The sequence below is a fragment of the Sorex araneus genome, chromosome X, assembly GCF_027595985.1.
Source record: "Sorex araneus isolate mSorAra2 chromosome X, mSorAra2.pri, whole genome shotgun sequence".
In the NCBI taxonomy this organism is placed as follows: domain Eukaryota; kingdom Metazoa; phylum Chordata; class Mammalia; order Eulipotyphla; family Soricidae; genus Sorex; species Sorex araneus.
Genome location: NC_073313.1, coordinates 247472696 through 247761053, shown reverse-complemented (window position 1 = coordinate 247761053; position 288358 = coordinate 247472696). Strand labels below are relative to the sequence as shown.

Sequence of the window (288358 nt, the reverse complement as noted above, 5' to 3'; positions counted from 1 at the left end):
AGGTTCCCAAGAAAAAATCACAAAGGCATAAGCTATAATTGGGAAAATAAAATGTTCTCAAAGTGTTGAGACTTTGAACACTAAAAGCTTTGGAGCAATATGTGAGTTGGAAAGAATTGATCTCAATGAAAGTAATTTTAGTTACATTAAAGAAAAAAATGAAAAAAAAATAACTGCTTTGCATAGAACATTGATCAAAGAGTCAAACTGAATTACTCGTGCAATAGTCTCCAGAAAAATATTTTCTCCATGAAAATTGATCATGTTTGTGTAGTTCTGCTTAAAATATTTTATACAGGATCACATGATTCTATAGGGGACACAAAGTGGTAACAAAATTAAGTATGTCCTGGGCTCCTTTCCTATGCCTCTGCCTTTTTTCATCTTGCCATCTCGCTTCTGTCCTCCAGAGTCTGTGATGTTGACGCCAGAGCTGTTTAAACGTTGAGGCATCATGCAGGCGGGACCCTCCTCCCTTCCTTCCCTCCCTCCCCATCATGACTCACAGATCATTTTTGCTGACACTTGCATATTTCAGATCCTCTTTAGCAATGTCAGAGAGAGCATCAGCCTCCTCTCCCAGATGCCCTTAGCACCTTTCTTCCCTACCTCTCCTGACCTTTCTGGTTCCCAGACTCCTCCCTTGCCCCTTACCTAAATTCCTGATTCAATCCAGGTCTGGCTGTGACCAATCCTGTTCTTGGTGGGGAAACTCTAGGAGCCCAGGGTGAGGAGCGCCAATGACTAACCAACTCATTCATCCAGCTGTTATTTCCAAATTGTCACTGTGCATTGTTTTGGTACTCAAGAGTTAGGCTTGTGTTTTGATAAGTCACCCATCATCGCAGCCTGACTCCAGGCTCTAGTCCTGTCTTCTTGCTTTTTGCCCCACTACTGTTTAAATCGTTTGGGATTCCCATGTCAGCCTGCACTGTCAACCTTTGTAAGGGCCCCAGTCTCTCTCTGGAACATTAGCCTCAGGTTTGTTCTGAGACCCAGAGCTACACGATGCATATCAACCGCCTGCCTGCTGAGATTTTTGGAGCCGTATTTGAGTTGGAAAGAATTGATCTTCTACTTTCCAGTAGTCTTTGTCTGCTTAAACACCCACCCTTTGCCTCACGTTGACCCGCCCAGGCTCTGACCACCTGTCTTGAATCCTCCCCCACCCCCACAGTTTTCTCCAGACTGGATGAAGGTCAGGTTCTGCTTCTTTCCATTCCAGGATGTGGACTCCACCCTTTCACATTTGCTCAATTCAAGGAAACAATTTCTTGTTCAAGTATCAGCTTAAGTCTTCATTCCAATTTCCCATTTTGATAGAATACTTAATAAAACATGTGTAAGTACTATCCTAGTATTGTATTGTATTATCTGTTCCTCAGGTTTACCTTTTTTTGGTTTGTTTGTTTTTGTTTGGGGGCCACATCTGGCGGGGCTCAGAGCTTATCCGAGTGAGCTGTGAGGACTATGCAGAGTGACAAGGGTTGAACCCAGGTTGGCAATATGATATAGCAGTTAGAGAGCAAGGCAAGCTCTCTAACTGCTATATTATCCCTCTGACCCCCCATTTTGGATTTTTCTTTTAAAACTTATTCCTTTGGGGGACAGATTATATTTGAATCTTTTCAGATTTTGTTTGTACCTCGGAGCTCTTGAGAATTCTTTTTTTTTTTTCTTTTTTTCTTTTTCGGTCAAACCTGGTGATGCTCAGGGGTTACTCCTGGCTCTGCACTCAGGAATCACTCCTGTCAGTGCTCAGGGGACCATACGGGATGCTGGGAATCGAACCCGGATTGGCCAGGAGCAAGGCAAATGCCCTACCCGCTATACTATCCTTCCAGCCCCAGCTCTTGAGAATTCTTAAAACAGTAGAAGTCATTCTTCTACCACCTACATTTGTCCAAATATTTCATATCATCACAGTTCTTAAAATAGAAAGGTTGTTGTAGATTAGTTTGTTAAAACTTGATAGGTTCCAGGGCATGTGGGATACAAAGATAAATAAGATCAAGTCCTTGTTTTTTTTTTTTTTTTTTTTTATTTATTTATTTTTTTATAGTTTATTTTTAATTAGTGAGTCAACGTGAGGGTACAGTTACAGATTTATACATTTTTGTGCTCATGTTTCTCCCTTACAGAGTTTGATAACCCATCCCTTCACCAGTGCCCATTCTCCACCACCAGTAAACCCAACATCCCACCCCCCCTTCCCAGTCCCGTCTCCCCCCACCCCACCCTGCCACTATGGCAGGGAATTCCCTTTTGTTCTCTCTCTCTGGTTAGGTGTTGTGGTTTGCAATAAAGGTGTTGAGTGGCCATTGCGTTCAGTCTCTAGTCTATATTTGGCCCGCATCATCTTTCCCCCTCATGACCAACAACCACATTTTACTTGCTGTTCCCTTCTCTGAGTTGCCCAGAGTGAGAGAACAGCCTCCAAGCCATGGTGACAACCTCCTGGTACTTATTTCTACTATTCTTGGGTGTTCGTCTTATAGTCTATTATTCTATATTCCACAGATGAGTGCAATCTTTCTATGTCTGTCTCTCTCTTTCTGACTCATTTCACTTAGCATGATTCAAGTCCTTGTTTTTAAGGAACATACTTCATACCATTCTGATCTGATATGATAGAATTCCCTCCAAGTGTGATGTGCAAATGATTCTCTGAGTTTAGAGTTTGACTTACCTGCCATGGAATAAGAGGATTAGGTTTTAATTCCCTTTATTTGGACTGGTTTCTGAAGGCACGGGGATGCCTGGCAGAAGAAACAGGAAATAGAAAAGATACCCAAGCATGTCAGAGCATGGCCCATTCCACTGAAGGAAGTATGAATAATTTGGGTGGGCCCATGGTATGCTCTGTTGATGGGGGAGGGGCAGGAAGTAGGTGGGAGAGATGGGTTGGAGACGGCCAGAGAAAGATATTGCATGCTATGCTAAAGAGTTAGAAATTGATTCTACTGGTGATAGGGACCTATCCCTGACACTTGAGCAATTTCTCAATTGCCTTATGAAGTAATTGAATCTTTCTTGCTTTCCCCTCTGCATGTTCCCCCTCCCCCACCAATGATTTCACAGTATTGTAGTCAATTGGCAAGACTTCTCTTTTGGGGATGAGAGCAGGTATGTGGGTTTGTGAAGGAATTCACTGAGAGAATTATAGTCACACAGAAAGTTTATTTGAGAAATAGAACTCGTGCAAAGAAAGGGTAAGTGGTCCTTCATTCCACAGTAAGAGACCCAGATTAAAAGACCTGGGGGCGGGGGGAGGCTTATATACTCTTTCTTGAATGTGGGCCATGGGTATTCTCTACATGACTTAGTTTTGGGAGTCAGACGTCATGCTAAAGTACAACATTTCTCTTTTTTTGTCCTTTGTCTGTATTCTGACTAAGGGGTATTCTGTGGGTAGGGCATTTGCCTTGCATAAGACAGATGTGGGTTCGATTCCTCCATTCCTTTTGGAGATCCCAGCAAGCTACCAAGAGTATCTTGCCCACATGGCAGAGCCTGGCAAGCTACCCGTGGAGTATTCGATATGCCAAAAACAGTAACTACAAGTCTCACAATGGAGACGTTACTGGTGCCCGCTCGAGCAAATCGATGAACAACGGGAGGACAGTGACAGACAGTGACAGTCTGTATTCTACTTGTAAGTATTCCGTTGTGCTGCTCTAAGGCAGCATCTGGGCCTTGTCCCAGGAGAACAGAAACCTGAGGGGACATCCTGGAGGGGCAAGCCCGGAGCAGTTTTGCCCACTGTGGGTGCCTGAGAGATTCATGACTATTATCCTGTAGTGGGTCCCATGCTGGTTTGCTATATCCCAGTTTGTGCCTGGGAATAAGGAATCTGTTAAATGGAAACATTTTGTAGTTGTTTTGCCCTGAGATGCAAAATGATGATTTTATTTTTTTTACTGTCTGGTATTCATCATTTATACTCTGAAAATTGTATATTTATGTAATTTTTCCAAAAGTTAAATTCCTTCTAGACAATATCCTTACAGATGTCTTCGGTCACATTTGTACACTTTTTCCTCTTAGTTTGTGGACACCTTATAGAAAAACTAGAGTTAATATCAACTAAGATCAGCTTATCTTGACAGTTTTTTTTATCACTTATATTTGAACTTAACTATAGGATTGGTGTGTGTGTGTGGGGGGGGCACACCTGGCTGTGTTCAGGGATTATTCCTGGTTCTGTGCTCAAGGATGACTTTTTTGTTTTTCTTTTTGGGTCATACCCATCGATGCTCAGGGGTTGCTCCTGGCTCTGCACTCTCCTGGGATAGCTGCGTGCAAGGCACACACCTCCCCATTGTACTATAATCTTGTCCCCTGAATAATAACTTTTGACTGTGCTTGGTGTCCATCTGTGCTTCCAGAGACCAAACCCGGGTTGACCGTGTGCAAGATTGTGTGCAGTCTTACCCACTGTACTGTATCTTCAGTCTTAGAATTTTTTTCATTGTTTGCTTTTGGATCACACTCAGCAGTGCTCAAGGCTTACGCTTGGATCTACCCTCAGTGCTCACTTTCGGCAGTGCTCAGTAGACCATACGGAATGTCTGATTATTGACTCTGGGTTGACTAAATGCAAGGCAAATGCCTGATCCTCTATATTATTGCTCGGGTCCCCCAGCCCTAGAATTTTGTTTATGGTGTTAGTAACTCTGTGTGTGTGTGTAGGAGTCTGTACACGTGCACATCTGCGTGAAAGAGGAAGTGACCTGGGAAGTGAAAAGGAGGAAGAAATTGGATTAACTTCTTAACTGAGTAATATATGGTTTGAATTTTTTAAAGTTTTGACAATAATATGGCTTCCTCACCTGCTATTATGATAAATTCTTAAAATTTTTCTGACCAAAGACTGTCGCTGTCACTGTCACTGTCACCCTGTTGCTCATTGATTTGCTCAAGCGGGCACCAGTAACGAATCCATTGTGAGACTTGTTGTTACTGATTTTGGCATATCGAATATGCCACGGGGAGCTTGCCAGGCTCTGCCGTGTGAGCGAGATTCTCTCGATAGCTTGCCAGGCTCTCCGAGAGGGACGGAGGAATCAAACCCTGGTCAGTCAAGTGCAAGGCAAATGCCCTACTGCTGTGCTGTCACTCCAGCAATAGCACAGAGTAAAGACTATGCTATCAATCTTTAGCTGATAGCTGACCAAAGACTAGCAGCTTCAATTTTACCATGTAGTTTTAGAAAAGGAATTCTTTGCCTACTAATCATGAAGAAATTTCCCTTATAAATAATTTTCAGCAGCTCTAGAAAATCCTTAAAAAGGTACCTCTGAGGGGACCAGGGAGATATCTCTCGTGGCAGAGCATATGGCAAGAAAGTGCAAGGCCCAAATTCTCATCCCTGGTATGACATGTCCCTTTGAGCACCTCTGGGGATAGCCCTAAGAATCCCTGTGCACTGCTGGCTATATCTGTGGCACCCCTCAGCACTGGTGGGCATGATCCCAGTGCCCTACTCAGTGTGGTCTCTATTAAAACATAATACCAGAAGTAAACCATAAAAGTATCTCTAAGAAGGGCTGATGTTCTGCCCTGTTTATATTTAGGAATTTGAGTGAAATGCAGCAGGTAAGTCGTTTCTTGGTTCCACATTGAACATCCAACGTAGTGCTAAACGTGAGGTCTGCAGAGGATGAGTCCCTTCTTTCAGATGCCATCTTGATATCCTTCCGCCTCTATCCTATGAACATGAGGGCCTTCATTCCTGTGATGTTCACCCTGGATCTGCCTTTGGTGACCATTCTTGGGTCTCCGGAGTTCACTGTCAGAACCAACCCAGAATAGAAACTACCTGGGCATTTATTTAGTCCCAGGGAGACTGTAGCCCATAACAGAGGAAGGAGATTTATCCAAAACAATTTCTGTGTCTGGCTCCCAATTCTCCCCTTCTCTTCCTCTCATTCCCACTACCTTCTCAAAACTACTGGGAACAATATTCTATCTTATAACTTCACTGTATCACTGTCATCCCGTTGTTCATCGGCACCAGTAATGTCTCCATTCCTCGTAGCCCTGACATTTAGCAGCCTCTCTTTACTTGTTCTTCCCAGCAGTGCTGCATTGGAGGTCCTTTCAGGGTCAGGGGAATGAGACCTGTCATTGCTACTGTTTTTGGCATATCAAATATGCCACAGGGAGCTTGCCAGGCTCTGCCATGTGGGCAGGATACTCTTGGTAGCTGGCAGGGTTCTCTGAGAGGGAGAACTAGACAATAAGAGATCACGTGGCCATGAATGGCTGTGGCTGGGTTCCTGAGGTCTTCGGCTGCTGGGGCTCTGCTCAGGGTGGGGAGGGAAACTCAACCCACCCCCCTCCGAGGGGCCTTAGTGAAGACAGCTAGGCGTGGGGGCAGGAGACTCTGCCATCTTATAACTTAAGACAATAAATATCCATGTACAGGAATTGAGTGCTCTAGAGAAATAGAGACAATAGGAGACAGAAACATGAATGTGAACATGCCCAGGTACTTATTTTCAATAACGTGTATATATCATACTGTGTATATGCAACCAATGTAGTTTATTATTGTTAACAGTTTGTGGGAGTTTTCTTCTGCTGGTTACTGTAAACATTGAACTAGCAAGTGCTTAGCTGTTGATTCTGGGGCAAATGAAAGATTTGAGTTCTGAAGTCATGACATTTTTACTGATTCATATAAAATATTGCTTTCTTGTGTGTTTCTGTTTAAAGACATCTTGTTTTATGTACATATGTGATTCATTACATGGAGTCCAGTGTTAGCGGTGGTCTCTTCTTATGCCTGAATAAAATTGCTCTGACATATTTTCCCTGTAAAGCACATCAAAACCCTCTTGCGGTTAGAAACTCTAGACAAGGCTTCAGTACTCAACTGGGTGAAAGTGCATTTCAAACTGCAAAATCAACAAGAATCACAAAGGCATGAAAACATGGCCCCAAATATACCATGAAAAGGACACTTGCTTATAGCATGAAACAAGAAAGCAGAAATGTGCCTGTTTGACTTCCGATGGGGACAGTTACCTCTGGCTATTTCTCTGCAAGTCCTCTCATCTCCTACTAGGAAAGTGTCTTTATTTTCGAGAAAGGGCGGAGGGGTCACCCTCCTTGAATTTCTTGGATTTCTACCCTGAAGGCATTACTTGTTATGCTAAGGCATTTAGCCAAGTATTTTTCTTAGTCGCGTAAAAATTAATATGTATGTTGTTCTATCTTGATGAAGGTGGAGTGGATAAGAAATTAAGAATCCATGGTAAATTTGAAATGGCTCTTTTAGAAGGAGTAGAGCTGGAAAAGATGGAGACATACCGGTCACCATCTAAGGAGAGGGACAAGTGTGAATTAGAGTATCGAGTTGGGGTAAAGCAAGCTAAGTATGAAGCACAATCATAAGAGAAGTCATTCTGCTGGCCGAGCACTAAGATTCACATCTGAGCATTGTGACACAGAGATGGAAAGCTGAGCGCGCTGACACACACAGGTGAGATTGGTCCATTTTGCAGAAATTCAGGACTGCTTAGGGTTGGTTAACAACGTGGAGAATGCCATTACCTTTTCTTGAAGGAGAAGAGGACAGAAAACTTCATTTGCACTCACCTTGAAAGTGGGCCTCGGGGGATCAGCCCATGAGTGAATCTATGATCACATGCCATCAACATGCAACCCACCCTTCCTAAAACCATGCTCCCCTAGTCTCTGCCTCTGTCCACATCCTTTCTCAGGACTGTGCAGATAAAAAGTTTGCTTTGAGGACATAAACCCTCCATCTTCCATCTTTCCAGCTTATTAGCAATAAAGCTTTTTCTTTTGATCCATCACAGAGTGTCCTGTGGGATTGGCCCATGAGTGGCCCTGGAACCAGAACTTTATGGTTCCATGCTGAACAGGTGATCTTATGAACTCAGATACCTAGGTATAATTTCCCCTTCTCTCCACACCCAAACCCCAGTTCCTCCTTAAAAGAGTTCTCTGCGTGGTCAGTCTGAGCTTCAGTGTAGGATAACATGGGGTTTGTCTTTTTAGCCTTGCCACAGGGAACTTAGTTTACCTTAAAGCAACGTCCTTTCTGTATGGACACAGGAAGACAGTTAATAATATGTTTTGTAACTTGGGAGCTGACTGACTCCAATAATATTTACTCCTGGGCATCTGCTTTCTCCACTCAGTTGCCCTTAGTTCCTCGTACCCCAAAAGCAGGGTCCCGACAAGGGACAGAATGGACCCAGGGCAAGCTGTGAGCTACCCTGGCATCAAAATGGGCCAGGCCAAAGCACCACAATACTCAACTATAAGTTGAGAGCATGGTCATAGACAAATGCTGTCATGATCCAAAAGTAACGATGAGACTAGGACCCTGCTGGGATTAGAAAGACTAACCTGGCCTGAGGACTGTGGTCTAGAATATATAGTGAATGTCCTCAGGAAGAACCAAACTTTAAGTCTGATATATCTCTTACTGTGCTCATACAGAATGACATTACTAGAAATATTAGAAGTAAATTTACTATAACTATTTAAGTGGATTACTAGCTGAGGAAGGAAGAAAGGGACACACCCTGACACACCCTTGTTTGGACCTCACCCTTGAGCGGATCTCCTTAGGTGGGATTTTGTTAATCTCCTCAAGAAATGGTCTTACCCCTCCTTGTTGTTGATTTGTTAATGTTCAACCCACCTTTGTGTCACCAGCTTATGTAATTTGCTATATAAACTAAGACTGTGGGGGGAGATAGGGAGACAGAAGAAAGAGACAGGGGAGACAGAAGCAGAAGAGGGGGTACAGAAAAAGAAGACAGAGGAGACAGAAGAAGAAGACAAGGGAGACAGAAGAAGGAGACACAGAAGCAGAGACAGAAGAAGACACAGAAGCAGAGACAGAGAGGGGTCGGAAGAGACCAGAGGGGAGACTACAGAGACAGTGACAGAGAAACAGACAGAAGAGAGCACAGCGGCACACACAGGAGCAGAACACAAGGAGGAGCCGTCCCGATCCGGTCCTTGCACAGCGGCTTGAGAGCACCGAACGAGAGCAGTGTGTTCGAGAGAGAATAGCCCCGAGTGCCCCGGACAACAGAACAACACGACACATCGTTGCGTCTCCCCCTCCCGTGCGCGCCACCTTTGTAATTTTTTACACTTCAGTGAAGATCTTTGCAGAATCTCGTGATAAGTGCCAGGAACAAGGGAGGGCGGGGAAGAAGGGAAAAAGATGATTTAGAGGCTAAACATCTAAAAGGTCACCGAGAAGTGTAAGGTGTGCTGCATTTGTCACTTGAGCACAACACCCCGAAAAACTCCTGTTAGGTATGTGAATTATACAGGCCATCATAGCTATTGGGGGAAGTAGCACAGTGAAAGGAAAACCATTGAGAATGTAAAGTCAGCCTCTTCCTCTGCGGTCCAGAGAGACCCGAGGGGACTTGAATGCTACCATCATTTTTGTCCTTACACCATACTTTGGGGAACCACAAAGCAAGGACTGTGAATGGCTGTTTCCTTTGTTCCTCCTCTTAAGGCTAGGGGATTTGGGGAGGTATTTACAGACAGTTCAAAAGCAAATGGATGTTGAACAGTTCTCACTTCCCAGGAAAAAAAAAAACCTCAAACAAGTTGGCTCCAGGTGCCTCCCAATTGGCATGTTGATTGACTCGGTTAAAAAAGAAATTAGGGATGTAAATGTGTTTGAGAAAATTATTACCCAAATCACAACATCCTCTTTAGACAGTTGTTTGATTGAATACTGAAAAGAACATTAAAAATCTTCGAGCAGAAACCTTTGCCAAGTGTTAAATGATAGACTGGTATGAGTTCTTTTTGTGCCCGCTGAGGAAAAAAAAAAATCTTATTTGCCTTTGCTATTAATTCAGGTTTGTTTGCATGTATAATTCACACACATTAGTAGGTAGCCTTTTGTCAAAATGCCATGCGATTTCATATTTAGAAACACGAACACTTGGAGTGATGTAATTAGTATTAAATTATTGGCTTAGAAATATTGCCACTAGTATCTTAAGGCAAGTAGGGTGCAAATGATGCATTCCAAAGAGGAACATGCAGTCTGAGATGTTCTATCTGAGATGAAAATGATGAAAATATTTTTCTTTTCTCCTTTTTGTTGTGTGTATGTGTGTCAGAGACATTTGGGCCTTGCCCTATGGTGCTGAGGGGCTACTCTGCTCAGGGGACCACCATCTGAGGTTCAGACAGGTTGGCTGCATGAAAGTCTAGAACTTTACCTGTACTATTCTCTGAACCTCATACTCTTTTTATTTGTATAAAATTATGATGTTTTTCATCTTTGTACTTTGTTGCTCTTTTTAAATGAAGACACAATACATACCCAGGTCTTTTGTTTATTTGCTTGATTTTGGACCACACCGGTGGTGCTCAGGGCTTTCTCCTGGATGCATTCAGGAATCACTCCTGATGGGTCTTGGGGACTATATGTGGGTGGCAAGGATCAAACCCCAGATTGGTTAAAGCAAGGGCCCTACCCACTATGCTATTGCTCTGGCCCCTAATTACGTGTTTTTCTTGATTGATGTTTTATATCTTATGAATTACTTGATTTATCACTTGTATCACTTGTAGTCCCGTTGATCTTCGATTTGCTCGAGCGGGCACCAGTAATGACTCCATTTGTCCCTATCGAGTGCCAGTGTAGCCCAATGATATCTGCTCGCTCCAGGGACAGGAAGTGCCTCAAACCATTCATTCAGGGTTTTGATGAAAAAGTCTGACTATCTGGTTGGTGGGTGGCCACACGGTCTTTTGACGTCCCATGGTATCCAAGTCAGTAACAGCTCTAGTCCAGTGGTCATCTCTGAATCAAATTACATGTCCGGCCCATCTGATTTTTGATGTCTTGGCAAACGAGACAGCGTCCCTGATTCTTGACTGTTGATGGAGGTTGGAACTCCGGATTCCTTCTCTCACTTGAGTGAGACGTGATACTCCTAGTATAGCTCTTTCGATTCCTCTTTGGGATACCTGAATAGCATTCTCCTCCTGTTTTTGTAGGGCCCAGGTCTCTGAGGCGTACATTAGTGTAGGAAGAACAGTGGAATCAAAAAGGTGTGCCCGGAGCCGGAGATCCTTCGTCCTCTTAACCACTTCTTCAACGCTCTTGAAGGCGTTCCATGCTGCTCTCTTCCTCCTGCGCAGTTCTGGCACCAAGTCGTTCCTCATGTTGAGTTATTGACCCAGGTACACATAGTTGCTGCATTCAGAAATGTTCCTTCCATTGAGAGCAAATACCTTTCATAAGTAAGGGTCAGTTATTGTCAGATTTTGAAGACGCACTAGCAAAGAAGACAATGATACTGTTCCATGGGGTTTAAATTACACTGGGGTAAAATATTTCAACAGTTAAATATTTTAATTTTAACTTAAAAATAATTAAGCAGTTGTGCAAGACATCTCAGAATCTGGGTTTCAGCTCCCACTTTTAGCATCATTGATGGTTGATTTCATAGAACAACATTGCCCATCATTTTAAATAGCCACTTTTTATTTGATGCACTGACAAGCAGTAATTTTGTGATATGTACATTTGGAGTTAGGAGGAAGGGAACAAAGAAAAATATTGAGGAATAATTTCCATGATGACTTTTATTAAGTGCCTAACAATTCCTATGCATATTCAAGGATGATTAAAAGATAATTCCGAGACGATGCTGTCATTATTTTATTACCATATATCTGGCCCTTTCATGACACATTGTTGTTGCAGATTTCCACGGAATAAAGAACATACTCAAGAATCCATTAAAAAGAGAGGGACAGACATAAAAGAACTGCACTCATTTGTGGAATATAGCACTGTAGTCCTGTTGTTCATTGTTTTGCTTGAGTGGGTACCAGTATATAAGAAAACATAGGGGCTGGAGCGATAGCACAGCGGGTAGGGTGTTTGCCTTGCATGCGGCTGACTCGGGTTCGATTTTCAGCATCCCATATGGTCACCTGAGCACTGCCAGGGATAGTTCCTGAGTGCAAAACCAGGAGCAACTCCTGAGCAGCGCAGGGTGTGACCCAAAAAGCAAAAAAAAAAAAAAAAAAAGAAAAGGAAAGAAAAGAAGAGAAAAGAAGAGAAAAGAAAAGAAAAGAAAAGAAAAGAAAAGAAAAGAAAAGAAAAGAAAAGAAAAGAAAAGAAAAGAAAAGAAAAGAAAACATAATATGAGCTGACACCCAAGGACAGTAGACACAAGGGCCAGGAATATTGCCCTATAGTAGAAAGCCTGTCTCCTGAGCTGGATACCTGATAGAGAAGGTATCACTAGACAATGATGGTTGGAGGAACCATTTGGGAAGGGAGATGTGTGCTAAAAGTAGATAAAGGACCAAACGTGATAATCTCCCAGTGTCTGTATTGAAAACTATAATGCCCAAAAGTAGAGAGACAGAGTTTGGGGGAAATTGTCTGCCATGGAGGCAGGGGGAAGGTTGGAAAGGGGAGGGGTATTGGTGGTGGAGAATGTGCACTGGTGGAGGGATGGGTGCTTGATCATTATATGATTGGAACTCAAACATGAAAACTTTGTAACTGTATCTCACAGTGATTTAATAATAAAAAAAAACCCATTAACAGTGCACTCACCTGGTCAGTGAACCAAAATTATATATCGAGAATCTTTCTAAACAATGTCTTGTAGGCTCAGACGAGATCTGGAGGGGTCACACACGAAACGGCTCCTCTGCTCCTAAAAGACCATGATTCTGGAGGCCTACTAACCACTTTTGGCACCCAGCGGCTTCTTACAGAAATGCATCTGAACTGTGAACTGAGCTACAACCCCATGCCGCCCCGGGAGGGGAAAGGTTTTTCTCTCTCGGCCTTTTCTTTTGGCAACTTCTCGCAGACATCTCTCTGGACTTAATTACTAAAATATCAGAAATCCAAAACAGCGGCCGCAAGAGCTCATATATCCTTCATTCTCAGCAATGGAAAACAAATTATCAAATGATGCTTTTTCAGCAGGTTTGCTTGTTGGGGTAAAATTCCAAATAATAATAGTGAGTTTTCTGTTGAAATATTGAATGTATTCGAAGTATAGAGAGAATAAAGTGAAGATTATTAGCCACACATGTGGGAGAGGTGGGGGGGGGGTATACTGGTGTTCTTGGTGGTGGAACATGTGCACTGGTGAAGGGATGGGGGTTTGATTATTGTATGACTGAGGCTTAAACCTGAAAGCTTTGTAACTTTTCTCATGGTTTTGAGATTCAATAAAAAAAAAACTAAATAAATACATAAATAAACAAACAATGTCCTGTAGTTGTCAGTATTGAACCAAGTGAAGAAAGATTCATCATCATTTCTTGGACTGAGTCAGACCACCCTCACCCCCATCCCATCCCACCTGCACCCCTCCCTCTAATCTCTCTCTCTTACCTTCGGTAATTCAACCGAATCAAGAAGCAACACGTTGAAACAGGAGGAGCTTGTCCCCCACAGGGCAGGCCCACTGCTGGTCTTAGCCTGTTAGCCTGTTGTTGGAGCTTTGTCCTCTATTAGCACAACACACAGTCTTAATTTTTGTGAAGGAATGCCGGCATGCCGACCAACAATTGAAATGCTGTTCAAGAAACAGTTGGAGGTCAGAGGGCAAATCTTAGGAGGAAACCACCAGGTAATAACCCACTTAAATGAAGAGTCTGCTTCATATTCCTGGACACCAAGGTGATACAGAGCCCAAACCCCAGGTGTCCTTTCTGTGCTGATGCAACTACCAGGGGAGGGAGTGAGTCTCAGCCTCCTTGCGAACTAATAATGGATTGTTTTTCATTTTTCTGAGCTTTGAAAATTACAAAATTATAGTTATTAGTCGCAGGGCACTGTTTAGCGATGATTGCATTTTACCACTTTAATAACATTTCTAAATATACATATTTTCTCCGACTGTATCATAACATGTTTAAATTGCATATTTTGGTCTAGAGTCCCCTTCTTTGGAAAGAACAGCAAATTATAGTTTTGTAGGAAAATCCTACAAAAATTAAAACACTGGATTTAGGTTTGGAGAATTAGATGATTGGATGAAATTATTTAACAATTTTGTAATTTCTGGCAAATCACTTCACATTTCTGGGCCAAGATGAGATCATTCTTAGATGCTCCCTAAATTGTCTTTAAAAATTCTTATTTCTTTGCCCATTTTGAATTAGGTAGCTATCCTGAGCCTTCAGATTTAGTCTCCGTCTGAAATGTGGCCTCTTAACACCTTTTATTAGTATGTGAGCTATCTTCCACTGAATATTGAAATACCCATGTGGTAAATGGGGAAAAAAATACATATACATTTCAATTAAGCATTTGTCCTATTTCTGTGTACCTATTGCCTTTGTATAATATTTTTATGGAAATTGTTTTCAGGGGCCTGGACAGATACTGCAGTGCTTGACTGGCATGCTGATCCCTCCAACACTTTCACAAGTAATGCCTGAGCACAGAGTTATGAGTAGTCCCTGAGCACTATACATCGTGCCTTCTCTTCTCCCTCCCCCATTTTTTAAAATATGGAACAACTGCATGAAATGATGGAGAAAGTTCAGTTAGAGTCAGTTAGGGTCAAAGTTCAATTATACAGAGTTATTATGTAGCACTGTAGCACTGTCGTCCCGTTGTTCATCGATTTGCTAGAACGGGCACCAGTAATGTCTCCATTGTGAGACTTGTTGTTACTGTTTTTGGCATATCAAATACGCCATGGGGAGCTTGCCAGGCTCTGTCGTGTGGGCGGGATACTCTCGGTAGCTTGCTGGGCTTTCCAAGAAGGGTGGAAGAATCGAACCCAGGTTGGTTGTGTGAAAATGTACAATTATTATATGACAAATAAATTTCTGTATCTGCATTCCAGAGACAAATATCAATACATGATTCTAAAAAAATTTTAAAAACAAATTGAGCTGATTTTTTTTATTTATTTTTAGATTTAAAATTTTTTTTAATTTAAATTTAGATTTTTTTAGATTTAAATTTTTTTAGATTTATTGAATCACCATGTGGAAAGTTACAAAGCTTTCAGGCTTAAGTCTCAGTTATACAATGCTCAAACACCCATCCCTTCACCAGTGCACATATTCCACCACCAGGAACCCCAGTATACCTCCCTTCCACCTCGCCCCTGCCCCCCACTTGTGTAGCTGATGAATTTCAGTTTTCTTTTCTATTTATTTTGATTACATTCAATATTTCAACAAAAAAACTCACCATTATTGTTTGGAGTTTCCCCCCCAAAGTCAGACCTGTTGAAAAGGAAGCATTTGATCATTTGTTTTCCATTGCAACAATGAAGAGATATGAGGTCGCGCAGTTTTGGATTTCTGTATTTTAGTAACTAAGTCCAGAGAAATTTCTGCCAGAAATTGCATCCCTGCAAGCTCGTACCTCCCTTTTGTGGTCATCATAAGATGGCGGCCGTGGCTCAGTTCATAGTCTAGAGACATTTCTGCAAGAAGCTGCTGGTGCCCAAAGTAGTTTAGCTGGCCTCTGGGGCCATGGTTGTGCAGCAGCGGAGAGGCTGCACAGGTGCGGCCGCCGTGCTTGAGCTGATTCTTGAATAAAGAACTATCTCCCTTTTTAAGATAACTGTCTCCCTTTTTATGATAACTTGTATGTTGATAGTCTTAGAGAATTTCCTTCTACCCGATCCTTCTACCCATCCATTTCCTGGCCTTGCCTGCTACAATATTTCTTATTCATGGTCACTCTTGACTTGTAACTTACTTTCATACTCTGATCATCTCTTCATTAGAAACAAATGCTTTTCTGGGGAATGTGTGTATGTACATACATATATACATATGTACATATACACGTATATGTATATATACATGTGTATATGTATATGTGTGTGTATATTTCTGATTCAAAGTAGGGTTTTTTTCCTTTCAAAAACAGTGTTAAGGCATCACATTCAAATAGGTTGTTAAGGCATTTTCCAAAGTTATGCCGCTATCTTAAATTTTTAGAAATAGAGTATCTTGAATCTTTTTAAAAATTTTATTAAAGCACCATGATTTACAGTAACTCATGATGGAATTTTAGATATACAATGTTCTAGCACTGATCCCACCTATCATTAGTATCAGCTTCCCTCCACCAATGCTCTCTCTCCTCCCACACAGCCACACCCCTCCACCTCCCTCACCCAACATCCCCCACTCCCCTTTGCCCCCAGGCTTCCCTCTTGGCAGGCACCTTTCTAAGTTTGGTTGTTCCAGTCTGGGTGTCATGATTTATCATTCCTTAACACCAGGGATGTGCCAGAATTCCCTCTTAAGGGATGTATAGTTTTAATTTTTAATTCAGTTCTTTTGGCTCACCATTATGTAAATTCTGATAAATATATGGTTCTATGATTCAGGGAATTCCCTGAATGATTCCCCAAGCACTACCAGGTGTGGACTCCTCAAAGCAAAACAAAACAAAAACACACAATAGAAACCAAGATTTGGGGAAATAATGGAGTGTGCCTCTGAAGATCTTAGTCCCCTAGAGAGTTGGTCCACCGGGAAAATGACCATCTCAGTGCCCACTTGTCAGCAAAATATGCCTTGGGACCAGAGGGATAGTACAGTGGGGTAAGGTGCTTACCTTGTTTTCACTGACCCATGTTAAAGCCCAAGCACCCTATATGGTCCCCAGAGCACTGTCAAGGGTGATCCCTGAGCACAGAGCTGGGAGTAAGCCCTAAGCACAGCTGAGAGTTGCCCCCAAAGCAAACATCATTAAATTTTTTTTTTGGTAAGACAAATTTTTACCATCTTTAAAATATTGGAACTGAAGAGATAGTACAGCAGATAAAGCTCTTGTTTTCCAAGTATCTAATGCAGGCTCTATCCCTTGCAACATATATGGTTCCCCCCTGCTACTCGCCCCTACCCCCCCCCACCCACACACACACCAGGAGCACAGAACCAGAAGTAAACCTTGGGCAGAGCTGGGTGTATGCATCGGGGGAGGGAAGATAGAGAAAGAGAAAGAGAATGAGAGAGAGAGAGAGAGAGAGAATGAGAGAGAGAGAGTGAGAGAGAGATTTCTTGTTTTTCTATGTAAATTGTTATTTGGACTGGATGTTTTTGCTGGGATCAACATCTTCTGTTTTCCAATGTGCCAGCTTGTTGCTAATAAGCCTCTATCTCTTCCTGTCTATCATCTATTCTCTCAACTAATTGTCCCCTCGACTAGCATGGTGGTCACCATGGCGTGTCAACATTGCGCCGACTTTAGTCACCAGATGAGCCGGGGAGTCATGGCTTCCCTTGGCTCAAAGCTGCTTGAACCCTGGAATTATTGACTTATATCTTAAATGGGGTTCAGATTTTCGCATCAGTGAGTAAGGGGAAAGACAAACATACCTGTAGTCAAAGTTATCATGCTGTCAAGTTGGAGACCAGCACCCCATCTTGAAGATAAATTCAGTCCAGACAGTTTTTCCTCAGGCTGTGAAACAAGTTCCTTTATCTTAATATGAGCAGCAGATGAAGGAGTTGGCTTCTCTTTGGACTGTGCTGGAAGTCAGTCTTTGGTGTCTTGGTACCAGAGTTCTGATTCTCACACTGTAAGAAGCTCAGAGAAGAGAGAATAGATTGACGTCTTCTACTTTGATGCTTCTTGGACCTCCACTTAGCATACTGAGAGAGCTAAGGTCTAAGAGCTAACAGGTCTAATTGTACAAATTCTGGTACTATATTTATTTTTCTGTCTTTCCAGCTATTTATTTTTGTCCACCTTCCACAGTAAAGAATTGGATTTTCACAGGTAAATAGTTATGAAAGTGTGCAATGCTACTTTTCTCTGCCATCAGTGTAGTGATTGAATGCTCTGGTTCTCCCTTCACTTTATAGTGAGCCGGAGAGCATTTGATCAATTCCACGTACCTCTTAATGTCCAGTGGCAAACTTGGCCAGCCTGATTCTTATCCCCCGAAAGTGGCACAATTGATGAGGCTGCCCACAGAATAGCCATCCCTAGCTCTGTTCTTGGGCTAGAAAGAGACATTCTCAGCTGCTGCTTCTAGCCCGGAGCCATAGAGCTCTCCTCCTGAGGTCTATAAATGCTGAGGCAGATTATAGAGTTGGGCTCATTAAAATCTGGCTTTGGAGAGATGGTGGTAACAGAATATGATGTTATTACTTCCATTTTCATTTTCTGCAATGATTGTGGCATTACTCATTGGAGATGCATTAGACCTCTCGGACATGTTTTTATGGAATTAACTTCACAGAAATAAAACAGCCAAAAAATTTTCAAAATATGGCAATGCAAATGCCCAATTCTAGTTAAATAATACAAAATAGTTGCTATTTATGTATATTAAACAGCACTGGGTAAAAATAAATATTCATGAGTGTACTTAATAGAAAAGATTTCAAATAGGTAGATAAGAATGGAAAAAATGTTTGCAAAGACCCTTGCATGCTAGAAATTTATTAAATATTATTCTTTTTAGGATTTTATTTTCATTTTTTAAACTCAGAATTTAGAATATGTATTTGCTAGGAATGGAGGTATATCTTAATGATTTAAGTATGTGCTTTGCATGTGGGAGATCCGAGTTTAATTCCTAGTACAACATGGTCCACTGATTACCTTTGGGAATGACCCCTTAGCATGGAATTAAGAGTCCTAAGAATAGTGAGGCAACCTCCCACCCTCACAAAAACTAGAACATTGGTTTGCTAAAAATTTATTTCTGACCAAAAAAAAAAAAAAACAGAAACATTTTGTTATGAGAGTTAGACCTTGGACCACATCTTTCCTTATTGGGACAAGGTTTTATGGGACACACACACACACACCATGAATCAGAGACACTTATGATACAAACATACAAACTATTCCATAGCCAGTGAGCTGTGTGACTGAAGGCAAATTAGTTTATTTTTTGCTGTCCATTTTATTCTTATCATAGGCGCATAATTCTGTTATTTTTTATTTGTATTTTGAAGGGGGGCACAGTTGGTCTGACTAGGAGCTGGCTCCAGGCTCTGTGCTCAGAGATCACTCCTGGTGGGACTCAGGAGACCACATGTGGTGCTGGGGTTCGAACCCAGGTAAGCCACATAAAAGTCAAATGCCCTACCTGCTGTACTAGCTTTGCCCCAGAATATGATGATGGCATTCTGAACATTCAAAGCAGCCTTGCTGAATCATGAACAGTGTAGAATGAGGTCATTCGACATTCTGTTGATCGATTTGCTTGCTTTTGTTTCCAGTTGACTTTGTAGCCAGGCCGTTTCTTAGGTCAGGAGACCTAAAAGGAGATGCTGTGGTGAATGCAGGACTTCTGAAACTTTCAAGGATTTCTTCAGTATAAACCAATGTTTCTTCTTTCTTATTTTAAAATTTTTATTGAATCACCATGTGGAAAGTTACAAAGTTCTCAGGTTTATGTCTCAGTTATACAATATTCAAACACCCATCCTTTCACCAGTGCCCATATTCCACCACCAAAAACCCCAGTATACCCCCCTCCCCCGCCCCCCAACCCCCAACTGTATAACTGATGAATTTCACTTCATTTTCTCTTTACCTTGATTACGTTCCATATTTCAACACAAAACTCACTATTGTTGTTGGAGTTTCCCCCCAAGAAAGACAGCCCTACTACCATGGAAGCATTTGATAATTAGTTTTCATTAAAAGATTGTATGTTTTCAGTTTTTAGAAAAGGTCACGCGGCCGCATTAGCAGTTCAGAGTTATCCCAGTCCCGCATCCCGGAGCCGTGTTAGTTGCTGCTCAGTATCTCCAGGGCTCCATCTGGAGAGGGTGTGGTGGCTGCACCTCCTCCGTCTGGATCCCCAGTGTTGCTGGCCCGGTTTCGGGTCCAGAGCATTCTCTGGCCGCGTTGCTCACCAGAACACCTGGCTTCTTCTCTGTTGAATGTGGCAAGATGGCGCCGAGGGTGGGTCGAGGGCTTGACTTCCGGCGGTCGGGAAAACCAATGTTTCTTACTCACCTTAGCAAACTGCTCTACTATTGAAGAACATGAAATTATGGTGAAACAGACACGAGGGCTCGTTTTGTTCTGTGGCCATACCTGGTGGTGCTCAGGACTTATGTCTGGCTCTGAACTTAGGGATCACTCCTGGTGGGGCTTGGGGACCATGTGGGATGTCGGATTTCACACCTGGGACAGACATATGGAGGCAAGTACCCTGGCTATGGGACTATCACTCCAGCCCCTGAAGTACAGATTTTGAGTCTGCAAGTTAGAGGACTAGAAACTGAAATGTATCTGTTTAGCATGATAAAGGATGTCACTCGCAGAGTCCTTTGGTCTGTAAGAGAAATATTTTTGTTTCATTTTATGCTAGTTTAGGTAATATGGCTACAATAGTATTAAAATTTATAGTATTTATGAACAGTTCCTGCACTCTACCACTTCCAAAATGCCTATGACACTTCATTATGGCTCTATGCCACTTCTGGCAAGAGTAAATTTCTTTCCAGATTATTAGCCATTTTTTCATACCCTCTAATGATAAATATAATAATTACTAAAGTCATAATGACACAATTAAAAAATGAAAATGTAGCACATGGATTGCAATGAAAAACTCCCAATTCCTGGTACTCAGAAGAAATCACTTGAAAAGTCTTCTCTTGGGGCTGGAAAGATAGTACAGCAAGTAGAGTGTTTGTCTTATATGTGACAGACCCAGGTTTGATCCCTGACATCCTATCATATGTCCCCTTGAGCCTGCCAGGAGTAATCCCTGAGCACAGAGCCAGGAGTAAGCTCTGAGCACTGCTGAATATGACCCCAAAACCAATAAATTAAAATCTCCTTTGGAAACAATTTACACATTTCTAAATTTTATGCTTCTTGGCATTACACAAATTTTTATTTTAGAAAAGAAAACTTTTTAGAAAGAATTTGTTTTTCTTTTTGAGTCACACCTGGCAATGCATAGGGGTTACTCCTGGCTCTGCACTCAGGAATTACCCCTGGCTGTGCTCAGAGGACCATATGGGATGCTGGGAAGGAACCTGGGTCGGCCGCGTGCAAGGCAAACACCCTACCTGATGTGCAATTGCTCCAGCTCCTAGAAAGAATTTTTGTAAAGCAAACAAATTAAAGTTTTAAAGGTTTAGGTTCTTCTATTTATTTCATACTATGGAATTTTATATATATATGTGTATATATATAGAGAGAGAGAAGAGAGAGAAAATGAGAGAGGAGAGAATTTTGCTATCCTATACAAATCTACTACATCTAACACATACAAACACTATTACATGTATATATATATATATATATATATATATATATATAGTTCTATCACAAGTTTTGTTTAGCTCAATTGAATTATTTTATTTTATTTATGTACCTATTTATTTATTTTGCTTTTGGGGGCACACCCGGTGATGCACAGGGGTTATTCCTGGCTCATGCACTCAGGAATTACTCCTAGCAGTGCTCAGGGGACCATATGGGATGCTGGGAATCGAACCCAGGTCGGCCACATGCAAGGCAAATGCCTTACCCGCTGTGCTATCACTCCAGCCCCTCAACTGAATTATTTTAGAGGTTAGCTAAACGTAGTGTTTCTTAACCTTTTCCTAACCGTGGCCCCCTTCTAAGTTGTTTCTTTCCTATGATTCCCCTGCTCTGGTTGTTCCTTTAGTTTTGTGGGCTGACCACAATTTTGTGTAATATTTCACCTCCTTTGGAGTATCCTGAGGACAGACAGGAGACCTTCTGGCTCCCAGTTGAGAAACGCTGGTCTACATGTTATGTATACCTAGTATGTTGTGATGACTATTACTGCACATTTCTTTTTCTGCCACTTTTGCTTGTTTTTCTAGAATAACATTGAAGAAGGGCAGGCCTAAATGATTACATCTGTGTGGTCTAGTGTAAATGTTTCAGACCTCAGAAAATGGCTTACTATAATTAGACTTTGACCTGCAGCCTGAATCCCTCTCAAATGCCCATTTTGAAGTTTGACTTGCATGGTTTGCATTCTGAGCACTCTCACCCAGGTTGCCTGCTGACTGCAAAGCAATCTAGGGAAGGGACCTTTGTTTAATCGAAGTATTGGAGAAAATCAAACTGCTGTCGTGGGGAGCTGGGCTGGGCTGGTCACGGCTGTCACCCTCCAAGTCAGCATCTTCGCCTTCCTCAGGTGCCATCTGCCTCTCTCCTGTGTGGGGACCTCAGTTTCTTGCACTGCTCATTCCTCTGTCCTATTTGCGTCTCTATTTTGAAAAAAGCACATCCTTTACTTGTCACATCCTTCAGCAGTTTCCTGGGGAAGGGTTCAAGGTAGGTATTTTATTTTTTTTGTGATCTAAAATACCTCCATTCTGTTTTTTTCACTTGCTATTTTTAACTAGATTCATCTTCCATCACTGTCACTGTCGTCCCATTGCTCATCGAGTTGCTCAAGTGGGCGCCCGTAACATCTCCATAGTGAGACTTGTTGTTACTGTTTTTGGCATATCGCATACGCCATGGGTAGATTGCCAGGCTCTGCTGTGAGGGCAAGATACTCTTGGTAGCTTGCCGGGCTCTCCGAGAGGGGTCGAGGAATTGAACCCAGGTCGGCTGTGTGCAAGGCAAATGCCCTACCTCTTTGCTATCGCTCCAGCCCTCATCTTCCATTGTTGAAATTATTATGGAACCATTATTGTTTAGAGGTTGGTCTTCCTGGATTGGTTCAATGCACAAAATTTGCCTCCAGTTTCAATGTCTCTGTATGTTGTGTATACTTCTTATTTCCTTTTTCTTCCTTCCATTTTTGTGGTACAAGGGAACGGAACCTCACATAGGCAAAGCAAATGCTCTCTACCCCTGAGACATATCCCCGATTATCCTGTTTCATTTTCCAACGCTTTTTCTTGGAGATGCTTAAATTTCCACAACAAAATATGCTGAATTGAAAAGTAATAGCTGTGAGGATGAGACCCAGCCCCTTTTCTTTCTGAGCAGGAGGAAAAGTTCTGTGTAAAAGAATTTCTTGAGGGTTTTTTTTCAATCATAATTGGATGTTGAATTAATTTCACAGCTATGGATATTGTCATATGAGTTTTGTCCTTCCTTTTGTTGACCCAGTATATTGAATCTTCCTTGCATGCCTGTGATGTATCCTACTTGGTTATCTTACATGATGCTTTTGATATTTTGTTTGGATTAAAGTCACTATGATTTTGTTGAGAATTTTTGCTTAAATATTCATCAGAAATATTAGTGTACTATTTTCTTTTTTAGTAATATATCTATCTGCTCTCAGTATTATGGTGATGTTGGCCTCATAGAAGCTATTGGTAAGAATTCTTATTTCTTCAATGCTTTGGAAGAGCTTGAGGAATTTATAAATAGTACATCTTCTTTGAAAGGTTGGTAAAACTCACCATTGTATTGATCTAAACATAGGCTTGATAGCCAGGACATGAACAACCCAAATTTCCAGCAACAGGAAAGGATAAAATAGGTATGATATTTATACACAAAGGAATACTATGCAATTGCTAAAAAAAAAGTCAGGCAGTTTGTGGCAACTTGAATGGTATCATGCTGAGAGAAATAATCCAGAGAGAGAGAGAGAAAGACAAATATGGAGTGTTCTCATTCATGCATGGTATGCAGAGAAACAAATCAAGGGTAAGGACAATATCAATATATAATAAACCTTGGATAGTGACATACAGATCTGAGAGTGCCAGGTTAGAGGGGTGGAGGTGGATGGGTGGAGAGTAAGAATGGTTCCTTGGAAATAATGCAGGAAAATAAGTAGAGGGTTTCAAGCATACGGGTGGTGCTAAGGAAGATAAGAATATGCACTAGAACTGTAACTGGTAATCAAATAATGAGGGGATAGTTGGGGGAAGGAATGTTGGACTAGAGTTGACAGGGACTGGGGGAGGGTCAAGGGTAATTTGGTGGTGGCTGTGCAGTAACTTAGTACAGTAATATTAGAAACTTAAGCACTATTGTCAAGTAATTATCTAAGCTATACTAGTATAAAACTTTATACTTTCAAATTAGTTCTTTTGAAGACTGTCTCTAACCTGGAGAAGAACATTCTTATCACCAGAAAATTAGAGGGAGGGTTGAAAATAACATGTACATGGACTGGAGCAAAGCAATAGCACAGTGGGAAGAGTGTTTGCCTTGCGTGCGGCTGACCTGGGTTCGATTCCTCCGTCCCCCTCGGAGAGCCCAGCAAGTTACAGAGAGTATCCCACCCACAGGGCAGAGCCTGGCAAGCTACCCGTGGTGTATTCAATATGCCAAAAACAGTAACAAGTCTCACAATGGAGATGTTACTGGTGCCCGCTTGAGCAAATCGATGAATAATGGGATGACAGTGACAGAGTCTTTGTTAAAATAACCTCTAATTTCTTTTTAGATTCTCTATATAGTTATTTTTTTCACAATTACTATTCTTCCCCCCCACACACACACTTTTTGGGCTATACATGGTGATTCACAGGGTTACTCTTGACTCTTCACTCAGGAATTACTCCTGGCAGTGCTTAGGGGACCATATGGGAAACTGGGAATAGAATGCCCTACCTGCTGTGCTATCACTTCAACCCTCAATTACTATTCTTTATCCATTCTAGCATTAAAGCATCCCTCTTTGGGTCTTTGTTTTCCTGAAAATACTTCCATTTATAAGTACATGCTCATGGGAAAATGAAATAGAATGTTTTACTGCTTTGATATGTCTTATGGCAACTTGGTTCTTAGGAACATCAGGAAATGTTAAGGCTGGAGGTCAAATTTTGCCTCCCCTGCACGGGGGAAGGTTTACTTCTGCATCATGCTTTCATTTATCTTTATGTTTTGCTTTATTTGCGGGGAGAATTTGGGAGCCACACCAGTGGTTCTCAGGGCTTAATCCTAGCTCTGTGCTGTGCGATCACTCCTGGCAGTGTTTGGAGAACCGTAAAGGATGTCAGGGATCAAACCTGGGTCAGCCACATGCAAGACAAGTGTCCTACCAGTTGTACTGTCTCTCTGGCGCCTGGATCTTCTTTCTGTGACACATGCTCCTTTGTCTGTCTTGTGGAGACTGTCCCTTTTTGAATGCTTGCAGTTTCTGTTCTTCCCTTTTTAACAAAATAAAATGCTTTTGATTTCTTTCCTTGTTATCATGTCCTTCTTCCCTGCCTTTCTTCCGGTTTGGTTTGTTCTATCTCCATATTTTATGTTAAAGTTTCCCCTCATTGCCTGGTATTTTAATGAAAATATTGCTGTGAACTTTGTATCTGGTACTGTCAGTTTGTGGACTTACCACATAGTAATTGGCCAGAGGGTGTAGCCCTCTTACCATTAAAGTTTCAGTATAATTTATGAATTTTTTCTCCCTTGCATAGATCGGTTTTGACAGAAAATTCTTAATTTCTGACTTACTGATATAGAAATGGGTGTTAGTGTTTCAGGAAGGGCACTGATAAAGAAATGGAGATGCACGCTGAAAGTAGACTAGAGACTGAACATGATGGCCACTCAATACCCATATTGCAAACCACAGCACCCAAAAGGAGAGAGAGAGAACAAATAGGAATGCTCTGCCACAGAGGAGGAGCTGGGTGGGGGGAATGGGATAAGGGGGTGGGAGGGATACTGGGTTCATAAGTGGTGGAGAATGGACACTGGTGGAGGGATGGGCTCTCGAACATTGCATGAGGAAAAAACAAACACAAAAATGTGTGCATCTGTAACTGTACCCTCACTGTGACTCACCAATTAAAAAATAAATAAATTATAAAAAATAAAAATAAAAAAATAAAATGGTAAAAAAAAAAGAAATGGGGTTCTGGAAGGAGATTTTTCTCACTCCATCACCTTCCCACTAACTTCAAGAGCTCTTTGGAGAATAAGTCACACATTTTTCATTCTAGTATGTTTGGTGGCATTGAATTAGATGCTCAATATTTTTTCTCTTTTAAAAAAATTTATTTCTATAAAGTTGTTCACAATATTTGATTACATTTAATATTCTAACACCCATCCCACCTCCATTACACCTTCCCACCACCATATTCACACTCTGAAACCCAAGCCCTGCCCCCAAAGCAAAACTCACATAATTTATTTTGTATTGCTTGTTTTGAATAATCCACTGAAAAGGAGACAAAATAGGTTTCTTAGAGGAAAGGGTGCAAAGATTGTTGTATTTCACCCAGGAGCCATTAAGCCCTTCTATAAGAGATTACTAACATGTTGTTAAGGGTTGAGCCTTGTGTGCTTGTATCTGTATCTATATAAATACATCCTACCCTAAGATTGGTTGCCCTCTACTTTAAACTCCATCAAATGTGGTGCACTAACTACTCTTGGTATATTGGTGGTGTAAAGTATGAGATATCCAGGAATAGATTCACTCGTGGGTGATGCTCAACCAAGCGTGTGGAGAGCAGCCGTGAGCACGGTGGCAGTTGAGTTCTGGAGGTTTTGGCTGTCAGGGCTGGCTCTGTTTGGGCACAAAGGGGCTTCACCTGGCTCCCTCCGGGGTGCCCCGGATGAAACAGCGTGGTACAGGGTCTGGCAGCTTTAGATGCTTAACGTTTTGGGAAATGGGCATATATGTGGATCCTTGCCTTCTGGGATGTGTCCCGCTGTTGTTTGCCAGGACTGAGTCAAGCACCTGTTTGCTGTTCCACGTGTCCCCTTTTGCAAACTGTTCGAGACAGTGGACAGTGCTCAGCAATAGAACAAAGGCCTGCTCTTTGGTCTCAGGGCATCAAGCGCTGAGCAGTGGCAAGATGAAACAATTGACCCATGAGGAATGTTTGATATAGTTGCTGCTGGGGAACAGTTCTTCCCCAATGTGCCCAGACACTTTGCGCACAGGGTCCTGGCAGATGTGAGATAAAGAATATTGGGTGCACAGAAAAACCGATCCGGGAGACAGCTGATGGTTGCTCACTTTATTGCCACATACACACATATTTTATAAGGGGTCTCGACTTAAGAAGATGGCCCAATCATATAAAGTTTAGCATTACTGACCTATCAGCTTTCCAACTCTGCTTTGCCCCGGCCCAATCCCATTTAGGGCTAGATGCTGCAGTTAGGTGACAATTATTGGGGGTTGGGTGAGATTCAAGGCCAGATACCTGGTGCTTGTAAAATGCATCCAGACACTCCCTACTGGGTCGCTATGCAGGGACAGGGTCTTATCTGCTATGCAGGGACAGATCTCTCTGCTGTGGCGCCTGTTGTCATGAGCCACAGTTCCTGTATAAGAACTCCTGCTGCAGTCATAAGTGTTAATGATTTGAAGTCAAATTATTAAACAAGTTACTTGATCAAACTAATGGCTTTGCTAAGGTAGTTTTTATTTTGAAAATATCCTACCCTCAAGTTACTTGCATTTGAGAAGAGACACAGGGCAACTGGATAAGGCTAGTCAGTAGCCATACAGATCAAATATAACAAAGTACTTGGGAATAAAAGTAACCAAGTTTCAATGACGAGACACTGATGAAAGAAACTGAAGAAGGCATAATGAAAGATACTCTTTGTACAGGGGTCAGGATACCTAATTTGCTTCATTGCCTGCACAGATGACATCATCTACAGATTCCGTGAAATCTCTATTAAAATTCTAATGGCTTTTTTTTTACAGAAATAGAAAAATATTCCTAAAATTCACATTAAACAACAAAAGGCTTTGACTTGTCAAAGCAATTCTGAAAAAGAACAAAGAGGAAGTATCACATTGCCTGAATTCAAACTTGATTTCAAAGTTATAGTAATCAAAACAGTATGATAAGGTACTGTTTAAATAGAATAAGTATAAACCGCTGAGGTATTATTTGTTTATTTATTTAATTTTTAAAAATAAAGTAGTTGACAATATTTGATTACATTTAATATTCAAACACCAATCCCACCACCGTTACACCTTCCTAGCACCATATTTCGGATGTTCCCATCCAGAACCCCAATCTCTGCCCCAAAGCAGTACCAAAATAATATATTTTGTATTGTTTGTTATAAAAAACTGCCAGAAATTCTACAAAAAAGTATCCTTAGAGGAAAGAGGGTGAAGATTGAAGATTGTTGTACTTCCCCCAGGGGCCATTAAGCCCTTCTATAAGAGATCACTAACATGTTAAAGATTGAGCCTTATATATATATATATATATTTGTATATATATAAATATATATATATATATATATATATATATTTCTGGTTCTGCTCTCAGGGATCACTCCTGGTGGGTTCAGGGACCATATAAAGTGCCGGGGATTGAATTTGGGTTGGCCACATGAAAGGCAGCCACCCTACCCACTGGACTATCTCTCCACCCCACAATTCCAAATTCTTATCAATGATCATAGTATCCTAGCACTAATCTAGAAAACATAAAAAGTAATGTGGTTATGGGGAGGAAAGGAAAGAGGAGCTAAACTGAGAATGATACATAATGGACTAGTATTTAGCTATGTAAGAAGAAACCCCTAACATCCAAGACATTATGCTATGTGAACTAAGTTAGGTAGAAACAAACATATTATTAAAAAATATGAATCAGGGAGCTAGATAGTTGAACTGTGGCTGCAAGAAACTGGGAAATGGGAGAAATGGGGATGTGTTTGTCCAAAGATACAAACCTCCAGCTCTAAAAGGTCAAGTTCTGAGGGCTTATGAAGCAGATGGTGACTCAAGTAACAGTACTCCCTTATATATTCACTCTTGATGTAAAGAGTTAACCTTAGACATTTCATCATCAAAAATAATGGTAGCTAGAGGCTGGGGAGACGGTTCAAAAGTCTTGAGCATATGATTTACCTGTGGGAGCCCCAGATTCGATCTCCAGCCCTTCTGGGAGTGACTCCTGAATACTGAGACAGGAGTGATACCTCAGCACTGTGTGGGGTAACTTTCCTTGTCTCCTACAATGACAGCTATGCTAAATGGTGGAGGTTTTAATTAACCCTACTGTGATAACAATTTTGGAGTATGTATGTATATCAAATCCTCGTGGCATACCCTTTAAATTCACATCTTTTTTATGTCTGTACTCTCTCTATATTCTCCTGCCCTCGTGCCTGGCTGTCTTCACCCAGGCCCCTCGGAGTGGGGCAGCTTGAGTTTCCCTCCCTGACCCGAGCAGAGCCCTAGCATCCAAAGACCTCCGGAACCCAGCCAGAGTCATGCTCAAGGCCACTCTCCACCTACTCGGATGAGCCTCATACATGAAGGAACTGTCAGAGGAACCCAGGTGTGCGGGACCCGGGGCTGAGATCTCCAAGCCTGCTTGGATCAGGACTGGGTCTTCTCCACCCAGATCCCCCATCTTCCAGTAGCTAGACAGTCACACCCAGAAACTGCCTCCCAGCCCCATGTAATCCCATCAACGGCCAAGATCCAGAGAGTATAAAACGAAGCTTCCAGAAGTGTGCGGCCTCATTTGCGGCCGGGCGATCTCATATTGTGTAATTCTCTGTCTCAGAGAACTAGGCAAGCTACGGAGGGTATCCCTCTCACACGGCAGAGCCTGGCAAGCTCCTTGTGGCATATTCAATATGTCAAAAACAGTAACAATGATGGGTCTCATTCCCCTGACCCTGAAAGAGCCTCCAATGTGACACTGTTAGGAAGGATGAATAAAGAGAGGCTGCTAAAATCTCAGGGCTAGGATGAATGGAGACGTTACTGGCGTCTGCTTGAGTAAATTGATGAACAAAGGAAATGACAGTGATACAGACTCAACAAGTCTGAAGGAAATGTAAAGAAATAAAGTAATCACCACAGGCTGAAACAGAGAACGAAAGCATGCATGTTGTTAGAGTGAATAGCAGAAACCCCAAGGAGACCCTGTTAGCCCAGAGTAGAAGAAATCTGTGTTGGACTCAGGTTCCAGGGCTTCTGCCTGCCAGATGTCTGGGGCTCTACCTAATCCACTTGTGCTTTAGTTTTGCTTCTACTTCAAAGAGCTGCTCTGAAGTCCTTGAGTTCATCTGGCCAAATATTTCCCCCGAGAGCTGGGCTCACTCATGTTTGATTCCTCCTTAATAGATTTATATTTTTAAAGACATGCTAACATTTAAGGGCAGGCTTTATTTTCAGAGAGGCATATGCCACCCAGGATATTTTTATAAGAATTTGAGCTACTTTCTGTTGCCTTGAGAGAAACCCAGGACCCAAAGGAGCTTCACAATAGGAAGCTAAAATGATTAGCATTGTCCCACCAGAGGATTAATGGGAGTAGAAGAAAGCATTAGCACATAATACGGAATGAGAGAAAACTAGGTTAGACCTTTTAGCAGGCTGCACCGTTGTCCTCTGAGGGGCAACTCCGAGACCTACTAATGGGTTCCCACAAGGCTGCCAATCACCACTGCATTTCTATTCCTTGCTGAGATCAAGGTCAGCTTGTGTTCTCACTAAAGATTCCAGGCACTCAGAGAAGTTGTTTTGTTGTTGTTGTTTTCTAATACCTCATTGCAGTACCTTGTGTAGCTATCTGGATCTTTGTCAGTCTCTCATTTGGCCTATTTGGAGCTTGCCAGAGACCCTGCAGAAAAATGAGTTCTTCCCTGGACAGGGTCTCTCAATTGCCGTCTGTTGTAGCAGAAATAGTAATGATTTTAGCAAACATTACCCATTCCACAAAAACCTAACGGCAGTTTTCTTGGTGTAGGGCACTAGATCAGAACTGGACACAATGTGATTCAATATGTCCAGAATCTCTATATGTTCATAAGTTGATGAAGGAAACAGACCTCGATGAAATAATTCCCCATGGGCTGAGGGTAGGTAAGATAGAGAAGAGACCAGTATGAGGCCAGTAAGACAATAATAGCTGAGAATGATCATACTGGACAAGAGTCGAGGGTTAAACGTAGGTAAGAGATATAATCTTTCAGTATCAATATTGCAAACCACACACAGTGCCGGAGAGAGAGAGAGAGAGAGAGAGAGAGAGAGAGAGAGAGAGAGAGAGAGAGAGAGAGAGAGAGAGAGAGAGAGAGAGAGAGAGAGAGAGAGAGAGAGTGGAGGGATGGGTGTTGAAATACTGTATGAAATCCGTTCATGAACAGCTTTGTAAAAATAAATAAATAAAGGAGCTATAGCACAACTGTTGGGCTTTCGCCTTTCATGCGGCTGACCCGGGTTCCGATTCCTCCGCCCCTCTCGGAGAGCCCGGCAAGTTATCGAGAGTATGGAGCTCACACGGCAGAGCCTGGCAAGCTACCCGTGCATATTGGATATGCCAAAAACAGTAACAATAAGTCTCTCAATGAGAGACATTACTGGTGCCCGCTCGAACAAATCAATGAGCAATGGGATGACAGTGACAGTGAACATGAAATTTAAAAAAAGAAAGAAAGAATTCTCCACAAAAGTGTAAATTGTGACAGTGTTATCAAAGAGAGAAACACAAGGCTATGTATGTTAGATATTTTAAAGAAGTGGCAAAAATTAGAGCGATATGATGCCTATAAATTTGAAGAAGGTAGGAAGAAAGAGTGTGTGCAGCCCCTGGCCTTGGAGTGGGGGGAAGTGGCTGAGGTGGGGAGGGCCGTGAGCAGGACCTGAAAGAAGATTGGTGGGAAGTGTTTGGAAGAAGGATGGTGTGAAGGTAGGTGTCATACTGTGGTACGTTATGTGGCCTCTTAAGGAGTTCTGCCTTTGTCTACAACACAAAGGAAAGACACTCAAGGGCATTCAGGGTGATACAGGTGACACCTTTACAGCTGTGCTTTGAAAAAGTCATCCTGCTTGAAGTCTAAAAATGATGCCATAAAGGGCAACACATAATTTCTCAAAGCTTATGGACAACTGGCACATGAAAGTAACTCCAAGTTTATAAGAGAAGAGGCTGGAAATGATGTCAAAAGATGCAATTCTAGCTCTGATAGAGAAGGGATCACCAAGCAAAGGGTGGATAGGCGGGCCCACTAGGGATGGGAGATACAGGCTGAAAATAGACTATAGACCGAACATGATGACTACTTAATTACCTCTGTAGCAAATCACAACACCCAAAAAGAGAGAGCAAGCAAATGGGAATGCCCTGCCACAGAGGCAGGGTGGGGTGAAGGGGGCAGGGTGGGGGTGGTGGGAGGAATACTGGGACCATTGGTGGTGAAAAATGGGCACTGGTGGAGGGATGGGTACTCAATCATTGTATGACTGAAATGTAAGCATGAAAACCTGTAAGTCTGTAACTTTGTCTCATGGTGATTCACTAATAAAATTTAAAAAAAAGAGGTGCAATACTATAATCTTTGAGACCAGGGAATACTGCACACTTTCAAAACAAATCACCTTTCACATCTCCCAGAGTGGAAGATCCGCCATACTGTTTAGGTCCAGATAATGGTCATTTGATTTTATGACAGGGAAGCCTGATCCAGACTTTTACAGGGCCGTGTCTCTAGATAACCTTCACAACAATGTTGAGACGCAATTTGGCTCCGGATCTTGTTTCTTCAGATGTGGACTTTAAAAAAGTGGATGCTGAGAGGGGTGACATAACCCAGGTCATGAAAAAATAACTGAGGAACATTTCATAGTCGTGGTTGGTGACTCCTCCACCCTCCAGCCTCCCAGTTCTCTGAGCAGATGATCTTACATATTCCAGCGATGTCCCAGAGCACTTCAAGTTGAACAAGTCAAATGCAAATGTTTTAAAGCTGTGTGTTGACCAGAAGTTATCGTTAGCAAGCTGCTATGCCCTTGACCTTAATTTTTATGACCACTTATATGTTCTTTCCCACTTAATTTCACAAATTCCTCTATTTTACTTATGAAGATTAAAAGGCATATCTAGTGAACAATAATCTTAGAAATATAGGGTTATTTTTTCTATAGTTGCAACCCTATTTCTTGTGAACTCAAGGCAAATTATGTTTCCAGTGCTTTGCAAGTGGAGGGCATTCAAGGCATCTCTGCATATCAGCTCACAGAAAATGATTACAATCACCATCACAATCACGAAATCCCATTAATCATTGATTTCCGAAGCGGTCTCAGTAACCTCTCCATTCGTCCTTTCCCTGAGATCTTAGAAGTCTCTCTCAACTCAGCCCTCCTAATGATGTCACACTGGAGGCTCTTTCAGGGTCAGGGGTATGGGATCCAGCTTGTTACTTGATTTAGCATATGAATACACCATGGGAAGCTTGCAAGGCTGCCCCATGTGGGCAGGAAACTCTCAGATTTCCAGTTTCTCCCAGAGGGAGAAGTAGGCTACAAGATATCCTACTTCTGGGAGCTCACTTTTAAGTCTCTGGATGTGGGCCGTTGATGGGATTACACACACCTGGGTTCCTCTGCTGGCATCTTCATGCGTGAGGCCCATCCGAACGTGTGGAGAGGGGCCTTGAGCATGGCTGTAGCTAGGTTCTGGTGGTCTTCGGCCGCCGGGAGCTCTGCTTGGGGTGGGGAGGGAAGCTGGAGTCCATCCCCTTTGAGGGGCCCCTGGGAAGACAGCCAGGTGTGCGGGCAAGAGACTCTCTGCCGAGAGTCTGCAGAGTCTTTATATACTACAGAAAATGAAGTATATAAAATTTGATCTGTTTGATTTGTTCTGATTCTTTATTTCATTCATTTTTTCTTTCAGGTTTTTGGGCTTCAGTCAGCAATGTTGAGGGCTACTCCTGGTCCTATGCTTTGAGGTCACTCCTGATAGTGCTGGGGGAAGAAGTGGGGCTCGGGTTCTACCCATGCAAAGGGTGCACTCCAGCCTTTGAGCTATCATCCCAGTTCTATTTTGTAAAATTTTATTTTCTTCACCATGATTTATTATACTGTCAGTGATAAGGTTTCCCACATACACTATTTCAACATGACACCTCTACCCGAGTGTCTGTTTCCCTTCACCATTGTCTCAAGGTCCTCGTCTCAAATCCTGGGCCCATTTCCCCACCATGATAAGCCCAATTGTGTAGGAGAGTTAGTTCACATCTTTTGTTGCTTTGGGTCGTGTGTTATTCCCTTGCTATGCTTCTTCATGTCACCCATATGAGAGAGATCATTCTGTATCTGCCCCTTTCCTTTAGAGTGACTCACTCAGCATGACACTCTTCAATTCTATTCGTAGCACTGCAGCACTGTCGCCCTGTTGTTCATTGATTTGCTCAAGTGGGCACCAGTAATGTCTCCGATGTGAGACTTGTCACTGTTTTCAGCATATCGAATACACCACTGGTAGCTTGTCAGGCACTGCCGTGAGGGTGGGATATTCTTGGAAGCTTGCCGGGCTCTCTGAGAGGGATGGAGGAAACAAACTCGGGTTGACCGTGTGCAAGGCAAACACCCCACCCACTGTGCTATCGGTCAATTCCATTCATGTAGTGAAAATTGCATGATTTCATCTTTACTTATCACTGAGTTAAGGGTTCCATGTAGTGAAAACTGCATGATTTCATCTTTACTTATCACTAAGTATTCCATTGTGTATATAAACCATAAAATTTAAACTTTAAAGGCTGTCTTCATCTTTTCTCTTAAGTGATAAAACATAAAGTATTATCTATTATTTTAAAAATTGAATTATGACAGTAATAGTCTTTCTTAAAAGTTCATTTTAATTGTAACTTTCTTTGGGGGGGGGAATACAACTAGCAGTGTTCAGGAGTTCTGCACTCATTAATCACTCCTGGCAGTGCTCATGGGACCGTATGAGTTATTGGGGATGGAATATGGGTCAGCCGCAGGCAAAGCAAATGCCCCACAAACAATGCACTCACTGTACTATCACTCCAGCCCCCTAATTGTCACTTGTTTTACATAATTTTTCATACTGGCTTCTCATTTACTAGAGTTTCTACAAGACTGAAACGTGTATTATGCTCTAAAATAGTTCCTGTAGAATTATCACTGCTTTCTCTCTGTTTGCAATAGAGCATACTTCTGGCCTACGAGTCTGAATTCAAGCTACTTCACTCACTCTTTCAAAATCTCATCAGAGAAAATAGTTTTCATAACTTGATTATTCTCCATAATAGAAGATATTCAGAGAAGAAAGTATTCCATGGAATGAGAAGAGCTAATATATCCTGAAATTTACTTCTGAATTGCTGGCAAAACATTAAAATATTACATCTGGGTCATTCCACTATAGTTACCTGGGTAATTGATGGAGAAGTTCCTTATTTGGTTTCTATTTTATGTTACTGGGGTAGCGGTTGCTACCAAGGGGTGCTTGGGCGATCTGGGATGATGCAGCAGTCTAATTGTGCACCCAGCTGGGGACCAGGTATTGCTGAAGACCAAATTTCATCAGGTACCATGTAAAATATGTACCTTAACCCCTGTGCTATTTCTCCAGATTCTCATGTATTTGTTTTTATCTAAAACAATTAACTAGTAAAAGAAGGACCTGGACTTTTAACATCAAACTTTTGTCTATTAGAAATGATCACTCTAGACAGGAACTGATTGTTGAAAGTAGATAAAGGGATATACATGATAACCTTTCAGTACCTGTATTCCAAACCAAAATGTCCTAAAGAAGAGATAAAGGGGCAGGGGAGAGGGAAGTGCCTGCCGTTGAGATAGAGGGCTAGAGAGAAACTGAGAAATTTGGTGGTGGGAAATATACACTGGTGAAAACACAAGTGTTGGAACACTATATGACTGAAACCCAATCATGAACAACTTTGTAACTGTGCATCTCACTTTGGTTCAATTTTTTGAAAAAGAAAAAATATCATGTCTATTTGTATATATATATATTCACCAAAACCTGTATGCCATATACGGCTAATGTAGTTTTCTCAAAAGATACATAAATTTAACATTATCAATCAAGTTATGTTTTAAGTTGGTCTTACAATCAAGTAGAAGTTTGAAAGGGAGGAAAGTAGTGGGTAAGACTAGTCACAGTAGTGTAGAGGAAGAGGATATAAAGGTACCTCAAAATTTCTTCCCTAATGTTTTCCCCAACTATCTGCATGCAGTCTAGAAACGTACCAGACTCAGAGGCCAGATCCGTAGTACAGAGGGTATGACACTTGCCTTCCATGCAGCAGACCTGGGTTAGATCCTTGACACCACATATGGTCCCCTGAGCCTGCCACACGTGATCCCTGAGCACAGAGCCAGGAGTAATCTCTGAGCACATCCTATTGTGACCATAAAACAAATAAGAGAAACCTAGCTAATTCCTCTTTAACCCAGGATGTCTTAATATGTCTTAAATGCTCTCATCAATATGAATTAAAATGCTCTCATCAAAACTGTGTTCTGCACAGAAACTTCATGCTCTTTGACTGTATATACTCAGGGGAGGATATAACCTGCTAAAATGTAGGACTGTAATGTTTATAAGGCAGGGTCATGATATTTTTTCAACATAGTTAATTATCATACCTTGCAGGTTAAATAAATGTTCAATTCCCAGCTATTAACATTCAACCATTTTATTGAGTTTATTTAACATTTATTGAGTTTATTTAACATTTATTTTGCATCTTCAAGTAAGTTTAATACAGAGATGTTTAATACAAACATGCGACTGGCCCTACTCTAGTTCCAGAATTTTATTAAGCTTTCACATTGAGTTTTCCTGTGAAGCTATCTTTATCTTTGGACTTTATAAAACCAATAAAAATTAGTTAAGCATAATTGATGTTAACCTAAAAAAATAAAGTACCCATCCATAAGTTCATGAATAAATAAGTACTCAATATATAAATTGTAGACAAGGACAGTGCTTCTCTAGAGAAGAATTTCATTTAATTAGTGAGGAAAGAGGGCAACAAGTAGAAAATCTCCATTATTATAATACCACTCTACTGCCACAGCAAAGATCTGACAATGGTTGCTGAAATTAGTCGATGGCAGTTTAAGGAAGGACAGGAAATTTGTTGTCTCAAAATATCACTTAGAAACAGTTATCTTTCAAAAAAATTTAAAATATTTAATTTTAGAGTCATTTAGTGCTTATAATAAAATTGAAGGAAGGTACAGAGGTTTTCCATAGACCCTCCACCCCCTCCCCCGCCCAACATAGGCCTTCCTCATTATCAACTTATTCTACCAGGGGTATATTTGAAGCTATAAATAAACCTAAATTATCCCCTAAAATGTATAGCTCACCTTGGAATATAATTTTGTTATAACTTTTATAGACTTGAAAAACTGCAATGCCCTATGTCTACCCATATACACATTATCATACAGATGAATTTTTCTTCCCTAAAAATCCTCTGTGCTTCACCTATGTATCCCTCCCCCATCCCAGGAAACCATGGATCTTTTACTAACTCCATAGGTTTGCCTTTTCCAAAATGTCATATGGTTGAAATCATATGGTGTGTAATCTACTCAGTTGGCTTCTTTCATTTAATAATATTCATATTAGCACTCCAAAAAGGAATGCAAAACATATATTAAGAAACTTGTAACATTTGATTATCATCATCAAAGAACTTCAAAAAGAATTGACATTACATATTTATAGGTTATAAGATTTCAACACTGTCACGATATCAGTTCTGCCCAACATCCTCTGTGGATTCCATACAAGTTCTATAATATTTCCAGAAATTTACTTATTTTTGTAGATACTGACCAACTCTTTCTAAAGTTCATAAGGAAAACCCAGAATACTCAACACAGTACAGGAGAGGAGAAAGGAAGTCAGAGGGCTGACATTGCCTGACTTGAAGACTGACTGTAAAACTTCCGGATCAATACAGAGTTGTATTGGTCAAATCTTTGTTCACAGAAAAAAATGTGTGTATGATTGTCTGTGGCACTTCCATTGGGGTAACCAGAATGCCCCCCTTGGTAGGTAAATAAACAATGGTGTAGCCAGACAATGAACTTTATTCAGAGCTAAAGAAAAATGAACTTTTGAGTCATAAAAGGCACGAGGAAACTAAATAGTTTCTTGACAGTAGTGAAATCTGGAAGCACCACCTTGACCAAGGACTTGTGGATAAATTAAGCTCATTAGCAAGAAGATTTATTGACTCCAAGTGGCCTCTGCTCTGCTTTGGTTTTCTGAGACTGAGTTCTTCACCTCTGTGCTCTTGCTCTCAAGAACACAAACCTCTCACTCATATTATTAGCAAATCTGGACCAGACATAATTGAGGCATATTCTAAAAAATAGCCAATTCCTTAAAAAGATGTTAAATCATAAAAACAGCTTTAGGATGGTAGCAGATTAGAGGGGACTGGAAGTATGGACATTAAGAAAATGTGGGTTTGTGGATTGATTGGATCTTGGAATAGAAAAAGGACTTTCACGGAAAATAATGGAAAGGTTGAATAAATGATATTTTCCCCCTTTTTTTTGCCTTTTTGGGTCACATCCGGTGATTCACAGAGGTTACTCCTGGCTCTGTACTCAGGAATTACTCCTGGAGGTTCTTGGGGGACCATATGGGATGCTGGGAATCGAACCAGGATTGGCCACGTGCAAGGCAAACACTCTATCCGCTGTGCTAAATGAAGTATATTTAGATATATTCCGCTGTCTTTGCAACTCTCTGTAACCTTGAAGTTATTGAAAATTTAAAGTCTTTTTTAACAAATTAACACTGAAATGGAAGCTCAGTATTCATTGTTGAAAGAATCATCTAAAGTAGGAAAGTCTTGTTTTCTGAAAATGTTATCCTTTACATTTTCCTCTTCTTCTTCTTCTTCTTTTTTTAAATCCCTTGAAACACAGTTGTCTCTTAAATGTTAAATTAATAGGGCCAGAGAGAGAGTCCAGGGCTATCAGGCACTTGCCTTGCGTGCAGTAGATCCCTAATCAGTTCCCGGTTCTGTCAAGAGGAACAGAGTCAGGGGAAGGCCCTGAAAAAGCAGGATGTGCCCCACCCCTTTAAAATGAAAATGTTAAACTTGCAAGTTGTGGAGATAGCACAATGAATAGTTTTTTTTTTTTGCTTTTTTATTGAATCACTGTGAGATAGACCCTTACAAAGCTATTCATGTTTAGATTTCAGTCATACAGTATTCCAACACCCATCACTCCACCAGTGTACATTTCTCAGCAACAGTGTCCCTAGGTTCCCTCTGATCAGCCCCCCCCTACCCCCTGCTTGCCTTTATGTCAGGCACTTTTTTTCTCTCTCTCCTCCCTCTTCTTCTCCCTCTCCTTCTCCCTCCCTCCCTTTCCCTCTCTCTCTCTCTCTCTCTCTCTCTCTCTCTCTCTCTCTCTCTCTTCTTTTGGGCATTGTGGTCTGCAATATTGATATTAAAAGAATATTGATACTACAATATTGATACTAAAAGAATATTCCTTAACGTACTTTTAACACTCAGATCTTGTTCAGCATAATCATTCCCAGCTATTATTGTCATACTGATCTTTTCTCTATATTACCTACTTTCAGTCCCATACACACTTGTGGTTAATTCCAATCATTGACCAATCCTTCTAGCCCCTGTTTTCCCTGGTCATGAATATTAGTCTTATACTATATATTTTTTTATATACTACAAATGAATTCAGTCATTCTTTGTCTGTCCCTCCCCTTCTGACTCATTTCACTCAGCATGAGTCGCTCCATGTCCATCCATTTATAGGCAAAGAAAACTACAAAGTGCTACTTCAAGAAATAAAAGAGAAAACAAGGAAATGGAAACATCCCCTGCTCATGGATTGGAAGAATTTACATTGCCAAAAGTGGCAATGCTTCTTAAAGCATTATACAGATTCAATGTGGTCCCTATAAGGATACCCATAAAATTTTTCAAAGAAACTGATTGAACACTCCAGAAAGTCATATGGAACAATAAGACACCATGTATAGCTAAAGCAATTCTTAGGGGGAAAAAAAAGACGGGAGGCATCACCTTCCCCAACTTCAAACTGTACTACTAAGCAGTAATAATTAAAACAGCATAGTATTGGAATAAACAGTTCTGCAGACCAATGGAATAGGGTTGAATATCCTTACACACACCCTCAAATATATTATTTAATCTTTGATAAGGGAGCAAGAAATATGAAGTAGAGCAAGGAAAGCCTCTTTAACAGTGCTGCTGATAAAACTGGACAGCTACATGGAGAAAAAAAAAAGAGGCTCAGACCTCTATCTAACACCATGCACAAAAGTCAGATCAAAATGCATTAAAGATCTCAACATCAAACCAGAATTCATAAAGTTCATTGAAGAAAAGGTCGACAAAACCCTCCACAATATTGAAGCTAAAGGTATCTTCATAGATGAAATGCCACTGACTAAGCAAGTGAAAGCAAAGATAAACAAATGGAACTATCTTAAGCTAAGAAGCTTCTGCACCTCAAAAGAAACAATGATCAGTACACAAAGACAGCCTACGGAATAGAAAGAATATTGACCCAATATCCTTCTAATAAGGGGTTAATATCAAAGATATACAAGGCACTAGTTGAACTCTGCAATAAAATAATTATCCAATCCCATCAGAAAATGAGGTGATGAAATGAACAGAAACTTACTCAAAGAAGAAATTTGAGTGGCCAAAAGGCACATTAAAAAGTGCTCTTCATCACTAATCGTCATGGAGATGCAAATCAAAACAACAATGAAATATTGTCTCACACCACAGAGACTGACACACATCTAAAAGAACAAGAGCAACCAGTGTTGGTGTGGACGTGGGGAGAAAGGGAGTCTCCTTCATTATTGGTGGGAATGCCGACTGGTCCAGCTTTTTGGGAAAACAATATGGATGTTTCTCAAAAAACTAGAAATTGAGCTCCAATTTGGCCCAGCAACACTACTTCTGGGAATATACCCTGGAGGCCCCAAAACACATAGCAGAAACACCATCTGCACTCCTATGTTCGTTACAGCACTATTTACCATAGCCAGAATCTGGAAACAACCTGAGTGCCCAAGAACAGACAAATGGGCAAAGAAACTATGGCACATCTAGACAATGGAATACTATGCAGTTGTTAGGAAAAATAAAGTCATGAATAGTGTTTTCTTGATTTCAGCATCTCAGATCTTATTGCAGGTAAATCAGTTTCTGCACTTTGCCTAGAGGAGCATGATCAAATGCTTAGAGCAGGCATCACTTAAGACACAGGGGTTCAGGTCCAGTGTGCCTTCTTTACCATGTTTTGTCCTCAAAATCCACAAACCACAGTGGTTTGCAAACCACAGTGGCTGTTAGGAAATCTTATTGAGGGGTATTGTTATCTGTGAAAAACTGTATTAAAACTTATTTTGTTGCTGTTTTGGTGGTTCTTACAATACCTTTTGTTGGAACATGGTAATTGAGGTCATGACAGAGCAGTTTTTCAATCTTATGTGTGGCTTATGGAGTACTGGTGGTAAAAGATTCATAAGAGCTGTTATTTTTTTATATGACTAGTCATTTTTTTGGTACTGGCTATTACATGAATAGTTTATACATATATGTGTGCAATTTGTGTAATATTAATAAAATTAACATAATATTAATATTCAGCAAAGCTTAACTAATATGGTTTAATTCAGGAAAACAACATTAAGCCAAGTTTTCTAGAAATAACTTTGTACCAAGGATTCAAATCACGTCCAATTTTAAAAGTCTTTTTAACTTCAACCAAAGAAGATATTTGCATCGATTCCTTCTTGCTTAGATTTTTAAAAAACTTTTTAAAGACTCTACATAAAATATAAGAATATTATCTTTTAATATTGGACTGGAGTGATAGTGCAGTGGGTAGGGCGTTTGCCTTGCATGCAGGTTCGATTTCTCCATCCCTCTCAGAGAGACTGGCAAGCTACTGAGAGTATCCCATCTGCACGGCAGAGCCTGGCAAGCTGCCCATGGTATATTTGATATGCCAAAAACAGTAACAACAAGTCTTACAATGGAGACGTTACTGGTGCCCGCTTGAGTAAATCAATGAACAACACGATGACAGTGCTACAGTGCTAATATTGGTAAAGCTTAAAGTTTTACAGTACAATTAATGAGGACAAAATATATTTTATCCTCAATATATTGATACAAAATTTTTCAATATTTCCCTGTATTCATAATTTTCATTGGCTCAAAGATAATTTATCATGGATATGTTTGTACACTACTCAGAAGGGCTTTCCTCTACTGAAATTTTGAACGAGTAGAGCAGATATTTTGTTTGTAATTTCTCCTCACAGGTAATGTCCAGTGAGACCAAACTTTAGACTATGACCACAGAATTGAGATTCACAAGTAGGTGGAGGAAAAGGTCCAGTGGACTGTAATGGAGGAATGGTGACACTGGGTTATGGTGAAACCGGCAGGCTAAAAGATGGTGAACTCATCCTCAAAGGAACCATCTTGTTTGCATGGTCACAAGGAGCTTTTTTTTTTCTTTTTGGGTCACATCTGGTGATGCACAGGGATTACTCCTGGCTCTGCACTCAGGAATTACTCCTAGCGGTGCTCAGGAGACCATATGGGATGCTGGGAATCGAACCCGGGTGAGCCATGTGCAAGGCAAATGCCCTACCCACTGTGCTATTGCTCCAGCTCCAACAAGGAGTTTTTATAGGGAGGGAAATGGGAAGAAAGTGTAAGCTGAAGAATGGTGGATACCAGAAATGAGCAGTATAGTCTCCTCACGAGCTGGTCCTCTGAGACATATAATTTATCTGCAGAACTAAACAGAATTAGAGCTAGGCATTTCGGGGTATGGTAAACTGAGGATAAACTCTTCTTATCTTTAGAATTTGGGGTATGAGCTATTGCCCTTGTTTAATATTAATATTTGGTCCAGTTCATTGGGTGTGTAAGGTACAGTAATATTGTATTCCTAAAGTATATAAACAGTTGTTTTTGTTTTGTTTTTTTGGCCACACCTGATGGTGCTCCGGCTTTTACTTCTGACTTTGCACTCAGGAATCGATCCTCCTGACAAGCTCAGCATTCTGAGATGCCAGGGAGGAATCCAGATGGGCTGTATGCAAGGCAAGCACCCTACTTGCTGTACTATCTCTTAGTTCCCAAATATATAAACAATTATATTCTTGCAAACTATTACCACAACAAAAATTGAAAACATTTCAACTAAACCTTTTCCTTGATAAAGTTAAAGTCTAAATATAATTAACTGTCACTGTATCACTGTCACTGTCATCCCATTGATCATCGATTTTCTCGAATGGGCACCAGTAACGTCTCCATTCGTCCTAGCCCTGAGATTTTAGCAGCCTCTCTTTACTTGTTCTTCCCAGCAGTGCTGCATTGGAGGCTCTTTCAGGGTAAGGGGAATGAGACCCATCATTGTTACCGCATTTGGCATATCAAATACACCACGGAGAGCTTGCTAGGCTTTGCTGTGAGGGCAGGATGCTCTCAGTACCTTGCCAGGTTCTCTGAGAGAGAGAACTAGGCTAAAAGAGGTTGGCAGCCACAAATGTGGCCACATGCTTCCAGGAGCATTGTTCTATAGTCTCTGGATCTTGGCTGTTGATGGGATTGCATGGTGCCAGTGGCAGTTTGTGGGTATGGCTGCCAAGCTACTGGAAAATGCGGGGTCTGGGTGGAGAAGACCCAGTTCCAATCCGAGCAGGCTTGGAGATCTCAGCCGCAGGTCCCACACACCTGGGTTCCTCTGCCAGTTCCTTCATGCATGAGGCTTGTCTGAACATGTGGAGAGGGGCCTTGAGCATGGCTGTGGCTGAATTCCAGAGGTCTTCAGCTGCCAGGGCTCTGCTCAGGGTGGGGAGGGAAACAACCCGCCCCGCTCTGAGGGGCCCCTGTGAAGGCAGCCAGGCATGGGGCAAGAGACTCTGCGTCGCTCTCTTCCAGGAGCGTTGTCTTATAGTCTTTCGAAAGATGACTAAGAGTGATAATTTCATGATATATGTAAATTAACCATAATATTGTGTACATCTACTGTGTACTCCTATAGCAATTCTTAGTTATTTCTTAAATGGAGTCAATCCCAAAGGCAATACTCCTCGATAGAAATGAAAAATACTAGTGGTACGCAGAGTGAGGACGGAAAAAGAGGGATGATTAACAAATAGTTAAAATTCAGCCCCAGCCCCATAACAAACAGTTAAAATTCAGTCTTATGGTTCATTTTAGATTTTGTTGTAAATACTAATATGTTATAGAATTCTATGAAATTTATGATTTTGTGACAATCTGATGTATCATTCTGTATGATTTCCTTCTTTTTAGGTGTCATTGCTCCCAGCACAAGGCAGATGGTTCAGTTCTAGGCTGGATAATATGGTGCTTGTCAACTTACTGTACTCTGGGGGTTATACAGTGAATACAGAGCCTCAAGCATGCAGAGCATGACCCAGCCCATTGAACGTTCTTCTAGCCCTTGAATCATTACTTAATATAAAACTGTTGAGTTAGGAAGAAAATGTTATTCAAAATAGTTTGCAATACTTAAGTTTTTATGTATCAGAATTCAGTCCTAAAGCTAGTGGTTTAAAATAACCCCAAAATTAATCACCCTCTTCCTGCAATCAGTATATACTTATGTCAATTGACAGAATTTCAATAAGACAAGGAATTGCATCTTCATTACAATGATATAAAGGAATTTTACCATTTTTTCTTTAATTAATCAATTAGTTTAAAATTTTGTCTATTGTTTGAGGTGCTGGTAACCAAACCAAGAATTTCACACATCAAGGCTAGTCTTCCAATCCTCAGTCACATCTCAGTCCTTGAAAAGCTTGACAGAGGCTGGAGTGATAGCACGGTGAAGAGGGTGTTTGGCTTGCACGCGGCCAACGCAGGTTTGATTCCCAGCATCCCATATAGTCCTCCAAGCACCGCCAGGAGTAATTCCTGAGTGCAGAGCCAGCAGTAACCCCTGTGCATTGCTGGGTGTGATCCAAAAAGCAAAAAAAATGTTTGACTAATTAATGTTGGAGGTGGGGCATTGGAGCATACCTGCCATACCTGGTGGTGTTCCAGGGCTACTCTGTCTCTGTGCTCACGGGATCATATACAGTACTGGAACCAATCCAGGATCAGCACGTGCCAGACAAATACCTTAACCCCTGTAATTTCCCTCCAATCGAAACATATAGCATTCTTTTTCGTTTGAGGACCTCATCTGGCTATGCTCAGGACTTACTCTACCTCTGTGCTGAGGGCCCACTCTTGGTGGTTTCCTAAGGAGCATATGGGATGCTGAGGATGGAACACAGGTGGGCCATATGCAAGGCAAGAGACCTGCCTTCTGTACTATCTTTTCAACGCTGAAATTTTACGAATTTTAAAACAAAATATTAAGATAATAACATGTCCAAACAGCATGTCTTATTCATGCACCTGTTTAGTTGGTTTTTGTTTTTGTTTTTGTTTTTTCTTTTTGGGCCACACCTGGCAATGCACAGGGGTTATTCCTGGCTCTGAACTCAGGAATTACTCCTGGAGGTGCTCAGGAGACCATATAGGATGCTGGGAATTGAACCCGGTTCGGCTGCGTGCAAGGCAAACGCCCTGCCCGCTGTGCTATCACTCCAGCCACTCATGCAACTGTTTAGAGTTAGCAAAAACAACAACAAAAAACATTTGAGAGGTTAGGTTTTAAATATTTGCTAAGTTTCGCTGGGTTTAAACGTTGATTTGAGCCTCGTGCGCTCTCCACTGAGATTCGACCCAGGTGGCCACATGTTTGTGTGGCTGCTCTGCTGCTGATCGACCATGATCCGGAGACCAGCTAGATTACTTTGGTACCAGCAGCTGGTTGCAGCAATGTCTCTAGACTGTGAACTAAGCCATAGCCCCATGCTGCCCCAGGAAAGGAAATGATGCAATTTCTAACATAAATCTCCCTCGACTTAGTTTACTAAAATACTAAAATCCAGAACTTCCAAACTACGTGGCCGCGATATCTTTTCATTCTCAGCAATGGAAAACTAATTATCAAATGCTTCCTTGTCAGCAGGGCTGTTTTGGGGAGGGAAACTCCAACAATAGTGAGTTTTGTGTTGAAATATGGAATGTAATCAAGGTAAAGAGAAAGAGGAGTGAAATTTATCAGCTACACAGGGGGGTTGGGGGGCGGGAGGTATACTGGGGTTTTTGGTGGTGGAATATGTGCACTGGTGAAGGGATGGGTGTTCGAGCATTGTATAACTGAGACATAAGCTTGAAACCTTTGTAACTTTCCACATGGTGATTCAATAAAATAAATTTTAAAAAATGTTGATTTGATATGAATTCCTTATGATGGCTGTGTGTTATCAGGTTATTGAGGTCCGATATCAGTCAGGGTTCCATCAGAAAGATAGTACTGGTGGGTGAGATATAGTAGGAGGCTTATTTTAAGAAATTATAGTGAGGAAGATTGCCCAGAAAGTCTGAAATTTTGCACCTGGTGAGTCTGGAACTTCGAGCCAGAAACTCCTATTCATAGGCGAAATCTCATTTTTATTAGTTCTATTCTTAATGCCCTTAACCATTCATTTATGTCCTCCAAGATTATCTAGGATCAGCTTTCTTACTTAATGTTAACTGATTTAACTTTAATCATACCTACAAAATATCTTCACAGCAGCACCTGGATTAGCCTTTGATTCAACAACTCAATACTTAAGTGATATATCAAAAGATTATCACACGTCCCAAAGTGTTTGCTCCCAGAGTTTCTTCATACTGCTCATGACCTAATTTTTTTCTGTCCTTCATTCCTTTAATCATAGGGATTTCATTTTGGGTTATTTAAATTAATTAATCCTAACTAAAAAGGAAGAAGCAACACATATCTTAGTATAGGAAACACATGTTTCATATAAAACATGTGGTAGTGTTAGTTATTTTAACACATTGCTTGCTGGTTTAGACTATATTTAACCAGAACCTTTGAAGAGTAATTGTCTCTATATTATGCCTTAGCATAATTGAGAAGTCTTGATTTTTGGTGAAAGAATCTTCCTTGATGGCCATTGTCCTAGAGGTTCTAAGTGATCAAGCACTATTTAGCCAACAATAAAATTAATTGTAAGGACTCAGTGAAATTTTTGCTCTCTCAGGAACTGCTATTAGAGTTAATTATGGAGAAAGAATACGCGTTAGTCCAGTGATTGATAAATTGGGCTGTCAACCCATTCCTTCAAGTCTAGAGGACAGGGGGGCACCAGAGTTTAGAGAGGAAGGAAAAAAATACTGAGCTGGGGAGGAGGAGGAGTTTATTCGATTTATAACAGAGTGTAGGGTATAGACTATACTCCACTAAGAAAAGAGAGAGAAGAGGGCAAGCCACTGCAGTGAGAGGTTTCTCAGACTACCACATCTGAGCCACAAAATCTTAGGACCAATGTTCGACGTAACAGATTCTTTGTCTTCATGTGTTTGTTTTTGTGTTGTTTTTCTCTACACATAACCACTAGACTGAGTTTCTAGCTAGGTTGTGTAGCGTGCTAACTCAAGCCACAGGCCTAGCTATGGGAGGTGGAAAACAGCTAGATAATATCCTGATTGTTATATTGGTTTGACCTTTAAATTTCCCAACGAATCTGTAGACGAAGCATAATTATCACTGTGCTTTCTATAGATAGAGCACTTGAATTCAGTAATGGACCTCCACCAGGAAGTCAATCTTTTCTCATGCAAGTCCCTATCTTTCTCCCCCATCCCACCCACCATACTGATTCCTTGCGTTACTGAGTCCAAAGTCTTGTCGACTGTCACTCAAAGACCAATATTCCAGAGGCTTGAGTTGTTGTGAGAAAAGCAGGTTTATTCCAGTGCTAGCTGCCTGAGAGGATGGTAAATATGTTCCCAGATTATCTTACTCACAGGTTAGGGCTTGGGTTTTGCATGGCACTGGTAGAAGTTGTAGAAAAAAAAAAACAGAAAAGGATTTCTCTCTTCTGGGAGAGAAAAAGCTGAGTCTTGTACCATCCCACTGGCTTCCACACCACAATGAAATTACTGAGGCTCTCTGACCTGTTCTACGTAAAACTCAAGGTAATATTCTGTTTAACATCTCCCTCAGTGGTCCATGTGATATCATAGGGATATGACATCTGGTGTTCGTTCTTTTTCTCTAAAGTGTGGTTGACTCCTAGTTTAGCAGTAAGCACAGTTTATAGAAATGTGCCTTCCAATTAAGGGAAAGGCAGGTGAGGGGTGATAGGGATAGCTAAAAATACAAATGAGAGCAAGGTGGAGTTTCTAGTGCTTACTGACATACTTGTGTAATAAGTCTTTAAATAAGCTCTTGCTGTATTCTCAGCCCTTGGAGGAACTTAGTGCTTTTTCTTCAACACGATTTAGTATTTCTCACAGAGCTCTCCGTTTAGGGAATGAAGTTCTTAGATCAGAATGGCATCTTGCCAATGACCTCAGAGACACAGCATCAATAGAGTTCCATTTCAAGGGCCCCTTGTGCTACACAAAATGCTTGTTGCTTGCTCAAGCAATGAACTTTCATTATTGAAGGAAAGAGGAAGATTTGAGGGTCAAGTTGTAGGTGACAATGAGATTATGTTTCCCATAAGAACTTTAGTGATGAGAAAGTTTGTGTAAGCCTCATGGAGAGTTTTGAACCAGTTTCTTCTTTATTAGTGCCTACAAATAGATTGAAATCATCTTTCAAAGCAATACCATGGTCCAGCGAAAAATTCCTGTCGAAGCAGAACAGACAAGAGTACTTCCACTGTGGTTATCAAATGCTCTCTTAAGTTGAGATATATTCATTTTGTATTTATGTGATTCTTTACCTTTGGAGGAAACTTCATGTGTGGATCTTGTAAAAATAAATGTGCAGTTGTTGAATTCAGAAATTTTGACTTTATATTAGGAAATACAGTAAGTACAACTAAATGCTGCAGAATTTGGATATTTTTGTGTATCTGTCCGGTTATTTGCAGCTAGACTTTATTGATACCATAGCCATATGGTCCATTTGTCACTTGATATCATTAAAACATTCATTAAAATGCATATCTGGAGGACCAGATGTTTCATTTTTATTGCATACCATTTTCCTCACATTTAAAATCCATGTAAACCTATATAATGTCTAATATGGTGTGGGGATTTATTTACCTACTTACACATTTGTAACTCTACATGCTTGTAAAGAAGCTTATAAAGATATTTATGTTTATAAAAAAACTTAGAAAAATGAGTATTTTGGAATATGAATATTCAAATTCATTTTATCCAATTTAAAAACTGAATTATTTTTCTTTCAAAATTCAAGCTACCAGATCCCACGCTTGTAGCAATCATTTGCTCCTCTTCATTTTCCTCTTCCCTTCTCCTTTTCCCTAAAATACTTCTTGCCAGGCCTGATAACAGAGTAGAGCTGTGAAAGTAGCCAAACCAAAATGTGTGAAAGCAAACTGGCCAGCTCTCTGAAGACTACTCCGTTGGTGCTTGAATGATCAGAACTTGCAGCTAAACTGTTTTGATATTGATTTGAATTGATATTAGTGAACAGACCTTCCTGACCCTTTCCTGTCTTTTCCAGGTATTGGGACCAGAGAAATAGTACAGCGGGTAAGGCATTGCCTTGCATGCTACTGTCAGTAGCGTGACAGATCAGCCAGATCTGATTCCTGGCATCCTACATCCACCTCCACCCATCAGGAGTGATCCCTGAGCACCACCATATGTGATCAAAAACAATAAAAACAACAACAAAGTGTTATATAGTAATATACATCCAAAAGTAAAGTTTTTCAAAGTAGGTACTGTTTGAGATTGAGGGAATAGATCACTGAATTATTTTGTTTGTTTGTTTTGGGGCCACACCTGCTTGTGCTCAGGGCTTACTCCTGGCATTGTACTCAAGAATTATTTCTGGTGGTGCTCAAGGAACCATATTAGAAGTCCAGGGGTTGACTCCAAGTCAGCAGCATGCAAGGCAAGCGCTCTACCCATTGTGCTATTTCTCCGCCCCCTAGATTATTTATGCCTTCCTATACAGAAGATTTGGAAATTTAAACTGCTAGTAGTTACCATTTTCTAGCTTCTTTAGAAAATTCACTGTATCACTGTCATCCCGTTGTTCATCGATTTACTTGAGTGGGGGCCAGTAACGTCTCCATTCATTCCAGCCCTGAGACTTTAGCAGCCTCTCCTTACTCGTCTTCCCAACAATTGGAGGCTCTTCCAGGGCCCAGGGTATGAGACCTGTTATTGTTACTGTTACAGTTTTGGCATATCGAATACACCACAGGGAGCTTACCATGAGGAGTTTGCCATGGGGAGCTTTAGAAAATTAATTTTCTAAAATAGTTTTGTTGTATTCACGGTGTGTTCATGCAGTACATACATATACAAACAATTATTTTTTTATATTATTTAGAACATTTCTTTGCAGACAGACTAGTCACCAGAGAATAAAATGATGCTGATATTGTTTTCTTATAGTTTGAATAAAGACATAAGCCAATACTAAACTGAAGTATTTATTGCCCTTTAAGAGACTTCGAGTTTTATATGAGGGAGAAGACATAAACTGAAAAGAAAAAAAATAGTAGTTTAAATTTTGTTCTCAGGTTGGAGAATTAAGTCTTCCATTGCAAAAAGAAAGGGACTTCTCTTTCTTAATGTTCTCCCTCTTAGTCAACACCCCCCGCCCTACCTCCACACACACTCACTCACAAACTTTACACACTTCCATCATTCTTTATCCCCACAAGATTTCAGTAACCCATTAGTAAAATTATTAATTTAACAGACTTGACCAGTTTAACCAAGCAAATTATGACTCAGACTGGTTGAGTGGGTGAGTAATAATACTCAGTAAGACTGTAAATCATCCTGAAGTTCCCAGAGTTACTCTGCTCAAAGGCAGGAAGATCATCCATCAATTTATCAAACTGTGATGGGACATTTTGTACCACTGTACTCCCTTTGAGACAGATGTTATCCCAAAACTTAGGTTTGAGTGAATAAGTCTTGTGTTCAGCTCCCTTAAAATATGTCACACATTCTCCTTTTGTTGACGTTGTTTTCATAGCTATTTCCTGACTGGGTTGTTCTATACACTTTAATATTGAAATGTGTCACTACTAACTGATAAAAACACCCCAAAATCTTGAGTCTGACACCATCCACCCACCTACCTGCTTCAAAGCATTGGCTATCACCTTCTTACATCACCAGTGGATGTTAGGTAATGATGTATTAGCAACTGGTGCCTCATTGTCTTAGGTCTCTGGTGGAACCCCACCCTACGCATAAAAGGAGGCTGCTGTTATTTTAGCCATCAATTAGATTCAATTTCCCAACCTATTGCATCTAAGCTAGTTAAATGCACACATGTGTCGTATTTTCTTCTGTGTGCTTTCTTTGAGGGAGCCTTTAAGAAAAAGTTTTCACTCATGGAGACCTGGATTCATATCACTCTAAGGACACTAGGTGTTTGCCTTCAGGATGTAACTTGACCCATTCTTCTTCTTCTATAGGATATCCAAAATTGTTGGTGTCACAGACTTTTTATAAAGATGACTTTTTTTGAAATATTTTATTAGTGAATCACCATGAGGTACAGTTACAGACTTACAAACTTTCATGCTTGAGTTTCAGTCATACAATGGTTGAGTATCCATTCCTCCACCAGTGCCCATTTTCCACCACCAATGGTTCCAGCATCCCTCCCACCACCCCCACTCCATCCCCTCCACCCCACCCTGCCTTGTGGCAGGGCATTCCCTTTCTCTCTCTCTCTCTCTCTCTCTCTCTCTCTCTCTCTCTCTCTCTCTCTCTCTCTCTCTCTCTCTCCTTTTGAGTGTTGTGGTTTGAAATATAGGTATTAAGTGGCCATCATATTTGGTCTATAGTATACTTTATAAAGATAATTTTTTATGCTGCATATATTACAGGAGGTAAGGTGCTTGACTTGCATGCTGCCAACCCCAGTCCAAATCCCTGACATTTTATCTGATCCCTGAGCACCACCAGGAGGGATTGCTGAGTACACAGCCAAGAGTAAGCCCTAACCACACAAGGTGTGGCTCAATCTCTCCTTCTCCAAAATTAAAAAAGAAAAAAAAGAAAAGAAAATTGTCTATTATAAGAGCCCAACAACATCTTGATTTAATGTCAATCACTGATGCAAATGACAGAAATGATTATAGAGGTGAGGAACAAATTTGGGGATCTGGTTACCCTAAGAATTCCTAACTTATTTTATTATTATTTAACATTCACCCCCATTCATATAGATTTCAAGCCTCAACCTGGTTCTCTTTCTCCTAACCTGTCATTTCCTACAGCATTACACTCTGCTCTGTGTCCAACATCACATGTACTCTTCTTCCGCATTAAAGATCCGAACTCCTGAAACTTATCTTCTACTACTTTAGTCCAGCTTTTCAGTTTAGTCAGGCCAGTGCTCATCAGTATTCAGAGAAAAAGAATGAACCTAACTTTTTCTTTTTTCGTTCCAATGTTCAGTTACGCACAGCTATTTTTAGTTAATAATAGTTTAGGGCCTGCATTGTTCTAACTCCATACCACCAGTATTAGCATCAATGATTTCACAAGTTTACCTCAGTCCCTCCGACCCTCGGTAGACTTTTTTAAAAATTAAAATATGATAGGTGGGGTCATATGATTACAGTAATGTTACAGTTTTTGTATACAGTTACTCACCTCACCACTATGAAAGGGTCCAAGATTTTGGACCAATATCCTTACATTGAGTCTCTTGACTGCACGCCTGGCTGTCTTCCCCGGGATCCCTCGGAGGGGATGGGCTCCAGCTTCCCTCCCCGCCCCAAGCAGAGCTCCCAGTGGCTGAAGACCACTGGAACCTAGCTACAGCCATGCTCGAGGCCCCTCTCCACACGTTCGGACAGGCCTCACGCATGAAGGTACCGGCAGAGGAACCCAGGTGTGTGTAATCCCATCAACGGCCAACATCCAGAGACTTAAAAGCAAGCTCCCAGAAGTCATATCTTGTAAACTATTTCTCCCTCTGGGAGAAACTGGCAATCTTCTGAGAGTTTCCTGCCCACATGGGACAGCCTTGCAAGCTTCCCATGGTGTATTCATATGCTAAATCCAGTAACAAGCTGGATCTTATTCCCCTGACCCTGAAAGAGCCCCCAATGCGACATCATTAGGAGGGTTGAGTTGAGATAGACTTCTAAGATCTCAGGGAAAGGAAGAAACGAGAGGTTACTGAGCCTGCTTGAGAAATTGGTGATTAATGGGATTTCGGGATCGTGATCCTGATCCTTACATTACTTTCAGCTGGCCTCATCATTCTGTACCACTAACTTCCCCTCTTACTTGGTATTCTCAGTTCTGCCATCCAGGGCCAAGAGTTTGCCACATTTTCTACCCTTTGTTTCCTTGTCTTAGTTTTCTATATACCACACATGAGTGAGATAGTGAGATCATCTGGTACTTGGTCTTCTCCTTCTATTTTACTTAACTTGATTTCCTCCAGTTCTATCCAAATTGCACAATTTTATCTTTTCTTATATCCGTATCGTATTACTCTGTAGATATATATCACAACTTCTCAGTCCATTCATTTTTTTTTTTCTGTTGGGGAATTTGGGTTGTTTCCATATCCAGGCTCTTTTACTAGGGCTGCAATGAATATAGGTGAACATATATATTTTCCAAGTAAAGATTTTGTGTCTGAGAATATAGATAACAAGAAGCAGGATCACTGGATCATAGGGGAGCTCTATGCTTAATTTTAAGTACTTTCTATATTGTTTACCATTGTCTGCTTGGTAAGCAGACAAAACCCAAATGTCTGATTCATTGAGAGTGAACCATAGAGCGTTCCCATTAACAGTGAGTAGGGGGTCCTTTTTCACCACAACTTGACCAACATTAACTGTTTCCATTCTTTTTGACATAGGCCTCCTCACTGGTGTGAGATATGAATCCCTAAATTTTAGTGGTTCCTACTTCATTTTTTTTATCTTAAAGGACTTGAAGGATATAGGGAGATACAGATTGATCATTACTAGAGGTTGGTAAGGAGTTGATTTTCTTGATAAACAGATGTGCACAGTAATACACATGTGGAGCGATGATTAATTCAGCTGGGGTGGTGGTGGTGTGGTGAGTTCACGGGCTGAGAAAGGCTTCATAGATGAAGTTAATACTTGAGTCACTCCTTTAAGAATGAGCAGAGTTTCACTTGAGGCAGAGGAAGCAGCCTAAGCAAAGTTTGAAAGTGAATTGTCTTTTTCAACAGCGTCACAGCAGATGGCAGGAGGGGTGACTGGAAGTGGAGAGACATATCTCACAGAGTTGGCAAAAACCAGGCTGGGAAGTTCTTTGAAGTTCTACCAAGAAGCCTAATAAGAGCAGTTCTCATTTTTCTGAATTCCAGTGCAGTAATTTTTCTTTTTCACAGCTGCTTCTCCTGGAAGGGAGCATAAAATGAGACCCCCATAAACATGCCACCAGACTCCGCACCAGGGGTGCCCTGTTGGGGGCGGGTGAGAGTCCTCCCTGCCCCAAGGGACCCAGCCCTGACAGCCAATCTGCACTACCCCACCATGGTCACGCTCCAGGCTGCTTTCCACACGCTCAGGCAAAGCCTCACGCATGAGTGAACATATTCCTGTACACATCATCATGTATCTTTCTCTATATATATATGCCTCTCAGAGAGCCCAGCAAGCTACCAAGAGTATCCTGCCCACACAGAATAACCTGGCAAGCTCCGCGTGGCATATTCGATATGCCAAATACAGTAATAATAACGGGTCACATTTCCCTGACCCTGAAAAGAGCCTCCAACAGTTGGGAAAGATGAGTAAGGACAGGCTGCTAAAATCTCAGGGCTGGAATGAATGGAGAGGTTACTGGCACCCGCTAGAGTGAATAGATGAACAATGAATTCTTTTTGCACTGATGTTGGTAACATTTTTTTTTCAAATGTAATCCATCTCTACTAATTATTTATAATTCCAGACAACGAGGTAACTCTCTAAAGTTATTTTCCTTCTCAGTTCTTCCCACTAGTTGCAGTACTTGGGGTTTGAGGCCTCATGCATAGAAATCAAGGGTACAGGGGCTGGAGAGATAGCAGAGTGGGTAGGGCATTTGCCTTGCACACAGCGGACTCGGGTTCGATTCCCAGCATCCCATGTGGTCCTTTGAGTACTGCCAGGGGTAATTCCTGAGTGCAGAGTCAGGGGTACCCCTGTGCATCGTCGGGTGTGACCCAAAAGAGGAAAAAAACCAAACAAACATAGAAATCAAGGGTACAAATTTAGGGTTTACATTCTTTCTGTGCAGTGGTCATCACCCCCACGTATGACTAGGTGACTTAGTTCACAGTCTAGAGACATGGCTGCAAGCAGTTGCTGGTACCAAAAGTAGTCTAGCTGGCCTCCAGATCATGGTCGATCAGCAGCAGATAGGCCACACAAATGTGTGGCCACCCGGGTCGCATCTCAGTGAGCGCGTGCCAGTATCGCCCCCGGTCTAAGACTGCCCACGTGTCCCACTGTTTCAAGTTTACACCTCTTTTTTTTTTCCTTTCCACGCCACCAACATCATACCTCCTTAATTGTTTTCATAATATGGTGCACGTATGACTAGGTGAATTCAGACAGTTATACTACCTCTCTGAGTGCCACTTTCAACCTCAAAAAATGGTCTAGGTTTATTTTACATAGGACAGGTCAGTGCAATTCAGTCAATCCTTATTAACTGCAACTCAGCTGTTCAGTGAGCATATATTGATTACCTTCTACTGGGTAATACTTGTGTACCATTCCTATTATAGAGTAATAAAACAATCACACTACTTTCTAGTCTAGCATCATTATTAATATCACTGTATCACTGTCATCCCGTTGTGCGTCAATTTACTCAAGCGGGCACCAGTAACATCTCTATTACACTCAGCCCTGAGATTTTAGCAGCCTCTCCTTACTTGTCTTTCCCAATGATTGGAGGCTCTTTCAGGGTCAGGGGAATGAGACCTATTGTTACTGTTTTTGGCATATCAAATACGCCATGGGTAGCTTTTTCAGGCACTGCCGTGTGGGCTCGATACTCTTGGTAGCTTGCCGGGCTCTACAAGAGGTATGTATATATTTTTTAATGTGGGATAATGTAATGTATAATCTCACATTATTAATATATTTAAATAAATACTTAATATGCTTTAATAACCTCCAGATTCTATTTGTGGTTATACTGATTTCCTCTAGCTCTGGTCCTAGGTTCATACAATCATGGCTTGACTGGTTGGTTGACAAAAGCTGATGCATTCAAAGTTTATGGGTCTTTTAATGACACAGTTGAGATACCTTGACAGAGCCAACACTAAAATTAGATTCAGTAAATAAAACGAACCTGGATGTGAGCATAGAAAAGACCTCCAGAGAATGCCCATGCTGGCCCAAAACTAATTCTGGGCATTATTCCATGAAATTTGTGCTCATTGAACTATTTGCCAAAATCTTGGGATGACTAGAGTTTAGAAGAGTTGAACTTTGAAAACTGGGATTAATTAATTTTTCTACAGGCATTCTATGATAAGTTGATGTCTTAATTTTTACTGCCAATAAAGTGAGCTCACAAAAGTTCTGGTAGGTGTGATGAATCCATAAAAGGATGCACCTATTGTAAACCAAGGAGTAGATCCACCAAAGAATTCCAACAAATTCTATGGAAAGAGAATGGAAGAAGATTCACTCTGAGACTTGGAAGTTATCCTAAAAGACAGTGTATGTGTAAATCTCTTGGCCTTTGGTAGAAGCCTTGGAAAGTGTGAATAGTATGGCAGTTCACAATAGTCTGGCAGGAGATAGCAATTTAGCATGTACATAGAGAAGACAATAATTTAATGTAAGACTACCAAGAGCATGTAGATAAATATATTCTTCCAATGATTATGCTTTTTAACTTTGCCCTATTTATTTGCTGCATAGCTCAGTGTATCACGTTTGAAAAACAATTTTTCAGCAGCTGTGTCTGGGTGCAGTTTGTTTCTGGTTGCCAAATTGTTTTTTCATTCTTCAAGAGAAGAGAAAATCCTAAGATCTCTATGAATCTACAATCAGAATGGGGTCATAAAGTTATATTCTCCTCTAAAAAATGCAAATTTTCTAAAATTAATCTTTTTCCACACTTCCCCTCCAGTTTCCTTTTGGTGGGTCTCATTACTTCAGCTTCTATTCTGATCAGAGATTATGATTCATGAATAAATGTTGGACAAGATAGTTTTTTATGTAATTTTTTCCTTTGTTTCGCGCATGTGTGTGTGTGTGTGTGTGTGTGCGCGCGAGCGTGAGTGCGTGTGTGTTTTCAGGTCACACCCAGTGGTGCTCAGAGATTTCTCCTGTCTCTAAGCTCAGGGATCTCTCGTAACAGGGCTGGGGGAGATGCTATCTGGGATGCCAGGTATTGAATCCACGTTGGCTGTGGTCAAGACAAGTATCCTACCTGCTATACTATGTCACTCTGGCCCCATTTTGTACGTAATTTTTTTCTTTTTGGGTCACACCAGCGATGTATAGGGGTTACTCCTGGCTCTGCATTCAGAAATTACTCCTAGCGGTGCTCAGGGGACTATATGGGATGCTGGGATTCGAACCCAGGTTGACTGTGTGCAAGGCAAACACCCTACCTGCTGTGCTATCACTCCAGCCCCTGTATGTAAATTTTTAAATATTTTTTTATTTTATGTTTTAAAAGAAAGCTGGAAAACATTTGAAGAATAGTAAACATTATTTACTATAAATGCCAAGATATGGAGATCTGACTGACTGTATGCCTTCACTTAAATTATTTAGGATTGTGTCTTCTGAAAGATTATTTCAGTCTCTCTCTTTGAATTGAATATTATGAGACATTATCCCAAGGAAGTATGTGATATTTGGAGCTATAACATCATGGGTCTTCAATATATATCTATGAAAGAATATAGTATGTATATTAAATACCTAGCATACAGTTTTAAAATTACTTTGAAGAAATATATCTCCTGGAAAGTCATGAGTTATAATAAACTATGTTCTATTCATCAGAAAATTAGCAGTGTAGCACTGTTGTCCCGTTGTTCATCGATTTGCTTGTAGGCACCAGTAATATGTTGTTACTGTTTTTGGCATATCAAATACACCACAGGTAGCTTGCCAGGCTCTGCCATGCAGGAGGGATACTCTCGATAGCTTAACCGGGCTCTCCAAGAGGGACAGAGGAATGGAACCCGGGTCGGCCACGTGCAAGGCAAACGCCCTACCTGCTGTGCTATAAGTGGAAAAATGAAAGACAATAGGGCAGCTTAAGAGAATCTCTAGCTTAAGCTAAGCAAGCACTAAGAAGACAAATCCTTGATTACCTTGAGAGAGAGGATGAGTCAATGCTGGGAGAAACCATTCGGTACTTTTCAAGCTGACTTCCTGCCTAGATCAGTCTCATGGCGAGTAAGGAAACTGACAGAATAAGGTGAGTCCATGCCTGTAATGTCCCTCCACACTCACAGTCGTTCCCCAAATCTCATCTTGGCTTGAATCAGCTGTGGGCTAGGAGAAAGCATAGAGAAAGAAGACAGGCAAGCAGAAGCTCAGGTCTTTGACAAGCTAGAGAAAGTCAAATGAATCTTAGAAACAGACTCTCAATTGTCTGAAGAACACCTAGTCTTTAACTTGCACAAGAAAAGAATCAAAAGGCCAAGTTCTAGATATTCAGGACTGACTGCCTCGGTGCGGATGAGGCTGGGAGAGACTCACTGTGCTATGGACAGAGCCAGAGTTGAGGTAATGGGCTTGTGCCAGCATGGCCCCTGGCGGGCTGCCATCCACACTGCAAGAACTACCTGAGAACCAGGCAGCTGGGCCAGCGTCTACTTCTGATCTGTAAAAGGAAAAACATTATGCTAACCGATTCTCTAAGTGAAGTTTGTTGCAATCACATCAAGAATCAATCGTATATAGGAATAAGGATCAAGGAAGCGTGTCTCTCACCGTAGTTCACATTGTCTCATTAAATTGAACAGCAATGATTGAGCAGAAATCATGTATAAAGGGGCACAGAAAATAGTACATGCTCTCCAAGAAGCTACAGCTAGAGGGAAAATGAGACAGACAAATAACAGTAAGGCCAAAAGGACAATGCCATGTGCAAGATAGATGCAAGGTACTCTGTTGAATACGAGACAGAGGCTATTCTGTCCAGTTGTTCAGAAGAGCCTTCCTGGAAGATGTCTAAATGGGATCATTTTGAGAGGCAGGAAGCTAGAGAGAGAGAGAGAGAGAGAGAGAGAGAGAGAGAGAGAGAGAGAGAGAGAGGAATACAACCCAGGTAGATGTGCCAGCCATGGATGGAAATCAGAGATATGTTTGTACATTGTAACATATACCAGTTTGGCAGGCGGTCACGCATTTGAAGCAAACTATTGGAAGGTGAGATTACAAAAATGACTGAATCCAGACTGAATCCACAGATAGGAAATCTGTGATTTTAATGGGTTTAATTAAGCAAGCAAGGTCTGTTTTGTCTGATGACTTTTCCATACATCTGTGTATGTACATACATAATAAATGCAATGAAAACTAATTCATGACAGAGTGTCTTGAAAATTCAAACACGGAACATTTTTCTTTCTCCCTAGTCTATTTCTTCTGCTGACTCAGCAGAAGCTATAGCATTCTGTTACGTTAATAAATTCAAAACTATTCCAGGCCAACCTCTCTCTTTTAACCATAAATACCTGAAATAGCACGGTTTTTTGGTAATAGATATGTGAATCTCCGCCCCTAAATGAGGGAATTCATTGTATGTCATTTATGTCACAGGAAACCTACCTCTTATTTTCTGCATTTTGCTTAGTCTAGGAAATTGTGATGGAAGGTGGGCTTCTTCTGGAATGATCTTTTTTTTTTTTTTCTCAAATTGAAGTTCCAGTTGAACTCAGCTAAAGAATTCTTCCTTACTCTAAGACTCTCTTTATTGTCTAATGCCAAATAGAGATTCAGAAGCTTTGCAGTTGACCTCTGGCCCGATTGACTTATAATATCAAAGTGACACCTTAAATCTGAGACAAGTCACTGAGACTCGATGGTGTGCAATGCTCTCTCTGCCCTGCACTGTGGCGAGCAGGCACTACGTAGTCAAGAAGGCGGGAGAATGTAGGACAAGTCCTACTGGCTTGGCAAGGGTCCCACCTAATTCCTTATGACGTGTTCAATGCAGGTGACACCTTCTGGGAGGTGTGGATAGGCAGTTAATTTCATGGAGAGTAGGAGGTGTGGGTTCAGCTTCTTCTTCTTTTTTTCTACAGTGGGGCATTATCTGAATGACATTCATTCTCTCTTGAATCTGGACTTCATGCATCACGCAGCCACTGGATGATATTTTTAAAATAAGCAAAAGCCACTGAAAGATACTGATCCTTATTCGGGACAAAGAGTTGGTGGAGAAGTGCTCCGGGACTGGAAGGAAAAGAAAAAGAAACCCAACAAGAAGAGAACATTCGTGGATTTCTTACCCCAGCCCCCACAAAAGCTATGCCGTGAAAAGACTCCTGACCCACTGACATACCAGTTGGACGGGGCAGCAATTTTTTTTCAAGGGTGGAAGTAAAAGAGAAAAATTCTTTTGTTCATTGTGTTTGAAGGATGGCTTCCCAATTTCATCAGCTCCGGGTCCTGGTCTGGAAAAATTGGCTTGGTGTCAAAAGGCAGCCGGTAAGTACAGAAAAAGGTGGAGGGTTGGAATGAGGTGATACAGTGGGGGCAGCAATGTTCCGGTAGTCCTAAAACATGATATTCAAGAGAAGTAGAAAGGGAAGAGTTTTAAGATATTTTCTAAGACAGGAAGTATGTTTAGAAATTATCCTCGCATCTGTCTAACAGCCAATGGGGCGAGCCTAAACATGCCCCCTAAGCAGTCTTTTGATTTCAGTAAATGAAAAGCGTAAACCAGGACGTGCCCTGGGCAAAGAAAAGGATGCACCTTGTTATTTGTGATGCCAAATGAGTGCTGGATTCTAGGTTTTGCTTCAAGGTTCTTTCCAAACGTTTATTAGCAAATTTCATTTTTAAAAATGTCAGATGAAGGGAAGTATTGAGTGAAGTATATAATTCATAGAGGAGAAACGTATTTGAAAAGCAGAAGCAAGAAGAAGCTTGGTGGAAAAGTAAGATTTCTAAAGGGAATAATTTAAAGACTCTGTTGGTAGAGAAAACCTAAAACAATTTTATTATTGGGCAGAGGAAGTAGCTTCATAGTAGATCACTTACTTTTTTTAATGTGCGAGACACTGGGTATAATCCCTGGCACCACAGAACAAACAAACCAAAGAAAACACACTTAAGTAAATTTTACTGTGAAAAAAGTTATTTACCAGAAATGCCAGACAGGAGTTAATATATGTGCTGTGCTCCAAGCACATTATTGAATCACTTAACTTTACAACTACAGTCTGTTTACTCTGCTCATTGCAACATCTTTTTTGTACTCTTATATTCTTGTTTGCTTTTTAAATTACAAAGGCAGCTATTAGATCCCCACCAGATAGGATCTAGGAAGATTATAAAAGGAATTGGCTTCTGTGAGTTTTCACTTATTCAGAAGAGTTTGGAAAGCAGGGGAATCTAAAAAGGTCCTCGATCTGGTACATTTCAGAGTGGGTAGTTCCCAGCATCTGTTGGACAATATTCTATGCAAATAATATGCATCATAGAAACCAACCTCTTATCTATGCAGCTCATCTAGTCCAAGGTTTGCTTGCAGAAACTGACATCTTATTCAAGTGGTTGATGTGTATACTTTAAGAGGGGGAGGGAGACGTTCACTCTGTGAATTTGTTGGGGAGGATTTAAAATCAGAAGGCCTGGAAGCAGTGCATTAGTCCAATGGGTAGGGCACTGCCTTGCACGTGGCAGACCTGAGTTGGATCCCCGGGAGCCTATATGGTGCTCCGAGATTGCCAGGAGTAATTCCTGAGTGCAGAGTGCAGAAATAAGCCCTGACTGTGGCCCTCAAATCAAACCAAAATACAATGAAATCACAAGGTGTTACGTGATTGCCTGAGTGTAGAGTTTCTTCTAACATTTTAATTTCTTTTCACTGTTTCAAAACTAAATATGGAGCATAAGACAAATTTTCCATAATTCTCCCTGGATATGTTCGATATGCAATTTATTATGGAAATATTAGTTCCATAATAAGAAAATTTATTATTTTTGTTAGGTGAACATGTCAGCCTTAAGAGATGGGGTTTTGGTTCATTGCTTGGGTCACCAGCTTCATGGCTTGAATATCTAATTACAATTTCTTTGTGGACAGTTTCCACACTTATAAAATGGGTTAGGGATTCACCATAGCTGTATCATGGGTTCATGAGTACCAGATATACTTGTATCTTTTAAAGTGCTTTATGACTGGTGAGACATTTGGTAAATAGATGGTAGAGTGATTTTTTTTGACAATGTGTATGTGTCATATTTTACTAAAAGAAGTGGTGGAAGAAAATTCAGGACAAGTAAGCTTTTTGAGATTAAAGTAACATATAGTAAAGTTCTTATGTGAAAATATGCAATGGCTAAAAATAAAAGCATGGAGGAATTGAAAATTTATATACATTACTGTTGATAAATTGAATGATGGGCATGTTATTTTTATTGCAACTCCATTTTTCCCCAAACCACTGAACAAAAAATGCTCACTGAAAAATTTTGTCTTTGAAACTTTAATAGGTTCTTTTCTCATCTGGTGCATCAATTTTCTATGCTAAAATTTCCCCCCGTTTTGGTAAATTTTGTTAGACATGGAACATTTAGAGGAGATAGATGTCAGAAATGCTAAAATGTTTTCACATGATGCCTTATATTATTCTTATGTAACTAAAATCTCTTCAAGTCCCTGGCACTTGTGCTTTTGCCTCAGGAGAGAGAATTTATGAGCTATTTTATAATTTGCAGACTCAGGATAGGAAAGTCTTTGATGCAGGAAGTGAGTAAATTCTAGATTAAAGCATAGGAATTGGGGCCACACAGAAGGTTCATCCGAATCCATTATGACCAATAGGAAGTACTCAGAGACTGTTGAAGATGCTGTCAGGAGAAGAAAGAACAATTCTGAGTGGAGGGGAAGAAGACAAAAACAGATGTATTTCTTAGAGTTTTGCCCAAGACCAGCCTGTCTCTTGGAGTTGGGAAGAAGATTTGAGCACATTAGCAGAAAGGGTGTGTAGCTATGTTAAGTCGGAGAGAACAGTGTGAAAATCAAGAGGTTGGGAAATTTGGGTTAAAGCTCTAAAAGTAGGTTAAGTGAAAATAGCTGCTAAAATAAAAAATATAGGCAAATTAGAAGAAATAAATGTGGCAGGATGCACACACATTTGAGAAAAGGACAGAGACTTTGTGTAGACCTGGGCGTTGTCACCCATACATATGTCACCCATACATAAAATAATAATTGGGAAGTATTTGTCTCTATCTTCATAACTTTTCTTAAGCTGTCATTTAAAAACATGTTTGTAAGTTGGGTGAGCAGGTTAGAAGGAGAGACACATATACTGAACGATCTCTCTCATGTGTGGAATAAAGAAATGGTAAGGAAATAACAAACAAATGGCCAAAGGCAACAGAGCTTGAGATCTATAGAGCTGAGTTGACCATGGTGGGGCTGGGGGCAGGGAAGGTTGAGAAGGGGACCCTCTCCAGGACGGTGTGGTGTTGGACCCTTGATTTAGGAAGTCATATCATTAATAGTATTATAAATTGTGATGCCTAAAATAAAAGAGTAAAAATTACAAGATTAAAATGTGATTTAGAGTCCAAGAGATATTTCAATGACATAAGTGCTTGTTTTGCACACAAGAGGCTTGGGTTTGATCACCAGGAGTAAATCCTGAGCACCTGAGAAGGGTGCCTGAGCACTGCTTGGTGTGGCCCATTAGCCCAATACCCCCACCCCCAAGGCTTTTGGTGTGTTTTGTTTGGGGGCCACATCCGGCTATGCTCAGGTCTTACTTCTGCCTCTGAGCTCAGGCGTAACTTCTGGCAGGGCCCCAGAGACCCTATGGGATGCTGGGAATCAAACCCAATTGTCCAGGTGCAAAGCAAGTGTCTGAACTGCTGTACTTTCACTCTGGCCCTCAAAAAAAAATAAAAGGCAAGTTGTTGTCGCACTAGAATTGTATTCACTGAACGTCAAAGGGAAAATGCTAGCATCAGTACCATGAAGTTTTCATCCAGTTGGTTTGTACGAGATTCTATCACAAACAAGGTGCTGGGAATGACAGTCTACAGCAGAGGAATTCAGTCATCCATGCATGGAGACACCAGTCATATATAAGGGGGTCGAAATAAAGATAGAGTAGAAATGTCTGGTTAGGGGTTACTAAGGAAATATATTATTAAAAAATGTTTCTGTCATAGAAAGTGAGAAAATTGCAAACAAGTCATGTGGACTGAGAAATAGAACGATGAGAGGATAAAGCTAAATACTGAGTTTGGACATAAGAAAGGGAAAGCTGGTTCTCTCATTTTTGAGGTGACTTCTCAACATTGTTTTTGTAGTAAATATTTGTCTTGGTGTGTGTGTATGTGTGTGTTTGTGTGCGTATAAAATCAAATATTAGAATTTAAAAATACTTGAAGGAATTTAATTGTCATTTTATGGGTACCCAATGACTTCCAGAGACTCAACCGAAGTCACAGAGTGAATTGCAAGATGTCCAAGTCAGATTGCCCAGCCATGGATTTAGTCTTTCCTTTACCTCTTCCTAGTACTCTGTTGCTCTTAAGTTGAATTCCCTTTCATTCTCATTCCTGTTTAGAGGTCACTTCACCTTCCACTAGATCATTTTTGCTGAGGAGACCTTAGATATCACTTTTCAAAAAATTTCAGAGATGCTATTAGATTCTCAATTATATGACCAAAAAAAAATGAATACTAAAGGAATTTGAAAGATATGTTAAGCACCAACAGAAATGTTAGATAAGAGATAAAATCAATTAGATGCAGTTGCTCCCCTGCTGGGTTTGTAATTTAACTCTAAAAGTAATGGGAAAACTGAAGATACAATCCACAGGAGATGGTGACAACAGGGAAGCTCACCTAATGAGGTGCTGGCTAATGACAGGAAACAGTCCCAGGTCAGCAAAGAGAATACAGGCTCAGGACCAGCCTACAAGAAAGAAGCTAATTTTTTATTAAGACAATGGGCCCAATAGGTGGAATCATTTCCAAACTCTAGAAGGAGATGTAGCTTCAGTTATCACTGCTTAGTGACTGGATCACACTTGAGCTCAGCAGATGATAGCACTAATTATATCACAGATATTTTCACTGCTCCGTCAACATCTCCCTCTTTGGGTCAAGTTAGATAGCTCCTCCCCTGCTCACCCCTCGCTCATACAAGTTTATGCAAGATAGCTCGAGAAAGAGAATGATAAAAATTCACTATTTTGAGAAAGACTAGTCAGTGAATTTTAATAGTATTTATACTAGTAATTTAGGATTGGAACTCTAATCCCAGATTAATTTTAAGATTCAAGTTAAGTAGATCCTCCATTCTTCACTCAAGTACATGGTCACATGCTGCAGGCTCTTTTTCTCTTCTGGATTGGAACCCTTTGCTTCCTTGATATCCCTTAAGTGTTTCAAATAAGCTTAGATGAACCTGGGGCTGAAGTGATAGCACAGCAGGTAGGGTGTTTGCCTTGCATGAGGCTGACCTGGGTTTGATTCCCAGCATCCCATATGGTCCCCTGAGCACCGTCAGGAGTAATAACTGAGTGCAGAGTCAGGAGTAACCCATGTGCATTGCCAGGTGTGACCCAAAAAGCAAAAAAAAAGAAAAAAAAAACACTTAGATGGACCTATTGACTATGGGGCATGGTATATGTAGACGGATATGTATATTTTATTGGTTTAGTCAATAAATAAGAAGTATATGAGATTAATGTTTTAAGGAGAATAATAGAGAAATTAAGTGGGAAAAAGCTCAATTAAATATGTTGTTTCCATATCCATAATATGGAAATCTCACAGAAATCTCACACATCTCAAAACAGTATTATAGGGGGTGGAGCGATAGCACAGCGGGTAGGGCATTTGCCTTGCACGCGGCCGACCCGGGTTCGAATCCCAGCATCCCATATGGTCCCCTGAGCACGGCCAGGGGTAATTCCTGAGTGCAGAGCCAGCAGTAACCCCTGTGCATCGCCACGTGTGACCCAAAAAGCAAAAAAAAAAAACTGTATTATAATCTATAAGTACATAATTCACAATATAGTCCTCAATACCAATTGTTATTGTTTTCTAATAGTCTACTATCAAAATTTGATATATGCAGACCCTGTGATCTAACCATTCTACTCCCTGGACAGCACTCAAAACAGATTTCTGCACTTGTACATCCTGTCCCAGATTCTATATGAATCATTTAAATGAATAGCAGAAAGCCCAATTAATTGGGAACTCTGTGTCACTTCTGTTTCTCTGATTTAGGGCTTGAATTAAAGTGTATTCTAGATCTGATAGACCATGTTCTTACTCTAGAATGTGAATCTTGGAATCTTCTTGCTAGTCAAATAACAGTTATCCTTGGCTTAAAGGACAATGAAAAATGAAAGGAATAGAAGGAAGAGACTATACTTTGTAGATGGAAGGAAAGGGTCATTTCTGACTTTGAAACAAAATGTTATAACTCTGGGGTACAGGGTGATATTGAAATGACTTTAGTGGATAAACCAATGAAAGTATAACAATGTGACCAAGGAGGGCTAGTAATCTATTGTGGAGTATTTTGTCTACACAACTTAACAGTGAACTGTGAATGGAGCTGTGTCCTTGGATTCCAAAAAAAGTTCTGTCATTCCATTTTTCCCAAAGTGGGAGCTACCATCTGGTTGCAGTGGGGGTACTGAAATGATTAGGAGATAGTAGCCCTGCATACAACCTGGGGGATTTCTGTTTGTTTGCTTAAAGAAGGTAAACTTCTGGGACCAGAGAGATAGTACAGCAATGAAGTCATTTGCCTAATAGGCAGTTTGATCGCTGGCACGGCATATGCCCTGCTCAATACTGCCAAGAGAGATTCTTGAGCACAGAGCCAGAGCCCTGAGCACTCTTGCATGTGGCCCCCACCAAAAACTAAACGAGAATAATAAAGAACATAGATTTCCAGGCGGGTGCTGAGGGGTATTTTTTTTCTGAAAAGGAGGTCGAAAGCCAAATAAGTTTGAGAGTTCTTAATTTAGTGACTGACTTACAGAATGAAGGTTTATTTAGTGTCTTTAAGATACTAATTTGCCCTCTTCAAGAAGAAATGAGGTAATTACATGAAATGAGATCGTATATGTTAAGTGTTCAATTTAAGTGCATGCGTCTTGCACTTTATAAGCAGTCAATAAATATTAAGCATTATCATTTGGAGTACTATATTTTTATTGAAGTAGCAATGTATTTTAGCATTATATAACTTTAAGATACATATCGATGAAATTTGGCACGTATGGTCCCCTTTTCCTGATGCATATCTCTCTCCCCAAGCCTCCTGCCTTCCTTCTCCGCATCTAGAAAGCATGACATGGTCCTTTAGTCCACGTGTTTATTACTGTTTTATTTAATTCATCTTTTTTGTTTTTCTTATGTTCCACATATGGGTTGAAATCACTGAGTTTATCTTTTTCCATCAAGCTTATGCCTCTAGGTCCATACATGTTGTTTCAAATGGCAGCATTCACGTTTCTTTAATATATAGTATTCTATTATGTATATACATCACAATTTCTTTATCCATTCATAAGCGGAAGGCCATTTAGGCTGTTTTGTATTATAAGTTATTTGGCAGTGAACATGGGAGTGCATATGAGTATTCAAACTAATGTTCTTGAATATTTTTGATAAGTACACAAAAGTTGAATATTACGAAGTTGTTTATTGTTATTTATATTTATTTGGGGGGAGGCAGTTGCTGACTCTACTCAGAGCTTACAAATGGCTCTGTTCTCAGGGATCCTTTGGCAGTGCTCAGGGGAACCATACATGATGCCGTGAATTGAACCAAGGTCAGCTGCCTGCAAAGGAAGTGCCTGACCTGCTTGCTCTAGTATACGTCAAGCCCAGACTTTGTGCTTTTCTTGTAGGAGGGGGATATTTTTGTTACAGCAGTACTCAGTGCTTACTCTTCTCTCTGTGTTCGTGGAGCACACTTGGAGGTACTCAGGGGACCACATGGGTGCCAGGGATCTAATTAGGCTCTTCCATGTACAAGGCAAGCATTTAAAACCCTGTATCATCTATCCAGATCATTTGCCTTTTAATTTTTTGAGAAACTTAAGTAGTATTTTGAATTCTTATACCAGTATAATAACACTTGGCAAAGGACTCATCTTAAGGAAGACATTTTTTAAAATCGTATTTAACAGGCCTCTGAGAGACCCCGGCAAGCTACAGTCCACATGGCAGAGCCTGGCAAGGTCCCCGTGGTGTATTCGATATGCCAAAAACAGTAATAATAACAGGTTTCATTCCCCTGACCCTGAAAGAGCCTCCAATTGTTGGGAAAGATGAGTAAGGAAAGGCTGCTAAAATCTCAGGGCTGGACCAAATAGAGACGCTACTGGCGCCCACTCAAATAAATAAATGAACAACAGGATGACAGTGATACAGTGATATTTAACAGAGAATTGTTGAAGGAACTTGTTGGGATGTTGGCAGAAGGGACTGTGTCTCCACATACTCATTAAATTCTCAGATGGAAGAAGAGGTCAAATGATGACAAATGAACCCATGGGAGAAGGAAGAGTTTAGCTTACTGTGGACACATCAGGAAATATGATTTGTCCAACAATGAAATCTCATGAAACACTCACTAGAAGTGATCAAATGAAGCCGGATAGCGTACTCAGAGATGTTTTTCTTAACTCTTGATTTGCTTGTCATTCTGGACTTGTGTCTTTCTTCTACCTGGCACCTTTTCATCTTTTAGGTTTTAGATCCAACTCCTCTTGAATTTCCATTTGTATTTTTTACTTCTTGGATCCCTTTATGTATTATACTAAATTAGCACTGTATCACTGTATCACTGTATCACTGTCTTACCGTTGTTCATTGATTTGCTTGAGCAGGCACCAGTAACATCTCCATTGTAAGACTTGTTGTTACTGTTTTTGGCATATCAGATATGCCACAGGTAGCTTGCCAGGCTCTGCCATACAGGCAGGATACTCTTGGTAACTTTCTGGGCTCTCTGAGAGGGACAGAGGAATTGAAATCAGGTTGGCCGCGTGCAAGGCAAAAGCCCTACCCACTGTGCTATCGCTCCAGTCCACTAAATTACAATTTTTAAATGTTTTTCTTCCTCAAAAACCTGAAAGCTTTAATTGCATATCCCCCAAGTCTGGTACATAGTAGGTACACAGTTTTTGCCAAAAATTGTATTAATGTATCAACATTTTGATTCTTGTAGTATTTATTGAACTCTGAGTTTGCGTAAGATGCACAAAACTGATTGGCTAAAGGGCAATAGAAAATCGCTATTGTAAATAGTACATCTTTTTTTTTTTTCAGAGTTAGACCAAAAATAAAACTAGAGTTGAAACTTGGGAACCTGCTTATGTTAGGTTTCATTCATTTCTTACACACAAACTATTCTAGTTGAAGAAGCACAAACTCAAATATCTAGAAAGACAGTGTGACTATGAGTAGGGAATAGGAACATTTATGAGTAGAAAGCATATGCTGTACTTGGGTCATTTTGGGGGGAGAGGGGATACACCTAGCAATGCTCAATGTCTCCTCCTGGCATAGTGCTCAGGGGCTATTCCCAAAGGTATTTAGAGTTCAGGAAGTGCTGGGATAGGATTTATGGCTCCCATACGGAAGTCACATGCTCAAATTATTCGAGCTTTCTCTCTAGCTAAATGAATCTCTATGTAAAGATATATTAAGGAGTAGTGGCTTCTTAAACTTTTATGAGGCCAGAATGATAGTAGAGTGGGTAGGGTATTCGCCTTGCAGACAGCCAACCTGTATCCATCCCTGGAATCTCACGTCGTCCTCCAACCACCAGGAGTGATTCTTGAGTGCAGAACCAGGAGGAAACGATGAGCACTGCTGTGTGTAGCTCCCAAAACAAAGAAACAAAACAAAACAAAAGGTTGAATTGTGTAGTTATATGTATTACGTTTGAAATTATACTTTTACCTCATTTTCTTATTTGCTTTGGTGAAAATTACAATAAAGTGATTAAAATGACGGGCCCAAACAGAATCAGAGGGACAAAGAGGAATTACGGGTTCTTACAAGGAAATGAAGTATGAATCATGGAAAGTCAAAATTATGTGCTTTGCCCAGGTATTTTTTAAAAGTAGATTTGAAAGGTTTTCAAAGATTTGAACAATAGTTCTTACCAAATATACTGGCAAATGTTGATAGGTGATTCCATTTATTTCATAGATATCAGAGATCAGCTCTAAATGAAAGCTCTGGAATAAATTTGCACTTTGTTCATTCAATACATTCTTAGGATTTAAACTTGGGATTTTGAGAGTGAATGAATGCTTTGACTTCAAGGTCATAGAAATGTGCCTTGTCGTTATCGTTAATTTCTCTAAATATTACCACTGCTGGCAACAGGAGGTCCTGATCATAAAGCATATTTTGTTTCTCTCTCTTAGTACTTTGTCTCTTCTCTTGGTTTTAAAAATCAGTGTTGGGGCCAGAGTGATAGTACAGCAGGTAGAAGGTTTGCCTAGCACATGGCCTACCTGGGTTGGATTCCCCGCATCCCATATGGTCCCCTGAGCAATGGCAGGACTAATTCCTGAGTGTAGAGCCAGGGGTAACCCCTGAGCATTGCCAGGTGTGACCCAAAAAGCAAAATAATAAATAAATAAAATGTTTAAAAAATTAGTTTCTTAAAATTACTTCTAACGGGGCCAAGAATGTAGCTTAGTAACAGTTCATGCATCACATATGTAAGGCTTTGGATTTGATTCTTGGCACCAAAAAAAAAAAAAAGTAAATAAAATTAAAATGTTGCTGGATTTAAATAAGAAGTTTGGAGGAAATAATTGATAAACATTTCATTTTGAACCAATTCATATGGTGGGAAAAATGTTTTGAGATTCTGTACATATGTTATTCCTTATTAAATTTCAATTCACTGTGTTTGCTTGAATATAATTCCTACATGGGCTCATGGTATAAAATAATACCATAATTCTATTCATGGCTATTCAGTGAGATGTAACTGTTTATTGCCATAATGAGTTAATGTTTAATCTTTCATTGTTTAAATTTGACATACAATCGGGTCACAAATTTGACCAGGAGTTATTTTCTGTGTCCTATCATTTTCTGAGCATTATATCAGATTTATAATTATTGGTATCGATCTATCTATCTTCATCTGTCTACACTCTATGTGTTCTGTCAGTGAAGGCTTGGAAACAGTGACACTTGAATAGCAATTAGCTCGGGAAGCTGTAGATGACCACTAAAGAAAGATAATTTCTACTTGGGAAAACTGGTCGTTCTAGGACTGTGACCAAATAAAAAAGAAAACTCACAATCAGGCAGAAACAACTTGTGGCAGGGGCTGGAGCAATAGCACAGTGGGGAGGGCGTTTGCCTTGCATGTGGCCGACCCAGGTTCGATTCCCAGCATCCCATATGGGTACCTGAGCACCACCAGGAGTAATTCCTGAGTGCAGAGCCAGGAGTAACCCCTGTGCATTGCCGTGACCCAAAAAGTAAAAAAAAAAAAAAAAAAAAAAGAACTTGTGGAATCAGAAAAGAAGATATACATCACTTTAGATCTTTTAAAATACATTTCAGAAACTGAGAGTTTACACCTATCTGTTTGTTTTGATTTATTTGGGAAGCTGTTTCTCCTCCTCTGTTGTTGCTATGACGGAGTCACTTGCGCATTGTAGTTTGGGGGTTCCAAACTCCCTGTCGACACTGCTCTCCGATATCACTGTAGTGCTCCCCGGAAGTCATACTCCTGCCCATTTGCTCATACATCTCTTATTTTTTATTATTTTTATTTTTTTTTATTTATTGAATCACCGTGAGAACAGTTACAAAGCTTTTGGGTTTAAATCTTGGTCATACAATGATCAAATACCCATTCCTTCACCAGTGCACATTTTCCACCACCCAGAACCCCAGTATACCCTCATCCCACCCCTCCCCCTGTCTGTGTGGCAGATGATTTCCACTTGACTCTCTCTTTACTTTGATTAGCACTGTAGCAAGCCCTGTTATCCCATTGTTCATCGATTTGCTCAAGTGGGCACCTGTATTATCTCCATTGTGAGACTTGTTACTGTTTTTGGCATGTCAGATACGCCACGGGTAGCTTGCCAGGCTCTGCCCTGTGGGCGGGATACTCTGGGTAGCTTTCTGCGCTCTCGGAGAGGAACCGAGGAATCAAACCCGGGTTTGCTGCATGCAAGGAAACGCCCTACCTGCTGTACTATCCTTAGCGCAGTTGGCATCTCATCGGTTTCTACTTTGATTACATTCAATATTTTGACAAAAGACCCATCATTATTATTTGGAATTTTCCCCCAACAATCAGACCTGCCGAAAAGGCATCATTAGATAATTTGTTTTCTATTGTTGATTATGAAGAATATATGATTGCTGCCCTGCGATTTTGGAATTCTGATATTTTAATAATTAGGTCTGGAGGGATTTCTGCCAAAAGTAGCAAGAGGAGCCGTTTGTGGGTGGCAACTCGGGGTCTCATTGAGGTGGGGGAGAAGGGCCAGTTCTACCCCCCATCGTGAGGCCCCCGTATCTCATCACTGCTGGCTCATATCACACATTTTTTAGTTGGGGTGCTTGCCAAGGTGTGTCCATCTTTCGTGACTGTGCTCATGCATCTGACCATGTCCAGAAATGGCACACAGTAGAGCTGAAAGGCGACGCTCTCAGTATCTGTGGGTAGCACCAGGGAATCAAATTCAGGGCCTTGTGCTTGCAAGTCGGGCTTTGTTCGCTGCTGAGCCATCCCTGGGTTTCTATATTCAGATATTTTATTGTGATCCCGCAGCACAGGGTTAGTTTTCTCCTTTCATGTGTTTTGAATGTTCCAGGCTCCCTAAGGATCTTCTCACTGGTACTTCCTGTTTGAAATCATTGGCCTGTTTCTTGTGCCCTGGTCCCCGCTGTTCTCATTCCTCCCCTTGGGCTCAGCGGCCCCCGAATCTGTCCTTTTCTCTTTCTAGGGCCCAAATCCTTCAGTATAGCATCTTCCGGCCCAGAGTGAACTGACTGTTGCTTCTGTGAGGAAATTTCTTTGAGTTTGGGTCCACTGAATTTTTCAGGAAAGAAGGAAAAAAGAATGGGATATTTCAATGTTTAAATACCTGGAAAAATAAACAGAGACAAATGTCAGGGCCCGGTAAAGGTTGGTAAACCATCCAGTGTGCAAATGCCCTTAGATTCTAAGAATTCAGAAAGGATAAACTGCAAGCAAGGCTTAGCGGTGAACCTGAGATGATTAGCATATTAGCAAAATCATGAATCGGCCTCATGCCTTATGTACAAAACCAATGTTTGGCCTCTTCTCCAAATGAGCAAAAGGTTTTGTCTGATCAGATTATTATTTGTATCCTTGATGCTGCCTTTGCTTCTAGGTTATTTATGATTATACTGAAAATAATGTCGAGAGCAGTCCTGTTCCTAGGAACATTTAAATTTTGTTTGTTGCTGGCTTCCGTGATTAGCTTGTCAACCCTACCATTTCTAAGATCAGAGAGTAGAGGACTTTGTATTTATTATTATCATCCTGAAATGCCGTGTGAAGAAATGTTCTCTCAACACCGCTGATGTAGAATCCCGAGGGAAATCTTGTGATAATAGATTACTTATGGGCTTCTGTATTTTTTGCCTTTATCAGAGCCTAAGTTTCCTTTAAACTACTCTGCTATTGATTATATCTTCATCCAAGTTTAAATCGTGTCTAAAATTAATTTAAAAATCTCCTCAGATATCCTCACTAAATTAAATTAACCTAAAGATATTCCATAACATGTGTTCTTATTGGAATGTGAGTATACATCTATGTTGATACAATAGATCTCATTGCTCTCTGAATTCTTATGAGGTTGCTATTAAAAATGAATAGATTCTCCTGAAAGTAGCTATTGGGCATGAAACCTACTCGGATGAGTATATTTTTAAAGAATAACTATGGCTTCAAATATAAAAACCAACCATTTCCCAGATATTACATTTTTTACCTTAATTCTTCACAGACTACATTTCAAACGAGTCACATAGAATAAAAATGGTGTCTTGTGTCTCAGATCTCAGAAAACTGACTCTAATTTTCAAATATACTAGACACTAGTCTAGAATAATAACATTATATTTCTTCAGTACTTGTATTCTTCCAAATGCCTTCAGTAATGCTTTCTTATTTGTTCCTCAGAACAGTAAGATAAGGTTTTTTTTTAAAAAATTTTAAGTCCCAGGCTAAGTATCTTGATATTCATATTCTTGTTGCATGTTCTGCTTCACAGCTGGGTACACGACTTTCAACAAGCTATGCTAACCTTAGCACCCCATAATAAATTTTCAAGAGTGAATTAAAAAGAGGTTTGGTGCAGCTCAAGTCTTCTTAGTTACTTCTGTGCTATGAATACCTTTGGCTGATAAAGCCCAAGTTCCTTCTAAGAGTAAGCGTTTAAATCGGTGAAATAAAATCAATTACATAAAAATGCAGTGAAGCATTCAAAATTAATTTGTGATACAACAAAACATATGACTTTATCTTAATTTCCAATAAATAAGCATGATTGAACTTGTAAGTCTGTTTTAGTGTCAAATGAAGTGTATGTAGCACTTTGAAGTGTCTACGGCAATACTGAAGTGATTTGAAAATATATGGGTTCTTTTCCCCCTTGGTTTTGGTGCCCTACCCTGTGGTGCTCAAGGAGACCACTCCCAACTCTGTGCTTCGTGGGTGGGGAAGGGGTCACTCCTGGTGGTGCTTGGGGGACCCTGTGGTGCTGTAGATCAAATCCTGGCCTTCCTTCCTCTCTCAAAGCATATGCTCATCCCTCTGAGCCATCTCTCTCACCTGCTTTGTGTTGGCGACATTGCCTGTAGGTATTTTCAATAACACTGTGGTTCACTGTCAGTGGTACTCACGAATGGAAATGTTCCCTTTCTAGAGCAAACTTGAAAAAAATACAAATGTAATCTGTAGTTTCTGTCCAACTGCATGAGTATAGATCTGTTAGAAGTTAAAGGAACCTTCAAACAAAAATGATACCCAACTTAAAACAGTTCTGCTGGTGGTTTCAAGCAGCATGAGCATCACCCACCTGGGAACTTGTTGGAAATGCAGAATCTTGCCATCTCCTCCCCTCTTGACTCCAAGCTGCTGAATCAGAACCTGTATGCTTATAAAAGCTGCAGGTGACTTGGCGAGGACAGGAGTGTCTGAGCAGTGCTGCTAGCGATTAGGCAGCCGAGCCTGTCTGGGTTGTTTTTCAGCTATCATCAAATCAGTATCTTAGGATTCCTTAGCTGAACAGTCAACTTCTGGTGTTGGGAACTTGCTCTGAAGCCCAGAGCCTAAAAAAATTAGGGCCAGGCCTACTGCCAAGGTAAGCTGGCGTCTTTTCTTGCTCAGACAATGATGAACTGCATGGAAAATGTAAGTCAGGAGTTCCTTAGGGATTAAAAGTGAGTGGGCATAGATTGTTCATCAGGAATTGAAAAGTCCATGCAATCATTTGAGATTTGGCAGCAAATTGCCTGTGAAAAGTGAGGGAAGGATGATAAGACGTGTGACTGCTGAGCCAGATGGAAGCCCAACTCCACGTTTCACTGTATTAAGAACAGGTGAGGGGCGCTCTGTATGCCTTGCTTGGAGCACGTAACTGTTTGTATATCATAGTTAACTTATGAAGAAGTGTCTCTCGCTGCTCTGGAATCAGTATTAGAGAAATGTAAAATCTAATGAACTGAATCATTCTACATAGAGGAAATCCTGCTTCTCAATTGTAGTGCAGTGAAAATTTCTAACAAAAGCATTTGGTTTGATTTTTTGTTTCTTTGGGGCCACACCCAGTGGAACTCAGGGATTATTTCTGACTCTCAGCTCAGGGATCACTCCTGGCAGACTCAGAGGATCATATGGGATGCCATGGATAGAACCTGGGTCTGCCACATTCAGGGCAAACACCTCACCTGTCTACATCTAGATTTTGCCAGTGGAAATTCAGGATTAAAGAAAACACTGTCCCTGACATGAAGAAATTGCCATTTTAGGCTGGGAATGTACTTCAATGATAGAGGTCTTGTCTGGCATTGTGTGAGGGGAAAGAAGGAAGGGTGGAAGGGAGGGAGTGAGGGAGAGAGAAGGGGAAGGAGAAGGAAGAATTTATTTATCAGCCAGGAAAAATAAAATGATCAAAAGTAAGAATATATTAGGTTTTATGATGGAACCAGTTGTAAGATTCTATTTATGATAGGATGGGATGGGATTGGGTAGAACTGGTCATTTTCTCATCGACTCCGGCGTTAATTCATTAATTTTTATCATTAATTTAATTCATTAATGTTTATTGAGCCATATCCACTGTCACACTCTAGTCTTTATTTAAATACTGATGCTGGGATTGGTAAAATAGGTACAGGTGGAAATTATGATGGGTTTTATACTCCCTGTTTAGATTGTTCAGCCTAATACAACTGGGATGGGGACATGTTGAAGATTTTTAAGTAAGGAAGATTCTGCTCAGATTTGAATTTGAAAGTCACTTTTGGGTGGAAGTCACAAGAGTGTCTGAAGGAAACGTAAAAAGATCATTAAAAATTTTTAAGCCTAGAAAAGCTCATGTTCATTTTGAGGTCTCCTGCATTTTTAGAATCTTTATTTCTTCCTTAGCAAACATTTACTGGCTAATGTTAGAACTTAATAGCACAATGTCCTTCTTGTTAGTTTTGTTACTCGGCTCAGCAATATAATTAACTTTGTCCAATTATTATTTTTCAGCTTTGGACACTTGTCTTGATTTTATGGCCAGTCATTATTTTCATAATTTTGGCTATTACCCGGACCAAATTTCCTCCAAGAGCAAAACCAACTTGTAAGTAAACAAGATTCATTTCCATAACTTTCAGCCTTGGTTAAGTTTTGTTTTGATACCATTTTAATGTTGCACTCTAAACATTTTTAAAGTGCTTTTGTTTTGAAGCATTGATATAAATATTTCTTATGTTTTTGCCCTAGTTTTTGTACTTAAAAAAAAGTGAACCTGGGACATTAATCTGAAAAAAAAATATGAAGCATGTAGGAGTCAGAATATATTTTGATTTTGATCTATAAAATTTTAACTCATTTATTATTTCTCTCATAAATCTCACTATGGTATGCACAATACACAAGGGCTAAACTCAAACTAGATCATCATCTACATTCATAACATAGCAGATACCGTGGACTGGCATTTGAGCTACTGAAAAAATAGAGTCCAGAGAGAGCTATAAAAATCTCCTCTCTCTCTCTCTCTTCAGGGCTCAGGGCTGCAACTAACTGTATCAGCACATTTACTTTAAGAGAAGATTGTTTTCTAATTAGTGTTGTTTCAGTTACATCCAGTGTCATTGCTTATACAAATGGGCACAGTGCCTCATTCAGTTCATTGTTTTCTTCTGATTCCAGAATAAAAATAAAGAACTGAGAGGGGTATATATAAGAGAGATACAAAAGAGGGATTCCATCGTGGTTTTGGCTTTTGATTTTTCAACTTTGGAGCTAATGTCCTTAGCAGAGGAATGAAGGGGGCAGATGTGGTGGTTTCTCTTTTCACAAATCAAAGTTCTTGTCAGTCAAATTTCTGTAAAGCAGATTGTAATTGAGATATGTTCTGGCAATCTTCTATATAAAAGGATATTGCAATAAATTTTTGTAAAAAGTATAATGAACTGGTGATTTTAAAAAAATGCACAGGGGTTGGGGAGAGAGTATAGTGGATAAGGTGCCTGCCTGGCACACATGTGACTTGGGTTTGATCCCTGGCATCCTATATGGTCCCCCAAGCACTGCCAGGAGTAATTCCTGAGTGGAGAGGAAGGAGAGACCCCTGAGCATCAGGAAGTCCTTGCCAAGTACTTTTATAAAATGTGCAGTGTCTCTTAATCAACTTATCATTAGAATTAAGAGATGTAGAGAAATCTACATGATAGCTATATTAGTTCAGCATAATTAGGATAAGTTAAAAGAAGCTATCATTCTGTTAGTGAGAAGCATTTAAACTCTTGGTGCTAATAGGTAAAATTCCTCACAGTTGAACAGCAGCTCTTACTATTTCTAAAAAAATTTTGTGCAACTTATCACCTAGAGTTATTGATGAGATTTTATTAGGCTATTACATAAAATCATAATTTTGTTTTCTTTAGATCATAATATATTCTTATAGCAGATTAATTTCATTGAATGTTTTCTGAATTTATGTATGCTTGCATATTTTAAGCAGCCTGGACTTCAGATAGAAAGGACTTGTCACATAAAGGATTTATCACATAATACTCTGTGAACTATTCTGGTATAAAGACTAATCATCAAATATATAGCAACAGTTATAGAATTTGTTAGTTACTTTTCATTAACTTACTTGCACCAGTGTTCTTAAAGATTTTTTTAGTACATAAATTATTTCCTTTAAAACTTCCAAGAGAGAAATATAAAATGTATGAATGAGTAACCTTAAACTAATCAATGATACAGATAGGATATAGTGATTTCTGAAGAAAGTCATGGAGACCTCATATATTTCATTAAAATACAAAGGAAAAAAAGAAGAAAATCATTTGACAAGTGCCTCATAAATTTAATATAAAATACTGCAAAAATATAATATGCTAGATGAGTAGTAATTTATTTTTCTAAGAGGCTATTAATATGCTCTAATAATATTTAGCTGGGAGGTTGTTATCTGTGTGTAGGAAAAATTATAAGAATTCAAATATTGAAAACGTTCTTGCTGGGTTCTTAGATCTTATAAAATACTGTCTAAAAAGTTTATTGGTCTATTAATAGAACTGAAAGGGCCTCTTCTTCTTTCTGATGAGCACACAGGATCCAACGGAAATTTTGTTTTGTGAATTTCATGACATTTAGGGAAGGAGACAAAGGTATTGGAAACAATATTTCTTTATTCTAGGTCCATGAGATTTTACATCACAGCTCACCCTCTTAACACAGAGCAAGTCAGATAGATAGCTCAGTAGACTATGTGAAATTTTTGAATGCAGAACTTTTGAATGATGTACCAGATCATCTGATAATCTCTTACAATTCATCTGATAATCACTTTAATTATACACACACATACACGCATACATATATATGCATAGATATACATATATATGTACATATATATATATTTGCACTGTAGCACTGTTGTCCCATTGTTCATCGTTTTGCTTGAGCGGGCACCAGTAGCGTCTCCATTGTGAGACTTGTTGTTGCTGTTTTTGGCATATCGAATACCCCACAGGTAGCTTGCCAGGCTCTGCTGTGCAGGATATATATATATATATATATATATATATATATGTGTGTGTGTGTGTGTGTGTGTGTGTGTGTGTGTGTGTGTGTGTGTGTGTGTGTATATATATATTTTTTTTGAGTTTGGGAACCACACTTGGTGGTGCTCAGGGTTTGCATCTGGTTCTGTGCTTAAGGATCTCTCCTGGCAAGCTCGAGGGACCATATGGAATGCCAGGGATTGAACCCACATCAGCCACATGCAAGGCAAGCACCCTACCCGCTGTACTATCACTCTTGCCCAACATCTCTTTATTGTACTCTAAGAGCCAGGCTATTCCTGGCTCTCTGAGAAGGGGTCATGCCTGGAAGTGCTACGGGTACCTGTTTGGTGTTTGGAGTCAAATCCAGTTGGCTGCATGTAAGACAAGTGCCTTAGCCTTTGTGGTATCTCTTTGGCCTGTCAAGTTTTCTTAATCTTACACTATGTGCCTTGTGAGCAGTGAAGTAATAACAGTGTACTTTATCCCACACTTGAAACACACCAATGCAAAAATTAGTGGTAGTGTGCAGTAACTGTGTGCCAGTCCTACCAACTTAAACACTACTGGAATCGCAGTAACTAGAGTATAATAAAACAATATTTTAAATGAAAAATAGAATAAAAATCATTTTGGAAAACTAATGAACAAGGAAATTAATAATTCCCCTCTCCCCACTTCTACAAAGGATCAGGTAGCTTGTTCATGATTGTTCAGTGAATGCTCGGTCCTGTTATATTTGAACCCAGGCAATCTAGCTCCAGAATCTGGTCTTTAGCTCTTGAATAAACAGACTTACACTTAGCAGACAGCACTGAATTCTCACATTGACTTATTTGGAATTTTCAGAAATAGGACATTCAAAATCAGTAATGCAAACACCTCTTCTCTTTTTCTTCTTTTTTTAAAAAATAAATTTAATATGATTGTTTATTTATTTACTTATTTTTGCTTTTTGGGTCACACCTGGCAATGCACAGGAGTTACTCCTGGCTCTGCACTAAGGAATTACTCCTGATAGTGCACAGGGGACCGTATAGGATGCTGGGAATCGAACCCGGGTCAGCCGCGTGCAAGGCAAACGCCTTACCCACTGTGCTATTGCTCCAGCCCCTCTTCTCTTTTTCTGTCCTAAAATCAAGAAATATCAGCAAGAACTGTTTTTCCAGGTCGACAGTGGAGTTGTCCTGCCTATTAGTATTCGGGGTAGAAGGCCGCCTCTGTCTGACGACCTCTGCGTGAGTCACTGTAGCTGTCACATCATAGATTTCAGGTCCTGCTGCAGCGTTAACATCCTTGCTGGGCTGCAGTGACTTCCTCGGTGCTCGTTGGGCAATAGAGAAGCAGAGATGAAACTGCAGACTACACCCCAGCTGAAACTCAGCTGTGCTGAGAGCGGGAGTCGTAATCCTGCGGGCACATTTTGCTCTCAGAATAGCCAGGCGGGTTTGGATGACTGATAAATCATGCTGAACAAATATAATTCACAACTCCCAGGACTCTCTCCAAAGTCATTGGGACTGATGAATGTCCGGAAAAGTCTGGGATCTGGCCTGAAGAAAAAAAAGGACCTTCACCCAGTCGTGGAGAGCTCTCAGCCAGGGCAGAATGCTTCCTTTTGGTATCACCTACCTTCCCTCTCTCCCAGCCGAGTTCCCACAGAGAGTTTAGAGAACCAACCTCCACCCATAAAAAGGCTCAGATGAAGAACGCTTCCAAAGCCAGGCAGGCAAGCCCCAGTGCTCTTTCACACGGAGGAAGAAATGGGCTGAGGCACCAAGTTCAAAATCATTCCAACCTCTTGTCATCGCTACATGTTGTGACTTGCCAGGAGGCACGCTTTAAAAATCAAAATATCATGCTTAGGAACAAAGGCAAACACAACCCAATAAAACTCCCCCAAGCACATTGGGATTCAGCCCCATTCCATGTTCAATGAGCTCCTTTTGTCTGTCTTTTTTGAACACACACAGTCATGACAGTGCAGGCTGCCAGCTCCTGATTTCTGCAGAATGAAGGACTTTACAAAAACAGTAACCCCTGCCATTGTGAGATATGTAGACTCCAAAAAAAAGCCAATAAGCAACAACAGCTAACAATTCAGTCTTATCAAACAAGGAGTCATGATTTTTAAAAATGAATGAGCATTTTCCCAGCGATCAGAAATACCACTAAAGCACAACGTGCATGATCGTACAGCAAATTCACCTCAACTTTAGATGCTGTTGATTTCTGTCTTTCCTGCCTACTGGGAGATAAGAAATTCCACCCAACCCACATCTGGAAAAAAGGAACTGGTAGAAGGCAGGAGCCAAGTACTCATTGGATTAAGTCCAAAGCCATGTTGGCCTGGGGATTTTCCACCTGTGGATAATCCACCTGAAATACTTCCCACATGTAGGTGATTGATTGGCGTTAGTAAGTGCAAGACCCACATTCTCAACAGGACTTTTGACCTCCATAGCCTACCTTTCATCTTCAGGAATGCAATAAAACTAATACTAGGAGGTAAATATTTATTGAACACTTTACTGTGTGTCAGACACTGGTCTCAGAACCATTCATATATTTCCTTAGTGAATACTCATATCATCTCTTTGTCCTGGATAATGGGATTATCCCAGTTTTAAAGATGACAAACTGAGGCAGAAATGTTAAGTAATCGACCAACATTTATGGAGTCACTCCACACCCAGGTCTAGGTTTTAACCACAGTCTTTACCTGTATATAGAAAGGTTATATCCAGGTCATGGGTCACATAGTGACAAACTTTAGGTCTGGCTTCCTTGAGTTTATAGCCTCTCTTTTTTCCTTCCTCAGACCACCAAGCAATAGTTTTATGGGTCAGACATTTTGGTTATAAAAGTGAACTCACTTGGGTTTTCTACTTGTCAACAGCTGCGGGAAAGTGAGAAAGCAGATCGAAATTATTGATGAATTGGCAGTTGATGAGATCTGGGGTACTGTTATACCTACAATAGCTAGATTGTTAAGATCATTGAATGACTTTCTGTCAACAGTATAAGAGATCTCTCACAGATGAGGATCCTGGGAGTTAGAAAAGCAAAAATTGCTTCTGATCCTGCTCTTGTTGCTGACTTTTCACGTGGTGACAACGACTCCAAGGGGAACGGGGTCTCAAGGTGTGCCTTTCTTTCCAGACCCACCCATGATTTTGCATAACCATTGAGGCACCCCAGTATCACTTGTATCACTTGTCATCCCATTGTTCATCGATTTGCTTGAGTGGGCACCAGTAACATCTCCATTAGTCCCTGTCGAGTGCTAGTATAGCATGTAACAAGCAGTAACAAACAGTAACAGGCACCCCAGCAATTAAAAAATATTTTTTATTGAATCACTATGAGATGTCTAGTAAACAATTTGTTTTTGGCTCTGGCTTCGCTCAAAAGTAAAGTAGTTTTTGTTCTGGGAAGTACCGAGCTCATTAGAATTCATCTTCTGCTTGGGATTTCCCCATCCAAGTTCTCAGTTTTTGTGAGTGCCAGCTATCGATAGAAATATCTGAGTCATCCGTGACTCCTCTGCTTCCTTCACCTCCCAGCCTTCAGTCCATCTTGTGAAATGTGTCCTGGAGTCACCCCTTTCTTTCCATCCTCTGTACCACCCCACAGTTCTAGATCTCATTGTTTCAAGTCTGAATTTCTTGAGTGTCATTTTATGGTGGCTGTTCTTTAGAGGGTCTCCTATAACTCAGTTGTACTTCCTCATCGGTGAATCCCTTAAAATACACTGAGGGCCGACTGTGTTTCAGCTACTCTGTTTTCTGAGAAGAGTGTCATAATTAGGATTTTTAAGATCTTCATGATCAGGATTCATCCAGCTTGACACTATTTCTCTTCAGTCTGTAGTGCCATTGGTTAAAGAGGCAGTGTCCCAATAGCACACATACATCTTATGCTCATGCCTCTTTGGCTGTACATACTCATGTCCCATCAAAATGCCTATCAAGAAAACAAGCTCACATCTAAGACACTCTTTAGATTTTCCTAATCCTCCTAATTCTGATGATTCTTCTAGCACTCTTACGCTCATGAGTGGCCAAAGGTATTCTTCAAATGCTTTGTGCTTTAATTGACACTTACTCATAGTCAGACAGTACCTTCCCAGCAGAAATTATTTCATAATATTGGCTACGGCACTGGTTCATTAGGAACCATGGGGTCAAAACCAGAGTGCGATATATTGATCAGAATGTGATACAGTTTGATAGGATGGCAGGTTAAAAAAAATTGATGTGCATGTGAGAGGAGTAAAAGATAAGAAATTAGCTTAGATTTTGATTGCTTTATTTCTCACATTCAGATAAATCTGATTGTGCTAACAAAAAGTGTCTGGAATGCTAACATTGGGGAAAGGAAATGAATATAAATCCCCTTTACACTTCTCAAGTCAGATCCACCTGGGAATTTCCTCCATGAATACCTCAAAGGTCTTATGAATGCATACAAAGGCTTTCTGAGTAGGAGAGATATACAATTTGCTTCTTGCTTAAGTTCCAGAAAATATTAGCATAGCTTTTGAATTCCACGGCAAAAGACCCATCGTTTGTTTATTCTTTCTTCTGTAAATCAGTAGCTGACAACTTTTTGTGAAACATTACTGTTTCGAACCCAGAGAAGCTAGGATTGGGATTTTGCAACCTCTAACATTCCACACAGAACTTTGGAAGCAAACTGGAAGCAAAGGGCTATGAACAAGTTTCTGTCAAATTCATACCCAAGGATGAATACAACTCCTGCTGGGAGCTATCCCTTCACTCAGCTCCTGACTTGAGATTCTGACCTTCTCTCATGGAATGCTGATGGACACACCTTAATGCCAGATAACCTGATGGGAGGATTTCTCAACTAATGTCCTCTTAGGCTGAGCACATAGAGTTGCATCAGAGAACCGGAAATACCTTGAACTACAATAAAACTAATTTTAACAAGCTGAAAAGTAAAGAATGCTGTTAATTGCAGAGGGTTGATTTTATTTTCCTTTTTTAAATGTCCATTCTGCATCATTCCTACATTTGACGACCTACCTTATAGGCTTCCTAGAGGTGACTTGCTCACAGTAATGGATTATGGGAATGAACCATATGTTTTATTTTCCCCTCTCCATGAGGAGCAGAACTCCAGTTACTGCTCTCAGACAGGGAACTCTAATGTCTAAGTCTCTGTAAGATAGTCGAACATAGCATTATCACAAGTCTAGAATTTTTACTTGCTGAGATCTCAGTATCACTTGATGTTTCTAAGATACCGTTGATGCTAAGAGCTGGATTTAACAAAGTAATTTCCTCTAATTCTTCACTTTTTAGAATCATAGAGCCCAGCACAGGAATAATAGCAAGAGTCTGAGTCCATGGTTTGTTGAGTCCATGCTTTCCCCGGTGATGCTACTATTAAGTCTTCAGAGCATCACCCAGGAAGCTGGCCTGCCAATCCTTAGTCATTTCATGCTCCTCTCACTATTTACGTTTTCTCATCTTGTTCGATCTGATCACACCATGTCTTTTGCTTTGACAAACGAAGTGGTATGCATTTAGTATGAAATAGCCTTCATGAAAGAAATGCCATCAGATATAATATTCACAGGTCTCTGGTCAGTTTCATTATAGAATTTCATTGTGGCTAAAAAATTAAATGATACATAATACTTTTTTCCATCAAAAAAAATAAAATATTTCGGGGGGCCAAATGTTGGCTTATGACACAAATACATTTTAGGGACACATATTCACATCTCTTCAAACATATATATATGTAGCTATAGATATAGATATATAAAACCATACCATCAGAGTTATAATTTCTCTCTCTCACAGTGCATTGCCTCTGCATCTCCATTTGGCGTCCCATTTACCCACCCCCTATCGTAACCTCAGTTCTGCTTTAGAATTCAAGGACTTATTTTGGTTTAGTTTTGTCTGTTTTCTTTCTTTATATCTTATGCATGAATGAAATCATCCAGTATTTGTTTTTCTCTTTCTGACTTAAAAATAAAATATTAATTATATTTTAAAACATTTATATATTAAATTATTCATGCCACTTGAGAAGCAATATGAAAAGTTGGAGCACAGACTCCAGATCTAGATGATCTGGGCTCAAGCATAAACTTTAGATAAGTCTTTTAGGTGCTGATCCTCGGTTTCCACATTGACATATCGAGTTCAACAATGACACTACTTCAGAGAATTGTTGTGAGAATAAAATGAATACTTAGAAAATAAGCTGGCATAAAGTAAGAACTACATTAGCGCTGGATATTGCCTGTATATGATCATATTTATAATGTAACATCTATATACAGAAAGTTGAGCATTGATAGTTGGCTATTATTGAAATTATTTAGTATCTTGTCATGACTTGACACCTTAGGAAATGGAGGACGAGAGAATTAAGTAGACTCCATCCAAGTTTCTCATTAATTCTTGTCATTATCATATATTTGAAGGTTACCTGTTATGTTTGTGCATATTAAGGAATCCCCCTCCCCCAAGATCTCAAAAGAATCGAGTTTACAAGGGAGTAATAAGTATATAAGAAACCATAAAGGTAAATATGCAATGAGATAAATCCCACAATAGAAGTAGACACACAAATAGAAGCAGCAAAAGAAAAGATAATTTTACTGGGATTAGGGCTGAGATGATGGTGGGACAAGTACAACACAAACTTTGAAAGGTTCACCAAAATTAAGTGATCAAGGAGTCCAGTTTCAACACTATAATAATTCCAAGATTTTATTCCTTCCAATCTCATTGCAGTCTAAGGCATCAAAATTCTGAAGAAAACAAAAGAGTGCCAAAAATATCAGGAAATATTTTCAAGGGTATCAAGAAATTATGTAGAGGAAAACAGAACTCCATTTTCTTCAAACTTTCACCTTTTCAGACTTTCAAATTCAGGTTTCTTTAGAGAACATAGAATGAATCTTTATAAGATACAAGTTTCTTAGTGCACACTTGCCATCAGATTTTGTTCCATACTGTCCAAAAAGAAAGGGTCACTCTTTGGCACAAATTTGGGGACTGGAAATGCAGTGGATGAAAGAAAAAATAATAAAGGCATCATGCCTTATTACTTACTACCTTGCCACCTTACCATATTTTCTTGTCTTTATTTGCTTTTTCATAATAACAGATATGCTTAGCCTCTGATGCCTCCATCAGAACCACCTAGGCATATCTACTGAAATATATAGACTTTAGGATCTTATCCTGGACTTCTGAGTCGGCATCTGGTGGTAGAGGTAGAATAGGTTGCAGAGAGGAGCAGAGAAGAGGTGCTGGCGGCGATGTGTGGGCGATGTGGAAGATAACCCAGGTGACTCCGTGCAATTTGAAATTTGAGAGCCACTATTTTATTTCTTTCCAAGTGTCTTTCTTTTCCCTTCTCCGACTGGAGCGATAGCACGGTGGGTAGGGCGTTTGCCTTGCACGCGACCAACCCAGGTTCGATTCCTCCATCCCGCCTGCACGGCAGAGCCTGGCAAGCTACCCGTGGCGTATTCAATATGCCAAAAACAGTAACAACAAGTCTCACAATGGAGACGTTACTGCTGCTCACTCGAGCAAATTGATGAGCAATAGGATGACAGTGCTACAGTGCTGCTTCTCTTCTTCTCTTTCCCTTTCTTTCTATTGCGAGGTGGGGTGTGGGTCACCCTTAGCTGTGCTCAGGACAGCCGTGCTCAGGACAGCTCTGTGTTCGGGATTTACTTTAGGCTCTGTGCTCAGGGATCACTCCTGGCTGTGCTTAGGGGGTCATATGTGGTGTCAGGGATTGAATCTGGCTTGACTGTGTGCCAGAAAACTGCCTTACAATTGCACACCCTCCCTCTCTGAACTTCAAATATCTTTTCTAATTTTAAATTAGCTGCCTCTTCTACGAGCTCATTATTACTAGAGAAAACCTGGGAGTGGAGTGGATTCTTGGAATGATTCCAGGGAAGAACTTGCTTCCTCTGAGCTACTTTTCAGCAGCATCTAAAGCGTTGTCAGAACATCCTGCTGCATTTTAGCACTGGACCTTTCACTGTGATCCTAAGAGTTATAGGCCATGCACCATTTTCCATGGATTCTATTAAACACGTCATTTTCAGGGCTGTTGAGGAGACTACTTCCTCTCAGCACATATTGTCAGATTGGGGACCAAGGATGGAAGTATTCTAATTTCTTCCATTTTTTATGTGCAGATGACTTTCAAAGATGACTTCTTGCTTAAATTGCATACCTGGAGCAGCCCAGTTCCACTTAAACAACTGCTTCACATTCTAACACACTATCACTGTGTTTCTAGCTTCATAAATATTAGAAGAATAAGAAAATGTCAAAATCATTTTATTATCTTAAAATTGCTGTTCTATCTGGAGAACAAAGATACTTCTGGAGATTCCTATTCTATACGGCTGTTAAATAGGACTATGAGCAATCGGTTTGCTCTCTTCCCTTAAGCTGTTTGTAGTCTAATTGTTGGGAACACATAACATATCATATGCCACAATAAAGTTTTAAAACATAAGTATAGCTCTTGGCACAGTGCATTGCACGTAAGTTGCCGCAAACATTTACTGAATGATAGTGACATGTAACAATAGTACAAATACTTAGGAAGCTTCATTAACTAGGAAAACTAATGGAAGTTTATGTTTTTAAGGAAGAGATCACTCTGAGTCAGTATAATTAAAAATTATGACAAGGCTTAAAGTTGGAAGGGGATTAAAAAAGGGAACGTGCTAAGTATGCAGCAAGAAGAGAGGACTCGGGGCTGGAGCGATAGCACATGGGTAGGGCATTTGCCTTGCATGAAGCCGACCCAGGTTTTATTCCCAGCATCCCATATGGTCCCCCAAACACCGCCAGGAGTAATTTCTGAGTGCAAAGTTAGGAATAACCCCTGAGCACTGCCGGGTGTGACCCAAAAAGAAAAAAAAAACAAAAAAGAAGAGAGGCATCAGACAGAGGGAAAGGTTATGATTAAAATCTCAGGGGTTACTGGGTGAGTAGAGGGAGACCAACGTGGTGCAAGTAAAGTTTTCTGCTGGAGAGTAGATGGGACCACATTGATGGGGGTCAGCTGTGTAAGGCTTTCATTCCTACACCTAGGAATCTGAATTTTTCCCTCTGGTATAGAAATCCTGAAAGTTTGCGAGGAGGTATATTTTAGGTATTTTTTTAAATTTTCTGGGTTTTTTGGGGGGGTCACACCAGGCGAAGCACAGGGGTTACTCCTGGCTCTACACTCAGGAATTACTCCTAGTGGTGCTCAGGGGACCATATGGAATGCTGGGAATTGAACCCGGTTCAGCCGCATGCAAGGCAAATGCCCTACCTGCTGTGCTATTGCTCCGGAGAGCCCCAATTTTTAACAATTTTCAACACCAGAAGACAGTTTAGTGTATTTTACAAGATTTTCCACCATCATTATTATTCTGTTTCTGTCACAGCCTATAGCATTAGGTCACAGGAGTTATCTATTGCTCTATAACAAATTGCCTCTGAAAACTTAGTGGCAACAACAAGAAGCATTCCTATGAGTGCCTGTGAGTCAGAGATTTGGGAGTGGCTTAATTCTGTGGTTTTGACTTGAAGTCTCTCCCAAGATTGCTGTTGAGATTTTAGCTCAGGCTGCCGTCAGCTGACACTGAGGACTGGAACATCTGCTTCCTGAGGTGGATTGTTCGCGTGACTAGCAAGTTGAGACGAAGGTAGTTTGGTGAAGCTCCTTTGTCACGTACCTTCATGACATGCAGTTGTCTTGTGTAGCCCAGACAATCCAAGAGACAGGTGGAAGCTGCGCATTTTATGATGCCCCTTCAGAAGCTTAAGAGGGGTGCTCTGCCACATTTTGTGCAATAGAGACTCATCTGGCCCCTATTCAATGGCAGTGAGAATGAGACTCCACCCTTGGAAGGAAGGAAAAGGTGTCAAAGATTTTGTGGTCACGTTTTAAAACCACTGCATCAACTAACAAGATGCAGTAGTGCACATGCCAGAAATATTTTACCCCACCATCGCAAAGAATGATCAGGCTGGCACCACACTGCATTCCTAACAACACCAGCTAAGCACAATGCCTGAACAGGGAGGTATCATTAAAATTTTTGGGGGGAAGCAGTCCTACTTTATTGATGAAAATAATTATCTTCAAAAGGTATAAGTGGCAGGTCTCACAAAGCACTGAAATCAAAATTTAATTTGGTGCTGTTAACCAAATCCATTTTCTGCTCGCCATGCTGTCCGACAGATCTACTTGTCTCTGTTAGAAGCTCTCACCTTGGCCATTGGCAGAGCTAACAGAACTGCTGTCCGGAATATTAGCGAGTCACTGGCACTTAGCATTCACCCAACAGACGAATAAATTTGGTGCCACAATACATAAAGTTGAGCAATGTGAAGAAATCTGTTGAAAGTTGCTTCTAGTCCATGGGAAACGAGGGAAAAACCGGCCAGAATGTTTACCTCTTGGACGGGTTCTGATTTTGTCATATATACTGAAAGGACACTATGTTTAAAATATGTAAGAGTGAAACAGTAAAAATATGGAAGATGTGGAGCTCTTGTGGCTTGACTTTATAAACTGACGGATAGGCAGGTGGATTCTCTATGGAATACATGTCTGTAAGAATGAGAGGGAGTAAGGAAATAGTGACTGAGATGCAATTTCCCTTACATGAGTAGCAGAAGGCTTTGCCATTTGGTCCACAGACAAAGGGAAGTAAAAGGACTTGAATACAGCATTGGCATACTTGAGCTTCCACATCTCTTACACCTCTACTGCTATTTACTTTGGCTAAATTGAACCAAATCCATATTCCAATTTTCACTGGATCCATTCAGTCCTGTTAGTTTTAAATGATGAACTGTTCTTAAGAGCATATGCTTCCTGGAACTCTGAAAAAAAAATAAGAACGAGGGATGGAGGGAGACCTCGGCTGTATGGATTACATAATCCTATGTTTTATGGATTACATTCCTTTCGCAGGTATGCAAGTGCTGGACTTTAAGGTCTTAATCTGATACTTATTTTTTACGCGGAAATTTGCCATCCAAATATAAAATCCAAAGTGTAAGTGACAAGAACCAGTGTATTTCATAAGTGAGTGCAGTTTTGGGGTTTTGATGAACCCTGTGTTAACATTTGGTAATGCAGCCAAAACAATAGAAAAATAAGCAATCAATTTTTCCACGATGTCAATGCAAAGAGTATCAAACTTTAGCTTGAATAAAACCAAAAGCAAATGAACAAGAGTGGGATTAGGTTAATCTCAAATATTAGGAAGGTATTAGAGTCGTGATTCTGATTCCAACTTTTGTTACATAGATTTCTAGACACCTTGCTGTGCATTCCACCTGAATATTCAGTAATTTGTGAAAATGCCATGCCCAACTTAAAATATAAGATACTGTTTTTTGAAAAAATGCTTTTACTCTAGGTTAGGTAACATGCTTACAATAGTGTTAATATTGACCTAGTTGGTGTCCATAGTAGCTGCACTTCACCATTATCAAAGTGCCCAAGGCTTCCACCCTTTTCCTTATCTTACTTTTAGTCCACAGTTTTCATTTTGCTGTGTTTTGGGAGGTCAGACGTGGCAGTTCTCAGGACAGACTCCTGATTCTGTGCTCAGGAATTACTCCTGGCAGTGCTCAGTGCATCCTTGTAATGCTAGGGATTAAACTGGGATCCTCTACATGCAAGTAGAGGCAAATACCATAATGCCTATGCTAGCTCTTTGGCCCATCACTTTTATTTTCAATTAAATATTTTATTTTCAATTAAAAAAATTGTGGTGTTTATTCTAGAATTAAATCCAGCCCCTCATGCATTTGATGCATATTCTCTACCCACTGAGCTACATCCTCAACCCTTATAGTTTTTAGATAAAAACATGGATAATCAATTTGTGGAGGTGATATACAGTATATGTGATCCTAAAATCAATAAAAGTTAACAGAATTTGACTTTGATGCAGGAATGAAAGAATGAACCAAGATATTTTTTAAGACAGAAGAAATTAGCAAAGCTTAAAAAATTATGAGTAATAGTTAAAGTGCATCCTAAGGAATGCTAGTATGATATTTTCAGTTGCACAGAGAAAGATGGGGAAATTGTCAACAGAAAAGTGACCAGATTCAGGTGTATGAGGATTTAAGTTACATTTGCCTTAGAGAACCTTCCCTGCTCCTCCTTAGTAAGACAGTTTCATCTCTACTTCTCTTTCCTTTACTATGGTTGTATTTGTTTGTTTGTATCCCTGGACTCTTTGTGTGGCTAGATCTAAACCTATCTTTTCTATCAAATATCAGCAGTACTCAGTACATATCAGAGGCTGCACAGATAAACAATGTCTTCTCTCAGTCCTATTAGACTCCACTGAAAAATGAGTTTGAATGGGTAACATAGGATCAAAATATCCAAAGTTTCATATACCTGGGTGTTGATATTGGAGTGTCTTTACCTGATAATCAATAATGAATCACACGTGATAAGAGGGTGGATGGTGTAGATTAACCAGATAGTGTGGGAAGGCTGGTCAGAGAGAAAAAGCTCATGCCAGAAAAAAGAACTACAGTTACTAAAATTATTAAAAATGATGAACTAATTAACATAACTGGAGAAATAGAAATGGATAAAAATGATTATGTCTTAAAGATATAAAATGGTGAGTCAGTAAACTATAGTAGAAATTGGATTCAGGGGACAAAGGAATGGTTAGAAATGCAAACATTCTTCTGATTTAATTTGAGAGTCTGAGAGAATAGATCTCCCTTTATGTAACACTGTCTTCTAACAATTTTAAGAATCCTGAGAGTATCTTTGTGATTTCTGTTTTATGGATGAGAACATTAGAATTTTAAAGAAAATTAATGGAGTATAATGATCAAACCCATGAGCCTTTGGTCAGACTTTTCTACCCAAGTCCTAATTTGAACCAGAGAAGTCATCTAATTTTCTCAGTTTCTTCATCTGTAAGATATGATAATGTCAGGGCTGGAGCAATAGTACAGTGGATAGGGCGTTTGCCTTGCACGCAGCCGACCTGGGTTAGATTTCCAGCATCCCATATGGTCCCTGAGCACTGCCAGGAGTGATTCCTGACTGCAAAGCCAGGAATAAACCCTGAACATTGCTGGTGTGACACAAAAAGAGCCCAAAAATAAATAAATAAGATATGATAATATCTAATAAGATAGCATGTGTGATATCATAGAGAAGAATGCCTGTATTCTGTAGATGATAAGTGTTCAAGAAAAGATCATTATGATTGACTTTCCCAATTTAACCAGCTAGTAAAGGGAAGTCCTTTATGTATTCCTTATACATAACGGTTGAAATTCGAGAGAAAATAAAGACACAGAGTTGTGGAAATATTGTTTACTACCAAAAACATACCACTTAATTTTTTTTATTGTACTTCAGACTTTAACAATCACTGATCTTGTGTTTGAAGAAATCAGAACTCAATCATTCCTAGTCCCATCAATCTAAATTATTCTAAGATTTGAAAATGGAGCTAAATTGTCTTTTTAGTTTCCATACTTATATACTGTATCACATATGAGAAATTGTGCTGAGAGGAACATACAGGATAAAAATCCTCTTTAATGCTAAATTAGTCCTATAATCTTTAGCGACAGTGACTGCTAATGGAACTTGCTTCCCTTCACGAGTCTGCGCTTTAAAACTGAAAGCAATAAAGATGCTACATCAACTGTTTATAGTTGTGAAACCAAGTGCATTTTAATAGAACCAGCATTGAAAGTTCTACTCCCGACAGCATGCAAGTGAGATCAATTGATGAGAGAATGTTTTTTGAGAGCTGAAATATTCAGAAGCTTTCTGGTTTACAAGCTAATTTGTGGAAGGGAGCTCTTGGCTTACTCTCATATTGTCAGTATGTATCTTGATTTCCTTGAAATTGGTGGTATTTGGGACGGAGGGATAGTACAGTAGACAGGGTATTTACCTTGCATGCAGCACACCTGCGGTGGATTTCTTTTTCTTGTTGTTTTAAATTTATTTATTTTTTAATTAGTGAGTCACAGTGAGGGTACAGTTACAGATTCACACATTTTCGTGCTTGTTTTTCCCTCATGCAATGTTTGAGAGCCCATCCTTCCACCAGTGTCCATTCTCCATCACCAATGAACCCAGTATCCCTCCCACCCCCCAATCCCATCCCCCCCACCCCACCCCGCCTCTGTGGCAGGGTATTCCAGTTTGTTCCCTCTCTCTCTCCTTTTGGGTGTTGTGGTTTGCAGTTGGGATATTGAGTCTGGCACCTCATATGGTCCCCGGATCCTGCCCAAGTGATCCCTGAGCACAGAGCCAGGAGTAAGTAAGCCCTGAATAACACTAGGTGTGGCCGAACAGACAAGCAAAAGAGCTAATGACTCTGAATAATTTTAGAATAAATAGTCACTCTGTTTCTTTTGGAATATGCCTCCATGGTTACACTAAGAAACATACTCTTGTGCAGGATATAAAGAAACTTAGTAGAAGAATAAAGCCCACAGACAATTTCAGCAAAGGGCAGGAGGACTGCTCCTCCGTAAGAGGCTTGCCACCGTGGGAAGAGGAAGTTTAGGACAGGAAAGGACAGACCACTGCCACAATGACAGGGGGAAGAGATCAGTTTGGTAGAGAACTGGGCGCTGAAAAGTGGCCAAGTGATACATATGTGTGAGAAGCTTTCAGTAACAAGATTGCAAAAAACCTTAAAGGGAGAAAGAAAAAGGGAAAAGTGCCTGCCTAGAGGTAGGGGGTGGTGGGGCTAGGGGAGGAAAGGGGCATTGGTGGAAGGATTGGGGTCCATCATTGTGTGCCTGAAAGTTAATCATGAATTATTTTGTAACTTGATAATTCAGGGTAGCACTGTTTTTGTCCTATTGAATATGCCACAGGTAGGTTTCCAGGCTCTGCCGAGCAGGCAGGATACTCTCGGTAGCTTGCCGGGCTCTCCGAGAAGGGCAGAGGAATCCAGGTTGGTCAGGTGCAAAGGCAAAAGCCCTACCTGCCATATAATTCAGGGTAATTCAATAAAATTTTTCAAAAAGAAACATAAATCTCATGACACAATATGAAACTATTGCATACTTTATAAAGAAATTATTTGGATACAAATGTGACTGACGAAAATATCCTTAGCCATAGCTTAAAAGAATCTGATCTTATCAGAGCAGCTATTGATTCTTATTTATATAACAGAGGTCTAAAGCACTAAAACCACCTCTAAGTGTTATGACAGATAATTAGTTCTTTAAAAAAAAACAAGAGTTCCAAACTGTTTTTCTATTTTTTTAAGTAAAGCAAAAGAGTTTTATTTAAAAAAAATACACTTTGAGGAATGGAAATGGAGAGAAAAAGAGAGAGGAACAGAGAGAACATGGGTCTCTCCAGTGGGGGGTGGGAGGAGCCCAAAATCTCAGGTTTTCAAATGAGATGACTGAAATAAAAAATCATCAGATAAATGATTATAAAGATACCATATGAAATGACTCAATCAATGCATTGATGACATGTCCTCCAAATGCCAACTCCTCTTTTTGATACCAAAAGTCATGTGAGGAGTCATTGTTTCATGTCTCTACCTAGTATCACTCAACATGACTAATAACAAATGCAGGAATTAATAGGTGTTTTTTTTTTTAACCAAGAACAGGTGTTTCCATATTCATTTTCCTTCCCTTAATGAAATAAAATTTGCCTCTTCCCATTTATTAAAACTCTAGTTTGGACTGATGATAGATGAACCCAAACTAAGCCGCTGACAGCTTCGTTTCCAAATCTCCCAGTCAACTTATAAAAAAATGAATCTAATCAAGATGATTTTACCTATTGAAATCTAACTTTTTCCCATTATGCTATACTGACCCAAATGCAATACATGTAAAGGAAAAAAAATAAGGAAATAATGGGTGTATTAGGAATTTTCCACAAATCTGTTATCAAAACCCTTGTTTTTCCTTTCTCCCAAGCTGGCCGTGCTGTACTGTGGGGAAGGGATCCTACTCCTTCAGGCACCAAGTCCTATCAATTCTCTGTTCCAAATGTCTCCTGAACTGCTCTTTGTTATCTAGCATCGCCTTAGTTTAAATCATTGTCCCATTTCTCTGTCATAACTTCAATATCTTTTAATGTTATTTCCGTGCCCCTGATCCAGCCATCTTATCATTTTTATTAATATGAGTTGTTTTTCTTTTGCTTCCTTTCCTCTTCTTTCTTTGGGCCACACCTAGCATTGCTCAGGGCTTACTCCTGGCTCTGCACTCAGGGATCATTCCGGGTGGGGTTCAGGAGACCAGATGGGTGGCCAAGGACCCATTGGTCGCATGCAAGGCAAGTGTGCCCTTTTCACAATACCCACCTCCTGCTCTGTGAGTTGCTTTTCTAAACAGAAATCCATACCTGACATTTCTAGACTTAATATCCTCTGGACTCCATTATTTCTTTTTTCTTTTTTAATTTTTTAAAATTTATTTTATTTTTTATTTATTATTATTATTACTTTTCAAAAATTTTTATTAGTGAATCACCATGAGGTACAGTTACTAACTTATGAACTTTCATGTTTCATATAGTGATCATTTATATCCCTCCACCAGTGCCCACCAATTCTCCTCCACCAATGTTCCCAGTATCTCTCCCACCACCCCCACCCCAACCCCCACCACCCCACCCCACCTCTGTGGCATGGCATTCCCTTCTGTTCTCTCTCCTTTTGGGAGTTGTAGTTTGCAAAAGGGGTATTGAGTGGCCATCATGTTGATCTATAGTCTACTTTCGGCAGGCATTTTTCAACCCGAATAAGTCCTCCCAACATACTCTACTTGGTGTTCCCTTCCATCATTTCTATTTCTTTGGAAAAATCTAGATTCAATCACATAGCACTGTGAACTTTTGGGATCGTGGCCCCAAGCTACCTTCTCAGTGCCATCTCTGTCCACGAGCTGTTCTCTGTCCCTCTGTCCCTCCTAGCCATGTATTTCACACATTAGTAACTTTCAATGTACTAAAGGAAATGCTGCCATAATGTAATAAGTCAAGTCCAGAACATGCAATCATTTAAAATGCAGGAGCTTGTTTTGCAAGGATAATGAGATAACCTGGTGAGCCAATTGCTTTATATCTGAATTCAAGTTATTGCATTATCATGGGGTTTTATTGTACTTCAGCCTCCTCAAGGGCTTTCTTACACTTATGCCTTTGCATAAATTATTCTCTTCTGTCCCTGTCATTCTCTCGGCTAGCTCCAACTTGTCCTTCACAACTCATAGCAGGTATCATCTTCTCTAACTAACTCCACTGGCTTGCATCACCTTTTATCACCAAATTGTAATAGGAGTCCGACTTTTATACTTTAATCATCATGTTCAGTGCACGATTCTGTCATCTGAGCAAGCATCAAGTCACTTGCATTGTTCAGACACTGAGTTTGCTTCTTCTTTCACCTTCCTGAGCCCCTGATCATATAATACACACATGTGTATAGAGTGTGCCTCCACACAGAGCTTGTATTCCCACTTAAAGTAAGGATTTTGTTTCTGGTATCTATATTTAACCATAATGCCGACTTAGTGATTAGCACAAGGAAAAGATTTGTGGTCTAATGCGAAGCTAAAGATCTGTATTTTCAGTAAACCCATGTGACTAAATATTTGTTACTTAGCACTTTCCAACTACTGAGACTATCCTTTGTCAGTCTGATCACTCGTAAACATTAGATTCTTCTTGGTGTGCAATATTAATAATTGTCTGATAACTTGAATAAGATATCTCTGTGGGTTTCCTCCCCTGCAATTTTGCTGGCCCTTGGTATATTTTCTTTGAAAACAAGTCTCACAGTATGCTACTCATAAAAGCATTTATAAGCAACTACACGCAAAAAGAGGTCGTGCAAAGCTGTTTGTGAAGCTTGCCGGAGACTCAGCTCTTTATCTTTGCAAGCACTCTAACAAGGACCTTTCTGAAAAGGTGCTTCAGAGACACACGCTACAGTCCATTTAGCGGCAGTGAGCATTAGCTTGAGCACTGACCAAAATCATGTGGGCAGTGCTCAAGCACAGGGCCGACTGGCGCTCTCAGAGTTGATATGTACTCTAGAGAGCAAAGGAATTCTGGCTTTACTGATTCTCACACCTTGCTCACGCAAAGGTGAAAGTGCCTGAACCATATTTCAAGCCACATTAACTTGGGAGCCATTCATTTTGATGAACCTTTACTTTGAACACACCTTCAATTCACTAACACATCCCAGGGGTGGCAGACATCAAGGCAGGATAAGGCACTGATGTTTTCAGAGTGCCATAGTCCTTCCTTCAGTCTCTTGGTTTTTTTTTTTTTTTGGGTCACACCCGGCAATGCACAGGAGTTACTCCTGGCTCTGCACTCAGGAATTACCCTTATCAGTGCTCAGGGGACCATATGGGATGCTGGGATTCAAACCCGGGTTGGTCGCCTGCAAGGCAAATGCCCTACCCACTGTGCTATTGTTCCAGTCCAGGAAAGTAGTATAAAGATAAATATGTATAGACAAACATATTTATCTATATAAATTTATCAAACATATTTATTTATCACTGACAACTGCTACTCAATTTCCAGACCTACTCAAATGTCCTCTCTGAAACCTTGTCCAAGTTTCAATAGCCAAAAAACAAAAACAAAACAAAACAAAAGTATTAGAACACCGTTTTCTATAATTACCACACCATATTTGATGGAGTTCAGACATACGCCCTACCCACTGTGCTATCGCTCTAGCTGCCAGTCTCTTGTTTTGATTGCACTACTATTGGATGATGAGCTTCTGATTTGGGAAGTTCCAAAGTTAATAGTCTCTGGAATGAATGTCAACATTGGTGGATATGGTGGATAGTTGTTAAATCAACACTAACAAATCTACAACTCACTGTATTTGGATGTGTTCTGAAATAAAGTATAAATTATATTGCATCAATTAGCTCCTGACTCTTCTCACCAATTGCAATGGTTTGGGTTACTTCTCCTACCTTCTTATTGACTTTATGCTTTCTATTGAAATTGTACCTCAATAAAAATTCTTTTTAATTTCACCAAGATGTTTTCACTTATATTGGGAGGGCATTATGTGTTTATTACATAACATTGCTTGATTCATCAAGTGCCTCTATAATTGGTTTCCTTGGTGAAACAGACTGATGTTTTATCAGACATTTCTGCACTTCTTCTCCTTTAATTTCTCTTCTCGGTGGCAGTAGTTTTAGTGCCAGCGACACTAGCACTGGTGCTAGTATTTTTAAGTAAATTCTGCTATCACAAAATTTATATGGGGCCTGGAGATATAGGGTGCCCGCCTCTCTCATGCATGGTCTTGTACACATATGGTCCCCCAAGAACTTTCAGGAATAATCCCTGAGCACAGAGTTAGGAGTAAAACTTGGACCATTAGGCATGGGTAACAAGAAAAGAAAGAAGAAATATTTATACAAAGAGTTCATAATTCTTCATAATTATTTTATTCAGGACTACGGTGAAGTTTTCCATAGTCAACTTCTCATCTGATCTTCACAGTATCACTTTGAAGTAGATACTGTTGTATCTTTTCTTGAACCTAAAGAAAAGTGAGATCAATTGGTTAGAAATTCTGTAATATTGTAAGCCAATGATAAATTTGAATTTGAAGAAAATTTGAAGAAAACAATTTGAAGAAAACAAATCAATTGACTAAATTCACACATCAGTAGAGCTGGAGTTAGATTTTGCAGGTCTGGCCTAACAACGTATGAAACTTTCCTACACCCTATTACCAAAAATATTTTGAAATCTAAATACTGTTCCTTCCTTAATTTCAATAAGGTTTGCAACAAGGGAATTCAGGGAACTCGTTACAATAGAGATTTGGACAAAATAGAATGAAAGTCTTACATAGGCATAAGTTGCATCCACTCATTTGTCCATAGGTTAATCTAACAATAACTTTGGAGTATCTACTCCAATTTCATTATAACATATATGAGCATTTTCTCAGCCTGGCATGCATACAAAACTTTGTCAATAAGGCAAATTGACCTTTATGGAGGATGAAACTGTCAATAAGTTTCTGGGATCAAATGAGCATCTTGATCTTTATGCGGTTGTGATAATGTTTATAAGAAGCTTCTGTCCAAGCTCCCTCTTTTGACAGTTAAAGATTTCAATGTAGTCTGGGGGCTGGAGTGATAGTACAGCGGGTAGGGCGTTTGCTTTGCACACAGCCAACCCAGGTTCGATTCCCAGCATTCCATATGGTCCCCTGAGCACGGCCAGGGGTAATACCTGAGTGCAGAGCCAGGAGTGACCCCTGAGCATTGCTGGGTGTGACCCAAAAAGCAAAAAAAAAAAAAAAGATTTCAATGTGGGCTCAGTGGTTGAAAAGCTTTAACCTTAAAGATATATCAGGTTAGTGGAAAACTGTGTTTGACCTTAGCTTTTCCAATTCCTTCTCCAGTTTTCCACCTTTGGTTTTAAATAATTTCAAGAAGACAAGGGTTCATCCTTTTTGCTAATTTTGGTAATGAAACAACTAAGTATCGTGGCTCAGGTGGCTATTTGATAAATAAAATTTCTTTAATACCTGATAGCTAAAGTTATTCTGTTTATATACATAAGGTAAGAGTCACATGTGAGTGTTGTAACCCTGTAGAACTGAAATCTAATCATGAACAGCGTTGTAAGAGTCTATCTCACAATGATTTAATAAAATCTTTTTTAAAAAGAGTCACAAGTAAATTATTATTTTTTATTTTTAATTAATTTATTCTTTTATTGAATCACCATGTGGAAAGTTACAAAGCTTTCAGGTTTAGGTCTCAGTCATACAATGCTTGAACACCCATCCCTTCACCAGTGCACATATTCCACCACCAAGAATCACAGTATACCTCCCCCTCCTTCCCACCTCCCCAGTCCCCCACCCTGCCTGAAGAGTCACAAGTAAATTACTGATTCTATGAGTACAGGTTGAAAATATTATTTAGTCAGGGGAAGGGGGTTACCACACAAAGCAATGCACAGGGATCACTTCTGGTATTTGGGGAACCATATATGGTGCCAAAGGGGATCAAAGCCTCGTTGACTCTGTGCAAGGCGAACTCCTTAATCCCTGCATTATCTTTACAGTCCCTGAAAATATCTTTATAAGGAAAAGTAGTAAGCACCTCATAATGATGAATATGGAAATCAAAGGAACCTAGCCATAGAAAATTATTTCCTTTTCAAATAAGAAGTATATTTAGCAGTTAAAGCGAAAGGAAGCAGCATGACATAACACATTTGTTATTGGTTTTGCTCATCTTTAATATACTTAATAAATCATACAAGCTGGTAAACCTCAGTATACTTCTCTGATCTATAGGTTTTAACCTTGTTTGTTCCCTAGAGAGAACCACTGTGGTAAAATGCAAAGGACTTCTAATTAGTGTACTGTAAAGAAACAATGAGAATTACACTGATGCAGATGACATCTGAGTAGAGTTCATCCCCCACCTCCCATCTGTTCTTGCACATTCTTTTCTATTTATGCAGAAAGGAGGGACTGACTCTTGATGCCCAAAGGCAATTAATGCTTACAGATTATGAGATATTCCTCTTCTTCCTCTTTGGTCTCTATAATGTGTTCCTGCCCATCTGACAGGTTTGTGCTGTCTCCTGATGGCTAAACTTCTCACTTTAATGTTCTACACAGGGACAGTCTCATAATTAGGAAGTTCCAATCTCTTGTCCCTATCTAAATTGCACATTTCCACTTTCCACTGCTACAGATACCAGTTGTGTTCCCTGACAAGTGGCTGTGTATTAATGAGTAACAAATAGCAATCCCTATGGATATATCAGGTAGCCAATGTCTTAAACAGCTCATACTCTTTAATCAGTTAAGTGGACACATCTCTAGAGAGTTATTATTAGATGGAAGTACTTACCAGGTGATCAAGTTAGGAAGAGATTTTAATTAGAGGCAATGAGGAACTTCCATTTTTCCATTATTTTCCAGCCACACAGCATGAATAGAATGATATGGTGGACAGAGTGTGGGATTCAAAAGCATAACTTCTAGTGTAAGTTTCCACATCTTGCAGAGCTTTTTCTATTACTTTAGGAAGTAATAACTACCTCCCATGGTTCTGTGAGTGGGGCTCAAATGGGATGGTATTTGTTAAACGTATCTTGAAGCTAAATAGCATTAAAACATGTTATAGTTATATACAGTGACATATGTTATTACTATATTAATTGAAAAGAGCTTCATAAGCTAAATCTTCAAGGTACTATAGCATTTTGTTTTGTATATGTGTGTATATGCATATGTATGTGTGTATACGTGCATCACTCTATCACTGTCTTCCTGTTTTTCGTCAATTTATTCAAGCGGGCACCAGTAATGACTCTATTACACTCAGCCCTGAGATTTTAGCAGCCTCTCCTTACTCATCTTTCCCAAATATTGGAGGCTCTTACAGGGCCAGGGGAATGAGACATATTGTTACTGTTTTTGGCCTATTGGATACACCACGCATAGCTTGCCAGGCTCTGCCATGCGGGTGGGATACTCTCGGTAGCTTGCTTGGCTATCCAAGAGGTTTGTATATATCTGTCACTGCATTTTGGATATGAATACACCATGGGGAGCCTGCCAGGCTCTCCCAAGTGGGCAATAGACTCCCAGTAGCTTGTCAGGTTCTCCAAGAGGGAGAACTAGGCTATTAGATGTCACTTCGGGAGCTTGGTTTTATAGTCTCTGGATGTTGGCTGTTGATGGAGCAGTCTCTGGGTGTGACCGCCTAGCTACTGGAAAATGGGGGATCTGGGTGGAAGAGGCCCAGTTCTGATTCGAGCAGCCTTGGAGATCTCGGCCCCGGGTCCCACACATATGGGTTCCTCTGTCGGCTCCCCCATGTGTGAAGCTCATCCGAACGTGTGGAGAGTGACCCTGAGCATGGCCATGGCTGGGTTCCGGCGGTCCTCAACATATTATATAGTGCATATATACACATATATGTATTCCACACACATATGTGTATGTAGTATACATATATATACATATGTATATATATACATATATATATATATTCCAAGAACTATAAAACTAAGAATTGGCAATGGGCTTGAGTGTTGAATGACAAATTTGAATATTAAAGCAGCGGCCTCTGCACTGATTCTGCACAGATCATAAATTCTTCTTTTCCTTCAACTTACACTTAAGACTACAGACTGGAAGCTCAGAGGAGAAAGCAAGCAAGCTAGTACTTAACTTAAAAAAAAGTAATGGCTGCCTCAGGACTATATTCCCAGGAATGCAATAGCATAATTGTAAAAGGCTATAGAATATTCAAAATGATTCATTTTAGTAGGTGGAGATATTTTGTTATTAGAAGTTAGTTGTGGGTGTCAGATGGCAGGAATCGTACCTGAGATTTGGTATTACCCCAAAGGTGGGTTGGTCCATTGGAATGAGTCATTTAAATGCCAGGAAGAATTAAACAATTCAGTGTAACATCTAACTGTATATGCACTTGCAGAAACTCGGTTCATCTGAGGTCTAGGGAACTTATATAACTTGTTCAATAAGTAAGGACGATTCTAATATGTCACTAACAACAAATTCCGTGTCACTTTAATATTGTTTTGTGTTAGACACTTCCAAATTCTTTTCTTATCTCATAGGGGAACAAAACTACATTCTGAGTCTCATCTTCCAGAACAGTCCTTCTGTTTCCTGTTCCAGTTTCCTGTTTCCTGTTCCTGTTTCCTGCTCCCGCTCCTCTTATACTCTCTTGGGTGCTCCTGAAAATATGTATATGGAATCATTTGTATGTGGTGTCTGTATGCATTTACATAGCCAGATATCAAAATGTTAATATTAAAATATTAAAATATTTTAATATGTTAGTTTTAATATAATTTTAATATATTATATTTTGGGCTGGACTGATAGCACAGTGGGGTATGTCGTTTGCCTTGCATGCTGGCCAACCCGGGAAATTTTTGTAAGGGCATTTGCCTTGCACATGGCTGACCCAGGTTAGATTCCTCTGTCCCTCTCGGAGAGGCCGGCAAGCTACCAAGAGTATCCCGCCCGCACCACATGGCAGAGCCTGGCAAGCTCCCCATGGTGTATTTGTTATGCCCAAAACAGTAATAACAAGTCTCATAATGGAGACATTACTGGTGCCCACTTGAGCAAATCAATGAGCTACAGGATGACAGTGATAGTGATATTATATTTGAATATGATACAAAATATTAAAATACATTAAATAATATATATGAAAATACACAGACCCACATGTGTCACAGTATCACCATTATAAACATAATTCAAATAACAGTTCAAATCTGGGTCACCTTTTTGGGGTGAAAAACTAAATCTGAATGATATTTTTTTTTCAGGAGGTCAAGATAGACTAAAGGGAGCCCTTTAGATAAATTTTAGCTGGAATATTTAAGTTCAGATACTTATACAAAAGTTAGACAGGGTGATTTAGAATATCTTCCTTTACCTAGTCAGAAGTTAATACTATAAAATCAAGCTCAATGTAGGAAGCAAGAATACATAACTCACAAATCAGTTCTCAACTTCAACCAGCTAATTCTCAATTTTTGTCCTCGAAGTGGGGCATACCTTACTATGCTCAGGGAATCCGCCCAGTGGGCTCCGGGATCATATAACATGTTGAGATTGAACCCAGGCCAGCTACATGCAAGGCAAGTGCCCTACTCACTGTACTCTCTCTCCAGCCCCTAATTCTCAATTTTTATCAATGATCAAAGTATCCTAGCACTAATCTAGAAAAGATGTGGTATTGTGGTTATGAGGAAAAAGTGAAAGAGCAGCTAGAATGTCTTTGAAGGGCTGTCTGAAACTTCTGACTGAAATCCCAGTGATTATGAAGTCAAGAAAAATGAGCATTGAAAGGAATGTGATGTGAGAGAAAATATTGACTTCTTAGAGCACTGGACAAAGGGAGGATGAGGACATAGTGATTGGGATCCTCTAGGGTATTATTTATTCCTAAATTATCTCTTTTCTCTCATTTACAAAGTATAAACAAGTAATTTCTCTCTTTTAAATAACTAAGGGCATTGATTCTTAGGTTTATATATATTTTCAAAGCATTTTGGTACTTCAGTAGAAATGTCTTTGTTCTGATTGATCCTTACAAATTTTAAGTCTTAGTTGTATTTTAAGTAGGATATCCAATTTACATTTTAAAATGAACTTTTTTAAATGGCACGTAGAGGTTTGTGATACAGGATTCACTTTCTCATAGATAGAAAACTGAGTTGCTACCACAGATACTGAACAGCCTTGCCAAAATCATATAGAAATCTCCAAATTACTATATGTCAGGAAAGAAAATATCCATTGTGCAGATTTTTATAAGATTTAGAAATAACATATGCATTATAAAATAATTCAGATTAGAAATATTAATTTTATGCTCATTCATTTACCAATCTATCGATTGAGGCAAGCATAGTAATGTTTTGGTATCAATATTACCATTATTCTAATTGAGTCTATTTCCCGTTATATATAGTGTAAACTTTTATAATATTTTGATACTTAAATTTACTTGCCTATTGCTAGAGAGCGATAGCGCAGTGAGTAGGGCGTTCGCCTTGCATGCAGTCGACCTGGGTTCAATTCCTCCTCTCTCAGAGAGCCCGGCAAGCTACCAAGAGTATCTCACCCGCATGGCAGAGCCTGGTAAGCTCCCTGTGGTGTATTCGATATGCCAAAAACAGTAACAACAAGTCTCACAATGGAAACGTTAGTGGTGCCCGCTCAAGCAAATTGATGAGCAATGGGATGACAGTGACAGTGACAGTGATTACTAGAGAGATAGTACAGCAGGTAATATATTTGCTTTGCACATGGTCAACCTGGATTTGATTTCTGGCATACCATATGGTCCCCCAAGCCTGCCAGGAATGATCCCTAGGCACAGAAACAGTAATAAGTAATGAACACAATCAGATCTGTCCCCCCCAAGCGAAGAAATAAAAAAGTTTACTCACCTGGAAATTAACGTTTTTGTTATGTTTATTCTATTTTAGTAAATGGCACCAAATTAGGAACTGTGTAATGTTTATGTGTGTGTGTGTGTGTGTGTGTGTGTACACACACACATATGTGTATATATGCTTCTTGGGAAATCTTTTTTTTTATAGCAATGAGCAAGAAAGAGTTGGCAACTCATTCTGTTGATTTGAATGATATAAAACAAAAATAGAACTAAGCTGGAGGAAAGTGATAGAATTTCATTTCATTGAACTCTTTCTTTCAGCTTGGTAAGCTATCTATGAAGTTACACCAATCTTGATATTTGACCAGGAACGTCGTCATGTGCTTTCATAGGTGTCCCATTTTTGTTTCTATTCTTTTTCTATATTCTTCAGGACTGAAGATTTGATATTGCATATTTAGTAAGGCTTGCTCATTTACACAGTATTATCTCAGAGCCAGAAGGAAAATGCTCTGATTTTCAAATTCTCATACTTCAGCTTCATGTAATTGGAGCCCCGTTTTTGAAAAGAACCCTCCTGTCAATAGAGATTCTGAAGGAGTTTTTAAGCCACAGGGATTTTTTTGTATCTTTTACTGCTTCTAGATATTGGACTGGGAAGAGAAAGGATGGTGTGGGAATGCCATTTTAGCACCTATTATCTCTGAAGCTGGCCACTTAAAGACATTTCACATCCTTCTGTTACTCTCCCCACATCATTAGGCTAAGAGAATAAAAGCATCTGTTTGCCTCAGACACAAAAGAGGCTACTACCTAATCCACTAACTGTGCATAAAATGGTGTAAGAAGGACAAAACAAAATGCTCTGTGCAGCTCACCTAGCCGGCATGCTGACTCATGTCCCACTTTACTTGGATTGTGGTATTTATGGCAAGGATTTAATTTCATTGTTGCCTCAGAGAATTCTAAGGCTGGAAGGAGTAGTTCCAAAATGGGGGAGAAAATGATTTCCTGCAGGTGATTGTGTCACTTAGACATAATAGCTCAAAATGAAGATGGGGTCATCTCAGGTGTTTTGTTCCATGATGAACTACACACGTGGCCCTCTCTCTCTCATTAGTCTTCCCAGGGGTAGGGGCAGTTATATTTCTTGTCCCTACTACTAGAAGCTCCTCATTGTATACATAAAAGGGGCTCAAAGGCCCTCTGTGAATTGATTAAATGCATAAACAATGATACTTCATAGTGGCCAGGGTCACACACATTGGAATGATAATAAAAGGCAAACTTAGCAGCATGAAGAGTAGAAACCTATTTTATCTTGGCGAAGGAAGATAGTTTTAATTGAAACTTACTTAGAAATATGTGAGGTGAGAGACACAGAGAAGTGATGTTCAAGAGAGAACACAGGCTTCTCCCGAGTGGAAATAGGCAGGCGAAGAATATAGACACAAGCAAGTGAGATACATCTTCAAGGTAGAACATGGGCTTGGAGAACAACCAGCAGCAGAGTTTTTGAAGTTTAGAAGGGATTTGAGGCATCATTGGCCACCGTTTGGGAGAGTAGAAAGTATTCTACAATAACATGACAGTGGTATATTTCACAGTCCCTTAGGTCAATGTTCTCTCAAGTGGACAATCAACACAGAGACCAAGCACCGTGCTCCCTAAGGCTGTTATTAAACCCACTGGAGAACGCTGGCCTAAGTTAGGCTATGGCGACTGTGGGAGTCTGGGGGAATAGAATGTCTTTGCTTTCTTGGGCTTTTCCTTCAGAAAGAATGTCTAGAGACGCTGCAGGATGGAGCTGACCCACAGTAAAGCTGCGTCATTTGCTATTAATTATGAGAATATCTTTAAAGAGCTGCCACCTGGCTAAGGGCTGAGCTGTTTTTCAAATGTGAAGAGAGGGATCTGGGAATTCATATTAGAAGTGAGCACATTTTTCCTTTAGCAGGAAAAAAAAATTGCCTGGAAACTCACTCGGTGTCATGCTAATGAACGAAGAGTTGTCTTCCTCACCTGCTAAAATACCTGGAAGAATTAACTAAGTGTTTGCAATTGGGAAATCCAGTAGTCGGCACTTTGACGAGATCTCCCCATAAGACTCAGAACGAAGGGTCTTTGAAATATGCTGAGACATAAGTTACCAGTTGATAAGGTCGGATCCTGGATAGTTGAGATGAGCCAAGAAACAAAACGAGAACATGGCATACGGCTTGAACACTCAAATTACTTTTAGAAACTAGGAACAATTTAATAATTTATTTATTAATAATTCAGCAGTGTTACAAATAAGTGGAACATAGTTGCCAACAACAGGAAGTTTGGAGGGTTATGAGAAAATCTCTTGAAGGACTTAATTAAGCTTGGTAATGGGGTAAACACAATAGCAGATGAGGCTCAATGGAGAGAAAATGGAGGTAATATATAATGAACAGTTTGGAGCCGAACATTTAATGAGCTCTGAACTAGCCAGACCTCTCTCAGGAAGAGAGATCGCAGCTCATTTTATAATAAACAGGGCAAGCAGGACAGTGAGACAAAAAAAAAATCCTAGATCAATGAGTTACTCAAACATTTGCAAAAAGTGGACAGAATTTATAACCAGAGAGCTTGGTTTGAAAGCTGGTTTATAGGTACCATTGCACCAGATTAAACTTTCTCTGGTACTTCAGTAACTGAAATCTTCTGAAGGCTAATGCACTTTCAATTTATTGTCATTAAAGCGGAGTGATGAAATATTTCAAACACATTGACCAGCATAAAAAAATGACACATTTGATCCCTGAGCCCGGCGCCAAGAGTAGACCTGGAGAAATGACAGATTCCTATATCCACTAACTTCATCAAACCCTTACTAACTTTTTTGTGGCTGTTTCTGTTTGTCCAGCAGTGCTCAGGCCTCTGTGCTCTGTGTCAGGGATCACTTGCACTGGAGCTCGGGGGGACCATTGTGGTGCTTGGGATTGAACCAGGCTGGAGTGAGCCCTGGTGCTAACTCCCTGTCCCTAAACCAGTTACATTTCTGTGAACTTTTAGAGATTCTTTTGGTTGTTTAAAGGGAATCAAACAGAAATAGCTCTTTGAGGTCCCTGTGTAAATTTTCCACAGTATAGTTTTCTCCCTTTCTTCCTGCTTCTCTTTTATTTTTCCAAGAGAAGCTTTATTAATTCTGTGTTTTATAAGAGTTGCCCTAGTTTTGTTGTGCTATGATTAATATATAAAATTGTGTTCGTTTAATATGTGTAGCATAATGATCTAATAAATGTATCTATTTCACAATGATGGCAAAGAAAATTAATATTTGCCTCCTCATATAATTATGAATGCTTCCTCTATTGTGTTGGAAACTTTTAAGATCTACTTTTTGCAACTTTTCAAGAGATAATGCAGTTTTGCTCATAGTAGTCACAATAGCAATAAGTTATATCCCAATGATTTATGAGTAACTGGAAATGTGTACATTTTGATCATCAATTTTAAGATTTTAGGACTGATGATGTAACTCAGTGATATATAAATTTGAGGTTCTGGATTTGATTCCTGGTGTTGCAAAAAAAAATTAGATAAACAATATCCCACGCTAGCATCCTTGTTAGGCAGAATATTATGTCTTATTCAATACTACAAATACTTGAGTGTTTAACCCTTTGGTTTACACAGCTTTAGTCTTCATTTTGGTCACATGTACCATATACTGATACACTGTGATCTATTTTTCTCTGATCTTCTGATCACCATTTAGGTTCATTAAAAATATTATTATAAGTAATATTGTGTTGGGTAGCCCCTTACACATCTCTTTGTGTGTAAGTGTGTGAGGTTCTAAGGTAAATGCCCACGACTCTGAAAACTTTAAACCTTGCATGAGGTCAAATGCTTTCCAAAGTAATTCACTAGCTTGCTTCCCTGCTTCATGAAGTATGGGTTTCAGCTCTTTCTTATCTCCAGCACTGAGTGTTGTCACACTTTTTAAAACTCTTGACATTTCTGAGAGCTATACAAAGTAATCTCTTGATTTCAATATAAATATGTGTATATATTTTTTTCTAAAGTTGCTTTTTTCAGAGAAAAAATAGCTTTGGAAAAGAATAAACAGGAACACTAATAGCTTCATTAGTATTTATTTTGGAATCTAGGAAGCATGTCACTGGGGAACTTTCCTTCTACTTTTTTTTTTCTTCTAAAGAGACCTAGCTTTGATGAGAAGTGGTTCTACATGAAGGGTAGGAGAAGGCCAATGCTATGTTGTGGGTTACAGAGTAAGCCAAAGGTCACTTAAATTGTGCCTTTCTGATTGGCAGAGGTCTTGGTAAGAGAATCTTTGGTTTAGGAGAAAGTCGAGTCTGACAAGAAGATGGGGCTGCTACCTGTCAGCGGATGTACTTGAAAGAAAAGGTTATGACATACATTTTTCACTGACAGGTTGTCACACGTATCATTTGTAAACAGACGGAATATGAATACCAAAGACCTAAATCTCACACAAACAGTTGACGGGGGATGGGATGCAGAACCAGACCTGTTCTTCCCAAGTGAACAGACCATCTGTCCAATTAAAGACATTTCTAAGCTTCTGCCTTCATGGAATCTTTTTTTTTTTTCCTATACAATCATCTCCACAATGTAGTTGACTGTTTTTTGTTTTTACACTAAAATATACAAAAGTCTCTGCAATAACTGACAGATTCTGAAAGGAAAAACAAGGTTGTTAGCAATCCATTACTATCGGGATAATAACTGAAATTCTTTTCTTCATATCATCATGCTTTGCGGGTTACTAAGATCACAATTTCATTTCCAAACATACTTTTCATTTTATATTAAGTACTTAATATGTCAACAAAGTGAATCTCCTTTCACAGGAGATTTATCTGTTGGTAATACTTGTGATGGATGGGCAATCCAGATTTATTTCTTCCTGAATAAATGAGGAAATGACTCAAGATACAGGGTCGTGGTTGCATAATAAATCATTCATAACACTGGGATTACAGAGATGCTTTGAAACTCTTGTTCCTGTCTCATACTTTGCTAACTAAAGTCATTCCTAAAATTTCTCCCAAGAGGTAGCTCTGGACAACTGACAACTTTGCCCTGTCATCAGAAAGACAGAAATTTGGGGAAAATGGAAGGGAACAATTTTTTTTTTTGCTTGACTCTATACTCTTCGTTATTTTGCTTGATATTTTAAAAAAAATTTTGTTATTATTGAATCAGTGATAAGCACATTTACAAAGTTGTTCATGATTTGGATTTCAGTCATATAAAATGTTCCAAAACCTGTCTCTTTGCCAGTATACTTTTCATAATGGCACCTGTCTTCCCTTCAGCCCCCCTTCCTACCCTCCACTCCCCCACCACCATTGCAGGCACTTTTCTTCTCTCTCTTTCTCTCCCTCCCTCTCTCTCTCTCTCTCTTTCTCTCCCTCCCACCCTCTCTTTCTCTCTCTCTCTCTCTCTCTCTCTCTCTCTCTCTCTCTCTCTCCTCTCTCCCTCTCTCTTTCCTTTTAGGCCTTATGATTTGCAATATTGATAATGAAAGGTTATCAGGCATATCCTTTTGCCCACTTTCAACACTCAGTTTGTCTTCAAAATCATTTCCAACATTCTTATCATGCTCATCCCTTCTCTATCCTAACAGCCCTTTGCTCCCCATGCACTCTTGTGGCATTGCTTGGTGTTTTGTGTACTAAACCGTGATGATGGTGCTCCAATATAGCTGTATTCCTATTGTTAAATAGTAAAGAAAGAAAAGCACCTTTGTTTCTCCCCATCTTTGCCTCTGAGTAGCAAATATCTTCAGCTCCACCCTTTAAAGATGGGTCCATGGGGCTGGAGCAATAGTACAATGGGTAGGATGCTTGACTTGCATGCACCCGACCTGGGCTCAATCTGTGGAGTCCCATATGGTTCCTGGGCTCAGAGCCAGGATCAGGAGCACTACAAGGTGTAGCCCCCCTTAAGCCTCCCCCCCCAAAAAAAAATAGATGGGTCAATAATGTGGAAGGGTGAGTAGTTCTTTTCACATGAACTCTTTGAATATAGATTCTTTCTAAAGACAGTGAACCACTCCTATAGCATTTATTTATTTTTCTTTATTTGTAAAACATTGTGAATTAGTTAAAACATCATTGGCTCTTTTTGTTGCTTGAGACACTCAGATTCAAATACGTAGTCAACATCTAATTCTAGCACACATAATTTGTTGATTTGTTTTCGGAATACACTGACTGGGCTATGCTCAGGGATTACTCTTAGGGATCACTCCTAGTGGGGCTTGGTGGACCATATAGGATGCTGGGAATTGAACCTGCCTGCAAGGCAAGTGCCAGGCCATTAGCTATCATCCAACCCATTCACAGAACTTTGCTATTTGTTCTTGTGTGGGCTTTGCTGCTTCTTGCTCCTATTCCCTTTTCTTCTGATTTCCACATTACCTTATATTTTCCCATTACAGAGTGTGTACCTTCAGAAGCCTCCCCAAATCCATCTAGAATGACATTTCCTTACCCTAGACATGTTTCACCAAAGAATTCCCACAAATAGTAATCACAGTCATAATGAACCACAAATAAAGGTCAAGGTTCTTGAGGAGTTACTATATATAAGTCAAACTAGTGAGGTTTGTCAGTAAATCTCAGCACATTAAAACTTGAAGCTAAGCTATTTCTTTGTACAAACAGTTTCTTTTTTGGGGTAAAAAAATAATTTTCTGGTTTCTGTACCTTTTCAGCTCCTGGGTTAAGGTACTCATGGTTTCCCAAGTATGCCTTATTAAATTGTCCTTCCCAGAATATTACCCGGGGCTCCTTTAAAAAACAGAAAGAAAAAAAATGAAAAAAAAGTGCTCCCATATGTGGAAATGTGAAATTAACCAAAGTTACTCAAGTTTTTTTTTTTAACTGAAAAACTTCTGAGTTTTTAATATGCAAATATATTCTGGCTTTCCCAGAACAGAAGATAGAATTTAGTTTCCTAAACTCATTTGGCCCTAGAGTCTGGCTTATGGAAATCCTGATGCTCCCTTTCTAACTTCTCCCCCGCCCCCCAAACCCAATATCACTTTGGAGACTATCTTAATGGAAGAGGAATTAATTCCTCAGTTCATTTTCCCAGTGCAGGCTTTGTGAGTTAACTCCCTAGACACTTGGGTGGTATGTGGTGTGGTTAACAATTAGCACAGGGCTTCCCTGCTTCTCCCACAAATCTGAATCTATGTGGCAGTGCAGGAGGGGGTGTATGTGTAGGGGCGGAAGTACCACACCTCCGGAGCACCTTCCTCTCTTTGCAAGATGCTAATATTGCGCTCTGTGTGTGTGTGTGTGTGTGTGTGTGTGTGTGTGTGTGTGTGTTTTGGAGGCCTTATGCCCTCAGGCATTGAAAGGGCTGACTGTTGAAGCCTCCAAGCACTGTGTGCGTGTGTGTCTGTGTGTGTGTGTCCGTGTCTGTGTGTGTGTGTGTGTGTGTGTGTGTGGTGTGTGTGTGTTTATGGGGTGGGCGTGGGGTGGGGTGAGGGGCGATGTCTCAAATGTCTCAGCCCTGTGGCTTACAATATGCCAGCACCGGATCTTTTTGATATCTTTTTGATATCTCGGCACAGTAATCACAGTGTGTACTCAGTTTCATAGCAACCCTGCCCCAGCTGTCAAAAGGTACTTTCCTGGCTGGCCACATCTAAGGGGAATTAGGAGATAATTAGTTTGAGAGAGAGAGAGAGAGAACTTTCTAAAATAAAATGAGAACCTAAGATTCATTTCTCCTTTAAATTTGATTTATAGAAAGAAGCAAATAAAAACAGCTGGCATGATTCTGCATGCATATGCCGATGTGGGGAGACTTTTTAAAATGCAATTCTGAGTCTTTGTGACTTAAGGACCTGCTTCTTAAATGTAATGTTTGGCTACTGTGAGAGGCATCTAACCAGATGAACACATCCTGCCAACCCAAGACCAAGCATAAAGCACTCAAATATATTTTGCCATGTGGGAATATTTTGGGTAGTATTAGTGAGAGGCTTATTTTTTAATCTTCTCCAGATTTAGTCCACATGGGGGCTCATTTATCTGTAAGTATGCATTACTACTGTTGTGTCTCCTAGCTTTGTATCCTATCATTTATTTACCATTTAAATAGATCAAACTAAGGTCTTTGGCACTCATCACCCAGCAGAATCTCCTTAATCTTCAGGGAAAAAAAAGGATGCACATTCTGGCCTGCAAACTCAGTAACGTGGGTTTATGGAACCCCATGTGGGCTAGACATCAATTCAAGTATACAGTGTCAGGTCAAAGAGAAAACATCCAAAATGATCCTAAGGTCCTGGATTCAAACTGCCTTACCCTCTTATCTTCAAAGTAATAATAGTATTAACTAGAGATATAAATCAATTAGAAAGTGGGCAACCTTACCCACCTTATACACCTGTAAATCATAGCTACAGTCCCAAAATTATCACTATAGGGACACTCCCCCCCCCACACATTTCCAAACCTGTTGACTGTCCTGTTCTCGGCAGTACTTGCCATTAGTCAGATGCCAAATTTTTGAGTAGTTCTTGTCTCTGCCCTCATTGTCAGAAACAAGCTGCCCTTTTGCCCATGGATTTGAACTTGGAAAAAAAAAAAAAGCACCTGACTTGTAAAACAAGACTTCCCTGGGGAGAATTAGGAAGAATGTGTCATTCGTACCACACCCACTGAGCACACAGTAATTGAAGTTTACACCAGTTGATACAGGTACACATTAAGAATTACTAGGGAGAGAAACATATCTTGCAATAATATACACCCAACCATTCATTGGCTCAAAGCACAGAGATGGGAGATGAGGTCGAACAGCAAAACCCAAGCCAGTGCAGAATAAATAAGAGAAATGACGCAAGAGCAGTCTGACAGATTGCTCTGCACCCCTCCTCGGCCATGTTCCTACTACCTTACACAAGCTTTATCTCATGGATCTTCTCTGTGCCCTGTGAAGAGGCACAGCCCATTATCCTCAATTGAGTTGATGTGGAAAGAGAGACAAAGAGAGGTCAGTTTACCTCTAGTGGTTTAGTGAATCAGCAGCAAAACCTGAAGTGGTACCTGCTTTTCAAATTCTGGGTATTCACTCCAACATTGAGTGAGACCTAACTAGATGAAACATCGCTTCCATAATGGTCGTATTTCAGTAGTTCTAAATACAACTGTGGTATTTTATCTATCATTTGAACCTGCATAATTGTTTGATCTCTTGGAGGTTCTCTTAAAAGAAGTACATTTACTCTGTTTGTCCTACAGGAATGACTTTGGTCTTGTATGAAATGATGATTGTTTAATTTCTGTCCCCAAATCAAGTTTTTCTTAGACTTTTTTTTTTTTACTATTTATTTTCAAGTATGTGGTGTTCTTATAGTATTTCTAGCAGTTCAGAAAATAAATGAATTCTGTATGCATTTTAATAAAAATATGTGACCTCTAAAACAAAATGCATTTTCTTTCTCTCAAACACACACACACACACATGCACGCACGCACACACACACACACACACACACACACACAGAGGTAACCCAGTTATTTGTTCTCTTTAAATTGAAAAAAAAATTTAAATAAGAAAGCCACCCGTGCTAAGCAGTGTCAGACACACATTATCTGTTCAGTAAACATTTATTGAATAGATGATGGATAAATTTTACTTTCTGGGTAATAAATTCAGTGGATAATAGCATAAATGTCAATGCTTATTAGTTAGGTTTTCAGAGAAACTAGAGCCATAATGAGGGTATAACAACAGCTCTTATTGGTTTTATTAATCAACATCAATATCTGTTTTTATATGGTACTTGAACAGAATACAGTCGTACTTGCTCTCCATTGAACTTGCTTTACATTTTTACCCTTTGAATTGCCCACAGTATTGGGATGAAATTTAAACTTTGTCCTTCAAATATTAAATGTTAATATTGATGTTACACTAAGATTCTAAATCATGAGACTTTCTATGACCCTTAGGGGTTTGTTCATTCACCAATTCACTTGTAACTATAGTTAACAACCACTGGGAATGTGTCAAGTACTGTGCAAAGAACTACAAAAGTATTTTCATTTTCATTCAAATGACTTATTCTTTGGCCTCTCAAAATCCGAAGTTTGATTGAACTAGCACCTAGCTGAAGATTCAATGTCATATTAATTTTTAACCTCAGGCAAAGTTCCCTGGAAGCCACAGAGTCCTGAAATTTCTTTTGAGAGGAGCTAGAATCAGGAAGAGCTGGTCTATTTTGATTTTTGCCAGGTGATAGATAAAGGACACCAACCCTTGAGGAGTAGCTTGATCATTCAAATGGAACGTACATATGAAGAAGAGCAGGGACCATCCTATGGAACCCTGATATAATGCACAATAATTCAAAAGGTGATGTTTACAGGATTTATCATGATGTCTTTAAAGGTGTATTTTATTGTATTTCTAAAAATTGAGAACAAAATGTGCTCAAAAACTTGAAGAAGAGTGAAAAAGACTTTTTAATCAATTATTAAAAAAGAGATTTCTGACATTTATTTCCCTCCCCATATTTTATTTATTAATTTCTGTTTCTTTAATTTTTTTTTTTAGAAAGGGTGTCTGTGATCCCATTTTGTGCTTTTGTCATTCTGATGTGTCCTTGCTATGCTGTTTCACAGGGAGAGTTATCTTTTGCCTAGTCAGCAGGTCTCATACTTGTTTTGCCTATGTGACCCCCGTCTCCCAAAAGTTAAGAAAAATAGAGTTCCATGAGTAATCCCATATTTTACAAAAGTCAGAATTTTCCTTCTAACCTTTGTCCTTCTTTTTATCACTGAGGTAAAGACCAAATTCTTTTTTCTGGAAACAAAAAAAAATGCCACCTAAGTTGGGTTTTGACCTGCCTTTGGAAAAAAAAAGAACATACACATACACACACACAAAGGAACACAGTAGATGCAGTCCAATTCTACATTCCTAAAATATCAACAAATGTCACCAAAGCAGCCTAGAGAATGTTTCTTGAGTCTAACTAATGATGTCAAATGGAAGTAGCTTCATTACTGAAAAGACTGTGACATTTCTTCCACAATACAATAAAAAAAAATGAAAATAACACTTCTTTAGATAGTGCCAATGAGCAACATGCACATGAATTTATGATGACAGTGGGTAAGAAAATCCCTTTGTGGTGGTGAAAAGGGGAAAGGATAGAGGGATGACAGTGCTGGGTAGAAGATATATTTTTGGTTCTATGGGTAAGTAAAGAGTAAACTGTTGGATGGGAGAAGGAAGTAGCAGGAAGAGAAGGAGGTGGGGAGAGTTGGAAGCTGAGTAAATAAAAGTGAATTGGGGAAAGAAAAGATCAAAAGATTGAGCAAGAGAGGAAAAGAGATATTGTGTAGTTTTGATGAGGACAGAGGATAAGAATAAGCAGAATGGACCAGAGTGATAGCACAGTGGGTAGGGCGTTTACTTTGTACCTTGCTGACCTGGGTTAGATCCTAGCTAACCCCAGATTGTCCCCTTGAGCCTGCCAGGCATGATTCCGGAGATAGAGCCAGGAGTAAGCTAGGAGTATTGCCAGGTGTGGCTGTAAAACAATAGTTTGCTTGTTTTTAAACACAATGGTCTACTGGAATATAAACAGTCTCATTGATAGGTGTGTGGTCTACTGCTGTTTTCCTGCCCAATGGCTGAGTTGAATTACTGGGGATGGTTCCAGCAATTCTTCTCCTGGTCCCCATGGTTAACTACTTTGATCACCATCACAGGGCCCCTCCGATGGCAATAACTGGATTGATAATAGGGTCTTGTGCTCTGAATTGCTTGACAACTTACATAGAAGAGAATACAAAAGCGGGGAAGCTATTAGTGTCAAGATCACACTAACAGGAGCTCCCAATAGTGGGGGAAGAAGAATGAAGACTTGATTCTGTGGCTAAAACCAGCAGGGAATGTTAAAATCAGGAAATTAACATAGAAACAATGGGGGGGGAATTAACACAAAGAGGAATGGGAAATTTCCTGTGACCTGTTCCCAGAACAAAGGAACTTGCAGCGCCTGTTTTCAGGAAAGAGTTTGAGTAATGAAGCCAGACTGAGTGGGAGCTTGGGTCAGGATGTATGCTTGGGTAACTGCTATTCTTTCTGGCTTCTGTAAATTTGCTTGTTTTCCACCGCTGGTGCAAAATACTTAAGGCACCAGGATGTGGGCTAGGCTGGAAAAGGGCTAAACCGCCAACACAAGGCTGCTGTTCTTCCTAACAGGAGAGCCGCCAATTGGGTGTCAGGAAAGACTCCTCCAAATTCTATTATTTGGGTCTTGATGGTCCGTTGGTCTCAACCTCACATCACACATAGCCCGAAGTTTAAACTGTTTAGACAGTGAAAAAAGTATGGCATCTAACAGAGTCGTTCTCAAACTTGAATGTGCATCCGAATTTCCCGGAGGGCTTGTTAAAATAAAGAGGACTGATTCTCCCCACAGATTTCTTCTTCTTTTTTTTTCTTTTATTGTCACACCTGGAGATGCACAGGGGTTACTCCTGGCTCTGCACTCAGGAATTACTCAAGGCGGTTCTCAGGGGACCATATGGGATGCTGGGAATCGAACCCGGGTCAGCCGCATGCAAGGCAAACGCCCTACCCGCTGTGCTATTGCTCCAGCCCTACCCCCACAGAATTCTTACATTTTGGATCAGGAGTGGGATCTCAAGTGGTCAGCTCTAATAAGCTCCCAGATAATGCTGAGGGCTCTGGCTCATGGACAACACTAGGAAAGCTGTGTCTTTATGTTCAGTCATGCTAACATTGTGCTGAATGATGACTTGGTGCAGAAAGAAAAGCCCAACTCGATTCCATTTTAGGTCAATAGGCATGTCTAGGTCAAGTTCACAATTGTTCACAAAGTTTTTTTCTCACCATATTTATTTATTTATTTATCTTTCAGGTTTCTCAGGTTGTACTTCATTTTCTTAACTTTTTTTTTAATTGAATCACTGTGAGACCCTTATAAAGCTGTTCATGTTTAGATTTCAGTCATACAGTATTCCAACACCCATCCCTCCACCAGTGTGCATTCCCCCTACCCTCTGCCTCCTCTTTGGCAGGAGCTTCTCTCTCTCTCTCTCTCTCTCTCTCTCTCTCTCTCTCTCTGTCTCTCTCTTTCTCTCTTTTTCTCTCTCTTTCTCTCTCTTTTTCTCTCTCTCTTTCTCTCTTTTTCTCTCTCACTCTCTCACTCTCTCTCTCACTTCCCCCCTCTCCTTTTGGGCATTGTGGTTTGCAATATTGATACTGAAAGTTCTTACCATTTTTACACTGGATCTTTTTATAATGACAGTTTCATTTTTAAAACAGTGAACAATTAGTTTAATTTAGTTAAACATTTAGCTAACTGGTGTTTGTAAGTGAAAATTTGATTTCACAAATATTATGAATGAGATGTTTCTTATGAATTATTTTCAATTGCTTTATTGAAGAATAATTGACATACAGTGAACTGCACACATTTGATGTGTGAAATGTGATGTTTGTTATATGTATATATAGAATAGTAAGCCTGTCCATGCCTCTCTATCCTTGCCCTCTCTCTCCCCAATTTTATTTAACTCCCTAAAATAACAGTGGACTCTCTTTATTTAATTACTGAGATTATTCATTCTATCTCTTTAATATGCCAAAAACAGTAACAATAAGTCTCTCAATGAGAGACGTTACTGGTGCCCGCTCGAACAAATCGATGAGCAACGGGATGACAGTGAATTAATAATATTTAATAAAATATATGATTGTGTTGAAAATACCTTTTGAAAATGATCTTTTCCAATCTGCAAGCTTTTGCCTGGAGCACCAACTGATTTCTAGTTCCAGTTTGCCCCTAGGAAGTTGCTAATTCTTCAATAATTCTTCAATAGCTTTTATCAGGTAGATAGATGATGAGTGTGGTGGTGAGTCTCAGATATTTGAAACACCCATGCTCAGGCCATCACCTTTCAGACACTGTATTGAAGACCATTTCAACTACAACTGGGGGAAGTTGTAACCTTCCTCACTTGCTTGTACCTGTAAATTTGTTCTCTGGGAACAGGAACAATCAGTAATTAGCTTCCACTTTGCATGCCTGATGATCCAAAGTCATATAAAGGATAGAAAGATGGTTTTATTCCTCCCCCGGATTTATCATCTTGGGAAAATATATATTTATATGTTATTATATTATATATTACATAATTATATTATATAATATACATCACATATAATATTTATTATATTATAGATAATATTTATTATATTATAGGTGGTATAATAAATATGATATGATATGTGATGTATAATATATTGTATCACTGTCACTGTCATCCCAATGCTCATCGATTTGCTCGAGTGGGCACCAGTAACATCTCCATTGTGAGACTTGTTGTTACTGTTTTTGGCATATTGAATATGCCACGGGTAGCTTGCCAGGCTCTGCTGTGCGGGCAAGATACTCTTGGTAGCTTGCCAGGCTCTCCAAGAGGGGTGGAGGAATCGGGTCGGCCGCATGCAAGGCAAACACTCTACCCACTGTGCTATCGCGCCATATTGTATAATATGCATAATATATAATGTATAATATAAAACATATAATATATCATAAATATATCATATAAATCATAAATATATTATATAATATACATAATATATATGCCAAAAACAGCAACAAGAAGTCTCATAATGGAGACGTTACTGGTGCCTGCTCGAGCAAATCAATGAGCAACAGGATGACAATGACAGTGACATTATATATATATATATATATACATACATACATACATACATACATGCGTACATACAGACACAAACAGTTTTTTGGGGAAGAAATTTAGAGGTGTGAGGGGAGAGAAAGAGAGAGATGTGTGTTCAGGGAAAACATGGGTTTCTCTAGAGAGGAAAAAGCAAAGAATGACTTTTGGGACATAATATACAAATTTCTCAAATTATTTTGGTCTGGAGTTCTCTGTAGACATACATGTTAATCTTAGCATCGCAACAGGGAAAGCTTTAGACTCTTAAAATAAACTCCTTTGATTTTATCTGTATCTGTAAATGAAACCTACTTTTGAAACTTCAAGATAGAATATGTTTGGGTCTGGAGAGAGTACAGAGGGCAGGGTGCTTGCCTTGCACTCAGCCTTCCAGAGGTCAATCCCGGGAACCCCATTTGGTTCCCTGAGCCCTGCTCAAAGTGACCCTGAGTGCAGAGGCAGGAGGAAGCCCTGAAAACCATTGCATTTGACCTGAAAACCAAACTCAAACACAAAAAGATTAAATAACTTTTTTAAAAATTATTTTTAAATTTTTATTTTATTGAATCACCATGAAAAAAATACAAAGCTTTCAGGTTTAAGTCTCAGTCATATCATGATTAATCTCTCATCCCTTCACCAGTGCACATGTTCCACCACCAAGAACCCCAATATACCCCCCTCCCACCCACCCCCCCACCTAAGTAGCTAATGATCTTCACTTTATTCTCTCTATACTTTGAATTCATTCAATATTTCAATAGAGAACTCACTATTATTGTCTGGAATTTCCCCCCAATAATCAGGCCTGCTGAAAAGACATCCTTTAATAATTTCTTTTCGTTGCTGAGAATGAAGACTCTATGAGCTCGATTTTGGATTTCTGATATTTTAGCTCAGTTCACAGTCTAGATGCATTTCTGTAAGAAGCCGCTCTGGGTGCCAAAATGGGTTAGAATACCTCTCGGATCATAGTCTTTAGGAGCAGAGGGTCCAAAAAAAAAAAGATAAAATAACTTTAACTTAGAATTATTAGCTCTTTAAAACATGTCATAGTTTGATTCTACCTTTACTCTGAGCAGTTACTTGCATGCACATATAACTGGGTTGGGAAGAAACTTCAAAAATCCATTTGTATAAGATAGTTACAATAAAGTTTAATTCTATATAATATTATATTATTCTACAAGAGTTTGATATTTAGAAGAGTTGATATGGATGACAAAATGTGGCTCTCAAAGAAGCATGTATGAGTCATGTTACATGGCTGGCAAAATAAATGGAACATAGTAGACATTTAATAAAACTCAGTTATTATTGCAACAGGCTTCTTTAATATACTTGATCAAAAGATGATGGTGAATAAATAATGCAGGTTGTTCATGCTCTGCATGATATAAAATAAATGAAACTTGTACATATCTAGAACAATCCCGTATTTGTATGACCCCATTGTAGAGTTTAAGTATCAGTCATCAGGAAGACAAAGCTGTGCAAAGCTCCTTTTTGTTTTCAAAGAAAATTTAAAGAAATCCTGTAATGATTTTTCCCCCTTTAGAATAGGAAGTACTGGAGCTAATCACATCAAAAAATATGATGGATTCAAGTTCTGTCAACTACCTTTCTAATATTTTACCAAAAAAGTAATTAATGCCATCAATGCTAGAAATAAAAGTGGATATAATTTGCCACTTCTTCCCCAAACATGCCTGACCCTCTGTCCTTTCTTCTCTATGGCTTCTCTTGACTGACATTATTTTTAGCACAATTTGGTTCAGCCACACCATTGCCTTGATAAATGTCAATCAGCTTCTGTTGCCTTTCCATGTACTTTTCATTCAAACCTATCACACGTGGCTAAGACAGAGTAAGAAGGGGCTGATGTGCTAGAGCCATATATTCCCTAAGTGAGCAGCTGTGGCTGGAATCTCTTTAAGCGGGTAGATTACTATTAATGGTGACGTTTCAGTGCAAAACAACAAATTCCTCGCTCTGTGCAGTTCACTGTGGTAGAATTTTACAGGGGGATGAAATTAAAAACAAACCCAGCAATTCGATTACTAATCTCTTGGGCAGGGAGGTAGACGGTGAGAACTGCACGACAATAAAAATACAGAAGGTTCATTGCAAATGTCAACATGGTTTCGTATTAAGAAAGATGTTACTTGATTTTGGTGCTGGGAAGAGATTTTGCTTGCAAGGAATAGTAAATAGCCTGGGGAATTGAAAGACTTTCTGTTTTCTTGAGGATTCTCAAGACTTTAATTCACGCAGGTGTTAAACCAAAAGTGTTACTTTTTTTTTTTTGGTCTCAGAATAAGGAAGAAGGACCACTCTTGTGATGCAAAAGCAAGGAAATTTATTGCTAGCTTTAGCTAGGGTCCAAGTCCACACCTACACAGTGGCTTCCATGACTAGGACCCTGACTCTAGTTTCAGAGGGCATTACATAGCATATGGTTCCATGAGCTACTCATTCATTCTCTGTGGTTAACTAAAGACAGTATCTGACACATGGTGATTAATTGAGTCCACCTGCTGGGCCCAGGAACTTTCCAGGTGGGGTCAAGCTGGCTAGTTACCCATTGTTTGATTTCAGGGAAATGGAAACTGTTTCAGTTCCAAGAACTGAAACCAAAGCCTAGCTGGATTTTCTTAATTTTGCCACCTGTCATGGTGTTGCCGTTGCTTAGTGGCTCATTTCTTCACTGGTGTTTTATGTATGTTTCCTATGTCTGCTGCAAATCATTAGTTAAAAACATCACCGAGTGAGTATTTTGCCATTCTGGAGGTCAAAAGTTGTCACAGTGGGTTAAAAGTGAAGGTGTCATCACTACTATACATCTCTGGATAGTACTTGGAGTTAGTACTTGGAGTACTACTATAGAACTTGGAGACTTGTTTCTTCGACTTTTCTAGCTTTGTTGGCCCACTTTGTTTGGCTGTTGACTCCTTCCTACATCTTTAGAGTTAACAGGATAGGGTAATCTAATATCTCCCTTTTTTGTTTTTATTATCTTTCGGGGATCCAACTCTCCTATTAGCCCCTTCTTTCATGCCCATTTTTTAAAAGTGCAGATACTTATTAAACTGAGCCCATTTTCTATGAACTATTCCATTTGTCAAACTCTTGGTGTACGTTTAACCATGTTGCTCTAGCTATTTTCATTTTTCACTTTTTCTTTTTCCTTTCATAATGAAAACAGACCTTTACCAGCAATCTTGTTAACAGATTTATTAAGTAGTTAATGTGTTGGTTTTTAGTCTTCAGTTCTCATAGAATTATACATATGGTTTTTAAGTCTATATTCTTGGAAAGTTCATCACCTCCCTATAGTGTGCTGCTTTTAGTCTTCAGTTCGAATTACATTAGGGAATTCTAGACCTGAACATTCTTGAAAAGTGCATTGTCTGCCCAAGGCAGAAATTAGGTCATTTAATATGTAAGTTAATTGCTGCACTATTTATATTTCACAGCTTGCCTTTTGTCTTGACCCATGTGTATGCTATCATCATATTTTATAAAGAAAATGTTAAAACAAAAATTGGAATAAGCCTTCCTATTGTAGTTTTGTTTTCTATGACTTCAGTATTAGGGGGAATCTTCATATGAATTTGCAGCAATGTTAGTGGTTTTAAAATAGGGAATACATGTCTATATTAGAATTTATTTGGCTATTTTATTAAAATTTGTGGACATTAAAATGTTTTCTTGTATCTGAAAGATTGACTGAATTTATAAGGACTTTGACCATGCAGAAAGTAATTTGTACATTATAGGGGACAATAGATAAATAAATGCAAATAAAAATCAGATGAAATTTAGTCCATTAAATATTCCCTCCAGATTCTTAAATATGCATATGTATATACATTAAGATTATGAGTATTCTGGACTAAGTGTTTTCTGACATACCCTTATTATTCTTTTAGTTAGTTGTGGTGCTTGGGGATCAAACCTAGGTTTTAAGCATACAAGGCATGTGATTTGCTATTGAACTATATTCGTAGACTTTTATTTACTCTTTTAAGTGAATGATCAACTTATAAGAATTTTCCATGTATTTAACGTTTTATTGACTGCATTACATTTTGTCATATGTTTTCTCAAAATACTCCAGAAAATATCTTTTAGTTATTTCCTTCTAATTAATCCCAGAAAAAGAAATTCACAGTGCAAAGGCATCTTTCTATCTCTTGACAGATAAGACATAACTAGAAGGTAATTTGGAAAAACAGAGTTATTATACTTCTTTTCCTCCCCAGGTAAACATCATAGTGATGTTGTTGTTGTTGTTGTTTTAATTTCAGGTTACCTTGCACCTCGAAATCTTCCTAGCACTGGCTTTTTCCCATTCCTGCAAACCCTACTCTGTGACACAGACTCTAAGTGCAAAGATACCCCCTATGGGCCACAAGATTTGCTTCGAAGGAAAGGAATTGATGCTAAACTATTTAAAGACAGGTATGTTCAGTTGTTATTGAGAAATACTATCTTATTTTCTTATGATGTTTTCAGGAAGACGTCCTATATATATATACATATATACAGTTTTATTTTCTATATCTAAAGATATAATATTTTGATTGAAATGAACATGGTACAGATTTAAATGACAATACTTGTGTGGGATTAAGCATAATTAATTTTGGATGAATTATTCAAACTTTTCTTTTCAACTAGGTGGGGAAGGCAGTCTTCCTTTGCTTCCCTTGAAGATTATACCACTCCAAATTATTTCTGACAGGTTTCCCTAATTGTTAGTCACAAGAATAAGACGTAGGGCAATGTCTGGGGTAGTATCTTCTTCAAGAATAACGTTTATATTTGTTTTCCAGATATAACAGATACCAATCTCAATTTTCCATCCTGGGGCTTTAAATCAAAAGATAGTTCCCAGGAGTGATATGTCTGTAGAACTAAACTGTTACTGGACTCTGAAGCAACCTTGTGGTCATTCTGGTAGCACTGTCACACTGTTGTCCTGTTGTTCATTAATTTGCTTGAGTGGGCACCAATAACGTCTCCATTGTGAGACTTGTTACTGTTTTTGGCATATCAAATATGCCATGGGTAGCTTGCCAGGCTTTGTCATGCGGGTGGGATACTCTCGGTAGCTTGCTGGGCTCCCCAAGAGAGAAGGAGAAATGGAACCGGGTTGTCTGCGTGCAAGACAAACGCCCTACCCGCTTGTGCTATCGCTCCAGTCCAATCATTCTGGTAGAGGTGTTTTTTTTGGGGTCTCTCAAGAAAAAGATTGTATTTATGTCATCAGATAACTCTGGCTTCAAACTTTTACTTTAAATCCCTTGGCACAATGTATCATTTCTCATTTTGCTTCATTATTTTTGTTTTGATCAAATCATATGGGAATAACTTTAAGAGACAGCAATTTCATGTTGTTTACCATATGGTATAAATATATCAGTAATTATCATGGGAAGCAACTTGGGATGCAAACAATCATATTGATTTTATTGTTTTAATAAGTTAATTAGGCTTATTAAAAGCATCCTAGTATTCATTCATTTGTTCACTTATTCAACAATACTAATGTCTGAGAAATGTTTATGTGCCAGACACCAGAGAGACAGAGTGACTATGAGGAATTCTTTATTCTTTTGACACTGGTACTGTAGAGGAAGTAAAAAAATGCAGCCAAAAGTGTGCAAATAAAAACTAAGCATAAATAATGGTAATACGTGTGCTTGAAAGAAAAATAAAGAAAATTAAAAGATGGATGTTGGAAAGTAAAAACTTTATTGGTGGGGAGAAAAGATTTCTATTAGAAAATGACATTGAGATAGATGCCACCAAGAGCTGGCAGCATGTGATAGCTGCATGTGATAGCTAGAAGAGAATGGTCCAAGCAGAGAAACAACAAGTGGCCCTGGGGTGGAGACAGACCTGGTCTTTAGAGAAACAGAATTGACTTGTCTGCCTAGTTATAGTGAGGGATGATGAAAGTGGTAGGGACCATATTGGGATGAAACACAAGAACTATGATTGGAAGTTTTTCAACTCCCAATTTGTGTGTCTTTCTGTAGGAACTGAGTGAGGTCAACCCTATGCCTTGGCACTTAGCAGGGAGAGAAAATATTGAATCAATAGTTAGATCATGGGGCTGGAGCAATAGCAGAGCAGGTAAGGCATTTGCCTTGCACGCAGCCGACCCAGGTTCAATTCCCAGCATCCCATATGGTCCCCTGAGCACTGACAGGAATAATTCCTGAGTGCAGAGCCAGGAGTAACCCCTGTGCATTGCCGGGTGTGATCCAAAAAGAAAAAAAAAGAAGTGAAATCACTTTTTTTGTGATTTCTGTATCACTGTCATCCTGTTCATTGATTTGCTTGAGCAGGTGCCAGTAACGTTTCCATTTGTCCCTGTCTCGTGCTAGTATAAGGATGGTGTATTGGGGGCTCTTTCAGGCTCAGGGAAATGAGGACCATCATTGTCACTGATTTTGGTATACCAAGTATGCCACGGTAGTTTGCCAGGCTCTGCCATGCAGGCAGGATACTCTCAGTAGCTTGCCGGGCTCTCCAAGAGGGACAGAGCCTTTTGGGCTAGCTTCTAATTGCCTTTACAGGTGTTCCCAGTCTACTGAATGTAAGTTTTTGGTCAACTGGCATGTTGTTATGATCCACACACGGAGAAACACACACCTTCCTGCATCTCTGGGCAGCATCTGGGACATCAAATAGTGAAATAGGAGATGATATCAATGAAGAGAGTAAAAAGGATGCTGAATTAGGAAACACTCCACATTTAAAGTAACACCAGTGCTTTAAGTTAGGGTTATCAGGTTAAGTCCTTTAGAAAAGGCTATATTTGAGATATTTCATGAATCAGTTTAGAAGAGAATGCTTATCATTTTTAAATTGAATAACTCCTCCACCTGAGCTTTATTCTTTATGTTTTCTTTTTCTATGAAGGACTAAGTAGCAATGAATGAAATAGTTGATAATGATAAGTTGTAAATATACCTTCCCCCACCAAAAAATGCTTTCTGAGTAATATTCAAAATCCAAAATCGTGGTATTGCTTAAAATGGGTAAACTGAATTGGTTTTAGTATTGGGTATGCCAAAAACAGTAACAATAAGTCTCACAATGAGAGACGTTACTGAGGCCCGCTCGAACAAATCAATGAGCAACAGGATGACAGTGACAGTGATAGTTAGGATTAAAGTTCATGTTTATTTTACCATCTTTGGTTTACCTCTTGACCATGTTTGCTCCTCTCAGTTTTATTTTTACACCCAGGTAATTTGTCTAGCTCAAGTTGTATATTTCTTTATATTCAGTATTTTCTCTAAAATACCATGTAATTGAATCCTAACTTAGAAAATTATGTACAATAATAAAAATACATTAATAATACTTCCCAACATGCCATTAATTTTTATGCTTTATATAGCTGCGCAATGAAAATTGGGCCATGGTTACCAACTACCATTCCACTAAATTGCTTCCCTTTGATGAAGGAAAATCTGCCAGAACAGCCTCATTAAGAAACAAAAGCTTTATTTCTATTTTATAAATGAAAAGACAATGTCATCTTTGGTTTTATCAAAAGAGACCCACCATGTTTATTTTACCGCAATGCTCTTCTGAGAGACAGAATTGCTTTGCCCTTCTGCTTGCTGGCCAGTTCTAAATGTCTTGATGTGGTTTTGTATCAGCAGTCATTTCTGTTATTAAATTCATACTTCTCTGGGCATTCGCTTTGAGGCAGCAGGACAAGGTGTCTTAAAAATAAAAGCTAATGTTGTACTCAGCAACAACTCTAACTAGCAGTCAGAGAAAAAAAGAAATAATCCCATTTTGTGGCTATTGTGCTCATTCGCACAATGAATGATTCAATGGGCCTCACCCTTGTGGTCCTTCTCCCCTGCACTGCTTCTGAGGATACATCAGAACAGTGGGAGCCCCCAGCGGTGCCATTGCTCACACAGTTGGTGAATGGCAAAGATCATCTCCCAGAGCTCACAGAGTCATTACGGGGAGGAATGATGCAGCATTCCTGCAGCTAATCAGATTTAATCCATGGATGGTTTTAAAGAGCCATAGCTTTTGTTACGATTGAAGATATGGATGAATTAGAAAACGTATTTAGAACTATTTGGAGTTATAGAAGTAGAACAAGTAGGTGCTGTTATTTGACTTACAGATAAGATAGGATGTATATGCATATACATATGTATAGATGTAAGTTTCACCTTCCATTAATTTGAGAAATGTCCAGTTGTATACAGATAAGAAGAAATAGCCATACTTAATTTATCATAAACCTAAGTGGAAAGATATAACCGATAGGTGTGTAAAACTGTCCACTCATTGAGTAATAATGTATTGAATGTTTGCCGATTGATGGAAACTGTGCAAGCCACTCTAGAGACAGAGATGAATAAGGCATATTCCAATCCCTATATAAACATATAATCTAGTGGGAGAGAGAAACAGAGACAAGTAAATAGGCAAATTACATAGTGAATTTAATGAATAATAGTTGTAGTCTCACAGTGTCTCAAACATTAAACAAATGGTAAATAGTGACACAGGCACCATTTTATAATGATAGGAGGATGGTTAGTAGACTGGAATAAGCATATTTGATATGTCATAGAGACAACTAATTCCAGAACTTGAAGAAAGAGAGAAATAGATATAGACACTTACATAGTTTAGAGGAACAGGTAGATAGCTTTGCTACTGGTTATAATGTAAAGATTACGAATCCCCTTCAAACGTTGCCAAATTATTCTGCCTATGCCAGGACTAAGTAGACCTGTACAGTGTCATTTATAAAACACAGTGACACAACCTCTTCCCAGGTTGTTCCCGTATTTCCCACAATCCTACCCACTAATTCATGTCCTCAGTTGACCATCACAGTGCACTTGTAATATTTTAGAAATGTATTATCTCATATAGGCATGTGTATATATGTATATATGTCTATATGATATAAATGTGTATATATATCTATATGTATAAGCATATGTAGTTCCTCCAAGAATATAAAATGTCCAAAGACAGGGAAACATACTAAGGTATATCTGAATATCACAACTAATGAAGATTATTAGTAAGTGGGCCACTTACTAGAGAAATATATTTTGATCATGGGCAAGTAAGGATTCTGTCTGAAACACTGATGGCCCTGGAGAAATGAAAGTCAGAATGAAACACATACACAAATAGGAAACATTAGAGGTTTTCTAGAGTGACTTCTGCTCAGGGGTAGTCAGCAAAGAGGAATATACCAAGACACTGAAGACCTCAATGTCATTATTGCATCCTCTTGAGGTTAATAACAATGGAAAGTAATGAATGTTATTAGGAACTTGTATCAGTGTTGGTTCTAGAGCACATCTCACATCTTCTTGGGTATTGTGGCATTCTTATATAATAATAATTCTGTGGGGAAAGGAAAAATAGAAAACTTTTACTCCTTTATAGGGAAAAAAGTATAAGAATTTGCCATATGTTTTTCCTGGTAGAAATTCAGACAGAATGTACCGTGGCATTATGGGTACCACCTACGCAGGTATTCTTTCCCACTCACAGGAAATGCAAAGACCATTAACTCTGATGTGACATTTCCCAAGTAGAACTGTGGCAGACATGTCTGAGAAGACATAAAACCTTCTCTGGGCCTAGTTCCCCAGTATGCTAAATTTAATATCTAAAATTCAAAGTGTTTCCTTTATTGATGTTCTCTCCAAAATAGAACCCCTAAATGTCATGGAGGCAGAATCTACTTTAACATCTTAGGGGAGAGGTCCTTAGCTATCCTGATGGTACTTACTATGTGGTTCCTTTTTTTAAAAAAAAAGTAGCTAAGGGATGCCAGGAAGCCATCTGGATATTTGTTTCAGGCTTTCCTGTTCTACTGGAAGGGGGGTTGAGTTTTCTGGACTCATAAAAATTTACTGGCGGATTCAGAGCACAGTCAGGTTTTGAAGAAAGCTTTGATAGCCCTCCCAAAGGTTTCTAGTATGAAACAGATTCTAGGAGACTTGCACAGGGCTATTTGGAGTTCCTGCTAAGTTCAGTCTCTTTGAGTCCTATAGAGAAGGAGCAGAAATGTGGATGCGTGATTATAGAACAAGTTCACCTATCTCTCTATCCACCTGAGGTTTATTAAGGTCCTGGGTTTCTCAAACTCAGAATTACTCATTGGGTTCACACAATTATTTGTTGTACTGTGTGTTATATGGTGTAAGCTCATCCTTGGTCTTTACCATGTAAAGACCAATACTACTCTCCTCCAGTGTGACAACCAAACATGCCTCTGGACATTGTCACATGTACTTCAGTTGGGGAATAATTGCCAATATTTGGGAACAGTAAAATCACTTCCATTGAGAATCACCGTTCTATTGGAAAGATGAATAAAACTAAGAGGACAAGAGGCGTGAACTGAGTCTGTGATTTGGTTGTTTTGAAACCTAGATAATGGATCTAGCAGCCTATTTGTGTATCCATTGACCCCTGGAAGAATCTTTGCTTAGCTATTTTCCATTAATGTTTCAGAATTCCTGAACATCTATCCCATTACCTAGTGGGAGTTTAATAAGGTCTGGTGAGCTAGTAAGTAACAATGGTAGGTACCATACAAGATTATCCTTTTGTTTTGGAGGTACCCTTCCCCGAATTTAGTCTTTCAGGGAGTTTTGCACAGTCAAGTAAGCAACAGAATAGAGAGACCCAGCTATTTTTACAGGATGTTTTGTTCATATGCTTTCTTTAGTATATGATGTGCTCTGCATCCTACCATCTGCCCAAAGTGTGCTTGTGGATTTTAACCAAGAATTTGGTAGTCAAAGAGTGGGGAAAGTTGATCATTGAAACAGATCAATGCCACATCACTACATTCCTCTGATAAGTAAAAGGAAAAAGAAAATTAATCAATAAACTGGATAACATGTTACCTTGGCTACCTAACTGCAGAATCTCGAACAGCAGAGCCTTGCAAGCTACCTGTGGCATATTCAATATGCCAAAAATGGTAATATTAATGGGTCTCATTCCCCTAATCCTGAACATGACAGGGACAAATGGATACATTACTGGCGCCCGCTTGAGAAAATCAATGAGCCACGGGACAACAGTGATACAGTGATACAGTGGCTACCTAACTAATATATGCAGTTTCCAGATTTATTAATAAAGAGGTACACACATCTGGAATCCAGAAACCTTATATGGTTTTAGTGATAGGGTTTTAGCTCTGTACAGGTGAAGTCTTTGCACCATTTTGTCTTGGGAGCACTTCGACAGGGTTAATGCTGGTGAGTGTTTAAGATGACAGAATCCAGGCAGACACCTGATGAGCACATCTGTTGCAGTATTTATAACCTTGCAGTGTAGGTGTATCATTTCTAATTTGCAGGTAAGGGAGGCAATGCAGGAGATATTTTTAGGAAGAAGGAGAGCTTGAATTTCAAAAGTATTCTCTAGCTCAACTCAAAATCTCTTCCTGCCATACCAGAGCAATAAAGCCTAATTTTTTATTTCATCAGCCTTCATATCTTGTGGTCCAGAACTGGGCTGTGTATTTTAAATAAAAAGAGAAGGGTACCTACTTCTAAAGATGTCACAGCCTGGGGTGGAGTAATAACTGGACAATCATAAAATAATTATGATTGACATAAACTAAATCTGGACCCTAAGAGTCCTTAAATTGTGTGGATTTATTTTTGTTTATTTCTGATAAACAGAAATGACAAACATCATTATTTCTGATAAACATGTGATAATCTCCTCATCAGCCATCCTCCAGAACTTAGGCTGTTTTTCATGGAAGGTAGCATAAATTGAGGCTCCCATAACTATGTCACCGGACTCTGCACCAGGGGTGCCCCAGAGGGGGCAGGAGAGAGCCCTCCCTGCCCTAAGGGACCCAGCCCTGGCAGCCAACTGCAGCCACTACCCAACCACCACCACGCTCCAGGCCACTTTCCACACACTTGGGCCAAGCTTCATGCATGAGTGAACATATTCCTGGACCACATGGCTGTATCATAAGACTCCCTACCCATTCATTTTCCATAAAATCATAGAGGGAAACATATATATATATATACATACATATATATATATATATATGTATATATATGGGCTGGAGCGATAGCCCAGCAGGTAGGGTGTTTGCCTTGCATACGGCTGACCCGGGTTTGATTCCTCCACCCCTCTTGGAGAGCCTGGAAAGCTACTAAGAGTAACTCATCCGCACAGCAGAGCCTGGCAAGCTACGTGTGGTGTATTTGATTTGCCAAAAACAGTAACAAGTCTCACAATGGAGAAGTTACTGGTACCCGCATGAGCAAATCAATGAGCAACAGGATGACAGTGATATATATATATATATATATATATATATATATATATATATATATATATATATATGCCTCTCAGAGCCCAGCAAGCTACCAAGAGCATTCCACCCACACAGCAGAGCCTGGCAAGCTCCCTGGGGCGTATTCAATATGCTAAAAACAGTAACAATAATAGGTCTCATTCCCCTGACCCTGAAAGAGCCTCTAATTGTTGGGAAAGACAAGTAAGGAGAGGCTGCTAAAAATCTCAGGGCTGGGACAAATGGAAACATTTTACTGGCACCCGCTAGAGTAAATTGGTGAACAACAGGAAGACAGTGACAGTGATACAGTGATGTTTATTTCTGGCCATATACATCAGTGCCCAGAGAAACTTGGCTCTGCATTCAGGGATCACTTCTTGAGTTCTGGGGATTGAACTCATATTGAGTGCAAGCAAGGGAAACGCTGTATGGCCATGCTATCACCCTGGCCCCTCATACTGTGTGAATTTAATAGAAGATATTTGCTTTTTATTCTTCCCTTCAAGGGTGTATGTTTTCTTATGCAACCCTTACAGCATCTCTTCAGCTTTGTGTGTATGTTCTAGAAGCCAAACTCTCTGTGAAGTTCAGAAAGTATTAACTTAGTAAGTCTTCCCTCTCTCCTTTAGTCATTTCAGAGGGAGTCATTACCACTTCTTGGGGAATAGTGGGTGTAAGCTGTGTTTTTAACTCACAGCTTAGTTCATCTTTTTAGCTACTCCCTTAACATGAAACTAAGGAGGCAATGGTCAGTTGATGTAAAGACTGAGTCCTGTTTCTCTTCTGGAGGGAGTCTTCTTAATATTGAGCAGATTCAGATTTACTGAGCCCATAGCTTGCTAGAAGGGAAATGAGCTTGCAGCTCTTCAATGTTTAAAGGATATTTGAAAGAATACTACTATTGACGGGCTGGAGCGATAGCATAGCGGGTAGGGCATCTGCCTTGCACGCGGTCGACCTGGGTTCGATTCCTCCACCCCTCTCAGAGAACCCGGCAAGCTACCGAGAGTATCTTGCCTGCACAGCAGAGCCTGGCAAGCTACCTGTCGCTTCTTTGATATGCCAAGAACAGTAACAACAATTCTTACAATGGAGACGTTACTGATGCCTGCTCGAGCAAATCGATGAGCAATGGGATGACAGTGACAGTGACTACTATTAAGATACTCATTTCAGGGTAGGCAAATAAGACAGGAGTCCTCAACGGAATAGGTGCTTGTTTCTCTAAGTTCATGTGTTTTGTTTCCTGTCACCTTTTCCCTTTTCCTCTTCCTTGCTCCTATTTATTATGTTCTCTGATTTTTCTTCTTCCTTCTATGGTTATTTGATCTTTCTCATTGTCCCTTTGGTTTTTGTTGCTGTACCATATCGCTAACAGTTTTTATGAAGGTAGTTTTCCCCTCTGTTTTCAGCATGCTGTGATTTAACATTTTGTCCTGAGAGCAATACAAACTGAACTAAAAAAAAGTCAAGGAAAAGAAAAGTGAGTCCAACTTTCTCAAACTTTTAAAAACTTATGTTTGAGAGAAGGGAAAAGGTTCAGGTCAGTTCTTATTTTTATCTGAACAGCTCTCCCATCCAAATAGTCAGCATAAGGAGTGTAAAAAGATTTAGGGGAATACAGTCATGGTCATGAATAATTCATATAAACATTAAGAATGCAGAACTTTGGAGCAACCAGTACATTTTACAGAGAATATTGGAAAAACACTAGGGAATAAAAACAAATATCACCTTTTCTTATCATTTTTATTAAAAAGACATGCTAGAAAAAATACCAAATTTTTTTTCCAATTATAAATCACAAAGTATCTGGGACCAGGATTGTTTCTATAAAGAAAGTTCTGCACTATTATCTTTCTAAATACTTTATTCTGAACCTTAAGTAAGCTTTGTCATTGGCAACTACAGAAAAATAAATTTTTAGGAATTCTGAAACACATGCATCTCTAGGCTTTGAATATGCATGCTTTTCTGCATATCCACTTTTATTTGTTAAAATGTCTATGTTTATTCTCAATACACACATTAGATATATCAAGTTTTTAGGATTACACTACTCACTCCATTTTCATAGTAAACAATTTAAATAGGAAGTGAACTTTTGGAAAGGTAGTTACTAAATTAAGGGAAGATCCATCTATATTTACTGTGAATATATGCAAGAATGGGCTAGAGCGATAGCACTGCGGTTAGGCATTTGCCTTTCACATGGCCGACCCGAGTTTGATTCCTCCGCCCCTCTCAGAGAGCCCGGCAAGCTACCGAGAGTATTGAGCCCGCGCGGCAGAGCCTGGCAAGCTACCCTTGTGTATTGGATATAACAAAAACAATAACAATAAGTCTCTCAATGAGAGACGTTACTGGTGCCCGCTCGAACAAATTGATGAGCAACGGGATGACAGATGTACAAGAATGCCTGAAACAGAAATTTTGTTATCTCTGAATTGAAGCATTCAGTATAATTTGAAGTTTATGTCACTATTGTATCACATTATATAAATAAATATAATATAGTTATATTTATTTCTTTATTGAATACTTCTTGACATGACACTGAGCACAGTCCCTGGAGCAGACTATACCTTCAATGAATGTGTATTCTTTTACTTCTTCCTTGGATATGCCTTAAAAGTTTTCATCTTTGATAATCTTCAAACCCTACTATATCAGTGACAACTTAAATAGCCTACCACAGAAAATCCATCTTTTTTCAGTGTTGATGAATCAGCAGATGTTTCTTTCAGGCTTCTCATCACACTTGAATTTTCATCCATGTGGGAATCCATCATCATTTTAAAAAGAAAAAAGATGCTAAATAGATTTCATCTTAAATAGATTTAATATTTAGCTCTCATGCCTTTCAAAAATCATCCCTTCTATAAGGCTACCGTAAAAATACCCACCTTAAATCTCCTCTATGTTATTTTCTCTGAATAAGAATTTACCTCTTAGGAAATCTTATAGATTCGTTGGTGTATGGTTAGGTATATAAACTGGAAAGCCAATTAATATAATCTGAAAGTCCTCAGAGGATCCTGGAATCTGCCACTTAATTCTGTTCAGTAACTAACTGAAATTAATGTGGGTGGAATTATAGTTTTTGCTTTTTCTTCTCTAGTGAAACTCTGAGAAAGTCGTCCAACCTGGAGAAGGACAGCAATTTATCACTCCGGAGCACCAAAGCTCCAGAAAGCCTACATGCCTCACTGGGTAAGCTATTCTCTCCTGTCAGGTTGAGAACAGCCATTTCGAAACAGCTGGTAAAGGTCTAATCTTTAAAAGAGTTACACTTTCAACCTTTCAAACAAAGATGGAATGCCTGGAATATCCCTTAAGAGATCCACATGTTCCTTGTGGTTGCCTGTGTGTGACAGTGCAGTTATGCAAAGTTCCCGAGAGTAATTGAAAATTAAGTTCTTGCAGAAATACCCTCAAAGAGTAAAAGCCTCAATGGTCCTAGAGTTAGGTTGAGAATAGCGTAGTACTCTCCCAGAATTGAGGCTTTTTAGTTATTTGCAAGTCAATAATGTCGGGAGGGTTAGGATGCTCAGGACAGCCAATTTCTTTGCATGGGATCTCAGAACTTTGGCATTTCCAGATTTTCCTTTTTACAATGAGGTATAAGATCCTAGACCTGGTATGAGAACAACTGCCAGGAGAAGACTTATCCGGCCCGCACACTTTCTTCCTTTCCACTCAGTGTTCAATATCACACTTACTCAGAGTGACTCTGCATTCCCTTTTTTCAAAGCTAAATCAGTGCCCATTCAGCTTTGGTATGCAGAAAACTATCAAATCAAGCTACCTGAGTATTATGTACAAATTATTATTATTATTATTATTTGTTTTTTGGGTCGCACCTGGCGATGCACAGGGGTTACTCCTGGCTCTGAACTCAGGAATTACTCCTGGTGGTACTCAGGGGACCATATGGAATGCTGGGAATCGAACCCGGGTCAGCTGCGTGCAAGGCAAACACCCTACCCACTGTGCTATCACTCCAGCCCCGTTACAAGTGATTTTGATGCAGATGGTCTTGACAAAAAAAAAAAAAACCAGTTGCTAGAAGCCACGCGTTGAGAATAAACTCTGGAATCAGCAGGATTGTTTTATATACTTTCCATATTTCCATAAATATTTATTGGGTACCTGATATCAGAAAGCACAATCCTAGTTACTGGAAATACTGAACAAAGCAAAGATTACTTTGTACTGGAATGTGACTTGGTGTTCAGCAAAAAAAAAGTACTTTTAAGAATGCCATGGAATATTTAAGAGTCCACGTTATATCAAAGAATATTCCAATACAAGTTGATGGACCAAATGAAAACAATCTTGTACAAATGTGGTAGGGATACCACTGTATGAGTAGTTTTGAGAAGGAATATTTTGTTGTGAATCATCTGTGGATGTTTGGGTGAGTAGGCTATTAAAGTAAAAGAGAAATAAGATCTTAGCGTTGTGGTCCAGTAAACTTTGTTCTGCTCAGTAACCACAGATTATGTTTCTTATTCAGTCACCTCATAAATGTATTACCTTGGTCTGGAAGAATTTGTTGGTAAATTCTTCAACGCTAAGGGCACTATAGCAAAGTCTATATCCTTTTGATGATAGGTTACTATGCCTTTGACTTTTAGGATTATTTCCCATGAGAACAATAAAGTATTTCTTTCTCAAATTGATCAAACTTAGCATACTGATTTAATAACCATCCATGCTATAGGTGCATTTATACTCCTTCAACAAACGCTCTTCCCCAAACACCCTGCCACGTTATAAATATCACCAGATGAGACCACTTGGGGAATTACTTAATTAGAAATATACCGTAGTCCAGACTAATTGCTTCATTCCACTTATTTGATCTGAAATATCATTCAGAAGCCACTTTGGGGAGGAGAGAATTTATGATCCTAAGCAGATTTCAGCCTCCCAATTGAATAATTAAAAATAAAACCATTATCACCAGATGTGCACTGGCAGATCCTTTGAACAGATGTTGGATGTGATAGATCTTTGGAGCCAGTAGAAGCACCTGAAATCCCTGAGGTCTGCATAGAAATTATTCGATTTATTAGGCCATAATATTGGTGATGAAGTAAAAGGAAGGAAAACAACTAATATCTACCATGATTGGAAAAAAATAGATCAAAATTATCGTAATTTTCTGTAAAACAAAAAATCATGGAGCTCATCATTTTCCCTGTATGAAACTTTCATGAAAGATGCATATTTGAATACACTGGCTGTGGGAGATCTGAAAGCACAAATAGTATTTATGGATTCTTTTTAAAAAGTTTTTTTTTAGTTTTATTGAATCACCACGAAAAAGGATGCTATTTATGGATTCTTAATGTGAAGCTGAATGTTTGTATGAATTTGTTGAGACTGTTAATCTGATTTTTTTTTAAATCTTTTTTATTACAGCCACAGTAATTTCCAGTCCAGGTCTTGATTTGGAAAGTACTGCAACAGATACTTTCAATGATACTCAAATGCTTGCCAGGATTCTTGGTTTGGAAAAGGTACTTTTACTCAACTTTGTACTAGACTGAAAAAGTGTTCTTGAATAAAGGTCTTTGGATTTATAAAAAGAGCTTCCAAATAGGATAAAGTTCATGTCCTTCTGTCTATTTGGAATAATATCTAGAGAAGATGTTTCGGTTTAAAGAATAATTTAATTCTGAAGCATCTGAAGCTCCTTTATGTCTTTGGGTATTTATTTGTTTCCTTGTATGTTACTTCGCCAAACAAGATTTTCACTTAGTAAGAAATAAATTGACATTATAGGTAATGTTTTAATCTTCTGAAAGTGGGAAAAAGAGAAATTCTATGAAAGCACATGAAACTAGAAGACCATTTACTTGCTGCCTCATTTATATTGGAGTCTTGGAAAACTCTTTTCTTTAGCATAGTCTAGAGAGCTTACCTATGACTGTCCTTCTGCTTCATACTCATCTCCTTTAACGTTTCCTAGATTGCAGGATACTAAGCATAATTCCTATCAGAGATGTAAAATAGCAGTCCATGAGCTAACTGTATGTTTGCACTTCTATAGGGATTTTATGAAATGGAATTCTTTTAAGTACATCATTTGCTCTTCTGATAAATTCAACTCCCACCTTTCCTTATTGCATGTCAACCAGTAGATTCATAAATTTAAGTATTTCATTGACCTATATAAAGCATTAAAGTCTGCTTTATAGGTAATGTTCAGAAATCAAAAAGAAATCATTTTCAATATTTTATAATAAAAAGGTGATTCTCGCCTGCTTGTTGAGATCCGCCCCCCTCACAACACAAACACACACATACACACATAAATATTTAAAATATTATACCATGTGTTTCTTCCATTTGACTCATAGAATTCTGATCTTTATTCAGATTTTAGTGACCATAGCCACTGTTGAATAATATACTTCTCTTAATTATCCATCTGAATTTATGTTCTATGTCACTGATACATTTCACTAAACTGTTTGTATAAATAAGCCAAAGGACAACACAAAATAGTCCCCAAGAAAAGGTACCGTGAGTATTAGTACAATTTTGCAAGTGCTGCCAGAAATACAAGATGTTCTGCCTCAGTTCAGTCTAGACTATCAGAGTCTAGACTGTATAATATCTGAAGCACCCTATCTGTTTTTAAAAGTTCCCAAAGTATCCACTTTAAATCCAAAATACTCCCCAAATAAAATTAGAGTGTAAACTAGGTAAAGTCATTCTATACCCTACTGTATCTTCCATATTGTTTCTTAGAAGCAATCTCACATTGTATCAGCTATATTCTTTAATATTTAAAGTACCAGCACATCTCTCAAAAATGCAACTTTATCAATTTGAAACCCTTATGGACTAAAATTTCAGAATTACCTGAGGCAATGCAGAGTCATACATCCTGTGGAGATAAGTCTTAAGTGAATGTTCCATTTATAGATATATATACTTAGAGTATTTCAAGTGAGGAAGGGATGTAAAAATCAGGATCACATATTGAAGCCTATGTCAGCAAACTCTCTGATTCTATACTGCTCTCTGCAACTCTTGCAAGAATGAGTAGGGAAATCATTTTGAAGTGAGTGTATTTGTAATATTAAGAAAAAGATATGTATGAATGACTAGAATGTCTGACACTTTTAGCATATAAAAGAGTAAATTGACACTGAGTCACTGGAAGGCAGAGTGTAAATTTTGTGAAGCTAATTCATGGGGATGATGAATCACGTGTTCCTCCTCTTACATAGAATTTCAAGAATAAAATATCAGGATGGATTTGTTAAACTACAATAAGGATACGAGGGCTACAAATATCCAAGCAACATAAAAATAGTAACTGAGCGCAAACTCTAATTTAAGATAGCACAGTATCTAAGACCTTCCCATTCAGTGAAATATATGGAGGGCTTATTAAGATTCCATTATGAAAATGCTCTCCAGTTATTGCTTTGGTAATGATATACCTTGATATATTTTCACACCTGAGCTTTCCTTTTTTCCTCATATAACAAATTCTTAAATGAAAGAGTCGCTTTACAACTGAAGCCCAATTCATGCCCAGGCTTGTCCACTCCCCTAAAAATCACTGTTGGTCTTGAGAATAGACCCTGATGCTTCTTGTCTTTGGATGTCTCCCAAAGATCACAGCCAATTTTCCATGAAGTGTTATAAAGAATGAGGACACCTGTGTCTCTGTTGCTAAATGCTCAGGAAAATTTAAGATTTTAAGCTTCATAATTCTTGCATCTAAATGAACCAAATATTCTTTTTTTGATTCATTGAGATTCTTTGGTTAGAGAGAAGAAATAAGTTCAATTAAGCAAATCATAGGTATGTTGTGTAAATCATGCCAGTACATTCACAAGTTCTCAGGGGTTCTTCACAAGTTAACCTGAGGTATTTTAGTCTTATTTTCATAGTTCTGGCTATGATGCAAGATCTTAAGCCTTAAAAGTTGCTATGAGGCTGTAATGACCTGATGTAATGCTAGGTCAGTTTTCTGCCCAGAATCCGTTAGTAGCTGTATTTGCTAACATTATCATCTCATTCTTCTCACACACATTTTTAGCTGCTAGAGGAAAATTCAACTTCAGAAGAAGTACGAAGAGAGCTGTGTGAGAGCTATCCAGGATATATTGCGGATTATGCCTTCTCCTGGAGCACTCTAGGAAAAAATATTTTCAACAGATTTTGCCTGACCAATATGACCCTTTTAGAATCTTCTCTCCAGGAACTAACAGACCAACTCTCACAGGTGAGTGCTGTAGTTTATTATGATCAAGATATCACAAACAAGAAGTGCATGGCTTTGGTCCCTGAATCCACACAGTGACTCGGGATGAGTCAGAGTGCAAATCATATTCCCATTGGATGGGGAAATGTTGATAGGGAAATGCTGATGGAATTTGCCCATCAATGGCATGGATTTCTTGCCCAGGAGTGTATACATAGCACCAGGTTCTAAGTAAAATCCACTTTCCATTTAAATGAACAAGATTGAAATAATTTTACTGCCGAATGAATAATAAAACACTGCATTATGTTTAATGTAAACACATCTTTGTAGTTGAAGCATGGCTTTCATCTATGGTACTTGAAGATGGACTGCTTTCTCTGAGATCTTGGTATATTTATATAACTCCAGATGTGATATATTTATTAGTATTTTAGAGTCATGTAACTTTCTGAAGTTAGGATAATAGGTGACCTGGGGACAAAGCTACAGTACAGCAGATAGTGCATTTGCCTTGCACATGGCCAGTGTGCCAGTGTGGGTTCCATCCGTGGCATCTCATAAGGTGCCCATGTACCATCAGGAATAGCACCTGAGGGCACAGCCAAGAGTTACCTCGAACACCTCCAAGTAAGGCCCCCAAAGCCAAAACAAAAATAAATTAAAAGCATAAATGGTCTTTAAAAATATTTTTTATTAACATCAATTCTAATTTAAAAAGCTTATTTTTAGAGCAGAACAAAAGGGAATGCCCTGCCGCAGAGGCGGGGTGGGGTGGTGGGGGATGGGGTGGGGGTGGTGAGAGGGATACTGGGATCATTGGTGGAGGTGAATGGGCACTGGTGGAGGGATGGGTGAACGATCACTGTATGAATGAAATGCAAACACAAAAGTTCATAAGTTTGTAACTGTACATCGCAGTGATTCGCTAATACAATTTTTTATAAAAATCTTATTTTTGATAAAACAATATTTCTCACCAACACATACATTGGGACCAAGTACATTATATTATTAGGTGCCAATAATGGATGTGTCCCCACTAATAAAGAGAACATACACTCACACATTCATACACACACACTAATATATTGTTGAGAATAATTGTTAGCATAAAAAACTTTGAATTAAGACAAAACACAAGTTGAAATTTCCTAGTGTTAATTACCTTATCAAAAGGAAATGATTTGGGGTAGGAATATAGTGTAGAAAATACTTTGCCTTTGAAAATAATACCTATAAACCAGCATAGGAACAAGCATTCATCATTTTTTGGTTATAAAAGATATGGTAATTAATATAGGCTCACTCACTATATATAATTTATAACATAAGTTCCTAGTATTGCATAAGGAATTTGAAATATTTTACTATGTGTAATTTTAAACATTTTCATGTACATATCATATTAGTTTTAAGACATTTGTACCCAAATAATATAAAATTTACTGGTAGAAATAGAGAAGATAGACCTGTAATTCCTAAACCAAGTTGATTTTTGGGAGGGTAGGAGGGGGGAGAGTATGGCAATTTGCAGAAGTAATTATTCTAAATCGACCTGCATTTGATTTCTCTGTCCCTCTCGGAGAGCCCAGCAAGTTACCAAGAGTATCCCGCCCGCACAGCAGAGCCTGGCAAGCTACCCGTGGTGTATTCGATATGCCAAAAACAGTCACAACAAGTCTCACAATGGAGACGTTACTGGTGCCCGCTTGAGCAAATCAATGAACAACAGGACAACAGTGCTGCAACAATTATTCTAAACAGAAATAGAAATGTCCCCACAATAGAATGTTAGAATAAAAATAGGAGTGAAATTAGATGCTTAGAAGTTAATTTTATTCTAAGAAATTAAGTTTAATTTACAAAGCATAATTTAAAAGGTTTACACAGGTGGAATTTTCTTAACTTGACCTTAAATATGTCCATTTCTACAGGCATAGGAAAATTATTTTACAATTATTGCTTATTGCTTATGTGAACATCTAGAGTTAAAGTGTTCAAAGATGGTAAGTCATGTGATGACCAAGTTGAAGTCACATTTTTCCCTGTCCTGTGTTTTGTTTTTTTTTAAGATATCAAGCGACCCCCAGAAGCAGCAGACCATGTTTCAGGAGATGGTCAAAGTGCTATCCTTTTTCTCAAGAATTCAAGAGCAGGAGGCCGTGTGGCAATTTCTCTCTAGTTTCCCAAATGTGTTTCAGAATGTCACAAAGCTAAACAATCTGTTTGATGTCCTTCGAAATGCCAACAGGTAAGAAGGCTCATATGACTTGTTTAAAAAAATGTTAATGTTACCTGGGAGATTTGCCTGTAGGCAGGTCATTTTGAACAGAGAGCAAACATTCCCTTAGCACCCGACGGAGATTTTAGCAGTGGAAAGGAAGTCATGCTAATCAAAGAAGAAACACTTACTGTGATGGTAGCGGTTATTTGAGTGTACATAAGGAAGGAAGGAGGATATTAATCTTACCAGCCACCGAGCATCCCAGTGCTTCTGAGGCTGCCTAGCAGGACCAATGGTACATAGGAACTTTTGCTCGGGTTCTTTGAGGAACAATCAGCGCTCCATGGTTCTACATTTAAACTACCTTGAAAGAAAACCTATCACTGGATTTTCTTGGTACCATATAATATAAAACAACACTTTAATAAACTTTTGCACCAAGCTCCCTCAAAGGTCTGGTGTCACTCACGCTTATCCTATCTATAAGTGATTTTTCAAAGCCTGCACGCTAGATTAGTTTTATCTGACAGAGATGACAGAAAGATTTGACATTTTTTTACTGGAAAAGAAACCCGCTTCTTTCCTGGGCTTGGGAGAGGGCTCATGGGGATATAGCACAGGCTTTGCATGGGAGATACCTGGATTCTATCACCAGTACTGCATGGTCCGTCAAGCACCACTGGGTGTGACCCCCTAGACTAAGAAAAAACAAAAAAACAAAAAAACAAGATGTGTCTCTCATAGGATAGAAATGCAAGCATGGCTAGCATTTAGGTTTGAATGAAATAGTACTGTATGTATAATTTTAACTATCCTATATAATTTGGAAATTTCCATTAAAGACAACCACAATTATAATAACTATTAATTACTGAGTGCCTATTGCATACCAGATGTTTTACTAGACCCTTTTTTCTCTTTTTTATCACGTTAGCTCTTATAAAAAGTATTATTTACTTACCAATGAGATAACAAAAGGTTATAAAATTTAAAACTTTACGATCTCACAACTAAGATGTCTCACAACTGGGTTTTCTAACTCCATAATCTAGGCTTCCTTTGTAATAAATGAGTCATAAAGAACATGAATTCCTTCCCAAATGTCTGAAGGTCCAGAAGCTGTTGTACTCATTCTTCTTTGGAAAGCTTACAAGAATTTATATTTATTAAATGTCATATAATAACTCCTTATATTAATATAGTAATGTGTTAATATTACTATTAACATAGTAATAATGGTGTCTTGAGATTCAGAAAAAGATATCCCCATTTTATAGGAGAGTAAACAGATAAGGATGATTTACATGAGGATCTAGGACCTTGACTTCTCCAATATTCTACAGCTAATAACTAGCAAAGCATCAACCTGAACTCAATAAATTGAATACAAGTCCTATGTTCTTTCCACAAGAGCACACTGCAACTAAGTTATGGAAGGAGCTAGATATTAAGAAATTTGATCCAGGACAAAGAGAACCTCTTCCTCCTAATTATTATATTTTGTTTCAGAAAGCAAAGTAAATAGACCAAAGGGGAAGCAGGATGGTTTGAATTATGTGGGATAATAATAAGAAGAGTAAAAGACAGAGCATAATTAAGATACCAATAGACTATCACTGCAATGGGTCATTTTAGAGATGGGGAACCCTTATTGTGGGCAAGCATGTAGAGCAAACGAAAATCTCCTACACTGAAAAATCATAATATAAAATGAATCAGCTATTTTGGAAAACATTGTGATATATAATGAAGTTAAAAATATTAGAAGCAGAGAGATAGTACAGTGCTTAAGTACTTGTCTTACTTATAACTCACCCCCATTTGGTCCCTGGCATCAGACATGATGACTTGAGCATCATCAGTAGTTATTGCTGAGCACGGAACCAGGAGTAATCCCTGAACACTGCTGAGTATGGCACTAAGACCAAAAGTATAATAATAATTACGATTTATTTGATATAGTATTCTAATCTTGGTTGTTTACCCAAATAAAGAACAAACTATGCACACATGAAACTTTGTATTCTAAGATGTATAGAAAATATATGCTTTGTAGTAAAAATTGGCAGGGGGCAAGATATTCATAAGCAAAATGACAAAAATATTATGCAATGGAATTCTGAACATCAACAATTACTGAATTGTATAATACAAATCAACCTATACATTTGTTGATGAATATTATCCTAGTAAGAAAGTCCAAAGGATCCTATGTAACAGATATTGTATTATTTCATTTATAGGACATTCTTGAGTTAAAAATTATTTTATAATTAAAATGATGTCAGTGGATCCTGGATAACTGTTTGGAACATGAGGAAATGTTTTAAGGGTTATTTGCAGCTGACCCCACTTTGAACTTTGGGTTCATATATTGTTCCCGAACATAGCCAGGGGGCCACTCCTGATCACAGAACCAGGAATGGGATGGACCCCAAATCAAAAGTAATCAATCAAACAAATTAATAGGTAGAAGATCCAAATTGGACTGGAGTAATAACACAGTGGGTAGGGTGTTTTTATTCATATCTAGGGAACTAAACTATAAATGATCTGAATCTAATTTTTCAATTATGATGGGCTGCAGTGATAGCCTAGTGGCTAGGGTGTTTGCCTTGCATTTGGCCGACCTGGGTTCAATTCCTCACAGTGGGTAGGGTGTTTTTATTCATATCTAGGGAACTAAACTATAAATGATCTGAATCTAATTTTTCAAATATGATGGGCTGCAGTGATAGCCTAGTGGCTAGGGCATTTGCCTTGCATTTGGCCGACCTGGGTTCAATTCCTCCGCCCCCTCAGAGAGCCCAGCAAGCTACCAAGAGTATCCCGCCTGCACGGCAGAGCCTGGCAAACTACCCATGGCGTATTCGATATGCCAAAAACAGTAACAACAAGTCTCACAATAGAGACATTGCTGGTGCCCACTCAGCAAATCGATGAGCAACGGGATGACAGTGACAGTGACAGAAAAGTATGATACAAATATATACTCAAAAGGTTTCTAATGTTGGAACCAGACTTTGGTTTATTAGGGTAAGTGAGAAAAAACTCTTTGGCAATTTGTAGTACCTATAACTTTATAATTGAAAATTGTTTCTATTTGTTTGGTTCGGGGACCATACCCTTAAGTGCACAAGGGCTCCTGGGACTAGGCTAGGCAGAAGATCAAATCCCTGCCTTGAGAAAGTCAAGCACGAGCTCCAACAATTTTATCTATCTTCTCAGCCCTAACAATGGCAAATTACCAGGAAAACTTTTGTTCTAGTAACTACTTAAGTAAATTAAAATAAATTGAAACCACTGCTCAGCCTAGATTACTGGTATATGTAATATTATGTTCAGATCCCCACAACACTTCCATTCATAAGTGGGCAGTTCCTCTTTACTATTCAAGTCTATTGCAATATTGCAGTCTGATCTCACTGGGGGAAGTTCACCTTACAGCGTCACCAGCATGCACTTCAGATGGTAGCAAAAGGAGAAGGGGGTGCAGAGGGGATACAAACCATCAAGAAGACGGCTGGGAAGGTCATGCATTAGGGAAGGCAGGTGGTAGGCTACATCCCACCACAAAGATGCAAGGAAGGGTTTCTAAGGAAGTTGGGGGGAGGGGCATGTGCTGCTTTTCCTGAGTCTGTGTCCTGGGAATCCTTCCTCCAGAGACTTCCATCAATAGGGATGGAGTTCAGAAGAAGTACATGATGCCCCCGATTTATACCATATGTCAGATGTATGCTAACAGAACCAGCTATTAACTTAATTTAGAATTTTCTCTTGCACAATCATGTTTTATCTTTCCCACATGTTTATTTATCAGTGTCTTCACAAACAAGAAGTCACTTTTGATGGATAAGTCTCTCACATACACATTAGTGGGAAATAACTCTATCCTGAAGAGCCCCAAATATTCATCAGTTCAAATCATTACACAGCAATAAATGTTAAACATTAATTATCCCAAGTCATCATGATATTTATCCACATGACACTATAAATCACAGTAATTGTGGAATTCAAGCATATAGTGCCATTATTTTTTAATAGACTGGAGAATTTAATAAGAATGGAGAGGAATTTTCCCCCATCTCCCTGTGTTCTTATACTTGTCAAATAAGCATATTAATTATAGATCTACTGAAGGAGGGAAAAAAGCAAATTTAATACAAATGGACAATTTACATGAATATAAATTTTAAAGTAAATGGGACAATACAAGTATATTTACACTGAGTTGGGAAATATGATGGGGCCTAGGTTTTCAAGGAGGGATGAGTGTAACTCATATGACAAAAACCAGGCGCTGACGATGTTCACCCTGTCATGTAAGTAGGTTCTCCAGTAGGAAGATTATTTCTGAAGATAATATTAATCTCCTGCAGTTGGCATTCTTCTAGGCAGGAGGGTGGAAGCAGTTCCTCTTGCAGTTCCGTGTGCATTGATTGGCCTTGGTTTGAAATAATCTATCTGCCAAGGTGACAGAGCTTGGAAGGCCTATTCTGAACATCTTAGGGAAGCCTAACTGAATATATTAAGGAAGCTTATCTTTCCATTCTAATAATAATCAGGAGGTAATATGGCTTTTCTTCAGTAACAAATTCTTTTTTGGAAATATGGCATGACATCCAGCATAAGTGTATTGACTAATTATCCATCTCACTGTAGACTACCCATCTTATTGTTAACATAAAAATCCTAGACAGACAGTGCCAGTTAGTCTGGATATTAATTTTGAGCTGCCTCTGGAGTAGAGCCGACGGGCCACTTATGAGCAAATGCACTATTTAATTAGGGGAAGCTCTACTTTTTCCAAAAACATTACCATTGGCTTAGCAAAAGATAAAGACTTATTATTAAATATTTATAAATGATTCATAAAGCGAATCCTTTATCTGCACTTGATTTGAAGCTAAGAACAATTTCCAATGTTTAAATTATCTCCTTCCATGAAAAACAAAATGATGATATTCTTGCTTTGAAGGCTTCTGTTTCTAATCACCTAATTTTGAGTCACAACTGGAACCAAGAGTATGAACTTTACTCCCTTATTTTAAGGGTGTGTCCCTTATTTTGAGAGAGTATGAACTTTACTCCCTTATTTTAATGGTGTGTCAAAGGTTCTAGTATTGTGGACATGTGAAGGGCTCTGTTTAATTCAAGAAAACATTTTGTTGAGATGTGCATGAGGAGACAAACAAGGAATTAAATGACAAAAACTGCATCTTGCTTTTATTTTTTTGGTTATAAGAATAAGTTTCTATACCGTAGCATTTTTCTCCTTGAATAACCTTTTGTTTTTGTCTGCAAACCTTGTAATGCAATCTGGTTTAATTGTCAGTGCGCTGCTAGTCGTGCAGAAGGCTTACCCACGTGTCACAACCAACGAAGGTTTCAGAACTCTCCATAAATCTGTGGAACATCTGCTGAACACTCTGGACTCCCCCACACAAGGTATTCTATTTCCATCTGACTTTATTCAATTCTGCATCATAAAGCCCCTTAGAAATATAAAACAGAGCGCAACCCAAGCAACCCTTTATGGATGATATTACCTGTTAGGTAGGGACATATGCTATGGTTAAATTTGGATTTCGAGCTAATCAAAGTGAAGAGAAAGGGAGGAATGGTTGGGAAAGAGGCTGTGCCTTTCTGAAAGGAGCTCTATGATCTCCCTGAGCCCATAAAACTGTGTTTATATTTGATATGGAAAATAAGTTTCAGAAACTAAGCCTCAACAAATAGTTTTCTGCTGCTACTGTTTTAGAAAAAAAAAAAAACCTTAACTAAATTTTTGAGGAGTTTTGTCTTGTCCTCATTTCTTCGGCTTTTTATCAAGATGATTCTTTCATTGGTGATAAGATGCCAATCACTCAACCAATCACTGTGATGGACCCATAGTGTGAACAGAGCAGTGTAAACCTATGGTAACTCCTAGTAAGATGAGAGCATGTTGCTAATGAGTCACAAAATGTTATCTTTCTAAATATAGAACAGCATTATGTTCCACAGGTCTGGAAATATACAGACACACATGCACACATATATACACGCACATGTACATACAAAGATTTAGAACTCTAAGGAATGCATCTCTACATTTCGAAGCAAAATGTTTTGTTAGTATTTACCTACCCTAAATGAGTTTAGAATGATGCATTTTTAACTCACTTTGCCATTTTTCCCCAATATGTAGTCTCTACATTCAGATTACAAAGGAAGGATCCACGGAGCATTAGGTCATAGACAAATGGTTTATTACAATATCTTATAGTAGTAGTTGTCTTGGGAAAAGTAGTTTTGGCAAGGCTTTCAAGAATTCTCGCTGGAGGGTCTAACATACTCTTGGACACCAATTTCTGTTAATCGAGAGCATATTTTATTGTTAATGTACAGTTACAGAATTAATGACTGGTTTGTAAGATTTATTATTGCTAAATTTAATGTCTTGGACATTAGGTAACACTGGCTTGTTCTCTAAAAAGAGACTATTTGTTGTCTATATGGACTGTATATACATATACATATATATGCATATATTGTCTCACAGTGAAGATGTTACTTGTGCCCACTCGAACAAACTGATGAACAATGGGAAGTCAGTGCTACAGTGCTATGCACATATATGCACACACGTATATATATACATATATACATATACATATGAAATCTCACTGCAGTGCTTAGTGTCATGCCCAGAGTTTCACACATATAAAGTATACACTCTAATGTTGAGCAACACTGCCAACCAGTTCTACTTTTATTTGTTTTTTAAAGACTGATAAACTTCATGTCACTTCCTTTATTTCTTTTCCTTTTCAGACTCACACGTTGTAATTAGAAAAAGAAGGAAAATGTTAATTATTTTTTAAACAAAGGGCAAAAGCCCATCATATCTTAGAAGCCAGAGAAATAATCAGCCCTTTAATTAATTGAGATAACAAAGTCTTTTACCTGGTGAATAATGTCACTCAGTTTTCAATGTTGAATGGTGGCCATGACTCCTGAGTATGCTAACGATTTGGGCATGTACTCAAAAATGTCCCCCAAAGGCTGAGATGACAAGCAGCTTCATCAAAACAAAAAATGAGTTTGTACATTTGAACGTGCTAATATTTTTTGGTCTTTCTTCTCAACACTGAGACTTCATCAGTGGGAGGAACCAAGATCACGCACTAGCATTCATTCCTCAAAGGTACTAAGCCCGTGCTGTCCTTCTAACAAGAGACCAAGCAACTTAAACCCTGGCTCTCTCTGTGTGACAGCCAGTTTCCTGAGTTCTTTGGCAGAGGGCCTCATTCACGGGATCCTCTTCAGGACAAAGACATTTTTGCCACCAGGAAAACACCTCCGGAAATTGGAGTACCTGCCACCATAAGACCTAAGAATGGCTCCTGCATAAGCTGCTGATAGAGTTTGATGCATCTGGCCACTCTTTCCCACCTGATCAGTTTTTCCACAGGACCCCTCTCCCACCCATCCTTCATGCCTCTCTGCACTCTGATTTCTACAAACCTTCTCATCCTCTATCTTTGCTGCAACCTTGATTATGATCATATTCAAATATATATATATATATATATATATATATATATATATATATAGCTGGAGTCTACTCCACAACCATGACAGTAAATAAAACCTTGCTTAGGAAGAAGAGCGCCCTTTGACTCTTGTCTTAAGAGATCTTATTCTTAGGTCTGCCCCTCCCTAGGTGCCCTGCTTTATAGTGAGTATGTCTACTTTGGAATTTTCTATTTTAAAATGCAAAACTTTTTATTATTTGTTTTTTGAGTGTCAGAAGCTCAATGAAATATCTAATGCATGCAAAGCATGTGTTCTACCACTGGGCTATATTCCTGGAACAACAGATTTGAGAGCACAGCTTACATATATAACTCACTGAAGCATGCTCTTTTGGAAGCTAGTAAATTCTACGAAATTACAGCTTCGTAGAAAGGCATTCTTTCTAATGGAAAGGGATCTGTGCACTAGGTTTCTAAGTCTATAGGCATAATTTTCGAATATGCTTAATCCTACAAATAAAAAATAAAATAAAATTTTACTTTTTTAAAGGTCTATAACATTTTCTACTTCATTAATGCCTATTTGCCAGAGAATTTCTTCTAAGATACTTTATAGTCCAGAAGGAAAAGTGGTCAGAAGGGAAAGTCCTTACTTAACTCGGCAAAGCCAAGTCCATCATGGATAGGTATAAAGTTAATTTCTATTAGCTATTCATTTTAATAAATTGATGAGTAAGAGAAACTCCACAACCGTATCATATAAAAGTGCCAATTAACTCCCTCTGGATCACATACGAGTTCAAAGAGAGCAAGATTTGATCTCAGGGAAATGGTTTTATGTACTCCTACATGGCAAAAATATCCATCTCAGCAGAGTTTGCTTCCAGATCGTTCTATATAAAGAGCCAGTCAGTTCTCAGTAGGACTATTATTTGTTAGATTCATTTATTCTGGGTATCTTCATTCATGGCCTTTAACTCACTGGACCATTGCTATCAGAAGAGCAAAAGCATTTCAGTTCACCTTTAGCAGAGCCCAAGAAAACTTGACCGCTGGACAGAAAAACTGAAGAAAAAAGAAAGCCACTCTTCTGATACAGACGCAGGCAGGGAGAGACTTTGTTTTGTGCTAATATTTTTGACATGTTAATCTAAATAAGGGAAACATCAGTCCCCTCCCCCCTCCACGCACACAAATTGGCACTGCGGGATGGTTGCGGATTCTCTGGTAGGGCTATTAAAAAGCTTTAGATCACAGTGACTTTCAATTTTTCACTCATGAATTGGTGACAGTCCACAGAAAAAGTTATTGCCACTCATGTGGTAAAAGTTTCATTTCATAGTATCTGATTAATTAATACATGAAGTACTACCACAATGATGGGTTTTATTTTATTTTTATTTTTTTATTTTTTTGTTTTTTTGAGTCACACCTGGCAATGCACAGGGATTACTCCTGGCTCTGCACTCAGGAATCACCCCTGGCGGTGCTCAGAGGACCATATAGGATGCTGGGAATCGAACCCGGGTTGGCCACATGCAAGGCAAATGCCCTACCCGCTGTGCTATCGCTCCAGCCCCTGGGTTTTATTCTTGTGTTACCAATCTGCAAAATATTTCTTCTGTTTTTATTGGTCTACAAGTGTAAAGCTGTTGGAAACTGCTATTTTAAGGCATAGTAACCAGGTAAACAAGAAGTGCCAATGCTGGTGCCAGCCTATTGAAAGTGATTAGGTAAATGTTGAACATGACAGCACTAGAGGCTGGAGCAATAGCACAGCGGGGAGGGCGTTTACCTTGCACGTGGCCGACCTGAGTCCGATTCCCAGCATCCCATATGGTCCCCTGAGCACCGCCAGGGGTAATTCCTGAGTGCAGAGCCAGGAGTAACCCCTGTGGATCACCGGGTGTGCCCCAAAAAGCAAAAAAAAAAAATGACAGCACTAAAACATTCTGGATTACTCACCAGGAGCTGGCAGTGTCTAAAGAGAATACTGAAGTACAATGGTTTTCCTTAAAGGGTTGAATAAAAACATTGGTTTTATTTTTTATTTATGCCTTAATCATTGAAAACATCTTGATTTAATAGTTCATGTGAAAGCTTTGACATGGTTGTGATGCTGCATGATGGGGCAAGCTTAAATTAAGAGACCTACTTAACTTCTGAAAGCCCTTGGCAGTGCTGAATCTGATCCTCACATATGGTTTCCATTGATCCCAACTTTCCAAATTTATGTTATTTGACCACTCAGAACAGTTCTGGTAACATGAACCAATTTGTATTTATAGCTGCGTTTAGTTGAAATCAATGACTGCTTTTTGAAAGATGGAAAGTATAGATTAGTGATGGTAGACTTTTCCTAAGGCTACATCTAGACAGCTAAAGGCAAATAAAATAAAATGAAATAAAATAAAATTCAGTAACCCCCTAAGACAAACTTGACTAACAAAGTCACATGATATTCAGTTTGCATGATAGTGTTCAAGTGTCAGTTATGCATTCATGTCTTAGGATAAAATTATGCAATAGCCCGATGCTTGGGAAATTTGATAGAAAGACACGTACCTGACTATTGGGATTATCTTGCTTAGTTAGCATCTATTTCCTACAGATAACCTATTTCCGAGAACCAAAAATGCATAGGCATCTTTTATAAAATCCTTTAGAGAATAAATAGTCCTTCATGTTCTCTGAATTTTCTTTTCACTGGTTTGACTTGGGATGATTTTTTTCTCCTAAGAAAAGTGCATCCTTTAAGCAAATATGGTCAATGCTCACATATATGAATGGTGTTGCTTTAGGTGGCTCAGATAATACGACACATGTGTGGAATGAGGACGACATGCAGTCACTGTCCCCAAGCAGCCTGGCATCACAGTAAGTCTTTGTTGGTTTGTTTCTAAATTGCTAAGCTGACCTAATAAGAAATCAAGACAACCCATACACATGATTCTCCCATCAGTGCGTAAGACCATGGAATAGAAAAATCCATTTTTGACTGACCAAAGTAAATAAGACAGACTAGAAGTGTGGCAAAAGCTAGCAGTTATTTGTGGGAGTTAATCAGTGATACTCTGGTTACTAGAGCATGAGGGTCTTGTATTTTTTGAGTTCTAGGGTGGACCGGCAGACCCTATGTTTTTTTTTTTCTGAATTGGTGAGTCCAGCTGGATGCCCAATTTCCTGCCTCTTTAAGATCTCCCATCATGAAAGATACATAAACACTCCAATTTTTCACATTTCTAGTTGTTTCAATTTTTAAAAATCAAGTTATTTCTCATGTTCAAAACAGGCAATGCGGAATTAGTTTGCTTCATCTTGTCTAGGTAGACAAAATTGCTTCTGGGTAATTTAATGTTGGGCTCTTTTAGGGGCATGGATGTTGTCCCAGGAATAGATAGACAAATAATAGCAGCAACCTTGGCTTGTAAGGACCACACCTGCAATCAGTTCTCTGAGGTAACTATAATAATCATGGTAGGAAATGCAAGTGGCTGCTAGTAGAAATTAATGGAAATAAATTCCTAGAGTCCAAGACAGATTTACAGACTAGATGGCCTCAATACATAAAGGTTGTTTGGGCTTGATAAATTATACTGTTGATATTCTTCTGACTTTAGTCCTCAAGGATATCTTTCAGTGCTAAAAGGAAATTTGTACAAGTGAGAACAAGTTTTGGGGCTGATTTTTAACCATGTGTTTCCTTTTCTAAAATAGATTCTATGTCGTTTATACACTTTTCAATGATTTTAATGGACTGTTCTTCAACTCTGGATAACTTTTAGGTGAATCTTTTTTATAAACTGCTCACCTCTTGGACGGTTTTCACTTCCTCCTCCAAAGGGGCTGGACTGAGGTGCTTCTCCTATAGCAGGCCAGCAGCCAGGGGCACTTTCCCTCTCTAACTGGATGCAGTGTCCCAACTTGATTTTTGTTTGTTTAGTTTTGGGTGGTTTGGGGCCATACTGTTGGTGCACAGGGCTTACTCTTGGCAGGACTTGGGGACCATATGTGGTGCCAGGAATCAAAGCCACATGAAAGGCAAGTGCCCTACCCATTGGCCCCCTATTATGTGCATTCCTGGTATAGTTATCAATTTTTTTTTGTAACTTTGAATTGAGACAACTAGATGGCTTAGTGCTGAGCACAGGTATCTTTATCAGAGCCTCAAGGCATCTAGAGCATTGATAATGCCAGTACTTAGACCTGCAAATTCCTTAGCAAACAGAGTTAGTTGCTGACAGCTAGCTGACAGTTTATTAGAAAAAATTCAATATTTTAAGATGCTTCTTACTGAGAGTGATGAAATTAAGGGATATCTTTGGGCTTTCTTTCTATTCCCTTTAAAATAATCACAGAGCTGCAATGCTTGGCATAAATCTTTGGGGATGTATTTTTCTAAAATACTTTAGGAAAGTATTTTTCGAAATATTTTCAATATATCTTTAAAAGCTCAAAAAAATTTTCCCCCATAATTCGTTCTCCTTATTCCTATTTTTGTTTTAAGGTCATTATTTTTCATGTGTGTGTATGTGTGTATGCACACTGATGACTATACACATCTATAGCTTATCTTTAATTATCATTCCTGGAAGTAGATGTGATTGAAGGTAAGGAATACATAAAGTAAAGGACTCAAAGAAATAATTGGATGTTTACGCCCCAACATCTGAGCAGCTATGGGATCTTAACTTTTGAAGTATTTTAAATCTAATCTTGAAAATCTTGGCCATCAAATGAAAGTAAGAACCTTAGATAATATTTCAAGGTCTCTTCTTTCTAGCCCAATAATCCTCTACTTTATCCTTGAAACATACCAGGAGGCTCTTTTATGTAATCCCACCTGGAGGGATAGGCCAATATTTTGCTATTGATCTAAAATGAAAACGTCTCTGTGTTGTAATATCCATGACCGAAAGGAAGACAAACACAAAATTTGAGAAGAGAACGATGAGGGAGAGCGAAGGTAAAATTATCCAGATGAACCATGCTAGAGATGCCACCGTGAGCATTTCTCTGATAAATACGTAGCATCTTTGTAGCTTCTTCTTTCTCCTTTGCTTATCCTTGCAATAGCTATTAACTGAAATGTATGATCTAAAATATAGCCAATCAATTATCTGTATGGGGTGGAGGAAGGGTAAGCAGGGGAGAAGGATACAAAATGAATTGGATTATTCTTTGAAGTTGCTCACAAAGGAACAATGTTTATCTTGAAATCAATCCTCATTGCAAAATAAAAAAATGGAATAAATGGATTTAAAGTTCCTCAAGGATCCAGTGCAGTTAAGCCATGTCTATAGACGCTGATACTTGTACAGTGTTATGCAGATTTTTTTATGCATCTTATGAGTGTTAACCAGCTATGCCAGGATCCTCTAGGAGCTATAAAAGAAAAAAAATCTATGTCATAGAAGCCAACTTAGCAAACAGAGCACAAACCAATCAGCTATCTAGTTGGTCTGTTAGATAGCTGGCCATCATTAAATCAAATTCTTAGCTCCAGGTTTTTTAAAATTAGCACCTATATTACCAAAATAGTATGCTTTTATGTAGGCATCCCTTGGCCAGATACTGATAATAATAATACTGCATTTGGCTGTCTTAAATTTTGAGCATTTGCATGATTTGTTTCATTATTTATCAAACACTATTCGATGGTAATTGAAATCTCTCTCCTGCTAATATTTGAATAAAAATCTAACTTAAATATCTGCTATAACTAATTAATTTGTGTTTTTGCCATTCAATATCAAGTGGATGATTGCCCAAGTCATCCATGGACATTTATTCTCTCTCTGATGTATATAACTTCAATAGTAAACAGTAAGTGAAGATATTATAAAATAAATTCAGATGCAGCCTCACAGTGGAAGCCCCAGGGTATCTATAACATACCTTTACTCCTACACATACCTCATGTATCAGTCAACTTCAAAGAAAAGCAAAAAGTAACTCATTCAGGAACACTGAATTAGTTTTTAAACAAAGATAGAGGAGCTTATATTTGTTAGTAACTTTCTAGTACTTCTTCACCACCACTACCAATGTGACTTTATCTAAGGTGTTTCCTAGGTAGAAGGAAGATAGCAGATCATGTAATGTCCTATCACTCCTTTGACAATATAAGAAATTGAACCCACAGGTGGTTGTCAAATTAAGAAGTAAATAAGAAGAAAGGAAATAAGCCACACGGGAGACATATTTACATTGAAGAATCATTCATTATTTCAAATTCACCGGGGTGTCCTATATTTTATTCGGCAACTGGAAACCTAGTGGTTTTGTTTTGATACAATGTGACCAGAATTACTATCACTTGAGACTGAATATTAAAATAGTGAGATACAAACATAATGGTAATACTCAGGGGTTACCCCTGGCTCTGAATTACTCCTGGTGGTGCTCGCAGGACCATATGGGGTGCCAGAGATCAAACCCAGGAGGTCTGCCACACACAAAGCAAATACCCTTCCCACTTTATTATCACACTCTGGCCCTTCACATCACTTTTAAGTCCATTCTGGTCAAACATAAGCTCGACAAAATGTCTTTTTCTTATTTTTATGGGATTAATTTCTCTATTTTTCCCCCATATCTCTAGGCTCCTTATACTGGAAAACTTTGAAGATGCACTTTTAAATGTATCAGCAGATAGCCCTTACTTTCCTTACTTGGCATGTGTGAGAAATATCACTGACAATTTGGCCAGGGGATCACAAGGTAATTTTCTTCTGAATGCTTAAAATACTGCGTCTGGTTTCTAACGCGGCCGGCCTGAAAGTCATAAGTCTCTTAAGATGCCTGTTTAAAAAAAAAATTCAATCTTAGCTTTCAAATGTATCCGTTTCACTCTGGTGCTTGATATATGAAGGAAATATCTAATCATTTCATGTTACTATTATTTTTGTGACTACAGCTTGAGCTATCTGGCACCTGGACAAACTTTAATGTACAATGACTATAAAACAGATAATGTGATAATAGCCACCTTGACAAACTTTTCAATTGTCTAAAATCATGAGGGACTCAAAATTCTTCTTGACAATTTTTTTTATGTCTTTAAATAATCTTAGATTACAAAATCAAGAAGAATGGTAATACTGGTTTCCAAAGGTTGGTGTGCAAATTACGTAAAAAAAGGGATTTTGTGACAGATTGTTTCTCCCTCCTTCCCTTTTTTGTTTTCAATTTTCCACCTACAAGGGCAACCATGAAAGTTGCAGTTAATCAAATGTTTCTTTTCCTCATTTCTTTAAATAAAAGGATATCTACTTTTCTCACAGATTCTAGGAACTACACATTTACCCTTCCTACTTGAAATATTTTTTGCAGATTTAACGACAAGCAATAAGCACGAGAAATATTTAAGCGTGGTCTCTGTTACCATACATAAATTAATCAAGGTTGGAAGTGTATATCTGTCAGTGTGATCATGCAACCTAGTCTACTGTAAACACTTCAGCAGTATAGTGTGTCCAAAAACCAGAAATAAAAGCATATTCAGCTCACAAAATATCAAAACTGTGTATCTCCTTTGCTAGAAATATATTTGTAAGTAGACTATCTATGAATATTTTTAAAATAATGAATTCCATAGTCTTCATGGTTCAAGGGAAGGTTAAATTTTCACTTGTCTAATATTTAGATTGAATAGGATATTACCTTCGGAAAAAAACTCAGTAATAAATTAAGGTAAAGTTGTCTTTCAAATTGGTTTTCTAAATGACCTTGCAATTCATAAAAGTAACGCTTCTGCCCTTTTACAGAAAATTTAAGACTTCTTCAGTCTACAATTCAATTTAAAAAATCTTTTCTTCAAAATGGTTCCTATGAGGATTACTTCCCTCCACTTCCTGATGTCCTGAAAACAAAAGTAAGCCTTGCAAGAAAAACACAACTCTCAAAATGTCTATAATTCTACGGCAAGATATATTTTCAGTTTAAGTTTTAAGTTAGTATCTTCATAAATTCTGAACGTATTTTGTCTCTAGATTGCTGGGGGCGGTGGGGGAAGAATGATAAAAGTGTTCTGGTGCTGGAGAATAGTGTTTTGTTTTTAATCAGTGGCTGTCTCTACGCAAAATGACCCAGAAGAGTCTAATTATAGTATGCACAAAAGAGAATGGCTAATAATAGCTATTTTGCTAAGTTCATAATTCAAAAAAGCATGCATAATATGGTTTCTACTTTGAAACTTATTTAGTTTTAAATACTAGTAAGAGTTGATTTCCAAAGTTTATGTTTCAGACCTCACAGTATACAAAAGTCCCAGACTCATTTTCTTTTTTATTATGACTGCAGAAGCAGAAGCTAATAAATCATATTAAAATGCATGATGTTGAACAAAGGAAGGAAAAGAGCAACTGAAAAATTTAAACTCTGCAGTTTGCCTGAATTTGTTCATGTTTATTTGTCTATTATTCTTTGTTTAAACTCATATGTGTAGTATAGAGGTTATCGTGAAATTCACTTTGTTTCTTAAATAGCCCTATTAAATTTGGAAAACAGCTTTCCTAGTAAGAACAGCAGTTTAATTGGATTTATGTAGCCAGGGATAAGGTAAAATTAGAACTGACTCATTCAGGGCAAGCAAGATGACTTATTCTTTAGTCAACATGGTATAATTAAACAGGCATCCACATCATTGTGTCCATGTATATTACAAATAAATATGCTAGTTAGATTACCTAGCATTTTATTCCTTGTTTTCTACCAGGCCAAAATTTCTAAGATACTTAATTTAGCGCTATTTTTCTTTGTGTAAATGAGAAGGAATTTATGCATTCATCTGGAAAATTCTTTCTCATCCGTTAAGAATGAGTAAATGTCACTCCTTTAATCTTGGAGTATCACATTTCTCTGTTTCCTAGCCTGAATAGTGATTGTGTACAAACAATTTTTATCTATTCATTTCATCCTTCTTGCAACTGTGTTCCCATAACACTAATCAATTTCTTCAAAAGATGTAATCTCTCACCCCTGCATCCTTATAATCAATTCAATGGAGGGCTTAAGAAGACAGACCAATAATTATAACACATTGAGAAAAATATTGTGTTATGTAGAATGATAGGATTTTTTGTAAGGTGGTGGTATACCTAACTCTATAGCAAGGGAAAATGGTAGAGAGAAGAAATCTTGTGGAGTTGATAATGCTTATTCTGCATTCTTCAGACCCTGTAGGATGGGGTACTCTAGGGTCACTTTTATAAGACAGAAAGTGAGAGTGAATTACAGATGAGTAATCTGGAGTCATGCCTCTAGCTAGAGCAGAAAATCTCAATGCCAAAGGCAGGGAAAGGGTCTGCAGAGAAGTGAGGCTCTGATCCCAAAGACTTCTTTAGAGTTAGTCAGGGAATTGGAGTCGAATTCTGAAAGTTGTGAATCTGAAGAAAATAATATATTAGCTGTTTCCAACGATTGGGCTGGAGTGATAGCAAAGCGGTAGGGCATTTGCCTTGCATGTGGCTGACCCAGGTTCTATTCCTCCACCCCTCTTGAAGAGCCCGGCAAGCTACCAAGAGTATCCCGTTCGCACGGCAGAGCCTGGCAAGCTACCCGTGGTGTATTCAATATGCCAAAAACCGTAACAACAAGTCTCACAATGGAGACGTTACTGGTGCCCACTAGAGCAAATCGATGAGCAATGACAGTGACAGTGACAGTGTTTCCAACTATTGATTCACAGACCAGTGTTGGTCTACAAGTCTAGAATGCTTACAACACACCGTGAGGGAAAGATCCAAGAAAAGCCAGGTTGGTTGTAAGTGCAGTTGTCTAAGCAGAGAGTGTGTGCTCCGCTCTATGGAGTGGCAAAGAAGTAAAAGAAGAGACAGTTTCAAGCATATTTCGGGAGGTTAGGCTAGGCATTCATTGAAACCCCCCTGGTAGAAGGGATAACGAAGAGTCCTGATGACGAGATTGCTGACTCTGGCTACTTATTACTTGACATCACAGACTTTTTATATACGAAAAGTCTGTTTATCTCCCTGCATATAAAATCTGATAAAACTATGTCTCCTGCATCTTGGACACAACACATGTAGCACATAGTCAAAACTTGACACGAATGTGGAAACAAATGATGTTAACATAGAATACGGGTGATGTCATTGCATTTCCTGGACCATTCCTCATTGTAGTTCTCAATTTATAATCAGCGTACACTAGGGAAATGAAAGCCAGGCATTCTCAGCCATTTATACTAATGTGAGGGGAATGGAATTAAGAATCATTTAAGTAGCTTCCACATTTTTAATAAACTGCTCCTGGGAGGATTGCACTATTCCAGAAACCACTGAGGTAGAAATGAACTACTCCTCTGCCCCCTGGGTAGAGAGCTATTGTCAGTTATAATAATCAAGACTGCTCTCTGCAGTTTCCAGAATCCATTCATTCTGAGAGTACACGCTCTAGAGGGTCATCCCCAGTTTTCCACCGTTGTATCTATGGCACCTGCAAAGTGTCTGACACACGGAGAAGAGTTAGCCGTCATCGCTGAAAGAGTGAAGAGAAGCGTCTAGCGTTTCAAACTAAAGATAACACTTTTCTCCTGTACTTTTCCCACCTTGGTAACTAGTATCATGATTCTGATAGTTATGTAGGCTTGCCCCTTTCCAAGACTTCATTTATGGTGATCTAGAGCATACAAAAATGCCAAATGCTTTGATGACAGTTTTTTTTTTCCTTTCTCGCCACACTGTTTTAATCAAAGCATGCTACTCTTCCACTTTTGCTCCTCCCTATAATAATGTCTGTTTGTTAACTTACTTTCTGGGATTTACAATAGTATTAATATTGTTTTAAGAATACAGGATCGCTGTACCCTACCTGCCAATGGAATACCAACATCATCCACCACTGTCTCTAGGTCTCCTTTCTTACATCCTTCTCCTTCTTAGCAAATTCAGTTTTAAGGAAAACTATCAGGATCTGTTAAGGTCATTGATGATCATTAAAATGAAGAGATTTATTGCTAGAGTTTTATATAAGGCCATTGTGTTTGTGAAGCTTGTATTTAATTTTTTGGCCATCTTTTGTTCTCTTACCCATGCTTTGGTATCTGTCTTTTATGCACTGATCAAGCTCTAGTTGCCTCTTCTTTAATGTGTCCTCTTTGTATGTTTTTCTAAAGATTTCCATGAAATTTACCTCTGAATACTGATTCTATATCCCTTCTTACATATAAATTAAGTGTGCTTTACGTTCAATGTCCCACCCCATTATTCCTATACTTCTGTTCCCCACTTTATGTTTTTTCTTTTGTATCATAATACTCCCCAAATAGGGCTTATTTCCCTTTCAAATTAGACCATTCAGTGAATCTCACAAAGCTAGTTTAAGCATGGACTTATTTAGCTCTTTTTGGTTCATAAACTTTGTGTTACTTCTTCATATTTGAATGATATTATAGCTGGATATAGTATTCCAATTGAGATGTTTATTTTATCCAGTGGGTTTTCTATGTCAGACTGTAGTTTCATTTGATAGATCTGCTATGAGACTTTTATATGTATGTTTTTTTTATCTTGATACTCGAAGTATTCTATCTTTATATTTGACTTTTGCCATTTAATTATAGCATATATTGGAGTTCTTCTATTAGGTTTATTTTACTTGGAACTCTTTGAACTTCTCTGATTTGTGTATATGATTCAATCCTGAGATTGGGAAAGAAGTCAGTTATAATTTCCTCAACCAATAGTTCTTTCCAATTTTCTCTTCCCTCCCCCTCAACAAGTCCTAAACCTTGAGTGTTATTTCTAGTAAAGTTATCCCTGAAGTCTCCTCATTTCTTCTCATTTTTTTTGTTTATTCTGTTCTTTATTGATTTCATGTAGCTTATCTTCCATCTCATTGATTGTTCTTGACTTCTGTCGTTCTGCTGCAATGCATTTTATTTAGTTAACCTATGAGGCTCTTCAGTCCAGCGACTTCAGATTGCATTTTTTCTCATATCCATTCCTATTTTCTCTTTGTTAGAGAATTCTGTGGTCTCCCTAAATTCATTGCTCATCCTTGCATTGTCACTTTGAAGTCATCATCTAACAGGCTATAGAGTTCTTGGGTGCTCAGAACCTTTCTGGACTTTTGTCTTCATTCATTAATTTGGATGGTCTCCTCTGCTTCTTCATGGCATCTGATGCACTGTGAAGGCTATGTCCAAGGGTCTGGTTCTGGTTCTGTGTGGACATGGATCATCATCATCATCTTCATCATCATCATTGTCACTGTCATCCTGTTGTTCATCGATTTGCTCCAGTGGGCACCAGTAATGTCTCCATTGTGAGACTTGTTGTTACTGTTTTGGGCATATTGAATATGCCACAGGGAGCTTGCCAGGTTCTACTGTGCGGTGGGATACTCTCGGTAGCTTGCCGGGCTCTCCAAGAGGGGTGGAGGAATTGAAACTTGGTCGACTGCATGCAAGGCAAACGCCCTACCTGCTGTGCTATCACTCCAACCCAATCATAATCATAATCATAATCATAATAACTGGGATAACAATTCAGGTTCATGTCACCACTCCCACACAAAGCCTGTGAAACTGGAACAAAAAGAGACTCTTTCCAGCAGTTGTTGGGACTCTGCTGTACAAAGGGGAGTGTGCCTCTGCCGCCTCACAGCCTAATCCCATAGCCTCAGCCCCTGATGTTGGGCCAACATTCACAGCAGACCCAGCCTTTTATACTTTCTGACTCACACCTGCTCTCTGAGTCTGAGGGAATGGCTGATGGGCTTAGGGGGGAGGAGCCAGTCTTTGTCTTCACCTGGAGCAGGGGCCTGTTTGTCAACCCCCTCAGCCTGCAATGCTGGTGGGATGCCTCTTTGCCCTGGACTGTGGAGGAACATTCAGCTGCATGTGCCATGGCCAGGGTCAGCCTCGGTGGGTGGAGATCCATAAGGCTGTGGGTGGCTTTTCAGCCCACCATTACCTTCCTCTGGCAGCAGGCTACTTCACCCCTCCTCCAACCCACAGGCCCTGCCAGTCAGAGTTATAATTTTTGGAATATAACTTGGTTATTAATGATCAATGAAACATGTAAAATGATGTTGATGCACATTTTATAATTTTATTATATTTTGTGTCAGAGTTGAAGGTAGAATATCACTTAGTCTAATGCCACTGTGGTCCCTTCATGTTGTTGGAAGTGATAGATTTTTATGATTTGTATGGATGAATAATATTCCTACACAAAAACCTAGAGGTTGTAAGATATATGGATAAACTTAGGTGGTTTGCAGGTCTTGACTCTGGTAAACCAAGTTAACTGTGATCATGAGATTACAGATAGTTTTTTTCTTAATGTTTTCATTTCATTTTTCTTTGGATATAATCCCACAAATGTAATTTCTGGATTCTTTGGTAATTTTGATTTGGGGGTCCAGAGTGATAATACAGCAGTAGGGCATTTGCCTTGCACACTGCTGACCGGGATTTGATCCCAGACATCCCATATGGTCTTCTGAGCACCACCAAGAGTAATTCCTGAGTATAGAACCAAAAGTAAGTCTTGAGCATCACCAGATGTGAGCCCCCAAAGCCAAAGTAAATAAATGTAGCACTGTCGTCCCATTGTTAATCGATTTGCTCGAGTGGGCACCAGTAACGTCTCCATTGTGAGATTTGTTACTGTTTTGGGCATATCGAATACACCACGGGTAGGTTGCCAGGCGGGATACTCTTGGTAGTTTGCCGGGTTCTTCAAGAGGGATGGAAGAATCAAACCCGGGTTGGCCACGTGCAAGGCAAATGCCCTACCCGCTGTGCTATCACTTCAGTCCAATAAATAAATGCAATCATTTAATTTTGATTTGGGGGGGAATCCTCCATACTGTTATCCATAGCAATTCACACTATCAGTTAACATCAGCGTGGAAGTTTTCCCTTTTCTCCACATCCACACCTCTGTTATCTCTTGTCTTTTGGATGACACTAATTCTGACAAATAGGTTATATCTCACTGTGACTTTCATTTGTGTTTTCCTGCTATCTAATGAAACTGAGTATCTTTTCATGACCCTGTTGTTCACTGATGTGTCTTCTTTAGAGAAAGGTCTACTCAAGTCATCATCTAGTTTTCAAAAACTATATAATTTTTCTGGGCATCATTTTATTTAAGAAATATCCAGAGTAAGATGAGGATGTGGCAGGAAGACCTGCCACCTATCCTTTTGAAGCTTCTAATCATATTTGCTATGAGGAAAAAAGAATCAAAGGAAGCCATGGAGTGGCAAACACGTAGTTACAGCTCATAAGATGATTAGATTTATTACATAATGGAATGTTTTTCATAGCAGCAAGGTTAGTATGTAGAATTTTATTCATTTAAAATTTGTGTTAGGGCTGGCTGGAGAGATACCACAGCGGGTCGGGTGTTTGCCTTGGATGTGGCCAACCCGGGTTCGATTCCCAGCATCCCATATGGCCCCCCAAGCACCGCCAGGAGTAATTCCTGAGTGCAAAGCCAAGGAGGAACCCCTGAGCATCTCCAGGTGTGACCCAAAAAGCAAAAAAAAAATTGTATTAATATATTTTTATAGTAGTTTAGGTGACAGGATTATAGTAGTGTTCACGTTTGGGTGATGGATGCATAAGATACTGCCCATCCCTACTACCAGCAAAGCACCAGTGACCTCCACACATCTTTCAGTGGACTCGAGTCCAATGTCCCCTCCCTCCCACTCCTGACCTCATTATGTGTTAATTGGTAGTTGTGGTTTGGGTGCATACTGTTACCCGCCTTAACATCACTCATGTGCTCCAGCCTCCCACTTAGGTTTCAGTATTATTTCCTGACAGCCGATTTATTCCCCTCAGCCCTGACCCCTCATCTAGCACTCATATCTGTGTTCCAGTCTTGAGGTTGATTATTGATTGATATTTTCCATACCTCTGGTTTGTGTTTAGATATACCACAAATGAGTGAGTTCATTTTACATTGATCCTTCTTTCTCTAGCTAATTTCGTTCAGAACAATACTCTCCAATTCCATCCAAGTTGTTGTGAGAGGCAAGATTTTATTTTTTCTAGTGACTGCATAGTATTTCGTTGTATATAGGTACAACTTTATTCACTCACTGTAGTTGGACATTTAGGTTGTTTCCATACCCTGACTATTGTGCTAAGAACTGCGCTGAACATGGTGTGCATGTATCTCCTCGTTTTGGAGATAGATACCTAGAAGTAAAATAGCTAGCTTAAATGGCAGATATATTCCTAATTTTGTGAGAAATTTCTGTGTCGTTTGCCATAGAGACTGTAACAGGTGACATTCCCAACTAGCAGTGAATTAGAGTTGCTTTTTCACCACATCCCTGTCAACATTTGCTGTTTTCAGTTGTTTGGGGTGTATAGATGTAGATAGGTATAGATAGATAGATAGATAGATAGATAGATAGATAGATAGATAGATAGATAGATAGATAGATAGATAGATAGATAGATAGATAAACAGAAAGGTAAATATGTCATCCTCACTCCTTGGCACTCATTGGTGTTTTGAAGTGTTTCATAATACGAGTGATAATGAACATGTTTTCATAGCTTGTTTGCTATCCATGTGTCTTGTTCATCTCTTCTTCCTATTTTTTGATGGGGGCTATTGATTTTTGTTGTTATTTTTGCTGAGCTCTACATGTTCTTTAGAGATGTTGGATGTTGGTCTTTTATCTGAATTATCATGGACAAATATTTTTCCCAGTCTGTTGAGTGTCTTTTTATTTTAGTCTGAGTTTTTTAAAAATATGCATGAAGCATTTTAGATAGCTCAAAGTCATAAGTCAATTGGGATATGAAATAATAATCAGATCAAAGATATTTACTGTCTAAGATGATCAGTATTTAATTACCACTGTCTGTGCATATAGTTACTATAAACTTCTCATCAAAGATAGATCTTTGTGCCTTTCTTATTTGACACATGAAAATAATATTCCTAAATATTTTTCCGTACTATAAAATATCTTATTTCTGTCAAAATGCAGTGTCTGATCTGACTAAGCTGCAATGAAAGGCACATATAGTTACTCTTTAGGTACAGCTCCGAATTATTTCACTTCTTGAAAGGAATAGCTCTAGGGTAGCTCCAAGCACAACTGAACTGGCTGTCCCAGAGGCATAATTTTCTCCCCTAGGAAGTAAGACTTCGGTATATATCCTTAGAACATCCAGAGGATCATAAACTGCAGAGAAGAATAAAGTTGACAGGATGGGAAATTAGTTGATTTTCATTTTTCTCCTTTTCATCTGGGTGTCAAATTTTCAGCCCTTTAAGCACTTCCATAGAGCAAAAGCACGTAATTTCCCTCGATAGGCATAAAGTTTGAAAATATTCCAGTAAGAGTGCAGACATTTCTGGAACAGGTGCATTCCCATCTACATTTTAAATGCAATCTAATTAAAATGCATGTGAGTCTTATATTGCAACTTTTAAAAAGGCTTTTTTTTGTCCATTAGTTTTCCATTGCAAAATACACAAAACAAAATTGACCACCATAACCATTCAAAACTGTATACTCAAATATATGAAATACATTTATACTGTTATGGGAACAATGTGAATGTATTTAATACTCCAGTGTGAAGTATTTAACACACCTGGGTAGGCCCTTACTTGCTGGCTGTAATATACATTCAGAGCACAGAGCCAGGAGTAAGCCCTGCTCACTGCCAGGTATTGGGGATGGGAAGAAGTAGCAAAAATCATACAGAATAAAGAAAAAGAAGTGAAGTCCTGTGGCCATGAAACAACTCCTTTCTCTCTATCTCATGTAGTCCCAGGAACCTTAATCCTACTTTAGGAAACATACACAGGAGACCATACAATATCTGTCTTGATTCCCATAGCATAATGTCCCCAAGCTTTCTCTATGTGTTAGTATATGTAAGAATTTCTTTCTTTTCTTTCTTTCTTTTTTTTTTTTGGTGGGAGGCACACCTGGTAGAGCTCAGGGATCACTCCTGGTGGGCTCAGGGGACCATATAGGGTGATGAGGATCAAACTCAGTATGTGAAAGGCAAGTGCCCTACCTGCTGTGCTATCTCTCTGACCAAAGAACTTCTTTTCTTTTAAAGACCAAATAATATACCAACACTCCACTATGTTTATCCATTCATCTAACCATGGACACCTGGGTTACCTCTACTTCTTTTTATTTTCCTTTTTGAGTCACACCCAGCAATGCTTAGGGGTTACTCCTGGCTCTACGCTCAGGAATTACTCCTGGTGGTGCTTGGGGGAACCATATGAGATGCCGGGAATTGAACCTGGGTTGGCCGCATATAAGCCATACCTGCTGAACTATCGCTCTGGTCCCTTACCTATACTTCTTGGCTCTTGTGAATAATACTGCTGCAAACAGGTGTACAAACATGTTTGACACCTCAATTTCATTGCACAAAAGTGGAGTTTTTGCATTCTATGAAAAAAATCAATATTTTATTTTTTTGAAGAATCACCATACTGTCTTCCAGAGGCAATGCATCAGTTTACATTCCCAAGGGTTTAATTACTACTGCTGGTGCAGGGTTTTAATCACACCAACTCTTCATGAGCACTTGTTTTCTAGTTTGGTTGCTAGTTAGAAGCTTTGCTAATGTGTATAAGGAGAACAAGTATTTCTAAAGTTCCCTACCCAATCTGTCTTTTTTCCAACCTAATCTGCCTTGCTCTCTACCACTATACATGATTTAAAATATAACATAAAAATTTAAATTAATTTTAGTGATTATAATTTAAACTGAACAAAACTGAACTACAGGATTTGCTTTGTTTTGGGTTTAGGGGGCCACACTCTACTGTGCTTAGGGCTTTCTCCTGGCTCTGCACTCAAGGATCACTCCTGGGCAAGGCAGGTTTCCAGACCACATAGGGTATCAAGGATTAAACTAGGTTTGGCTGCCTGCAAAGCAAGCAACTTAACCTCTGTGCTATTTCTCTGGTTCCTCAACTACATGATTTTAGGCCAAGAACCTGCATGATGTGAGTAGTTGATAATAAGTCTAAAAGATCTAAGAGTTTTATAAGATTCAGCAGAATGAACTTAAATGAGAGAAAACAGTGCTTTGTCGTTAAACTGTTGCCAGTTAACAAAAAAAAGTATAATTCCTTTTGGAAATATTTTTAGGTTGCCTAATATTACATGTTAAATATCAGTTTCACTATGACAATAATAGTTGGAAAAGTCCATTTTGGACAGGAACTGAGTGGTGAAAGTAGGTAAAGGGATATCTCTGATAAACTTTCAGCATCTGAATTGCAAACCATAAGGTGCAGAGATCCAGAAGGAAAGAGAGAAAGTTAGTGAGAGAGAGAGAGGGAGAGAGAGAGAGGAAGGGAGAGAGAGAGAAGAAGAAGGAGGAGGAGGAGGAGGAAGAGGAGAAAGAAGAAGAAAAGTGCTTGCCATAGAAGTCTGGGATGGGGAGGGAGGGAAACTGGAAATATTAGCGGTGGGAAATATACACAGGTAAAGGTATGGGTTTTGGAAACCCAATGGGTGTTGAAACCCAATCATGAACAACTTTGTGTATCTCACTGTGACTCAACTAAAAAAATTAATTAATTAAATATATATATATATACATATATCAGTTTTATGTGACTAATCTATTTCCCACTCTTTCCCTCTTCTGGAAAGCTTTCTCAGCTTCGAAATTTGACTGAACTTCTTTGTGAACCCGAAACTTTCAATTCAATAGAGCAAATGTGTCAGCAATCCAATCTGAACTTTGGGAACCTGTGTGAAGACAGCATCCGCCATGTGCGCTTCCTCAAAGCAGCAGAAGTTGGCACCGAAATAGCAACCAACTTACTGTTCCATGACAATATTCTATCGGAAAAACTAAGGGATTTGCTTACTGGGGATCCAAACAAAATTAACTTGAATATGGATCAGTGAGTTCCTTGCATTGTCTTCTTCCTTCGGGAAATGACTTCTCAAATGATCAATACGCCTCTCTCAATGTCTCCCTCTCTTCTGTTCGGCTCCAGGTTTTTGGAAAAGGCTTTGCAAATGAATTACTTGGAAAATATCACACGACTGTTGCCCACCATGGAGGCTGTGCTGCATGTCAATAGCAGTGGAGACGCTTCTGGAAGGCCAGGTGTTTCCCCGTTTTTATATTTTAAATTCTGTCCTATTAGACTGGGTGAGATGTTTCCATGCAGCAGTTTTAAGAAAGACCTTTTTTTTTTAAGTTCCCCAATGTAAAACATATCTGTATTACTCTTTCCCCGACACATGTGAAGCCTGAAGCTTTCAAATGTGACTGCTTGTCTAAAGTAAACACACACAACCTAGAAGAAAATGAAATAGGGAGCTTTTATTTCATAGCCTAGAGACATTCAAAAATTTACCCAGTTAGGCCATTTGCCTTTTGTTTCTCTGACATATTAAAGTATATTAGGCAGTCCATCGCATGAGGTAAGATAAAATATATTTACTTTCACGTGAATAATCTGATTTTAAAAAATTCAAATGTGCTATCTGCAGAAATCTCCATTCAGAACGTCCTATTAGTATTCTCACCACGATACATCATGAAATTCACTTCTTCTTTGCATAATACCTCAATACTGGAAAAAAGAACATTCAGGATTTTAGACAACAGGCAGCCACAAAATCAAAAGGACACTAAGTCCAAAAATAAAGCATTTTTTTACTAAGGGATAGTTTGTAAATAAATTGAAAAGCATTTATAGAATAGAGATTGCAATCTGCTAAAATGAAGTAAAAATTTCATTTTAGCAGACTAATAATTTTTAGCAAATTAATAAATTTACTTAAAATTTATTAATAAAATTATGTTATGCGTTAGATGACCCAGAGGTGAAATAATCATAATCACTATCCCTTAAATCTTGGAGTTAAATGTGTTGTATTTAAAAGTGAAAGAATGATTATGGAACTCTTTATAAACTGTAGCATATGAGGCAAACTTAAGAAACATGCATTGTGGCATAATGTGAAAGATTTAGCAAACCTTGTACTAATATAACAATGTAATGCAAATTGAAGTTAAAATATTTTTGATGCCAAGAATAACACATCCACAAAGCATTTTGAATTTGTGTGATTTTATAAATCAAAAGAGCATATGTAGTACACATAATTCACTTCAGACATTACATGGTCAAAGTCTGTGAGAAAAATCTTATTTTTAATCCACCTGGCTTCATAGCCGCCTATGGAAAATTTATAAACCCAGAGCAATCTGCTATTGTGGGTTAATGATATTATAATTGAAACAAGTCTAAATCAGATAGGCATAGACCCTAAATATGCAAAGTTTGCTCAAACTGGGAAACATCTGCTCCTGGCATAAGGCATAAATGTTGAATTATATGTATTGTTTAGAAGGTTTCTCTATGTTAGTACTACCAAAAGGAATTGCTTTGCCGCTAACATGTGACTTTTGTGTATGTGTGCAGGCGAGTTAATAGAATTGTTTAAAAATGTTCAAGAGCTGAGAGAAGAACTAAGAAGAAGAACAGTACTGTCCAACAGAAGTATTGACAATTTGCTGGCCATGCCTATCCCTGATAACAGAGCTGAGGTGAGGTGTAATACATTCCACTGGAATCCAGGTTTAGAAATATAAATAGCATTTGATATTTCTTGACCACTTATCTGTAGAATACTGAGAAACTGCATGCAAAATCTAGTGGATTTATCATAACACAAGTGATAAATTGGAGTCTTAACTCTGAAGTAAAGATACAAGTAAAATTCTAAAACAAGAATCAAGCCACTCTGTGCTTTGATTTCCTTTCCCGTAATTATCTTTGTCCTTCTTCTGGCCTCTTTTGTCCTTTATTTGGTTGGTTGGTTTTTGTTTCTTAATATGAAATTTACAAAAATTGTAAATCAAACAACTTTTGATTTTTGATTTACAAAGTTGTAAATCAAACAACTTTTAGGTATATCATGTTCTAACTCCAATCTCACCAGTATTTGTATCTTCTTCACCAGGAACCCTAGGTTCCCCACCACCCCCTACCTATCTCCTTCACAGAAAGTTCTTAAAAGTTTAATTATTGTACTTTGGGCCCATGCTTATAGTATTGTTGACTCTAATGGATTTGCTGTATGAAATACCTCCCCTCTATACTACTGAATAGTAAGGACCCTGACCCTTGCCTCTATGTTAACTCCCGATTGCCTCTTCTTGACTCTGCCCTCTAATTCTCTTCTTCTCTGGCATTTACATAACCTAGTGATCTGGGCCCAATGTATTTTCCTTCTTTGATAACTTTCAGTTATTTTCTTGTTGTGTTATTCTATACACCACAGATTCATCCAGTATTTGTCATTGTCCGGTTTTACCCTCAAAAACTTTTTAAAGTAGGCAGTGTGATCAATAGTTATTTGTATTTAGTTTCATAATCAACTTATATGAGGTAAATTTTCCCACTCTCTTTTGATGATTTCCCACTCTCTTTTGATCACGTTTCAGTGGCCCAAAACTCGGGAAAGAGACAGAGTTGATTTGCAATTTGCTACAAATAAAATAAAAATAAACACATATTTTTACTTTTTAAAAGTCCCAAGATAAGATATTGTATAGAAAACAGGTATGGTCCGGGAACTTTGGATAAATTTATTGGGTTTAAAAATATTTTTGGTGTGAAATGAATAATGCATTTCCTCATAGGCTGATAATAGGGTTTTCCACTTGAAATGTCTTATCTTTTATCCCTTTTCCACGTCCATTGTATAGAAGTGTCATAGACATTTTCCAAAAGAGCTGTCAAGATTAAAACCTCTTCCCTTCAAAATTTAGGTGTGACAGAGTGTATAATTCCTAAGCACAGACCAGCTGTTCTCCAATATTTGATCAAGTTTCTAAAAAGACTTTAAGATTGTATTTGGAAAGTATTTAGGTTTACTGTGTCAATGCAATTGGTTTCCCCATATGAAAATTAAAACTGCTTTGTCTTCACTTTTATCCACTTGATCCAGCACATAAGGATTCACCCTTTCCTTTGATTTGACCTCTCTGTTCAATTGATTCTCTGATCTAATTACAGCCATTGTGTTTCTTCTGAATTGAGATTTATTTTAATACATAAAAACATGTAAATGGAGAATGTATATCCTTTCTTTGTTCAAAAGGGGAAAAAGGGAAAAGTTTCTATAATCTTAAAGTTCATAAAGTTTTCTCTTTATTTGCAGCTCAGTCACAGGAGAGATGACATCTTCCTTCCCATTTTCACACCTCCCTTTCACACAAGCCTCACTGTCCAGGATGGTTAATTCACAGGATTGTGTGATCCTGAGCTTTGTACTTTGCTTTTCATCTCTAGACCTCGGGGTTTATTGTAGGAGATTGCAACTTCAAATCATTATAAAAATGAAATGCAAAAGCAAGTTTTAATGAAATGCAATTTGAATAAACTAAGAGTAAAATTTTAAAGGCAGTATGAGATTTCAACTAGCAATTTCCCCAGACTAATTCCAAATGAATGATCTTTCCCAGCTCCAGCAAGCACCCTGTTGTTTAAGTGGAAAAGCCAAGAATCATCCCACTCTCTTCTTTGTCTCCCTTTCACATCTACTCCTTGAACAATTTCTCATTCCAGGAAATAGTGGACACTTTAGCGTTCTTGATAGTAATCAGTGCTTTAAGAAAAAAACACTTGACTTTGAGAATAACTGGTCACATTTTTATTTGAAGTCTTTGCGTATAAGAGAAACCGCTGAAATGAACGTATGTCTTTATCCATCTTGCAGATTATTTCTCGTGTGTTCTGGCTGCATTCTTGTGATGCTAATGGGACCAATCCCAAGCTGGAAGATGTGATGAAGGAGTTCTGTAGCCTTCCTCTTCCTGAGAGGTCCCGGCAGTCCTACCTCATTGCAATCACTCTCCTTCACTATTTAGATATTCACAACTTCGCATACAAGGCAAGTTACTGTGGCTGAAATATTTTTATATTTGTGGTTTAATATAAAAATATTTGATTATGCATGTAGTAGGTAACTTACCTACTACTCTAAGGAATGAGTATTCATTTATACAGCGTTTGGAATTATTCCTTTATTTTGGAACAAAATGGGACCTTAGAAATCATATCTTGCAAATTTGCACATTTTATAGGGAAGGAAATTAACATTAATGCCTTATTAACTCTCGGTTTGCATATCCAAGACCAGGTATTCAGCTTCATATATGCTATAGTAAAATATGAAAGTTTTAATAACAATGTTCTTCTCTTGAAGTAAAACCAGAGGCGACACAGCTGACTTATGCTGTTGCCACATTAGAGTAAATAGGATAAAAGGTTTTTAGAAAATGCTACAAATAATCTAGGTATGAGTCATTATCCCACACCATTATTTCCAAAATGGCCTATTAACTGGCCTCCTGCCCCCCCACACTTGCTCCCTTCCCATCACTGCCCTAAAACACCAGAATGATCCGTTCAAATCTTAGGTCACATGAAGTCCCACTGGTCAACACCATTCAGGAGCTTCCTGTTTTATTCAAGTAAACCTCCACGTCTTACAGAGGTCCCACAATTCTCACAACTTCCCATCTCAAATTCCGATTCTGATTTTCCATCTCCCTGCCCCGTCAGCTCCCGCCCCAGCTTCGGGAGGTGCCCTGCTCATGATCTGAACGGCGATTTCCCTTTCTTCCTCTTTGACGTTCTCATTAAGACCCCCTGACCTCTTGAAAATGCAACCAATCTCTCATCTACTGCACACTTAAGCCTCCTTTCCCTGCCCACTTAGTGTGCTCTTGCGCTTCCAACACGCTATATGTTTTAGTCTTCATTTTCATGATTCATCTTCTATATCCCATTAGGATATAGAAGAGCTACTTTGCTCACTGGAGCATTTCAAAAGTCAAGAAGAATACCAGGCCCAACAAGGAACTCGCAAATACCCTTAAATGCTTCTTTTTTGCATAAAGCATCACCGAATATGCATATGAATAGAAATGATGAATTCAATCCAGCAAAAATCATCTTTCTATATTACAATGCCTTTGCAGAGAAGATTTCACAGCAAATGTTTCAGGTTGAGTCTAGCACTCAAATGCAGAAGACCATTTCCGGTTTTGTTTTGTTTTGTTTTGTTTTGGTGTCGAGACCAGAAGTAACAATAGTAACAAAAATGTCTGCTCATTAGTCAATTTATTAAACATCACTGAAAGAGTGCTTAGAATACTGGAAGAAAAGCAAATACTTTGATTCTAACTAAGAAAACTCTGAACCTCATTAGTATCTGTGCTATTGAGGCAGCTATGTTCCTGGGACAATCTCCCACTGAGTCTGAGACTCATAATGAGGGTCTTGAATGCTCTTCTTGCAAAGAGATTCCATTCCCTTGGACCCCCAGGCGTCTTTTCCCTCTGCTTATAACCTTATCTTTATTCCTCCTATGTCTTGTTTCTACTCTCCTTTGGAGTGCTATCTTAGAAAGACCTTTTCTACTTTCTTTGCAAAACTCTTCCTACACCTTAGTACTCAGCCTTTTGTCAATGGACTGATTTGGGATATTTTCTCCAGAGCTCCCTGAATGGTGGGAGAGTAACAGTATTTGCACCACTGAGCCTTTATTGCCTTGGCCAATGCTGAGAACAGAACAGGTACCCATCAATGTAGATAAATCATTAAATGAAGGGATTAAAATTATTATAAAATTTAAAAAGGTTTTCCATGTTTCTTCCTGAAACAGAAAAACATTATGGGATTGTGACTAAGCCTATAAATCATAAAAGTTTTTTTAAAACATTTTATTAGTAAATCACTGTGGGGTACAGTTACAAACTTATGAGCTTTCATGTTTGTATTTGGTTTACATTCCTCCACCAGTGCCCATTCTCCTCCACCAATGTTCCCAGTATCCCTCCCACCACCCCCACCCCAACCTCCACCACCCCACCCTGCCTCTGCAGCAGGGCATTCCCTTTTGTTCTCTCTCCTGTTGGATGTTGTAGTTTGCAATAGAGGTATTGAGTGGCCATCATGTTTGGTCTATAGTCCACTTTTGGTACGCGGCTTTCAACCCGAGTGGGTCCTCCCAACATTCTCTACTAGGTGTTCCCTTCTCTGTCTTTGCTGAAATCATAAAAGTTTTTTGAGAGAGCTTTTCTGACTTTCAGGAGCACATTCTGTGATATTTGAACAATAATATCTAGGAACAGTTCTATAATTTATATCTTCCTTTTTCATATTTAAAATCATTTATTTGAGGCAACACCATTGGGTTTAATATCATACCACAAAATGCACTCATTTTAAGCAAACAATTCAATGAAACTTTTAGCAAATATGTAAAATCTTAGAACTATGATCACAACATAATTTTATTTGTTTTTTATTTGCTTTATGTATTGAGGTAATAATGATTAGCATTATCATATATGTTTTATAAGTATGCTTTCATAAGCTTGTGGTGTGCACAGGGCATTATAAAACATGTAGCACATTCATGAAGTTCTTCTATGAGTCATACAAAATTTTAATTCTGAAAAGTTGAGGAAACCTTGCCCTAAGCAGATGGAAGGCATGATTTTATGTTATTTACCAGCAAGAAAGATGTAGCAATGGCTAAATGGCTAACAAATTCTAAGTGTGGTTCAGATATGGCCACCAGGGTCAATATCCTTCTACTGCTGTCTATCGGACCTCCTCCACCAGTACCCATGCCCATTTAGCAGATTCAGTTCTGTGATACAAACCCAAGATTTGGTTTTGGCTGGTTTTTTTTGTTTTGTTTTTTTTTTTTTTTTTTTTTGCTTTTTGGGTCACACCCGGCAATGCACAGGGGTTATTCCTGGCTTTGCACTCATGAATTACTCCTGGCAGTACTCAGGGGACCATATGGGATGCTGGGAATAGAACCCGGGTCGGCCGAGTGCAAGGCAAACGCCCTACCTGCTGTGCTATTGCTCCAGCCCCTTCTTTTTTTTTTTATTGATGAATGGCGTCATTCAGTATTTCTCTTTTTCTGTATGACATATTCCCCTGGATTTGCACCCTCCAATTCCATCCCTATAGGAGCAAATGGCAAGATGTAATCTTCCTTAGAGTGTAGGGAATGCCATATCACAGTTTAATTTAATTTATTATTATTTATTTATTTATTGCCGTATCCAGTATGTACAGGGATTACTCCTGACTTTTCACTCAGGGATCACTGCTGATGGGGATTGAACCTTGTTGGAGTTCAATCAAGACAAGTGCTTGATCAACTGTACTCTCTTTCTGTATAATTTTAGAATAAAATTATACTATAATATTAGAATGTGTCCAACAACTTCAAAAGAAACTTTATGGTTATTTGTATTCTTCTTATAACCTCAAGTCCAGGTTTCTTCTACTCTACTTTCTGTGTATAGTACTTCCCTTTTTAGAGATCTCATATAAATAAACTTGGATACTATGCAGACTTTGTGCCAGACTTTTTTCACTTATAATATTTTTAAATTTCATATATATTGTAACTAATATCATTATATCAGTTCTTTTTCTTGTAAATGATATTCCATTTTAATGTTAGACATTTTGTGCATCCATTCACATAGATTGTTTCTACTTCTTGGCTATTGCATGTATTGCTACTAGGAATAAAAGAAACTTCATGTACACAGATGTTTCACTTTTGGGTAACTGTAAAGTGGAGTTGCTGGATTGTATGGTAACTTTGTGTTTAGCTAATAAATAAGTTATCACAATATTTTCCAAAATGATACCTTCTAGTATCCTCAGCAATAATGTATGGTGGTTCCAATTTCTCACATAATTAATTTCTTTTTATCATATTTTTGTTAGGTGTTTGTACCTAGAGAAGATCAAAAACCAGTAGAAAAAATGATAGAGCTCTTCATGAGGTTGAAAGAAATTCTCAATCAGATGGCTTCCGGCACACGTCCACTACTAGACAAAATGAGATCCTTGACACAAATGCATCTACCGAAAAGTGTTCCATTAACACAGGTAGAAAAGTCACCTGGTGATGTTCTTATTGGAAAATCCCTTTGGTCATACTAATTTTATTTGAAGTTAGTTATCACATCCAGGTATGAGCATAGTACATTGTAAAAATAAGCAGAAAAAAATCTTTAAACTTAACGGCACTTATTTTTGTCTCTCAAATAGTGGCATTTAGTATTCCGCATTTACATTTGGAAATATGTTTAAAGGGAGTATTGCAAACTAACAGAATATGCTAAGCTTCGATGGGGTTTCTCTCAGTATTGTCTTTTTTAGCATTTATGTCATTAACCAGTAATGCATCCTAACTTAATATCTCACAGGCAATGTACAGAAGTAACCGGATGGACACACCCCAGGGATCCTTTAGTACCATCTCCCAAGCACTGTGTTCCCAGGGCATCACCACTGAATACTTAACTGCCTTGCTGCCCTCTTCCCAGAGACGAAGAGGCAATGACACCAAGGATTTATTGACTTATAATTTAAGCAAAGAGCAAGTAGCTTCAAAATATGGAATTCCCTTACACACCAGTGAGTATAATTCCAAAATCAACACGCTTATGATCACCTCCTAACGATGTCTTTGTGTTAGAATAAAAATGAAAGATACATGTCAAGCCTGTTACATATATCATTCACTCATTCGTTCTTTGCAACAATATATGAATTGCATGGTACTATCCATTTTTAATAAAGGGGAATGAAAGGCAATGAGATTGAGTAATCTGATCCGGTCACCCACCAAGAGATGATCAGAATTGTGATGTGAACCCAGGAAATCTACTCAATTTTTAGCTTCTAATACAATAGCACGTAGAATTTGCCAGTTCAACTACACCTTCTTTGCCAAGGGCACATATTTTAAAGTTTAGAAGGATCAAGAAAAGTATTCTAGAATTAGAAATTTGTTTCACATAGAAGAGCTTTGTGAGTGCAGTAGAACAATTTATGTTCAGTGGCACCTCAAAGTCATTTGACTGACATATAACCATGAGATGCAAGATACAACCAGGTGAAGACTTCGAAATAAAATGTTGAGGATTGGTATGGTGTATATGTGGACTCATTTAGTCATTGAACAAATGTTCATTAAACACCTCTTTCATACCTGGAACTATCTCAGAGGCAGATTTTTTTGATATGTCTTTCAGAAATTAATGCCAGAAATTAATGCCAATGAGCTATACTTAGAAGAAATTATGAAACGTGGTTTCAACCTTATTACTTGACAAAATATCATCACTCATTATTGGTTTGCTTGTTAGGATAGGCTTTCACACCTACAGATGATTTGCTGCTTTGCTTTCTTACTCTGGTACCAGATGCCTCACACTTGTTAATCATAAGGAAAGTGCTAACACATGACTTTTGGGTGTAATAACAATAGTTTTTTGCTCATTTACCATGAAGAAATAGATTTTAAATAAATACAGATACTGAATGATTTTATGCCACTTTCTCTTCCAGCACCATTTTGCTTCTCCCTTTATAAAGACATCATTAACATGCCTGCCGGACCTGTGATTTGGGCTTTCTTGAAACCTATGTTGTTGGGAAAAATTCTGTATGCACCTTATACCCCCATCACAAAAGCAATAATGGAAAAGGTTTGACCATTTTAACTAAAAGTTTTGTTGCATATGAAGGCAATTTTTTTAAGTAGTGAACTTTCATATTTACTCTACCTGACTCAGATCTTTTTGCTTGATACTCTTCTAAATGATTATCTGATACTAAATTATTCTCAGCTTTTGTCTCATATATGTCATTTATGTTTTTATGTATAAAGAATGTAGATTTCATGGTAGCACTCTGAATAGAAATTAATTGTGTGGGGCTGGAGTGATAGCATGGTGGATAGGGCATTTGCCTTGCATGCGGCCGACCTGGGTTCGATTCCCAGCATCCCATATAGTCCCCTGAACACCAACAAGGGTAATTCTGGAGTGCAGAGCCACAAAACTCAATCATGAAAGTTTGTAACTATATCTCATGGTGATTAAATACAAAAAAATTAATTTTTTTAAAAAAGAAACCTTTTGAAAATATGAAAAAAAATTAGTAAACCATGTCTGTTTCTTTGTCTTTCAGTCTAATGCAACTCTAAGACAACTGGCTGAATTAAGAGAAAAATCTCAAGAGTGGATGGATAAGTCACCACTTTTCATGAATTCCTTTCACCTGTTAAACCAGACGATTCCTATGCTTCAGGTAGGAGATTATTCTGTTATTTGTTTTGGTTGGATTTATAATTCTTTGAGATTTTGAATCATTTCAAATATATGTAGAAAGAGATAATTTAGAACACATATTCAACATATTTGTTACCTGTCCTTCAAAAAGCAGTCTGAAAAAAACAAAACAAGACAAAACAAAAACCCAAAAAGTAGTTTGAGATAATTACTACCTGTCACTCACATTCAAATCATCTTTTCTTTCAGAACTATACTTTCTCTGACTGTAATTCAGTAACATAGTGTATCTCATCACTTAATTATAAATACAACTAGTGATATAATTGAGTTTTCCAAACATAAAATACTTCACCGTATTACTATAAACTATGGCTTCAAATATACCTATTTCTCTACTTTGAATTATGTTTTACTGATCACAAGTTCCTAAATACCTTCTGGAGAAAAATATTAGATTTAGAGTTTAGTTTTTTCAAATATATGACTTTATAGTTTAAGTTAACTACTTGACAGTGAAACTGAAGTATTATGGATTCTGTTTGAAAAATATAATTTGGAATAATCACAAAAGAGTCAAGATTTTCTGGTAGTGATACAAATATTGTAAAAAATATTCTAGTTTCTAACAGAGATAGTGACAAAGGCAGAACAGAAGAGAAAAAAATAAATCTGTTAGGAATGATTGCAATACAGGGAGTTTAAAAGCATACCAAAGATTTGAAAAAGACTCAATGAAAACTGACATACAAAATAACTTTCATACACACAAAAAATGTTTTTCTGGTCTGCAAGATGGCTTGAAGGTTGAGATTACACTCTTAGCATGTGAGAGACTTGAGTTCAATCTTTTTTGCCAGGTAGGAACTTTAACAGAAACTACACACATTGTTATTAAGAATTTTTTGCTGGCTAAATGATAAATTAACCAGAGACATTATTTGAGCAAGATAATTCAAAAAATAATTCAGAATTTTATAAGAAAAAAATCTCCATAACAATGCCCATAAAGGGGTCATCACCTAATAGAAGTCTATTTTGTTTTAGGTATAAATAAATCATCAGTCTCAATTATTAAGGAAAAGCTTACACAACTCAAAAAATTGTATACAGAATTTGACATTGTCCCTCCCTCTGAGTTCTTTGTCTCCTAATTTACTCACCTCATTGCCTATTCAGTGTAGGCTAAATGTGAGAGAAAAACTCAGGTTTTGATTGGGTAAGAGAGGGCAAAGGAAGAAGCCACGGAAGAGTTTCAGTGCTAGGAAAGAACTTGACATGTAAAGGCTTTCTCAGAAGACCTAGCTTAGCTATTGTGAACTATTTTGAAAACTACTGAAAGACAAAAAGCACTTTTTTTCTTTTTGCAGTTTAGGAATCTTTAAAATGGGTATTTGATAGCAATGTCACATGTTTGTAAAGTTCACATATGTGCGAAACTTTACATATGTGTGAACTTTACATATGTGTGAACTTTATGTGTTCACATATGTGTGAACTTTACATATGTGTGAAACATTTTAAAACAGTGTGTTGGGGGCCGGAGCGATAGCACAGCGGGTAGGGCGTTTGCCTTGCAGGCGGCTGACCCGGGTTCGATCCCCTGCATCCCATATGGTCCCCCAAGCACTGCCAGGAGTAATTCCTGAGTGCAAAGCCAGGAGTAACCCCTGAGCGTTGCTGGGTGTGACCCAAAAAGCAAAAAAAAAAAAAAACAGTGTGTCATGGAGATGAATTAATAGAAAAAGGAGTTGTGGAAGATTTAAAACTAGATTTAGTGAATCATCTTTGAATGGGATCTGATGTCTTTTATTGTTAGTAATGCACTGATTCAGATTTTCCATAATATACAAGTTCATTCCTAGCAAATAGTTATATTTTAAAGGATTTGGGTTTTTCTAAATGCACAACTCTATGATAGATTTATTGCTCTGACTACCTCAGCAAATTTAAAACCCTCAACAAATTAATTCCACCGTGCATATATAGTATTAATACATATTAATCTTAATTATTTCCTTTCATGTAAACATAAGATAGGATGGTTAATGGCAATGAACTCAATTCTAGAGGGAAAACCAACACTCACCAAATCCCATAAGCACCAACCCATAACTTTAGTATGTATATAAAATTAATAAATATTTATTTAATCAAGCTGAATTCTGTCCTTTCAACTTTTCCATGGGATCTTACTAATCGTCTGTTCTTAAGGGAATCCACACAGCTTCCTCAGGACTAGTTTTGTCGTCTATGAATTGGAGTAATAGTAATTATTTACCCCAAAGTGTAATTGAAAAGTAAGCAAATCAAAAGAGGGACCACAGAAATAGCTCCAAGGGCTAGAGTGCGTGCTTTGCATGGAGGCCTGTGTTCAATCCTGCACAGTCTCCTAGCACTACCAGGAGTGAACCCCCCGCCCTCACTGTGAGTAGCCCCTCTGGACCCTGAGTGCAGTTTCCCCCAACCCCCTCCCCCCAAAACCAAACACAAACAAGGTAAAAAGCATTCATGTCCAATACAGAGTAAGATCTCCATCTGCCATTTATAGTACTATTTTTTTTTTTTTTTGCTTTTTGGGTCACACCTGGCGATGCACAGGGGTTACTCCTGGCTCTGCACTCAGGAATTACCCCTGGCGGTACTCAGGGGACCATATGGGATGCTGGGATTTGAACCCAGGTCGGCCGCGTGCAAGGCAAACGCCCTACCCGCTGTGCTATCGCTCCAGCCCCCTCTAGTACTATTTCTGCAGTACGATTTCTAAGGTCTTATGTGTTCAGTTAACTGATACACAAAAGATAACTAAAGATCTCCCCCTTTTTCTAGGTCATCTAAACTACAATACAAAGTCTCTAGGCTTTTGTATTTAAAGTGTTTATGTAATTTTAAAGTGCATGAGTATATAGTAACAAAGATCATCAATTACCATGTTCATCACTTATTTTACCATGTTCACATATTGTATAATATGATACTATAATATATAATAAGTATAATATGATACTATAATAATTTACATTTGATCGCCCTTATAGGTAATTTATCCTGACTTTATAGAAAAGTAACCTGAAATTAGAAAAGACAAAAAACTATCAGAAATCCTCATAGCTGAAAGTCAGTTGTGATGTCAGTTTTCATGTAGCCATTATCACTTAAATTTTAAAAGTTGTTTTAGTTAGTTTCAACTGAACAAAATTCCATTATGTGTCTGCAAAATTGTATATAGCAAATGTCAAAAACACATACTTGCTATGTGGAAAATGACTTTAATTGAATATAATTTCCTGGTGTTGATAATTATGATCTGATCTGGCTACATTAGCAAAAATCCTGGTTTCAAGTCATTACCAGGCACATGTCTTCTCTTTTTTTTTAAAACAGTATTTAAAATGACACGAGTCACACTGCAAGATAGCACCGTGATAATGACCGGTGGTGATTATTTCATTTCACTGTGGGTGTTATTAGAGAGATGATAATTAAACATGTTTTTTCTTGTTTTGAAATGGATTCCCCATTGTTACTTACAGAATACTCTAAGGAACCCCTTTGTACAAGTTTTCATAAAATTCTCCGTGGGACTTGATGCTGTTGAATTATTGAAACAGATTGATGAACTTGGTGAGCTCATATTTATAGAACTTTTATTCACCCTTATGTTAGAAATGTAAAAACACAAGAAAAAAATTTCTTGTTCTCTATATTTTATTGTACGCACATTAATCTAAGAAAAATAAAACCCTGTGTGAATGCAGTAGTTATACTGTTTGAATGCAGCTTTTCTTCCAATTACAGGTAGGTTTCTATAAGTTATAGAAATTGTATTTTACTTTTGTAACTGATGAGAAACAAGTCTTGAAGGACAGAGGAAGATGAAATCACTTATTTCTGACTACATTTAACATTTTATCTCCACTGGCCTCCGTATCGCTTTGACCAACCCAGAAAATCAATGGGGGAGGTTATAGAATTAGTAAAAGCAAAACAGAGGCAATGTAGAGACTCAAAAATAAATAAATAAAATTAAATCAGTATTCAAGGTTGGAAGCTTCTCTCAGGGTCGTTAAAAAGGAATGGGTCAAAGAAGATCAAAGCAAGCTGTCTGAACTTAGTGCATTCCCTCCGCCACAGCTCCACCTTCAACCTAAGGGATGCAAGACATCTAATTCAGTCCGTGTCTGATTTACTGTTGCTATGCAACCATGAGTATGAGGAATGGATTGAGAGCATCAGAATTTGGCAGCCGTAGAACAACCGCTTCCATTTCTCTCTAACTCTACTGAGATATGTCACTCAGGTTATAAATCAACAGGGACTAATTACACCTACATTTGTATTGTACATAATTGTATGTACTTTTGATAGTGAACCCAGTTTGATTAAACAAAGTATGAGCAGATGTATTTTCTAAAAGAGTCATGTAGTCATGTAAGAAAGAAACCACTTGGTCAAAATATACTCTGAAGTTTGTTGTTTTTTTTTTTTGGTGGGGGAAGGGTCAGGCAACACCCAGCTGCATTCAAGGTTCACTGCTGGTGAGCTTAGGGGACCGTATGCCGAGCCAGGTACTGAATCTGTCCTTACCCACTGTATTATCACTCTGCCCCCCACTCTGAAGTTCTTATGTAGAATCTTTATCATTTAGAACTTCAGAAATAGGATGTTAGTTTAAAACAAGTTAAAATGAATGGAGCAGTGCAACTGGATGTTTACGGCATTGCTATGCATATTTGAGTATAAGAGGGGGCACAGTTCAAATTTCGGGAGTGCACATACCCGCTTACTCTTCTATGATCTGGTCTACCAGCATTTCTTTTTTTTTAATTTTAATTTTATTGAATCACCGTGAGATAGTTACAAGGTTTCATGTTTGGGTAACAATCACACAATGATCAAACACCCATCCCTCCACCAGTGCACATTTCCTACCACCAATATCCCCGGTATAACCCCCCTTGCCCACCCTCCCCCTGCCTCCATCTACCAACATTTCTAAGGAGCTTTTTGGTATTGTATTGATTGCCACTGACTGTTGGACAACAATTGATGACAATTATCCTCTGCCCTCATCAAGTCTCTATCACACCAAACATTTTATTTGAAATTATAATGAAAAATGCATTTAAGAACTTGTCCTCTATGATAAATTTACTCTCATATTTGAAGATGAAAGAGGCACATTCAAGTTCTGTAAGGAGAAATTTACGATATTCATAGCCTTCATCACTATTCATGATGATTCAGTCAGTGAAAATTTAATTGACCAAGTGATTTATTAACTTGAAACTTTATATTTACCCTTTGTCTCAGTTGATTTCCTTGAAAGGAGTCATGAAATTGAAGAGCAATTAAATCCTCTTTCTTCCAGAGTAATTACCTGAAATAAAATCGTGATGGTTTTGTCTAGATTAATACAGATATCAATAGAGATAACTCACACAGGTTTTAAATCAAGTCATATTAGAAAATTGTAACTATATAGCATAGATGTTCACTAGCTCCTCAGAAGTGATTCTGTGGCACACTAAATATTTGTCTTATACTCTACATGGGTTATCTTTTATTTGAATTCTTACACTCACAAATTATGAACAAAGCATATCTGTTTATTGATAATTTTCATTTCTAGTGTATTATCTTCTTCATTACTACACATAGAGACTTTTTTCACCTTTAGTCGTTCTTCAATTACATAATTGCTTTGAAATATAACTGTATAATTCTCTGACCTCTGTATGTAACTAAAACAACATCTCTTCCAGGACTATTCGTACAACTGAATTTGAAATGCTAAACAGAAGTGTGGTTCTATTGTTGTATAGCAATAGATATTTTTGAGATTCTACAACTCCTATTATTTTTAATCTACTTTGATATTTAATTCATACCCTTAATCAAAGTTCCGTGTCATTTTTGCTAGACATTATTGTTCAAAATTCTCATATGTTTCTTTGATCTGTTTTACATGTGCTATCTTAGATGTTCTAAGGCTGAAATTAGAAAACAGTATTGACCTCATTGATCATCTCAACACACTATCGACTCTGACAGTAAATATTTCCTCCTGTGTATTATATGACCGTATCCAGGCAGCAAAAACCATAGATGAAATGGAAACAGAGGCAAAAAGGCTCTACAAAAGCAATGAACTCTTTGGAAGTAAGTGTGATTCTGCTGGGGTTTGACTTCCTCTTTGTACTAAAATTGCCCCAATTCTTCCCTTACCTCTTTCATCCAGAAAATTAGAAAACTGTTAGAGGGGTAGGTATTATCCCTTCTGATGTCCTTCAAAATGGGAACCTTTCATGTACTCAAGTAAGCCCATTGTTCTGAGACGCCATCAACATACGTGCACCTTTGCTGATAGGGTTAAAATTAGGACTGAAAAGGATTTCACAATTTTAAAGTTCAGTCTATGCTCAAAGTCAATCAAGATGATACAGTTTTAAAGTGTGTGGTGTGGTTGTGTGTGTGTGCGCATGTGTGTGTGTATTGTGTATTTTTATTTGTGTAAGTAGCCTAGGGTGATATATTTAATCTGGCCACTTAGTGATTATATTTTCAAACTCCTCTTTTGAATCTCTCAGGTTGTCACTTCCAATTAACTGTCTTCACTGTAAATTAGGAGCCTGAACTTACTGTCAATTACTAACTCAATTGCCTGTTTGGCTGCCCCCGAAGTGGACCCTCCAAACAATAAGTAATGTCAACCATCAAATAACCTTTCTGTTGTTATTGCCCTTTTATTTTTAGGTGTTATTTTTAAACTTCCTTCGAACCAAAGTTGGCACAGAGGTTATCACTCTGCGAGTGTCTCTCTTCCTCCTGTCGTAAAATATACCATACGCATGAGTCTCAAGACTGCACAGACCACAAGAAGCATAAGAACCAAGATTTGGGCCCCGGGGCCTCACAACTCTCCATCACACAACCAGATCTATGGCCGAGCTTTTATTTACCTGCAGGATAGTATTGAAAGAGCTATCATTGAATTGCAGACTGGAAGGAATTCCCAGGAAATAGCAGTCCAGGTCCAAGCAATTCCTTATCCGTGCTTCATGAAAGACAAGTAAGTCAGTGCACGGGCTGCATTTTGTCATAATTAGCCATTTTCCTAAGGACTCATTTCTGTTTGCTCATTCACGGTAAAGGAAAGGTGGGAAGTTCTCCAAGCCTACGTCCTATATTTGTTTAGAAGAAAGAGTCAACTAGTAGGGCCACACAGGAGGTGTAAGGCCACACAGGAGGTGGCAATTGGCATTGTTACCGAAAGATAAGCGTAGTACTGACCAAGTGACTCAGCTTTTCTTCATCATGATCCTTAAGTTTCCAAGGACTTTGGTGATGGAATAAGGAAACTGGGATCCCTATAGCCAAGGGCATTGCTAAATAATCTTGATGTTACTCACTCACTACAGATTTTTTTTTAATGTAGGAGTACTGCTATTTATTCAGCCATTGATTAAACTGATTGAAGTGGTCATGAACTCCACATTGCTTTTTGTTTTTTTTTAAATTTTAACTGAATTTTAAAAAAATAATATTTTTTAAAAAAATTTAACTGAGATAGACCATTATAAAGCTGTTCATAATTGAGTTTCAGTCATACAATGATCCCATCCCTCCACCAGTGAACATTTCCCACCACCAATGTCCCTGTTTTCCTCCCACCATCCCCCACCCTGCAGACTCTACCCACCCCCAACCTCCCTCTATGGCAGGCACTTTCCTTCTTGATCTCTCTCTCCTTTTCCTTTTATGCATTGTGGTTTACAATATGGGTACTAAGAGGTCATGGTGTTTGTTCAGGGCATTCAGTATTTTTATTGGGACAGTAAGGCTGGAGTAACTTTTCAACTGAGTGGCAGTAGGTTTTGGGGTGTGGATATAACTGCTGAAGCTTCCGAAAGTGCAGGGAGGTGGGGGAAGGAGGTAGTCCATCCTGACCCCAACAAAGCCCGGAGATTTCAGTCACAAAACCCAAATACCTGAATTTTCAGCAAACTATCTCTGGAAGGTCGATCCTGAGATGGTGCAGTCAGGCGGCAATTTTGAATTGTGAAGCAAGTGGCTACCAGGGATTCTTGCTTGGGTGGGCTCCAGGCTTACCTGCCCCCCCCTTATTTACTCTGTCTGTTCAGCCATGTGCAGGTCCGAGATTAATTGGCTTTTGATCTCTTTCGAGAATTATTTATGGGTCTCTGAAATAAAGCTTATAAATGAATTTATATAGCTGAGTCAGAGGTGGCTTGTGAGCGTGGCTCCCACATACCTTCCTATAGATCTTAGCTATCTATTTCTAAGCAAATAAGGGGATCACATAAAATCTTAAAAATCTCTTCCTGGGGCTGGAGCAATAGCATAGCGGGTAGGGCATTTGCCTTGCACGTGGCCAACCCAGGTTTGATTCCCAGCATCCCATATGGTTCCATGAGCACCGCCAGGAGTGATTCCTGAGTGCAGAGCCAGGAGTGACCCCTGTGCATCATCAGGTGTGACCCAAAAAGAGAAAAAAAAAGAGAAAAGAAAAAAAATATCTTCCAACTCCTGGGGATGCAGCAAAAGTAAGCAGGTAAGGCATGTGCTTTGCATGCAACTGATCCAGGTTCGATCCCTGGCATCCCATATGGTCCCTGAGCACTGCCAATAGTGATCCCTGAGCATAGAGCAGGAGTAAGCCCTGAGCATCACCAGGTGTGGCCCAAAAGCAAACAAAAATGTCTTCTATCTCTCAATCTTAAAAAAAAAACTGCATACACAATCAATTTTAAGGAAAATTTTTGATAAAAAAATCACTGGTAAACATCTGAAGATAAATATTGTACTATCTGAAACTATTTTATCTGCCAGCAGTCCACTTGCTAGGCATATTTATCTAAAACACTTTGGCTAAATGGACAAAAAAAATGTAAAAATCATGATTTTAAGAGAGTTGAACTGGAGTGTTCAGGAATCTGTCAGCCGGGCAGCCCTGGCCACAGTAAAACATCACATCTGATGAATACATTTGTCAAGTTCATCTTCCTACACAAGAGATTGAAACCAAATATTGCTTTAAAGGAATCCTATTTGTTACTCATTGCTGTTATTGCAGTTCCTATACAAGTCAGATGTTTCTGGGGTGTTTTTCCTTTTTTTTCTATCTCCTTTAGCTGCTTCAAGGTGGTAGATAGAGGGATCCTGTAGCCCTTTGTGCCGCAGTGATAAAGGGGGAGGGATGAGGATACTATGAGGGGATGGTCAGGTTTGAGCAGATAATTGCAGAGGGTAAGATGAACTTTGCCACGCAAACCATGAGTGAACTGCAAGTTTCAATGAATTGTAAAGAACTGGAGGTTCAATTGAAGGTGAATTATCTCATATTTTCCTGCCCAATTTTTTTTCTCTTATAAATGTTGATACCTAGGGTGACATCTGGGTGTTACCTTTAAGAATTAAAGTAACTCTAGTCAGCTGTTTGGACTGGAGCGATAGCACCACAGGTAGGGCGTTTGCCTTGCACACAGCAGACCCGGGTTCCATTCCTCTGTCTCTCTTGGATAGCCCGGCAAGCTACCGAGAGTATCCCACCTGCACGGCAGAGCCTGGCAAGCTACCCGTGGTGTATTTGATATGCCAAGAACAGTAACAACAAATCTCACAATGGAAACGTTACTGGTGCCCGTTCCAGCAAATCGATGAATAACGGGACGACAGTGCTAGTCTGCTGTTTATTAAGGGAGTCTAATCATAATGTTCCACATATACATGTATAAATTTATAATATAGATTTTATATTTATAATAAGATTATAATAATTTTTCTGGGGATTGAAATCACAGCTCGCACATGTGAGACATATGTTCTACTGCTGAGTCTTATCATAAGGTAAGTGGGAGTAGGTAGTATCTGCCATAGTTTTCAAATGAAAAAAATAGCAAGCCAGAAACTTTAAGTAAATTGTTCGAAGTTGTATAATTTTAGTGCCCTGGTCTTTCAGTGAGAAAAACCAAAATTCTTCTCTTAGTACTATACAAAGTCAAAAATACACATTAATTTAGAAGAAATATTATAGGCAACTGTTATTAGTGACTGAGGACCTTTGCTTAATTCTATAAATAGCATCAAATTTTAACCTGAACCAAGACAAAAGTCATCCAATAAATATTTTTTAAGTGCTTGCTCCATGCCAGCTGTTTCTCAAGGACTAAAAATAAAAATGGTTGTGGCCGATCCTCATTTATTTCCTACCAAAAGAATATTTTTGATGGTGATAAACTTTGAATTTTATATTAGTAATATAGAAGATAATGTTTTAGTAATATTCACATTTCCCCATTGAGATCTTGAGGGGAATTCCTTAGCCATAGAACAAATAGCAATGGAGTGGCCCCTGAGCACAGAGCCAGGAGTGGCCTCTATGCATGTGTCTCCAACCTCTTCTCCCCCCAAAAAAGGTGGAATGGAATGTATTTGGGACTTTTCTCTATAATTTTTAGGTCTTGAGATGTAGCGCAGGATAGGCCTGGTGTATATGAGGTAGGCTTTGCATCTGGAGTCAATCCCTGGTACCACACTTACATATATTTTTATAAAAAATAGTTCTTAGTTATATGGTTCCTGGTCCAGTAGAATCAATCTCACTTTGGAAATTCTCTTAAATAAATTTTTTTTACTCCACCTCGGATAAAATAAGATCAGAAACTTGTGGGTGTACTCCAGAAAACTGCTTTAATAGGCCTTTCAGCTGATTCTACTCTCTGGCTAACAGAGAAACACCGAACTTGAACTTTCAGAAGCCATGGGCAAGCTACTCAGGCCTGATTTGGAGCCTAATGAGAATGTAGAGTGATTCTGTAAGTTAGCACATTATCAGAAAAGTTATTTCTTTATTGTTTACAAAGTTGCTGGAAGCATCACTTTGAGTAATTCAATTTCTTCTGCATTTTCAATAAAATGCATTGAGTTTATGTTGATTTTTCTTTTTGCTTGTTTGGTTTAGGATTGGGGAGGTTATATTCGGTGGTCATCATGGGCTACTCTATGCTCAATCTTGGGCTCACTCCCAGCAAAACTTGAGAGAGCATGTGGTACAAGGAATTGAACTCCAGGCTGCACCATACAAGGCATACATGCCAGTCCATACTGCTAGCTCCCAAATTTGGCTTTGTTTTATTTTAGTTCATTTGAGGGATTTTAAATTAATAGTAACTATAAGTTTCTAAAGAGTAAACAGATACAATAATTTGTGAAGATTTTAATTAGATCAACCAATTATTATCTAATTTACATCTTCCTCTTAGATAAGAATTCAATTCAGGAAGAAGAGTTTTGAGTTCAGAAATTACATCTTAATAATTGTTTTCTGGAAAGAATATACTCAAACATACTTTAAACAACAGGGCAATTTTATCTAATGCTCTAGATGTTTTAATTTTTCTCTTTTTATTTATTTATCCTTGTACCATTGTACTATAGCATTGTCGTCACATTGTTCATTGATTTGCTCAAGCAGGCACCAGTAATGTCTTCATTGTGAGACTTGTTAATGTATTTGGCATATCAAATACGCCATGGGTAGCTTGCCAGGCTCTGCCATGCGGGTGGGATACTCTTAGTAGCTTGCGGGCTCTCCGAGAGGGACAGAGGAATTGAACCTGGGTCAGCCAAGTGCAATGTAAATGCCCTACCTGCTGTGCTATCTCTCCAGTCCTTGTACCATTATAGCTAGAAAATTTTGGACCTTAATGTTAAGTCAATTTTATATTTTGGAAAAGAACAAATTTAATAACATTTCTCCATTTCCAACAGGAATGTGGCATTTATCTACAAATTATGTTCTTGATATATTATACTTTGCACATGTAATATTCATTTTGGTCACTGAATTGCTGTTTTGCTTTTTTTTTTTTTTTTTACAGCTTCTTAACCAGTGTCTCTTACTCTCTTCCAATTGTGCTTATGGTTGCCTGGGTTGTATTTATAGCTGCATTTGTTAAAAAACTTGTTTATGAAAAAGACCTCCGGCTTCATGAGGTATGTTAAAAAAATTCTCACCCTAATATTAATAAGTCTGTTTGTTTAATAATTACAAAAATGTTTATCGTGATTTGACAAACTTAGAAAGCTTGACTTATATACTGTGAATTAACTTTTATTGATTCTTATTGAATAACTATTAATTTTTTGTTTCTTATTAAACATTACATAAACTAGTGAGTTATAAGAGCAAGTTATAGTCATATTTTATTTTTTCAGAACAATTGAATAGAAGTTACGAATTCTTCTGAAAATCAAAACTGAATGACTTGGAAAAAATATCTGAGCTCAATTTTTTATGAGTGATTTTTGCCCATGAAATTCTATAAGTAATTTTTGCCCTTTGGAACATAGGCTCAAGTAAAGTGACTTAAAATAATAACATTAGTAACTGTTAAGTCAAGATTATTGTTGTCATGCCAACTAAATGAGTCCAAATGAAGATATAGACGTTATAGATATAGCTGTAGACATAGACAGATGACTTGTGTTAGCTCACAAGAAGCAAATTCTCTTCCCAGAATACCTTGTCTTCTTCAATTATCTTCTTCATCAGGGCTGGAGAGATAGCGCAAAAGGTTGAGGCACATGTCTTGCATGCAGGAGACCAGGGTTCAGTTCTCGCACCACATACGATCCCACAAGAACCACCAGGAATAGCCACTAAGCACTGCTGGGTGTGATCCAGTTCCCACCTGCTTGTTTCATCTTCCTCTGATCCACGATTCATGAAAACTAATAATACGTGTTCTGTAACCACTGAGGTTAATAAGACAACAGTTAAAGATGAAACCTGGAAGGTGAAGCATGAGCTCTTCTTTGGCATTTCATCATCATTATCCCAAAATCCAAAATATCGCCTTTCATTTTTAGAATGTATGAAAAAGCATTGTGTGAAATTTGGATTATGCTGGAATAGAAATTATCTTCTCATCCTGTAATAAGTCCATTATTAGAGTCACTCGTGAAGTGCAAGGAAAAAGAAAACGCCAAAGCCTTTCAAAACTGGGGCACAATAATTACTGCAAAGCCTGGCTGACAATTTGAAATAATGAGGTTAGAATAACCTGTTAACCCACTTGTGCTTCTCACACTTACTTTGCCAGTGCTTCGAGGCAATTGATTATGTTTCCTTACACGTTACAAATCACTGCTTCATATTTTTATTACTTTAGCATCAGACTCTAAGAATTGTCCCAAAATTTGAATCTATAGTTCTTACCTTTTCCATATGGATTCTGATTGATCCTCACAGCTGCACTTTCATATTTCATTTACAGTCTGATAATGTCTCATCAGCTGGTTTGGGCCCTGCTACATTGGAGACCTCTGCAATAGTTTCTTAATTCCAATTTAGAGACTTAAATCCATGCCCCTAACCATAATTTTGATTGCTAGTTCCTTAAATTAGCGCCTTAAATTTCTCTTTGAGGTTCCTGGTACTCAGAAATCAATCATCACAGATTAAAGAAAAACTTTGAAGTAGAAAACTGGCTAAAAACTTTTCTATTTCAAAATAAATATCTATCTTAAAAATTGGTTATGTTAGAGATACATGGTAATTACATTTCTGTGTATATACATATGCATGTGCATATTTAGTGGATATTAAACTCATGCATGTACACTCATGTAAATATGTATAGATGCATACTATATTTTATACTATATGTAGTATATTATTGCACCGTAGCACTGTTGTAGCACTGTCGTCCTGTTGTTCATCAATTTGGTCAAGTGGGCACCAGTAATGTCTCCATTGTGAGACTTGTTACTGTTTTTGCCATATTGAATACGCCACAGGTAGCTTGCTAGACTCTGCCGTGTGGGCAGGATACTCTCGGTAGCTTTCAGGACTCTCCCAGAGGGGCGGAGGAATCGAACCTGGGTTGGCCATGTGCAAGGCAAATGCCCTACCCACTGTGCTATCACTCCAGCCCTAGTATGTTATTATACTAAATTATTATGTGTTTGAAAATGATACTCTGATCACACCCATGGTACACAAAATATCCAAGCATAGACTTCTTTCAAAATTAAAGGCATAACAGATAATGCTTATAAGGCGAACCAGGTTTTGGTTTGGGTAGGGGAAGGAGGATTAGGTTCAAAGACATATCTGGCAGTGCTTAAGGATTACTCTTGACTCTGTGCTCAAGCATCATTCTTGGTGAGGCTCAGGGAGCCATATGCGGTGCCTGGGATTGAATCAATCCAGATCAGATGCATGCAAGGCAAATGTCTCCATTGCTGTCCTATCTCTCAGGCTCTACAGTTAACCAATTGTTTTTAGTTGCTTTGTTGTTGATATGTTAGTTCTTGTCTGCATTTTGCAGGCACAGCCTGATCTTGGGGTCACATCAGAGGATGGAAAACTGAAAACTTGAAATCAGGAATCAGCTTTGAGACTCCCTCTTTCCATTCACTGTAGTTCGAATTCTTCAATTCTCTGAGCTTTATCATCTAGATTTCATTTAGCAGCACATTTCCAGAAGGTAACTCCCCTCCTGCCAGAATAGAGGAGGTGTTCAGTTCTCCATCTTATACTGCTTCTAAGATAATGGTGTTTTATTTCTCCCTTTAGCGCTCTGACACTTGGAGGCACTTGATAAGGTGTCATTATTTATTTGGCAATTATTTTTCTCTCAGTAGCATGTAAAACAATGCTACTTCCTTAAAATCAACAGTGTCCTAATTTCCAAAGAACATGGTCTCTTTTCGAGAAGAATTGATCGAAGCAGGTGTGGAATGAGTGAAATATTCCTGGTGTCTCCTGCTCACGCTTCCCAACTTTATTCTAACCTCCTCCTTTTAAAAGACGAAAAAAGGAAAAAAGCTGAGTGCAGAGAGTAAGAGGTGACGTCCTGAGAGCTAGCTATTAGTAGATGTGAGTCTTGCACTTCAGTGTTTTACTTCCAGTCAATTCTTTTTCATATTATAACCACATTTTCTGCTGGCATCTTATTTAGGTAACAGAGATTCTTTAGGACTTCCTCAGGTAAAGGTTAAGGTGCATTATCAGAGACTCAAAATCATGTTTTAATATCACCATTTTAACTTTCAGTGAGGTTTAAAGTTTCCATCTGCCACTTCTTTCTCAATCCAATTATATAGAAAAGATTAATTTTTTTTGCTTGTTCTCAAATCAAGGCAAGAAAATAAAATGAGCTGTTTTTTTTAATAAAGCCCTTAATCCTTGACCTTGTTATGAAGTGATGCCAGTGAATTCCTATTACTTGTTAAGTAAATTAGCACAAATATTAATGTGCTATAAGTTTATTTATAAAATTAAGCCTTTACTTATATTTTTACTACTGACATAATGTATTTTACAATAGTTTTAGAAATTTTGGCATAGAATGTTGCTTATACCATGGCTATGAACTTCTGTAGGAAAACTATATTTTAAAAAAGCCTTTGAATTAGATTTTAATCTCTCTTCCTTGCTTTTAAAAATTGAAGCATTAAAGTTCCATGCAAATTCTGGTTTTAAAATATAAAAGAGTCACTGTCACTGTCATTGTCATCCCGTTGCTCATCTATTTTGCTCGAGCAGACACCAGTAATATCTCCATTGTGAGACTTGTTGTTACTGTTTTTGGCATATTGAATATGCCACTGATAGCTTGCCAGGCTCTGCGGTGCAGATGAGATACTCTCCATAGCTTGCCAGGCTCTCCAAGAGGGACTGAGGAATTGAATCCAGGTCGGCCACATGCAAAGCAAACGCCCCTATTGCTCCAGCCTAAAAGAGTAGCTTTCATATTATTTTCTTGGACTGTGAGTTGATTTCATTTATTTTATTTAATATGGCATATAGGGTATTTTTTATGCTTATATTTTCCAAGGGCTGGAGAGATAGCACAGCGAGGGGCATTTGCCTTGCATGCAGCCGACCCAGGTTCAATTCCTCCTTCCCTCTCCCAGAGCTTGCAAACTACCAAAAGTATCCTGTCCGCACAGCAGATCCTGGCAAGCTACCTGTGGTGCATTCGATATGCCAAAAATAGTAACAAGTCTCACAATGGAGACATTCCTGGTGCCCACTCAAACAAATTGGTGAACAACAGGACGACAGTGCTTAAGTGCTACTTATTTTCCATCTGTTTAGAAAGGGAACCAAAACTACCTGTGGATGATGAGATGTTATCAGGCCAAGATTTGTCATTCCACTTTCACGTTTATGCATTCTTGCATACATTACCCATGCCACTAGTGAGAATTTGGATCTTTGCCGATTATGGACATAATGTACTTTATATATTGCTACAAAAATTAAGATAAAATGTTTAATTGAGGTATAAAATAGTATTCTTCCAAATGAATCAGAGCTTGACATTCTTATGAACCTGAATGAAGATATCAGTGTCAAGTTTATTTATGATACCTTTTCCTGACAGCACTAATGTCAATCCCTGTGTGAAGCTTTTCTTGAATGTTGTAGCAAGCACACGTAGCCAAAATCGTACAGGATAGTACAGCAGGTAGGGTGTTTGCCTTGCAGCTGCCCGAGGTGACCTGAATTTTATTCCTGCCCCCCCCACCCCTGTGGTTCCCTGAGCCGTTCTCCTAATAGCATAAAATTTTGACTTTAGCTCTGAAGTTCCATATTAGAATATCAACTAGTGAATATATTTGGAAACATCCAACTCTTCTACCAACTCTCAGGAACAGATATGATTTTATGTCTTGAAGTTTTCAAAATTACAATAATACACACCACTAGCCTTGGTCCTTAGGTTTGCCAAACTACCTTATAACAAAGCCATATATGGGGAAATTTTTAAATATGTAAATGTTTTATACTGCAGCTCTCAGCCATCAAGAAAGAAAAACACATTTTACAGATGAAGTCCACTTTTCCCATGCATTTGAAGTCCCTTTGGTATTTTTATCACCTAGTGGAATTGACTTTCATTGACCTACATTACTGTTGGAGTGGGTTGACATTTTTTAATTTAAACCCATGAAATTAGGGAGTGAATGGTAGCTTAGGGATAGTTGTAAGCCTTCCACAATTATATTCAAGTAATCACAAATTCAGAAAAACTCCTCACAATACAAATAGCAGAAAAAGCAAATAAAAAGTTAATATACCATGATCAGACCAGATGGGATGAGTATCTAACAAACCTAGTCATCAAACAGGACACAGTCATTTCCTCAGAAGAGGTGGGCTGCAGTAATGAATTTTTAGAATAATACCTGTGAGGTCTTTTCATACCAAAATTTGATTTTATGTTCATTCTGATATAGAACAATGGTAGGCCGGCTTCCATAGTGAATCTTTGCTCCATGCTGGCATTTCCGATCTGACTCAGACTTCCATTCCTGTGGAAGCATAGGTTTGAGTCTTTACTGCAAAAGGTGACAGGGCCTGGGAGGAGAGAAGCAGTAGGGAGAGAAGAGGGTGGGGAAGAGGGCAGCGTTAAGAGGAAAAGTCACAGGCTTTTTCTCAATGGTGATTAGCTTAAGGCCTACAGCTTAGAATGTTGGCAGTCAGGTAGCTGTTTCCATGGTAACAGAGAGCAGCAGAGTTATCAGAACGTGGTGAGTTACAAAGACAGAAAGTGAAATTCACTATTTTGCTTGTAGAGCCAAAGATTGCGTCCATTATTTTGGCTATTTGCTAGACAGTTTATAATGGGATGGGGGATTGACACTGAAAATTATTGATTTTACAAAAAAATTACCAGATTACAAGGGTGTTAATGGCATATTTCTCTGTTCCTTTAAAAAATAGTATAGGGACCATAGAGACGGTACAGGGATTAAGGTCCTTGTCTGGCACAGGGTCTTCCCTGGTTTGATTCCCAGAACTGCATGAGATCTTTCCCGAATACTTCCAGGAGTGACCCCAGAGCACAAAGAACCAGGAATAGCTTCTGAACACTGTTAGCTATGCCTCCCAAACCTCCAAAATAAGAAAAAATGAACATGGACTATGAGGAGCTAAGGAGGTGGCTGAAAGAGTTAAATCACATCCTACTCATGCTATAGCCCTAGTTTGAGCCCTGGCATCCAGTACTCTGATTCCTTCCTGAAGTGACCCTCTAAACGTAGAACCCCTGACCACCACTGGGTTGACCCCCAAATGAGATATAAATAAAGGATGGGATAATATAGGCTTAGCATTCATTCTGAACTGATAGAACTAGAAAACGGGATATCCACATTTCCCTAAGGTAAAATATGTCACCAAATTGAAGACAACCAAGGAGCAGACTTTAGAGCACTCAAAATCCCTTTGGAATTAATGTACAACATGGGACTGTTTTTCTATCTTGGTGGAATACTTTAATCTTTGGGTATATAATTGAGTTATTAAATGATATAAGTTGAGAAAATGGTAGACTATTTGACATACATGGATTCATTTTGGGTATATGAATATCTTTTTTTGGGAAGCTAAGGTAATATACCTGATATACATGCCAGTGATCTGTGGCCATACACAGAGGGTCCCTTCAGATATGCTGTATTTTAAATCCTCTGGAATCAGGGATATTCTCTTTCTTTCATAGATGTGGATATGGATTGCTTGTTCATTAATGCTTGTTCATTATATTTGTATGCTGTTATTAGACTATCTACACTGACTTTTAAACAAACCAGCTGAAATATTCATTTCTGCACAAATATCAAATTCTTGTTGTAAAACTCTGCAAGAGATACCATAAATTTCAATGATCTGTTTTAAACTATTTTTAATTTGGAGGTCTCAAGTACAAGTTATAAAATAGAATTATTTTTTAACAAAAGGAAAGGAAAGAAGCTTTGTATCCTAGGGCTGGAGCAATAGCACAGCAGGTAGGGTGTTTACCTTGCATGCGACCTACCCAAGTTCGATTCCCAGCATCCCATATGGTCCCCTGAGCTCCGCCAGGGGTAGTTCTTGAGTGCAGAGCCACGAGTAACTCGTATGCATCACCGGGTGTGATCCAAAAAAAGAAAAAAAGAAGAAGCTTTGTATCTAAACCACTTATTATATTAGGGCAGTCTGTGAACAGTTTAAGATGGGCTGATAGAAATGGTCATATTCATTTCACATAGCAAGCATTGACAAATACGAAAATTGTTAAAAGTCTTATTCCATACTTGTGAATAGTCTCATGAACATTTTGTCATGAACAAAGAATAATTGTCATCTGTGAGCAAAGATCTCTGTCTATATATACATATATGTTTATAAATATACTTTTGTGCACATGTATATGTATATGTACATGTGGTCATAAGTTAGCCTAAGAAACACCTAATCTTTCTTTTTTTGCAGTACATGAAGATGATGGGTGTAAATTCCTGCAGTCATTTTTTTGCCTGGCTTATAGAAAGTGTTGGATTTTTGCTGGTTACTATCATCATCCTCATCATCATCCTCAAGTTTGGCAATATTCTTCCTAAAACAAATGGGTTCATTTTGTTCCTGTATTTTTCGGACTACAGTTTCTCGGTCATTGCCATGAGCTACCTCATTAGTGTCTTCTTCAACAACACCAACATCGCTGCCCTGATTGGCAGCCTGATCTACATCATTGCCTTTTTCCCTTTTATTGTTCTAGTTACGGTGGAGGATGAGTTGAGCTATGTCATAAAAGTATTCATGGTGAGTCAACTGTTCCCACTGAGTGGCAAGTGTGTAAGTGGTCTTTTTCTTACACGTAAACTCTCTTACTGAAAGTACATTTTCGGAATTTAAAGATCAGTGACAGCAACAGGAGCTAAACTATCCCCCTGATAGTGTTCTCTGCATTATCATATATCATCCAAGAAAGAAACCATGAAAAGGAAATCTTTTCCCCACAAGTTTCTAAAGCCATAGTGTGTAATGCTGTTAAGAAAAAGTTCTGGAGGAAGAAGAGTTGAAATCAAATATATCTTATTGTAAAGATCATCAAGAATTCTAACTTCTCTCAAATCCAATTCCCTAAATGTCTTACAGCCTCTATTACTGGAATTACTCTCATATATGAATAATTCTCATAGTTTTTGTGACATATGCTATAACTTACAGGTATAATGACAAATGCACTGACAGCATGTAATCAAATTTAAATTCCTTTTTGCCTTTCCACTCAAAGGCACTAAATTAACTTAAGAATTTTAATAAAGGCAGTAAGATTACTGACTGAAATGTGCAAAACAGAAGCAAATCTATTCACTTATAGAGGGTCCTACTAAAATTCCTGTTCATGAAAGAGGAGATTGATAAATTTCATCAAGCATTGGCATGTTGGACTTAATACTTTTTAAAATTTGTAATTACTTGCTTAATGCATATGTAGTTGATATTTTAGTATTTATCTCATCCATCATGCCTATTCCTGAAATCAGATTGTGAAGTAAATATCTTCTGGTCCCTACTAGTTCATTTTATTTTCATTTTGCTGAGTACTTATTAATACTTATATCTGTATTTGGATTTTTCACATTTTTATTATAATTTTCATGACTTTGGGTTTTTCATGATTCCCTCTCTCCCCTTCTTTCAGAATTGCAGTATTCTTGTTGAGGGCCTTCTTTATTTCAAATTGGAGATTTAGTGTCAATTTTATCATTTAAGTATCAAAGTTTTGGGAATGTAAGGGCACCTCTGGTGATATGTAGGAAATCATCAGGAACGCCCTCTGTTTTCACTTTCTTCACAGAGTTTCCTGTCCCCTACGGCCTTCAGCTATGCAAGCCAATACATTGCACGCTACGAAGAGCAAGGCATCGGTAGGTTCATCTACTTTAACACAGAATCTTTTCTTTCCTTGTTGTAATATGTTTCTCAGAATAAATACGTATGTTCATGTTTTAGGTCTTCAGTGGGACAATATGTACAGTTCCCCAGTGCAGGATGATACTACCTCATTTGGCTGGCTCTGCTGTTTTATCCTGGCAGACTCTTTCATTTATTTCCTTATTGCTTGGTATGTCCGGAATGTTTTCCCAGGTATGAGCTTGCTTTCTACTTTATATTTGCTTCAAAAATCAGTACTTAAATCCTAAAACTGAAGCAGATTTTCCAGGATGAGATAATGCACAATAGCATTCTTTCAAAAGAAGGAGTGAGTTGGCAAGCATGGAATCCAATCTTTACAAGTGAAAGTATGAGATATTGTAAGACAAAACCAAGACTTCTAATTCTGAGAATCTTCCAAATTCAAAGGGAAAGCAAATTAGATTCCCCCTTCTATTCTAGCATGCTCACGAATATTTATGTCCACCTCTATTGAAATTTTATATACTTTTCTGATATTGTAAATAAATAAAAGAGAACTCCATTTCCAAAGCATTTCTCTGAAAGAAAAATAGTAAGGATGGAAAGCAAATTATAGATTGTCCAGAATTTCTTGTGTGAGCAAGTAGAATAGTCATGAGAAAATTTTTTAAATACAAATTCTAACACATTGATTATGATAATGTTTGTATTTTTAAAAAACCATCTAAGTACATACTAACAATGAGAAAAAATTAATAGTTAATAATCATCCCTCATTGTACCTGTCTGAAAAAACATTTTTTTTAACTTTACTTGGGACATTGAGACTACTTATTTGTTCTGTAGAGAATCCCCCAAGTAAAAATACTTTCTGAACAATATACAATGTTCAGTTGTTTCACCTTGGTACTTCATGTTAATAATTAAATAATAATTGTTCTTCCCGATACATTTTATCACAGGGACATATGGTATGGCAGCTCCATGGTATTTTCCAATTCTTCCTTCTTATTGGAAGGAGCGATTAGGGTGTGCAGAGGTGAAGCATGAGAAGAGCAATGGCCTTATGTTTACAAACATCATGATGCAGAACACCAACCCGTCTGCCAGTAAGACAAGTAGGTCAACAACATGCATTATTGTGAGAGAAGTGATGTGAAATTTACATGACTAGTGGTTTTAATTATGCTTTCTAGATGACAGAATTATCCTTTTAGTCATGGATGACTATGTCTACACATATGTGTTTGGACTCTTATGGAGATTAAATTGTGGCTTTTTTTTCTGGGCTCATTAGCTCAGTTTGTTAGCATATGGCACTAATTAGGCCAAGATTGCAGATCTCTTTGTGGTCCAGTCAGACTCACACAGAGGAAAAATTTTATTCCTTGGCCACATTCTGCACCCCTAACTCCAACCATCTGCCACTAGTCAGAAGAAGTAACCAAGTCATGAGTATGGGTAATTAGCATGGCCCATAACCAATACTGCAAAGATGAATCCAAGTTTGTGTTTTACTGACGTTGGGTGAGTCTTGTCACTTGTATGAAGTAAGAACTCATACAAATGATTTTTTGTAATGCCTGAAAGAGGATTTTATAAAGTACAGATCTGAACAAGCATCACAGAGTAAAGAACTAATTTTGGGGGGGGGGGGTTAAGGTCTCCCAAATAGTACTCCAGAGGCCCGGGGGTCCTGTCAACAATTCTCAGCCAGCTGAGCCAGAATGTCAAATGTGAGTGCCCATATAAAATATAACCCTGTGTTTTCTTTCTTCTGTGAGCCAACGAGTCCTCTCTTGATTTCCCTCTAGGTCCTGAAAGCATGTTTCCCTCCAACGTTGAACCTGAACCGAAAGATCTTACAGTTGGGGTTGCCTTACATGGTGTCACAAAGATCTATGGCTCGAAAATTGCTGTGGATAACCTCAATTTGAACTTCTATGAGGGGCATATTACTTCATTGCTGGGGCCCAACGGAGCTGGGAAAACTACCACCATGTATGTTATTTACAAGCATTGTTGGCATAGAAACACATTATCTTAATATTTCCTTGCCTTTTTGTGTAAAAAATAATATTCTAGATGTAGTAAGCTCAACTTAAATACTTTAGAAGCAGCCTTAATTAGTGGTACCAGACTGTGACTTCAAAGGCAGATTAGGTCCTCAAAATGGGTGGAACCACCCTACCCAGTACTTCTTATTTCTTTTTCTTTTTAATTGAATCGCCATGAGATAAACATTTACATATTTTTTCATAATTGAGTTTCAGTCATACAGTGTTCTAACACCCATCACTTCACTAGTGCACATTTCCCACCACCAATGTCCCCAGTTTCCCTCCTGTTCCTTGAGCCTTAGAGTAGTCTGTTTAATAGATTTTCCTTAGTATACTTTATAGATTCCAGTTTGATCTCATGATCTTTGATTCACTTCAAATTCACCCTTGTGTAAGATGTGAAACTGGATCTAACTTTAATTTTTCACAGTGATTATCAAATTTTCCCAGCACCATTTGTTGAAGAGACTACCTTTATTCCACATCATGTTCTCAACTCATTTGTTAAAAGTTAGCACCATAGATATGGGGATTTGTTCTTGGATATTAAATTTTCACCCATTCATCAGAAGTCTATCCTTATTCCAGTACTATGCTGTTTTGATCACTATAGCTTTACAATATATTTTCAAGTTAGGTAATGAGAAACTTCCCAGTTTCTTATTTTTTTAAATAAGGCTTTAGCTATTGGGGTTCTCTTGTGATCCCATACAAGCCTTACTACCGACTGTCCTAAGTTTTTAAAGAGTATCACCTGAATTTGGATGGGTTTTGCACTAAAACTATATAATAATTCAGTAGGATGTTATTTTGACAATAGCAATTCTTCCAGTCCATAAGCTAGTCTTTTTAATGGGAACATTTTCTATTAAGATATATATATATTTTTGGCATCTTTTAGATAATAGTAAGTTCTGGCAACCTTGACTGCACAGACTTAATGTAGCAGAAAAATTAGCAAAGATTTATTAGTGACTATTCTAAAAACATACAAATCAATTTGGGCTCATCTTTGGTCTCAAGAGTAAGTACTGCTTCATAGTCCATTCCATTCCATTAACTTGCATTTATCTCCTAATCCTTACATAAATTTGACGTGGCTCTGATATAAACAAGTTCATCCCAGCTGCTCCCTCACAGGAAGTCCTTGACTAGGTTCATAAGGAAACAAAGAATTACCAATAATATGATATAGATTAAAAAGCTCAGGAGAGGATACATTGGCTGTTCTTTCTTATTCTTTATTTAACATATTCCCGTGGCTGTCTAGAAAAGAACTTCAGATGTTTTCAAATGAAATTATTTTGATTTTGTGTGTGAATATTTCACTCCCAATATTCCACATTGCTTAGCTGGGATTCCTCTCCAAGATGCGATTGGTTGGTTCACTAGCCCTTATTTGAGAAAAGGTGTCAGTTGTTAGCTATCCTATTTAGTTTTATCATGAGTAAGCTCGGTGACTGTCAAAGCATATTCAAATTAAATATATTTTGTAAATAAAAGGGGACAAAGGAAGGTCATGAAATGAATGAGCGTGCAGCTGCTCTCATTTATATGACCTGTTTAAATTCAGAGCTAGCTTTCTATGCAGGCTTAGGAAAAATGGTTTCTAACAGGCAATGAGGATAAGAGATAGAAAGGGCTTTTGAAAAGCTGAGAAAGGCCCCATTTAAATATTTTCTGAATATAATGAATAAAGCATGTTATTTTTATTTTAGTATATTACTCTGGGAAGAATTGCGTTTTTCTTTTTTTGTATTGATTCCCTATTTAACTCATAGTAAGTGTTCAATGGTGTTTTATTATATACAAGGCACAAGTCCATAGGTAAGGCAGAGCAGTGAAAAACCACACCCATATCCTGATCTCATGGAACTTACCTTGTAGTGGAGAACAATGATCACAAGCAACTACTTGGTTTACTACCCATCAGAAAGATGGGGAAGAACTCTTTACATGAGAATGAATATCCTAGTCATACAGACACAATAGGAAGATGAGCAAGAAGTATGTAAGAAGTAGAGAGTAATTAAGAGGAGGATGCAAAACAATCAGGATTCCATGCTTTTTTAGACAGTAGATTGATTCATCGTAAAGTTAATGAAGTACATAGTCAGGGCACCAATTTGAAGGCAGACATCATAGAATGGTTTTGTTGTTTTTGATTTGTGGGGGTCATTTGGTGTTCATGCGTGTCTGTGTGGGCATGGGCACGTGAATGCTTCCAGTGGATCAAACCCGTTTCTTAGACATGCAATCAGGCACTGTACTGCTGAATCACATCCCTGAACCCATTAGTGTAATTTTAAGCATGCTGAATTTGAAGACTTTGAAACATATCTCATAGGATTTCCTATTTAATTCATCGTAAGTGTCCAGTGGTATTTTATTACATACAAGGCACAAGTTGGTAAGTAAGGCAGAGGGTGAAGAACCACATTCATATCTTGACCTCATGGAATTTACATTGTAGTAGAGAACAGGGATCACAAGCAACCAGTTGGCTTACTACCCATCAGAAAGATGGGGAAGAATAATGCTCATAGGGAAGTGGCATTATGTGGTGAAAGAATGAAACAAGCATAGTACTGTGTGGTGAGGTTTGGCCAAAGACAAGGATTTGAAACTCAATGACCTATAGACACTGTCTGATACCCAGGATAGACTTGAGTTTGCCCAATGGGAGAGTAGACTTATTAAACATTTTTGTCATTATTTCCACCACCATCAGCATCATCATTATGTAGTAGACAGTGTTTTTATAACACGCTGTTACTGACAGCTCATAAATTGTTTATTTTTTATTCCCCTTTAATACTTTATTTTGTAGCTTGATCTTCCCTGAGGAGATTCTCTATCGCATTCCCCCCTTCCCTCCCCAGTGACCGAAATGTCTGGAGCCTTAAAATCTAGCTTGATTCATTCCTAATTTGCCATTTCTTTGTTTCTAGCTCCATGCTGACTGGGCTCTTTGAGGCCTCCGCAGGGAACATCTTCGTTTATGGAAAGGATATCAAAACAGACCTAAACACTGTACGGAAGAGCATGGGGGTCTGCATGCAGCATGATGTCCTGTTCAGTTACCTTACGACCAAAGAGCACCTTCTTTTATACGGCACCATCAAGGTTCCTCACTGGACCAAAAAGCAGCTGCATGAAGAAGTGAAAAGGTCGGTTAAGACAAGAATGAGAACCTGCGCTGGTAACTGTTCTCGGGAAGTCAAGGCAGCACAGTAATTCCAGTAGTTTCCAGGAGGGACTCCTACTGATGTTGAGGACATTAAGTAGAGGCAGGCCAGGGATCAAACTTAGAGCCTCACTCCACATCTACCACTTGAGCTCTCTTCCAGGATGTTTGTTTAATGACCAACTGATTGTTCAGTTTTCACTGAGGTTTAGATTTAATATCATCCTTCTGCAGTCAATTCAATGCTGCAATTATTTAATTCTCTTCACCTCTGGATCTCATATGACTGGAAGACTCTAATTTCTTTTTTTTTATTTTTTAAATTTTATTGAATCACTGTGAGATAGTTACAAGCTTCCATATTTGGGTTACAATCTCACAATGATCAAAACACCCATTCCTCTACCAGTGCACATTCCCCACCACCAATATCCTGAGTATACCCCCCCTTTCCCACTCTCCCCCTGCCTCCATGGCAGACGATATTCCCCATACTCTATCTCTAGTTTGGGGCATTATGGCTTGCAACACAGACACCAAGAGGTCATCATGTTTTGTCCATGATCTACTTTCGGCATGCATCTCCCATCCCAACTGGTTCCTCCCGCCATCATTTTCTTAAAAGCCTCTATTTCTAATCTTCTTGGATACCTGGACTGCCAACTTCTATTCTTGCTTATAGAGTTTGTTCTCCAAAGAATAATCAGGTGATATTCCAGACCACTGATCACTTCTGGGTTCAAATCTCTCTACTGGCTTCCCCATCACACTCAGTGTGAAATTTAGTAAAGACCTAATTGAGGTCTATAAACCCTTGTGTCACCTACTTGCCTCCCACCTCTTTTCTGCTTCAGTTTCTTCAACTCTGGCCTCCCTTCTCTCTGCTGGCCCCAGGGGCATCCTCAGTTAAGCTGGGCCTGCTCCAGCCTCTCAGGATTTCTCACCATTCACTCTGTTTAGAGCATCTTCCCGGAGAGCCTTCTGACTCTCTCCTCTATGTTCCTGCTTTCGGCTCAAAGGTCCCTTTTCCTGAGTGGAGCACCATAAAGTAGAATTCTAAATAACAGGCCCAAGCATGACTTCTCTCATGTATCCTGATTTGCTTAATTCTTGATGCATTTACAACCATCTGGCATATTGTAAACCTACCTGGGAATATATTTTCCAACTGAATTTCTCCCATGTCTTTTCTGATATGCATGCATACGAACATATTGGAAACATTATCTGATCACTGTTTTTAACCCATCACCTTCAGCAGTCTGGTCCAAAGAGAACGGTAGGGGGAAGAAAGAACAAATTTGTCAAATGCACTAATAAAATAGTCATATACTTCCTTATGTAGCATCACTCTGACCAGCTAGTTCTTATGCTACAACTGTTTAACTTTCTTCAGTTCTCATATTACTGAATGTTTTCTGCTCATTTATTTTATATCTCCAAATAGTTCAAATATGTGATAAATGATAAAAAAATCATTAATTCTTAGCAAATTATTGTGCTTTGTTGAGCACATCCTAGTTCCTTAGTGAATACCTATCAATGAGGTATTTTTCCCGTATTATTCAATCGTCCGTCACTGTCATCCCATTGTTCATCAATTTGCTTGAGCGGGCACCAGTAACATTGTGAGACTTGTTGTTACTGTTTTGGGCATATCAAGTATGCCACAGGGAGCTTGCCGGGTTCTGCTGTGAGGGCAAGATAGTCTCGGTAGCTTGCTGGGCTTTCCGAGAGGGACAGAGGAACCGAACTTGGGTTGACCACATGCAAGGCAAATGCCTTACCCACTGTGTGGAGAAATAGCACAGTGGGTAGGGCATTTGCCTTCCATGCAGCTGACCCAGGCTTGATTCTCCCGCCCTCTTGGAAAGCCCAGCAAGCTACTGAGAGTATCTTGCCCTCACGGCAGAGCCTGGCAAGCTACCGTGGCATATTTGATATGTCAAAAACAGTAACAAGTCAACAAACAATACAAAATATATTCAATAATCTATCCATTAAAAAATTAACCACCAAATATTATTTTTGAAGGACATTGAAAGACACTGGACTGTATAGCCATCGCCATAAGAGAGTTGGAACGCTGTCTGGAGGCATGAAGAGAAAGCTGTCTATATCCATAGCTCTCATCGGAGGATCAAGAGTGGTTATTTTGGATGAGCCCTCCACTGGTGTTGACCCATGTTCTCGCCGGAGCATATGGGATGTTATATCCAAAAACAAAACTGGTATGAGGCCTTATAACTTCTCCAGCCAATGGTCATCAGTTTGCCTGAGGGGAGGCATACAAGCTATCAGAAGCCTTGAAAGTCTCAGATGGGCCCTTCCTTTCCCATCTCCTCTCTTCTCTCAGCTAAATGTCTGGGTCAATTAGTTAATATCTATGTAGTGCCCAGTGTGAATTGAGCATTTAGCTAGCCTTTCAGAGAGCATGTGAATAAAATAGCATCCAATAGAAGTTCCAAATTCTGCCTGGAGGGGCTTAGAATCTAATTAAAGACACCAAACATACACAAACGAAAATAAACTGAAAACAGACTAAATAAGTGTTAACAGGATGTGAAGTAAAGGAGCAATCAGAGTGGAGTGGATTAATCAGAGGAGAATATTCAAAAAGTATCTAAAATTACTGCCTTTCTCATAGAGATGAGAGGGAGAGGAAGAGAGACAGAGGTGATGGGCGGGAGGAAGAGAGAGAATGTGTGTGTGTGTGTGTGTGTGTGTGTGTGTGTGTGTGTGTGTGTGTGTGTGTAGAGAGAGAGAGAGAGAGAGAGAGAGAGGGAGAGAGAGAGACAGACAGACAGACTGAAAGAGAGAGAATAAAGTCCAGTAAACAAAATAATAGCTTGGAGGGGATTGCCAGTGCCCATGCTGTGGATGATGGACATTTAGCCTAAAAGCATAAGTGTTTATCTGCTGCCAATTTATAAGAAAAACACCTTAAGATGGTTGGAATCACCTTTTTTGTTTGTTTTTTTCCTTTTTGGATCACACCTGGTGATGCACAGCGGTTACTCCTGTCTCTGCACTCAGGAATCACCCCTGGCGGTGCTCAGGGGACCATATGGGATGCTGGGAATCGACCCCGGGTCGACCACGTGCAAGGCAGATGCCCTACCCGCTTGCTATTGCTCCAGCCACGGGACCACCCTTTTGTTTTTTTTTTTGTTTTTTTTTTTTTTTTTGCTTTTTGGGTCACACCTGGCGATGCACAAGGGTCACTCCTGGCTCTGCACTCAGGAATTACCCCTGGCGGTGCTCAGGGGACCATATGGGATGCTGGGAATCGAACCCGGGTCGGCCGCGTGCAAGGCAAACGCCCTACCCGCTGTGCTATCACTCCAGCCCCGGGACCACCCTTTTGAATTTCCCTCAGATTCACTACTTCTGGTCAGATTTTTAGTTAGCTCATGAAATGTGACTCTTCTCAAAAATCACAGGCTTAGGCTAGCTCCACCTGTCTTGTGACCTATCTCCTCATTTTTCATTTTCGGTGGTTGTTGTCTATATTTTCAAGCCAGAACAATCATTCTGTCGACACACCACTTGGACGAAGCGGAAGTGTTGAGTGACCGCATCGCCTTCCTGGAGCAGGGTGGGCTGCGCTGTTGTGGCTCACCTTTCTACCTCAAGGAAGCCTTCGGAGATGGATACCACCTCATCCTCACCAAGAAAAAGGTTTGTAGACATCACCCAAAAAGTGATAAATTAACTTTCATAGGCAACCGACGAAGAATCACTTCCACTTATTCATTGCTAGCATTCATTATTTATTACATGCTTAGATTCCTATTTCTCAGGTTTGAGAAATTTGCTTCCAAACACCTGAGATCTTAGTGAAGCCCAGAGCACTGTCTCCATCACTTTCTGATAGGTAGAAACTGGGGCAGGTAGATCTGGGGCAGGGGCAGGATGTTCCTGAATTTACTACAGTTCTAACAGGGTTTCAGCTGATATTGATACTACTGGTTTGGCTATTGGATGTTGAGAAACCAGGTTAGGGATGTTCTTTATCCTAAGGTTGCTGTGAAAAGTCAGCCTTTATAAGCTTCCTTAATATTTTAATGCATAAAACTAAAGAAGACTGGGGTTGTAGTGACAGTACAGCAAGTAAGGTGCTTACCTTGTGTGCAGCTGACCCTGGAACCTAATATGGTCCCCTGAGCCTATCATGAGTGATTCCTGTGCACAGAGCCAGGAGTAACCCCTAAGCAATGCTGGGTGTTACCCTTAACTCCCTGGCTCCAAAACAAAAAATGCTAACAGAGGCTAACTCAGCCAGACTAGTGGTGCTTTTCCATCTTGGAAGAGTACAAATGCTGACTATGTATGCATATACCAAAATACCTTATGACTTATCAATTCTGCACAAAAATACACATGCTATTAGGCAGGCTTTGCTGACTGTTGCTTATTTTGTATTTGGTCACCTTGATGTGAACTTCCAGGATTTACATAGTATGTTTGTCATTGTTATATTTACTACTACATTACAAAAAATTATATATGAACTATGTATCATGCTTTATCATGTCTCCAAAGCATTGTTCTAGGCATTAGATTTGCAGCAGTGAGATGATGATATTTTTTAAAAAAACTATTTTCAGGGCCAGACAGATATTACAAGGGTAAGGTGATTTCTTGCATAAGGCTGAACCCAGTTCCACTTCTGGTACTGCAGATAGTTTCCTGAGCACTGTCAGGAGTGATTCCTGAGTACAGAGTAAGACCTGACCATAGCTGGGTGTGGTCCAAATGCTATCTCCCAAAGTCTACTCTCTAGAGGTGACATAGAGACAGTTGTGCAAAGTCTTGGGCACTTTGGTGGTGGTGGAACGGGGAGGCGGGGGCTGGGTATAGAGGCCTGATGCATCAAACCATAACATTAGCACTATTATAACCCAGCTAGTGATACTTACCTGAACTAATAATAAAAAATAAAATCAAAATAATTAAAAATTTATTCTCATTGAGTTATATTCTGATGAATTTTGGAGAATCCAAATAATATAATCAACAAATTAATAGTTTTGTCAAGTGGTAGGTCACAAATGCTCTCGGTAGAAAGAAAGCAGAGGGGTGTGAATAGGCAACACCAAATGTGGTCAGAGAAGTAAGAAAAGAGGCATCCACAGAGGTGACAGTTGATCCAAAAGCCTGGAGTGAATGAGCCACACACTCTCTGGGGGCAATTGAACAGATGCAAAGACCCAGAGGAAAGGACAGGGATATCTGAGCTGAAGTGCTGGAGACTCACAAGATACCAGTGTCCATGGAGTAGAGATATGTGAGGTTGGACGGGGGAAAGAGTGGGAGGCTGAAGGCAGCCAGTAGACGGCTGTGGAGACCCCAAGAGCGACAAGGAGCATTTGAACAGACCTGTGTAACCTGACTCAGTCATCAGTGGCCATTAAGAACTTAAAATTCTCAAGGGCACTGGGCACTCACCAAAGTCCAGAAGGAAATGCCTAACCTCTGTTTCTATCTCTAGAGCCCGAATCTCAATGCCAGTACCGTATGTGACACCATGGCCGTGACAGCAATGATCCGATCGCATCTCCCGGAAGCCTACCTCAAAGAGGATATTGGAGGAGAGCTGGTTTATGTGCTTCCTCCATTCAGCACCAAAGTCTCAGGGGCCTACCTGTCACTCCTAAGGGCACTGGACTCTGGCATGGGTGACCTCAACATTGGCTGCTATGGCATTTCAGACACCACAGTGGAAGAGGTACCCCTTCTTTCCCTTAAAGTTGTTATGACCTGCTATTACCTTAGAATCACTGTATCACTGTCATCCCGTTGTTCATTGATTTGCTCGAGTGGGCACCAATTCATCCTAGCCCTTAGATTTTAGCAGCCTCCCCTTATTCATCTTTACCAACAATTAGAGGCTCTTTCAGAGACAAAGGAATGAGACCTGTTATTGTTACTGTATTTGGCATATCAAATATGCCACAGGGAGCTTGCCGGGCTCTTCCGTACAGGCAGGATACTCTCGATAGCTTGCTGGGCTCTCTGAGAGGGACAAAAAATGTATATCAGAGAATACAAGCAAGTATGTTAAAACCAAACACATGTGTGCTGCTTTAGTTAGGCACATCAGTGGGCTAGACTATAAGAGGTAGCACAGCTGCCACATGTTTCCAGGAGCTTTGTTTTATATAGTCTCTGGATTTGGCCTTTGATGGGATTACATGGCACCTGGGGCAGTTTCTGGGTGTCAATAAAGAACTTAATTTAAAAAGTAATAAAGAATGAAAGAAAAAAGGAGAGGGGAAAAAAGAAATGGAGTGATAGGACAGTACGACAGCAGGTTAGGTATTTGCCTTGCACGCAGCCAGCCCAAGTTCAGTCTTTGAGGCAGAAAGAAGTAATCCCTGAGTTCAGAGTCAGAGTAAGCTCCAAATGCTCTTGGGTGTGGTCCCTCAAACCAAATTACTGAAAATAAAAATGGCATACTTCAAAAAATTCAAAACATCTTAAAATTATCTCAGTTATTTTCCAAAACAGACTCTGGGGACAAACACAGTGTTCCAATCTGATAGCATGTGTCTTTCTATACAAAATGTTCACTTGAAGGCAATCTCCAAAGTTATCTACTTAAAAGTCTTACTCTGAGCCATAGAAATAGCTCTGTGGGCTGAGCATGTGCTTTGTATGCAGGAGACCCAGTCTCAGACCCTGGGACCACCTGGTTGTCTGAGCACTGCCAGGAGAGATTCCCTAAGCATGGTCCTGCAGTATAACCTGAGCACCACCAGGCCTGACCCCCAAACAAAAACTAAATAGCATAGTCTTCTCCCCCCTCCCCATTTAATTTTAATTTTATTAAAGCATCATGATTTATAATATCAGAGTTTGGTTTAATGCATAGTTATTCACACCATGACCTCTTAGCACCTGTATTGCAAGCTATAATCCACAAAAGGAAAAGGAGAGAGAGCAAGAAGGAAAGTGCCTCCCATAGAGGGAGGCTGGAGGTGGGGGGCAGGGGGTGGGAGGTTGGGGGAAGGTGGTGGGGAAACAGGGGACTCTGGGGAGGGATGGGTACTGGATCATTGTGTGACTGAAACCCAAATAGGAACAGCTTTGTTTTTTGTTGTTGGTGGTTTTTTTTTTTTTTTTTTTTTTTTGCTTTTTGATTCACACCCGGCGATGCTCAGGGGTTACTCCTGGCTCTGCACTCAGAAATGACTCCTAATGGTGCTCAGGGGACCATGTGGGATGCTGGGAATCGAACCCCGGGTTGGCCGCGTGCAAGGCAAGCGCTCTACCAGCTATGCTATCGCTCCAGCCCTGAACAGCTTTGTAATGGTTTCTCATAGATGTCCAATTAAAAAAAATGTTTTTAAATAATGTGGATTTTATGCCCAATTCAATCAGCTTAATCAATGACTGAAAAAATAGCCAACACTCCTACATTAAAAAACAAAAAGGGGCTGGAGTGATAGCACAGCGGGTAGGGCATTTGCCTTGCACGTGGCTGATCTGGCTTCAATTCCCAGCATCCCATATGGTCCCCTGAGCACCGCCAGGAGTAATTCCTGAGTGAAGAGCCTGGAGTAACCCCTGAGCATCACCAGGTGTGACACAAAAAGCAAAAAAAAAAAGAGACATAGTTATTCATGGTTGGATTTTTAATATACAGTGTTCCATCATGGATCAATCCCAATACCAGTGTGAGCTTCCCTTTACTGACGTTCTTAGGTTCCCTGGGAATCGTACTCTTTAGTCTCAATAAATGTGATGAAAATTTAAAGCCAAAATTGAGCTTAGATATGAAGGGGCCATAGAAATGATACAAACTCAATGTGCTTGTGTAGCATGAAAGCTGGTTCAATCTCCAGCATTGCTTCTTGTTCTCTGCACTGCCAGGAGTGACCTTTGAGCACAGAACCAGCAGCCCTGAGCGCCCCCATGTGTGACACCAAAACCCCCAAAGGAAAAGAAAAGCAGACAAAGGAAACTGAAAAGCAATTTCTTTATATGTTAATAAAGCTTTCTGATCTCTTTTTCTAGGTCTTTCTGAACTTGACTAAGGAATCACAGAAGAATAGCAATATGAGTCTGGAGCACTTAACCCAAAGGAAAATTGGGAACCCCAATACTAATGGCATGGCAACCCCTGATGACCTATCCGTAAGCAGCAGCAACTTCACGGACAGAGATGGTACATACCTCAGTTGGCAACTTGGTTTATTGAAGTGATGGAAATAAGGATAGAGTTCAACATTTTTTATATTCAACTTGAAATGTTCATGTGACTCTAAACACTCAGAAAACATGATCTCTGATGTTAGTGCAATTCTTAAACTTACATTGCATTCGCACCCTGTCCTATACCTCATTTATTATCTTTTTCGGAAAGCAACTGAGGTTTCATGCAATTGGGGACTTTGATTAGACAGTGGTCATCTGCTTCAGGAAGTATGTGTTACTTATTCTCTGCATTTGTCTCCTCGTTTGAAACTATTCTCTATTCACAATGTTCTCCTCATTGACATTATCTTTCAGAAAGCATATTTACTCCATTTGATACACCTGTAAGTCATCCACATGTAATTTCTCAAGAAAGAGAAAAGCATACTAATTAACTCAAAATATTCAGCTCCCTCTACAATTCCCGTTTGCAGCAATGAGTTTGCATTTAAACTCGCTCACTCCGTTTAATTGGAATTCATTTTAAATTAAGCAGCTTTGTATTTTTCCTTATCAACTAAATGAAGATCATGATTTTTGTGCTGCATAATTTGTGATGGAGAATTAAAAATACACAGAGTTGACGGATTCTGTCATCTTATCACATGTAAAGGAGGGCTTGCAGACCTGCAGAGGGAATATTATACCGGAAACTAGTTTTAAGGAAACGGCTGAAATGATCATTGGCAGGATCTCCATTGAGGAAGCAACAATCCATGGCCTTCCTAGCAACTGTTATTCTCAGAAGCTCCTCAATGTTCCTTAGAATAGCAAAAGCATTTCAGGAATAGGAGTCTCTGGGTAGATTTCTTTTTAGTAATTTTTATTATTATTCTAGCAGTAAAAGTTGAGCTTTAAAATGCTATTATACTCAGTTAAAATGTATCGTGGCTTGGTAAATAGTATAGCGAGCAGGGCACTTGCAAACTTCAGACCTGGGTTTGGTCTCCAGCACCCATATAGTGCCCAATACCGCAGCAGGAGTGATCCTTGAGCACAGAACCCGGAGTAAGTTCCTAAGCACTGCCAGGTGTGGCCCTCAAACAAACAAAAACAATAAATTACCAAATAGAATGTGTCGTATAAGTGATCAAATGGGCATTAAACTCTGAAGATGATTATTTTTATTATTCTATATTTAATTTTCACTGTATCACTGTCACTGTCATCCTGTTGCTCATCGATCTGCTCAAGTGGGCATCTACAGTAACATCTTCATTGTGAGACTTGTTGTTACTGTTTTTGGCATATCATATACCCCATGGGTAGCTTGCCAGCCTCTGCCATGTGGGTGAGATATTCTTGGTAGCTTGCCCGGCTCTCCGAGAGGGGTAGAGGAATCGAACCCAGGATGGCTGCGTGCAAGACAAACTGCCCTACCTGCTGGGCTGTGGAGTGATAGCACAGAGGGAAGGACATTCGCCTTGCACTCAGCCCAACCGGGTTCGATTCCTCTGCCCTTTTTGGAGAGCTTGGCAAGCTACCAAGAGTATCTTGCCCACATAGCAGAGCCCGACAAACTACCCATGGTGTATTCAATAAGCCAAAAACAGTAACAACAAGTCTCACAATGGAGAAGTTACTGGTGTCCGCTCGAGCAAATTGATGAACAACAGGATGACAGTGACAGATGACAGTGACAGTGACAGATTCTATATTGAATAGAATTGATTAAACCACCTATCAGAATAAGAATCATTTAGACTTATAGTCATTAATTTCCTGGCAGTAGAAATTGTTAGGTAAAGCTAACAATGTTGTTTTGTTTCTATTTACTTTCATTCATTTCCATTTATTTCCACTTATTTATCTGATTCAGTCTCTTCTTACAACCTATCTCTTCAGTATTAGTAATAAAACAGTCTACGTTGAGACTGGAGATTAGGGATATTATTCCTTTATAAAAATTTGGATATGTGGGACTGGAGCTATAGCACAGCAGGTAGGGCATTTGCCTTGCACAAGCATCCCATATGTTCCCCTAAGTACCGCCAGGAGTAATTCCTGAGTTCAGAGCCAGGAGTAACCCCTGTGCATCACCAGGTGTGACCCAAAAAGCCAAAAAAAAATTTGGATATGTAACTTTTACAGGTCAAACCATTATGTAGATGAGCCTCATCTTTTAAGTTTAGTAATTTATAATTTTCAGGACAATTTTTATACAACTTTATGAGGTAGGTACTATGGACTTCAATTTTTCTAACAAAGGAGCACACACTCAAGACTGGTGCTTGTTTAAAGACTGGTACTTTGGGGAGATGAACCTCAGATTTAGAGTCCTAATGAGTTTTTCCTACCACATTACATCACACTCTCCAGCCTGGGTGTCGTTAGAAGTTATTTCATTACTTTATTTATTGGGATTTCCCTATCATATCAATTCTCTTTTTCTTCACAAGACAAAGTCCTGACAAGAGGAGAGCGGTTGGATGGTTTCGGGTTGTTTCTGAAGAAGATAATGGCCATCCTCATTAAGAGGTTCCACCACACCCGCAGAAACTGGAAAGGTCTCATTGCTCAGGTCATTCTCCCCATCGTCTTTGTAACCACTGCTATGGGCTTAGGCACGCTGAGAAACTCCAGCAACAATTACCCAGAGATCCAGATATCCCCATCTCTTTATGGTACCACCGAACAGACGGCCTTCTATGCGTAAGTTTCATTCCTTTAATGAAAGTGACATTTTCATTATGCCTACTGAGATGTGTCTCAGAAAAACCCATGAAATGCTAAAGAATAAAGAAGTTAGGATCCACAGAACCAAATCTGCACAAAGCAATAGACCATTGGATTCATTGCAAAATGGCAGTTCTATTGTTAACAGCTTTTTAATAGCATCTATGTTGGTACATAAATTAAGTCAGAGCAGTATTTTTTTTAGAGACGAAGCTTTCATCTAGAGACACAGAGAAGAATCCTGACCCACTGTAATATCTAACCAAGAATTTTTTATTGGTCTCACAAATATTGAATAGTAACATTAGAATTCTGTCTAATACATATAGGACAGGTGATCATCAAATGTATGTAACAATGAGTAGAGTAACAGGACAGTCACATATAGAGAGGCGGATTTATTTTGCCCATAACAATTATTTCTCTGAGAATCAATCTTCCTCAAGTTACCAAAAAAAAAGAAAGAAAAATAAAACAGTCTCCTATAAACAGCATATTTTATTTCTTTAAATTCGTCACAAGCATAGGTTTAATATGAGAGGAAGATAGACGAATCATGGAATCATTGCTTCCTTCCTTTAACGTTACAGAAATTTTCACCCAAGCACAAAAGCACTGGTCTCAGCAATGTGGGCTTTCCCTGGCATTGACAATATGTGTTTGAACATCAGTGATTCGTAAGTAGTTCTTGTTCGTTCTTGATTTTTAGCATTACAGTATGTGTGTGCGGCTTTGCCTGCAGGTGCGTGGAGCTCTCTTGATGAGTGGATGTGTGTTATTTGACTGGGGGAGTTCAGCACTCAGATAAGATCTGTGTTTAGTACATTTTATTCATCTCTTTTACTCACTCCATGGGTATGCTCTGGCCATAGTAAACATTGCATACTTTATAAGTTATAAAATTCTTTTGCGTACATATTTTGGTTTAGTTATCACAACACCATGAATTAGTAATGCCATTTTATGATAAAAAATGAAGGCTTATAAGGACAAAAATAGTTGCTCAAGAAAGCCAGATAGGGTCTATAGCTCAATCTGAGACTTAAGTCGCCTGACTCCCATTTCCTTGCTTTTGTACTATAGACCGTTGCTTACTCAGATGCAAACTTTACATTGGGAATGTCATGCTTAAGTATTCCCTTTTTATTAAAGGAGGAGATGAAAAGAACAAAAAGAAGAAAAGGGTGCAAAAAATAAATAAACTACCATCTTGGCCAGTGAGATTAGTCAAACAGCTGAAGCACACGCTTTACATGCCCCAAACTTGGGTTCAGTTACCATTCTGAAATGGTTCCCTGAGTATGGCAGGAATGACCTTTGAGCACCAAACTAGGAGTAACCCTGAGCACCACCATCTGTGGCCCCAGAAATAAAACAAAATCTTCACACAGCCACAATTAGGATAATTCCATAATTATCCTCCTCAGTCTCCCATAAAATTCAAAGTCAATTACAAATGAGAACACAATGTGCATTCAAGTTTTATATATATATATATGTACATATATATATAAAGAATCAGTACATTGTTTCTAAGACCATACATCTGAATTTAATATCAAGTACTCATTTATATGCTCATGCATAGACATGAGAACACACATCTGACGTCAGTATCAATTTTATTTGCAGAAGGTGCTTAAAGAAAAACAGTCTAGAAAAATGGAACACCAGCGGAGAACCTGTCACTAATTTTGATGTTTGCTCCTGCTCAGAAGATGTCCAGGTAAGTTTCCGTGAGGTGGGAGAAATAAGGGAATGAATACCTGGGCTTGACTGCTCTCAGAGACGCAAACCTGGTTCACTCAAACACAGCGATGTCAGACTTCTGCTCACTGTGTTAAATTAATCTCAGAACAAATTTCAAAACGTAGGTAATTCTACAAGGGCCGTCCATGGAATTCACCGAAGACGATTTTGGTCTCAGTTTCACTCTAACCAGAAAGTTCTATGTTTTACACACCACAACGCCACCACCATAGCTATCATATTTGAAAACACACACTACCATCAGTGTCATGATTGTGGAAAGTCAGTAATGCAGAAGGCCAGATAAGAGCTTCATATGTCTCTAAGTATTTTCTGAGTGCAAGAAAAATCCATGTCCTGAACAAAACAGCAAAGATTGCTCAACCATCACTTATCCTGTCTGTATTCTATAGATAGACACCTTCATTTTCTGGGCCTATCAATTCACCAAACTTTCAAGAAAACTAAATTCACTGGGGAAATTAAAGATTTCTGAAGCAAAGAGGTCACTCAGTTTCTGAGAGTCACTATGCTTTTGATGGTGTTTCCATAGGGGAGGATTTGGGGAATATTTTCTTCAAGGCATCACTCAAGCTATCGATACAATGTTTAAAATGAAAATGTTTTCAGTTAATGCACCCTACTTTGGGGTATGTGTATTCGGATGAATGACATTTACTAACAATAAGACATGGGATCCAGCAAGCATCTTTTGGAATAATTCACTGTATCACTGTCCTCCCGTTGCTCATTGATTTGCTTGAGCAGGTGCCAGAAACATCTCTATTCATCCCTGTCATGTTCAGGGTCAGGGGGAATAAGGCCCATTATTATTACTGTTTTTGGCATGTTGAATATACTATGGGGAGCTTGCCAGGCATTGCCATGTGAGATTCTGCATTGTTCTCTTCCGGGAGCTTTATTTTATAGTCTCTGGATCTTGGCCGTTGATGAGATTACATGACACTGGGGGAAGTTTGTGGGTGTGACTGCCAAGCTACTGGAAAACGGGGGATCTGGGTAGAGGAGACTCAGTCCCGATCCAAGCAGTCTTGGAGATCTCAGCCACGGGTCCTGAATACCTGTGTTTCTCTGTCAATTCCTTCAGGCGTGAGGCTCATCTGAGCGTGTGGAAAGTGGTATTGAGCATGGCTCTGGCTGGATTCTGGAGATTTTCAGCTGCCAGGGCTCTGCTTGAGGCGGGGAAGGAAACTCAACCCACCTCCCTCTGAGGGGGCCCCAGTGAAGACAGCCTGGTGCAGGGGCAGGAGATTCTGGAATACTTACAAATTAAAATATTTGGACTACAAATTATATAAAGACTTTTTTTTTTTTAATTTTTTTTTAATTTTTATTTTTTTATTTTTTTTTTAAAGAAATATTTTATTGAACCACCGTGAAGACAAAAAAAATACAAAGCTTTCAGGTTTAAGTCACAGTCAAATACTGATTAAACCACCATCCCTTCACCAGTGCACCCGTTCCACCACCAAAAACCCCAATACACCCCCCTCCCACCCCACCCCCCATCTAAGTAGCTGCTGATATTCCCATTATTCTCTCTATATATTGAGTACATTTCATATTTCCATACAAAACTCACTATTGTTGATTGGAAATTTTCCCCAACAATCAGGCCTGCTGAATAAGCATCATCTAATAATTTCTCTTCCTTGGTAAAGATGAAGATTTTGAGTCCGCGCGGCCGCGATAGCGGCCGTGCGGTTTTGGGTTTCTAATATTTTAGCTCAGTTCACAGTCAAAATGGATGGCTGCAAGAATCTGCTCTGGTGCCAAAATGGGTTAGGAGACCTCAGGATCACAGTCAGTAGGCGGGAGGCTCTGCTTCTCGTGCCGCGGCTCTTGGTTCATCTCTGGGCTGAAGGCGCGCCGGGAACACCTCCCCTCCCAGGATCACCTACAGGCTACGTCACTAAAGAAAGTCCTACCTCCTGGTGTAGGGGTCTTAGAGGGTGGCTCTCACCGCGTGGTTGCTGCCGCTGCCGCCATTTTCGCTCAGAAAAATGGGGTGGAGAGGGAAAAAAATCCCTCCGCAGGCTGCACGAGGTTGTAGTTCAGTTCGCAGTCAAAATGCATGGCTGCAAGAATCTGCTCTGGTGCCAAAATGGGTTAGGAGACCTCAGGATCACAGTCAGTAGGCGGGAGGCTCTGCTTCTCGTGCCGCGGCTCTTGGTTCATCTCTGGGCTGAAGGCGCGCCGGGAACACCTCCCCTCCCAGGATCACCTACAGGCTACGTCACTAAAGAAAGTCCTACCTCCTGGTGTAGGGGTCTTAGAGGGTGGCTCTCACCGCGTGGTTGCTGCCGCTGCCGCCATTTTCGCTCAGAAAAATGGGGTGGAGAGGGAAAAAAATCCCTCCGCAGGCTGCACGAGGTTGTAGTTCAGTTCGCAGTCAAAATGCATGGCTGCAAGAATCTGCTCTGGTGCCAAAATGGGTTAGGAGACCTCAGGATCACAGTCAGTAGGCGGGAGGCTCTGCTTCTCGTGCCGCGGCTCTTGGTTCATCTCTGGGCGGAAGGCGCGCCGGGAACACCTCCCCTCCCAGGATCACCTACAGGCTACGTCACTAAAGAAAGTCCTACCTCCTGGTGTAGGGGTCTTAGAGGGTGGCTCTCACCGCGTGGTTGCTGCCGCTGCCGCCATTTTCGCTCAGAAAAATGGGGTGGAGAGGGAAAAAAATCCCTCCGCAGGCTGCACGAGGTTGTAGTTCAGTTCGCAGTCAAAATGCATGGCTGCAAGAATCTGCTCTGGTGCCAAAATGGGTTAGGAGACCTCAGGATCACAGTCAGTAGGCGGGAGGCTCTGCTTCTCGTGCCGCGGCTCTTGGTTCATCTCTGGGCGGAAGGCGCGCCGGGAACACCTCCCCTCCCAGGATCACCTACAGGCTACGTCACTAAAGAAAGTCCTACCTCCTGGTGTAGGGGTCTTAGAGGGTGGCTCTCACCGCGTGGTTGCTGCCGCTGCCGCCATTTTCGCTCAGAAAAATGGGGTGGAGAGGGAAAAAAATCCCTCCCCGGGCTGCACGAGGTTGTAGTTCAGTTCGCAGTCAAAATGGATGGCTCCAAGAATCTGCTCTGGTGCCAAAATGGGTTAGGAGACCTCAGGATCACAGTCAGTAGGCGGGAGGCTCTGCTTCTCGTGCCGCGGCTCTTGGTTCATCCTAAAGACTTTTTTAAACACAGCTAGTCTTGCTAACTCCTGAAATTTTTCATGCGTTGTCTTTAATTTACATTTGAAGCCAGCTAAGAATCTTTGAGATATCTAGATAAGTTATTAAACATTAAAAAAGAAATCATAGATTTTTAAATTTTTAACCTCATATTCTGCTGGTGGCAATCTAAATAGCTATAAAAGTTTTTAAATACTGTTTGATGGTGTTTAGTAGTGCAAATGAAATATATGCACTATGGACAGGGTGGCAATTCGTTCCTATGTAGACCCATCAGACATAGGAATAGAATCACCAAGGGGAACATTGTTTAATCTTCATATTCATTGGGTTGGAGAGATAGCACAGCTAATACAATGCTTGTTTTGTACACAGCTGACCCAAGTTTGATCCCCAGCATCGCCTATGGTCCCCTGAGCTATTCACCATCAGAAGTGATCCCATAGTGCAGAGCCAGGAGTAATACTTGAGCGAGGCCAGATGCAGTGTAAAAAAAAGTTTATATAATATTATAAGAATATGCTTGAACACTGGAGTGATATCACAGTAGGTAGGGCATTTGCCTTGCATGTGGCTGACCCGGGTTTGATTCCTTCGTCCGTCTCGGAGAGCCTGGCAAGCTGCCGAGAGTATCTTGTCCACATGGCAGAACCTGGCAAGCTACCTGTGGCATATTCTATATGCCAAAAAATAGTAACAAGTCTCACAATGGAGACGTTCCTGGTACCCGCTCAAGCAAATCGATGAAAAACAGAGGACAGTGCTACAGTGCTATAACAAAATAAGTTGTTATACATATTATGTTCCTATTTATTTAAAATCATATTTAATTTTAACTCATATTATAAAATTAAACTCTAACATCTAAGTTTGATATCTCAAAACAGTATAGCACATTTTTAATCTAGTGATATCAGTACCTCAAAGACTGTCATCTTGTCAGGTTGGGATAACCATTATTTTCTTCCCTGTAAATTATTTAAGAAATTTTGAGCCATCTTAGTATTTAAGGTTAGTGTATGAGAATATTAAGTCTGTTAGTATAATGAAAGAAATATATCATATTAAGTTAACTTATTTCCCTTTTGGACTTCAAGCAAATCTGAAATATGAAGTATGTGCTTTATATGGGCTGGAGCAATAGCATAGTGGGTAGGGCGTTTGCCTTGCATGCAGCTGACCTGGGTTCGATTCCTCCTCCTCTCTGGGAGAGCCTGGCAAACTACTGAGAGTATCTCTCCCTCACGGCAGAGCCTGGCAAGCTACCCATGGCATATTCGTTATGCCAAAAATAATAACAATAAGCCTCACAATGGAGATGTTACTGGTGCCCGCTAGAGCAAATCGACAAGCAATGGGATGATAGTGACAGTGACAGTGCTTTATATAACTGTTTGTTCCAAAATTTTAGTAGATTCAGGATATTAAAAAAAAGTATAAAACTAATACCCAAGACAGTAGAAACAAGGACCAGGAGGACTGGTCCATAATTGGAAATTTCCTATGAGTGGGGAAGGGGGAGGGAAGTTAGGACAGAAAAGAGACCACTATGACAAGGAGATGAGCACTCTGAATGAGAACTGAGTGCTGAAAGGAGATAAAGTGATATACATGATAACCTTTCCGTGCCTGTATTGCAAACCATAATCTACAAAAGGAAAGAGAGAGGGGTTAGGAGAGAGAATAAAAGTGTCTGCCATGGAGGCTAGCCGGGGGTTGGGGTGGCAGTGAGGTGACAGGAAGGAAACTAGGGACATTGGTGGTAGGAAATGTACAGTGGTGAAGAGACTTGTTGGATCAATGTATGACTCAAACACAATCATGAACAACTTTATAACTATGTATCTCACGGTGATTCAATAAGATTTTTTTAAACCTATTTTTGGCATAGGCAAATTGACTTCCTTTCAAAGATTTTTAAAAGAATCTATCAGTTGCAGTAGCATACAAATTATGACATTAAAACTCATGTTAAATTTGTTGTTAAATTAAAGTTGATGTTTACTATTTTTGTGTAGCAAAAAATGTTTAGTTTTCAACTTTGTTTTTCAGGACTGTCCTAAATTTAACTATTCTCCACCTCATAGAAGAACTTATTCTTCCCAAGTAATATATAACCTCACTGGGCACCGCTTGGAAAACTATCTCATATCAACCGCCAATGAATTTTCGCAGAAAAGGTAAGATCTTCTCTATAATATTTAACTGAGTGTAATGTAGCTTTCTAATTTTTAAGGTAATACGCCTTTCTGAACTTGAGACAAAAGATGTACATGTCAAATGATTATATACATGGATATGCATTATCTAAAGAGATAAAATCCAAATATCTTATGTCTTGATATTTAAGTCTGATTCTAAATTAATCTGAGTGAATCAGAAACTATTGGTTTTTCCCTTAGGACTAAAAACAGATTGTCAGTTTGTACATTTCTTTCTTCTTGAAGCAAAAGAGAAGTAGTTGTTGAAATTGTGCTGAGAGTGTTAAGGCAGGGCTTTTTGGCGACAATCAGCATTAATTCCAAAATGAAGCCCTCAAATCTTGAGAGTCCAAATTCTGCATGTGAATAAACTGTGTCCATGTAGAGCAAAGCTATAAGCTTGTACCTTAGCAAGCTAAGCATCGGCCGTAGAGGTAGGATAAGCAGACTAACATTTGTAACACCGGGAATAGACAGGAAAACAGTATGCTAAGTGAAATTAGCCAGATATAGAATGACACATGGTGCATCTTGTCACTTACATGCAAATTCTAAAATCATCCTATACATTCAAATTCCTGAAATCATTGATAGAAGCAGAGAGTTGACGGTGGTCTCTAGGGTCCCTGGGGTGGGGAAAACGTAGAGATGTTGGTCAAAGGATATAGAGTCTCAGTTTATAAAAGAAATATATGTGCTTGAAACCTATAGCAAAGTGACGATAGCTCAAAATATAGTATTTATAGTTGAAATTGTTAATGGATTAGAGTTTAAGCTCACACACATATATGCACATTATATATGTATATAGAGAGAGACACCACACAGCAAATGGTGACTATGTGAAGTCATGGATATTAATTAGCTTCATTGTGGTGATTATTTTACAATGCATATTAAATCACCCAACTGCAAACCTTAAGGATACATAGCTTTTATTTGTCCATTACACCTCAGTAAAGCTGATGGTGGGGTCGCTGTGGGTTTCTCATCCTCTATCTGTTCCCTCCTTCATTTTTCAATGTATGAAACTTGATAATACTGTAAAATAACTAGAGACAATAGTTAAGCAAAATAAAAGAAATGGTATTAGTTGTCAGCCCCGATATAAAAAAGTGATTGTACATCCTTCCATAAAATTTCTAGTTCTATACACATTTAAGTACTTTTGCCAAAATGGGACTTGTAAACTGATTGTTACAAAAACTACTTTTAAAAAGTGAAAAACATGGGGGCTGGAGCTATAGCACAGTGGGTAGGGCATTTGCCTTGCACGAGGCCAACCCGGGTTCGATTCCCAGCATCATCCCATATGGTCCCCTGAGCACCACCGGGAGTGATTCCTGAGTGTAAAGCCAGGAGTAACCCCTGAGCATCACCGGGTGTGACCCAAAAAGCAAAAAAAAAAAAAAAAGTGAAAAACATATATGGTAGTGTTCATTGCATATCAGGAATATAGCTTTATAGAGATATATTTAGAATGGCAATCAAAAAAGTTCTTTTTTAGTTTGAATGAACCATTGTTTACTTAATCCAGCCCACATTGGTAGACATTTAGGTAAATCTATTTATTAAGTTACTGCAAAGACTTTTCAAAATCCACTTTTAAGATACCATGAATGTTCATGATGAGAAAAAAAGGCATAATATCAGGGAAGAAGGTAGAGATGAAAGTTAGGAAAACAAAAAAAAATAGCCATTTGAATAAAGATAAAATTGAATGCTATATATTCCAAATGATTTTAGAATTAACCTTTTAAAAGGATATTTATGTTCTAAAATCTTAAGATCTTTAAAATATTCTGTGATCCAGCTATATGTTATTTATTTTCAAATTCATTACTCCCCATTTGTCATTGTTTAGAAGAACTTTTTACTTTTAGTTATAGTGTATACTTTAAACTTAAAGCAAGATAAAAGAAATCAATAAAGTATAAAACCTTTGTCAGCAAGTATTTATTTTAAGCTACAAACGTGTTCCTAATAGAAAGAAAAGTGTGAGCTCTTAGTTAAACATTTTAGATCTCTTTATGAATATTTTATCCATTAATACAAATATAAATTTTATTATTCTTTTTTTTTAAATTTTATTATTCTATGCAGATATGGAGGTTGGAGTTTTGGGTTGCCTTTGACAAATGACCTCCGATTTGATATTACGGGAGTTCCTGCCAATAGAACACTTGCCAAGGTAAATTATGATCTTTCTTATGGGATGTCATACCAATGAGAATGTGAGTGAAGTGAAATGTATAAGCATTTTCACGAAGTAAAAACAAAGTATAGGTACAATTTACTTGAAAAATAGTTCAGTATAATACATAGTTCATAGCATGGTGATTCTGGTCTTATAGATTTGCCACCGAACTATATGTGCATAAGTACCAGCATACATATACAAAGATGTGTGGTGTGTAATCTTTATATTAGTCAAAAACAAGGCCCTAAATGGCTATAGATGGTAGAATAAGCAAGTAAATGGATATCGTTTCGGTAGAATCTTAAAACACTGGAAATGAACTCCATTCCATACAAGATTCAGATGTTCACTGTGACTGTATCACTGTCATCCCGTTGTTCATCAATTTGCTTGAGCGGGCACCAGTAATGTCTCCATTGTGAGACTTGTCGTTACTAGGATTTTTTTGGCATATTAAGTTCGCCATAGGTAGCTTGCCAGGCTCTGCTGTGTGGGCGGGATACTCTTGGTAGCTTGCCGGGCTCTCCGAGAGGGGCAGAGGAATCGAACCCGGGTTGGCTGTGTGCAAGACGAATGCCCTACCCAATGCGCTACCACTCCAGCCCATTCAGATGTTATTATTATTATTAAACATTATTAATAAGCAAATGAAAAAAAATATATCATTTATAGTTGCATTTATTATAAACTCCAACAGTAGGCATAACTCTACCGTATTGTTTAAGGGGGTGAGAATACTGTGATCTGGGAGAACTCAAAGGGTCAGAGAGATGTTCTGGATACTGGCAAATTTGACTTCTTATTCTGAGTGTTGGTTTAATAGGTGTGTACATCTTATATAAAAATTTGTTAAACTATACACTGAAGTTCCATCCATTTGTTGGACAGATGTTACAAATAGATTCAGCCTCGATTCCTAAAGAATGTGGAAACTTAACAGAATCTGGTGGAGATTAATAAATGCATTGGCCATTATTCCTTCTAGATGGTACATATTATTTGAAACAAGCCAGAATCAGGAATCTCACACCTATGTTTACCACTATGATAAATAGTTGTTTTCAGCATTTTAAATTTCCCTTTACATATTTCTCATTTGGTAATAAATGACAACTCTAAACCTGGGTGGAGTACGGAAACTAATAACCATTTAGTGACTGAGCCAAGTTCCAGTACCACCTAAATTCATCCTCACCACATGTCTATGAAATAGATAGCTTAGCTGATTTTCACAAGGCCATATAGAAAATAAATAGTAGCGCTAAAGATCTGGCTGTTTCTTTTTCCTTTCCCCACCCCACCCACAGAGCAAGTAAATGCTCTATATAAATAAGGCAGTTCCACTATCAAATAGTTTCTCTCCAAATTAGATTCATAACGTTGAACTGTCAGCTGACTTTCTTGAATACCATGGTTTTAACTCCCTCTGTCTTTTGACATTACAGGTGAAGTATCACACTTTCTTGGGGGTATAACTGGGAAAAGAATTTAGTGGGGGGAATTTCAGCATCATCAATCTTGTTGCTGAGGGCGCAATGCTTATATTTAATGTCTTTCTACAGTTGGACCTATATGACATCTTAAAAAGTATTACCGCTGAGTGCATTAGCTCTAGAAATACTAAGACCAACTCCATAAAGTGAGATAATCATAATTGCCCAGCGTACTATAAGATTTTCTTAGAGAGTATCTGGATAACAAATAATTCGGTATTATCATACAGAAAATAAGATTGTTTTCCCAATCCCTGACGATCTCTACATTAGAAACTAAAAGATCAGTAGTCAACACTCAGAGAAGGCTGCTAATCTTACAAGAAAAAAATAAGTTATGGGGAATTGGTGCCTGGCTTAATCCGAATTCTTTAAGCCAAGTGTAAAGAGAGGCTACTTTATTTGAACACCCCATTGATTTTGCCTTCCTTTGGAATTGAACAGGTCTGGTATGATCCAGAAGGCTACCACTCCCTTCCGGCTTACCTCAACAGCTTGAATAACTTCCTGTTGCGAGTTAACATGTCAAGACATGATGCGGCTCGACACGGTATAGTCACCCTGAAACTTCTTATACTGCAAACTACTGCTACTCTCCCTGTAAAAAATGTCAATTTAACCCCTTTTTCTTCCCATGGCAGGTATTCTATGGTGTCTAAACCATAATTCTTTAAAAGGAAGTCTGGAAGTAGTAACTCTCACCAGATGGAGCATTCTTGATGATTTCCTTAATTTCAGATGCATTTAGATTTCTCATTTATCAAGTCAGGATAATAATGTTGGCTTCACACTTACTTTTACTCTCCTACCCAGGGGTTGTATCTCTTAGGGATGTGTTTTAAAACTATTTATGTGTATTAAAGCTACACTATAAGACATAAATAGGCTCACTAATATTGCATACAACTTTAAACATGCAGATAAAACTTTTAAAGGTTTATACCTGACCTGCTACCATGAATAGAGCACTTGTCACATGATCTAGGGTTAATGAGAAGAACTGCAGTTGGTACTAGTACCTTCATAGCCAGAGGACAGTTCTTAGTCTCAGAAGTGGCATTTGAATTCAAATCCAACTGCAGGTGACTGGCTCCTGCCTCTGTGCTTTTATAATCCTTCAAACTTCTTTTTTTTTCCTCACACTTATCTAGACTTAGCCACTTAGTTCCTTCAGTTGGGATTTCCCAAAAGGTTTCAACATGCCTTTTAAAATAGGGTTTAAAATTTGCAGGTCTGATTTTTTTCCTCCTAATTCAATTGGTGTTCATCAGACCATTTCTACTTCTTAAGCCTTGCTCAAATTATATTCCCATACTGATTTTAAGCAAGATGGAGAAAGATTTAATAGCATATGTGCTGACCAAGAATAGGTTTCTAGGCTATTAAATAACAAAAAACATATTAAGTAGGAAAAAATCACAACAGATCTTTTAAAAATAATGATGTCTACGTTTTTATTTGATCTTCATTCTGTTGGGCATAACAGTGTGCTCTGGATATACTAGTGATTGTAGAAGTAAGCTATAGCGTCAAATACCATAACACCCAAATCTTTTGGGATTGTTCTTTCAGAGAAAATAGTATTTCCCCCCCTACAACAGTTTTGTTTTGGGGGAGGAATTTTCCTAGCAGGAGGAATTGAAAAAAAATAACAAGATTGATAGACAGTCCTTAGATCTAAAGCATCAGTAAAGGGCATAGTCAAAAGTGATAGATTAGGGGGGGAAAAAAAAGTGATAGATTAAATTAAATGGTGACTAACATCAGGTGAGTCAAATATAAACTGGTTTGAAATACTACGGAGCACGTGACTTTCAGCGGGGCATCATTGAGAGCCAAGATGCTTGTTGGTGTGACAGAAACTGAAAGCACAAGAATGATAGAAATGACTCAGGGGAAATGTTGCAAATGAATGTCTGTGTGCAGAAGAAAGCAAGGTTGCTTTTGAGGGGTCTGCTTTTTTGAAACCACTATTGGTCTTTCATTTGCTCTTGGCCGGAACCAGTGGAATCACTCTGGATTCCAGCAGGTTTGGCTTTTCAGAAGAAAAAAAGAAATAGAAAAAGAAAAAAACATTGTGTTTTGAAGATACAGAGTCTAAAGTAAAAAAGAATTAAGAATTCTGGGAGCTGAAGTGATAGTACAGTGGGTAGGGTGTTTGCCTTACACATGGCCAACCCAGATCACCCTCAGCATCCCACATGCTTCTCTGAGCATCACCAGGAGTAATTCCTGAATGCAGCGCCAAAACCAAATGAACAAACAAGAGAATTTTGCAAGAACTGGACCAGAAAGAGTGTAAGGAATTTAAGGCCCTTGTCTTGCATGGAACCTATTTGAATTTGATTCACCTGGCACCTTTAGTTCCCTGAGCACAGCCAGGAGAGATTCCTAAGCACACAACCAGAAGTAAGCTCTGAGCACCACCAGGAATAGCCCAAACAGCACCCCCCACAAACACATACACACACAATAAGAATAATTCTAGAAACTGAATCTTATATTGGCCCTAACAAATTGCATTTTTTAAATGTAAAAACACAGCTTAAGCTATGTATTCAAGTTTTACTAATGTTTCTTACATAGACCTTTAATATTAGAATGCCAGCTTTGTACCTTCTCTGGAAGTTTTATTTCTTTCAATGAAATCCATTTCACCACAAAGTACTTTTATTGTTTTGCAATGCCTGTCTGGTTTCTGCAAGGGGAGTATAATATTTTAATAGCAACTTATTTTCCCGCAACCTCCATCACTACTCTAGCTTTCAGTTGTTATTTATTTATTTTTATTCTACAGGATTTGGGAGTTTGCTTTACTGTGAAATGTACTTTTAAAAAAATTCTCAGATGCAAATAATAATCTTCTAATTAGCTTTCCTTTGCAAAGTCAATATCTATTATATTCATGTGGTTCCCTCTAGTGGTTAATTTAATATGAAAATTCTGTTTTCCCTGCCCCCCCAAAGTCTTGTTCTTTTTTCCTGGCAAGTATTACACAATTAGGTTCTTTAAAAAACAGAAAAAAAAACTGATAAATCTCTCTCTCCCATACTGTTTATTTTTAACTTTTATTGAATTAGTAACAACTAATAAGAAGATTCTCCAATAAGAAGAATCTTTTAGATTTACCACAAAAGGACAATAGAAAATGTATTTTTTGATGTACTTGTAGAAAACAATGGAAATTTAATTTTTGCTTAGCTTTAATAAGCATTATTTTGATTAAACATTGCTCTCAGGACATTATGCTGGATAGTGTAGACCCCTCAAGGAGATCTTGATATAAATATCTAACTTTGAAATATTTACTTGATCTTTTCAGTTAAAGGAATGTATAGGCAATTGATTCAACACCATTTTTCATGGTGGAAATAAGTGTATGTGCAAATATTCCTCTGGTGAAATTGAGTATTTTTTTATTCTCAAATAGAAAGCAGAAATAAATGTCTTCCCCTGCCGACATTATAATTCAATACCAAGGGTTAAGTAGGACTCCCCCAAATTAGACATTGTTAAATAAGAACACATTAAATTACATAAAATATGAGAGAGATAGGTGTCCTAACGACGTGATTAAAACAGTAGGCCCTACTGGTTATGATGGTTGTTAGTTTCTTTATTTTAACTATACATATTATAACATGATAATTATAAAATTCAATCTGAAAATATTATAAATTTAATAAAATTATAAATTTCAGTTATGGGGAGAATATAACTTTAGAATTGTTAATGCTATTTAGATGCTTGGGGGAAAGCCTTAATATTTAAATATAGTGAACATATGCCATGTGAATTATGAGTAGGAAAGTTCTGATTTAGCTTATGAATCTCTTGGAACAATTACTTAAGAAACATTCTACTCCCACCCCTATTATATATTTCCATAGTCAGACAGTATAGACTTTATCTTCAACCTCTGGTCTTTTGGGAAACTGGCCCATGGAATCTGAAAACCCAGGTCCTCCAAAGACCTTGCTTCTGTTTCAAGATGTGACTAACTCTGGGAAAACTGATCATTTAGGACTCTGTTGATTTAAGTGATTACTTTTCTGGAGCCAGCCAATATCTCCAAACTCTCATGGGTCTTTTGGTCTCACCAGAAATTCTTCAAGATCTGGCAGAGCTCTAGGAATAATAGACACCTTAGAAATGGTAAGAAAATGGGTGTGAGGATAAAGAGATAGTACAAGTGTTAAGTCATGTGCTTTGCATCCTTCTGGCCCTTGTTCTATCCCTGAAATCTCATATGGTCACTGGAGAACTGCCAGGGGCCATTCCTAAGAACAGCATCAGAAGTAACCGCTGGTCACAACTGAGTGTGGTCTAAAAACTCACCCTCGACCTACAACAAAATGTAAGAAAGAGAGAGAGAGGGAGAGAGGTGGAGGAAGGAAGGAAGGAAGGAAGGAAGGAAGGAAGGAAGGAAGGAAGGAAGGAAGGAAGGAAGGAAGGAAGGAAGGAAGGAAGCCAAGGAAGGAAGGAAGGAAGGAAGGAAGGAAGGAAGGAAGGAAGGAAGGAAGGAAGCCAGGGAAGGAAGCCAGGGAAGGAAGGAAGGAAGGAAGGAAGGAAGGAAGGAAGGAAGGAAGGAAGGAAGGAAGGAAGGAAGGAAGGAAGGAAGGAAGGAAGGAAGGAAGGAAGGAAGCCCAGGAAGGAAGGAAGGAAGGAAGGAAGGAAGGAAGGAAGCCCAGGAAGGAAGGAAGGAAGGAAGGAAGGGAGGGCACAAAGATCCTTTCTAATACCACATTAATTACCCCTTTTGGCACAAGAATGAGCAATGGCATGGAACCTAAACTGTAGGAAATCCTCATATGATTACTGTCTCCTTGAGTTGCTCATTTAAATGCCAATCATTTCCAGAGTGCTCTGAAATATAAACATATATGTGAGTAGATGTTGAGAAGGAAGTGAAAATCAGAAAATCAATTATTCTACTATTATAGAGGAGGGGGCCTGCTATTTAAAAATGTAAATTCTTGCCTCTTGCAAAGAGTTCACATACAAAATGAAAAAAAATGTTTTTTCTTTGTGAGTGCCACCTATTATAGGACTTTGGTGAGACTGAGGTTGGAATAATTTCCCTTTAAACGTGGACCTCCAAACTAAACTGCTTTAGATCCCAGCATAAGGAGGAGCCTACTGTGCATTATTCACCTACAAAATGGTCTTTCTGATTCCCTGAATACCTACTAATGAAAAGAACTCTCTCTTCCTTAAGGAATCATCATGTACAGTCATCCTTACCCAGGAGTGCAGGACCAAGAACAAGCCACGTAAGCAGATCTAACTGGCAGCGCTACTCTCTCCTTGGCAGTCAAGCTCTTTAGAAAGTCCTGTAATTGGAAATCACAGTTGTAGCTGAATGAATGTCAATCTAGAAGACCTGGTAATATAAGTCACTGACTGGGATAAAAGGAAGTTTCGGAAAGGGTGTAGAGTGCAGTTGCCAAGTCGAGCTTGTTGACTGTAGATTCATAGAACCCGCTGCTTTTAGAAGTCAAGTACATAAGTGCTTCATCATTTCAACTTCCCCTGCATCGTATTGAAGTACTATTTCTATGCTCGAGAACTATACATCCCCACATACACCCTGTAACCCTCGGGAACGGAGGTTTCTCTTTCAAACATCCCTAGACAATTCAGATGCGCTGCAGCTCCATTTATTCCGGGTCACAGCAGAGTCATGTAGAGGATATTATCTTGCTGCCTCGCAGAAAGACTTATTTGTGTCACAAGCCCACTCTAGTGCTGTCTTGTTGATGGTCTTAGTCATGAATCTTCTTGAAAGGGAAAGAGTTTTGAGAACTTATGTGTGCTCTCTTCTTCCTTTGGCTCCCTTTAGAATGAGCAGCTTAATCGATATTTTAGTGGCACTTTCTATCCTGATGGGCTACTCGGTCACCACCGCCAGCTTCGTCACCTATGTCGTCAGGGAACACCAGACCAAAGCCAAGCAGTTGCAGCATATCTCAGGCATCGGGGTGACATGCTACTGGGTCACAAACTTCATTTATGACATGGTGAGTGATGTGGCTCCTTGCAGGAAATGCAAGGGGAAGGGGGGGTTGAAGTCATCAGCTTCATATTTGGGGTGTCAGTCTCTCTGGATTGCTCCCATATTACCGCTCTAACAGTAACCAAAGGAAAAGCAGAGACAGAGGACAAAACTAAGTCATTTCCCTTCCATTTGTGTACCCTTAGTTCATTCTGGCCCTGCATATGGTCCTCCCAAGTACTTCTAAGAATGATACCTGAGGGGGCTGGAGTGGTAGCACAGAGGGTGAGGCATTTGCCTTGCACGAGGCAGACCTGGGTTCAAATCCCAGCATCCCATATGGTCCCCTGAGCACCACTGGGGTGATTCCTGAGTGCATGAGCCAGGAGTGACCCCTGTGCATTGTTGGGTGTGACCCAAAAAATAAAAGAATGATACCTGAGCACAGAACCAGGAGTAAGCCCTGAACACCTCCAAGTGTGGCCTCAAAACCAAAAGCAGAAAAAGAAAAGAAAGGGAAAGTGAGAGGGAAGGGAAAAGGAAGGGGTGGAGGGAAGGGGAGAGAAGGGAAGGGATAAACCAGAAAGATAGTAGCACTGCACTGTCGCACTGTTGTCCTATTGTTCATCAATTTGATCGAGCGGGCACCAGTAACATCTCCATTGTGAGACTTGTTACTGTTTGGGGGCATATTGAATATGCCATGGGGAGCTTGCCAGGCTCTGCTGTGCAGGAGGGATACTCTCGGTAGCTTGCCAGGCTCTCCAAGAGGAGGGAGGAACCGAACCTGGGTCGGCCACGTGCAAGGCAAACACCCTACCCGCTGTGCTATCTCTCAGAAAAATAGTATAAAAGAAAATATATAATAAACTAAGAATGACCAGGAAGGGCCCCGGGCCTCCTGGGAACTACTTGGGATAATCTCCCCCAAAAATGAAAAGAAAAATTCAGTGGTAAAGTGCCTGCCTTGCACGAGTGAGGCTGCAATTTGTTCCCCTGCACTACCCTACACGGCTGCATACAAATCCTTGGTGGCACTGCCTGTGGTGTCGCTCCCCAGGACTGCATCAAGTGTGAGACCCTGACATTGCAACAATGATAACAATAGCCAAGGGAAAGAAAGGGGGAAGGAAGCGAAGAAAGGTAAAGGAGCTCCTACTGTCGGGCTCCTACTCATTTAGCGGTTAGAGAACGTGAAGTCCATGTGCTTTGTCCTCATCTCTGTGGTTAAAGGATTCTCTTGGATGTTTTCTTAAAATACAGATTCCAGGGCAAGGCAGGTGGCACAATGGGTTCAGTTATTTGATTCTGGGCCTGGAGCAATAGCACAGCGGGTAGGGAGTTTGCCTTGCATGGGGCCAACCCGGGTTCGATTCCTAGCATCCCGAATGGTCCCCTGAGCATTGCCAGGAATAATTCCTGAGTGCATGAGCCAGGAATAACCCCCATGCATCACCAGGTGTGACCCAAAAAGAAAACAAAAAAAAACACAAGTATTTGATTCCTAGGCAGAATTTTTTATTTAATTTGTGTTTAATTCTGGCACCTCATAGTTCCCCTGAGCACTGCCAGGAGTATCCCACAAATATGGCCAGGTGTGATGCCTCTCTTAAAAAAAATAATAATCACTATCAAGTAAAATATAGATTCTGGGCTCTACTCCAGAACTTGGGAGTATATCCCACTCATATTTTAGGAATGGAAACCGGGTGTATATGCATTTTTAACAAAACTCCTTAAGTCTGAGAATCTCTACTGTGGAAAAACAACATGGCAATAGAGTAACATCGCCCAGTGGTACCAAATAATTAAGCTTATAAAAATTTAATCAACTAATAGTGAAGAGATTCAAAGTAGCAGCGTCTGCTGAATGACACATTACAGAAGATTAGCGGGGAAAATAAAGGATGAATTTCACTGATGGCTCTCTCATTTGCAGAAAATAGTCCCAAAGTTCAGAAGCTTTTCCTTGACTCCAAATGTGCCAATGTTGGCCCCAAGCCCAGAATGGGTATACATTTGCCTGGTGATTATGGTGAAATTGTCCGAGTTGCTGTAAAGATCATTGACTTGTAGGGTTGAAGAGTAATTAACTGCATATCCATTTTCTTAATGTATTCAGTGAGGTCTGAAATGCGTGTGTTGTCGAAGTAAAAAATAAAAGACTGGTGATGGCGCTTCTGCACTTAATAGGAACTTGAATGTGAAGGAAGCAGAAAGCATATACTTCAGTGAAGGGCTACTTGCCACTAGATTCTATTGTTCTGTGTCTAGTGCACAGAACATATTCCAATTGAAGAGATTTTCTCTCCCAAATTAAAGTGCTAGCTTTTTCAGCGTGTGCCTCTGGCTGCAAACTCCCCAGCACTTGATATTTCTACTTGCTGATGAAACACGGGGTTCTTTGTTCATACACCTGTGATTCCAAGAATGTGTGAGACCTGCTGCCTGCCACGCTGTCTTGTACAGAGAAGCTCACAATGCTTACCAACCCTTAGAAATCAACCATCTGAGAGAGGCCCGGCATTCAAAATGAAATCAATACTTGGATGACTGAACTTAATACCAAGATACCTGGCTGTCTTATCTTTCTCATTGAACCTTGTCATAGAATGATCCCAAGTTTCAAATTCTGGAGGCAGGAATGGCTAGAAGTCTGTGTACATTTATAAGATGAGGACAGGGCTGATCTCATCTTGCAAGATACAAATAATTTTCAAGTAAAATAAATGTAAAATAAGCTAAACATTTCATATTCAGAAACATAAATAAAAATGCATCCCTGCAAATACATCTTGGTCTACTTGTCACAACGTTAATTGAGAAGGGCTGTTGATTAATTTGGAAAAAAACACTTGTTATATAATAAACTGGTTTTGTATATTCTGATAGGTCTTCTACTTGGTACCCGTGGCATTTTCAATTGGTGTCATTGCTATTTTCAAGTTACCTGCCTTCTACAGTGAAAACAATTTGGGCGCTGTATCTCTTCTACTTCTGTTGTTTGGGTAAGCTGAATAGAAAGAAAAAAATAGCTAAATTAAAGTCTCTTAGACACAGACACTTTAAAGTCATTGAATAATTTATTGTTGTCTTGGGGGTAGCTATTAGCCATGAATGATGACTAATAATGTTTTGTACTTGTTAGTCCATTGTTTGCAAAGTTATGCATCTGAAATTAATTTCATTGTTGTTATAGTAATACAATTAATGAGCACATATTAGGAACCAAGTATCATGCCTAACAATTTACTCATGTAATTTAATTTGTGGAAAAGTGAGTCTATAGGGACTAGAGATACAATACAGAAGTTCAGATTCTTGCCTTGCATGCACCCATTCCCATTTTGACCTCCAGCATGCATATAATTTTCTAAGTAAAAATCAAGTAGCCCCTGAGCACCACCAGATAGGGTCCAAACCCAGCCCCCAAATGGAGATTTAGATTAATGAAGAACTTTCCTATTCATGTATGAATTTTATACTGAGAAATTTTTGAATACATATGTAGAAGTATACATATAAATATATGAATATTTATTTTTAGTTTCATATCATCTAAGAAAAACAACATTATTTCTGATTTCAAGTAATACAGATAATACAGGTTGATGTAATCAATGCTTAGTGTAGCAATTTTGTCTGCCCTGAATGCATGAGTAATATCCATTTAGTTAGCAATTGTGACTGATGAAGAAATTCTGTCTCTGGTTCTATTTCATTACCACAAAGGTTGTTCAAGTATTTACTGAAAACAGGGCATTCAGCTTCTAAAATGCATGTCCCATTTGCTTAGCAAGTCCACAATAATCTTGCCATTTCCTCTCAACTTTAAATTATAAGACTTACATTGATCAAACTCACATTTCTAAGCAAAAGCAAAGGTCAAACGAATTCAAAAAAACTAATAAACTTTGGTTAGGTCATGAAATACCATCTCAAGGAGGAATTAATCTGTAGCTGTAATAACTTGTAGACTTGTAACATCTCCATTGTGAGACTTGTTGTTACTGTTTTTGGCATATCAAATATGCCACAGGTAGCTTGCAAGTCTCTGCTGTGCGGGGGAGATACTCTCCGAGAGGGGAGGATATATTCCCCAAGAGGGGCGGTGGAATCTAACCTGGGTCAGCCACTGCAAGACAAACACCCTACCCACTGTGCTATCCCTCCAGCCCACTGGTGCCCGCTCAAGCGAATCGATAAGCAACGGGATGACAGTGATACAGTAGCAGTGAATAACTTGTAGAACTGTTAAACATTCCTTTATAGAGTGCTTCTTACTTTCCCTAAATGACAATTTAGGAAAAAAACATTTAAAAAAAATTGTCAAGAAAAAAAAATGATCTACCTATCACACCTGAAAACTAATACCTAGTAATTTTTAAATTTTGGAATCCCATCTAAGGTTATTTAATTTGTTTTGTAAAGAGAAATGATTTTAATTCTTAATATTATTAACATACAGATATGCCACATTTTCTTGGATGTACTTGTTGGCTGGACTCTTCCATGAAACAGGAATGGCTTTCATCACTTACGTCTGCATCAATCTTTTTTTTGGGATTAATTCTATCGTTTCCCTGTCAGTGGTATACTTTCTTTCCAAGGAAAAGCCTAATGATCCGGTAAGGTCTTTCTTATCAGTCTGCAAATATTCAGTCACTGATTCAAACACTCCAATGTATACAGGATGAAAACTTTTTCTGTGTTTTGCATTCTCTAAATAGAAAAAAGTGGTCCTGTCTGATTCTATTACATTTAGCAGAAGAGAAACTACAGCCTTTAAAGATTCTCCTTTGGATCCATCTAGGTCAATGGCCATGATTGCATTTATCCAGTCTCAAAACTATTGACATTTGATAGGGTATGAATCAAATGCTGGTGGTGAAATCAGATAGTTTTTCACGAATCCTATCTCATTTCAATTTTTTTTTAACTTACTAACAAATCATTGTGGTTTGATAATGATAGGGCAATGGTTAAGTTATGATATCAAGTCAGAATTTATTTGAATATTCATGAGGAAAAAGCCTAGTTCCCTCTTAATTCTTTATCAAAACAACTTTATTGTAGGCATCAGTTTCCATTTAGAGTTGATTATGAGTAATAAGGCCAGGACTAACAGCAATAGTTATCAAAATGAAAAAGGACAGAGAGAAGGGGCTGGAGAGAGTGGGTGAGGCACTTTGCCTTGCATGTGCCTGACTTAAAACCTGGCACCTTCTATGGTCCCCTGAATCCTGCTAAATGTGATTCTTAGCCAGGAGTAAGCCCTGAGCACCAGTGTGTATGGCCCAGAAGTGAAAACAAAGAAACAGAAAATGAAGCGAAGTGAGGAATAGGTAAACACTTTCCAGGAAAAAGAAAACAATTCCTGGAGTTCAAGTGGTTGGCTCTAGGTGTGAATGTTTAAAATGAGCCATTCAAACAACCCTGAAATATGATCAATAGAGCTATGCTGGGAAGAAAAGGAGAGCAAGGGAGGGAGTCTTGGGATAATGTAGACGTTCAGGTAATGAGCATGGTGTGGCAGCATTTCAAATATAAAACAGTGATACAGGGCTGATGAGGTAGTTCAGAATTTAAGGCACTTGTTTTCATCTGGCTGATCCTGGTTCAGTTCCTCTAACCATGTACGCTCCCGTGAGCATCACCAGGAGTGATCCCTGAGCACAGAATGAAAACGAAGTCCTGAGCACTGTCAGGCGTGGCCCCCAAGCCCAAATAAAATAAAATAGCAACATATGCTATGTTGTTAAAATGCAAATAGATCTTTTGAAAAGATATCAAAACACGAATTTATATCTAAGAATAATGTGACTTGCTCCTCGTGGAAAGCAGTTATTTCTTTTTCCTCTCACATCTCATCCTTTTAGTCAGTTTTCAAGTAAGATTCACCTTAGGTTCAGAAATCTTTTACTAAATAACTTATTTTCCTGATACCATATATCATATCTCAACTCCCTGTAATTGTTATATTTCTGATTCTGTCTCTATGGTTTGGCAAAATGCAAGTTTTTAGAATGGGGGGGCTAGTCCAATGAAAAATATAATCTTTAAAGCTTTTATTTTACTAACAGATCCTCATTATATGGCTACAGTAAATACTTGTATATAAATCCAGTACAGTTGTGAAGTCACTGTCAATCTAAATAAGCTCCTTACCTTTCCCCATTTGCCCACTGAGAATTTTGAACTTTTGCCATTTTTATGGGAAAGCTAACACTGAACTTCATTTTTTTATTTCTGTTTCAGACTTTAGAACTCATTTCTGAAACCCTCAAGCGCATTTTCCTGATATTCCCACAATTCTGTTTTGGTTATGGCTTAATTGAACTTTCTCAACAACAGTCAGTCCTGGACTTCTTAAAAGCATACGGAGTGGAGTTTCCTAGTGAAACCTTTGAGATGAACAAACTAGGTGCCATGTTTGTGGCGTTGGTTGTGCAGGGCACCATGTTCTTTTCCTTGCGACTTTTGATCAATGAATGGATAATAAAGAAACTCAGGTAAATACAATGAATGCAGCACATGACCTCTATCACAGAACTTAACTCAGAGTCTTCGGTGAGGAATCAATAGTTTGAGGTTTCTACTAATCATATGGAAATGTCTTGCTCAAAAATTTTTAAAAAGTTATAGCATAATTCTTTATTCATTTTGTTCTGTAAAGAGTTATTAAACTTTGCTCTGTATCTGCAAAGATAGCTGCAAAGTGAGAAAAGGAAGTTAAAGATATTGTTGTTAGACTTTCCATTAAGGTTCAGTGTTTGAGGGGCTGGAGTAAGAGTACAAGGGGTAAGATGCTTGGCTGGCAAGTAGCTGAACTGGGCTCAATCACGAGCATCCTGTATTATCCCCTGAGAACACCGACAGGAGCGATCCCTGATACAGAGCCAAGAGTAGGCCCTGAGCATAGCTGGGTTTGTCTCCAAAACAAACAAACAAAACATCCAATGTTGGAGGAAAAAAAATGTCCATAAAAGATATAGACATATGTTGAGTTTGGGAGAATAGAAAGATGTAGAAAAGAGAATTGGGTGAATAGCATATTAGCAGCTGGCTTCAAGAAAAAAGATAGAGTAAATTGAAGAAAGAATCATAAATGAAAAGAAATGCATATATCTATTGTCCTGGAATTCTATTTCTAGGAATTTTTCTATAGCTATATTTGCAGAATTAGGTATGTATAGAATTATTTATAAACAACCATTTCTAATAACAAAAGAGTTGAAGGAAACTATTTTTTCTTCATTCAGCAACAAGTTAAATTGCACACATAATTTATAAATGAAACACTATATAGCCACTAGGAATACTGATATATTTTATTGTGTAACATTTTAGGCTGCTTCTAATTTATTAAGTGAGAAATACAGGGTTCATGTGCAATTTTAAAATGCAAGGTTCATTTAAATTAAGAGGGAAATGCATGATTGTATAAATGTCTATAAATAGGTATTTTATAAATAAAGTTTAATATAAATAATATTTAATCCATACTATACATAGACTGTGATTATGAGTATTTCCACTGAAGAGAACTATGGTTGAAAACTTATTTTTCATTACATGTTCTTTAGTGCCATTTTAGTGCATTTTGTGTATGTATCACCTAATGAAAAATAAGATTTAGGTTAAAGCATCATGAAAAAACAAGAGGTGAAAATAGAAGGGAAAGTCTTAAGACATACTTGAAAAATTAACATAATTTCATTATCATATAGAATAAACATAATAAAAGAGCAGGCGATAAGGATCTGGTTGAGAGGTTAGGTTAAAGAACCATGGTTTTGACTTTATGCAACAGTTTTTTATTAAAGATTTTAGAATAAATAGTGTTTAAATGAGTGCTCTAGAAGGTGTGACTTTGTAAAGGTAGTACAGAATGAAATGAGTCACTGGGGCAGTTTGAGAAATCTCTGTGTCAAAGGGTGAAAACCAAAGCTAATAATAGAGTAATAGAAAATGATCAATGAGAAGGTGTTATAAGGCATTTCCAGTGCTGGGAGTCAGATTACATGACTGGACTCTGGAATGTGGAAGGCGCAAAGAAAACCTCACATTTGGAATCTCTAGAGATATCATTAAAAGAAACAGGAACATTGCAAGAAGACCTGAATTGATTTGTTGGGTTTTACATTTTGGTTGCTTTGGTATTCATTAGGCAAGATACCAAGGTAGGTTTGAGATTTGGGTTTTCACAACTGATAGCTTTAATAGATTGACAAAGCCTAAATAAGACTGTCCCAGAGCAAAGAGTAGAATAACATTCACATTATTGATGATAAAAGAAATCACAGGAACCAAAGGGGGGGGGAAATCATTGATCTCTGACTTGTAGGTGTGGAATCTTATTAACGACTCTTGCCTTTCTGATAGGAAGTACTTTCAAATCTAAATTGACTGACTAAAATTAAGATTCTGGTAGTAACAGGATATCTGGGAAAGCATTTGAGGTGGAGGAAGTGAAAGTTGTTTCCTGGCTAGCATAACAAATCTTGTAAAGGATATCCATACTAAGCAGGAGTTACTTAAACAGCTTAGTAACAAATTTTAAGCAAACCTAGTGTATGATAATATCATGTTAGTAAAGTGAAAATCCATCAGAAACAAATTCAAAATGAGTTGAGCCATTTCTCACCATTAATACAAAAATCATTGGGTCCATATCTTAGACTGTTCTTTAGAAAATTCCATTCTACACCTGTGGTGGAGATGAATGATGAAGATGAAGATGTGAGGGCAGAAAGACTAAGAGTCGAAAATGGGGCAGATGACTTTGACCTGGTCCAACTTCATCGTCTCACCAAGACCTATCAGCTCATCCATAAGAAGATTATAGCTGTAAACAACATCAGCATAGGAATACCTGCTGGGGAGGTAAGTCACCGTGCTGTGTTTCTTTAATATTGGGCTAGGGAGTGGTGAATAAGAACATTTATCTTTCCTTTTTGTTTTAATAGAGGTATGAAAGTCTACCTCTGAATAGTTTGATGGATTTTGTATGTACTATTTATACACGCCATGTAGTACTTACTTCGTGAGTCTTCCTTTTTGGCAGAAATCATACAACCCACACCAAATCCTGATCCCCTTGCCAAGTTACTCTCCTCCCAAAGTGGACTTTCAGTCAAGAATTCTCTCCAATTTCTAGTTTCCAGACCTCTTTCAAAGTTAGGATAAGGAAATCAGTTGTCAGAGTTGAGGTCCTAGAATGGCAATCATTTGTATTCTTGCCATTTTATAGATATAACATTAAGGCAGCTTTTAAAGGAGAAAAAAAAAGTGGGCAATTCCCTGGGTTTTCTGTGCAGTGCTGCAAAGTTAATGCATCAAATTTATTCGAAGGCATAAAGAAATTATCGCTTCAGTAGCTTATTCAGTAAAGGTATGATTTTGTGTGAGTAATGTGAAATCTATAAACATAATTACTTTGTCAGGTTAGTGCTTCTTCCTTGTGGAGTATTTTAACATGTCACATTGAGGTGCACTATAATATAATATGTAAAAGAAGTTCTATGTATAAATATAAATGCTCAGCAGTTAAAGGGAAAAAGGAGACGTAAGAACCTATTTGTTTTAAAGAGAAGGTTTTATTCAATGCCAACAGAACACTGTAATACCCATGAATAATTCCAGGGTTATTTTTCTTGGTAATTTATTTCACCCAGAGAGAGGAGGAAAGAAATAGAATAGGGAAGTGTCTTTAGTTGGGTTTAAAGCTTACATCTTTTTTTTAATCTACCACAAACCAGTGTTTCGGCCTCCTCGGGGTGAATGGAGCAGGGAAGACTACAATCTTCAAGATGCTGACAGGCGATATCATTCCTTCAAGTGGAAATATTCTGATCAGAAATAAAACTGGGTATGAAAAACGAATGCCACAGCATACCAGGCACAAGATAATTAAAGAAGAAAAATAATTTACATGAACACTTTACGCTATTTTGAGTTATATTCTTAAATCCTGAAAGGAAAATATAAAAATCAGCTACTCAAGCCAGTGGAAGTTTAAAATGTTGAAGTGTGTGTTTGAAGTGGAATTCTTCCACCCTTAAAAAAAAATTTAGAATTACTGATCACCAGAATCTAAACAGTGCTACCTCCTGCCCTCTGGCACTTGGGGACTAGAGGGATATTCCTTTTGAAATTTATCGATGTCATTTTTGCAAATTTTGTACTAAAGTAGCATTGGATCTCTTTTTTCCTCTTTGGTTTTGGGGTCATTCTTTGTAGTGCCCAGGGATTACTGTTGCCTTTACATGCAGGGATCATTCCTGGTAGACTTAGGGCCCACATGGCATGCTCAGGATCAAACCTGTGTCAGCCACGTAGAAGGCAAGTGCCCTACCCACTTTACTATGTCTCCAGTCCCTGTAACACTGCTTTTTAACATTATGAAGGTCTTCAGTAGATAGCATCATAATTTAGCATCTACATAGGTTTAATTCTGGTACCCACCAAAAGTCTAGTTTCCCTCCACTACTATACAGCTGGACCTCATTTTCCAAGTATTGCTTTCCCTTCCCCTCTGATGACCACCAATTTGGAACAGCTAAGAGTTTTTGTTGTGTTATTTATTTATTTATTTATTTATTTATTTATTTATTTATTTATTTTTATTGAGTCACCATGTGGAAAGTTACAAAGCCTTCAGGCTTAAGTCTCAGTCACAATGCTCAAACACCCATCCCTTCACCAGTGCACATATTCCACCACCAAGAACCACAGTAAACCTCCCCCCACCCCCCACCTCCCCAGCCCCCCACCCCGCCTGTATAGCTGATAAATTTCACTTTACTTTCTTTTTACTTTGATTACATTCAATATTTCAACAAAAATCAATGTTTTTTTTTTTAAGTTTCAGGTGTACAGTGTTGCATTTCAACACCTCCCTCCACTACTTTATGATCACATTGTGCTTTTGATTCTCTCCATTCAGATCTCTGGGTCACGTTCACTCTCATAGCTCATTGGTTGGCTACTGTCCTCAGGAAGATGCCTTAGATGACCTGGTATCTGTAGAAGAACATCTGTATTTCTATGCTAGGATTCATGGAATCCCAGAAAAAGATATCAAAGAAGTAAGTACAAGTCTGGGAAATCCATTCATTGGAAAGCCATTGTTTTTTTTTCGAATCAAATCACACACAATATCATATTAAAGTCTAGAAAATAGCACTTCCCTGCTGACAATGTTCAAAGTGTAGTCTAGTTTGATAGTGTAGGGTATAACCCATCCATCTTTCCGAATTCAGTTTTTAGAAACCTCTTATTTCATACCCTTTTGTTAATTTTTCGTTTTCTTTTTCCTACTTTTTCTCTTTTAAAAAATTGATTAACTTTTCAACAATGTTAACATTGCTTTATAGCAGTGTGTTTGTTAGCTTTCAACAATTAACAAAGAAGCTCAATTACTTTAGGCTCCTGATTGAGTATTAGCTGGTGGTGCCTGTATGTTCTTTATTATTATTGAGAGAAGCATTGGTAACATAGAATTACCTGCCAAATCCACCTAGGAGAGGATTATATCTGTTTTGACTTTTTATTGTTTTCGTGCTTTTTCATTTGTTTGTTTGTTTGGGGGTCACAGCCAGCAGTGCTCTGGGCTTGCTACTGTTTCTGCACTCAGGTATCACTCCTGAGGAAGCAGGGAGCTCTGGGGGTCATATCAGGTGCCAAGAATTGAATTGGAGCCACCACCTGCAAGGCAAAGTGCCTTACCAACTGTATTCTCTCTCCAGCCCCCTCCACCTTTTTTGGGTTTTTGGGTCACACCTGGCTATGCACAGGGCTTATTCCTAGCTCTGCACTCAGGAATCACTCCTGGCGGTGCTCGGGGGACCATATGGGATGCTGGGAATTGAACTCGGGTCAGCCGCGTGCAAGGCAAATGCCCTACCTACTCTGCTACTACCCACTCTGCTATCACTCCAGCCCTTTTTATTTTTTCTTTAAATATGGCTTTGCATTTTGATTAAAATAGCTTGCCTTAATAGTTAATTTTGAGAGTAATTCCTTTTATATTTGCATCCTTGGGGACCTGTTGAATTTTTCCTGGCATTCCAGGGCCTTTGCTCTACAAAAAAAAAAAAGACAACTGGAACCTCAAAGTCAATATCATATGCCATATGCCAAATTCAATATGCAGATATTTTCATGTTGAGTTTGTTTTAAATAAATGAATAAGGCTTTTGTGACAACTCACCCTTCAGTAAGAAGATAGCAATATCTGTCTGTGAGAAAAACACCTTGTTGTCTTCAGAAACATTAAATTCTCTTTTAGTGAGGAAAGGTTGTGTTAATGCAGCAGAAACTTGGTCAGCAATTACACACGCGCGCACACACACACACACACATGCATGCACGCACGCACGCATGCATGCACACACAACATACTTGCATGACCAGCCACTCATTTTAAAATAAGCCTTCCTGGAATTTATTTTCTCTCTTTAAATGACTATTAATTTTAAATAGACCTTTGGGGAAAAAAATCTCCGTGAGTTTAAGACATTTGAACATTTTTTGGTATGGATTCCTTATTATAAACCTTCCTTTACACACTCACACTCACCATTTCATTCCCGCTTAGTGCCTTAAGGGTTTGGGCAGGGGCAGGCCAACCTAACTCCTTTTTATGCCCACAGACTGTTCATAAACTCCTGAGGAGACTTCACCTGATGCCTTACAAGGACAGAGCAACCTCCATGTGCAGTTACGGCACAAAAAGGAAATTATCCACTGCGCTGGCCTTGATAGGGAAGCCTTCCATTCTACTGCTGGTAAGAGAAGAATGGGAGACAGGGCTGCGGCATAATTAGATGTGCATACCTCATTGTGTGTGTAACATTTCATTACCATTACTGCACAAAGCATTTGTTGAAGTCTCACTCTATGCTCATTATTTTAGTCAAGTCCTTTTCATACACTATCTGATTAAGGGAATCCATCTCAGTGATTACTTTGTTGCTACAACACAGTGTCTTCAAAAATGTTTTTGTCTGCTTCGGAGGAAACATTTGACCTAGGAATGGGAATGAAAATGAACTCAGGGTATCTAAGTGACTAAGTAAAATTAAGGAAAATAGTAGAATTTGGTTTCCAGTCATTGGAGAAGAATTTCCTATTACTAAATTATCAGGTGAATTATCATATCTTAACTCCATTAAAAAAGAAAGATATATTATTAGACAAAATGCTAAGGTAACATTTCATTTGCTTGCTATCCAAAAATATGAGTTTCCATGCTTCGGGTGTGGTTGATAATATGCCATTCTATTTTATCTGACTTTTGGAAGTAAGAAACACATCATATAGATATTCATATTTTGTTTACAGTTAAAAATTAAACTGATCACCTGGAAATGTAAATTACACATGGTGTGACAAAGCATCTGCTCTGCAGACCAGACATAATAAAAGATGTTTATTTCAGAAAGTAAGCCTTTCCTTATTTTAGATGATCCTCTTCATTCAAGGATCTTCAAACTCCATGAAAGCCTTAACTATGTATGATGAAAATCCAGTTATAAACCAGATGTTCTCTGCAGGGATTAAGGAATCCCTGATACAGAGGATCAAATTATTCACTCTTCCCAGACACACTGTCATACAACCAATTTTTCTGTAATACCAGAGCCTAAAAAGCTTTGTATTCCATCCAATAAATGATGCTAAAGGAATATTGTTGTATAAGTGTCCCTTAACTTAACACAAAACAATCCTTGGGCACCCCTAGACAATAATAGATATAAAGTTTCATTTTTTTAATTTTAAAAGTGACCTATGCAAATGTTATGTATTAATGAGACAAATGGAAATATAGACCGTGAAAGAGTCCATGTCATTTTTATATGCATCCACTATATATACTTTTGTATTTAAAAATGGAATACAGATAATACATACTCTACTTTCCCCCCAAGTTAATTTTAATTTAGTCTCTTATTATAAAAACAAGTTTCAGGTGATCCAATGTGCATCTATTCCACTGAAGATATATATTTTTAATTTTTACCTAATCATGGCTGATAATTCATCTGTCAGAAACTGTTACTGCTTATTTAGAATCCCTGTTGATACATTTCTAATTTTATATCTGGGTGGCCTTCAAGTCATCATTTACTTTAAAGTATAAGTTTTATCTATTTACTTAGCTATTCTTGCAAATCTTATTTTTATTTCCCATGAAGTATTACTTTTCATTAATAATATAAAACTGAAAAGAATCTCCAAATATAGTAACAAAAAATCATATAGCAGTTTCCCTGCTTTATTCAGTAAATCATCATTCATAGTCACTATTCCACTGTCAGGAAGAAGGAAATATTCTCTTTCAGGGAGAACTTTTTTTTTTTTATTGAATCATCATGTGGAAAGTTACAAAGTACTCAGGCTTATGTCTCAGTTATACAACATTCAAACACCCATCCCTTCACCAGTGCCCATATTCCACCACCAAAAACCCCAGTATACCTCCCGCCCCCGCCCCCCACCCCAACTGTGTAACTGATGAATTTCACTTCATTTTCTCTTTACCTTGGTTACATTCCATATTTCAACACAAAACTCACTATTGTTGTTGGAGTTTCCCCCCAAGAAAGACAGCCCTACTTCCAAGGAAGCATTTGATAATTAGTTTTCCATTGCTTAGAATGAAGAGATATGTAGCCCCACTGCTCCAAGTACATAACTCTTTTTTTTCTTTTTCCTTTCCCTTTCCCTCCCCATCCCCCTTCCCGCGCCTCATAGTATGGTGGACGCCATGCCGCGTTTCTCCCTGAAAATGGGAAACAACCGGGAAAGGGGGATATTTCCTCTTCTCGGCTGGTGTGGGGCTGTTGCTTAGTTCAGTCTAGAGAAATGGATGCTACTTTGACTACCTTCAATACTTCAACAAAAAACTCACTGTTGTTATTTGGAGTTTCCCCCCAAAGTCAGATCTGCTAAAAAAAAGGAACCGTTTCACATTGCTGACAATTAAGAAATGTTAAGTTGCGCGTCTGCGGCAGTGGCTGCGAGGTTTTGGAATTCTGTATAAAGTCCAGGGAAAATTCTGCCAGAAACTGCATAGCCCAGCTCACAGTCCCAGTGCATTGCTGTAAGAAGCTGCGCTGGATGCCAAAATGTGTTAGAAGGTCTCTGGAAACAAAGTCTTTAGACACAGAGGGTCCGTTTCACTCTCAGCAGCTCCTGATTTATCTGGGCCTAGGGTGTGCCAGTTACATCCATTTCCCATGATTCCCTAGGAGCCCCAAGTGTAAAAACCGTATACCTCTGGGTTAGGAGTCTTAGAAGATGGCTCTTACCATGTGGATATTGCTGCCGCCGCCATTTTCCGTGCAGAAAAACAGGGTGGAGAGGAAAGGTCCATCCCCGGGCAGCTGGGGGTTGTAGCCCAGCTCACAGTCCCAGTGCATTGCTGTAAGGAGCTGCACTGGATGCCAAAATGTGTTAGAAGGTCCCTGGAATCAAAGTCTTTAGGCGCAGAGGGTCCTCAGGGAGAACTTTAAATAGATACATTACAAGTAGCATTGCGATAGCACAGCGGGTAGGGCGTTTGCCTTGCATGCAGCTGACCCTGGTTCGATTCCTCCATTCCTCTCAGAGAACCCAGCAAGTTACCGAGAGTACTCTGTCGTGCCCTGCCCGCAAAGCCTGGCAAGCTACCTGTCATATCCGATATGCCAAAAACAGTAACAAGTCTCACAATGGAAACGTTATTGGTGCCTGCTTCAGCAAATGATGAACAACAGGATGATAGTGTTACAGTGTTTAAAAGTAACATTAAATACAAGTCTGTTTTGTCAGTAATTGAAGCTGATACTTTTTCCCCAACAAAATTTGAAACCAATGTAAAATATCCAGAAATCAACTTCACTGAGATACTTTCTAAAATAGACTGACAATTTTAGATGATTAATTTTGAGCTGTCTTTGACAGCGGCAGAAAGTCTATTAAGTATAACACAAGTTAGTCACAGGACTTCACAAAGTGACTTCTGTTCTACACAAGTAATTCCTGTAAAGAACCTCATCAAAACCTAATTAATTTGATACATTTTTTCTTGTAACGTTTTATTAAAGGATGAGCCAAGCTCAGGGATGGATCCCAAATCGAAACGGCACCTCTGGAAGATCATTTCTGAAGAAGTTCAGAACAAATGTTCTGTCATTCTGACATCTCACAGGTAAAGTGACGGTGCGACCTTTCAAGTCAGTACCACTGCAGGATGACAGATGGAAAGTAGTAGTCTTGGGTCATAGATTTTGTTCATAAATGCCCACAATTGGATTGAAGCTTTTGATTGAGTGAGTTGCAGGAGCCAAGCCAACAACCTGGTGAATAACCAGCTGCTTTCCTGGGGTAGGGGCTCTGCATTTCTTTGCAAAAGGTTTAGTGGCTTATGGCTGACCCCTCAACTCAACTCTGACAACATACTGCCCACTCCAGAGTTCAGAATCCTTTAGTCTACAATGGTCTGTATGTCCAGATCTCTTCCTCTCATACCCTCTCTGCTCAGTGTGAATGGTCCTTTGCTTTGCATGCACTCATTGCCTTTTCCTGTTACTACGCCTTTCCTTGGGTTGTGCTTTCTACCTGATAGAGCCTTTCCATAAAACCTCTCCAACTTTTCAAGCCATGAGTTAGTCCTTTTAAGATTCAGCTCATCCAGAGAAATAGCTCAATCCCTTGGAACTCAAGCTTTGCACCCAAGAGTCCAGGTTCTCTGTGAACTAGATCCTTCCTACCCATCAAGTAAGATAAACTATATTTAAACTATGCTTTGCTTGTAAAAAGACTGGATTTTTATCAAATTCATCCCATCATTGTAACTGGTATATGGCTGGAAAATGACCAAATTGTTTATAATCAAGAGGTTTGTTAATAAGCGAGTTTTGCCCCTGAACACTATATGTTCTGGAACCAGTCATTTGATTTCCATTAATGTTTGCCTTAGGTAGATAAGGTTAGACCTAATAGTTGTTCCTATTATCAGAGTCCACAAAATTAAAGATTATGTAATTAAGAAAAAGTTAGTAATTTATAAATACAAAACAGAAAGCCACCTGAATTCAGGGTGGGAGGCTTATGAAAAAGGACCAGTCCTCTTTTGGAAGCATTCCTTAGAAAATGCAGTGCTTGAGTCAAAAGTTTAAAAAAAAAATTCTGTTTGATAAAGAGATGTTCAGGTGACAGGGATGGATGACTGCAAATTTGAGAACAAACAGTAATAAATCCTATGTGAAAACATTTAATTCTATTTTTAAAGTTTTGTTGTTCTTCTTCAAAAGAAAAAAAAGTTTTATGGAGCTAAAACAGTACATCTAAGGCACTATACTGAAACAATGATATTTATACCTATACACTTGACCCCAAATTTCTGTGCACAGAATGATTATGTGATTCTGTCTTTCAGTATGGAAGAATGTGAAGCTCTCTGTACCAGGCTGGCCATTATGGTGAACGGAAGGTTCCAATGTATTGGATCTCTGCAACATATAAAGAGCAGGTGAAGGATAAATGTGTTGTCAAATGTATATGAAGGGTATTTTGTCTATAGTCTCCTTCAAGACTTAGCTCAGCTGCAAAAATAAAAGTATATTCTGCAAAGAAGAGTAAATTACAGAGTAAAGAAACTTGCAGTGGCTTACGTCAACACAAAATTTTTACTGAGGGCTAGATGCATCTTATTTAAAACACATACACTGGCTATGACTCTGGTAGTCCTACCCAACCACTCCAGCACCCCTTGAGGTGACCCCTATTTCTAAAAAAATTTGAAAGGCATAAAAGTTTGAAATTTTTAATTCATAATCAAAACACTCTCAGGAAGCAGCTTCAAGAGTTTACCCAATACAAATTAGCAATCTTTGGCACCACACAAAAAAGTAAAATAATAAATTAGACCTTGACAAATTTATGAAGATATAGAATTTTTTATCAAGCATGTTTCTTTGCTGTTTGCACAAGCTTTTGGTATGCTTCTCAGACTTTTTTTAAAATAGCATTCAAAGCCTTTCTAATCAAGAATGCAGGGCCAGTGATACTATAGTAGATAAGGTGCTTATCTTGCCCATGACTGACCCGGCTTCAATCCCAGCATTTCATGTGGTCCCCTGAACACTGCTAGGAGTGATTCCTGAGTGTAGAATCAGGAATAACCCCCGAGCATCATGTGTGCACCCAACCGAAAGAATGCACTGGGGAAATGTGCATAAATGTCTATCAAATTTAAATTAATATTTTATGTTTGCTGGAATGCATAAGCTTTTATATATATCCATTTTGGTCTCGAAATGTCAGAATGGTACTTTATGCCTTTATTTATAACATTTTTTTCTTAAAAGGAAGCATTAACCAATAATCTTTACAAACATGACATGAAATCAGGGTGAGCTCAGTGGGGTTAGCCCATGCTTTGCAAGTAGGATCTAGGTTCAATTCCGGCATCCCTGGAAGCTACCCCAAGCATAAACACAGGAGTAGTTCCCAAACACTGACAGGTGCAGCCCCCAAAACAAAACAATGTTTGTTTTTTTTAATTTATCTTATTGAATCACCATGTGGAAAGTTACAAAGTTCTCAGGCTTATGTCTCAGTTATACAATGCTCAAACACCCATCCTTTCACCAGTGCCCATATTCCACCACCAAAAAAACAACAACAACAACCCAGTATGCCTCCCCCCAACCCCCCCCATAACTGATAAATTTCACTTCCTTTTCTCTTTACCTTGATTACATTCCATATTTCAACACAAAACTCACTATTGGTGTTGGAGTTTCAACACAAAACTCACTATTCTTGTTGGAATTTATCCCCCAAGAATACGGCCCTATTGACAGGGAAACATTTGATAATTAGTTTTTCACTATGAGAATGAAGAGATATAAAGTCGCGCGGCCGCAGTAGCAGCCGCGTGGTTTAGGATTTCTGTATTTTAGTAATTAAATCCAGGGAGATTTACGTTGGAAATTGAATCATTTCCCTTCCTGGAGCAGCATGGAGCAAAAGCTTAATTCACAGTCTGGAGACATGGCTGCAAGCACTCCCTGGGACCCCAAGTCATATAGCAGGCTCTGGATCTTGGTTGTTCAGCAGCAAAGCGGCTGTGCAAAGGCATGGCCACCCGGATCGAATCTCGGCGGAGCTCAAACCGAAACCGGCCCCGGCCCGAGACTGCTTAGGCGTCCCCCTGTTTCAAGTTCAAAACACATTTTTTTTTCCCGTGCCACCAAGTTCATTCCTGTTTAAAAGTTCCATAAAATGGCGGACACTGCGTTGTTTCCTCCCGGAGGGAAGAAAAACCAAGGAAGAAGGATATTTCCCCCCGTTGGTCGGCATGGGGCAAAATCTTAGTTCACAGTCTGGAGACATGGCTCAACAATGTTTTTTTTTTTAATGCTAGAGGCATTTTTTATTGTTCCAAGATAGTTTGTTGTGACTTTTTTTGGGTAAAGACTCTTGGTACTGTTATCTAGTATATTAAATGTTATTTATTTTTATTATTTTTTAATTTTTTAAATTTTTTTCTTTTTGGGTGACACCCAGCAATGCTTAGGGGTTACTCCTGGCTCTGCACTCAGGAATTACTTCTGGTAGTGCTTGGGGGAGCATATGGGATGCTGGGGATCGAATCCAGGTAAGCCACATGCAAGGAAAATGCCCTACCTGCTATATTATTGCTCTGGTCCCTAAAATGTTATTTATTTTTAAGACCTTAATGGCATTATTTTTTTTTACCATTTTATTGTGGCACTAAGACTTATACTAGTGTTCATTATAATTTTCATGCATAATTTATTCCAACACCACACCCATCTACCAGAGTGCTGACTTTACTCTTTACTATTGACACCAAATCTTCAATAACTTATCTTTCAGGAGCTTGCTTTCTTCTTTAAATTAGAAAGTATTTAACTTTAGAAATAGACATCAATGGACGATTTATGGATGTCAAAGAAAGTCAAGATTTTATGTTTTCTTTCTAACAGGGCTTTTGTTCAGAGTTTGACATTTTTTATATAGGGTCCAAAATAAATTAAAAATCATGACAGTGCACTATTTCCAGTGTGCAACATACCCTGAGCTTTGATGGCAAAATGACTATCTTTATATAAGAAAAGGAACTATAATGATTCGCTTGGGTCCTGTTTCATTATCTAGAATTCCAGGGGAGCTATTTCAGCAAAATGTAACTCATATTATATTTTGCACTGTTTCCTTCCAGGTTTGGACGTGGGTTTACTGTCAAGGTTCACGTGAAGAATGCCAAAGTGAGCATGGAGGCCCTCACCAGATTCATGCAACTGCACTTTCCAAAAACATACTTAAAAGTAAGAGACTGACCCATCTTTGAAGCAGTTTGAGGAATCATAGTCTAATATTGTACTGGATGTTGGCCATTTATTTTCAAGTTGACCATCATTTGCTTTTATTTATTATCATACAGTTATTAGTTCAAGATACATAAGGTAATCTGCAGCACTCGTAATAAGAAAATATAATCCTAATTAGGTATTTGTGTAGCTATTAACATGTAGCTGTGTATTTCATAGCTAATAGCACAGTCCTGGGGCTGGAGTGATAGTACAGCAGCCAACCTGGGTTTAATCTGCAGTACTGCATAGAGTCCCCCAGGTCCTGCCACGAGTGGTCCCTGACTGCCAAGCCAGGAGTAATCCCTGAGCACCACTGGATGTAGCACCTAAACAAATGAATTAATTAACTAAGTAATTAGCATAGTTATTTGAATCCATTGATTCCTTTCTTTCAAGCAAAAGGCTTTATGAGCATATTATAGTTTGAAAAGCCATATATATTACTGGTTTACTCATTATATCCTAGTTAGGCAACTGAGAGATGACAGGTTTTTAGGAACAGGATTCATAAAGTCTAAAGCAAGATTCATAAAAAGGATTCATAAGACTAAAACAATTAAGAGTTTTAAATGTCACAGCTAGGAGAGATGATATAATCTCTTCACTTCTGTCCTTTGAAAGACTAGCCATCAGAGGTTAGAGCAGGACTTGCTTAGAAATGATATTCTCAAATTCCATATTGTCCACACATTGTTTTACATCTGTTTGAATATGTATTTGAGTATATGCATCTGCAGGATGACACACAGATATTGGCATACATATCTCACAAAGTACATGCTTTAAAATAAATGAACTTGCTAGAAAAAGTTATCCTTACAACATCTTTGATGTACAGGTAATTTGTAGAAGATGATGATATCAAGTGATTGATTTTAAAAGTAAATCAGGCATGGAATGGTGAAAGAAATTCACAGACTTGAGCTGAGGTTTATGTCGGTCTCTCTGAATTCCAGCAAGCATTTAAAGACTAAGTCATTTATCTCATTTGCAAATTGTAATGACATCTATGTTGCAAGATTTATATGAGAATTAAATGATAAAATGTCCACTTCACAAACCGTAAGGCACCATGTTAATGAGAAATAAGCTGAAAGCACAAAAAGAGATTTCATTTTCCAAAACAATTCTCCCATCTTTACAAAATACTGTTGCTTTAAACGCCCAAACTTTGGCTAATTTCTCCAGGAAATAATCTCATGTTTTATTCTTATCAAAGCCCATTTTCTATCATCTAAATTGAAATCAAATTTGAGGATGAAAGAACACTGCTTTTGCACAAATCTTGTTGGTCAAAGTACTTTTTCTCTCAGTGAATTTCAGGTTCAAATCTGAGTGATGAGATTACGTTCACCCTGGTCTATTCCACATGGGACCAGAGCTATTTGCAAAAGAAGTGTAGATGGGAGTTTGATTTCTTTCTAAACAGATCATCCATTTTCATATATGGTGTTTTCTAGAAAGGAAATAGCAAGCAGTTTGAGATTAAAAACAAGTGAGCTCTCCTGGTCACAGTGAGAAATGCTGCAAACACCAGACGAGAAGAGAAGTGAAGCAGTGACCAGGAAAGTGAGAAGGGATATTTCAGCATCACGGCTTATCAAAAATAAGCTGAAATACACAATCTGACTCTGACCCAGAGAGGTGGCAGATAGCATTTAAGTGAGAAAACATCCTGATAAAACTAGCAGTTAGGAGACAATATTCTAGCTTTCTTGTACCAGAAGATTTCAATATTTTATGATTCCTAGGTTTCCAAATGGAATTGTTTCAGTAATTCAGATGTGGCATGAGAAACGTAGGGACAAATGGCAAAAAAAAAATAGAGGGAAAAGGTTAAATATGAGCTATTCTTATAATAAAATTAATGATTTCTGGTAACTGATTATTAGAAATAGGCAGGTGTTAAAGATGCTCCAAAGAAATAGGATAAATTGCTAAATAGGTAGTAAGGGAAAATTTTAAAAATTTAAAAAAAAAAATTTTTAAAAACAGAATGTTAGGGGGAATTGAGAAAGCATGTGTTATAATTTTAATGAATTTTCCTTTAAACAATTCTTTAGAAATCTTTCATCTTTATGTTGATCTTTAGCCTTTTAGAAAAATTCTAACCTAATAATGAAAGTGCTGTCTGAAAAAAAAGCTTCAGTGATTTTAGCATAATACAAAATGTGGAATACCATTCCAGAATACTGTGTAAGGCCAAACGATAATTGTATATGTGTATATGGAAGTAGGATGCTCTGGAACTGCTATTAGCGTTTTAATTTGCTTTCTCTTTGGCATTTGTAAAACTTCTCATTTCATCTTTCCAAGCTGTTAGTTTCACACTTATACCATTATTTACACGGAGGCGCCATTTCAGCAGGAAGGATGCCAGCATTTTCTGTCACTCTAGGCCAAGTTGTATCTAGTCAAGTCCATATTGTCTGACTCTGTAAAACAATGTTTCTTTGCTTCTTCCCCACAGGATCAGCACCTCAGCATGTTAGAGTATCATGTCCCAGTTACTGCAGGAGGAGTAGCAAACATTTTTGATCTACTAGAAAAGAACAAGGCTGCTTTAAATATCACCAATTTCTTAGTCAGTCAGACTACTCTGGAAGAGGTAAGCGATAGACCAGGATCCATGTGCACAATGTCACCTATTAATTATTACACATGATGGTTATTTCTTTTTAATGACATTTAATTTGTTTATAAGTGAAGCAATATCTAATCTTGCACCTGGAAGACTTAGTTGAATGTATTTCTCTATATTTGGGGATATTAGAAAAAATTAAATGGAACGATCATTAGCACATTTTGGCAGTGTGTGTGTGTATGTGTGTGTGTGTGAGACAGGGGATGTCTTGTGTTTGTTTTTAGGCCAAAAGTGGCTGTACTTAGGTATTGTTCCTGAAATAAATTGTGCCTGGAAAGTTGGTCCCAGAAGTGCTTAGTCCTATGCAGTGCCAAGGATCAATTCCAGTGCTCCCACCTGCAAAATATGTCTTCCGGCCCTTAGAGACATCTTCCTGACCCCCAGTCACTATTTTTGAATATAAAAATATTCTTTTCTTTCTATAAGACATTTATGTTCATAGGATTATTATAAAACAAAACATCATTTTCACCTGTAAAACAAACAGCATTTAACACTTTCCTTGCTTTCTTCTTGGGAGACTTTTAAAATAACATTTCTTGGGGTTTTTGATTTTGTTTTTTCTTTTTGGGTCATACCCAGCAATGCACAGGGGTTACTCCTGGCTCTGCACTCAGAAATTATTCCTGGTGATGCTCAGGGGCCCATATGGGATGCTGGGAATCGAACCCGGGTCGGCCTCGTGCAAGGCAAACACCCTACCCTCTGCTATTTCTCCAGCCCCAAAATAGCATTTTTATAGACTAAGATACGATACCAGGTCGACCCAGTTTTGATTCCTCCATTCCTCTCGGAGAGCCTGGCAAGGTACCGAGAGTATCTCGACCGCACGACAAAGCCTGGCAAGCTACCCGTGCATATTCAATATGCCAAAAACAGCAATAAGTCTCACAATGGAGATGTTACTGGTGCCTGCTCGAACAAATCGATGAGCAATGGGATGACAGTGATACAGAGAAAGTAGGATGAGTGCATCTAGAGAGAATTTGGTATTTTCCTTCAGATCCAGACAACCAGAGTGGCAAAGGAAGAATATTTTTGCTTCGCTCACACAATCCCTCTTATTTACATTTACATTTAAAAATCTTGAAGCCTAGTGGGTCATCCTTTCTCTACTCTTCAGTCTTAAGTATTTCAACTCAACAATCAGATTTATAGAACTACTGATTGTCTCCACCACTAGAATGAACATGAACATGAGCCCTTAAGGCCTTTGAGTCTATGCGTGGTGCTGCATTTTACAGATTATTTTAAATGGAGACTCAGGGGAACTATTGCTCTGTTCACAAAAAGAATTAGCCTTTTTCTTATAACAAACTTTGATATACCAGTTCTCATGTTTGGCATAAGACACTCAACAGGGGCCAGGAGGAGGGCATTTGCTTTTCACGTGACCCACCCAATTTTAATCCCAAGCATCCCATATGAAACCGCCGATATCAGTAGCCAAGGTTCCACCTTAAGTGTTGACTCTCAGGATGACTGTCTGTAGTCACAGTCATTCTAGCAAAGTCAAACTCAGCATCCCATATGGTTCCCTGAGCTCGCCAGGAGTGTTCCCTCAGCACCGAGCCAGGAGTAAGCCCTGATGACAACTGGATGTGACCCAAAACAACACAAACATAAAAGAGACTTGATAATTGTTGACTGAGTCTATGACAAGTAAAATTAAAAATCTTAAAGAATATTAAAGGCATGCTTATTAAATAATTGGGTTGTTGAACAAAATGCTAAGTAAGTTTTCTATAAAAAGTTATTTTAGACCATTAACTCTAGAAACTAGTGGAATTTTTCTTAACATAATACAAACATTTAATGTGGACTGGCTTTGGCTTCCTTGTTTGTCACTGTCACTGTCATCCCGTTGCTCATCAATTTGTTCGAGCGGGCACCAGTAACGTCTTCTCATTGAGAGACTTATTGTTACTATTTTTGGCATATCCAATACCATGGGTAGCTTGCCAGACTCTGCTCGATACTCTCGGTGGCTTGCCGGGCTCTCTGAGAGGGGCGGAGGAATCGAACTCGGGTCGGCCACCCGCTGTGCTATCGCTCCAGCCCTCCTTGTTTGTACTTTATAAAAAATGATATCGATCACATAGAAACACATTTGTAGCTACAGATATTCAATTTTACTGCAGATATACATATACATATATTATGATATAGAGATTCAGACATAGCTTTTCAATCCAAATCTACATATATAAAGGAAAGACTCCTATTAAAACTATTTATAAATGGACGTGCTCCTAGGCTATCTTCTCTTTTCTTCTTTAAGTTATATTTTTAAAATGTATTTTATTTCAGAGAGAGTATTGGGCTACACCCATGGTTCTTGACAGTTACTCCCAACTCTCTGCTGAGGGTTGCTCCCAACAGTGCTCAGGGGCCCAGGTGGAACTGGGACTGATTGAACTGGGGTCAAATGAGTCACAGCTATGGGCAAGGAAAGTACTTTAACCCCTGTACTATCTCAATACCCCAGTATAATTTTTTAATGTGTGCTTCCATTGTCTGTGTGCATTTGAAGGTGGATATATGCGAATATATCTTATTTCTTCTCATGAGCTACTAGGTAGTAATGATATTATTTCTCTTCAAAAATTAGGTTTTCATCAACTTTGCTAAAGATCAGAAGTCCTATGAAACCGCTGACACCAGTAGCCAAAGTTCCACCATAAGTGTTGACTCTCAGGATGACCATTTGTAGTCACAGTCCTTCCAGCAAACTCAGACATCAACAAATGGCCGAAGGCTTCATTTTGAGGAAGAACACTGTAGACATTACTCTCTCAAAACATTATAATTTTAAAGTGTTATACTTTATGGAAAGTTTTAAGTGTATGACTTGCAAGTAACTATAAATGGAAAGATTTCTTTCTAAGGTCAGTGAATACTGTTGCTCTTGAAATGAATTCATGTCCACTTAATACTGTGAGTATGCTATTGTATATGCTGGTGATTTTTATGCCAAAAAAATGAAGCTACCTAAAGATGAATGTCCTAATTTATTACTTTCAATAAAAAAGGTAGCTTAAATGGAATGGTTATTAGTTGTTGAAAAGTAAGAGGAGGAAGAAACATAAAGTAGTTCGGAGTTGGTAGAACCGGGTGAAGAAACACGATAATCTATTTCCAGAAAATAACAGAACGGCCACCATCATATGTACATGAACCTATTGTGATGTGTAAAGAGCTAAGTGCAGGTTCACACTGGCAGTGATCAGTGAATGCAGTGTCCACAATGTATGCCTATGTCATTTTTCAGTACCTCTAAATACATGTGGACAGACCTTAGGCAGTGCCTTTCTACAAGAATACAATGGGAGGGCGGTTTACCCAGGTGGTAAACAGAACTTAGATTTATTCCTGTCATACTTGACAATAGTAAGGCAACAGGGCAGAGCAAGAAGCTATTTGCTTTTCAAGGAATATGGTGTGTCAGCTGGGCAGATACAAATCTTGAAAACGGATAGACAATTCATGTGCTGCTGGCAAGCAACATTTTTTTTTAACTCTTACAAAACCCTCATATTCTGGGTCATGCTGCAGGAGGCATTCTTGTGGAGCAAAAACAAATATGAAGATAATTTCCAACTAATTACTCGGCTGACCCAGAATCGTGTTTATTGCTATGGGATAGGCTTCTCGATGCCAGATTATACGTCCCTTGGGGAAGTGACTTATGTAACATTTATGTGTGTCTGTGTGTATGTGTGTGAGTACAAGTTTGCTTGCAAGACTGTTTCTGTTTCAAAAATTAATAAACGCAGAGTCTAGAAAAACAATTAATGAAGTCATTTTATTTCTAAGGGAAGAGTAAGGAATGTAAAAATTGGAGTTTGGTGACCTACCAGATTCCATAGGCCCTTCGTCCTTTTTACCTTCCCGCCCTTGGCCTTTTCAGTTCCCTAGCCCCATACCTAGACCTTCCTTGTGTTATTTCTTTATTTGTACTGTCTCTTCCCAATCTTGATGCCTAGCTAACACTCTCCAGAAATGTCATTCTTTCTTAGAAAAATGCTTCTTCCCTTCTTTCTCAGTTTTAAGCTAATTCCTCTTTCTAACACTGGATTTCACCTGCTCTTTTTTGTCAAGTACATTGATGATTTGTCATCAAAATCAGCATTATGTATCTTAACATCATCATCATCATCATCATCATCATCATTATCCGTATCTTAACATATGACAACAGAATGTGTTCTTGGATAGAAAATGTCTTTTCTAAATATAGATAAGACTTTTGGAGGTTAAAATATTGACACTTTATGAGAGTACAGAAGTTCCAGTGACAAAAACGATGGTCCGTTCCCATGAAACAATAAAGGAATTTGCTGATTGTTCATTGTTTTTGTTGTGGTGATGACAGTTGCTTGCTTGCATTGGATCATAGTTGAAGAGGAGAAACGGGAAGGGAAGGGTGTGTGGTGGGGGATAGAGAGCAGTATCACTGTATCACTGACTATATCACTGTCTCACTGTCATCCCATTCATCAATTTGCTTGAGCGGGCACCAGTAACATCTCCAGTCATCCCTGTCACGTTCTACTGTAGCCCGATAATGTATTGGGGGCTCTTTCAGGGTCAGGGGAATGAGGACTGTCATTTGTTACTGTTTTTGGCATGTTGAGTATGCCACAGGTAGTTTGGCAGGCTTTGCCATGAAACTCAATATATATAAAATAAATCATCATCATCATCATCCCGTTGATCTTCGAATTTCTCGAGCGGTCTCAATAATATCTCCATTTGTCTTAACTCTGAGATTTTCAAAGTGTTTCTCTACTCGTCCTTCCCAATGATGCAGCATTGGAGGGTCTTTCAGGGTCAGGGGAATGAGACTCAGCTTGTTACTGGTTTTGGCATATTAATACACCATGGAGACCTTGCGAGGCTCTCCCATGTGGGCAGAAAACTCCCTGTAGTTTGCCAGGTTCTCCAGAGGGAGAAGTAGGCTATAAGATGTCTGGGGGCTTGCTTTTAAGTCTCTGGATGTTGGCCATTAATGGGATTACAGGGAGCCAGGGGCAGTCCCTGGGTGTGACTGCCTAGCTACTGGAAAATGGGAAATCTGGGCGGAAGAGGCCCAGTCCTGATCCAAGCAGGTTTGGAGGTCTCAGCCCCGGGTCCCACACATCTGGGTTCCTCTGCCAGTACCTTCATGTGTGAAGCTCATCCAAACATGTGGAGAGGGGCCTTGAGCATGACTATGGCTAGGTTCTGGAGGTTTTCAGCTTCCGGGAGCTCTGGTAAGGGCTGGGAGGGAAGCTAGAGTACATCCCCTCCAAGGGGCCTTGGGGAAGACAGCCAGGCACGCGGGCAAAAGACTCTTTGTATATACTGCCCATAAAATAAACATATATATATAAATAAGTATATACAAATAAATCCAATTAGGGAAGGAACTCAGGGAGATAACTGCTGTGGTGTAACACATGTCTAGAAAGTCACAGATCCCAGAAAATGATAAGGTGTAAAACCCGGTGATTCTGAGTAACACCAATCAGAGCACAGCACTCTAGGCAGACAACCCAGGGCCACACCTGACAATGTGGCTCCAAGGCCCTGAGCACCTCTGAGTGTAGTAATTATACACAAAACAAGTAGAACACAACCAAAAAAAAAAAATCTAAAACCAGCAGAGCAGTAGAACCTGGGAAACGGTGGAAGTCTGAGTCCTGCAATGATTCAGTGAGACCCTCCAAGAAAATGGAATGGTTGAATGGAGTTTTCAGACCACAATTATCTAAAGATGTTTCCCACTAATTTGTTATGCAACCAGGCAGCAAACTGTTCTCCACACCCCTAAATCATCTTTACAGTTAGCTACTCATACAGATGCTGTATGCAAATAATATCTTGGAGAAACTGAGGAAAGGATTATATGCATTTTGGGGGAAGAAGGCCAGAGTAGTGACTGTTTCCACAGACAAGCTGCTTTAAGAAGGAGGATGAGACAGAGAAGCATTGGGGAAGGTGGAGAGTGTAGCTGTTGACCTCCACCAAGATATGGGTGGTGAGCACCAGTAATCTTATCTCATCTCAGGAGACAAGAAACCATGCTGGCCTCTGGACTGTAGTACTTGAACTCAGCGCATGTGTACATATATATACATCACTGTCACTGTCACTGTCATATACATATATATGTATAACACATATATATATTATATAAAGTATAGTACTCATTGGGCTGGAGCGATAGCACAGCAGTTGGGCTTTCACCTTTCACGAGGCCAACCCGTGTTCGATTCCTCCGCCCCTCTTGTAGATCCCGGCAAGCTACTGAGAGTATGAAGCCTGCATGGCAGAGCCTGGCAAGCTACCCATGAATATTGGATATGCCAAAAACAGTAACAATAAGTCTCTCAATGAGAGACGTTACTGGTGCCCGCTTGAACAAATCAATGAGCAACGGGATGACAGTGATGTCAGAAAATAGTACTGATTAAGATCCTGGAAGAGAATGATGCAGATCTCTTGCCCCTGTGCCAGGCTGTCTTCACTGGGGCCCCCTCGGAGGAGAGCGGGTTGAGTTTCCCTCTCTGCCCCAAGCAGAGCCCCAGAAGCCAAAAACCTCTGGAAACCAGCCACATCCGTGTTCAAGGGCACTCTCCACATGCTCAGATGAGCCTCATGCATGAAGGAACTGACAGAGGAACCCAGGTAAGGTGGAACTTTGTGATCTTGGACTCTGGGCTCAATGGGACCTGGGAGCAGAGATCCTCTGACTGCTTCCCCCAGTCTCTGGTGATCGGGGAATCACACCCATAAGCCACCTCCTGCAGGCGCCAGATAATCTCTTCATCAGCCACCCTCCAGAACTCACGGGTGCTTCTCCCGGAAGGGAGCAGAAAATAAGCCCCCTATAACCATGCCACTGAACTCCGCACCAGGCTGTTTTCACTTGGGGCGGTGGGTGAGAGTCCACCCTGCCCCAAGGGACCCAGCCCTGGCAGCCAACCTCCACTACCCAACCGCTGCCACGCTCCACACATTCATGAGTGAATATATTCCTGGACCATACAGCCATGATATATATATATACATATATATATATATCTCATGGAGAGCCCGACAAGCTACCGAGAGTATCCCACCCTCACAGTAGAGCCTAGCAATCTCCCCGTGGCATATTAAATATGCCAAAACACAGTAACAATAAGAGGTCTCATTCCCCTGACCCTGAAAGAAGCCACCAATTGTTGGGAAAGATGAGTAAGAAGAGGCTGCTAAAATCTCAGGGCTGGAATAAATGGAGATGTTACTGGCACCTGCTCAAGTAAATCAATGAACAACAGGATAACAGTGATACAGTGATACTCATTTAGCATATATCTCACTCACTAAACATGAAGCTCTCTGAGGAGAAAGGCCTGTGTTAATCTCCCTGGCTTCCCCACCAGCATTTACACACACAAAATAAAGGTTTGTGGCTCTCAATACCTGTTTGTTGATTAAATGGATGAATAAAATAAATGACTCAAAAACCAAAGAGATGCTGACATGGCTGATATGAAAACTAAACATCCTTATATTTTTTTTTAATCTCTGCAATGTAGCAAAGTTTCCCACAGGTAGTTTATTCATGAAGAAGTTAAAAAAGGGAAGTTTGAGTCTATAATACAGATGGAGTAAATCCACTGGGATTGGCAGATTTGGGTATCTACCAGAATTCTCATGCTTTGCTTTTTTTCACATGTATTTCTTCTTTGTTTTGGGGTTTTTATTTTTTTTGTCTGTGAAGATGTTCCATATGCGAGACCATCTTTCTTAGTACCTTTCTATATATAAGTAAGGAACATTCATGAAAAAAAATCTGATCCCTACCCCACCCTCATGTCCCCCCACAACAACACCATCCCTTTGGATTTCTCTGCAGTAGAAAAAATGTTTTGAGACTCTCTAATTCTCAGAGAATTGCCTCTACTGGGATAACATCAGAATCTGTTTTTACATGTGAGTTATTTTAATTACCTCTGAGGATTGTGGCACTCTTCACCCACAAAACAGGATTTTAATAATATTATAGCATTTGGTGCAAAAATTACAATGATTAAAAAAAAATATTGACAACTACCGGTTCCCAACATACCTCATTCATCCTTGCTTTTCCTTAGAGAAGGCAATGCCCAAGACAAAGAGAAAAAGCTTTACTCAGTGTGGGCGTGAGGTACCAGGCTGATGTCCTCATACCCCCACAGGAACCGGGATGCCTACTGGCCTCATTAATGTAAGTTTCTTGGCATAAGTTTTAAAATACGATAGCAGCAGGCTAAGAGGGAAAGCTATTCTTCTCCTTGGCATCATCTGTTGTAGTTAATCCTATCATCCCCTTGCATATAAATGCAGGCTGATTTTCCATCATCTGTAGGATGAAATGCAAACTGCTTAACTGATCCTCAAAGTATCTCATAATCTTGCCCCCTAAAGCTTCCACTTCTCTTGCTTGTGCAATTGAGGCTTCAACTTCAATGCATTTCTTGCCACTTCCTATTATATCACATCTTTTCTCAGTTCTCTGCCACTTGGCTCAGACCCCTCTTTTCTCTTAGAAGAACTTTTTCCTGCCCCCACCATGCTTTTGTCTAGAAATTCATCTTCATCTTCCTCCCTGTCCTTGTCACGTATCTCCTCATTAAAGAAACATTCTCAAGAGCCCCAGTGCTGGTTCTTCTTTCCTGTTACAAAAACTATTTAATGCATGCTTCTCTAGAAGCATCTGTGCTGCATTATAAGTCATCTCTATTCATCTGGAAGTGTCTCTCTCTTTCCACTGACTCTAAATTCGTAAAGTGTTGACCTAATTTTCCTTGTCATTGTATTTCCCAGCTTGAGCCCAGTTATCAATGTATTGCTGCTCACTAAATCTTTGAAATGCCAAGGAAGTCCTTTTAATTTAGCCTCATTTTCATAATTCTTACTTTAACCACTTTCACAGTTGTGTCTGTTCAAGTTGTAGTAGACCACTTATCAAAATGTAAAATTAGGGGCCAGACAGATAGTACAAGATAAAGCACTTGCCTCGAATGTGGCCAACCTTGGTTCTTTCCCCTGTATCATAAATGGTTCACAGTCAAAGATCACTCCTGTGTATGGAGACATAAGTAGCCCCTAGGCATATTGTATGTGGTGCCAACCCTTCAAAATTAGTTAAATAAAAATAAAGTTTATCACTAACTACTAGGAAAACATGTAAATTTTTTTTTATTCTCCTCAAAGCACACCACTGAAATGTTGTATGTCGGAATACTAATATTTTCTTAACAGTATTGCCTACTATGTCATTTCCCCAATGACATAAAAATTAAAATATTATTTAAAGATTTAATAATCGTTCCAAGACAGAGGTGTGCTTACTCACTTATATTGCACACAGGAATAAGTAAAATAAGACAGAGTTACAATAACAGCAGTGACCATTTACTGAGAATTTGTTAAGACTCTGAAATATGAGGTCGAGTATGATACATCTCTTACACTTTTTTTAATTCTCACTCCATATTTTCAACTTATTAAGCTTCCGTTTTATTGACAAGAACACTGAAAGTTGAGAAAAAGGTAATTATCATGCCTAAATCATGTAAAAGAACATTTGACTCCAGAGACTATGTACTGACATAGACGAAAATAGTTTCTCTAAATAGTTTTTTAATCTTTACTTGAAATGTTGACTTAAGCACATGAAGTCACCAATAATTTATGGTGAGGCATATTTATGTCTTTCCTGACCTGGAAAAATCACACAATGAGCCTATTGGCTCTAATAACTATATCCTGGACTATTGTAGGACATACTCTGAGCACAAACCAGGTGACTGCCTCTGACTACCATTGTCCCCCATAAGCCCTCAAGAAGGACCCTGGTCTTCCATCCTGCCCAATCTGAAATTACTTCCTTAGAACCAATCAAGTACTCATGAAAAAGATTCACTACTCATTGGCATTTACTACTCTAAAGCATTTGCTTTGTACTTCTTGGGATTTTGTTATTTTCAACATAACATAATTTTTGTTATTTTACATTTTGATTTATTTCTCCAGTTTGGTTTTCCCATTGTTATATTTTATTGATCGATTCAAATGGAAATTAAACCTCCCAGGGAAAGGAATAACTCTCAGATATGATATTTCCCCTTAATATGCCCGTAATGGCTCTTTCGGTTTTTGTTTGTTTGTTTGTTTTTCTTTTTGGATCACACCCAGCAATGCACAGGGGTTAGTCCTGGCTCATGCACTCAGGAATTACTCCTGGCAGTGCTCAGGGGACCATATGGGATGCTGGGAATTGAACCTAGGTCGGCCTCGTGCAAGGCAAACGCCCTTCCTGCTGTGCTCTCGCTCCAGCCCCCAAAGTGGCTTTTTCAATGCCTCAAAACTGATTTTCAGCTTTTATAGCATGAATTCCACTGAATATTTTCTAATAAGAGAAAAGCCCCTCTTTTAATCAATGTCTCCTTAGACTCGTAGACTCTTGGCAATCCAGTAGCACTGTAAGCTAAACTGCTTTCCCAAAACAAAAGTCCCCAATAGCCACTGCAAAAGAAGCATTTAGTCCTACCTGAGATGTCTTTTCCTTTTCTAAAACTGATTCGATTTCTAAATGGCAATGCTAATTTAATTAAAATACTAAGTCAGTATTTTTTTCAATTATATACCAACTATATTACTAATAGGCCATGTAATTTAAAACAAAATGGAAAGTCTTAGAAAGGAAAACCTCAGATTTAAGCCCCTTCTCTCCCAAATCCTGAACTTTCCTGTCAAGTTCTTATTTAATAAAATGTACTAATATTCCTTCCTACTAACCATTTTACGAAAGTCTAATCTTTTTCTAGGTTTAGCTTTAATTTTTTTCTCCCCAAATATTCACACATCATACATCTGACAAAGAGCTAATATCCAGGACATACAAAGGACTCACAAAGTCCAACAATAACAACAAAACCCACAAAAATAGAGACAACCTTCATGTACATGAAAAAGTACTCATCGTCATTGATTATCAGGGTAGTGCAAATCAAAATAACAAGGAGATATTGCTTTACACCAGTCATAATAACATGACCAAAAAGGAAATAACACAACCAGTGCTGACAGGGAAGTGGTGAAAAATAGAGGCTAACTCACCATTGGTGGAAATATAAACTGGTTCAGTCTCTATAGAAAACAATATAGAAATTTCTCCAACTAATAAAAAAAAGCTAAAAATAGAATTTCCATATGACCCAGCAATTTTATTCCTTGGTGTCTACCCCAAAAATACAAAAACATTATTTCATAGAGGCATATGAATATGTATATATGTTTATTTCAATACTACCTATAATAGATAAAATCTGGATATGGGGAAGCAGTATATTAGTGGAGAAAAAAAGACTATGGTATAGAAATATTATTCAACAATAAGATAGATGAAATCTTATTTTACTACAGTTTGGGAGGAATTGAATGATGTGATGCTAAGTGAAATAAGTCAGCTGGAGGAATACAAATAGTGGGTAATATTCATATGAGTTGTATCTCTGCTCAGGGTGGGGAGGGAAGATGGAGCCCATCCCCTCCGAGGGGCCCCGGAGAAGACAGCCAGGAGTGCAGGCAAGAGACTCTCTGCATCACTCTCTTCTGAGAGCTTGCTTTTAAGTCTCTCTCTGGATGTTGGCTGTTGATGGGATTACACACACCTGGGTTCCTCTGCCAGTACCTCCATGCATGAGGCCTGTCCGAACGTGTGGAGAGGGGCCTCCAGCATGGCTATAGCTAGGTTCTGGTGGTCTTCGGCTGCTGGTGCTTCACACTGTGAAGCAGAATGGGAGAAAATGCAGCGCCAGGAATTGAACATGGGTTCTTGCATATGTGAGGTCTTGTGGGTGCTTGCATATCTTGCATAGACACCTTTGACCCCTGATCCATCTCCCTGGACCCAAAGCCATCATTCTTTCCCCACATGCACACTGCGTAGTTTTACCCAGAATAGTAAACCCAGGGAAATTTGAGTTACGATTCCAAAAAGGAATACCTTTGGTCGTCTTAAGCTCAAAGAATATATATCCATAGAAGGATATATCTTCAAAATGTATCTGTGAATCTGGAAAGTTCTCTCATCAGAGCTGACTGAGTCTTAAATTTAGTTACAGTCTTAACATTTTTGTGGTCAAGAAACTTTCTTTTTTCTTTTTTTCTTTTTTTTTTTTTAATTTTTGCTTTTTGGGTTACACCCGGCAATGCACAGGGGTTACTCCTGGCTCTGCACTCAGGAATTAATCCTGGTGATGTTCAGGGGACCATATGGGATGCTGGGAATCGAACCAGGTCGGCCGCGTGCAAGGCGAATGCCCCACCCGCTGTGCTATTGCTCCAGCCCCAAGAAAGTTTCTTTTTGAGTTTGATAGGTAGCGAGAGCAGAGAGCGGACCCCAGAGAGCCCTGAGCAGCCCCACCGCCGCCCCCCGCCTAGTTAGCATCACACCCCGGGAGGAACCGCAGCTGCCGCAGGAACGGATATGGTTTCATCAACAGGAATGACACCGGGGAAGATGCATTTGCACACCAGACTGCCATAATGAAGAATAACCCCAGGAAGTTTCTTCGCAGTGTGGGAAGTGGAGAGACGGCGGGGTCTGATGTTGTTGAAGGGGAAAAGGGGGCCGAGGCAGTGAATGGTACAGGTCAGAAAACCCTAAACCACAAGGTGGCAAAGAGACCAGAGCACCCTATCCACCAGATGAGAATTCGTCTGCTCCCGAGGTTGAGCAGGGCAGGGGCTGAGTAAACGCCGGCTTACGATCTTTACCATCATCCGGTTTAGTCATCCAGCAAGAAGAAATGGACATGAAATTCCAGCAAGAAGAAATGAACAAAAGATTGGAGCTGAAGACCTTAAGTGCTTGCTTTTTGCCCATTGAGCAGATCACCAGAACTATCTGCATTATCTTTGCAGAGTGGGGGTTTTATTATATTTTACCTAAAGACTCTCTTTTTGGTAATGACAAACGTGTTTTTAGAAAAAGAAAGAAAAAAAGAGAAGCCTGGTTTTTCTCAATACACCTTTAAGGGTTTTTAAATTGTTTCATATCTGGTCAAGTTGAGACTTTTGAGAACCTCATTTTTAATTTGTTCTAAAAAGTTGACAGCTTGAGTTTTTTTTTTTAAAAAGCCAACAAACTGCAAGCACCTGTTAATAAAGGTCTAAAATTAATTTTTTTTAAAAAAGAAACTTTCTTTTGATGGACCCTTAATTTCTTAGACACCATAACATAGCCTATTCAGTCAAGATACTTTTTTTTTCTTTTTGGGTCACACCTGGCGATGCACAGGGGTCACTTCTGGCTCTGCACTCAGGAATTACCCCTGGCAGTGCTCAGCGGATCTTATGGGATGCTGGGAATCGAACCCGGGTTGGCCGCGTGCAAGGCAAACGCCCTACCCGCTGTGCTATCGCTCCAGCCCCAAGATACATTTTTTAAGAGTGATTTGGGGTCTAATTATTAATTCACTGTAAGGTTTAAGTCAGAGGAATATTCCCTAACATAACTCATTATACACAATACATCACTTCAATTCCTTTGCTAAAAATAACAAGTCCTTCCCCAGACTTTTATTCTGAATCAACAAGTCAGTAAACAGGATGAATTGGTATTAACAAGCACCCAGATTATTTTTATCTTCATGGAGATTGGAAAATCATTGTTTTAGAGAGCAATCTAATGTACCCTAGCTCTCTTTCTTTGCCTGACATCCTCTGTGCCCAAAGTATGCCAACAACATGTACAGTAATTATAGCTACACTTTTAAAAGTAGCTCATGAAATTGATCCTATCAGATTTGAGAAGCATAAAGCAGGGATTTAGAGAATTGCTTCCCAAACTTAAGTGCATATTCGAATTGCCAGGAATCTCATTAAAATGCAGATGTTGATGAGTAAGTTTGGGATGAAATCCAGGGCTCTGAAACATAGTAATGCCACTACTGCTCCTTTGCAAACAAACTCTGAAATTAGAGGTTGGCCTTCAAGGCGAACACCTTCAAAACTTGTGAGTTTTGAGTATTCACCCAATTTTGAGATTTGAGATTTAGTTCTAATTTTCACAGATGACTGACTTTGAGCATTTTATCTTACCTCATGGTAGCTCAGTTTCCTTGTCCTAAAAATACAGTAATGCTTCTATTGACCTCACGACATTGTGATGAGGGTTGCACCAATGCTAAGGGTGCTTAGAAAAGACACTAGGATGAGCTCTTTCTAAATGAGAGTTCACATTGATATCTTAAGACTTAGGTTTGGTTTCAGCAATCAAGACCAAGAATGACTGTATATTTGAAGACATTTTTGGTCTTTAGGGTATCATCTTGAAGAAACACTTAAAGCCCTGAGATATGACTAGGAGAAGTCCCAAATTCTTTCCCTGCTACCATACAACAATAATCCAAAACACACAAAAGTTTTATGGATGACATAAGGATGATTTCCACTTTACAGAACAGCTTTATAATGAACTTTGTGAACTTCATTGATCCCAGAAATCCCCTTAGCTGGGATTTATTATGCCCATTTAGTTAGAGCAGAGGCTCCCACTGGAAGCCCCCAGGATATTTCAAGGAGGGCACAGATGAAAATCACACAAATGGGATAAGATTAGGGGTCAACTAGCAGAATGGCAGGGTGGGGAAGGGGGGTAGCATATGAAGAAAACAAGCTGAGAAGACTCCTGTCAGAAAGGGGTTGAGAATATCTTGAATTAAGTCACCATGCACCATCTCCAGCTGACAGTATAATTTCTATCTTTGTCTAAGCACAATTGACACAGAATTTTTTTTAATTCATCACTTTGGGTTACATTCTCATAAGAAAAATAAAAATATCTTATTTTTTTCTTCAAAGAGATGACTTCCACAATTTACAGTTATAAACCTGTTCAACTTGGCGTACATTAGAACTCAACAAGTGCTTATTGAATAGATGGATAGATCAATGGATGGATGGATAAATGATAAACTTTTGATTCCATCTTTCCTCTCAATGAAATATGAGTACCACAAAACAATAGCTTATAAGATAGGGAAAATTATTTTAGGATGTATCTTCTCCCTCAGTGATAGGTAGCATAATTGCCTTCTGTCTAAGTGATTCTCAATTCGAGTCGCACATTGAAATTACCTGGGGAAAATTATTACATTGATTCCAGAGTTCCACGCTTCCCTGGAAAGTGAGATATTTGGTCAGGGTATGGCATGGCCACTGGGGGCCATAAAGGGTCTCAGTATTTCTAATAGAAAAGGTGGATATCCAGAATTCTGCCGACTTTGGATAATTGATGTCCCACTGAAATAGCTCAAAAACAATTTAGAATTCCTTGGAGCCTTATTGAATTAGTTTTTGTTAGTACAGATGGAATTATAAATTGCATTGCCTCAATATAGACCATAGGCACTAGAGGCCCCAGAAAGTTGGCACTATAATCATGCCACTAAAATGAAAGAAAAACCCTTTGAGGTGTCAAATAATGGTAATGGTTATAAACGGTGTAAAAATCAAGAAGTCAAACAATGCCAGAGCCTCTTTAAGGAGAGTCCCAAGCATTGTCCAAAGGCCCGGTTCCAGGACCATCTCTCTGAAGCATAGCCCTGGTGGTCTGAAGCTCAGGTGATGCTAGGTGACAATTCTCAGGCCTTGAAGGGGAGGACCTGTACTACCCTGCATCCTCCAGACTTGTTTTATTAAAGAAAACAAACAAATTAATGCATTTTTGTTTCCTTTTTCTTTTCTTTTTTTTTTTTTTTGGAGGGGGTGTTCACTCGTGGAGGTGCTCAGAGATCATTCTTGGAAGTGCTCAGGGGAGCACATGCAGTGTTTTGGATGGAACAGGGGTTGGCCATGTGGAAGGCAAGCATGTTATTCTCTGTCTTATCTCTCTGACCCCAAATGCATTGTGTTTTCATGATTATGTCCCCAGCTGCCATCTACTATGGAGAGAGAACCGGGATTATGTAGGGTCATTATTTTCCAAAAGAAGTTCTTCCCAACACCTCTCTAAAACTATCATGACAAATACTCTTTTGCTTGTTTAGCCAGGTGGTTCACAACATTTATAGGTACCCAAACAGCTTTTAAAGTATTTGTTCCATCTGCTTTCCTAGTAGTTGTTACATTCCTTCTAGTTTCCTTAAAATAGAGCACACAATATGAATCATGTTGAACTGTTTTTAAAGAGAAGGCTTTGTCTCGGCATCATTTGCAATCACTTAAGTTTTCACCTAACAATCCAATTAAGAAATCAAGGCATTCTGGTATATATCAATGAATAAGAACTACCAGAGAAAAATGAGTTTTCTTAGTAAATTGATCATTTTCAGAAAAATGGCAACACAGATGCATACTTCTCTTGCTATAGATTTTAGTATTGCAAAAGTAAATGACTCAATAAAACAGTTTTGAAAATTATGTTTTATGACTACTTTTTCAAGTTTTGTATACGTGTATGTATTTGTGCTTGGTGTCAGACATTGCTTCATACATGTGAGGCATACATTCTACCGTCTCCTCATTCCCTTTATTCCTCAGACTTTAAAATTTAAACATCTTTTAATAAAAGCAAGAAGTGCAACAAAATATAATTTATATTTTGAGATTTCTATCAAAGTGAAATCACAAAATAGGAGAATTAAGATTGAATAAGGTATAGTCATGCTTTTACATTAGCAGCTAAAAAAGAATAGAACAGGGGCTGGAGCTATAGCACAGCGGGTAGGGCATTTGCCTTGCACGCGTCCAATGGGTTCGATTTCCAGCATCCTATATGGTCCCCCGAGCACTGCCAGGAGTGATTCCTGAACACAGAGCCAGGAGTAACCCCTGTGCATTGCCGGGTGTGACCCAAAAAGCAAAAAAAAAAAAAAATAGAGCATCAGGTATTTATAAAACATTCCTCATTTGTCTTTCTCATTATGTTTCATTTCATTAATGCATAAGTGAATTCTAAATTACTGAATTGACATAGTTGTATAACCTCCCTGAAAACTTAAGATGTTAAGATTAAAAGAGCTTCTGACTCCACTCCACCCTGGGACTCCCTCCTCCTCTCCCCAGAGACTTGCATTCAGTGTGTTTTACACCAGAACTTTTCAGGGTCCTTAGAAAGTGGAACATAAATGCCAATGGAAAATAAATTGGATATGACCAATTCAGTGGGACCCACCTTTACTAAAAAGTAGAATGTTGGTACATAATTATTTTTTTAAAAAAGAAAGAAAACAAACACCAGTCATCACTGAATGCAGAAACAAAATAAACAGTTCTAGAACACACAAAAAATAAGAACCAGAGCTTGCTGAAACTCTGGGACAACAGCAAGCAGCAGGCCCCCCCTAAATCAGCCTAAATTCTCTAGTTTTGGAGAAAAGAGGTGTCAAATGACCCCAACTGAGATCAGAGCAGAGTTCAATTATGTAAGCAACGGATCTCTTTTTTTAAAAAAATAAAACCAGTGACTTATCTTAGCATCTGTGAAAAAGGCAGGTCCTGAGCATAAACACAAGACAGTTTGCGAACATGTCCCAGGAAAGTGGGAAAGGAGGGTCTAGGAAAGGTCCTGGCGGGTCTCCCACTTGATGAAGGTGATGTCCACAACCAAGAAGAAAGTCCGTTCCCCTCTCAAAAACGAAGCCAAGGCAATAGCTTTGAAAGGATAAGAAAACAGCGCTGAAAGAGTGCACAGCCACACGCAAAAAACATGGGCAGGTTAACCACCTTCCAAAGGCGGGAAACAAGGCAGCTGAGAGGCTACCTAAGTGTCCTGTGAGGAGAACCCCCAGGAGAAACCAGCTGGGCCACAAAGTCATCCTCGAGTTCTCTCTGGCCAGCCTCGAAGAAGACAAGATACTTGTGTTCATCGTGGATGTCAAGGTCAACTAGCTGCAGATCAAACCGGCTATGAAGAAGCCCCATGACCCTGGGGTGGCCCCAATCAACATCCTGATGAGACCTGAGGGAGAGAGAAGGCGTTTCTTCTGCTGGCTTCCAGCTGGGATGCCTGGGATGCTGCCAACAGAACGGGGATCTCCTGCTGGCTAGTGCTAAACGCACATGTTTCCCCCTACTCCATTAGGTCTATTATTCTCTTCTTCATTCTACTGCTTTTTCTCTCAATATTCACTACTCCTCGCTAGTGTGGGCTCTGTCTACAACAATGCAGAAAAAAAATCAAACTGTATCTGTGGAGAATTTTAAAATAATAGTAGAACCAACTAAAAGACAAATTGCTTTTTATTTTCACCTAGCACCAGCAATCCCAAAGATCAGTAATAAAATACTTGAAAATTGCTTTTGTCAATACAAGTTTTAGACAATTGATGTTTTTAAAGTTATATACATAGATATTTGTAAGCTTCAATGGGAAGTTTGAAAATATTGATTTTTTTGATAAACATTCTACATGCATTGTAATATCTAAGTGTTCTACAAGGAGGGAAATGTGAGGGGAACTCCTGATTATCCACTTGGCTTGAAACACTGGGATTCAGTAAGTGGAAATCTGCTATAAATTTAGGACAATTCAGAATCCTTCCTCCTGGCATGGGTGCAATTTCAACCTCCAATGCCTCTGCACTCTATTTCTCTGCATTTAAACAGTTGGTTTTAAATAAACAATGAAAGTACTGTAATTTTAAAGATAAAGAAAGGGTATTTGCTACTTCAATTTTGTCACTTCATGTAGGCACTTTGAGTTTGTATTTCTGTTCAATTTTTCTTTTTTTCTTTTTTTGACTGCACAGACAGTTGGCAGTTGCTGGAGTCAGTTCTCAAGAAAGAAGTCAGATTGTAGTGGAAATAGAAGGTGAAGCGACAGTTTTTATAACTCTGCAAAACTTTATTTTTAGGATATCCAATTAGTATAAATTTTTGTTGAATAGAGAAATAATTCAAAACTAATAGAAAGCACTCTTGGATGATGCACTGTGAGGAAGAACTTATACACTCAGCCTAGACTTGTTAGTGGATTTAAGTGTGCAAACATCTATTTCTACTGAAAACAGTGACAAATTTGTAGAAGTTTTCAACACAGAAATGATAATGTTATTATCATTTGTCAACAGATCATTAAATAGCTTTTTCTTTGTAAAAAAATAAGATAATTTGAAACTATCCATTTATTGATTTTTTTCTTGTTAAACATAATATTTATTGTATTCTCCAATTAGTTTTTTCTAGGATGACTACCAATGAAATCAATAAAAAGACTTTTCATTGCTTATCTGACTATCATTAATTGTATTTCATGTTCATAATTAAATTTTTTCCATAGTAGAGGGAAATGTAATAAAATGATTCACTTTTAAAGTCAAATATGTGAGATAAGCCCTTCTCAATCACAGTTAAATTTTTTAGCATCAGAACTAATAGATACAGTTACTGATGTAACGAAAGTCATTGTTTTGAAGTTGAGAATGAGGGAAAAGGCTCATGTGTTCCGTGTTATTCATATCAGAAAAGAAGAATCAATTTATCCTAACAAATTCCTTATTGGCAGAGATGGAATTAGACCAGCAACCTCAATTGTACAATCTCCAGACCAGATTCTTCACAAAGATATCACTGTATCACTGTTGTCCCGTTGTGCATCGATTTGCTCGAGCTGAAGCCAGTAATGTCTCTATTCATCCCTGTTGCGTTCAGGGTCAGGGGAATTAGGCTCACTATTGATACTGTTTGGGGCATATCGAATACACCATGGGTAGCTTACTAGACTCAGTCGCTAGAGATTCTGCATCGCTCTCTTCTGGGACCTTTGTTTTTGTCTCTGGATCTTAGCTGTTGATGAGATTACATGGCGCCAGGGGGCAGTGTGCGGGTGTGGGTGCAGATCGGGACTGGGCCTCCTCCACCTTGATGCCCGGTTTTCCAGTAGCTTGGCAGTCACACCCACAAAGATATCACTGTATCACTGTATCACTGTATCACTGTCATCCCGTTGATCATCGATTTGCTTGAGAGGACCCAGTAACATCTCCATTCGTCCTAGCCCTGAGATTTTAGCAGCTTCTCTTTACTTGTCCTTCCCAACAATGCTGCATTAGAGGCTCTTTCTGGGTCAGGGGAATGAGACCCATCATTGTTACTGCTTTTGGAATATGCATACACCACGGGGAGCTTGCCAGGCTCTCCTGTGCTGGCAGGAAACTCTCAGTAGCTTGTCAGGTTCTCCAGGAGGGAGAACTAGGCTCTAAGATGTCACTTGGCTGCGAATGTGGCTGTGCACTTCTGAGAGCTTGGTATTAGTCTCTGGATCTTGCCCATTGATGGGGTTACATGGCGCTGGGGGCAGTTTGTGGGTGTGACTGCCTAATTACTGGAAAATGGGGGACCTGGGTGGAAGAGGCCCAGTCCCGATCTGAGCAGGCTTGGAGATCTCACACACCTGGGCTCCTCTGCCAGTTCCTTTATGCGTGAGGCTCGTCTGGACGTGTGGAGAGGGGCCTTGAGCATGGCTGTAGCTGGGTTCCAGAGGTCTTCAGCTACTGGAGCTCTGCTCGGGGAAAGGAGGGAAACTCAATCTGTTCCCCTCCAAGGGATCCCAGTGAAGACACTCAGGTGCGGGGACAAGAGACTCTGCCCCCACAAAGATATATTTTAATTAAATCTACATGTTAGGGGCTGAAGCGATAGCACAGCAGGTAGGGCATTTGCCTTGCACATGGCCAACCTGGGTTTTGTTCCCAGCATCCCATATGGTTCCCGGAGCATCACCAGGAGTAATTCCTGAGTACAGAGCCAGGAGTAACCCCTGAACATCACTGGGTGTGACCCAAAAAGAAAAAAAAATCTACATGTTATGGAAGAGGGCAGAGAGGTGGGTCAATCTACATGAGAACATGCTTTGCATGCAGGTGACCCAGATTCAATCCCCAGCACCATATGGTTCCCCGTCACTGCCAGGACTGACTTCTGAACACAGAGCCATGAGTTGCCCCTGAGCACCAATATGATTCCTGCTCTGAAAAAAAATTAAAGTCAACAGAGAACAATATAGAGCCATTATGTTTTATTCTAAACTATTTGCTTAAAATTTAAATGTTTTGTCTTGAAAAAAATGCAAGATCTGCATCACCAGAGTTCTTTGCTTAATGGCTGTAATTGCTGCATCTCTTGCATAGGTGCAGAAATTACTAGGTTACATTCCCTCCCTCTGGCACATTGTAAATGTAAGGATTTACCCTGCCTCTGCCAGGCTCACCCCTTCCTGTACCTCCTCCCCTAAAAGACTTTTGGAGTTAGTCTTTTCCTGCAAGCATTTCCCTGTAAAGGGATTCCTCCGCTCTCTACCTTCTTTTCAGTTTTTAATAAAATAATACTTATGACATTTAAATCATGGTTTATTCACTTATTTGTTAATTTAACGAGTGTATGTTGAGTACCTAGTATATTATAGCAGGACTAAAGAAGACCAAAATATTCACCTTTAGAGTGACTGAAGAGACTTGAGAACAAAGCGCCAACTGGAAAGCAATAACTCGTAAGTGATACACTGCGATAGTGGGAAGATTGACTGAGAGAGGGGAACAAGAAATCCTGGTTGCATTATCTTCCAGCTTTGCTTGAGAAATGGCAGTATAATTCAGTCATCTGTGTTTTAGGGAGGTTATTGATGTTGAGCAATAGCACAGCAGGTGGGGCGTTTGCCTTGCATGCAGCAGACCCAGGTTCGATTTCTACGCCCCTCTTGGAGAGCCTTGCTAGCTACCGAGGGTATCCCACCCACGTGGCAGAGCCTGGCAAGCTACCCGTGGCATATTCGATATGCCAAAAACAGTAACAACAAGTCTCATAATGGAGATGTTACTGGTGCACACTCAAGCAAATCGATGAGCAACTGGATGACAGTGACAGTGACAGTGATTGATGTTGAGAATTTGAGTAGGTTTTCCAGTATGTAAGAGGAACTGATTCACTGGCTTACAAATATGAACACAGATATAAAAGGAAGAAAGTAAACATACCTCCTCTTTTGCTTGAGAACATACTTTAGAAGTACAACAACATGCATCCTAGTTTGCATTGAGTAGTTCTGGTTTATATCTATGGAAAAAGCTTAGTTATTCACAGTGCTTCCTCATATCATAAAAACTGTTTATATAGGCAATTATTGATATAAGAAGTAAATTAAGTGTTATAAAATATTAACTGAGTTACACCAAACTTTCTTTAAAACGTGTGTGGTTGCACTATTTATTTAGAAGGCAATCAAACATTTTATCATTTAAGATCCATATTCAATGACATTCATCAAAAGCATTCAAATTTTAAATGAACGAAACTCAGAAATTATTTTCCCATAGCTAATGATCACTGTTTTGTGCTCATTATGTCATTGGTCAATTGTTTTTTATAGAAACCAGTCCTGAGATTTTAAATTGATTAATTTAAAATTACTCTTAGGAAAAGGTTAGTAAAACTCGACTGCATAGATGAAAGATATAAAATTTATTTTATTGGTGTGTTGTAATCATCGGATGGACTGCATTAGGTGAGATAATGAAGCAGATTTTATTTTATGCCAAAAGACACACCTGGGAGAAATGTGAAGAAGTTTTCATTTGGGGATTGGAAGGGAATATTCCGTGATCTATGTGCAGGAAATCTGGCAGCTAAGGAGGGAATTTATTTAGCTATTTGACTGCTTACCTAAAGTGACTTAATGAGGGTCCTGAGCAACAGAACAGCAGGTAGGGCACTTACCTTTCATGTGATCGACCTGGGTTCTATCCCTGGGACCCCATAAAGTCCTCTGAGCCTGCCAGGAGTAATCCCTGAGCACAAGCCAAGAGTGAGGCCAGAGTGCTGATGGGTATGGCCCCAAGTCAAACAAGCAAAACAAAATAAGTGATATAATGGTAGCACTGTAGCGCTGTCATCCTGTTGTGCATCCATTTGCTCAAGCGGGCAACCAGTACCATCTCCATTGTGAGAGTTGTTGTTACTGTTTTTTGCATATTGAGTAGGCCACGGGTAGCTTGCCAGGCTTTGCCGTGTGAGCGGCATACTCTCAGTAGCTTGCCGGGCTCTCCAAGAGGGACAGAAGAATCGAACCCCAGTCAGCAGTGTGCAAGGCAAATGTAATCAAACTATTTCTCAACAACAAATAGCCAAACTAAATAGATTTGAGGATCTATTTGATAGATCGTCAAGTATCGGCTTCCAAATATCTGCCAAGATGCTAGCCATCCGGCAAGCCCAGATCAGAGCCAGTCCACCACCAGGACCCCGCCAGGCTATCTCTAGCCTGCAATATTCCTCTCTGCACCAAGATCTAACAAGCTCATCTTTGTAGGAAGAACTCCTTGTCACCTCTTAAATCTCCAAATAGACACTATATAAGAGGGAGGTCAAATGGCATTCTTCAAGAACAAACAGTTTTCTTCAGTTTCTTGGAAAAGAAAGTCTATTTGGAGGAGACTTTCTCCCTGGATCAATATTATGTGTTTTAACCTCTTCAGAGTACATAACACTCACTAAGGCTTTCAAATAAAAAAAAGAAATGTACCAAAGTGGTTGCATTTAGGGTGTTAATCTGCTCACTGAAACAGCATGCTCCTTTTATGATTCTAGAAAAATCACGAGAGGACCAGGGAAGATATACTCAAAGGGCTAGTTGACAGGCTTTGTATGCTGGAGGTGTGGGTTTGATCCCCAATGTTGCATGGTCCTTCAAGGTCTGCCAGGAGGAAATATCCAGCACCAGGAGTAGTCCCTGAGCACTGCCAGCTGTGGCCCCCAAATAAGCAATGATTATGACAAACAAGGATTAGATGTTCAACAGGCAAAGCAGAGTTTGCATTGAGGAGACCCTGGTTCCATCCTAATGATTCCTTAAGCACATAGTTGGAAGCAGCCCCCAGCACTGTCAAGTGTTGGGCAGCACCCCCAAATCAAAAAGAACTTGGAAAGAAGGGCAAATGGAAACAAAGCCTTGTACTGAACTGAGATTGAGATGGGAAGGAGAACAGGAGGCAGGGAGAGATTGTGCAGACCTCAGCATTACGGTAATCATTTGTTCTTTAGTATTTTTAAGAGAATGGCAATGAAAACATAGGAAAGTAACTACAAATAGGGAAAATAAAGAAACTAAAAGTAATTAAGGCCATTGATTTGGGTTCAATTTTTTGTTTATCTCACTTATTGTGTCTAAGTGTATCTAGTTTCTAATCAAAATTATATAATATTTTTGATTCCAGGTAATACATATTATTGGTTGCCAAACAGGTTAGAGAATAGCAGGCACTGACTCATAATCTGATGATATATTGCTCTCTTTTTTTACTGATCAATTTTTAGGACTATAGCTTAATAACCTCCATAAAGATATAGAATTCACTCTTCCCACCACCAAATTTCTAATGTCATCTCACCAACAAAAGGACCCTCCTACATATTCTTACCACATACCTCCCCTTTCTTCAATAACCTCCATAACTTTTACCAAGTCTGAGTTAATTTTGTTGATTGTTATCTATTTGCATGTTTTATTTATATTCCACATATGAGAAAAGCAATCTGGTAAAGTTCTTTCACTTTCTTATTTATTTCATCTAGCTTAATCAACTGAAGTCCCATCCACTTTGTCTCAAATGACACACCACTTCATCTTTTTTAAAAGAAGAGTGCTATTCCATTGGTTATTCACATCTTTATGGAGTCATCTCTAGTTGAACATTTGAATTGATTCCATGCTTTGGCTTCTGTGACTAATGCTGCTATGAGCACAGAACTATAAATATCATTTTCAAATCCTCTGGATAAATGTCCAGGATTATCAGTAGATGATGTAACATTTCCTTTCTTGGGATGAGGAGGGTTGGACCACACCCAGAGATGCTCAAGGCTTACTCCTGGTTGTACTTCGGGGAACATATGTGGTAATTGGGATCAACCTGGGGTGAACCACATGCAAGGCAAACACCTGATGTACACTCTAGCCCAGGTAGTTATTTAAATTTAAAATATATTTATTATTTTTATGTTACTCTTTTTATTATTATTATTTTTTAAATGAGTCACCGTGAGATACAGTTACAAACTTACAAACCTTCATGATTATGTTTCAGTCATACAGCGATTGAGTACCCATCCCTCCACCAATGCCCATTTTCCAACACCAATGTTCCCAGTATCCCTCCCGCCACCCTCTCCCCATCACCCCCTGCCTCTGTGGCAGGCACATTCCCTTTTACTCTCTCTCTCTCCTTTTGGTTTGCAATACAGGTATTAAGTGGTCATCATGTTCGGTCCATAGTCTACTTTCAGCGCACAGCTCCCATCCTGAGCGAGCCCTCCAAGCATCATTTACTTGGTGGTCCCTTCTCTATCTCAGCTGTCTTAAAATATATTTCTAATGTAAATACTTTGTCTCCCAAGTGAGATTAATCTATAGAGTGTTAACTTAGTTATTTTCATAGTTCATTTCAAAGAAAGAATCCATTGTTTAGCATGCTTTTGAACCTAATTATTTTTCATCAATTTTTGTATCTCTGAAATGTTGCAAATTGAAAGAAAAATAAAATGTGGTCAAGTGTGTCAGAAACCATCTAACTATAAAATAAACATATTGGAAGAAAATCTGCACTTAACTATGTAAACACATGGATGATTGCTAATTCTATTTTTGACAGAACTAACAGACACAAAACTAAACACACCCTTACCATATGGTCTGTAATTCCATACTTTGGTATTTAGTCGAAGAAGTTGAAAACTTATATTCATACTCACACAAAATAAACCTACATGCAATGTGTGCAGGGGCTTTATTACTAATTTCCAATATGACAACCAAGATGTCCCTAAATAGGTGAATGGATAAATGACTTGTGGGATACAGTCATTGAATACTATCCACAAGTAAAAAAAGAAATGAGCTAGCAAGTTATGAAAAAACATGAAAACTTGAATGCTTAGTACCACATGAAAGAATTCAATCTAAAAAGTCTACAAACTAATTTCCAGTTATATGACTTTCTAGAAAAGGCAAAAACTATGCAGACCATAAAAAAATAATCAATTGTAGAATTCTGCTAGTGGAGACTTCCTGCCCTTCTTCCTTTCCTTCTGTCTTTTTAAATAACAATCTCTTTTGGGGGAAAAATCAGTTATTATAGGAATGGGAGTAAGAGAATAGACAAAAAAGGATTTTTAGGGCAGTAAAAATACTCTAACGTCATATGGTCCCCTGAGCACCGCCAGGGGTTATTCCTGAGTGCAGAACCAGGAGTAAACCCTGTGCATCGCCAGGTGTGACCCAAAAAGCAAAAAAAAAAAAAAAAAAATACTCTAACGTCAATAAATATATACTTTATACTTTCATAAAATGTACAACACTGAGTGAACCTCAGGCAAAGTATGAACTTTTGTTGATTCTGGTATGTTAATACGGGTTTACTCTTTGTAAAAATGTACCACTCTAGAGATTGATGTTTATACAAGGAAAGGCTGTGCATACGTGGGGATCGGGAGATAAATAAGAAATCTCTCCCTTCCTTTCCACTATGTAGTGATACTAATACTGCTTAAAAAATATAAAGCCTAAAGTAGAACTAATGAGAATTTCTCACAATACTTCCCGTGCTTCAAGGTGAGAAGAATAAAGCCTCTTCTTAGAAATGGTGAGGCATCAACACGATCTTGCTTGATTTTTCTGAGAATCTTAGCCAAAGTCTGACATTTCCAATGAGATGTGATGAAGGAGTTAGATAGAGAGGCAGTGGGAAATGATTCCAAGTTAAAGAAAGCAAGACTGAAAGACTGAAAATGATATAACTAGAGATCATTTGTTTTTTTGAAACAAAGCTCTCTTTTAATTTAATTTTGTAATGCATTACAATAATAGCTATGTTCTATTCCTTTATTAAATCAAAAAATATTAGTATCACATTTTCTTGGGTTTTTTCTTTCATTTATTTTTAATTTAAACCAGAGAAGAGTAGATAAATGGGAAATTAGTGCAATTGTAAATAGACCTACAGTTTTCCATAGCAAAATCTTTGAGTGATTTGTTACTTTGGGGGGTTGAGGTGGGTACACCTAGTGGTACTCAAAGATTACTTCTGGCTCTGTGCTTGCAGGTTGCTCCCGGTGGTTCTTGGGGTATCAAATATGCCAGGGATGGACCTCAGACCTCCACCAAATCAAGCCGGCACTCAGCATATTCAACCACATCACCCACCCTTGGAGGGTTTAAGGAAGTGGTTCAGCTATAAAGCACTTGCTTTGCATGCTTGAGGACCTGGGTTTAAGTCCCATCACTATTGAAAAACATAAACTCTCTGGCCCTCTGAATGCTCATAATCACTGTGCTATTCATTTAGTTTCCACTTGTAGAATGTGTCCACCTTAGGTAAGAAATACAAGGGGAGAAGGAAATGGGTGATGCCCTGGAGTTGCGACTTCAGAGACTTCCTTTGACTCGTTCCTTTGACTCAGCAATCTCTCTTTCCAACATAACTTGTCCTTCAGTTTTCAAGACACATCTTGGTTAAATGGGCAACATAATCTCTGGAAGAGCCACACCTTGTTGGCTGCCATTAACACTTAGATCAGATGATTTTTATGAGATTAGGCCTAGAAAATATAGACAAAGACTGAGAGATTAAAAGCCCCAAGGTCTCTACCACAATCTCATATACTTGGTCCCAACAGTACAGTGTCACTTAGCAAAATATTTCAAATGTTCCCTACTGGCCAGTATTTCTAAAACAATTTCTTTGTGAAATCTGAGTTTTTGGCTTCTCTCAAAAAATCGTATCAGTTCTCCAAACTGCCTGCCCATACCCCACAATTGCCAGGAGGAAAGAATTTACAGAAGTTCGAAGGCCCTGCTTATTTCCAGATAAAACATGCATTTCCCTGCTTTGTTTCAGTTGCCACCACGTTAGAGATGGTCCTAGAACTAATGTCAGCGCTGCATCCCTTAAGTAGCTGTTTTCTGACCATTCTAACTGAAAGGCCATTCCCTAAGTGTGGTCATTTTACCCCATTTTACAATCTTTTGTGTTTTTGACGAGACTTACCAGCCCCTGAAATAGACTTTCTTGCCCACTTGATTCCTTATTGATTCTCCTGCTCTACCTATAAGCTACAATTTAAGTCCAACCTTATCAGGGACTTTCCCCATCTTATTTGCACCATCCCAGTGCCAAGAAAATGACCTAATATATTGAAGACATCTAATAGATGTTTGTCAGATAAGTGGATAGACTTATTGTTATGGCTGCCCTGTTTCTCACAGAGCAGAAAAATACTTGTCTACATCCATACCATTATGGAAAATCTGGAAGTATGGAGCTACATTCTAAGAAATGAAAATCCCTGCAGAGCTCCTGATCTCTTGGGATCTGGTCACTCCGTTCTTTGCATATAAAAACAATATAAGAACCGCACTATTGTCATTTTAATTGAACAATGAATAAGATAATTCAGAGATTTTTTGTTTTTACTAAGGCACTCTAGGTAGAAATGGAAGGAAATATATCTATTTTTTAATTTTGAAAAAAAATTAGTCTTTTTTTGTATTGAATCACTGTGCAATGCAGAGTTATAAATCTGTTTATGGTTGGGTTCAGTTATACAATGTTCCAACACTCATCACTCCACCAGTGCACATTTCCCACCACTTTCCCTTCCCCCAGTCTGCCTTTATGGCAGGCACTTTCTACTTTCTCTCTCTCTCTCTCTCTCTCTCTCTCTCTCTCTCTCTCTCTCTCTCTCTCTCTCTCTCTCTCTCTCTCTCTCTCCTCTCTTTCTTCTCTGGGCCTTATGGTTTGCAATACAAAGAGGCTATTCTATTTGTTCCTTTACCTATTTCCTATTTTTAGCATGCAGTTCTTATTCAGAGTGATAAAAGAAATATTTTTAAGATAATATTGGAGCTCATAAAAGTCTGACCTAATTTGAAAATGGTGTGATTTTAGAGGAAGGAGAATCAAGGAAGCTTCTTTGCCAAAAGCTATGCTTTATCTGAAACTTGCAGGACATTTATATTATCTACAAATGGCTTTCCTTTGAGTTTATTGGCATGTCTGCAGAATCTCTTATAAACTGCTTTCAGTATTCCCCCCCAAAGAAAAGAAGAGAGAGAGAAAAAAAAGAAGAGTAGAAGTTGTGGGTAAAACCTAATATCTGCCCCCTGCTCTGTCCCTGGTGCTTCCAGAGAGTGTACTAGGTGTTCAATAAGTATTTACTGACTTAGTAAATGACAGGAGGAATAATCAGATGCTGGGTTCTTAATGATTGATTGCTGTTGGCTCAGATACTCCACAGGGGTAAACCGAATATCTGAGACTCAACTAGGCTCCAATGAAATGACTACTGGTTTTGCTGTTTTGTTTTGGAAGGAAAACTATTTGTAAGTGTGAAAAATCAAAATTGCTTTAAGACCTTTGAAATGGCCTGTTGGAGTAGTTCCAACTCCAGCAATCAGAATGTGATGCCAATCCTGGCTTTCATGTTAGATTCCATACAGATTTATAAAGGCATATAAAAATGTTCTGTGTCCTGTCACCAAGGAAATCCGGATAGAACTAGATATAAATATTCATTAGAATTTCCTTCCACCTCCCCTCAAAAACTCTCTATTGATATGGAGATTTTGACTTTTAGGATAATGACAAATATAAAAGCCTTTATTTTAAAAAAAAATAGATTAATAAAATGGCATTTCTCTATTTTTATTAGGATGAGCTTTGTTTTGTTTTATTTTGTTGTTTTTTTTAAAGACTATTTCAATACTCTCTTCTTGCTTTTGCCAGAGAAGCACCTTATCTTTAAGGGAGTGGAATAGTTCCTTAAGAACACATTGTAATTTCTGTTTTACCCATTAGACTTCAATTAAATGCAGCGTAATTATATTCATTTTGTTGCTTAGTGGAAACTTTGAAGATCCCCTTTGTCTGGTTAAAATATAGGGGGCCTTAGGCTCTGCTCCTTTATTTGAGCAATTACTAGACAACCCATCTTAAGTCCCCTTCACACTAATTCAGAGTTGTTTTCCTTTTTTCGTCAAAAGTTGGAAGTATAAAGCATTTGAGGAGCCATAAATGTCTCCTGACACAGTGTTCTCTTGTATATTAGGTTGGTTTGGGCCATACTGGAACATGCTGAGGGCTTACTTCTGGCTCTGCACTCAGGGATCACTTCCAGCAGTGTTTGGGAACCATATAGGGTACCAGGGATTAAACCCCAGTTGGCTTTGTGCAAAACAAGAGCTTGACCTTCTGGAGTTTTTAAACAGAGCTTTATAGGTAGGGTTTGTTTGGGTTGTATTTTTTGCTTTTTTCGGTGGGGGGGGGTCTCACCTGGAGATGCTCAGGGGTTACTCCTGGCTCTGCACTCAGGAGTTACTCCTGACAGTGCTCAGGGGACCATATGGGATGCTGGAAATCCAACCCAGGTCGGCCATGTGCAAGGCAAATGCTTTACCCACTGCACAACCACTCCAGCCCAATATATAGTAGTTTTGAGTAATATTTTGAATTAAAATTTGTGTGGGAGAGTGATTCTATATTCACTTTAGAGCAAACGATAAAAGTATAAAAACGAAAGACACTTTCAAAATATTTTAGAACAGGAACATTCTGAAGACAGTAATATTTTTGTTTAGTTTTGTTGTCACTGCTTCCTAGCTGAACACTTCCTGAATGAAATCATCCCACTCCTGGAAAATCTAAATGCCTCCCCAGTGAATCAAGCCAAATGAAGAGAGATGATTTAATGTTGCCCTCTGCCTCTCAAAGTGTGTCTATGAAATCTAGCTTGGTTTGAACAAAACAGGTGCCCTGGTGTCTTCAGTTCTACATCTGCTGCAGATTATAATTATAGCATTGATGTCTCTATAATCTGATTGGTTTCAATTGTGCTTTGTCTGTGTTCGGGGTCTTGTTTCCTAATTATTTTACTAGTCACTTGGTCTTTGCCATATTCCACTGAAAGAGTGTGATTCCCTTTCTCAGTTCATCACTTCCTATTGTTTTTTTTTTTCTTGGAACAGCAGTGTTGCAATAGGTTTCTTTACTTTTCCCATATATACTCTTAAAGGGGACTTTACAATTTATTTTAAAAAATCAAGAAATAGCATGAGAATTATTCTTTGAATCTTTCTTAAAATTACCTACAATAAAAAATAGTATAAGACTAATATCAAAGGACAAGGAAAACAGGGGTTGGGAGGACTGTTCAATGTTGGAATCTACCACAAATGTATAGGAGGGGTAGATAAGACAGAGAAAGGACCAGTACGACAATAGTAGTTGGAAATGATCATGCTGGATAAGAACTCAGTATTGAAAGTAGGTAAAGGAATATATATGATAACCTTTCAGTATCTGTATGGAAAATCACCATGTCCAAAAGGAGAAAGAGAGAGAGGAGAGAGGAGAGGAGGGAGAGAGAGAGAGAGAGAGAGAGAGAGAGAGAGAGAGAGAGAGAGAGAGAGAGAGAGAGAGGAGAGAAAGGAAGAGAGAGGAGAGAGGAGAGGAGGGAACGAGAGAGAGAGGAGAGAAAGGTGCCTTCCACAGTGGCAGTGGGGGAGGAGGTGGGGGCGGGGTAGCGTGGGAGGAGTTTGGAGGTCCTGGGAGGGAAACTGGGGATGTTGGTGGTGGGAAATGTACACTGGTGGAAGGATGGGTGTTGGAACGCTGTATGACTGAAACCCAATCATGAACAGCTTTGTAATGAGCTATCTCACAGGGACTCAATTAAAAAATTAAATATCATCAATAATCTATGGATGTCAACTAATTTGCAGCCAAGAAGTTTGCCTTCAATAAAATTCCATTAGTAAGCTTGATTTGCTAAACCAATAATAAAGTGTGATAGAATCTATTGGTAAACAACTGCTGTCTTCCCAATTGGCATATTTCCCCTCAGCCCACATCTTCCTTGTTGTTCTCAATGACATTCCACTGCAGCAGGAGTGGAGAACTTCCGGCCTGGGGCTGTTTAAGACTTTATCTACTCCCCCTCCCTACAGAATCATACGGTCTGATT

At 39.0% G+C, this 288358-nt stretch overlaps 1 protein-coding gene across 1 annotated transcript; it reads left to right on the top strand.

Annotated features, from left to right (window-relative positions):
* The first annotated feature begins 60417 nt into the window (after nucleotides 1-60417).
* On the top strand, nucleotides 60418-259053 carry ABCA12 (ATP binding cassette subfamily A member 12). Its single transcript, XM_055122119.1, has 53 exons — nucleotides 60418-60486; nucleotides 76785-76878; nucleotides 124415-124568; nucleotides 135596-135687; nucleotides 137905-138002; nucleotides 140546-140731; nucleotides 142786-142964; nucleotides 148276-148388; nucleotides 153262-153337; nucleotides 157065-157183; nucleotides 158230-158336; nucleotides 169103-169359; nucleotides 169456-169568; nucleotides 170896-171020; nucleotides 173198-173371; nucleotides 177250-177414; nucleotides 177735-177945; nucleotides 178882-179021; nucleotides 179506-179625; nucleotides 183140-183230; nucleotides 185589-185768; nucleotides 186363-186678; nucleotides 191510-191624; nucleotides 198904-199233; nucleotides 200276-200345; nucleotides 200431-200565; nucleotides 201297-201443; nucleotides 202149-202335; nucleotides 205346-205564; nucleotides 207616-207812; nucleotides 209102-209262; nucleotides 211076-211312; nucleotides 213604-213754; nucleotides 216183-216435; nucleotides 217050-217136; nucleotides 218092-218185; nucleotides 223451-223578; nucleotides 225703-225790; nucleotides 227737-227842; nucleotides 232511-232565; nucleotides 233135-233312; nucleotides 236180-236295; nucleotides 237756-237915; nucleotides 239546-239799; nucleotides 241969-242173; nucleotides 243049-243158; nucleotides 244236-244377; nucleotides 245944-246078; nucleotides 249382-249485; nucleotides 250716-250808; nucleotides 253530-253635; nucleotides 256151-256288; nucleotides 258936-259053. The coding sequence occupies exons 1-53, from the start codon at nucleotides 60418-60420 to the stop codon at nucleotides 259035-259037; spliced, it is 7782 nt and encodes a 2593-aa protein (XP_054978094.1). The 3' UTR covers nucleotides 259038-259053.
* Nucleotides 259054-288358: the final 29305 nt, after the last annotated feature.

Bases quoted from the DNA above. Each gene is read 5' to 3' on its own strand.
- ABCA12 (XM_055122119.1), top strand. From the start codon at position 60,418: ATGGCTTCCCAATTTCATCAGCTCCGGGTCCTGGTCTGGAAAAATTGG. The intron at 60,487-76,784 runs GTAAGTACAGAA...ATTATTTTTCAG, and splicing joins TTGGTGTCAAAAGGCAGCCG to CTTTGGACACTTGTCTTGAT. The intron at 158,337-169,102 runs GTAAGCCTTGCA...TCTTCTGGAAAG, and splicing joins CTGATGTCCTGAAAACAAAA to CTTTCTCAGCTTCGAAATTT.